At 49.1% G+C, this 204,533-nt stretch overlaps 77 protein-coding genes and 1 non-coding gene across 78 annotated transcripts in view; 39 read left to right on the plus strand and 39 right to left on the minus strand.

Annotated features, from left to right (window-relative positions):
* Positions 1–3,827: 3,827 nt before the first annotated feature.
* BDV38DRAFT_143909 (origin recognition complex subunit 4) lies at positions 3,828–6,768 on the minus strand. The gene is made up of 2 exons (XM_032051484.1): positions 4,834–6,768; positions 3,828–4,772 (listed from the first exon to the last, which is right to left on the minus strand). The coding sequence occupies exons 1-2, from the start codon at positions 6,373–6,375 to the stop codon at positions 4,140–4,142; spliced, it is 2,175 nt and encodes a 724-aa protein (XP_031911069.1). The 5' UTR covers positions 6,376–6,768; the 3' UTR covers positions 3,828–4,139.
* Positions 6,769–7,363: 595 nt separating this feature from the next.
* BDV38DRAFT_143979 (PaaI family thioesterase) lies at positions 7,364–8,307 on the plus strand. Its single transcript, XM_032051485.1, has 2 exons — positions 7,364–7,727; positions 7,781–8,307. The coding sequence occupies exons 1-2, from the start codon at positions 7,635–7,637 to the stop codon at positions 8,192–8,194; spliced, it is 507 nt and encodes a 168-aa protein (XP_031911070.1). The 5' UTR covers positions 7,364–7,634; the 3' UTR covers positions 8,195–8,307.
* Positions 8,307–10,412, minus strand: BDV38DRAFT_294847 (secretory pathway gdp dissociation inhibitor; the record flags this gene model as incomplete). Its single annotated transcript, XM_032062589.1, has 8 exons — positions 8,307–8,653; positions 8,728–8,985; positions 9,041–9,592; positions 9,647–9,992; positions 10,056–10,083; positions 10,163–10,222; positions 10,283–10,307; positions 10,367–10,412. 8 exons carry the CDS (start codon positions 10,410–10,412, stop codon positions 8,565–8,567), a joined length of 1,404 nt encoding a protein of 467 aa, XP_031911071.1. The 3' UTR covers positions 8,307–8,564.
* A 657-nt stretch (positions 10,413–11,069) lies between these two features.
* Positions 11,070–12,370, minus strand: mrpl4 (mitochondrial 54S ribosomal protein uL29m). The gene is made up of 3 exons (XM_032055220.1): positions 11,897–12,370; positions 11,640–11,806; positions 11,070–11,464 (listed from the first exon to the last, which is right to left on the minus strand). The coding sequence occupies exons 1-3, from the start codon at positions 12,249–12,251 to the stop codon at positions 11,330–11,332; spliced, it is 657 nt and encodes a 218-aa protein (XP_031911072.1). The 5' UTR covers positions 12,252–12,370; the 3' UTR covers positions 11,070–11,329.
* A 954-nt stretch (positions 12,371–13,324) lies between these two features.
* On the plus strand, positions 13,325–15,236 carry BDV38DRAFT_285213 (NOT2/NOT3/NOT5 family protein; the record flags this gene model as incomplete). The annotated part of the gene is made up of 7 exons (XM_032060439.1): positions 13,325–13,406; positions 13,478–13,619; positions 13,720–14,243; positions 14,298–14,362; positions 14,418–14,665; positions 14,724–15,078; positions 15,144–15,236. 7 exons carry the CDS (start codon positions 13,325–13,327, stop codon positions 15,234–15,236), a joined length of 1,509 nt encoding a protein of 502 aa, XP_031911073.1.
* A 584-nt stretch (positions 15,237–15,820) lies between these two features.
* Positions 15,821–17,875, plus strand: BDV38DRAFT_144045 (dihydroorotate dehydrogenase 2). Its single transcript, XM_032051488.1, has 3 exons — positions 15,821–15,875; positions 16,131–16,634; positions 16,691–17,875. Exons 2-3 carry the CDS (start codon positions 16,194–16,196, stop codon positions 17,825–17,827), a joined length of 1,578 nt encoding a protein of 525 aa, XP_031911074.1. The 5' UTR covers positions 15,821–15,875; positions 16,131–16,193; the 3' UTR covers positions 17,828–17,875.
* Position 17,876: 1 nt separating this feature from the next.
* BDV38DRAFT_144008 (triose-phosphate isomerase) lies at positions 17,877–19,364 on the minus strand. Its single transcript, XM_032051486.1, has one exon. It carries the CDS (start codon positions 19,068–19,070, stop codon positions 18,213–18,215), a length of 858 nt encoding a protein of 285 aa, XP_031911075.1. The 5' UTR covers positions 19,071–19,364; the 3' UTR covers positions 17,877–18,212.
* On the minus strand, positions 19,162–20,363 carry BDV38DRAFT_144014 (uncharacterized protein). Its single transcript, XM_032051487.1, has 3 exons — positions 19,757–20,363; positions 19,568–19,663; positions 19,162–19,502 (listed from the first exon to the last, which is right to left on the minus strand). The coding sequence occupies exons 1-3, from the start codon at positions 20,009–20,011 to the stop codon at positions 19,254–19,256; spliced, it is 600 nt and encodes a 199-aa protein (XP_031911076.1). The 5' UTR covers positions 20,012–20,363; the 3' UTR covers positions 19,162–19,253.
* Positions 20,364–20,488: 125 nt separating this feature from the next.
* On the minus strand, positions 20,489–20,969 carry BDV38DRAFT_253260 (uncharacterized protein; the record flags this gene model as incomplete). The annotated part of the gene is made up of 1 exon (XM_032055221.1): positions 20,489–20,969. A coding segment is annotated over exon 1 (256 nt), but the record flags the coding sequence as incomplete, so codon positions are not given.
* A 996-nt stretch (positions 20,970–21,965) lies between these two features.
* On the plus strand, positions 21,966–22,751 carry BDV38DRAFT_144066 (RpiB/LacA/LacB family sugar-phosphate isomerase). Its single transcript, XM_032051489.1, has one exon. The coding sequence runs from the start codon at positions 22,063–22,065 to the stop codon at positions 22,549–22,551; it is 489 nt and encodes a 162-aa protein (XP_031911078.1). The 5' UTR covers positions 21,966–22,062; the 3' UTR covers positions 22,552–22,751.
* A 995-nt stretch (positions 22,752–23,746) lies between these two features.
* Positions 23,747–24,781, plus strand: BDV38DRAFT_273061 (putative U-box domain protein; the record flags this gene model as incomplete). Its single annotated transcript, XM_032057605.1, has 3 exons — positions 23,747–23,778; positions 23,938–24,475; positions 24,548–24,781. 3 exons carry the CDS (start codon positions 23,747–23,749, stop codon positions 24,779–24,781), a joined length of 804 nt encoding a protein of 267 aa, XP_031911079.1.
* A 253-nt stretch (positions 24,782–25,034) lies between these two features.
* On the plus strand, positions 25,035–25,909 carry BDV38DRAFT_144069 (acyl CoA binding protein-domain-containing protein). Its single transcript, XM_032051490.1, has 3 exons — positions 25,035–25,504; positions 25,563–25,628; positions 25,696–25,909. The coding sequence occupies exons 1-3, from the start codon at positions 25,256–25,258 to the stop codon at positions 25,810–25,812; spliced, it is 432 nt and encodes a 143-aa protein (XP_031911080.1). The 5' UTR covers positions 25,035–25,255; the 3' UTR covers positions 25,813–25,909.
* A 97-nt stretch (positions 25,910–26,006) lies between these two features.
* BDV38DRAFT_285219 (tyrosyl-DNA phosphodiesterase 1) lies at positions 26,007–27,899 on the minus strand (the record flags this gene model as incomplete). The annotated part of the gene is made up of 4 exons (XM_032060440.1): positions 26,007–26,714; positions 26,767–27,160; positions 27,216–27,328; positions 27,402–27,899. The coding sequence occupies 4 exons, from the start codon at positions 27,897–27,899 to the stop codon at positions 26,007–26,009; spliced, it is 1,713 nt and encodes a 570-aa protein (XP_031911081.1).
* A 1,924-nt stretch (positions 27,900–29,823) lies between these two features.
* BDV38DRAFT_t171 lies at positions 29,824–29,953 on the plus strand. The gene has a single exon. It is a non-coding gene; the product is annotated as a tRNA-Ile (tRNA).
* Positions 29,954–30,498: 545 nt separating this feature from the next.
* alg10 (dolichyl-P-Glc:Glc(2)Man(9)GlcNAc(2)-PP-dolichol alpha-1,2- glucosyltransferase) lies at positions 30,499–32,426 on the minus strand (the record flags this gene model as incomplete). Its single annotated transcript, XM_032060441.1, has 3 exons — positions 30,499–31,430; positions 31,481–31,618; positions 31,670–32,426. 3 exons carry the CDS (start codon positions 32,424–32,426, stop codon positions 30,499–30,501), a joined length of 1,827 nt encoding a protein of 608 aa, XP_031911082.1.
* Positions 32,427–32,634: 208 nt separating this feature from the next.
* psf2 (DNA replication protein PSF2) lies at positions 32,635–34,074 on the plus strand. The gene is made up of 3 exons (XM_032055222.1): positions 32,635–32,854; positions 33,046–33,632; positions 33,705–34,074. Exons 1-3 carry the CDS (start codon positions 32,741–32,743, stop codon positions 33,811–33,813), a joined length of 810 nt encoding a protein of 269 aa, XP_031911083.1. The 5' UTR covers positions 32,635–32,740; the 3' UTR covers positions 33,814–34,074.
* Positions 34,075–34,256: 182 nt separating this feature from the next.
* BDV38DRAFT_253272 (ADP-ribosylation factor family protein) lies at positions 34,257–35,753 on the minus strand. The gene is made up of 5 exons (XM_032055223.1): positions 35,417–35,753; positions 35,312–35,350; positions 35,152–35,235; positions 34,745–35,068; positions 34,257–34,672 (listed from the first exon to the last, which is right to left on the minus strand). Exons 1-5 carry the CDS (start codon positions 35,489–35,491, stop codon positions 34,646–34,648), a joined length of 549 nt encoding a protein of 182 aa, XP_031911084.1. The 5' UTR covers positions 35,492–35,753; the 3' UTR covers positions 34,257–34,645.
* Positions 35,754–36,203: 450 nt separating this feature from the next.
* On the plus strand, positions 36,204–40,793 carry BDV38DRAFT_273066 (putative chromatin remodeling complex subunit (Arp8); the record flags this gene model as incomplete). The annotated part of the gene is made up of 8 exons (XM_032057606.1): positions 36,204–36,246; positions 36,350–36,428; positions 36,500–36,905; positions 36,966–38,556; positions 38,886–38,954; positions 39,029–39,118; positions 39,180–39,506; positions 39,568–40,793. The coding sequence occupies 8 exons, from the start codon at positions 36,204–36,206 to the stop codon at positions 40,791–40,793; spliced, it is 3,831 nt and encodes a 1,276-aa protein (XP_031911085.1).
* A 611-nt stretch (positions 40,794–41,404) lies between these two features.
* BDV38DRAFT_253277 (condensin subunit SMC2) lies at positions 41,405–45,801 on the plus strand. The gene is made up of 6 exons (XM_032055224.1): positions 41,405–41,513; positions 41,577–41,617; positions 41,729–43,886; positions 43,938–44,312; positions 44,365–45,038; positions 45,092–45,801. Exons 1-6 carry the CDS (start codon positions 41,487–41,489, stop codon positions 45,354–45,356), a joined length of 3,540 nt encoding a protein of 1,179 aa, XP_031911086.1. The 5' UTR covers positions 41,405–41,486; the 3' UTR covers positions 45,357–45,801.
* On the plus strand, positions 45,784–47,285 carry BDV38DRAFT_253281 (CUE domain-containing protein). Its single transcript, XM_032055225.1, has 2 exons — positions 45,784–46,467; positions 46,542–47,285. Exons 1-2 carry the CDS (start codon positions 46,189–46,191, stop codon positions 46,827–46,829), a joined length of 567 nt encoding a protein of 188 aa, XP_031911087.1. The 5' UTR covers positions 45,784–46,188; the 3' UTR covers positions 46,830–47,285.
* A 495-nt stretch (positions 47,286–47,780) lies between these two features.
* Positions 47,781–49,360, plus strand: BDV38DRAFT_285227 (zinc-dependent alcohol dehydrogenase; the record flags this gene model as incomplete). Its single annotated transcript, XM_032060442.1, has 8 exons — positions 47,781–48,015; positions 48,124–48,175; positions 48,247–48,328; positions 48,437–48,458; positions 48,521–48,601; positions 48,660–48,753; positions 48,811–48,861; positions 48,919–49,360. The coding sequence occupies 8 exons, from the start codon at positions 47,781–47,783 to the stop codon at positions 49,358–49,360; spliced, it is 1,059 nt and encodes a 352-aa protein (XP_031911088.1).
* A 1,349-nt stretch (positions 49,361–50,709) lies between these two features.
* Positions 50,710–54,072, plus strand: BDV38DRAFT_294854 (class I SAM-dependent methyltransferase). Its single transcript, XM_032062590.1, has 8 exons — positions 50,710–50,983; positions 51,042–51,173; positions 51,231–51,247; positions 51,297–51,628; positions 51,733–53,014; positions 53,063–53,201; positions 53,257–53,459; positions 53,522–54,072. Exons 1-8 carry the CDS (start codon positions 50,723–50,725, stop codon positions 53,661–53,663), a joined length of 2,508 nt encoding a protein of 835 aa, XP_031911089.1. The 5' UTR covers positions 50,710–50,722; the 3' UTR covers positions 53,664–54,072.
* A 1,037-nt stretch (positions 54,073–55,109) lies between these two features.
* On the plus strand, positions 55,110–55,457 carry BDV38DRAFT_285229 (uncharacterized protein; the record flags this gene model as incomplete). Its single annotated transcript, XM_032060443.1, has 1 exon — positions 55,110–55,457. The coding sequence occupies one exon, from the start codon at positions 55,110–55,112 to the stop codon at positions 55,455–55,457; it is 348 nt and encodes a 115-aa protein (XP_031911090.1).
* Positions 55,458–56,279: 822 nt separating this feature from the next.
* Positions 56,280–58,342, plus strand: BDV38DRAFT_144270 (leucine-rich repeat domain-containing protein). Its single transcript, XM_032051491.1, has 2 exons — positions 56,280–57,032; positions 57,084–58,342. Exons 1-2 carry the CDS (start codon positions 56,437–56,439, stop codon positions 58,012–58,014), a joined length of 1,527 nt encoding a protein of 508 aa, XP_031911091.1. The 5' UTR covers positions 56,280–56,436; the 3' UTR covers positions 58,015–58,342.
* Positions 58,343–58,619: 277 nt separating this feature from the next.
* On the plus strand, positions 58,620–59,964 carry BDV38DRAFT_273072 (uncharacterized protein; the record flags this gene model as incomplete). Its single annotated transcript, XM_032057607.1, has 2 exons — positions 58,620–59,705; positions 59,773–59,964. The coding sequence occupies 2 exons, from the start codon at positions 58,620–58,622 to the stop codon at positions 59,962–59,964; spliced, it is 1,278 nt and encodes a 425-aa protein (XP_031911092.1).
* Positions 59,965–60,773: 809 nt separating this feature from the next.
* Positions 60,774–63,518, plus strand: BDV38DRAFT_273073 (Diacylglycerol acyltransferase family; the record flags this gene model as incomplete). Its single annotated transcript, XM_032057608.1, has 4 exons — positions 60,774–61,327; positions 61,381–62,019; positions 62,072–62,467; positions 62,534–63,518. 4 exons carry the CDS (start codon positions 60,774–60,776, stop codon positions 63,516–63,518), a joined length of 2,574 nt encoding a protein of 857 aa, XP_031911093.1.
* Positions 63,519–64,205: 687 nt separating this feature from the next.
* Positions 64,206–66,110, plus strand: BDV38DRAFT_285233 (uncharacterized protein; the record flags this gene model as incomplete). The annotated part of the gene is made up of 2 exons (XM_032060444.1): positions 64,206–64,786; positions 64,841–66,110. The coding sequence occupies 2 exons, from the start codon at positions 64,206–64,208 to the stop codon at positions 66,108–66,110; spliced, it is 1,851 nt and encodes a 616-aa protein (XP_031911094.1).
* Positions 66,111–66,962: 852 nt separating this feature from the next.
* BDV38DRAFT_144292 (uncharacterized protein) lies at positions 66,963–68,032 on the plus strand. Its single transcript, XM_032051492.1, has one exon. The coding sequence runs from the start codon at positions 67,111–67,113 to the stop codon at positions 67,939–67,941; it is 831 nt and encodes a 276-aa protein (XP_031911095.1). The 5' UTR covers positions 66,963–67,110; the 3' UTR covers positions 67,942–68,032.
* Positions 68,033–70,247: 2,215 nt separating this feature from the next.
* BDV38DRAFT_294861 (cytochrome P450) lies at positions 70,248–72,046 on the minus strand (the record flags this gene model as incomplete). The annotated part of the gene is made up of 5 exons (XM_032062591.1): positions 71,698–72,046; positions 71,397–71,640; positions 71,222–71,340; positions 70,413–71,168; positions 70,248–70,361 (listed from the first exon to the last, which is right to left on the minus strand). Exons 1-5 carry the CDS (start codon positions 71,992–71,994, stop codon positions 70,248–70,250), a joined length of 1,530 nt encoding a protein of 509 aa, XP_031911096.1. The 5' UTR covers positions 71,995–72,046.
* A 1,493-nt stretch (positions 72,047–73,539) lies between these two features.
* On the plus strand, positions 73,540–74,884 carry BDV38DRAFT_285236 (uncharacterized protein; the record flags this gene model as incomplete). The annotated part of the gene is made up of 5 exons (XM_032060445.1): positions 73,540–73,698; positions 73,757–74,138; positions 74,192–74,309; positions 74,374–74,441; positions 74,496–74,884. 5 exons carry the CDS (start codon positions 73,540–73,542, stop codon positions 74,882–74,884), a joined length of 1,116 nt encoding a protein of 371 aa, XP_031911097.1.
* Positions 74,885–74,991: 107 nt separating this feature from the next.
* On the minus strand, positions 74,992–76,687 carry BDV38DRAFT_144319 (fatty acid desaturase). Its single transcript, XM_032051493.1, has 3 exons — positions 76,401–76,687; positions 75,484–76,340; positions 74,992–75,431 (listed from the first exon to the last, which is right to left on the minus strand). The coding sequence occupies exons 1-3, from the start codon at positions 76,489–76,491 to the stop codon at positions 75,099–75,101; spliced, it is 1,281 nt and encodes a 426-aa protein (XP_031911098.1). The 5' UTR covers positions 76,492–76,687; the 3' UTR covers positions 74,992–75,098.
* Positions 76,688–77,802: 1,115 nt separating this feature from the next.
* Positions 77,803–79,338, plus strand: BDV38DRAFT_144325 (NAD-dependent epimerase/dehydratase family protein). Its single transcript, XM_032051494.1, has 5 exons — positions 77,803–78,044; positions 78,096–78,280; positions 78,334–78,440; positions 78,496–79,088; positions 79,140–79,338. The coding sequence occupies exons 1-5, from the start codon at positions 78,001–78,003 to the stop codon at positions 79,255–79,257; spliced, it is 1,047 nt and encodes a 348-aa protein (XP_031911099.1). The 5' UTR covers positions 77,803–78,000; the 3' UTR covers positions 79,258–79,338.
* Positions 79,339–79,947: 609 nt separating this feature from the next.
* On the plus strand, positions 79,948–82,814 carry BDV38DRAFT_273081 (Zn(II)2Cys6 transcription factor; the record flags this gene model as incomplete). Its single annotated transcript, XM_032057609.1, has 4 exons — positions 79,948–81,549; positions 81,708–81,947; positions 82,362–82,640; positions 82,707–82,814. 4 exons carry the CDS (start codon positions 79,948–79,950, stop codon positions 82,812–82,814), a joined length of 2,229 nt encoding a protein of 742 aa, XP_031911100.1.
* On the plus strand, positions 82,548–84,243 carry BDV38DRAFT_144647 (amidohydrolase family protein). Its single transcript, XM_032051497.1, has one exon. It carries the CDS (start codon positions 83,123–83,125, stop codon positions 84,086–84,088), a length of 966 nt encoding a protein of 321 aa, XP_031911101.1. The 5' UTR covers positions 82,548–83,122; the 3' UTR covers positions 84,089–84,243.
* Positions 84,244–84,514: 271 nt separating this feature from the next.
* BDV38DRAFT_273083 (uncharacterized protein) lies at positions 84,515–85,724 on the minus strand (the record flags this gene model as incomplete). The annotated part of the gene is made up of 5 exons (XM_032057610.1): positions 84,515–84,786; positions 84,842–84,906; positions 84,970–85,342; positions 85,379–85,383; positions 85,504–85,724. The coding sequence occupies 5 exons, from the start codon at positions 85,722–85,724 to the stop codon at positions 84,515–84,517; spliced, it is 936 nt and encodes a 311-aa protein (XP_031911102.1).
* A 1,906-nt stretch (positions 85,725–87,630) lies between these two features.
* BDV38DRAFT_144525 (CP2 transcription factor-domain-containing protein) lies at positions 87,631–89,935 on the plus strand. Its single transcript, XM_032051496.1, has one exon. It carries the CDS (start codon positions 87,968–87,970, stop codon positions 89,705–89,707), a length of 1,740 nt encoding a protein of 579 aa, XP_031911103.1. The 5' UTR covers positions 87,631–87,967; the 3' UTR covers positions 89,708–89,935.
* A 1,073-nt stretch (positions 89,936–91,008) lies between these two features.
* Positions 91,009–93,858, minus strand: BDV38DRAFT_273085 (uncharacterized protein; the record flags this gene model as incomplete). Its single annotated transcript, XM_032057611.1, has 7 exons — positions 91,009–91,216; positions 91,811–92,516; positions 92,619–92,653; positions 92,854–93,219; positions 93,285–93,420; positions 93,525–93,797; positions 93,855–93,858. 7 exons carry the CDS (start codon positions 93,856–93,858, stop codon positions 91,009–91,011), a joined length of 1,728 nt encoding a protein of 575 aa, XP_031911104.1.
* A 1,026-nt stretch (positions 93,859–94,884) lies between these two features.
* On the minus strand, positions 94,885–96,371 carry BDV38DRAFT_273087 (transmembrane amino acid transporter protein-domain-containing protein; the record flags this gene model as incomplete). The annotated part of the gene is made up of 3 exons (XM_032057612.1): positions 94,885–94,938; positions 94,995–95,109; positions 95,227–96,371. 3 exons carry the CDS (start codon positions 96,369–96,371, stop codon positions 94,885–94,887), a joined length of 1,314 nt encoding a protein of 437 aa, XP_031911105.1.
* Positions 96,372–98,204: 1,833 nt separating this feature from the next.
* BDV38DRAFT_144708 (uncharacterized protein) lies at positions 98,205–99,300 on the minus strand. The gene is made up of 2 exons (XM_032051498.1): positions 99,012–99,300; positions 98,205–98,887 (listed from the first exon to the last, which is right to left on the minus strand). The coding sequence occupies exon 2, from the start codon at positions 98,849–98,851 to the stop codon at positions 98,432–98,434; it is 420 nt and encodes a 139-aa protein (XP_031911106.1). The 5' UTR covers positions 98,852–98,887; positions 99,012–99,300; the 3' UTR covers positions 98,205–98,431.
* Positions 99,301–100,342: 1,042 nt separating this feature from the next.
* BDV38DRAFT_144710 (general substrate transporter) lies at positions 100,343–102,585 on the minus strand. Its single transcript, XM_032051499.1, has one exon. The coding sequence runs from the start codon at positions 102,236–102,238 to the stop codon at positions 100,610–100,612; it is 1,629 nt and encodes a 542-aa protein (XP_031911107.1). The 5' UTR covers positions 102,239–102,585; the 3' UTR covers positions 100,343–100,609.
* A 5,792-nt stretch (positions 102,586–108,377) lies between these two features.
* BDV38DRAFT_294871 (glycoside hydrolase family 75 protein) lies at positions 108,378–109,448 on the plus strand (the record flags this gene model as incomplete). The annotated part of the gene is made up of 3 exons (XM_032062592.1): positions 108,378–108,682; positions 108,750–109,133; positions 109,191–109,448. The coding sequence occupies exons 1-3, from the start codon at positions 108,587–108,589 to the stop codon at positions 109,446–109,448; spliced, it is 738 nt and encodes a 245-aa protein (XP_031911108.1). The 5' UTR covers positions 108,378–108,586.
* A 604-nt stretch (positions 109,449–110,052) lies between these two features.
* BDV38DRAFT_285249 (polysaccharide lyase family 7 protein) lies at positions 110,053–110,817 on the plus strand (the record flags this gene model as incomplete). Its single annotated transcript, XM_032060446.1, has 1 exon — positions 110,053–110,817. The coding sequence occupies one exon, from the start codon at positions 110,053–110,055 to the stop codon at positions 110,815–110,817; it is 765 nt and encodes a 254-aa protein (XP_031911109.1).
* Positions 110,818–111,107: 290 nt separating this feature from the next.
* On the minus strand, positions 111,108–112,443 carry BDV38DRAFT_294875 (DSD1 family PLP-dependent enzyme). Its single transcript, XM_032062593.1, has one exon. The coding sequence runs from the start codon at positions 112,411–112,413 to the stop codon at positions 111,310–111,312; it is 1,104 nt and encodes a 367-aa protein (XP_031911110.1). The 5' UTR covers positions 112,414–112,443; the 3' UTR covers positions 111,108–111,309.
* A 1,110-nt stretch (positions 112,444–113,553) lies between these two features.
* BDV38DRAFT_294877 (saccharopine dehydrogenase family protein) lies at positions 113,554–115,029 on the plus strand (the record flags this gene model as incomplete). Its single annotated transcript, XM_032062594.1, has 1 exon — positions 113,554–115,029. The coding sequence occupies one exon, from the start codon at positions 113,554–113,556 to the stop codon at positions 114,919–114,921; it is 1,368 nt and encodes a 455-aa protein (XP_031911111.1). The 3' UTR covers positions 114,922–115,029.
* A 1,270-nt stretch (positions 115,030–116,299) lies between these two features.
* On the plus strand, positions 116,300–117,766 carry BDV38DRAFT_294879 (flavin monoamine oxidase family protein; the record flags this gene model as incomplete). The annotated part of the gene is made up of 1 exon (XM_032062595.1): positions 116,300–117,766. Exon 1 carries the CDS (start codon positions 116,471–116,473, stop codon positions 117,764–117,766), a length of 1,296 nt encoding a protein of 431 aa, XP_031911112.1. The 5' UTR covers positions 116,300–116,470.
* A 1,432-nt stretch (positions 117,767–119,198) lies between these two features.
* Positions 119,199–121,840, minus strand: BDV38DRAFT_253325 (putative dynamin family GTPase). Its single transcript, XM_032055226.1, has 5 exons — positions 121,698–121,840; positions 121,369–121,641; positions 121,048–121,319; positions 120,860–120,992; positions 119,199–120,814 (listed from the first exon to the last, which is right to left on the minus strand). Exons 1-5 carry the CDS (start codon positions 121,803–121,805, stop codon positions 119,471–119,473), a joined length of 2,130 nt encoding a protein of 709 aa, XP_031911113.1. The 5' UTR covers positions 121,806–121,840; the 3' UTR covers positions 119,199–119,470.
* A 491-nt stretch (positions 121,841–122,331) lies between these two features.
* BDV38DRAFT_294881 (PaaI family thioesterase) lies at positions 122,332–123,062 on the minus strand (the record flags this gene model as incomplete). Its single annotated transcript, XM_032062596.1, has 1 exon — positions 122,332–123,062. The coding sequence occupies exon 1, from the start codon at positions 123,013–123,015 to the stop codon at positions 122,332–122,334; it is 684 nt and encodes a 227-aa protein (XP_031911114.1). The 5' UTR covers positions 123,016–123,062.
* A 927-nt stretch (positions 123,063–123,989) lies between these two features.
* Positions 123,990–125,010, minus strand: BDV38DRAFT_294883 (peroxiredoxin-like family protein; the record flags this gene model as incomplete). The annotated part of the gene is made up of 2 exons (XM_032062597.1): positions 123,990–124,654; positions 124,741–125,010. 2 exons carry the CDS (start codon positions 125,008–125,010, stop codon positions 124,157–124,159), a joined length of 768 nt encoding a protein of 255 aa, XP_031911115.1. The 3' UTR covers positions 123,990–124,156.
* A 1,116-nt stretch (positions 125,011–126,126) lies between these two features.
* BDV38DRAFT_273098 (Alpha/Beta hydrolase protein) lies at positions 126,127–128,200 on the minus strand (the record flags this gene model as incomplete). The annotated part of the gene is made up of 3 exons (XM_032057613.1): positions 126,127–127,234; positions 127,292–128,058; positions 128,111–128,200. The coding sequence occupies 3 exons, from the start codon at positions 128,198–128,200 to the stop codon at positions 126,127–126,129; spliced, it is 1,965 nt and encodes a 654-aa protein (XP_031911116.1).
* Positions 128,201–128,665: 465 nt separating this feature from the next.
* Positions 128,666–131,004, plus strand: BDV38DRAFT_285257 (F-box protein; the record flags this gene model as incomplete). The annotated part of the gene is made up of 2 exons (XM_032060447.1): positions 128,666–128,849; positions 129,566–131,004. The coding sequence occupies 2 exons, from the start codon at positions 128,666–128,668 to the stop codon at positions 131,002–131,004; spliced, it is 1,623 nt and encodes a 540-aa protein (XP_031911117.1).
* Positions 131,005–131,063: 59 nt separating this feature from the next.
* On the minus strand, positions 131,064–131,378 carry BDV38DRAFT_285258 (uncharacterized protein; the record flags this gene model as incomplete). The annotated part of the gene is made up of 1 exon (XM_032060448.1): positions 131,064–131,378. The coding sequence occupies one exon, from the start codon at positions 131,376–131,378 to the stop codon at positions 131,064–131,066; it is 315 nt and encodes a 104-aa protein (XP_031911118.1).
* Positions 131,379–131,639: 261 nt separating this feature from the next.
* BDV38DRAFT_253333 (uncharacterized protein) lies at positions 131,640–133,128 on the minus strand. Its single transcript, XM_032055227.1, has 5 exons — positions 132,808–133,128; positions 132,443–132,755; positions 132,273–132,380; positions 131,985–132,203; positions 131,640–131,922 (listed from the first exon to the last, which is right to left on the minus strand). The coding sequence occupies exons 1-5, from the start codon at positions 132,847–132,849 to the stop codon at positions 131,738–131,740; spliced, it is 867 nt and encodes a 288-aa protein (XP_031911119.1). The 5' UTR covers positions 132,850–133,128; the 3' UTR covers positions 131,640–131,737.
* A 1,751-nt stretch (positions 133,129–134,879) lies between these two features.
* BDV38DRAFT_144802 (general substrate transporter) lies at positions 134,880–137,162 on the minus strand. Its single transcript, XM_032051501.1, has 4 exons — positions 136,639–137,162; positions 135,852–136,571; positions 135,062–135,792; positions 134,880–134,967 (listed from the first exon to the last, which is right to left on the minus strand). Exons 1-3 carry the CDS (start codon positions 136,832–136,834, stop codon positions 135,131–135,133), a joined length of 1,578 nt encoding a protein of 525 aa, XP_031911120.1. The 5' UTR covers positions 136,835–137,162; the 3' UTR covers positions 134,880–134,967; positions 135,062–135,130.
* Positions 137,163–137,491: 329 nt separating this feature from the next.
* BDV38DRAFT_273102 (glycoside hydrolase family 13 protein) lies at positions 137,492–139,438 on the plus strand (the record flags this gene model as incomplete). The annotated part of the gene is made up of 3 exons (XM_032057614.1): positions 137,492–137,845; positions 137,923–138,052; positions 138,114–139,438. The coding sequence occupies 3 exons, from the start codon at positions 137,492–137,494 to the stop codon at positions 139,436–139,438; spliced, it is 1,809 nt and encodes a 602-aa protein (XP_031911121.1).
* Positions 139,439–139,475: 37 nt separating this feature from the next.
* Positions 139,476–141,241, minus strand: BDV38DRAFT_144783 (Zn(II)2Cys6 transcription factor). Its single transcript, XM_032051500.1, has 2 exons — positions 139,845–141,241; positions 139,476–139,788 (listed from the first exon to the last, which is right to left on the minus strand). The coding sequence occupies exons 1-2, from the start codon at positions 141,129–141,131 to the stop codon at positions 139,513–139,515; spliced, it is 1,563 nt and encodes a 520-aa protein (XP_031911122.1). The 5' UTR covers positions 141,132–141,241; the 3' UTR covers positions 139,476–139,512.
* Positions 141,242–144,457: 3,216 nt separating this feature from the next.
* On the plus strand, positions 144,458–145,742 carry BDV38DRAFT_253341 (uncharacterized protein). Its single transcript, XM_032055228.1, has one exon. The coding sequence runs from the start codon at positions 144,556–144,558 to the stop codon at positions 145,171–145,173; it is 618 nt and encodes a 205-aa protein (XP_031911123.1). The 5' UTR covers positions 144,458–144,555; the 3' UTR covers positions 145,174–145,742.
* A 57-nt stretch (positions 145,743–145,799) lies between these two features.
* Positions 145,800–146,626, minus strand: BDV38DRAFT_144818 (uncharacterized protein). Its single transcript, XM_032051502.1, has one exon. The coding sequence runs from the start codon at positions 146,445–146,447 to the stop codon at positions 145,902–145,904; it is 546 nt and encodes a 181-aa protein (XP_031911124.1). The 5' UTR covers positions 146,448–146,626; the 3' UTR covers positions 145,800–145,901.
* A 1,010-nt stretch (positions 146,627–147,636) lies between these two features.
* BDV38DRAFT_285264 (fungal specific transcription factor domain-containing protein) lies at positions 147,637–150,115 on the plus strand (the record flags this gene model as incomplete). Its single annotated transcript, XM_032060449.1, has 5 exons — positions 147,637–148,057; positions 148,128–148,800; positions 148,869–149,246; positions 149,316–149,590; positions 149,682–150,115. 5 exons carry the CDS (start codon positions 147,637–147,639, stop codon positions 150,113–150,115), a joined length of 2,181 nt encoding a protein of 726 aa, XP_031911125.1.
* Positions 150,116–153,490: 3,375 nt separating this feature from the next.
* BDV38DRAFT_285265 (terpene synthase family protein) lies at positions 153,491–154,649 on the plus strand (the record flags this gene model as incomplete). Its single annotated transcript, XM_032060450.1, has 4 exons — positions 153,491–153,776; positions 153,825–153,856; positions 153,917–154,173; positions 154,226–154,649. 4 exons carry the CDS (start codon positions 153,491–153,493, stop codon positions 154,647–154,649), a joined length of 999 nt encoding a protein of 332 aa, XP_031911126.1.
* A 358-nt stretch (positions 154,650–155,007) lies between these two features.
* On the minus strand, positions 155,008–156,807 carry BDV38DRAFT_294887 (MDR family MFS transporter; the record flags this gene model as incomplete). The annotated part of the gene is made up of 4 exons (XM_032062598.1): positions 155,008–156,114; positions 156,176–156,486; positions 156,543–156,618; positions 156,670–156,807. 4 exons carry the CDS (start codon positions 156,805–156,807, stop codon positions 155,050–155,052), a joined length of 1,590 nt encoding a protein of 529 aa, XP_031911127.1. The 3' UTR covers positions 155,008–155,049.
* Positions 156,808–157,181: 374 nt separating this feature from the next.
* BDV38DRAFT_285267 (Decaprenyl diphosphate synthase-like protein) lies at positions 157,182–157,937 on the minus strand (the record flags this gene model as incomplete). Its single annotated transcript, XM_032060451.1, has 3 exons — positions 157,182–157,272; positions 157,328–157,682; positions 157,745–157,937. The coding sequence occupies 3 exons, from the start codon at positions 157,935–157,937 to the stop codon at positions 157,182–157,184; spliced, it is 639 nt and encodes a 212-aa protein (XP_031911128.1).
* A 708-nt stretch (positions 157,938–158,645) lies between these two features.
* Positions 158,646–159,650, minus strand: BDV38DRAFT_273106 (undecaprenyl diphosphate synthase family protein; the record flags this gene model as incomplete). Its single annotated transcript, XM_032057615.1, has 3 exons — positions 158,646–158,883; positions 158,989–159,401; positions 159,453–159,650. The coding sequence occupies 3 exons, from the start codon at positions 159,648–159,650 to the stop codon at positions 158,646–158,648; spliced, it is 849 nt and encodes a 282-aa protein (XP_031911129.1).
* A 2,040-nt stretch (positions 159,651–161,690) lies between these two features.
* On the minus strand, positions 161,691–162,617 carry BDV38DRAFT_285269 (uncharacterized protein; the record flags this gene model as incomplete). The annotated part of the gene is made up of 3 exons (XM_032060452.1): positions 161,691–161,902; positions 161,957–162,210; positions 162,271–162,617. 3 exons carry the CDS (start codon positions 162,615–162,617, stop codon positions 161,691–161,693), a joined length of 813 nt encoding a protein of 270 aa, XP_031911130.1.
* Positions 162,618–165,254: 2,637 nt separating this feature from the next.
* On the minus strand, positions 165,255–166,971 carry BDV38DRAFT_294889 (MFS transporter; the record flags this gene model as incomplete). Its single annotated transcript, XM_032062599.1, has 1 exon — positions 165,255–166,971. One exon carries the CDS (start codon positions 166,969–166,971, stop codon positions 165,313–165,315), a length of 1,659 nt encoding a protein of 552 aa, XP_031911131.1. The 3' UTR covers positions 165,255–165,312.
* Positions 166,972–171,195: 4,224 nt separating this feature from the next.
* Positions 171,196–172,634, minus strand: BDV38DRAFT_253350 (uncharacterized protein). The gene is made up of 4 exons (XM_032055229.1): positions 172,455–172,634; positions 172,144–172,365; positions 171,737–172,081; positions 171,196–171,684 (listed from the first exon to the last, which is right to left on the minus strand). Exons 2-4 carry the CDS (start codon positions 172,201–172,203, stop codon positions 171,418–171,420), a joined length of 672 nt encoding a protein of 223 aa, XP_031911132.1. The 5' UTR covers positions 172,204–172,365; positions 172,455–172,634; the 3' UTR covers positions 171,196–171,417.
* Positions 172,635–174,248: 1,614 nt separating this feature from the next.
* Positions 174,249–176,179, minus strand: BDV38DRAFT_285272 (general substrate transporter; the record flags this gene model as incomplete). Its single annotated transcript, XM_032060453.1, has 6 exons — positions 174,249–174,488; positions 174,559–174,628; positions 174,684–174,768; positions 174,847–175,123; positions 175,179–175,695; positions 175,761–176,179. 6 exons carry the CDS (start codon positions 176,177–176,179, stop codon positions 174,249–174,251), a joined length of 1,608 nt encoding a protein of 535 aa, XP_031911133.1.
* A 602-nt stretch (positions 176,180–176,781) lies between these two features.
* On the plus strand, positions 176,782–179,529 carry BDV38DRAFT_273110 (bacterial alpha-L-rhamnosidase-domain-containing protein; the record flags this gene model as incomplete). Its single annotated transcript, XM_032057616.1, has 1 exon — positions 176,782–179,529. The coding sequence occupies one exon, from the start codon at positions 176,782–176,784 to the stop codon at positions 179,527–179,529; it is 2,748 nt and encodes a 915-aa protein (XP_031911134.1).
* A 611-nt stretch (positions 179,530–180,140) lies between these two features.
* On the plus strand, positions 180,141–182,225 carry BDV38DRAFT_273111 (glycoside hydrolase superfamily; the record flags this gene model as incomplete). The annotated part of the gene is made up of 3 exons (XM_032057617.1): positions 180,141–180,254; positions 180,332–181,231; positions 181,320–182,225. The coding sequence occupies 3 exons, from the start codon at positions 180,141–180,143 to the stop codon at positions 182,223–182,225; spliced, it is 1,920 nt and encodes a 639-aa protein (XP_031911135.1).
* A 287-nt stretch (positions 182,226–182,512) lies between these two features.
* On the minus strand, positions 182,513–185,456 carry BDV38DRAFT_294892 (uncharacterized protein; the record flags this gene model as incomplete). The annotated part of the gene is made up of 5 exons (XM_032062600.1): positions 182,513–182,734; positions 182,818–183,638; positions 183,707–184,217; positions 184,533–185,056; positions 185,102–185,456. 5 exons carry the CDS (start codon positions 185,454–185,456, stop codon positions 182,513–182,515), a joined length of 2,433 nt encoding a protein of 810 aa, XP_031911136.1.
* Positions 185,457–186,199: 743 nt separating this feature from the next.
* Positions 186,200–187,231, plus strand: BDV38DRAFT_294893 (Ribonuclease/ribotoxin; the record flags this gene model as incomplete). The annotated part of the gene is made up of 2 exons (XM_032062601.1): positions 186,200–186,530; positions 186,584–187,231. 2 exons carry the CDS (start codon positions 186,200–186,202, stop codon positions 186,817–186,819), a joined length of 567 nt encoding a protein of 188 aa, XP_031911137.1. The 3' UTR covers positions 186,820–187,231.
* Positions 187,232–187,512: 281 nt separating this feature from the next.
* Positions 187,513–189,903, minus strand: BDV38DRAFT_285277 (uncharacterized protein; the record flags this gene model as incomplete). Its single annotated transcript, XM_032060454.1, has 3 exons — positions 187,513–187,591; positions 187,642–189,775; positions 189,840–189,903. 3 exons carry the CDS (start codon positions 189,901–189,903, stop codon positions 187,513–187,515), a joined length of 2,277 nt encoding a protein of 758 aa, XP_031911138.1.
* Positions 189,904–190,870: 967 nt separating this feature from the next.
* Positions 190,871–191,481, plus strand: BDV38DRAFT_285278 (uncharacterized protein; the record flags this gene model as incomplete). Its single annotated transcript, XM_032060455.1, has 3 exons — positions 190,871–190,936; positions 190,993–191,246; positions 191,307–191,481. 3 exons carry the CDS (start codon positions 190,871–190,873, stop codon positions 191,479–191,481), a joined length of 495 nt encoding a protein of 164 aa, XP_031911139.1.
* Positions 191,482–191,956: 475 nt separating this feature from the next.
* On the minus strand, positions 191,957–193,738 carry BDV38DRAFT_285279 (ankyrin repeat domain-containing protein; the record flags this gene model as incomplete). Its single annotated transcript, XM_032060456.1, has 3 exons — positions 191,957–192,475; positions 192,538–193,180; positions 193,257–193,738. The coding sequence occupies 3 exons, from the start codon at positions 193,736–193,738 to the stop codon at positions 191,957–191,959; spliced, it is 1,644 nt and encodes a 547-aa protein (XP_031911140.1).
* A 1,275-nt stretch (positions 193,739–195,013) lies between these two features.
* On the minus strand, positions 195,014–195,771 carry BDV38DRAFT_144908 (uncharacterized protein). The gene has a single exon (XM_032051504.1). It carries the CDS (start codon positions 195,552–195,554, stop codon positions 195,144–195,146), a length of 411 nt encoding a protein of 136 aa, XP_031911141.1. The 5' UTR covers positions 195,555–195,771; the 3' UTR covers positions 195,014–195,143.
* A 217-nt stretch (positions 195,772–195,988) lies between these two features.
* BDV38DRAFT_285280 (5'-methylthioadenosine/S-adenosylhomocysteine nucleosidase family protein) lies at positions 195,989–197,423 on the minus strand (the record flags this gene model as incomplete). The annotated part of the gene is made up of 2 exons (XM_032060457.1): positions 195,989–196,344; positions 196,391–197,423. The coding sequence occupies 2 exons, from the start codon at positions 197,421–197,423 to the stop codon at positions 195,989–195,991; spliced, it is 1,389 nt and encodes a 462-aa protein (XP_031911142.1).
* A 2,017-nt stretch (positions 197,424–199,440) lies between these two features.
* BDV38DRAFT_294901 (FAD-dependent oxidoreductase) lies at positions 199,441–200,697 on the plus strand (the record flags this gene model as incomplete). Its single annotated transcript, XM_032062602.1, has 1 exon — positions 199,441–200,697. The coding sequence occupies one exon, from the start codon at positions 199,441–199,443 to the stop codon at positions 200,695–200,697; it is 1,257 nt and encodes a 418-aa protein (XP_031911143.1).
* Positions 200,698–201,057: 360 nt separating this feature from the next.
* Positions 201,058–202,337, minus strand: BDV38DRAFT_294902 (uncharacterized protein; the record flags this gene model as incomplete). The annotated part of the gene is made up of 3 exons (XM_032062603.1): positions 201,058–201,427; positions 201,497–202,238; positions 202,319–202,337. The coding sequence occupies 3 exons, from the start codon at positions 202,335–202,337 to the stop codon at positions 201,058–201,060; spliced, it is 1,131 nt and encodes a 376-aa protein (XP_031911144.1).
* A 1,559-nt stretch (positions 202,338–203,896) lies between these two features.
* Positions 203,897–204,533, plus strand: part of BDV38DRAFT_273118 (uncharacterized protein) — a gene marked incomplete at both ends in the record, with an annotated part of 1,044 nt that continues 407 nt past the window's right edge. Inside the window, 2 exons of the mRNA XM_032057618.1 lie at positions 203,897–203,949; positions 204,006–204,480. Of these exons, the coding sequence (XP_031911145.1) occupies positions 203,897–203,949; positions 204,006–204,480 (528 nt within the window). The remainder of the gene's footprint in view (positions 203,950–204,005; positions 204,481–204,533) is intronic.

Raw genomic sequence — 204,533 nt, forward strand, 5'->3', positions numbered from 1 at the left:
AAAAAAAAAAAAAAAAAAAGAAAGAAAAAAGAAAGAAAACGGGGGTTGTTTAAACTCAATCAGGGAAATGAACTAGGAAAAGTTGAGCAGAAGATAGTGTTGGGTTTGTGGGCGCCACGTGGTTTTTGGTTACTAGGTTGGTTTTTCACCCTGCTTGTATCGGGGGGAAGAAGGTAATTTACCGGAATAGGTTGGGGCGGATGTTCTCTGCCACTATTCCAATATGGTTGTGTTGGAGGTTATTTGTTTTTATTTTAATTTTTCTTTCCCCTTATGTCTGGGGGCGACAGGGATTATTTTATGAAAAGGACGATTTACTACATCTAGTTACCTAAGTTAATGATTGTGTATCGACGCTAGGAATTCACTCTATTCTGATTTCATATCTATCTCCAGCGCATAGACCAGTTCGCTACGTAGCCATTGCTACTTACTACGTACCTTGCAAGAATATGTTTACGTGAAAAGGGAAAAAAAAAAAAAAAGGCCGGGGGGTTTATTGGATGGAATCTCTAGTTTTTTTCATCCTTTGTTCCTTTCTTGCCTCCATTGTCCCGGTTGGAAGATTTGCTATGTGTATTACCAGTTCCAGGCAACTTAACTTACAGTTGCAGAGGAAAAACGCGGAATGATAAGGATATAATTTCCGCAGCTGACTAAGTCATCGTCATCGGAACTGACTAACTATAGATAGTAGCACCGATCCTCAGAAATTAGGATCCCCTGAAACAACAAAGATTTGGTATCTTGACTTCCAGGACCTGGGCAATCCATCCCTTTTCCATCGAGACCGTCAGGGACTACGACGGCAAGTTCCGAAATTTCCTATCCCATCCATTGCGCAATTAAACTTCATGTGACAAATTGAGGTTAAAAGGGGCGGCAAAAAAAGCAAAAATTGAACAAAGAGAGTTTGGACTAGCGAGATCTACCGAGAAAATAGCGAACTCCATCTGCATCAGATCGGAACCCGTCTGATTATGATATCATCCCCGTTATGGGTTCAGAGATTTAAACAACAGAAATGAATAAACGACCGAAGTCCCGCCCCTCCGCCCCCCCAAATCCCATGGTATGATTAATGACCGTTTAATCTTACTGTCGTGATCCACGCCCGGAGACGCTGTTGTTCTCCGAAGGGAATCCGCAGCTCTCAGGGGGCGGCGCTAGAAGTTTTCTAGAAGAGTTCTAGAACGCCACTAGAAGGTGGATTCAACTAGTGCCATATCCGAGGAGATTACGGAGTAATTATTCCATGATTCATGATCCAAGACCGAGTAGTTGTGAGGTAGTATCAGAAACAGAAATACCACCCAAAAAAAAAACTGGGTACTTCGTTCCGGGGTCCACGGTGAGGTAAGGAGATCGGTGGGCTGATATTCTCATCATGATGTAATCGATTGCATTGAGTTTACGTGTCGCTATGGGGATTCTTTGATGAGGCTGGTGATGGAGGATGTATAGTTTAAGACGAGGGGATTGATCGCATGCTCATTCTTTTGTCTTTTGATTTTAGGGGGCATGCATTGGATCAAGATATAGCTAATCTCCCTCCAAACTTTGTTGATTTGAGATCTATAGAATGTCAATCGGAGAACTCCGTCCAGCCATCATTGAATTCAAAAATTTTCCTTTGGGCCACAAACTCAAATATCAAGACCAAAGAGGAAAGGGGGAAAAAAAAAAAGAAAGAAAAAGTTTCCGAACCACGCATCGGGTCAGTTTGCTGGAGACTGCACGTGGAGGATCTTCCGGGAAGGCGGTAAGTTGAACCTTGTCCGTTACACAACATTACACCAGCCTTCTGGTTCCGTTTCCGTTGTATAATTTCACGGTATCAATACTCGTATTGATACCGAACTAGGCTGGTATTTTAGTGACCCTCGTACTCTAAGCAGCAGTTGCCGAACAGGGATTTGGAAATGCTACGGTACACTGCAGATACCCATGTGGCCCCCGGGTGTCCATCAAAAACGTCAGGGCCAAGACACTTGTTGCCTTGCTTGTAGGGCACAAGTTCTGTACGGTATGTTTCCCCCAAGCATGTTTAATACCTTGCAGCCCGATGGCCATTCACCCGGAATTACCAAACTTAGTAACCTGGTACAGTATCTATGGGGAAGAGCAAGGGACGGCCCAAAAAACCAGTCCGATACCTCACTTCGGCGGTTGAAGCTTCTCATTTGGCAGGTGCAGATCCTTGCTTCCACGCGAAGGAGGTTAACAGTAAAGTGGTGGTTTGATGGAGTCTGGAGGGCCCACCGTTAGGAACTAAAGTACATAGTAGTCAGTACTAAGTTCGAACTTTCAGGGATGGATGCCTGAGGATGATAATTACTAACTACTGTTATGTATAATCATCCCTCGTTCCACTGCCGATATGAACAGGGTTGATTTGGAATCGGTCTGAGGGAGCTACGACTTAAAACGGTATATGCTCGCGCATATCATGCAACGTTTCTTAGCAGATCTCAATTGGCATAAGCTGATCGGAATGAAGCTGCCACTCCCTATTGGACGCGGCCCCAGGCTACCAGCCTGCCCTTAGCGACGTCGCTAAACGGCTAAACCTGGTCCGGAGGTAACAGGGATGTTGACAGTTGATTGCATTTGCATCCACTGTGTCAATGTTGGTTTCATCTTCGCCCTCCTCGCGTCGAATGTCACTCCCCGGTACCCTTGACCTCTTGGGAGGTTGGGGTTTCAGGATCAGACCATGCCAATGGATAGGATTATACCCATGAGTGAAATTGATAGTCATACCCGCTTATCATCCATCGAGTCGAGAGATCCGTCTAATGAACGCAACTGAAACCCTCTCTATGCAGTCAGATGCATAACGAAAGAGACTAAATGCAAAAGCCGGACAACGTTTGGCTGACCTACAATAACCCTCGCCGAGACCAGTGAGCAACTCCTCTGAGGTAGGCAGCAGAAGGACATTTTATGCATTAGTGTGGAGAAAGCGCCGCCTAATTCGCCAGCTATTCGATATACGATTGAGATGGACCAGGATGACAGGAGAATAGTCAGGAGGATTAAAACTTAGGGCTAACCGGAAAAGAGCGTCTCCATCAGCCTCTACTCAGTGCGAGATATTACTAGTTACTAACCTCCAGTCAGGATTAACTTCGGGCAGTGGTAACTCGATCCGTGTTAGTCTCATCGCTGGCTTGCACCAAAGGATGAAAGAGTCCTTCTACTATACTATTCTGATACTTCCAACATGGAGCTAGACCAGGCACCCATGCATCCAGAGGAGAGGGGGGTTGCACCGAACTCACTTCTCGACCCATCATTCGAACGGCTGAGTAACTTGACTAGAGAGAGTTAAAAGGGGGGGAACGAAAACGAGAAATTAAATCAATCAGACAAACCTAAAATCCTGAAAAGAGGCATGTCTATAATTATCATAACTTATTCGTATTATAGCCTCGTTGACATTTCAAGCTAAAATGACACACTATCCCCCAACATCTCCATCTTTCTCCACATGGGCTCTTTCTTCACACCCCTGGTAACTAGGCTTTTGTTAGGTTAGCTAATCTGACCACTCTGAAGTCTGCAGAGTCAGAACAAGGTCCTGTTCCATTCCTCTTCATGAACTCCTTCAATCCACCACCCACCACCAACCGTACTCAGTTTAGTCTTCCCCCCCCTGTTGATTGCCCCAATTTAGCTCCATCGTTACATTCAGTTCCATGCCATCATGCAAGTTTAGACCGAACGGAGACTCCGCGGGCTCTGATGATCGCCCAACCGTTATTAACATAGATCTTATAGGTCCAGGGAGTGACTCCATTTTCTTTCACCATCATGCAATATATGGGGATTACTTCCTCTATAGGGGGGGGGGCCTTCGGATACTGGCCGAACTAATTGCGTATTGATTAATACGATATCCTATCTATGTTCCCGAGTGATAAGAGGATCGGAAGAGAAACAGAAGACGTTTCATTTTACTCGGCTATTACCTGTATGGCATTGGCCGAGTTTGATCCTGCATTGACCGCTTGTCAGTGAGAGATCCTCCTTCAGCGCCATGTAAACCCTCAGAGAGAGGGAGAGAGAGTCACTAATGTACAAGTACATTTGCACACCTAGATTAACTCCCCCACCCAAAAGAAAATAAAATAAAATTAACCGTCGCGCCACCATTTCCCCAAGGAACCACCTGATCCAGCCATGTCAACTACTTCTTCAAAGCTAATTTCTACCCGGAACATCCGACCATCTGCTGTGCCACTGCCTCCGCCAACCGGACTTATCAGCCCCCAACTGATCAGCTTCTCCCACGCTTCACGTGCGACGTCCCGACCCCAGACTCTTCCAGGGGTTGCGGCGGCGCCGGACACGGAAGCCGATGTCTTAGCGAACGTCAAAAGCCGGACGTACTCGGCATATGCTGCGGGGAATGATAGCGCCAAAGGAGCCAGACTCTGAGGCTGTGTAGTTTCTAGACCCGGGTCATACAACGCAGCCAGCCGGGTGGCCGCCAACAACAAAGATAGGGGCAGCGATGAGGGACTGGCAGAAGTCGTTGTCGAGGTGGAGAATGGCAGAGGTCCGGGATCTGGGCAAGATAGGCTGTGGTTGCTAAAGGTGGTTGGCGTTGGGATCTGGAGCGTGGCAGCTCCGCCTGTGGGGTGGTAGGTGCTGTAATGCAGCTCCGTCATGCCAATCAAAGCGCTGGTAAAGAATTCCTTCGCCGATCTAGTTTGAAAGAATATCCTCCGTAGATGCGCTTGAAACGCCTCATCATTCCACAGGCCCTGTTCTAAGTAAGCTTCGCCGTTTCAACATTAGAAGGTGGCAAACAAGAGGTGAAGATACCTGTAAATACGCTCTCCACCCTTCCAATAGTCTTCCAAACTTTTCGGATGTGATAAGTGAGCGCGTCTCGGGATTGGCCTCTTCCAAGTAGTCCGAAACCTCCTTATCTTCCAGGTCCAGACCGGCTAGACAAATTTCGGAAAAGCCTTCCAATGATCTTGGAAGAGGAACATAGACGTAGCGATGGCTGAACCGACTCTTCACTCGCTTCTCCAACATCTCAGTCACATCCACTTTCGTGGTCAAGCCCAAGACCGCAATGGGGGCCTTCCGCGCCTGTGCAATATCGAACAGATTATACAAGAGGGTCTGACGCGGGTGAGTGACAAAGAGATCGAACTCATCCAATATAATAACAATGGACTTGGCTGCGGTTACGGTGTCTGTATTATTAGAAGCACCAAACAGTTCTTCTGGGTGCGACAAAAGAGCAAGGAGAGTGGCCATCGTGTCCGCGTAGCTGCTTACTTTCCCCGCCTCTTCTTCAGTATTGGTTTCACGACCAAGCTGGCGCCACATCTCACGAAGCGCCAAACGGTCATCTGTATGCAAGAACCCGTTGAGGCGAACGACGTGGAAGTCATTGTGGTGTTCTCTTTTGAGTGACGAGATGATAGTCTCGACTATAGCGGTTTTTCCGGAACCTCGTGATCCGAGAAGCAGCAGAGAATTGCCCTCTCCAACACTGACCGTCTGCTCCATAAGCTGATGAACCTTGTCATACTCACTCTCCAGGCCTTTCAAAGGAATACATCTCTTGCCAGTAAGTTTGTCAAGGATGATCCTAGTCAGCGCCCCCAGTTCAGCGGTCAAGCCGTTGTAAGACAGTGTCTGCAATGATTCAGCGTAAGCCGGGAGTGATTCGCCTCCAGCTATAGTCTCATCCTTCCCAGCGAAATCATTCTGGGCAAGATCTTGCTGTAATTGCATTGAGACAAGATCATCCAATCCATCCTGGTATTCATCCGGAGAAGGGGACTTCCGCGCCCCGAATTCCTCAACACCATTCGTATTTGTCTCAGTCCCAGTAAACCGCACAGGGGGTCTCCTGGACCTCGTCCTCGTCAGCGTCTCGGTCTGAGGCTCCGATTGCGGCGACTCTGCCTCATTGTCGTCGTCTTCGGATACATGTCTTGTCTTCCGCGTACTCCTCGGAGTGGCACCACTTCGTCCCGACGCGGGGGGAGCCCTCCTAGTCGACGCAGGTGTACCAGTTACCTGGTCTTCATATCTCTGAGGGGGTTTGCGCTGCCGCCCGCTCGATCGTAGACCAGGCCTTGAGGGCGTCTCCATCCCATTTTCGTTCTCCTTGTTCGGTTCGTCTTCCGCAGATTTCTGGTATCCCTTTGGCACCCGGCGTCGCGCCGATCGTGAGGCAGTCGGCGACCCTATGTGTTCGTTGTCTGGAGACTCCTTGTTCCGAGCAGGTTTCTGCGGTGTCGGAGATGCGGCGGCCTCGTCGCCCATTGCAACATCCCCATCCCCATCTACGCTAGGCGCACCAGACACCCTTCTTCGTTTGCTAGCCCGCGATTCCTTCATCTTCCCACTAGTCGTGAATATACCCAGGCCAATCGTCGCGACACAACGGTACCCCGATGCCTAGGGCGCAGTGATTCCTGCTCCAAGTGAATTTATCACCTTACACTCTGCATGCACTGTACAGGAACCAATCCGTTGGTTCAAATTGAGTAAACCGAAGCGTCAATGGCACGTCGACCGAATTTGACCATTGAACAAAGCGGGAAGAAAGGGTAGGACAGATGCGGAGTTGGAAATTATTTTCGGAGGTTTGCGACGGCGAGCGCAATCTTGGGAGATTGGTTTCTGTTAGCGGCTTATCGAGAGAAATATAATCCCAGCCCTGTATATGTCGGATAACTTACAATTAAAACGCGCTTATATAGTAGGTGGTGTCTTAATGTTATGGACATACATCTTGCGGGCGCTGGCTGAGATTAGACATGGCGATCTTGTCGCCTGAGGCAGAACGCGTGACGCGAAATCAGGTGAGATGGAAGTGGTTTTCGGTAGTACCCTTATAGTTTGTGGATTTCCCCTAATTATTTGGAGAAGCGGTACAGTATCATGAGCTGTACTTGTTTATATATGTTGAAGGGAAGTTTCTTTTGTCTGTTGGGATGAGACAAAGGCCTTATGAACTGATTGAGTAGGATTGGCCGGTTTCTCATGGTAAAAGACGGCCCTAGTATATACGAAGCTACAGATGATGGGGTAGTGCTGTGCTGCTGTAGTCATCTGGGTCAAGGTTTAGAGATCGAGTATACTCTTAAAGTTAGAGGATAGATTAAGATGTATAAGTCATTAATGACTTCCAACATCGAAGAACTTCTGGTTTACTAAACTATGGCTGATGCCTCGGTCCGCTTTAACAGTAGAAGAATATATACACCGGGCGACGTTGGCGTATTTAAGGAGGTAAACAAACCGATAAAAAGCAGAACATCGATTTGCCTGGAGTTATAGACTAGGAAATGCATCCCTCAAGTTTCTAACCCTAACCACTAATGTCCCATACCGTACAGTCTGTGGAGACCAGCAAACGTGTCCAAAGAGTGGTAGAAACTTTAGAACTCATAAGCCAACCGCAGCCGTCCAACCTCGGTTATATTTGAAAGTCTACTACTTTTGCTATCAGTCCTCCGCATATACCTGCCGGAGTGCTAAATCCTCCTGTACATACAAATAGTCACTCCCCGCTCAAAAAGCCCCATAATAATTATAGACCTCTAAACATAACCTCTCACTATTATTCTTCGACGTCTATTAATACGTTCATAATGCCGGTCCGCGCCCCAGCCAGGAAACTAGATGAATTCGAGGACCTTGTTTATCAGTACTCCAATGGCATGAATAGACAAGATGGCGAAGAGGTCTCATCCCACCCATAAGTTTACTTGATGCATAAGTCGCTGATTTAACCTAGCGCTGGGATATTGATTCGGCTGCTGCCGATCTTCGCTTTGAATCCGCAACTCAGGGCCCCCCAGCCCGAGTCTCATTCTTGTTGAATGTAACCCCCAAGATGTGTAATCCCGTGGGAACACTCCACGGGGGCTGCGCTGCTACATTGATTGATATTCTATCGACCACACTCCTCCTGGGTCTCTCAAAACCGGGGTACTTCTCCTTTGGTGGAGTGAGTCGGAACCTCAGAGTGACGTACCTGCGTCCGCTCCCTAAAGGCCTCGAGATCCGACTAGTATGCGAGTTGATCCATACGGGGAAGCGGTTGGCACTGATGCGCGCGGAGATCCAACGAGCTGATAATGGCGCTGTCTGCGTGGTGGGTGAACATGAGAAAGCCAATACGGATCCTGAGGCGGATGGGAGAATCTGATTTTACCGTCATACATGTTTGGTTTTCTATCTTTTGTCCTTTTACGCTATAGTTAGAATATACTGTGTAGATTGAGCGTGATGACTTGAATATGCAGCATTACATCTTGTTATTGATGGTCTGAGTAGGACAACCGAGAAAACATAACACCGGGCCCTCGGGATCTTCAGAGGCACCCGGTGTCTACTTATCTTATGGGTACAATATATACCAAAAGTGGAGGGAATGTACTGTCTCCAAGCTTGCCATGTCTGGGGGATGCAAAAGAGGATAAGCAAAGGAAAAGGAAGTCCAAAAGAAATTATGGCTCAAGTTAAAACATCCAAAGCAATGATATATTACCTAATTCTCAAATGCGATAACAGCGTATTTACTCTTGGGCAAGCCGCTGATCCTCCCGGAGGCCTTCAACGACGAGCTCTTCACCTGTCGCACGGCGATAGATGTCACGAACATCGGCTGAATTCATGTTAGCTTCACCGAACCTAGCGTTCTTCATCCGCTCCCCTTGGGGTTATGAGGACGTGACTTACCTGTTGTGGTTTCGAAATGAGATGTAGCATCGTAGCTCTTGGAGATGAAGATGTTGTCATTCTCACCGCTCTCCAGAGGCTCGTAAAGCGGAATGGGGGGACCGAAGAACTTCTCCTCGATTTCACCCAAACGCTCAAAGCCAGGCTCCAGCTCAATATGGTGGTTAACATCAGACTCAGCAATGGTCGAGACGATAGCGATATAGTAGCCCTTAGGGCAAACGTTGTGTGCCGATGAAACCATAGCGATGTAGATATCTAGACGCTATCAGCAAATTGTCGTTTTCATCCTTCTGATACTGTTAAAACCTACCGTGCTTTCTTCCAACCTGCGACTGGGGAATGATCAGCTGCAGGGAGTCGCTACCATCCGTCTTGTCGATGGGGTGTTTCAAGATGCAGATCGCCTTCAGCAAGTATCCGGTGACCTTGGCCTTGTCAGGGAAATAAGATGGGTCGGCCAAAATCTTCTTAGTCTTGGTGGTGAACTTCATGGTTTCGCCGTTGTCATCCCGGTCCTTCATGGTGGCCTTGATTCCAGAAACCTTGCCGTTCTCATAGAGGACCTCATCGATGTTGGTGTTAAGCATGTAGGTACCTCCATAGATAGCAGACAAACGAGCGAAGCCCTGGGGGAGCTCGCCCAGACCGTAGAGCGGGTAGATGTAGGGCGACTTGCCGTAGCGCGCCATAGAGTTCACGTACAAGCGGATGCGGTTGATGGCATCAGCGGCCATTCCGCTCTTTTCAATATACTCATCGGACTGGTATAAGGCCATTGAGTGGCCAATGAAGTCACGGGTGTTTTCTTCCAAGCTGAATTTGTCATAGACTTCCTTCATGGTGCACTGAGCAATGTTCAAGCCTAGACTATGTTAGCAGTCATGACAATGCAAGCATTCCGTCCCAGATCACGAACCCTGGTGAGTGCTAGGATCGTCTTCCTTGAATTCGCCAACCCATTCGAGGAACTTCTTGGCTCTCCGCTTCTCAAACAGGCCCATGAGAGACGAGCGAAGTGCTTCGTTGGCATCTGAAGGAACCTTCGCCACAGTGGCCTTGGGGCTCTTTCCTTGTTGGACGTAGCTGCCGGCAATCTGCTTGAACTCGAGGTAACGTGTGACATCGGTGGAAACCAGGATATTCGTCAACTCGCCGTTGGCCATCAGCAGCTTGGGGACCAGGTCAATGTTCCAGTCATTGACCCGTCCATACTTCTTCCATGGCTCTTCGCCGGGGCGGACGTTGCCGTATTTTTTGAAAAGCTGAGTAGTGCAAAAAAAAAGGAATTAGTACATCGAGCACATGGTATACGTATCAAAACTTACTGTTTCGATGTTCACGGAAGCAGCCTCTCTGTTTCGAAATGTTAGCGGGGGGTGGTGACGTGTGACGGGGCGGAATAGCTTCCCAACACAGCTGTCAGAATACTTACCCTCCGTAGTGGTCATTGCGATCGATGTGAAGAACCTTATTTCCCTTGACACTCAGAACACTATATATTGATCAATAAGTGACCTAAAAATGTTGTTAGGGAATATAAGAGTGTGCATACCCGGAAAGCACACACTCGGTCAGGCCTGAGAGGGGTGTTAGTCCAGCTTGTTGAGCGGCGGGGTAGCAGTTTAGTAGCACGTACCAGTGCCGAGAACAACAACATCATATTCGGGGGCGATCTCATCCATGGTGGAATATGATGTAGGATATCACGAGAAGCGGGAAACGAAAAGAGTTTTAATGTAAATGAGACTAAACAAACGTTCAGTAGAAAAAGTAGAGTGAGAGGTGAAGGTGGGAGGATGCGGAGACCGGAGAATGAATGAATGGGAGCGGTGAGCTTGTGTTTTGAAAGGAGGTCCTTCAACCTTCTGGGTCAGGCCGTCAGGTAGTCTAGTTAATTCTATTACTTACTCTTAACTATTTTGAACCATACCCCCGCGGATCACTCGTGAGCAAGAAATTATTAGTATTATTATTATGATTCGGCACCCTCTTCCCCCTCAACTAATTAAAGGATCCACCGATCCAAATAACCTCCCATGCCAGGGTGATAGTTAAGGAGTCGCCTTTTCCAGAATAGTGATCGAAGTTAATAATTCTCTGACTCTTAGTTGCTGGGAGAAGTTAGTAAACGAAAGGGTAAACGAAAAAGAAAAAATACACCAAAATAGGATAAAATAAAATAAAACAAAACAAAACCATGAATCTAGATACGTAAACCTCCTGAATCGTTCTTACCCCTTTTCCCATCGGATATACCAAATAATCTGTGGAGATCGTGGACTCAAAGGAGTATATAGATGCCAATTAATATATACACATAAGTACCGTTGCTTTAACCCCTAATCAGGCAACCCCAGCACGACTATTGAATTATTGGAGTGAGAAAGTATACGATCTGGACCCGGAAAGACTATAGACTGGTCCGCAAATCCACTCCCCTTTTTCCGTGCTCATCCTCCATGAAGCATCTCAACTAGATCACAAGTCTTATGAAATCAATTGGACTAATACAGAGTGATAATACTACATATACAGAACTAATAATCTGAGACAGGAGCCCTTTCAATCCATTTCTGGAAACTGTAACGCTCTATCCAGATTATGCCGTGCTCGATGCCTCTTCGGCACCCTCTTCCTGTGGCCGGTAACCACTGTTATACAATTTCTGGGCATCTTCCCAGGCATACCATCTTTCCCGGAGAACGTGCTTGATACTCTTTTGTGTAACACGGATCTGCTCAGGGTAAATGTTAGTGTCCCGATTTCAATGTACTAGCTCAAGCCTCATATTGGAATGGATCCTCGCAATTTCCAAAACATGAACATGCCATATCAATGTCCAGTACAGCGATGCCAATGCATGGAGACAGATTGTCTCGCCAAGCTTTCTAAGCAGAAAAAGAACTCACCGTCCGGTCCCGATTATCAAGCTCCCATTCTCCGTAACCGGCCTTCAGTCGCTGTCTTTCCAGCTGCGAAGTAGCTATGCGATTGCGTTCCTTGACACAGACCCACCAAAGAGCATGAAGATCCTCCCAGGATTTTTCGCGGAGTTCCTGGATTGACCAGGAGCGACCTATACAACTAATGGTGAGCATCACCCTGTGCCCAGTAGATACTTCTTTTTGACCCTCCTTCAACAAAGCCCAGAGGAGAGTGAACTAACCATGAGCGTGATCGTATTTTGGCGTGCTCAGGGCCTGATGATCCGGAGGGAAGAATCCCCAAAGACCATGATCCGGGGTAGGGTTACGCTTCTCGAGTGTTTCCGGCGAGACAGGCTTGGGCAGAGGGTATTTTGAAACGCCCAACTTAAACTTGGGGCCAGTACGGTGGATGGCGGACACACCGCGTGACTTGCTCAGATCACGTCCATGGCCAGCAGCGACAGCGGTTGACGAAAAGTTCGAGCACTGAATCCGGGAGAAATGAAGGGACGGTGCGAGGTAAGGAGGAGGCAATTCGGCCAGCGGAAGGCCCCCGCACTGGCGAGCAAGTCGCGCAACCGATTGGCGATGCATTGTGGATTGGAGGTAGCGGCCTTCAAGAAGACTCGTAGAACTCCTGCGGTCTCCTACACAAGAAGCTAACGGAACCAGTGGACTTTTCGGCGGGTAATCCACGTGACTCGACAGCCGCTAGCCGGGTCACGCTCCGTCGCGACAACCTACTGCGGCTCTGTTGCAGAAATCATGAGTTGTTAAGTAGTAATTGTCAAGTGAGCTCCATAGTATTGATACGCATACGGCTTTCCTTTGTCTCCGTATAAAACTATTGCCAGGTGCGGGACGGGATTCGATGGCTACTAGAACAATATAACAGGATTGTTCACCAATTGGATGATCATGAAGAGACAAAGAGATTGGATTAAGCCTTTGGTCTTATCGTCCATCTTGAATATATCTACGGATCAATTTTAAATCAAAGCAAATGATTGAGGGTTGGTCCTTGAAAAGGACCTTAACATTTGGGAACCTTACCAGTTACGGAACAAAGCAGCGCCAAATGGCGGCTAATATGGTCCGTGCACATCTGGAAGCGCGCGTGTGCAGCCACTCCACCTTCCAGTATCCGTCGCATGAGAGTGGGCAGAGATCCTTCGAAGCACTTGTGATTTCAATACCTCCCCAGACTCTTTGTGTTGACTTTCTCTTGGTTTTCCGAATTACAATATTTGCCTTAAATAGACAGTCTTTGGAAGCTTGTATCACATCATGAATCGGCCAGGTTCGTCAACTTCCTTTCTTCTCTTTGTGCTATTCATGGCCCGGTATTGGTACAGCCTGCCACAGAAGTGATTTCCTTTGATCACTCCCTATATGTGGATCTACTGTTTTCAGGGTATTTGTGGTTACTTCAAAAGTTCTCTTGTGAACAGGAAATGCCCTACCTTCAACTCAGCATTGCACCAATTGCATAGATTCACAACATGGCATCTTGCCCTGCGACAGGAAGCCTTGCAAGACCTTGTCAAGCCTCGGCAGCTTGAATGAGGAAGTCACAAACCTTTTTTGGTTGAAAAATGTGAATTCACATATCATATACTGACTCTTGTTACTCTTGACTAGGACCAGGCCCACAGCCTCTCCGGGGTATGTCTGGATTCCCCGCACAGCAACAAGCACAAGCCCGAAATGCGACTCTGGCATCGGCTCGTTTGCCAAACGGAAAACTAGGTGCGACTAATTCGGACGTTGTACTTCGGTATCACTACAGCCTTGGAAGCTAATGGAGGAAGGCCAAATAGGGAGCGGTGCTGCTTGGAATTTCAACTTGCCTGTCAGCGGAACCCCAGGAATCCAGAACAATCAGCAGCGCAATATGGGGAATATTGGGTCTTTTGCACAAAGCCTCAGTGGGTCGCAGCCTGCTACACCTCTTGATTTATCGTGAGTGTGATCTCGCTTGTTTTCTCGCCTTGAGCCTTCTCCGTACACAAGAGGCATGGAAACCTTTCTTGGCTGCTAATGCTGGGGATTTGTCTGCTAGTGATTTTCCTTCTCTATCTGGAGCACCCCCACAGTCCCAAGCTCAAAATCCGGGGCACTTAGTATGGGCGAATGCCAGCCAACGAGCCATGCAACAGACCCCTGTCCAAAGGCAGCAACACCCTACGTCTCAAGCACCTTCACGACCACTTCAAACGCAATCCCACCCTCAACAACAATCTCAACCCTCGCATGATGATGTATTTCCATCTGGTGCCCAGTTCGCCAATCGCCTCGATGACTATAGGAACGGCGGACAGGGCATCAGTGGTCAGTTAGGCGCAGGCGCACAGCCGCAAACGGGCAATATTGAGGAATTTCCTCCTCTAGGGCGCAACGTTGCCGCAGAGATTGGCCAAGATCGCAGGGGATCTTTAATGCAAAGTGCAGGATTTGGTAGTTACAACGCTGGCTTACCGCTTTCTGGCGCAAGTCAAGCCCAGTCGACGCAGAATCGCAACGCAATCTCAGCATCCATAAACGGGCAAGAAAGGATAATGTCACCTGCAAATGCGGGATCAGGAAGTATGTTTATTGAGGTCTTCCTTCATCGGTTGATGAAAGATTAATAATTCCCAGGTATCGGATCTTCACGATCACCCGTCAACCAAACCACCAATGGGGTGTCGGGTCAAGAGAAAGAGGTTCGGCCCTCGATATCAGGATTTCATGTATACCGGCTTACGATAACTTGCACAGGACTTGACTAATACAGTACTATCAAACCAGCGCAACTACACGGAACAACAGTCTGTCTCCGGAGAGACACAAGAGGCCTCTGGAGCCGCCCAAAGTGCCGAGCAACCGCCGCTAGGCGAGATGAGCGAGCTCGATAAATTCGGGCTAGCAGGTCTTCTGCGCATGATCCACAGCGATAGCCCGGATGTCGCCGCTCTTGCAGTAGGTCAGGATTTGATGACATTAGGCTTGGACCTGAACCAACCGGAGTATGTCCATGTCTACTAACCCGATGATGTTTTGTTTGCTCGAACTAAAGTATATTAGACCTTTACACACATCTTTCGCTTCCCCTTTTGTTGCATCCATGACCGGTGTGCCCTTGGAACAGGATTTTGCGCTGCCTTCTTGTTACAACGTTGCCAACATCCAACCACTCCAGTCACGTATTGCCAGCTTTAGTGACGAGACATTATTCTACATCTTCTACAGCATGCCGCGGGATATTATGCAGGAAGTCGTGGCAGAAGAGTTAATGGGTCGTAAATGGAGATATCACAAGATTGAGAGGTGTTGGCTTACCCGTGATGAAACATATCCTGGACCAGTCGATGTTGAGCGCGGCGTCAGTGAGCGAGGCATATACCTAATCTGGGACCCTGCCACCTGGAAAAAGATCAGAGTACGATAGGACCCATTCGCAACCAAGCTTCCCCTTCCCCGTGCTAACGAAAACCTTGCCGGCAGCGCGAGTTTATTCTCCGGTATGAAGATCTTGACAACAGAATGGATCCTAACAGGGGTCTCGCACGCGTTGGATTCCCGCACCATGGTTCATGAACGTCCTAGAGCAGCATGATGAGGGAGTCAGCCGTTGGGTTCACCCATTGTATGGTTGAACAAGTGCTGCCAGTGATTCCAAGCCACCAATTGTTCCTCAGGACATGAGTGGATATATGTTAAAGCAAATGACTATTATGAACTTGTCACTCTTCGCACCAACGCAGATAAGCTAATACTGGCACTGAATACTATGACTCGAACAGAATACAGTCATGCATAATCTAGCAAATATTGAGCTCCAAGAAAGATAACTACCAGGGTTTTGGCCCGTAGCTATAATAAACTCCTCCTTTAGCCGTGCCAATGGCTTCATGTGTTCCTTCACCCCGAGTCAAAGTGGCTAACGGCTTCGAAGGGATCATGTTGTCTCTACAAAACTATAGAACATCTTCTTGGACATTTATAGTGTTTTCTACACCGCCCATATTACATCAGTTCAACATTCTGCCAGGAATTATCTGACCGCCCTTCACTTCCGTTAACGCAAGAAACAAAAGTGAACTTGAAGAATTGCTCCAGCACCATCCTCGAGTGTAGTCTCGTGGAGGATTGGCTTGTCTGCGTGGCTTGGGAAAGCTTATATTGCTTTTCACTTATCTGCCTAACTTAGTAGTTTGCAATTGACCTGTTCAAGTGGTGAGTTGTGTCGATTATCCCCTTCAATTGATTGTTCTTCAAAGCTCGGTATCGTCATCGGTGGGGGTTCGTCGGTTCATGTGGTCCGATGCTCCAGGTTATGGAAGTTCTGCATATGGATACGATTTCAAGTCCTATGTTATGCTGAACTGGTGTTATTATTTTTTTTATTTTATTTTTGTTTCTTCTTCAATCAATGCTTCAAGATTATGTCGTTGAGCGCATTCCTAATATGGAGCCGCTAACCATTCGTAGGTCCATTAAGAACCAAATATCTTGACAATAGTTGAATTCTCCTAGGATCATCCAATAGTAAATATGGCATCTAAGTCAATTAACATTGCCTTCAGGTCTGCAGGACCTAGAGCCCGCGCAATTACTTCTCTCCGCTGTTCTCAGCGACCGTCAGTCCTCCACAGACAGCCTGTGTTTCGGCAAGCAAACTTGAGGTATGCCTCGGATACTGCCGCAGAGGCAACGGAGGCCGTGAAGGAGGTGCCCAAGAAGGCAGGCCGGGGACTCCGGAGGACCGTGATTGGTACTTCTTTGGCTCTTACCCTTTTAGTTGGCTTCGTGTATGGAACGGATACTAGGGCTAGTGTTCATCGGTATGGCGTGGTGCCTCTGATTCGGCTGTTGTGCCCTGATGCGGAGGATGCGCACCATATTGGTGTGGATGCGTTGAAGAATCTTTACAAGCTTGGACTTCATCCTAGAGAACGAGGTAACCAGGACGGTGATGGCGTCCTCGCGACCGAGGTATGTCTTTTTCTTGGAGTTTTAGAAGGGTTCAAATTGATCAATTGTATTTTTAGGTCTTCGGATACACCCTTGCCAACCCGATTGGTATTTCCGCTGGACTTGACAAGCACGCCGATATCCCGGACCCTCTCTTTGAGATCGGACCTGGAATCGTTGAAGTGGGTGGTACCACTCCGCTACCACAAGAAGGAAACCCCCGACCTCGTGTCTTCCGGATCACATCCCAAAAAGCTATGATCAACCGATACGGTCTCAACTCCAAGGGCGCCGACCATATGGCAGCTGTTCTGCAACAGAGAGTCCGCGACTACGCATACGCCCATGGATTCGGATTGCACGACCTGGCTGAGGAGCGTGTCCTGAACGGCGAAGCTGGTGTCCCCCCAGGCAGTCTCCGGCCAGGACGACTCCTCGCTGTTCAGGTCGCAAAGAACAAGGTTACCCCAGATGCCGACATCGAAGCCATCAAGCGTGACTATGTGTACTGCGTTGACCGGGTGGCCAAATACGCCGATATTCTTGTGGTGAACGTTTCGAGCCCGAACACCCCCGGCCTGCGTGATCTCCAGGCGACTGCCCCTCTTACCGCCATCCTGAAGGCTGTCGTCGGCGCAGCAAAGAGCGTCGACCGCAAAACCAAGCCATATGTTATGGTCAAGGTCAGCCCCGATGAGGATGCAGACGAACAAGTCTCTGGCATTTGCGCCGCAGTCCAGGGCTCTGGCGTCGATGGTGTAATTGTGGGAAACACAACTAACCGCCGTCCTGAACCTCTGCCGAAGGGCGTACCTCTCCCCTCGAAAGAACAGAGCACCCTGAAAGAGACCGGCGGTTACTCTGGCCCTCAACTCTTCGACCGCACAGTGGCCCTGGTAGCTCGGTACAGAGCTCTCCTTGACCAAGCGCCCGTTACCCCGGAACTCGCCGAAGCTGCCCAAGAGGCTACTACGAAACTGGTCCAGGCGGAACCTGACTCGGAAAACGTTCCTCCAGTGGAAACGCCTAACCCCACTAACCAGTTCCCCCGTAAAGTCATCTTCGCTTCGGGAGGTATCACCAACGGCAAGCAGGCTCAGGCCGTCCTTGATGCTGGTGCCTCCGTTGCTATGATGTATACGGGCGTTGTGTTTGGTGGTGTCGGCACTGTGACTCGTGTAAAGCAGGAGATGCGCGAGGAGAAGAAAGCTTAGAAAGTTTCTAAATGGGAGTGGCCGTTTTTGAGGAAAGCGCGTGTAAATAGTATTCGGCAGTCGTTCACATTCATTCTATAAAAGCTAGAAATATATGTTTTTCATTTGAACTTTCTACGCCCCCAACGTTTTGAGTCTAGACCTAATGAAGGAGCATCCGAATTCGTCAACCGAATATCCACATGTACCCTAAGCAAGGGACAAGGTAAAATTAATAGAAGAGAACAGAGGTAATAAAAGGGCCAAACAATCTAAGCTCGTATACATCGTCACCCGACCGCAGAACCATGACTTTCGTCCCTCTATGATATGCATATGCAATTCATACAATGAAAACGCATTACTATGAAGGGAGAAAGAAAAAAGAAGAAAAGAAAAAAAGATTTCAAGCAACGTTCAACGTCTCCTCAACTTCCCTGACCACCTTCCGCACACCGTCGATCTCATGGGCGAATCTCCCCAGAAACATGCCATCAACGGCTTTCCCCAGACCGCCCGCGCCCCACAGGCCCGGCCCGGCACTTCCCCCATACAAAATACGGACGTCACCAGGACGCTCCCCAATCACCGCCTTGATACCATCCACAACGGCAGAAATGTGGTCGACTCCAGCCGGTTTTGGTTTCCCTATCGCCCACACAGGCTCATAGGCGAAGATCACAGGCGCATGGGCGGGGATGGCCTTCAGGACTGCGCGGACTTGCACCTCGCACTCGCGTACGGCGAGCCCGACGGCCTGGGACGCTACAGGGCCTGGCGCTGTGACCTCGCCAATGCAGACGAGCGGCACCATACCATGCGCGGAGGCCGCGGCGGCCTTGCGGCCTGTCTGGTCGTCTGTTTCGCCGAAGATGGAGCGGCGCTCAGCGTGGCCTAGTTCGACGATGGAGACACCCATGGAGCGGAGGGCGAGTGGGGATACTTCCCCGGTGTAGGCGCCCAGCGGCTCCCAGAAGCAGTCCTGGGCGCCCAGGAGGAACGGGGGTGGTAGGGTCTTGGCTTCCTGAGGGGCTAGGCTGGATTCATAGTTTTTGATGATCTCGCTGCTGGGGTAGATGGTCAGGAAGTCGGGAATCAAGGCCAACAGGAGCTTGGAGCGGTTCTCTGGCCGGACAATGTCATTTTTGGGGTCGAGGAGGGCACGGAGATAATCTAGTGTTCGGGTGGGTGTAAAGTACATCTTTAGGGAGATGATGAGTAAGGTGCTGGGTAGCACCGGGTATGTTTGCTCCGTGGAGGCCATTTTGTTCTGAATATGGTTTTCTTTTTTTCTTTCGCTTTCCTAAGGTTCACCGGAAATCCTGGTCGGTTGTGAGCCGCTAGTTTTGCTTTCGCACGCAACGCTGGGATGGGCGACTCGTAATTCTTTGGAGGGTTGGATATAGAGGACCACTCTGGTGTGATTCCTGAGATAACCGCCGCGACGCTAGAGCTCCACTTTAGGCGACACGGAAAGAGAGTCGTTCCTGTAGACGGGGAACCAAAAGTACGAGTATATTTGTTGGGCGGAAGTAGAACAAATCTCCGAAACACGAAGATGGCAGGGAGATGATGTTGAACTGAGGGGACTTCTGCCAATCAACTCAGTCAGTGCGAGACGTGGGAGTCTTTTGGGTTGGTCGTCGTCCAGAGAGTTCAGTTGATTTGGACCTAATTGAAAGGCGCCTGAGGCCAACTGCGGCTGTGAGCGGACGAAAGTCTGGGACTAAAACATGAATTTCGGTAACCAAGTGGGCTTACCCAGCGACAGAAAGAGGAGACAGTCGATCGTCCCACGCGAATGCATCCCCCGGTGGGTGATATCACTGGCTGAAAGTGAGAGATTTTGTGGACCAACTATGGGGATGTGCCCTGTCAGATCATGGAAGCGCGAGATGTCATATGTAGGGTATATCTTTATATTATGGAGGCCTGGAGGGGGTGATATACACTTGGAAGCGTATACCCCAGTGCCATTTGGCACGAGGACTCTGAGGAGGGACGTTGGCGGCCATAATAACTGTTGGCGGGGTGAGGGTGAGTCCAGGAGGGGTCACTGGAACTGATTATGAAACTCTCGTAACGACCGGTCGTTCCGATATGAGGCCAAGCCGTGAGTTTTAGTTGAAGTGGAAATTGAGGCATCCAAGCCGCCTGTATGGAACGATACCGAAAGCCATGGATGGGATGTACCGTTGCGTGCATTCCGAGTACCGCATGGACCTCCCGGTTCGACGAGTGACGGTAATTTTACACGAGGGACCAATCCTCATGCGGTAAGTTTGCGAGAGAGCCTGTTTGCTGACTTTGCTGAAATTCCCTGTTCTGGCACCCTTGATGCCTCGCGGCCTAAGGACGTTATGGTCGATCGGATGGCTGTGGGCCACCAATAGATGAATTGGGTTTGGTTCGAAAGGTGGAGTCCCCCCAGTGCAGTGGAAACGATGCAAGTGCAACCTTCGAGAGAGCCGAGCCGGGCCTATTCTGCTCCAATCCTTTCGGGAGCTCCTCTTTAGGACATGCGAGATCTCCTGCGCCCTTGGGTATGCTCAATAGCTTGACTGAGGATTTTTTTTTATGGAGACGAGAGGTACACATGACCTCTATATATCTACACTTGGGAATCCCGCCAGGTAATCTGAGGGTCTGGAATTCAAATTTCGATTATCATGTGCTGGGTTCGATTTTTCGACGACCACTAGTGCCAAGCAGATACACGCAGGTATCCTGCACTAAGCCAAGCGAAGTCGTGAATCGTTACTGTGAAGGTGCCCACCGTCATTCGTACCTTTGGTACGGTGCTGAATTCAATTCTATCTCTGGCTACATTAGTCTATGCACGTTGTTACGAAAATGGTCTCCATTTTATTAACCAATCCGAAAGTACAGTCCCTTGCCGGACTCTCCTGGACTTTACTTCTTTGGGAGGGTCCGCAACAGTCCTTACAATCCGTGGATACCGAGTTGTCGCAGCCACCTGTCGGTATGGTCCAACAATTAGAGATACCCCAGAGTAGAGCCCCTGTGGGGAACCCACTACTATTCAATAGTACGAGCGAACATGTCTCCAAAGGATTCTTCAAGCGCATTGACGTTGCGCAGTGCCATATCGTCAGGGACTATGTTGAGAGAATTGGAGGCGCTTTTTTTTTTTTTTTTTTTTCGCAGAGGATATTGTTGAACACCCCTGGCAGAACTCTAACATGCAGACGGGAGGTTTCTCAACACCCTCGAAAAAGGCCAGATAATCCCGCTTAATACACACAGGGTTGGTGGTTTGATTTGGTTCCGTTCCATGGCAGTTTTTGATAGGAAACTACGACCTTAGGCTCTCGGCTAAACCGGATCGGGGGTAGTGGATGGAATGCTATTGGTCACACGGGCTGCAGCCATCTAAAACCCGCCCCACGAGACATCGGAAGGATTGCAATTCATTGTACGGAGTAGTAGTTCAATTGATAGAGGATCGCATAATGTAAGGACACCCACACTCTCTCTTTGACTTCGTACGAGAAAACGGAGGTGGCGGCGCCATGGCCGGATAGATATTAACTTCTGCGAGCTTATGCAGAGTAGTCAGTACATACATACCTACATAGTTGTTATTAAGGAAGCTTTGGCGACCAAATAGAAAGTGATTGTTCCCTAAAAGATCCGAATCACTGCCTGCTAAGTATAACTTCGATCGGGTAAATGATTGGATCATTCAACCTCTAGTATTCACCTCATAAGCCACGCAGGCTATTTTAGTTCCAGGAGTTCCGTTTCCGATCCCTCCATCATACCCATGTAAAGCTATGACGCCACCCGTGGGGCAGTTGGAACCAGACATCGTCCTGTATGCCCCGTCGTCCTTTGAACCCTGTTGTGGTGGGGAGGTCTCTTGGAGAGAGTGATGCGTAGCGAAAGAGAAAAGCACGGGCAATCAATTCCCTATGCTTTAGCCCAATCAATACACTGGGTCCAGTCGCCGAGGTTTGGTTCGATTGAGAGGCACCCGCTGCGCAACCTCCCCCAGATTTAGAAGGAAGAGCTAGAAACCTAGTTTGACCCGGGGACATAATGGAGGGGGGGCTGACTGACTGACTTTCCAAACTATATAAGGATCCATGATTCCTGTCGTCGGTCTCCCATCATTTCCAAATCACCAAAGACAAATTTCCTTAGATCTCCTTCTCTCATCCAATCTCTCTTTCTCCCAATTCTGAACTAGAAGTAGAGAAGTCAATTGACCCTTATCTCTCTCCATTATCAAAATGTCTGCCGATCTGAAGCCACTTCGCATTGTCATGGCCTGTGACGAGGCTGGCCAACCCTACAAGGAGACTCTCAAGGCTGCCCTCCAGAAGAACCCTCTGGTCGAGTCCGTCGATGATGTCGGTGTTAACTCAACCTCCGACAAGACTGCCTATCCTCACCCCGCCGTCGCCGGTGCTAAGCTTATCAAGGAGGGTAAGGCGGACCGTGGTCTCTTCATCTGCGGTACGGGTCTGGGTGTTGCCATCGCTGCCAACAAAGTTCCCGGCATCCGTGCCGTCACTGCCCACGACTCCTTCTCTGTCGAGCGTGCTATTCTGAGCAACGATGCCCACGTCCTCTGCTTCGGTCAGCGTGTCATTGGCATTGAACTCGCTAAGAAGCTCGCCAACGAGTGGGTTACCTACCGCTTCGACCCCAAGAGCGCCTCTGCTGCCAAGGTCCAGGCTATCTCCGACTACGAGGCCGAATTCGCCAAGGCTCAGTAGATCCTCTAATAATGACACTTCAAACCATGATGCACGAGCGAACGGATCGCCTGTCTCTGACGGCATCTTAACGACGGCGCTCATAGCGCGTCATTAGATCAGCGAAACCCGCTTGGTGGAGGCATCCGACGAGTTCTCCCGAGTTCTCCCTTACACTGTGTTCTTATACCTCTTCCGAGCGACTGGACGGGCATCCTGATCAGGGTGGATGGCTCCATAAGCCTTTGTTTATAATATTGCATTCACAAAATACGTCCACGATACCACGAAGCGATTGGAATGAATTTGGCTGGCCGAATTTCCCATGTTTGTTTTACTCCATCCTGGTTACTAGTTACTAGGCCGTAGGGTTAGGATAGAATGAATATCATCTTTTCGAACCGTACCGCTATCCTATCTCTAATGACCTTTTGAATCTAAATCTTGATACAAGTAGTTCCGAAACAATGAAATATCCACCCGACACCCATACATAGTTCCATAAAGAGTTAGTCCGTACGTGCTCCAGGAAAAAAAAAAAACGCTGCTGACTGATCCGATGTCTCCGCCATCCTTCTTCGAGCATCGATCACCTTCGATTTCAAGAAACAGCGACGAACAAATCCCACTCATTAATCATGGATACTTACATACCCTCCCCTTCTCGTTTCCATTCTTCACCCGGTCACACAGACCGAACACAGTCAGCCTTATCGCTCGGCCACGCATCCTCGTCAACCATTGGGCTGAGACCGTCCGGGACCTATAACAACTAATAACGTGTTTCAGAAACAGGTTAACTGGCATCCCGCTCGGTCTATACCTATAGCACACAAAGACCCCGACAATACCAGGTAGATTCCTAGTGTCAGCGACCACCTCCGCGTCCAACGTCTTGCCATCATCGTCACCGTCGGATCACTCCTTTCAAGCGGTTCTATATAATTCTGTTCTTTTCTATCTTTAGTTCCGTCCCAGGAATTCACTTAGTTGCGGACACCGTGTGGAGCGCCCCACTCTAATTTGGCCGATAGTCGCTTTGTAATTCAACTTCCCCAAAAAAAAAGTAACAGGAAAGGCGCATCGCAAATTGGATATCGAAGAAAAAACGGGCTTTCCCATTTTTGGTTATATCTTGAATCAAGTGATACGATTTAGACGATGGCGTTTGAATTGAAGGAGAAGGGTAACCAGCTCTTCAAGGAGGGCGATTACAATGGTGCCGAGGAGCTGTATTCGCAAGCGTGAGTTTTATTGATTTTACTCAGTTATGTGCATCATTTTTCAAGAACAAGGATAAAAAAAAAGAAAGAAAGAACGAAAGAAAGAAAGAAACAAAGAACCTCTTATATCTATATGTCTGAAAACAAGACCACAATCCCCAGGCTAATCGCCAGCGTGGCACAGAATTCACAAGAATCCGCGCGAACCGACGTTCTTTACGAACCGCGCTCTGACTCGGATACGGCTCGAGAAATGGGCAGGCGTGGAACAGGATGCGCGCGCTGCGATTAGTCTGTACGGGCCCAAGAGCGCCTCCAGCCTGAAGAGCTGCTGGTACCTGGCGCAGGCGCTGTTGGGACTGCAGCGTCCGCAGGAGGCGTATGAGGTGGCTATCGATGCGTACCGGGCGAGTCTGGCGGCGAAGAACGTCCAGACGGAGAATCTGTCCAAGGCGGTTCTGCGCGCGAAGCAGCAGATCTGGGCGCAGAAGGAGACGGCGCGGCTGCGGGAGATGAGTTCGACGTTGGCGAGTGTGGAGGTCTTGATTGAGTCGGATTTGAACCGGGCACTGGCGGAATTGCAGGGGAAGTTGGATCGGGAGGAGATTGGACAGATTGGGTTTGTCGAGGATCAGAAGGCGCTCCGTGAGGATGCGGAGAAGCATACGCAGAATGTGAGAGATGCTTTCCGGATCGCGTCCAAGGGGGATATTCAGGAGAGAGTAAGTCTATCTACCACACTCGGAATGACTATGGTAGTACTGCGGTGATACTGTGCTAACGTTGTGTGGCAGGTCGTACCCGATTATCTAGTCGATGGTATCACCTTCGAGATCATGCACGACCCCGTTATTACCCCGTCTGGGACCAGCTTTGACCGCATCGGTATCCAGAAGTACGTTGAGCAGGCCGGCGTCGACCCGATTACTCGGACGTCTATGACGGTCAACGACCTGCGGCCGAACTATGCGCTCAAAGCGGCGTGCGAGGAGTTCCTGAACAAGAACGGCTGGGCTGTAGATTGGTAGTGGAATTGTGCCTTCTATCCTATTACTTTCTCTCTCTCTCTTTTTTTTTTTTCGTTTTTGGTCTGTACTTGTTGTTTTAGCTATATATATATGTGTGTGTTGTAGCGACGAGTACCCTTTTTGCTTTGCATAGTGGCGTTTGGGAATGTTGACAATATGAATACCTGACATGAATATATCACCTCCAACCACATATGACCAGAAGGATTAATATTCACAAGTAATAAACTCTCCCTATACAACCAATCGGCTAACAAGAAAGAAAAAGAAAAACAGAACAAAACAAAATCAGGTGTACCAACCATGTGAGTCCCCAACAAACAAGTCACCAATAAATTACCCCACCAAAACGCAAACAAAATCCCCCCCCCACTTTTCACTCCCCTCACCCAAAAACAACAAAAGCCTCACCTTCTCTCCATTCAAAACACCTCCATCATCACCACAGAACCCACCCTCCCAAATCAATTCAACATGTCCATCGACGCCTTCCTCGAAAACCTGAGCTACGCCCAGTCTGGTGCTAAGTTCGCCGAGCTCCAGTCCGCTGCCTCCGGCATCAACGTCGATCTTCTCAAGGCCGCCGTTGAGGCCGTCCTCGCCGGCGGTGATGACGCCAAGGTCGAAGGCCCTCTGGCTGATGCTCTGAAGGCTGGTTTCGAGTTCGCGACTAAGCTTGTTAAGATGCTGGCCAAGGAGCCTGGTTCGACCGAGATGCTGAACGTATGTCCCTCTGTCTCTCTAGGGTTGGTTGAAGCCGGTGCTGATGGTGATTGATTAGTTCTACAAGTACTTCAAGCGGGCCAGGAACGAGACCCCTGCTGAACCTTCGTTCTACCAGCTCGAGGTGAGTTTTCTTTGTCTTTCTTTTTTCTATGAGGATGGTGACTGACGGGTGTTTCTTTTGTCTCTAGTCGAAGTACAAGTACAACGCCTGGAAGGAGATCAGCCACATCAGCGAACAGAAGGCCCAGGCTTCTTACATCCAGAAGGTTAGCGAAGCCATCGAGACGTACGGCACCCGCGAATAAGTGTTTGGCTTGATTGTGTTTAACTAGGGAGGAATATGAACTTGGATACTATGGGCTTGGTGACGAGTTACGAACGAATGTTAGATTACTGCCTTTTGCTGTTATCTACATGCTTCTAGTGCATATACAGATTTTGGTTCGTTTGATTGTAGTGTATGAGTGGCTTGTATTTGTGCTTTTGGTAGCATGCGGGGCTAGTCGAGGGTCCATGTTTGGCCGAGCCAGTCTGGCTCGAGGTGTTGCGCTGTTGCACACCAGGGCGTGTCGTGGGCTGTGTAGGGTGTTAGGGGGAGGCCGTAGGGCATACGCAGGCCGATTACTGTGTCTGTTGTTGTTTCGTTGTCTTTGTTTTCGAGGGATTCGGGAGTATCTCTTTTGAAACTGGGGACCATGGTGGCTGACTCGGTGTCCTTGACGTATAGTTGAGGCCATACGATGACTCCTATTTCCCAGCTACAGATCCTCACCTCCCCTGAAGCGTTGACGACTGCTCCCCATGCCTGTGTGGAGAGGTTTGCTGATGTGACCATTGCCCAGTCGATGGTGTCCATTTTCTCTGCATCCGAGAAACGGACATATGTTTTGATATGTGGTGCGGCTCGACGACGGCCTGCGTCTTGCTTGAATGTATGACTCGGCTCTGCCGTATCATGGTCGCCCGCCCAATGTCGAAGGTATGGCCGCATGTACTGCAGTTGCTTTTGCTGCGCTGGGCTTTGGAGTTTCATGTGGATTGATCCACCGGAGCCGTAGCCGTTCAGGGACCGGCGGATTTCATCGGCCGTAGGGAAAATGATAGAGTATTTGGGTTGCCGAGTAGATGTCGATTTTGGCGAAAGGGATGCAAATAGGACATCTTTCAGCCACTTATCAGTCTGGCCAAGCGTAGCAACGGAGGATATCTACGCGTATGAGCATGCAGTGTATGCGGTATGTTGATGCAGTTGGACATACCTGAGTAACAATATGTGGTGTAGTAGCCTTACTGCTCTCCTGAGCTGGAGGGATGTGGCGCATGATATCCTTCAACGCCGGCCAACCCCATAGTGTTTTCTTCTGCGAGTCGAGATCGTTGATCTTCTGCTTCGAAGGCACACTAGCCACCAGAGCGGCACGAATAGCTCCAAAATCGTACTTCCTAAGTTGTTCGACCAACGGACCTGTCTTTTTAGGCCCATACTCATTCAGGTATGCCAGTAGGTCTCTTTTAAACCGTGCACCACTGCCTAAGGTTAGGTCTTCTCCCCGATCATCTGTCCTTTGCAGGGGCAGAAGAGGAGATCTCCAGACCGCCTGGCACATATTGGCCCAGTCACCGGGGATCATATTAGCAGTATGAATAACAACCCTAACACAGTTAATCAGGATGACCTCACAACCAAGAGAAAAAGAGAAATACATACTGCGCAAGATCATCATGTCTAAGCAGAATCATCATCTTAGAATGGTGCGTCCCAAAAGCTTCCGGCATATAAGCAACAATAGCTTCCACATTCGGATACCGAGAACACGCTTCCTGAATTACTTATCAGTCCACCCGCCATAGTCCGCAATGTAGAAGCAGACTAGATGTAATCATTAGGGCATACATCAATCCGCACCCGATTAGGCGCATCCCTCTTCCAAGACCCATGCACAACCTTCACCTTCACCAAACGCCTTACATCTTCATCAAACTGACTCATGATAAAATCTACATCATGCAGATAATTAAACTGCCAGCACTCACGGATCATCGGATCCCCAAGAATATCGCGTAATCGAACCGTATCCACATTATTCCCTGAGGACGCGGCTAGATCGCGGATGTGGGTGAGTTGGAAAGGGGAGGGTATCACCCGCGGTGTCTGGGTGCTTTCACATTCTTCTTTTTCTTCTGCATCTTTGGCAGGTTGAGGTGGGGCAGATTGGGATTGGGATCTCCTTTGAGATCGGGATGATGGAGATGGGGGTGTAATGGATCGGCGGAGTGATTCCAACCCTTGGATGTGGGAACTTTCCTCTGTGGATTCAGGGTGGTTCTGGTTGGTTTCTGCTGGGGCACTGGAGGATAATTTTATGCGCTTTGCGGGATGTTCGCTAGCCATTGTTGTATATTTAGGGCATGAGTGAGGTTGGATGTGTGGCCAGGAGGTTGTTGATATTTGTTGATACGGCGGATGATGAAATGTAAGGAGCCTCAGGCCACACGTCATGCCAAGTCTTGGGATAGAGGAGGTGGATGCTCTATGTAGTGGCATGGGGGGGGGAGACGTTGGATAATATATTAGATTATAATTTCTAGAATAGTGTAGGATGGACATTCGGTTCTTTCTGGTCTTGCTCGTATGTGGTCTGTCGCCACTCACTGCACTAGTACCTGGTTTCTAGACTCGACTAGTACTTGAAGATACCTATATACTACCCGTTCAGGGGCCAGGACTCTCGTTGGATGTCACAGTCCATCTTAGTGGAATATCTATAGCTCACCACTATCAATATATATAATGATTGAGGTGAGATGAATAAGCTTGAGCTTTCAAGTAAACTACTTATTTTGATTTACTTCCCCAGTACTCTGGAGTGGATTGACAGACGCATCTTATAACCATACTGTTCGAGCATTATCTGTGATATCAAAATGTATTGTTTTTAGGACATCATTTCTAGCTTGAGTGCTCGCATCTGTACGCTGTAAACTGTAGTGTCTACCTAATAACCTATTTTTCCTCACTTCCATCCCAAGGTATACACCAAGCCCTACCAACCGTATACTCTTTTTGCCGCACGAATCTTTTCCTGCCCTCTCTATAAACTAAGGCTTCTGAACCTCCCAAAAGATGAATACCTTCCCTCACTAAAGCCAGCATACAAGCACCCTTCCTCCATAAAGACAAAGCAGAGACAAATAGACATAAAACTTGCCCATAGCCCATCTCCCCAACATCTCCCTCCCTCACTCCCCTCGATACCATCTCACAATAACCTACTCTTCCAAAAGCACCCTTGATCTCAAGAAATCCCTTATAATCATGTACCAGTGCATCACCACCAAGTACATTCAGTTCCGGGAGGCATAAACCGCAAACATCATCATTGATCAGAAAACCTCCCGACCCCTCAGATCACCCTTGCGAGACGCTCAGGAAGAAACTGACTGAAATGTCCCAAGAAGAAACAAATCAGGTGAGGGACCCGATAAAATTATCGTCTCTGAGCAGATTGCTGGGATGGTCACATTTTGCCAGTTATCTTTGATCCCGTACACTTAGTAATAGCGTGCGCGAAGCCGTGAAGCTAAGGGAGAAAAAAGGTCTACCGTAGGTTTTTATCTTCTTTGGCAGGTGAGTGCCACATGACCTGTTTATGTTGACATGAATTATGTGTTCTTTTTTTTTTTTTTTTGTGCTTGTTCGTCATGGGGACTTGTCGGGGTGTTGATGACTATTCTTGGTGGTAAATTGTAATCGGGTTATGTTAATATTCTTGAGTTGTTTTGTTCATGGCAAGAAGTAGAAACTGGGTAGATGGTATGATTCGAGACGAAACGAAGCTTTTCATATTGGAGAGCTTATGGGTAAGGGCGAGAGAAGTAGGCAAAGGATGGGGTAGAATAGGACAGTGAAGAGGACTGGAGTAGATTCAGGTCATAAATATTAACTTCACTACTGCTTGTAATCGGGAACAATATGCACATAGATATTGCATTCAGGGAACTACTATCTTCTTCTAGAAGATCTAGTGATTTACATGAAAACACTGTAATTGTGTCCAGACGTATACTGGCACCGCCTTGGTCAATACTTCGAGTTATTGTACGTACTTACCGATAAAGTATAATAACTAGTGTTTACCTGCAAAACTGTGTATTCGGATATACTTTTGTAGATGATGGTACTAGAAATCCCTAGAATATAGTTCAATATTTTCGACTTTTTAAAGTATAAAGCCCAATTACTCTCAGCAAGTAGAATAAGATGGTCTATGCAAGTACAGTAAGAATGTAGCTGACTGCTTACTAATTTCATATATGCCTCTATAGCTCAGTGGTAGAGCGCTTGACGTATGTGATCCCGTCGTATTAATATTGATAAATCAGTGTAAACTAACCGTTAAAACAGTTGTAATCAAGAGGTCCGTGGTTCAATCCCGCGTGGAGGCTCTATAACTTTTTTTTTGAGATGTCCTATTCTCAAACGGCGCCCCTTAAGCTGAGCTTAGGTATTGGTACCCCTAACTAGGTACTATGGCCCCTACTTAGTACTTACAACCCAGTCTGTACTCAATCTAGTAGGAATTTCAGAAAAATAGTGAAATTAGGGAGGTCACTATGGATAGTTCTTTATCTATAATCCTGGAGTAAATACTTAGTAGTTTATATCTTAAATAAAATCATTGCTTAGAATACGTGTCTTATACTCAAAACAAAACAAGACTTAAAAGCACACTTTGTAGTATAGTAAGATAGACAGATATTATGATGTTCTATTCCGGTGGTAAAAGAAATTCTTTATAGATTAGGTGGCAAGCAGGTGTCCTGGCTGAATAGCGCACACCTACTATTGACGCTATTCACAAAGGAATAAAATTTCTAATATACAGCACCATAAAATTACAAAGGCTTTCTCTATTCTATAATCCACAGCCCGAAGCTGCTTGCAATTAATAATAAAACAATCAAAGAAGGCAAAGAGATCAAAGTGATCATCACCACATGAACCGTTGGATCTTTCCAGGCTCCTGAGGCCACTCGAAACCATTATAGAGAAAGATGTATCCGGTCACAACGTTGATGACCAGGAACCAGAAGGTTTCCAGGAATAGTGGAAAGTTGGTTGCGATCTTTGCATGGAGTGCTTCTTTCGCATCCCGAGGACGCTGCTCCCGGTAAACAAGCGGCGGGGGTTGGCGTGGAAGATGCAGTCGCCACATTACCCAAGGGATTATGAAGTATCGTGGCTCAACCAGGGGCGCAGTGATAAGCGAGAGAGTCGTAGCGATAAGCCAGACAAGGACAAAGCTTACTCGTGGTGCATCCAGTTGTTGCAGTTGGCGTTGCTTGATCGCCTCTTGGATCTTTGCGAAGGCTTCTGGTGTGATCTGCTCTGTTTTGGGGGGCTGGGTGACTTTCTTGGAAGGCTGCCTTTTGTTGCCGGTCTGTTTTTGAGCCTTTTGACCTTTCCGAACAGATGGCTGGGAGGCCGGCGCTGGCTGTGGAGCTTGAATGAATCGAGGCGGCGGTGTGGTAGTCGAAAAGCCAAAGGCGGAGATAACCGCCCAACCGCAGAGGAAGTAAACAATAGTCGCGACATATTTGACAGCCGGATGAATCCGGAGGAGAAGGCGAAAGACGTAGAAGATATAATGACGGTTGTCGGCGAGTGTGAAGGGGTGAACGATAGTGTTGTAGTGGACGGTGACCAGCATAACAGGGACGATCGCGAGAATCGTCAAAATCTTTGGGATACCCTTCTGCTTTTCCGAAAAGCCATAGTGCATAAACCTAGGCAGAGAAGCCTTGGGAAGAATCGTATTGACAGCAGGCGGAATCAGGATAGGCCACGAGAAGAAGAAGATATAAGGCCAAATATACAACATCTGAGGCAGATGCAAGCCCGCAGTATGGTATTCTTTATGTCCTAGTAGATTTATGAGACACCAATTACAAGTAGATCATTGTTGAACTTACCCAAGACAACCCCATTATTCCACAATACAAAGCCTCCGAAGGCCGCAAGAATAAGAACATACGGGATTGAGGAGATAGCAACCTGACCCAAGTTACCAAGCAAAGCAGAACAGAGGGAAAGGGCGGTTTTGAAATAATCTAGAGCTCCATTAGCAACTTACATAACAGGAGACAAAGAAGGTAACCCACCCGCCAACGAGGCCTCTGACACCTGCGGGTCATACAATTCATTTTTGAAGCCTCCTTTGACAATATCTGCAGCATTCGACGACTGACATGTCTTGGAAGATTTCCGCAATGTCCGGATGACTTGCAATCCGCCGAAGAAAACCGCGACCCAGAAGATGTTGGTCTGTCTAAAGGCCAGCGCAGCCACTCCCAGAAGAATGAACACAACAGAGTGACCAGGAGAGACATTTGGAGTCGACCTTCTAAGGTCCCAGTTGTACGCCTCAATTACAACCAACAGGGCAAGGATATCGGTATAGTAGAGGCCCGAAAAGAAGAACAACGGCGGAAAGAGACAGATATTCAGCACAGTATGGCTTAGCCATGAGCCGGATGGCCGTGTATTGCGTTCTTTCCGTAACCTATCTAGCAAGGTCTGCAGTCTCAAGGGTAGGAAGATGGCGGCAGCTGCAACATTGGTTGAACGAAGTGCTTCCGCATTGAGCTCTATCGGAGAGCCTCGAAGCAAAAGCGCACCAGCGCAAAGAAGGTACGACCAGAGATAGAGGCCAGGGGGAGTGGTGATTTTCGGGTCCCAGTGCGTCCATTTGTGATGCCAATATGCTTGAGCTTGGGGAATATGGAAAGCTTCATCCAAATACGGCTCCGGAACCACGGCATTGACCCGATTCATCCATATAGGTATCGACAACAAAACAAAAGGAACCGCATAGCGGGCGGCAAGAGCCAGGCCCGACTGAGGTTGAGCGGCACTCATAGTATCGATTTGGACCAATTGACCATGGAACTGGAATTAAAGTAAAGGAGTGGGATCATGAAGTCACTACCTTCAATTTAAGTAACTAACAAATTAAATAAATTGACCGCGGAGAAACATTAAAATTTGCAAACAGAACAAACACCCACCGCATTGGTCAATTCTATATCCCCAGCTTTATCCATGGTCTAGACGCTGTGACGATCATCTTTGCCTCCATTACTGAGTGTTTTTAATGATATGAACAACGGTCGCTAAGTCTCGTGCATCCCGATAAGCTGTTCCCCCCATATTCTGTGAAATCTTGACGGCCAATGGCCTTTCCCCTCCCGCGGGGCATTACGCCCCCGGAGATATCCTTTCTGGCTGAGATGGAGATGGTCACCATCCTTCCTCGTCAACGCTTGGAGGGATTGGAGCTTCTCGGTGTAAGTGTATTGTTCTGTACCCATGTTGTATTGATGAATAAGTTTCCTACCCATCTGAATCATGTATATCAAGAAAAAAAAAGCCAAGTGATTGAGAAAAGGCGGCGGGGCAGTATTGATAGAAGAACGAATATACCAAGTCAATATTCAGTCTACTTGGAGGGCTACATAAATCTAACATAATGGATCAGGGCCCTGTTGAGCCTCTTCTGCCGCCCCGACGCGCTTCTCTACCCCTTTGGCTGGCTCTCCTTCTCAAACGCCAACGTCGCGCAAATATCCTTCCTCCACCATGGCTCCATCCAGAATCTCTTTCCCTCATCCTCGAAATTGAAACCCAACACCATGAGTATCAGCATGCATTCTCCCCGCCACCGCCACTACCAGGCCAGCCAAGCCTTCGGGATCGTGGACAACGACCTGTCGCCGTACCTCGCTATACCCCCGATGGCGGACGGTACTACCCAGCACCGCCATTCCTACCCCAGAATGTCGTGCAGGACCATGTCCCATCTGGCGAGCCTCCGTCGCTGCCATTTCACTGGCTAGAGGTTGGAACGATGCTTCTTGACGCCGCTAGTGATGACTTGGTGGACCCAGACCAGACCCGGAGGCTCTTGAAAGAGCTGCGCGAGGTGCGAACAGCTAAGATAAGATCGGGTGTGGACATGCTAGATGTTGCCTCCACTGGTGGGGGCGGGGTAGCATTAACCGGTGTCGGGGCGATGGAGGTTGGTGAGGGAAGGGGGTTCATTGCTGGTGTTGTCGATGGACTAAGGTACGCTATCCATTCACCTTACTGGAACAGAACATAGTTCTCATTGCTAACCTTAAATTTTCTACTTCACAGGAAGATTGGCGCATCAAAGGAGCAAGCGCGGAGAGAACAGATGGCAGAAGATATGGCCAATGGTGGATATGACGCTACGCAAGATGACGATGACGATATGGAGTTCTAAAGGACGTGTCTTTCGTGGTCTGCTTCATATAGCTTCACAACTGAGATCTTGCCATCTCAGTAATTTTGATTCTCCTACAGCTTGGCTAGCAATGGCCCAGGACACGGCCTCGTGATGAGGACTGCAACATCGCTGGAACACGGTGAAGTTCTCTCTTGAGTGCTTACAAGGAATAGGAAATGCCTCCCCGGTATATCCTCAGCGTCAAAACAGCAATTTCATGGGAAAGAGGTGTGGCGTGGCGGCTATCCATTGTAGATGACTTTATGTTGGATAACCGAATGATTAAATATGGTCGACTAATGTATTTTACTCTTGTTCATATATACCCACTTAGAAATACGACATATAAACCACCTGAGGGTGATTCATATAGCTTCTATACCTATCATTACCACTGTGCGTCTTACGAACAGGCATGCTGAACAGTCTATTAGCGGCTGTCTACATATTATAGATACATGTGGACATGTCGACTTGCTTTCAAGTTGTGCGCTATACAACTCTAACAGTCAAGTTCCATGCACATGACATATTGCCTATCCAGGCCATTGCGCTAAAACGACGGACTCGCACTTCCAGATATCACCGGACCATCAATTAGGATATTATGCTAAGTCTTCAAAAATTTAGGTTTAAAAGAGATAAGAGAGGTATACAGTATAAAGACATAAGCTCTGTCTCCCCAACAGAGTGATGAAAAATGGGAAAGAAAAAGAAGAAGGGAGAGCTTTTCAGACGCGGTGAACGCCCGTCTAAGAAGCCCGCTCATGTACGGTCGAGGAGATATACCAAAATCAAGATCTATTGCATGACACATTGACGCCAGCGCTTATGCGTTTTCTGATTGAAGAGTTTGCTGTACATGGGATATATTAGTTTGACTGGCGACAAACGGCTTTAAACCTGACAGGAAACAGGGTGTACTCACCACCAACCAATCCATGCCTTCGTTAAGACCCTTACCATCAATAGCTGAGCACGCCACGATACTCCAGTTTCTATCTCGGAGTTCGCCAAGCTTCAGAGCCTCCGAGATCTCTCCGGCTCCCTTGGCGCCCGGCTGGTCCTGCTTGTTTGCGAATACCAGCAGCGCGGCATCGCAAAGTTCCTCCTCGTTTAACATGGCTGCAAGCTCGTCTGCAGCTGTGCCCAGTCGTTCAATATCTGTAGAGTCGATGACGAAAATAACAGCAGCGGTGTTAGCGTAGTAGCATCGCCAGTATGGCCGGATAGACGTTTGGCCTCCAAGATCCTAAAATAGAAACAAACAGGTATCAGAAATTATCTTCCCCAGTGTTGTTTAGAAATCCGAGATCACCATCGCAGTATACTTACCCAGACATTGAAGTTCAAATTTCTATATGTGACGGATTCAACATTGAAACCGATAGTAGGTATCGTCGTGACGACCTCACCGATCTATGGGATCAATCGATCGTGAGCATAGTGTTCGTGTGATGTGTACTTCAAGCAGAGAAATCGTATTGAAACATACCTTCATTCTGTAAAGGAGTGTAGTCTTTCCAGCATTATCCTACACCACCATAGTGGATTAGTCCTGGATTTCCCTGATGCCTAGTGTGAGACTATAGCCACGTACGAGACCTAAGATGAGAATACGGATTTCCTTCTTCGTCCAGAGGAAGGACCATAGACGCGACAACGAACCACCCATTTTTGGCTTTTTTATTTAATAAGGCAACGCGACTCTTAATCGGAAGTGGGAGGACTCAAGGGAGATGTTGCGGGAGTGCGAAGAGGTTGGTGTTGATCGGGTTGACGGCGTAGATGTTGACCGATTCGGGATGAATGGACAATAGGATCAATTCGGGGGATTCACAAGTGGTTTTCGACAGTTTAGGGGTGAGTGACTGAAAGAAGGGAAAAAGAGAAATCGGTATAGCAATAATGACGAACAACACAGAAAGCAATAGCTGACTAAATGGTGTATGAATGGGAGGGATTTCTTGGGTTGTGGCAACGATTGGCCGGCGGATGTGCTGCGGCGCCGATCGGTGTTGGTCCAAGCTCAGTCTTTCTCTCTTGGGCCCTGGGGATGGAGAGACCCTGGGCCATTGCGAGTGGCAGAATTAATTAAATATGAATTGATTGCCGCGCAAGTTCCATTCCATCCTCTCCTGCCCTTATTGTTACAACCCTTTTTTATATTTATATCTCTCACGTCCTCCTCTTTCTCTTCTCCCCAACAACATCACCAACCACTACCACCCCCGATGGTGTCCGCTCCGATTGTCCACCACTAGATCCCCCTCCCAATTCAAGAACTTCTTGCGATCGGCTTGCGACCAGCGCCGCATTACGTCCCGAATCAACGTAACATCATTCATACTTAGCCCTCGATCTTTGATATTACCAAATAGCACACCATGGTTGGAAAGAAGTCTGGAAAGGCCCTTCTTCGGGATGAAGGTATGCTCGCCAAATATCGTCGTGCCTGAGTGGTTACAAGTGCCCGGTGGAAGTCAGATGCACCTCATTGAGAGCAATGTGCTAATGGTCTGATACCCCCTAGGCCTTGAAAGAACAGACAACAACATGGAACTATCGAGCTGGCCTCAAATTCCTCCCATCAACCAAAAGAACTATTACACGTACGTGGTTCGCCTTTACCATGGTGCTTTCGGTGGCCCCATATTCGGACAGCATACTAAATAAGTTCCAGAGACTATCTTAAGAGAGATGACCAGTATCTAGCGTTTCGACTACAAAATGAAGAAGCGCGAAATCGCATGGCCAAAACAGCCAAAGACCGAGATCGTGCTCTAGCTATGGCAAAAGCGAATGACCTCGGTATCCCAGAAGCCGATGCAGACGATGGTGATACCAATATGGAGGATGCAGAGGAGGCTACCGCAGAAGCTGCCGGGTCGAAGGTCATTGTTATACATGTTGGCAGCCAGAATCTGCGAATCGGACTTTCCAGTGATGCGTTACCGAAAACCGTTCCGATGGTCATTGCGCGAAAGTCTACAACTAGCGAGTCTGAGGACCGCGAGGAGCCTTGCCCTAAGCGATTGAAAACAGATGATGGCTCCGAGTTGGAACCAGAGAAAATGTTTGGTTCTGAGGTTGGTTCTCATGTGCTCTTCGTTGCAGCCTTAGCCTAACTTTGTGTTTTCTGGTCACAGTTCTCTTCACAGTACACTACCATGTCCGCGGAACTCAAAACACACATGCGGCAAAACAAACGCAGGACGCTGCCGAACTCCAAGGAAATGGTAATCAATTACAACCGAAGAACCGTTCCAGAGACGATCTCGGAACACAATGACCCAATGCGGGTTGAATGGACGGAGATCCCGGACGTCGCGCCGGAGTATATAGTAGGCCAGGCAGCTTTGAGGATCCCAGATGCATCGACACCTCGTTACAAGCTCTACTGGCCAATGAAGTATGGCTGGTGTAACGAGCGAGACTACAATAGCAAAAGACTCTTATTCCTGGATATCTCGTTGATTCTTGAAGATGCAATCAAGAATCAGCTGGGCCTTACAAGTAAAAAGGACTGGCTACAGTACTCCTGCGTGTTTGTCATCCCAGATCTTTATGAGAAATCCTACGTTACACAAGTACTTGAAATGCTCATGAGGGAGTTTTCATTTGCCCGCGTCTGCTTCATCCAGGAGAGTTTGGCTGCTACATTTGGGGCGGGATTTACATCGGCTTGTGTGGTCGACATCGGTGCGCAGAAGACTTCAATCTGCTGTGTGGAAGAAGGAATGTGCATAGAGAATTCGCGTGTGAATCTCAAATACGGCGGGTCGGATGTGACAGAGGCATTCGTCAAGATGATGCTGTACGATCATTTTCCTTATGCGGACATCAATCTATGGCGTCGGTACGACTTTCTACTCGCTGAGGAGCTGAAGAAGAACATCTGTACCATGAATGAAGCCAGTGTCTCTGTACAAGTGTTCGACTTCCACCTTCGTGTCGCTGGCCAGGATACAAGGAAGTACACCTTCAAAGCTTACGATGAGGTGCATTTGGCGCCCATGGGATACTTCCAGCCATCCATTTTTGACCATTCCCTAAAGCTCAATGGACGAAGGAACTTGATATCCCGTTCAGTCGACATATATGACAGCCAACCAAACGACCCAACATCTGCAGCGCAATCAGAACTCTTAACAGCCATTGCTCCTCCTATCAGTGGCCAGGCGAATGGCGATACTCAGTCCAATACTTTAGATGTGCAGTCGACACCGAGCCGCTCCCAGCAAGTAAATGCCCTTAGCCGCCTCCAGGAGACAGAGGCTACTCCTCGATCTTCTGTTGCCGGATCTCCTGCACCAGAGGTGACCGGTACTCCTCAAGCTGGTGGCGCTGGTACACCTGCAGTCGGCGGGCAAAGTCAAAGTACATCGCAACCTCGTGCACCAACCGTTGAAGAACGCGATGATATACTGCCGGCGTTCCCACTTGACAGTGCGATTCTTATGTCTATTGCCCATGCTACTCGGTCTGATGAACGCAAAATGCGGGACTTCCTTGGCGGTATCATGGTTGTTGGAGGTGGAAGCTTGATCAATGGGTTTCACTCATTCCTTGAGGAGCGACTGCAGGCACTTCGGCCTGGATTTGCCAAAGAGATTATGATTGGCACCCCTCCTCGAGATCTCGATCCTCAAGTGGTTGTATGGAAGGGCGCAAGCGTATTCGGGAAGTTGAGCGGAACCAATGACAGCTGGATTGGACAGTTGGAGTACGACCGGCTAGGTCATAGACTAATGGCCTACAAATGCATGTGGGCTTATTGATTCAATGTCTTTCTTTTCTTTGATATTCTTTGCTATAATTATCTCTTTATACTCTGAATGACGGTATTGACACTATGGGTTGCCTTTGTTAGAAGGATCTGTACTTTAGATGATTGGTTATGCATGGAACAATTCACTTTGGATGAGCTTCATGCACTCGTATATACAATGAGTGAATGCAATAGTAGCCCATGGTTTTATTAACACAATTCACTTCCTAGGGGCCATACTTACAGAGTGTATACTTGTGACTTAAACATCCTCGGACCAATATTGATCCGCCTACAGTTCACGCAACCACACTAAACCTTAACTACAAGGCGGTGAAACAATGCAGAATGGATCCTCCAACCCCCAGTAAGTTTGTCCATCCAGACTGGTTTCGATGAAGCTGGATTCTAAGTCATTCTAAACCTGTCCAATTCTCTTAGAGCTTACTCCGGTTGAATCTAAGGATTGCGACTCGGCTGATTGCTTAATTCCAGATAACGAGATCCCTAATATTACCCTTTCTCCTCCATGTGAGTGCAGAAGAATGTCGCAAATAGATTCGGAACTGCTACTGATCAGCCTACTATACAGTGGTTTCCCCACCTTTTATTGAGAGACAAGCTCAAGAGACAGCCGATACTGGTTACTCAGATATGTCGAAGTCCAAAGATGGCAGCTCCTCCGGGAGTTTTCATCAGGAGTATATCGCGTCTTTGCGTTATCGTAATGACCTTCCTCCTCCTGACATGCCCCCGAAGTTCCTTGATATTCCTCACGATGGATTAGAGCGCTTTCTTACGCCAGGCTTCGCCTCTAATCTGGCACGTCGTGAAGAACCAAACATTGATGTCGATGCTGAGGGCGGTATGCCCATTGACCTGGTTGGTATTCCAGGTTTACACTTAGGCGATGAGAGTGGTACGTAAACTTCGTAGCGCGCTTCACGATATAACACGGCTAACGGAGTGTACCTACACAGCGATCATGGCACCTGAAAATCCGGACCCAATCGACCCCGCCGACCTTCCCCTTTTGATGACTTTGGACCAGCTGAAGAACCCAGCACCCCGGAATACGAACGTTAGCTTTCTTCGTCGGACACAATACATTTCGGCTGGTCTTCGAGCACCAGAAGGTCCTAAAGTCACACCTATGCGATCGAAATCGCGTCCGGCTGAAAAAGTGAAATCCCAGGACGACCCGGCTTACATCAAGAAATACATACAAAAAGGATTTGATATTGCATACCCCGATAGCAAGCACGTTGGGGAAGACACACCCAGTCAAATTAAAGGACACACACCGACTAAACTTGAAGTTGATGCATGGGCCAATCCTGTGCATCCGGACAACCCTAAGTTGAAGCCTGTCGGCTTTTACCCTCTCCTGCCCGACCTCCAAGGATTCCCGGACCCTGGTGGTTTCGTCCAATTCAAATTTGACAAAGCACCTGTTCAAGATGCCTCTGGCAAGAGGGATAGGCGCATGGACACCGGTATCCTTCTTCCTTCCGCGCCAGAGGAGCGCGTGTGTGAGGAACATGCGACGAAAGTGGCTCTGCACAAAACGAATCCCAAGTTGTACCCTGATCCTGGCCCAATTCCCTGGGATTATGATCTTTTCCTTCCTGAGAAGAAGGACTCTATCAAGAAAGTCCTCGCAAGCATGCACATATATAACCCCAACCGCGACAATGAGGAGCTTTACACCCACGAAGGTTCCGATAACTCCAAGTTCCACCGGTTCGATCGCACGCGTACTTTTGCTACTAGCGCTCAGACGCTTGGCGGTGATAACAAGCAGAAAGATATTGCGGTGACACTTTTCAATCCGTCAGAAGCGAAGGAAGATTACTTGTCCTCGAAGCAGAAGGCTGCATACTATTACCCCATTCTTGGGAAGACCCGCCTGAAGCCCGAGAGAGCCCGTACCATTGCACAGGCAGGCCTTGCTCCAACCCGCCCTAAGACGAGGGAAGACCAGGTTGACCAAATACAAGTTGTTGTTCGCGATCCAGATGAAGCGGAAGTGTACAAACGCTCTTTGCACAGGGCAGCCATCGACCCGAAGTTCGCAAAGACCATGCCCCCTCCACCAGAGGGTGCAAACGATGAGCACGAGTCACCTGAAGAGGGTGTCAAGGAGGCTGTCTCCAGAGATCGTGAGCCAAGTGTTGAAGAGACGGATAGGATGAGTGACGAGTAATCGAGCCTTTTGTGCTCTCTCCGCCCTATCTTTATATCCTACTACACCAGAATCACGACTATGGCTGTATATGTTTCTTTTGTCCTCTGCATATTTTCATACCCTATTCGTATCATGACCCTGAGATACCTTTGGACCTCGTTGCCTTTGTATCTCTCCCTTAAGTAGAATGCTCTGGCTCATGCCAGGGCGTGGTTGGTGTGGTTGACTTATCATTGGTGTCAAGGCTGCAAAACACGGCGTTGACTGGCTTGAATAAACATGGCTTTCAATTAGCGAGAATCTTGCTCTGTTTGGTTATTGAATGTCTTCTTCTTGTTATTTTTTATTTTCTTGCCGTCCACAAATTCTTGGATAAGGGACAAGTTAGCACATAGCCTGTTTCATACAATTGCCTGAGAATTGTACCTGCTGCTGTGTATACTACCAGAGGTACTCCGATATACTAGTACTCCGTAGTCGATACCATCTATCCTAATTGGCCCCCGTTCCCGCCAGCTTGACCCCTCATGCTTACATCATCCTAGAGGCCACCAAGCCCAAAACAGCAAACAATAAACATGATGCCGCCCGCAAAAACACGGCGCCCGCCAAAACAATCCACCGCCTAATTCAACTGTGCGCAGTTAGTCCCCAGCGCCCTCCTATGCACTTGGTTATCCAGTTGATGGGGCTGATTCTGGAGTCGCAACCATGAGGATTACTGAGGTCGTTATCGACGTAAGCTTTCCTGATGCACAGCGACGCCGACGAGAGCTTGAGAATGCTAACCCAAGGTGGTAGGGTTTCAAATCGTACGCCGTGCGTACGGTGATATCAGGATGGTATGCTCTGATCTAGTCCGAACGCGCGACTTGGATAGAAGCGATTTTGCCATATATGCTTGTTACGAGCGTTCGGCGAGTGCAACGAGCGCGTTGACTAACTTTTATTAGGGATGAATCCTTCAACTCCATCACGGGCCTTAACGGCAGTGGTAAATCCAATATCCTTGATGCTATTTGTTTCGTCCTTGGTATCACGAACATGTCGACCGTCCGCGCACAAAACCTGCAAGATCTGATCTACAAGCGTGGCCAGGCCGGTGTAACGAAAGCCAGTGTGACCATCGTCTTCGACAACAGGGACACCGCCAAATCGCCGATCGGTTTCGAAGAATATGCGAATATCTCCGTGACTCGACAGATTGTTCTTGGCGGTACGAGTAAATATTTGATTAACGGCCACCGTGCGCAGCAGCAGACCGTGCAGAATCTCTTCCAGAGTGTGCAGCTAAATATCAACAATCCCAATTTCTTGATTATGCAGGGAAGGATTACGAAGGTGCTGAATATGAAGGCGGTCGAGATTCTGTCTATGATCGAGGAGGCGGCTGGTACGCGAATGTTCGAGGATCGGAGGGAAAAAGCTGCTAAGACCATGGGGAAGAAGGAGCTGAAGTTGCGCGAAATCGAAGGCCTTTTAAAGGAAGAAATCGAACCTAAACTCGAGAAGCTCCGGTCCGAAAAGCGAGCTTTCCTCGATTTCCAGCAGACTCAGAATGACCTGGAACGTCTTACTCGCTTGGTGGTTGCCCACGACTATCTTCGCAGTAATGAGCGGTTACGGGTCGCGGGCAATGAGTTTGAGAGCAAAAGGCGCAAGGTGCAGGCGATCGAAGATAATGCGGTAAAGCTTAAGAGTGAGATAGCTCACTTGGAAGAGGATGTGAAGCGGGTGAGAGCGGCTCGTGATAAGGAACTACGGAAGGGAGGCAAGTTCCAGGCCCTTGAGGATGAGGTTAAGACTCACTCCCATGAGCTTGTCCGGTTGACCACGGTGTTTGATTTGAAGAAAGCTAGCATTGTGGAAGAAAAGGAGAAACACAAGGAAGCGCAGCAAACTGTTAAAGATCTGGAGAAGCTCCTTAAGGAGAAGAAGAAGGTCTACGACAAGTTACAAGCACAATATGATGCTGCAAAAGCAGAACTGGACGCGCAGACAGCCGAAGTCGAACAGAAGGAGGAACTGCTCCAAACACTGCAGACGGGTGTGGCATCAAAAGATGGCCAAGAAAGTGGTTATCAAGGCCAACTACAGGACGCTCGTAATCGCGCCAGTGCGGCATCCACTGAACAAGAGCAAGCGAAGCTCAAGATTGCACACCTGGAAAAGCGAATCAAGGAAGAGGAACCCAGAGCGAAGAAAGCGAAGGAGCAGAACTCGGGTCTCCTGAAGGAACTTGAGGGTCTTAAGTCTCAAGCCAAGAAATTAGATGCGGAGCTGGCAAGACTTGGGTTTGAACCGGGCAGAGAAGAGCAGCTATATCAGGAGCAAACGGCGTTACAGAAAGAGATCCGTGAGTTGCGTCAGAGAGCCGATGGTCTTCAAAGGAAGGTTGCGAATATCGATTTCCAATATGCCGACCCCCATCCGAATTTTGATAGATCCAAGGTTAAGGGCTTGGTCGCCCAGCTCTTTACGCTCGACAAGGAGAAGCTCCAGGCTTCTACAGCCCTTGAAATCTGTGCTGGTGGTCGCTTGTACAACGTTGTTGTCGACAGTGCAGAGACCGGAACCCAGCTGCTTCAGAAGGGAAAACTGCGCAAACGTGTGACAATCATTCCTTTGAACAAGATATCATCATTCAGAGCTTCTGCCGAGAAGATCGGGGCGGCGCAAAACATTGCCCCCGGAAAGGTGGACCTTGCCTTGTCGCTTATTGGATACGATGAGGAAGTTACATCGGCTATGAACTACGTCTTTGGCAACACCTTGATCTGTAACGATGCAGAAACTGCAAAGAAGGTGACTTTCGACCCCTCGGTTCGTATCAAGAGTGTCACACTGGATGGCGATGTTTACGATCCTTCCGGTACCTTATCTGGTGGTAGTTCACCGAACTCGAGCGGTGTCCTCATTACCTTACAGAAATTAAACGAGGTCACAAGGGAAATCCGGAGCAAGGAGCGGCTACTTGCTACTCTGGAAGAAACGATGAGAAAGGAAAAGAAGAAGCTTGACGCAGTCCGTACGATCAAGCAGGAGCTGGACCTCAAGACTCACGAGATCAAACTTACAGAGGAACAAATCAGCAGCAATTCTTCCTCGTCGGTGAGTTTCACTTTTCCTTTTCTAGTTTGGACACAGGACTGACTATCTCAGATCATTCAAGCTGTCGAGGAGATGAAAGCAAATATTGAGCAACTCAAGAAAGATATTTCCGACGCAAAAGCTCGCCAGACGGAAGCATCCAAGGATATCAAGCGAATTGAAAAGGACATGAGCGAATTTAATGACAACAAAGACAGCAAACTCGCGGAACTACAGGAATCCTTAGATTCTCTAAAGAAGAGTCTCGCTAAAAATTCGAATTCGGTCAAGACGTTACAGAAAGAACTACAAGCGTCCCGACTGGAGTCGGAGCAAGTAGGAAGCGATCTCTCAGCTGCCGAAGAACAGAGCGCTGAGGCTGAGAATGCCCTCAATGCTCAACAAGAAGAAGTCAAATCGCTCAAAAGAGAACAGGCACGGATCAAGGTACGAAGAAAACTGACGCTATAGTTGAGAGTTGACTGCTGACCTGTCATAGGATGCCCACGATATTGCCCAGGCTCAACTCGACGACGAAAGAGCTAAGCTCACAGGTTTCGATGAGGAGCTACGAGAACTTGAACAGACAATGCAAGCAAAGAACTCACAGATCACTGAAGAAGGCCTCGAGCTGCAGAAGCTCGGGCATCAGCTCGAGAAATTACAGAAAGACCAACAGGCTGCAGCTCAAACAGTTACCCATATGGAGGAAGAACACGAGTGGATCGAGGATGAGAAAGATAACTTCGGCCGTCCAAACACTCCTTATGACTTCAAGAACCAGAACATTGCGGAATGCAAGGCTACTCTACGGAACCTCACCGAACGTTCTCAGGGTATGAAGAAGAAGATCAATCCTAAGGTCATGAACATGATCGATAGCGTGGAGAAGAAGGAGGCTGCCCTGAAGAATATGATGAAGACTGTGGTCCGTGATAAGCGTAAGATTGAAGAGACCATTCTCAATCTGGACGAGTACAAGAAGGAGGCTCTTCACAATACCTGGACTAAAGTCAACGGCGACTTCGGTCAGATCTTCGCAATGCTTCTTCCCGGCAGTTTCGCTAAGCTGGATCCGCCGGAGGGCAAGGAGATCACTGATGGCCTGGAAGTTAAGGTGCAACTTGGCAAGGTTTGGAAGCAGAGTTTAACAGAACTGAGTGGTGGACAACGGTGAGCAGAACATCTTACTTGTTCAGGCGGACTTTCAGCTAATCAGTGTACAGATCTCTCATTGCTCTTTCCCTCATTATGGCACTTCTGCAATTCAAACCGGCACCCATGTACATTCTGGACGAAGTCGATGCCGCCCTAGATCTGTCTCATACACAGAACATTGGCCGCTTAATCAAGACGCGTTTCAAGGGGTCTCAATTCATCGTTGTCTCTCTGAAGGACGGCATGTTCCAAAACGCCAACCGTATCTTCAAGACAAGATTCAGCGAAGGAACTAGCGTTGTTCAAGCTTTGACTCCTGCCGACTTGAAGTAATCTGTTCATGGTACTCCTCGATGTTAGACTTTGGTGTGGGATGCATATATCGCAGTCTTCTTTTTGGTTGGGCATTGTGGGATAGGAGCGCATTATGTGGAACGTTCTTGGCCGAGTTTTGGAGACGGTGTTCTTTCCGGGATGATGTATATGGATCTGGATGGTCTTCTTTTCCCTTTTTCTGTTTATTTTTTCTTGGTGGCATTTATATTCTTGTCTCTACATTTTTTTTTAATGATGCACATGACATGAGTATTCTCTGTGATGTTGATGGTATAAGGGGGTGAAGTGAAACGATAAGAGTCCGTCCACGGTTGAGATTTCGCAATTGGGCGAGAACGTGATAGCCGCGGAGGTGCAGACTTCCGACTGGTATTAATTGTCCCGAGAATTAAATCACTCGGAGGTCTAACTCGCCAGTTCCGTACTCTGTACCTGGCAACCTGCATTTTTCAGACCCTTTATTCTCCATTTCACGTGCTTTAAAGCCGTCAAAAGCGTGTCGTTCAAATTCTCCTTGGTAACTGCCTGTCTCCCTGTTCATCGTCTATCAGTACGAACCTCTGTTGGGTCATTTTCCGAGTCCCGAGTGTGGCGCCCGGCTGAACGACTTCCACCGCCACATTTTATCATCTAAGTTCTAAATTAAATAGTTACTCCGACCGCCTCCCTCCTGGACGTCATTCCCCCGGAAAGCGTTCTCGTCGATCCCCGATCCATAGTCCGTCACTTTCACACGGCCTTCTGCCGATTTATTGGCAGTGTTCTTGACTTCTTCGCTTAACTGCGATTATCGGGATCTCACGTACACTTTGACCCCTCTCCCGACACCATGCCCGAGGAGGAGCCGTCCCTGAACATCTCCTCACTACTGACACTTGCCGTCGTGTCGTTTTTCGTCATCCGATGGTTCCTCAAGCGTGACGGCGATGGAGGTGATGGAAGCGGTCGCAGCCGTGCGCGCGGAGTCATCGATCCAGCACAAGTGGAACAAATATCACAGATGTTCCCTCAGCTAAGCACACGCGACATTATGTGGGACTTGCAGCGCAATGGTGGTAACGTCGCAGCAACCACGGAACGCATCCTGACAGGTCGTGGACTGGAGACAGTAAGTATAGGTTTATTTTGACGTGTGAGTGTCGCGTAGGGTAAGCTGTGTACTGACTAGGAATGTCCTTGTAGCCACCACCTTCGTTCCAGCCTCAGGTCGCCATTCCCCAGGCCAGCGCACCCGCAGCACAAACTGCCGCCGCCTCCGCGGCATCGAAATCGGATGGTCAGGACCTGATTTCGCGATACAACCTCAGCGGCAAAGTCGCCACCGAGGGCGCCGAGACCACTCAGTCGTCTCCTTCGTCTGGCTGGTCACAGAACAAGGAGGAACGTCAGCGTATACTCCAGAAGCGGAGGGATGATATGATTCTGGCAGCGAGGAAGAGGATGGAGCAGAAGGTTCGCGAGAGTGCGTAATTGAGATACAGAATGACTTTGGATATTTCATCTCGGACTGTATCTGTTGCCTTTCCTTGTTTATTTCTTTCTGCTTGAAACCCTATCTCTACCGAGAATCCTATCTTTCTTGGGGAGGGGGCTGGGATGTGTAGATTGCAACACGGGTCTTCTCTCAACTGATTCTTCCTTTCATCTTGCTATACCCGGTTTTGGTTTTCCGACTCCTCTCCGACATTCTTCCCCCCCCCTCTTTTCTCTTCTTCTTCCAGCGTCTGTTTCCCGCAAAGCGTTGCATGCTTATGGTGTTAGGTTGAATCAGAATACCCGAGGCTTAGGTACTAGGGAATATAGGGTATATACACATATATAGATTGGGTTGTTTTTAGTAATGGTCTGCAGTGTAATTCTCGCTATCTATATTTACAATTATGAAGTTGGATGTGTCGTATCGTATCATGGCTATATGCTCGTTAGACGGTAGGCTATACTGTTATTCACAGTGCCATATACCCTCTCCCATACATCGGTTTCAGCGAAAAGGAAGGGCAATTGTGGTTGATTGCAATTCAACCAATATCTACTACTTTACATACCTAGTAGTTGTACCTTACCATTTTCTAAGAGCTAGATCCATATAAAATCGAATTACCCAATCCAGAAACTAGATCTTATCAACCTTCAACCACCACCGCCTATCATGTAGAAACCCCGCCTTAATGCCCTCGATCATTTCCCGATCATGCATTAACGCATGGACTTAGCACTATCTATCTACACCACTTTCAATCCAATGTAACCCTTTCCTTTCTTCACCAAAAAACTATATAAATAGACTCTAAGATCTCCTAAGTAACCCTACCACTAGTCACATAACCAGTCCAGCTCCCATTTATCCCCTCCCTTACATTCATCCACCACCACCCACGGGGTAACTACACCACATTAACCCCACATATCCAACCCCCAACCATGACGACCATCCCCGAAACCCAAACCGCAGCAGTCCTTCCCCCATCCGGCGCAGCTGCCGATGCCCTCCTCCAGATCAAAACAGATCACCCCGTGCCTTCTCCCGGCGAGGGAGAAATTCTCGTCAAGATCGAGTATTCGGGGGTGTGCCATTCGGATGTGCATAGTATTCGCGGGGAAACGCCGATGTTGACTGATGTGGCGGGTCATGAGGGGGTGGGGAGGGTGGTTATGGGTATGTACTTGTCATGTCAACAATACTTGAAATTCCCTGGGGAGACTGGTGGTTTTGGGGTCGCTGTTAGTTGTATAATGATCATGCTAATTTTGTGTTTATTTTTAGTGGGTAATGAGATTGATGAGCAGGAGTGGATTGGGAAGAGGGTTGGAATTAGGTTGGTCTTTCTTGTTTCTTTGGATATAATTGCTATTTGATGGTTTTGTTGGTGTTAACGTGATAGGGTAGATGGCTATACAGTTCCTGTTTGAACTGTGAGATTTGTGCAGTGAATAATACGGCTTGTCCTTATCAGAAAAATGCAGGCGCGGTATGTGATTCCTCTAGTGAAGGTTTTTCTTTCTTTTTTCTTTTTCTTTTAATTTTTTTTTTTCATCGCCTGTTGGGATACATCACGCTGATATGGATCGCGGTGTAGAATGTTCCTGGAACTTTTCAACGTGAGTGAACTTGCCACAGAGCATGCTGTTGGGGTGACATAGCTGATAAACTGCGTTTCAAGAGTATATTGTCAGTCCTGCGATTCATGTCACCAAGATTCCCTCGGAGATTGCACCAGACGTAGCTGCGCCGTTGCTGTGTGGTAAGTTCTATTCTTCGAGAGTACTAGGTTTATTCTATTCGTGCTGAGGCTTCTACAGCGGGAATTGCGATGTACTCGTCGATTATGAAGACGAGGACACGGCCGGGAGATTGGATCGTTCTCCCTGGAGCTGGCGGTGGGCTGGGACATATGTTTGTTGCGCCTGCTGAGATGGATGTGAAACTTTAATCATGCTGATAATCTTCCAGGGGGGTTCAGATTGCAGTCAAGAAAGGACTGAAAGTCATTGCGATTGATAGGTACTGCTTCATCTCTCCGTTGTAGCGATCATTATTCGGCGCTAATACTCTCGATAGTGGCGAAAAGAAAAAGGAGTTGTGCCTTGCTCTCGGAGCTACCGCTTTCTTCGATTACAATGTCGACGATATCGAAAAGGAAGTGAAGAAGCTGACAGGTGGGCTCGGGGCCCACGCGGTAATCTGCACCGCCAATAGTGAACCGGCGTATACGCAGAGTATGCGATTACTTCGCAGCCTTGGGGTTCTGGTTTGTGTGGGTATACCCAGTGTTCCGTTCAGGTTACCGGCGACTCCGTTTGATATGATTGTTAAAGGGTTGACCATTGTTGGAAACTCTGCGGGCACGGCAAAGGAGATGGACGAGTTGATGGAGATGGCTGTCGCGGGTGAGGTGGGAGCACATATTGAGTGCTTTGAACTTGATCAGATCAATGATGTGGTGATGCGACTTGGACGCTCCGAAATTGATGGGAGAGCTGTAGTGAAGATTCCAGAATAGAGAACTTCATAGTTCGCTGGGGCGAGTTGATTGTATCCCTGAATCTCAAAAGTTCCATTGGTAGCCTTCTCATTCCAGCTTGTAATCTGATTCTGGCTACCTATTCAACCTTTGACATAGTGGGGCATGAAGCCCACCAAGTTCGCCCACTAAGAGCGGTACCCAGTATGGGCTTTGCACTCTATTGAGGGCTCCACTTTACTAGTTAGAGGCAGGCTGTCGGACTCTGTCGAGAGCAGAGTGGTACGGAAAATGCGAGATTTCGCTAGCACATTTATTCGTGGCAAAAGATTGGACATTCATCCCGATCGATGGTTTCAATGCGCTTGCTTTGCCACTAGACTCAGCAGGTCTGTGCCCATTTAAGGTAGATTTCGACTCTGCTGAACAAAGTAAAAGAGTGGTCAATTGGATGGTAGAAGTATAAACCCTATATTCTGGTCAGTAGGTCGATAGTACTGGTGCTAGAGTACAGTTTCCCACCCAACTCCGTTCTAATTTTGAAACTTGAACCACGGGGTTCAATTTTCGTCGTCCGAGTTGACCGTCGTGCTCACTTTAAGTGGAAAGGCATATTGAGAGACTGTTCTCATACTGTGATTTTCCCTTGCATCAACGGCGATGGTCGAATGGATCCGCCAGGGGGGGAAGTGTGCCGGCAAGCCGCCCGCTGATTGGCGCAACCGAAGTATGCAACGCAGGAACTCGAACATCATCCGTAATTTGGCTCTCGTTTCTTCCCCACGACTTGCCTCTTCTTTGACTCCCTGATGGCCAGTGCATGTCCACACATGTAGACATACTGCCCTCTGACTTGTCGGTTTCTGCACATGGATCGGATCCCTTTGCGTCGGTGCTCCAGCTCCACGAGCAGATCCCCCGTCGCCCATAGTGGGAGCGTCGTTGCTAAACTTCGACCTAAGAAGATAATGACCCGTTCTTTTTTGGAGTTTAATGTCCTTAGTCGGACTCAATTGCTTCCACGATGATTCGCCTCAGGCCTCGTGGAGCCAATGGAGCTTCGTGAGAGGATCTGCTTTCATCCTCGTCTTCCCGCTGTTATCGATCAAATTCCCCTTTAAGCCGGTGCAGCTTATCACTTGCCACGCCCATGTGTGTCTCTGATAGGACCTCGCATTGCTATCCCTTCGTTTGCATCCGGTCTTTGTAATGGATAGAGGGGCATGGTGGGGCACTAAACCGATGCATTCAACGCCGTTCTCCTGCTGGTGGTCTGGTGGAGGCGTTTGATTCAAGAAGGCCCTCCTTCCTCGTCCTTGGGTCTCTTTCAGCGCCAGATTCATATCTGTCTCTCTCCTTTAACAGGAGATATCAACTTCTCTCCAACCACATCTCAACGCCATGAGCTCCCTAAGTAGTAGCTTAGGCGGTGTCGCGCACCGCATGGACTGGCTCTATGTCTACATCGCCGGCACTGCTTTCCTTGTCTGCGGCTTGGTGGCCGTTGTTCTCTTATTATCCTCTCAGGGACAGAAGGCCGACTTCAACAAAAATGGCGGCCCCTTGACCTATCTGAAGTTTATTTATGCTACATTCCTTAAGCCCCATGACAAAACTGGGACTGGCCAACAGGACGCCCTGGAGAGCTTCTACAAGACACAGGTGCGTGTTTGATAAATCCCACGAGACTTTGTGATCCAATTGCTAAAAAGATAATCAGGCTGGTGCGTACGATGCCACGCGCAAGCGCCTTCTACGTGGCCGAGAGGACATGCTTGGTCTCGTTGCGGCCCAGCTGAAGTTTAAGGCGGAGAACCAAGAATTCAAAGCTGGGAAGGCAGTTTGGGTTGATGTAAGATTATTTCTACCTCTTCAATTACAATTATCTGGGGCGTTGCTGACCATGTAGATTGGTGGTGGTACCGGGTGAGCACAGACGAAATGCCAGTGCTGGTTCGCTCTAACTGTGGTGCAGATACAACATCGAAGCTATGTCGGCTTTCTTACCCGTGAACGAGTTCTTTTCCCATGTCTACCTGGTCGACCTTTCCCCTTCCCTCTGTCAGGTAGCTCGTGAACGATTTGAGCGATTGGGGTGGAAGAACGTCAGTGTCGTCTGTCAAGATGCACGGACGTTCCGCTTGCCGGACGCAGACAGCGTTGACCCACGGGCAAAAACCACACCGGGCGCAGATCTCATTACTATGAGCTACAGTCTGTCGATGATACCCGATTATTATAGCGTCGTTGACTCCCTTCCGGCGCTGTTGAAGCCGTCTGGAGTACTGGGAGTTTGTGACTTCTACGGTAGGTGTCCCCCGATGTTGACTGTTCGCAATGCCAAACTAAAATTAATTTTTTTTTCGTATTGCTATGTTATGGGCAGCATGTAGATGACTAACTTCTTATAGTCCAAAGCATTGTGGATGTCTCGTCCCGCAATTACACCGGGGGTGCCTTCAACCGTCATGTCAACTGGCTGGGCCGGGTGTTCTGGCGTGCTTGGTTTGATGTTGATCGTGTCAGTCTCGAGGCTGCGCGCAGGGATTACTTGGAATATCGGTTTGGGACGGTTGTCTCAGCCAGCGAAAGAAACTACCTCCTCGGAGGAATCCCGTACTACATCTTCGTTGGCTGCCAGAAGGATATCACCTCAAGCCAATCGGGCAGGGAGGCCATTGAGAAACTCGATGCCTCCTTCACTGAATCGCCATACCTTTCTCCTGCGAACCATCGCCAGGAGATGGATAAAGCCATCGAATTCAGCGCACAGGAAGTACGCTCCAAAGCGTACGAATCTGCCGTCATCAACCTGGGCTCCAACCTCCCCCTTCCATCATCTTTCTACCAAAACCACCACTACCGGATATTCTATAATGACCTGCTTCCCAAGCACACGCAGTTTAAGAATGAATACATTTACGCTTTCAACTGGGAGGATCCTCGTGTAGATCACCGTCTGCTTAACATCCAACGAGACGACGTGATCCTGGCAATTACAAGTGCAGGAGACAACATCTTGGACTATCTCCAGAAGAGCCCACGCCGCGTGCATGCTGTTGACTTGAATCCTAACCAGAACCATCTCCTTGAACTCAAGGTTGCAAGCTTCATTGCCCTTGGTCACCGTGATGTCTGGAAGATATTCGGTGAAGGAAAGCACTCCGAATTCCGCCAACTTCTCATCTCGCGACTGAGCCCACACCTCTCAAGCCAAGCATTCCAATACTGGCTTGAGCATGCCCACATATTCACATCCTCTTACAGTCGAGGTCTCTATGAGACTGGAGGCTCACGCCACGCAATTAAGATGGTCCGTTACCTCTTCAAGGTCTTCGGACTTGAAGGCCAAGTCCAGAAACTGTGCGAGGCTCAGACTCTAGCTGAGCAGCGTGAAATCTGGCCACGTATCCGCTCAGTCTTAATGAGCAAGCCTCTTCACTGGGCTGTCGTCGGAACCGAATGGTTTGCTTGGAAGGCCGCGGGCGTGCCTCGTAATCAGCGAAACATGATCATTGACGATTTCTTCAAGCGAAATGGCCTCAACAAAGATATGAAGCAGGCTAAGGACATCAGCGGCCAATCGATTTGGGAATACGTGGTGGATACTCTAGACCCCGTTGTGAAGGACACGTTGATCAGCAACGATAATTACTTCTACTTCCTGTGTCTACAAGGGCAATTCTCCAGAAGGTGAGCTTTCTCGGCGGGCCCAAAAGGCGTTCTGACTAACCGTGACAGATGTCATCCCACCTACCTGTCTCCCAAAGCGCACGTGAAGCTGTCGTCTCCAGGAGCATTTGACGGTCTTCGTATCCACACAGATGAGATTAACGAAGTGATCAAACGGATAACACCGGGCAGCCTAACCATTGCTGTGGTAAGTGTAGCCCCATCAGCTACAGCATGCTCGACTGGACTGACATCCGTCTCAGGTCATGGACTCGATGGATTGGTTCGACCCTGAGGGTAGCGATGCCTCGGTACAAGCACAGAAGCTTAACCACGCTTTGAAAATGGGCGGCCGTATACTGCTCCGTTCGGCTAGTATCGACCCTTGGTACGTGCGACACTTTGAGGAGAACGGCTTTTCTGCGCGACGTGTCGGCGCCCGATTCCCGGGAACATGTATTGACCGGTAAGTTTGACTCTTTTGCGTTTCACGGAGGATTGTGAGAGAAGTAGTACTGACTGAAGTAGGGTGAACATGTATGCCTCGACGTGGATCTGCACCAAGACCAAGGAGCTGGAAACGGTGCGACCAACTGCCGAGCGTTCGATCTCTCTCCTGTCGCTGGATGGGACGGAGAAGAGATCGAGTGTAGAGCACCTTGACCTATAATTACCATTCGCCGATCTACGCTGGTTGTACGAGAATCTATTTTTATACTTATGATTATTACCTCAAATAAAGTTTAGCTCATTGGGCGAGATTCTGCCTGACTAAGAGATGAGGCAGCAGCAGAAGAAAAATTCATACCCTGTGGATTACCAGTTCTCTACCACCAACACAATGTTTGTATGTATCTTTGTAATGAATGAATGAATGACTGTCGATTACCCCGATGAGATGGAGAGTCTCTCAGACAGGAGGCGGTCAAACAGGGGGGGGTCTAGGGTTTGAAGAATGAGATGAAAATGAAACACTCCGGAAACAGTGAAGGTCACAGTAGACGCCAAACTTGTGTTAGGAGTTACCCAATATTTTACAAGAGGTATGTGCAGTTCAATTTATTTCAACAAAAAAAAAAAAAAAAAAAAAAAAGGTGTTACCTGTTGGATTTCCTCGTCCTGTTCGCCACGAAAAGAGCCGGGAGGACATGACCTGAAAGGCAGTGAATCCCCTCCTCCCGTAGCCCTAATTTCTTAATAGTCATCGGTTTAATTAAATGACGGGATTAGAATTTTCTGGTGCCTGACCAACATCTCAGGAACCGAAGCTAATTTGGCTGCAGAGTGAGCGCCCTACCGCCCGTCATCAGCGAATCATTCAAGTCTCAGCCTCGTTCTAGCCCCAACAATCGAACCGCAGCATCGCCAACGCAGTCCCGAATCGGATAACCCACGTCATTCGCCGCTGCGCTGGTCCCTTGAAGACTAAGTTTTGTAATCTATCTATTCTTGGGTGGCTCTTTGACTCCGGCGGTCATGAAAGGAAACACGATGATTTGTTTACCTCTCGTGGGTTCCGAAGGGTAATGCTGGCAGCTGTTCATCTTTCATGGCGACGTGAGACACCGGTCAAGAGCGCATACCTGACAGGGCCGAATGGCCAGTAGACTCATCTAGCCGAGTCCCTTGCACGGTCATCATTGGATGAGATTTGTTTCCCGAATTCTTTTCGCTGAAGGGAAGCGACTGCAGGGAATACGAGCCTATCACCTCGAAGCCACTGTAGAACTCGTGTTTGTGAAACTTAGTCGTCTGTTAATATTTAGGGCTTCTCCTCCCTCTTCTTCCTTGCTGCAAACCCTGCACATCGTTTTTACCTTTCGTACCCATTACGGTCTTTAGCCCTAGAGCAGCGCTCTCCCACACTCATTGCGATAGTATCAGCTATACTTTTCTTTGCAAACGTCACTCTTTAACCCCCGCTTGCCTACCCGATCCTTCAAGTTTGCGCCACATCCAATCTCGCCGCAAACTCTTCCAATTTTTTGCAGATATATCATTGACTGCATTGCGATATCTATCAGCTCAATCCTTCTTTCGAGTTTCTACAGGCCTTTCGCCATTCCCTTGTCGCATACCTGATTTTCTATAGCCACTCAGCCTGAGCGCCGAAAGAATGAAGGTCACCACTATCGCATCCGTTCTCTGCCTCGCTGCGACCCAGCTTGTCGCTGCCGACACCGTCGTCACCTCAACGGCGACAAATACGATCACCCAAACGGTTTACCGTGTTACTGCTGAAACCGCCGCTGAGAGCCTGTCTGCCACTCCTCTCAGCTCTTCCCCAAGCCCTACAGGCTCTGTGGCCTCCAGCTATGCGCACCACGCTAGTACTACGCCGACTAGCTCAACCAACACAGCTAGTCCATCAGCTACTTTGAACTCCGCTGCTGGAACCTTCGATGCCAGCATGCCCGTTGCGCTTGCTGCTGGCTCTATGGCTCTCCTGTTGAGCTACCTGTGATCAAGCTCAACATTTCCATAATCTGACAGCGGTACCCTCGTTGCGATTCTGTGAGACTGTCAGCGATCAGCCACGATCTTTCCGGATACCGGGACTGGCTATAGCGATTGCTGGAGGCTCATCACTGGCAGATAGATCCTTTCTTTTTCTTCTTCTATCCGTTCTCATTACTTCTGTGATACCTCTCTTCTTGAAAAATTTTCTTTCCTTTTCTTCTTCCAAAGGTTTGTCTAGAAGCTGACGACAATTTGGAAGAAGCTGGGTGTTAAGGATACATGGACGTGCTGATATACCCCTTATGACTGCGATGGTGTTTGATACCCTTGGTAATGGGCTATGGCGGGTGTGTTCTTGCAATCAGTTCGCTGCTTGCGAAATAATCGATCCAAATACTGCCGGCTACACACTATGGGACTGCATCGTTGTTGTTACCGATGTAGATAGGTCGATTGATATTGAAATGAACGTACTGGCGGACTCTACATATTTTATTTTTCTTTTTCAATGCTTACTTCGAGTAGAGTCTAGACTACAGGAATGTAACATAGTGATTAGGGCGCGGACGATCCCATCAGATAAAAGAAGCCGAGCCGAGTGGGCTGTTATCAGTAGCGCCTCTGATTGGCGGGTCGCGTGGAGGACGCGTGCCAGGCATTGCAAGTAAACAGTCAACCGTTCGTCCAACCCATTGAATCCACTGAAGTCACTTCCCGTCAGACGGATCTGCATTCTTTCGGACACAATGGATCCGGTGCGCAGCCGGTGATGTGATCCAATCTGCGAGCCAAAAAAAAAAAAAAAAAAACGGTGTCGTCTGCGCATATACTTCTCTTGTCCATTGAACCCCCTCATCTCGTTCCCACAAGACACGCGCCACCTGCATTTAAAATAGTGCCACGACCACACGTTCTTTCCCGTCCTCCGTCTGGTTTTTCCGGCACAGAAACGTGCCAACCAGTGACAGCTTTCGTCTGACATCATGGATAACGAAGTCCCTCTACCCCCGCCCCGGCGCATCCGGCATCGCTCCCCAACGAAAACCCCCGTCGCGTCTGGCTCGTCGCTTCGCAAGACGTATCAGCTCTCGCGCTTTGATGATCGTTCCAGCCAGCCGTCGAGTGACCCCGCGCTCTTTTCGAGTGATGATATCCCGGCGTCTGGTCTAGAGAACTATCATGCGCCTGGCCCCTCCGGGAGCAGGAAACGACGATATCGCGGCACTTGGTGGGGCGAGATGGTGAAGGATCCGAAGCGGAAGAGGGCGGATTTCAAGGAGAAGCGACATGTGGATAGCGGTGTATGGATGGGCAGCGATGAATCCGGGGCGGATTCCCTGTTGCCATCGGAAGATCCATCCATGTGGGGCGAGGAGTTGCTGAAGGATACAAATAATTCTACAGGAACAGGGAGCGGGGCTGATATCCCTATGCGTGATAGCGATCGGTGGACGGCACAAGGTCAGCCATGGACGCAGCGGAGTGGTCTGAAAAAGGTCGAGGAGCCCAAAGAGCATCAGGCGGCACGGAATATTGTCAACGAATGCTTGGAAAGTGGACAGGATAGCGTCGACTTAAGGTGAGTTGGTTTATCCATGGCTACTGTGCTCAACAGGCTAATACCTCGCAGCAATTGTTATCTAAGAATTCTCCCTCCTGGCTTGCTGCGGCCTTTGCAGCATCTCACTAAACTCCCTGCTATCATCGAACCTCCCATCACCGAAGATGTCTACAGCTCCTTACAACCCTTCCTGCGTTTATTCCTTACCGGCAATTCTCTGCAATCAGTGCCTGGAGAACTGTTCGAGCTTGGCTCCCTAAAAGTCCTTAGTCTTCGCTATAACAAACTGACGGAGATCCCGCCAGCGATAAGAAAGTTGACCTTGTTGCAAGAAGTTAATCTTGCCGTCAATCGCCTGCAATACCTTCCATGGGAGCTGCTGTGGCTGATCAAGAAGGGTGACCTGAAACATATGGTAGTCCGGCCCAACCCGCTCATGCAGATTCACGAGGCAGAGATTGCCCAGTGGCATTCGCCGGAGGGCACCGAACTGGACTCATCAGAGGGAACATTGAAGCTTTGTGACTACGAGGGCCCAGCGCCCGAGGAAGCGTGGGCTCCGATCCACGTTGCCACCGGCCCTGTCCGTCGATTTAACATGGAGGGCATGCCGGTCGATGCTCCAGCTAGCGGCTTGAGCGCTAGTCAACCGAATCAACAAGAATCCCGGGTTCCATCCCTACGTGAAATATCTCTTCTGGCGTGCACCCGGTCGACCTTCTTTGACCAGGTCTCAGATGAAGAGATGGCTGACTATCCTGGCTTGATACTCCGCCTGCTCCGACAGGCGAAGGAAGTTTGGAGCGGTGGTGGCCGGTCATGCTCGGTGTGCCACCGGAGCTTTGTGCTTGCTCGCACTGAGTGGATTGAATGGTGGGACTGCAGTACATATGAAAGTGGACTCAAAGGGCCACGCTGTCCGGGCGACAAACTCCGTCCCCTCCCTTTCCGCCGACTAGGTTGCAGCTGGGCCTGCGTGCCGAACGCCGAGGCGGATTGACAGTCTCAGGAAGACATGCAGCCGTGAGAGGAGTAGTGCTGATAATTCGGGGCTCGATGCTGTTGTACAGATATATGTCTTGGGCGGGCAATATTTCTAAATGCCCAGTATAGTGTTCGGGTCGTCTATTTACATCGGGTGTATAACTACCTCATTTTCTGACACACCTAATTGCTCGATGGGGTAAAAGTAACCAACAATGGACCGCAATATAAGCCATTAAGTAGACAGATTCACATTGACACCCGGTGTCATGGAGAATACCCAGCCATGCTCTACTGCATCCTACACCACGGATACATAAGATTCGCCTCTAGACCTCGACCGAGTTCCTCTGATTCGTGCAATCCACAGCCCAAGATGAGGGGAACCCTGCCTAGACATTCTAGGCAAAAAAAAAAAAAAGACAAGAATGACAACCGGAGAATCTCATTCCTGGACGTTATGTTTAGCTCCATTTCTCCGCAAAGATCCCCGCACTATTTCTCGGCCACAAAGACGGGGTAAGAGTCAAGACCACAGATATCATTCATATATGAATAAAGCCATCCCTAGAATAAATGAACTCAATTGACTCCTCCCTAATCAAACATACACACACCAAAATGACCATCAACCCAGACTCCCAATCCCTCCCCACAGCCGCCCAAATCCCCCTCCAAAACTTCCATCTCCCTCCATTCCCCACCGAAGCAGCCAACCTCAAACACCTAACCCTAACATCCGACATCAAACCAACCGACTACGCAGACCTCCTCTCCACCCCTCTATCCCAGGACGCAATACCACCTACTCTACCCCGGGGAATCGAATCCCTAACCCTAGAACTCTTCTCCCTAGGCTATCCAGCCCCCTTCCTCACAAAACTCGGAAAAGCCCTCCCCAACCTCAAAGACCTGACTCTATATTCCCATCTCATTGACGGCGTAAGCGATTCCTCCCGCCGCGACGCAGGGGATTTCATCCACGATGTCCTGACCGGGTCAAAAGATGGGGGGCTACGAGAACTCCATCTCCTGGACCTATTCTGCCGAAAAGGCTTCATCTCAGGAATCGGGGACATTCTACTCGACCTGAGTAGTATTGAAGACGATTCGAAATCCCAAAGCGCATTACGCTTCCTGGAAGTCTCGTATACGTATCGGGGCCATTCGGATGGGGAATTCTTGTCTCGGATTCCGGTGGATGAGTTACCGAACTTGCTTGTTGGGGGGTTGGTTGCTGTTTCGTTGAGGTTGGAGGCGACTACTCCTACTACTCCTGCTGGTGCCGGTGGTGGTTCTGATACTGGGTTGGAGAGGGTGCCTGATGATCCGGCTGATGTGGATGAGAATGGGGAGCGGGTTGGGAGGAAGCCGGAGGGGATTGTACCGGTTGGGTCTGGGGATGAGGGGACTAGGCTTTTGGTGGAGAGGCTGGTTGGGACTGGAACTGGAATTGGAACTGCAGAAGAGGTGGAGTCTGACTCTGAATCTGGGTTGAGGATGCTGGATTGTACGCTCTATACCTTGTCGCTTAAGCAGCTGGGAGGGGTACTGGGGCGGCAGAGACGGTTGGCTGTTCTCAGTGTTAGTGTTCTTGTCTCTGAGGGAGATGATGCGAAGCGGGAATTATTGGACACTTTGAAATTGGGGGGTGAGGAGCTTGAGGTTGTGGAGGTTGTGGGGGTTCCTGGATCGGAGTGGAAGGATGTAAGTTTCTTTCTTATTTGCGTGATGGTTTGTGTTATTATGGTTGATGTGGCTAATGTCGATCTAGGTTGGGGACTCTGTGAAGACTGGAGACCTCTTCCGGGATGCGTTTCCTTCGTCGTCTGATATGTTGGATCTTGCTACTGCTTTGCCGCGTTTGGAGAGCTTTTCGATGACTATTTTGAGGGCGCCGGCCTTTGGGTCTGTTTCTTGGGTAAAGAAGGATGGTAAATGGGTGGATGGCACTGGACAGCCGTAGGAGGGCCGGGTAGGATATCATCGTAGGGGAGTAGCCCTCGGGCATTTGCCCAGACGGTAGATACAGCGCAACAAATACCATGTTGAGGTCTCTATTCAGCGAGTGAAATTGTAGAATATTTGAGACGCAGAAGCTGCTACTGGCCTTTGCGCGAGCGAGAGACTTGGTCAGAAGACTCGAACATAGGACCTACGTGGAGGTGATATAGCGGTCCTTATCTATCCCAGGACGATATACAGATCCCCAGTATCTAGAGCCGGTTAATTGGAGATACGATCCATATTACCCGGTTCTACTTGATTTTGATTTTCTATTTTTCAATTCTTTGCTTTTCTTCCATGATCAACTTGCTACCCCTAGTCTGATAAAGTTTTGGCTAGATGAGCTCGAATCAACTCGAGGATCATCATACGATTTGGAATCATACTCTGTTCCAAGGGACGTAATATCACGCGAAGGATTAGTTCAAGATTGATTCTTGGCAGGAAATCCCGATGTTTGGGCGGATTTGGAGGCTGGGTGGACTCAGAAACCAGAAGGGAGTTAGGGCCCAAATTTGGTGTTCCGGACATAGCGATCGACGTCAATTCGCTGGACCTTAGTTTTGAGTCAATCCGGCCTTGGACTTGGCAATTAACCCTAATCTCAAACGATGTTTTGGATTTCCCCTGTATGTGTTAAAAGGATTTATTATATATGATCATCTGTCACAGGGTTGTATGTCTTCTCTCCTGTCACCCGGCGTTGATTCCTCATGTATTATTTGGAAACCCCGACTCTCCTTCTACACTCATTGTTTCCCCCTTATGATGGCTAGTAATCAGCGCATAAGTGTGCTGTTTCTCGCAAATAGCGAGCATGGCCAAACAAACATTATTCTGGCGATTACGCACGAGCTGCTGGTGCGAGGAGATATAGACGTGCATATTGGCTCCTTCCCTGCCCTTGAGCGACGCATTGACAAGCTCTTGACTGATAATGCCTCTGCGTATGATGGATCATTCCGGTCGCGGATTCACTTCCATCCTATTAGAGGACCTTCAAATACGGATGTCTTTATTCGCACGGGGAAGCGGGGCGCTTTCCATCCTCCTGGATACCATGGAGCGGTACTTGGGTTCCAGTCTCTGTGTGAAGACATCTGGGGTTGGACGGAAGAGGAATACGTAGATATCTACAACTGTTGCGTGGAGATCATTCAGACCATTCAGCCGTCAGTCGTCGCGGCCGACTTCTTCTTTCTCCAAGGAAGAGATGCTGCATATAATACGGGGTATACCGCGATTTTGATCAATACGACATCCCTCACTCACATCGTTCTTGGATTGCAGCCACAGTCCGCTGCGTTGTGGAAGTACCCCCTGTGAGTTAATGCGCTCAACATCTCAGAAACTGCAACAACTAACTACGAACCAGGCCGGGGACAGGATTTCCATACCCTCTCCCATGGCATCTAATCCCACTCAATGCCCTTGCTGTGATCAAAACGGCGAAGATGTACCATGGAAGTGGGCGGCGGCGTGAGATTCGCGAATGGAGAATTCGGCACAAGATCCATGGTCGGTTTCCGTTTGCTGATGCCTGGAGGCCCGACCGGTTCCATCTTTCCCCAGCGCTGAAAGAGCTTGACTGGCCCATGGATGTGCCCGATAATATTCTTCCCTGTGGGCCGATTTTACTTCCCACGGCTTCAGTCCACAAACAGGACCGCGAACTGGCAAGTTGGCTGCAGAAAGCGCCGACTATCTTGGTGAATCTTGGAACGCTATATGCGCCCGATCCCAAGGTTGCAGAGAATATTGCGACAGGCCTCAAGCTCTTCCTTGAGACTTGGAAGGGCGAGAGAGTTCAGATCCTATGGAAGCTCCCCAAACACCCGCATGATGAGGATGATGTATTCATCCGGTCTATCGAGCCGCTGAGACAGGAGACTGAGACTGATCGTGTTCGTATCCACCCCTGGTTCTCCGTTGAGCCCATGGCCATGCTTCAAACAGGGCAGATTGCTTGCTCCGTTCACCACGGTGGAGCGAACTCGTGGTATGAGGCCATCCAGTGAGTCCTCCTTCGCCTACGCTCCGGACCGGGTAACAGCTAACAGGTATAGAAATGGCGTTCCCCATGTGGTTCTACCGGCATGGCAGGATTGCTATGAGAATGCCGCCCGAGCGGAGTGGCTGGGAATTGGGGTGTATGGCAACAAAGCCCGTGCCCCGAATATCAGTGGCCGAGAGTTAAGCAATGCACTTTTAAAGGTCATGGGTAATCGCTCATATAAACAAAAAGCGCTTGATCTTGCCAAACTGTGTCAGAAAAAGGAAGGACGTGTGGCCGGTGCGGAAAAGATCGTCGAGTTGGCGCACAATCCGGAGTTGATGGCTATGCACATCCCGGATGTGAAGATTGACGATCCTCAGTGTCAGCTCAGCGAAGTTCGAAACCGTTCTGGAATGGTTCTCCAGTCGGTCCAGTTGCCTCAGCCGGAAGGCAAACCAACGGTCAAGTATATCTCCCCAACCGTATCACCATTCCTGTTCAACCCAGTTGGAACTAATTTCATGAGTGACAGGCCCTTCCTCAATGACCTTGCAGAGGCAGCACTGATGACTGCCCTTTGCAATACCTGGTTCATCCTACCCTTGCTTGGATATTCGCTTCTCCTGGTTGCCCGTTTGCGATTTCTGATTCTGTTTTACATCATCTATATCAAGTATTTTGCCAAAGCACATGAAGCGGGCACCCTTCCTCTGCGAAACGACACCTTCCGGACTTGTTGGATCTGGAAAATCTTTGTATCTTACTTCCCCCTGCGGCTCTATCGTTCGGTTCCTCTCTCTCCACGGAGGAAGTATATTTTTGGCTACCATCCCCATGGTGTCGCTATTCGAGGAGCTGTCGGCGCATTCGCCGCAGACGTGGCCGGCTTTTCTCAACTCTTCCCGGGGATTACCAATACCCTGTTGATGAAGGATAGCGTGTTCTATCAGCCACTGCTTCGAGAATATCTTCTCTCCGCCGGGCTCAGTGGTGTCTCCCGAAAATCATGCATTCGGCATCTAACACGGGGAGGTCATGACGGTCGGGGCATGGGCCGTGCCATTACCATCACTGTGGGAGGAAGTCGTGAATACAACGTCGCTCGACCCGGCACCATGGAGGTCGTGATCAAGATTCGCAAGGGTTTTATCCGGGTCGCCGTGGAAACTGGCGCCGACATCGTGCCGGTGGTCGCGTTTGGGGAGAATGAGATCTTCGACCGCGTGGACGTCCGATCAAAATCCGTGCTTAGATACGCCGCACGATTGTGGGAATGGTTTGTTGGCCACCAAGTGGCATTTTCCCTTGGCCGGTTTAACATCTTTTGCCCTTATCGTCAGCCGTTGAATGTTGTCGTCGGCCATCCCATTCCCGTTACTCAACAACGATGGGACCCGGACGAGAAATATATCGATCAGTTACACCAGCAATACATGAGAGAGTTGGAGAGGCTGTGGCATAATTGGAAGGACACCTTTGGAACTGACCAGTCCGTGAGGTTCGAGGTGGTGGAATAATTTTGGCGTTGATCTGTATCATAATCTCTTACTACGCTCGGACATTTTCTCCCCCTGTGAAATTGCCATTCTGCCTCCCAACCTATTTGAGCCTATTAAAGCTTCAACCCATGATACATTAGCGCCATGACCAAGACGTCGTTATTGGTTGAATCGTATGTCTTGAAGAGCCCGACTGGGGCCGTGGGGCGAGTCAGGATCGGATCCTTCCTGGTTTTGGTGAAGACAACCAACTTAGGGTTATTTTTTTCTTTCCCACTGCTCAGACTGCCTTGTCAGGGTACTTGACCAGGCTGTGTTTTTTTTTTTAAGGTTTCAGGCGTACCATGGTAAGCGAGGCTAGGAATGCATTCAATTCATTTTAGGTCGCGTGGTGGAGTCCAAAAAGAAGCTTTGGGGACAAGATTAATTAGTGTGCGGAATCTATCAATACGAAGAAATCAAAACACTCAACATAGCCTCAAAATCATAACCACTTTGGCCCCCACGTCAGCCTCAAAAATGACCAACAAAACAACCACAACAAGCGCTAGGATTCTTCTCTCTCCCCCTTTTTCCCTCTCAGGCCTCGAGACGTTGGGCTCGTTGGGCTTTTGCAATAAAACCTATACGGGTCCCCCGGCATTATACCTCCGTCCGCATATACACTTCCCTCATCTATATCTCCAGTGAGCTATTTGCCTTCTCATGGCAAAAGCAGACCGCAAGACGCCACTTGAGGGCGCTTCGATTCCACTAGGCAGTTCTCCAAGTGACAATGGTGCTTCGTCGTCGAGGAATACAAACCATGCGGTGGTAATTGCGTGGAGTTCTTTCGTGGTCACGATTCCCATCCTCGCATTAACGGTGGCATTCCTGGTGCTAGTATTCAAGTATCGTGTGAGCCATGGAGATGCTCCGTTTGAGAGCCTCCGCACGTCTGCGGTGAATGACGAAGCCAGCGCGCTTTATGTCAATATGAATTCCAGTATCCTCCTGTTCTTAGCTTCCTGGGCGAGCTCGGTGGCTACGATGCTGTCGGGGTTTATGTTAACCCTCGCCTCGTTTCCCATCGCCCGTCGATTCTTTCAAGATGTCCAGAGCTCTCGGTTAAATCGCCTGCCGACCCCATACCAATTGGCACTGACCTTGAAGTTTCTGGATGGAAGCACTCTCGCTGCAATCTGGGGTTGGGTCGTCTATCTCATTTCATGGAGAAAGAAACGGGCACCGCTGACACCTCCTTTGACCGCCGCTTCATCGGTTGCGTTACTTGCAACACTTCTTGGGTAAGTCTGTCCAATCTTCTGCAGGTGGCTGGAGATATTCTGACATCCGGAGAGGTTGCTTGTTACCGTAGGGGACACCTGGCTGCACCTGACCACCACCACCGTGGCATTCACTCAAGTCAAGCCGGTCACCAACCAGTCAAACTATGGTTTTGGACTCATACCCGAGTGTCTTACGAGCAACAACTCAGTGGCAGCGCAGAGCGGAGAGCAAATTTTATGTAGCGTTTCACTAGCGGTGACCGGCAGCTTCCTGAGAAACGGAACGACCTCACTCGGGGTGCTGAACGACATGTCCGACCTGGCGACCGTCTCCACATATACCGACCCACAGGCGAACAAGTACACCTTTCTGCAAGCACCGGAAGGGGCATCACTGTCCAACCGAGACTATACAGCGAAAACCTACGGAGCGAGGACACAATGTGAACTGATCTCGACCAAGTGTAAACTGAAAAACAACGCGGCGATCGTCACGTACAACTGCTCCAGTGACTTCGCCGGGAGCTTCACTCAAACGGGCATGAAATCGGCATTCTTCACCAACGCCAGCATGGCTGAAGACATGAGTCAAAGTATGTACAACACGGGTGTGGGCAACCCATACTACTTTGCGGCGGCCGACATCATGAGTCTGGCCGGTGGAGAAGCACCGAACTCGACCGAGTTTCTCAAGAGTCTCCATGGCCCATATGCCTACATCCTGGGCTGCAACACGACAATCTACGACATTGAGTACGATCGGGTGAACAACACCATCACCCGTTTTGTACCCACGATCAGCAACACCTCTGCCAGCAACGTCTGGCAAACGAGCATTTCTCACCTGAACAACTGGTATCCCACGATTGAGCAGACGGCGGGAGCAGCCATTTTGAGTGGCTCAGCCCAGGTATTTGTCGACAAGATCGCCGAGGCCTTTAGTAAAGTCACTATCGCTCTGGGGGCCGACGCGGTCGATGCACGACCAGCAATCGCGGCACAGGATCGAGTGTCATTCCTCGTGGCGCGGCTCCCGAAGGCTCCGCTCATCACGTTGGTCGTGGTTAGTTTCTTATACGTGCTCTGCGGTTTGATTTTCGCCGTCCTCGCCATGGTGGCGGTTCGACATAAGATCCCTGATATTCAAGCCCGCATGAGCATCGCTGGCCTGGTGGCAGATCGATTTGGGGACCCGTCTTCCTGGAGTAAGAACACCAGTGTGGATGAGATGTTCGACGAGTATTCTGGGAAGTCGGAGAAACGCGTTGCGATTGAATCGCCGGATCTTGATGGCGCGCATCGATTCACAACCCGGACATTGGAACCGACTGTGGTTCACTAATGGGCCCGGTAGATAGATATTCCCATAGGATCGAATCAAACTATGGGTACATAGCTAGCTAAGGCTTCAAGAATACATAATGTTTATCTTGTATGATTTCTTCCTTCTATTCTCCTTCGCGGATCTACTGGTCGCTGGCATGGGGGCTCAGTGTCTTATAAAGTATGTACTGGTATTGGGTATCAAAATCTTCATACAAGGATGTCGATCATTTGTGCGTTATTATGTCGTTCTGCTGTACGCACAAGTCAACGTGACGCTTCACTGTCTGGCAGCTAGCCTGGATGTAGAGCGAAGAGCCAGATCTAGAGTACCATTGCCAAGAGATAACATCCCCTGGACCTTTCTAGGTATGTCCTACCATCCTCTATCATATATAGAAGTGGACCATGGATATCAAGCATGTCTTGGCGAGATTCCCCTTGACACAAAGCGATGCATCTGCAAGAGCAGCAAAACATGTCTCTATGAATGAGTGACATATTCTACGTGCCAAGGGTGAAACTTTTGAGCACGGTGGCAACAGAATGGACTCTGCTCGCAGATCCTTTCCTGATAGAAATGACGTGAGAGGGAGTCGTTATTGGAAAGTCGTCCGAAGATAAGGTTAAACTGGATCCCCGGTTTCCTGGTCCAACAGCCCCAGGATTTCCCCGTTTTCTCCCCCATGGAGTGGCTGCCCGAACGTGCCTGCAAATGAGCATGCAAGTTTTGCCAAGCTGTCGGAAGTTAAAGGAAAGGAAATTCTCTGCCCTTTCGAATCCTTCCGATGACAGCCGCAGTCTAACCGGACTCTAGTCGAGCAGTAGTAGCTTTCAGGGGCTAAATTTAGTCTGACGCCAAGACTTAGACGCGTTGATTTTGGAGCTTCAATTCAATCCCGGGGAACAAATCTTTTGTCTTCTTTTCTTTCGTCGTGCTCGTCGATGGCTCTTGTTGTCGCTGTATGTCGGTAGTGGTCTAAGAAGGGGTCTCTTGGACAATAAACCATCATGCCCTGATGTCTGACGGTGCAAATAACAGTCACTATGATCCCTTTCGCGCCGCGTCCAGTGCGGAAATTGCCCTGGAATGTGTCGTGGCAACTTTTATCGGTATCGCATGGTATAATGCCATCGAACTCGTCGTCCTGTGTTTCACCACGTTTAAACGATATGGGGGCTGCTATTTTTGGAGCCTGGTGATAGCCTCCATCAGCATTGTCCCTTTTGCCCTGGGCTATGCGTTGCTCATCTTTAAAATCTTCCCTAGTTACTTCTCGGTCGCACTGGAGGTGGTAGGGTGGTGGGGCATGGTCACCGGCCAATCCATGGTCCTCTGGTCGCGACTGCATCTCGTCGTTCACAGTCGCAAGATCTTGCGCTGGACATTGATCATGATTATCACGGACGCCATTCTGTTTCATGTCCCCGCGTCGGTCCTGGAGTTCGGCGCACATTCCAATCACCAAGCCCAGTTCAACCCGGCCTTTGATATCTTTGAACGGATTCAACTCGTGGCCTTCTCGGTCCAAGAGATCGTATTATCGGTCATCTATGCATGGGCCGCAGTCGAAATGCTGAAACTCATGCCCCGGGGCCATTATAAAGGCATCCTGATCCATCTCTTGGTTATTAATTTCGTCATGATCAGTATGGACGCAGTTGTAGTGGGGATGCAATATGCTGGCTTCTTTCGCCTGCACGTATCCCTGAAAGCCATGTTCTACAGTGTCAAACTGAAGATGGAATATGCAATCCTGGGAAGACTGGTCCATGTCGCCGCCGTTCCGGTGCATCCACTATCCGGCTACCTTCCGACCCGTGGATCTAGTTCTGTATCACGCATATAGAGCTTTGCGGATCTGGATGTATCTTGAATAGCATTGGTTTTGCGATGTATATGGATCACAATCGCAACCAATGCCAGAGCTCTTCTCCAAACCCGCGGCAACGCCTCAGAGATGGAACCCATGTCGGCGGCAAAATGGAAAAGCTGCTACTCCTGAACAGCACGGAGCTTTCCCAGTGGAGGTTCATATAGAATGACAATGCTCGTCGTGCAGTTCACGGAGAAACTGTGAGTATCTCGGCCTGAATTGTCTACGCGAAAAGTGAAAGGCTTCCTGCGCAGTATGAGCAAAAGATTCAAGCCGAGTCTGGCGAAAGTATAGGTTTATCCCGGAGGAGGTCAATCTGATGTTTGCCATTTCCCTGTGTCCAACTAATACGTTTGGTAGCATGCGATAATGCTACATCGTGTCAATGTCAATACCTATGAGAAGTACACGGCAACGAAGTTAATCGGGTATGCCTGAGATTGACGGATACGGAAGGATACGTGTATACATACTTGCCCCCGTGATGCCCCGTGATGTGTAATTGTATATCAAATTAGACAGACCCTCATCCTCGTCTCCTTGAGACACCCCGATTAGGGCAAATATATTCAAATTCAGCAGAGCTAAATTAATCTTTGCCAGGTGGTTACATACCTGTGATTCGATCCGCAGATCGACTCTTCATTTCCTTAGACTATAAAGACTTATACGCAATAGAATTGCGAACGATGATAAAGCTTGTCGTACTTAAGCCTGTGCAGTTTGCAAGCCTTGTGAAGAGAGTCGCAGTGAAACGTGATTAAGGTTCCGATGCTGACAGGGAAGCCCCAGGGGGAGATAAATGACACTCAACAGCCGTCTGGTTATACCGTCCCATGGAAGGTTGCTAGTAGTCCCGGGCTGCCCTACTCCGTGCGTAGTGAGACAGGCAGACTAGTGCAAAAGCCGCTCTGTGGCCCCCAAGAGTGGGCAGCGTTAGACAGTGAGATTATTTTAGTCCTGTCTGAGATTCATTTGATCCGTTAGAGGCCATGCAATTCCTTGCCAGTAAAGAGCCAATCAGGTCCGTTATCAGTAGAACTTACAGCTGGGCGATATAACTGACCATTCAAGCGGAACAAACTATCAATGATGTATTAGCTCTGCAGGAGAGCTTGGATACTGTACATGGGCCAACACGTGAGAGGTGGCCAGAGCGTGCACCCTAATTACTTTGTATGCGTCGAACTAGTCATTGGCGGCATAACTTTGCAGGAAAGGAATGTCATTGATTAACATGGCATGAGGACGCAACGATAAGACAATATTTGACCGAGTGGTTGCTCTACCCAGTCTCATTCTACCGGATGTTGCTCTCCGTGTCAAGCCCGGTTAGGAAGGGGTATCACATTTGAATAAGAGTCTGGTCTTGTATTTCTTCCTTTTGGAAGCATTACTACTAGGCAAAATAGCGTTTAAAGTTCCTCGCTGATGCATAAATTTAATAGTCGCCATGACTCACATCGACCAGTCTGCATTATCTGAGCGCCGTGTGTTATCGCGAAAGTTACCACCAGGCTGCTGGATGAATCCGTGGAAGAGACAAATGACTGATCTCATCACAACATAACCGAAGACCTCTGTTATCTACCGGTTCAAAAGTACGATTTGCCTAGCTGCTTCACGGAATCGTTATTCTCCTTGTTCCGCGGAGCGCTCCACAATTAGTGCACGTCTTATACTAGTACTTTTGCCATGATGTCTGCCCCACACAAATGCAACATTTCCCCACCAGTCATGCATTCCTCCAAATGTAGGAAAAGATGGCAATCTTTCCAGGTCGGACCCCCTGTCCATCGGTAATATCTTGGAGTCCAGAGGAGCCGTCGTCGGCCGAAACCGTGGGAGCTATGAAAATCTTCTCCAACTTCGGGCATCACAGATAGATACTCCCATTGACATGTCATTTCATAATGCATTTGACAGGTGCGGGGCTTGATCCACAATCGCCTGATGCGAAATATCTATTTTTAATTAAGAAAAAGAAAAAAATCAAAGGTTGTGGCTAGCTGTTGACCCCTGTCTATCCCACAGAGAGGTTGTAATCTCTCTAGACTTCGGATTGCTCGATAGGGAGCTAATTGAAGATACGACTTTACAGAAACAGAATAGACATGTCATTTAGAGAGGAAGACAAGACAATAGAAGCTGGCTCCTACACAATGACAATGAAATGTGCTAAAATAGAGTAACGTGTGCTTACCTTCATGGACAATAGTCCCAGAAGCACATAATCCTAAATACAATAAAGCCGTGAAAATATATACATACATGCATCATTAAGCACTGACAGCCAGGTCCGTACGCTCCCTCATCTTGACGGGGATACCTTCGTGTCTCACAAACCAGGAATTGGTGACATGCCACGTGTGCTCGAGGCTAGGAAGCTCCATCTAAAAGACCCTGTTAGAAAACCCTTACGAAGGACAGAGGGGGAGGCGAACCTCAAAGGTGCTGAACAGAGTCGCAATGAGTTTGTAGCTCTCGAGTTGGGAAAGATATCGTCCCATACACATCCGGGGGCCAGCCCCGAATGTGAAGTCAGTACTCTTCATCTTAGTGAACCGTGCTTGGTAGGCTTCATCGCTTTCACCCGGGCTTGGCAGCCACCGCTCTGGGATAAAATCCTCCGTGTTGGCCCCGAATATGGCCTCATTCTTGTTGATCACCCAGGGGTTCATGCCCACAATAGTTCCCGCGGGGATAAAACGGCCGTCGGGAAGAGTGAAACCTCCTTCGGGGACGATCCGCTCGAGCATAAGCCCAACACCAGGGTTAACTCGCATGGACTCCCGCATGACAGCATCGAGATAGGTGAGACCCTGCAGGTCTTTCCACCTGGCTGGGAGGCTGATTTTGGCCGCATACAGTTCATCACGCAACTTTTGATGCACGCGGGGATGCTTCAGGATGTGATACACCGCGGAGCACATTGCGCTGCCGGTGGTATCACTACCGGCCAAAGTGTTGGACAGGAGATAGGTGACGATCGTGTTATCATTGACCAGCTCGGGATACTTCTTCTTGGTCTCCAGGAACTTATCGAGGAAGTCCGTATGGCCACTCGGTGGGGTTCCACCGCTCAGGCGTTTCTGGAGCTGCTCGAGACTGAAAATATTGGCCCACACAAAAGTGGGCGGACCGAGACGAACGATGGGGTTCTTGTCCAGAAGCAAATCCAAGATCGGCATTTGGGAGATCTGCAAGGGTTAGTCGCCTCGAGGTGCAAAGGAAGGTAATTGATTGATCTCACCGAGGCGAAGTAGTCGAGACTCTTGTTCGATCGGCCCAGGAAGCCTTGGTAGTCCGAACCGGCCTCTAGGATGCCCAAGTTCTGAGAGAAGGTAATTTGACTCATAACATCCCATGCAACTATGGGGACCCACGAATCAGTAGAGTCAACTGAAGGAGTATCAGCGATGACTTACAGAAATTAAGGTAGTCCGCCATGTCACAAAGCTGGCCCTTTTCGACAAATCGCTCCCGTAGCTTATTCATGAACAGGTTAATGGTTACATCCACGCCCGGCTCCACGTCCTGAACCTTGGTCATTGAATAGAGCCCCTTCACTGGCCGGATGTATGTCGAGTGCCATTTCTCATCTTGATGCGAGAAGAGGTTCTTTAAGCGCACCCCGGAGACAATCACGTCGTTCACATTGTACATATCACTCTGATTATAGGGCTAGTTAGAGATACATCGTTTACTATGTAAGTCAGAGACACCCACCTTCGTCCACGGATTCTTCGAATTGAAGACGTGAGGGATAACGCTTGGGTCTGAGAGACTGAGAACTTTGGGTCCCATGCGCACTGCAGTTCCGTACTTGCGGTGCAGCTGATTGTGTGTAATATCACAACGGCCCTTGAATACATCCTGGAGGCGCCACAGATTGGTAAAGCTGGCCCCAAATGGCCCTGGAAAGATCTTCAAGGGGGACGAAAGGTAGTTCCAAAGAAAGTGAGAGACGCCCAGGATGACGATTGCCAACCCCAGATCCATTATCAGCTCGTTAATAGATAACATTTTTATCTAATAGATTGTTTCAGCACACTGCACTAGGTATGCAGCGTTCCAGTTACTTCCCTGTCCGTTGTTGACCTGTCTACTCTGTACATTCCGGGTAGATATAGTTGATATCGGACAGGAGGATGTGGGGGGGGGGGGGGGGGGCGAGGATGATATGACCCCCGGACCATTGTAGCACGGTGCACCAGCTCCACATGAAGGAGAGACAGGGTTAAACTCTCGGCACAACGGTGTGAAAGCCGGAACTCTCGAGTCTATCAGGTTTCTGCCTCGCCACCAAAGGAGGTTGCCAGGCGGGAGCGTCGGCCCGGGGTGTTTTGAAGGTGGGGCATGATGAATAGTCTTTGTCTTACTGGTTATTCGTAGCATATATGACAAGTGACTCCTTCGGCGCACAGGGTGCTCGCCTAGGCCATAGATCTATCTACTTGGGAAGGTCTCTGTGTCCCTCGCCGGGAACCCTGTGTGAAAAGACGGACGCCCTGAATGCCGTATACAAGGATGCTACCTGGGACTGACCGATGGATAAAACGGCATATCTTTGCTTCATGGGAGAATTTCATGCCGTTAGTGACACGGGATGTCATATTCGAGGTGCCAGGGGTCTTGATGGACAATTACCATTGGCGGGCATAGGACCGACAAAAATTTAATTTGACAGAGAATCCTCTCGGCTCTAGTCCCCGTTATCGAGTAAGATATCCTGCGCTAACGCTGCCGACTGTGTCATGAGTGAGAATAGTGAAAACGGAGGAGTTAGCTAGCTGGCTTGGCGGTACTTCTGCACAAGCTCTACTCGACGACATACTCTAGTCGGCGTGCTAAAGAGGAGACTAAAGGTCCGACCCGCTGTCGGAACGCTCTGGGAGGATGCTGATCCATGCCATATCCACTTGGCTCACGTTCGCTAACCATACGGATTGGCTCATTTTTTCTTGGTAATGTCATACGTACATTTAGGGCTCGCTACATGACTCGGTTGTTCAGGAAGTGCTACCCCTTGTGGTTATCACCCCTGCAGTGTGCGCACATAGTGGACCATTGTATAGAGCAATATCGAATTGTCAAGATGAGACTTTTAGGCCCCCAATGCTACTCTATCCTTGCCACTAGTAAGCAGCGGTTGACATTAGTTCCGACCTGAGTAGGCAGTGGCCCTGGTCCCGTCGAGTCGTGGTCATGTTAATCTTCGCCGTTATTCATACTCCTAAATACGTAATCCTATAGGATCAACCATGTCACATAACAGGAAAAAAGCAAGGGAAAAGATCGGGGGAAAAGAAAGGGAAGGAAAAGGTACGAATGTGCCTTGTTCGGCGCTACAGAGTCTTAGCCTAAACATATCCCTTTCTCTATTTTGTGACCCCTCAGGAGGCAAAGCTCCGGGGGCGGCGATCCAACTTCTACTACGTACATCTACCCTGGTATTTGTAGCCCTGAACGTCCAGGCACACTTGACAGCTTCTACCCGACGCTCTGCCGGTTAGAAGCTTTCTTCACGTCCTCTGCATGCTTTCTTGTACTCCAAGTCGCTGACGGGCCATGTCGTCGAAACCAATTGACGACCAGGGTCCAACCATCCTGGCTGTGTGCTGGATCCTGGTCTTAATCCCGGCTCTTATTGTCGCCCTCCGGATGTACTGCAAGGTGATGTTGAATCGAGGATTCGGGTGGGATGACATGGTGATCTCCCTGGCCCTGGTCCGTGGCCCTAGCCCTCCGGCTTGACGCTGCTGAATAGCTGATCATCAACCGACAGGTGTTGCTCCTCGTCTACACAGCGCTCACCACCCGGGGAGTCCAGATGGGCGTAATCGGCAAACATGTTGGCGATATTGACGACCCCAGTAAAACGCCTGGAGCGCTCAAGTTGATATATATTGGGATGATTATATGCATCATCAGCTGTGTGCTCAGTAAGACGTCCTTCGCCATCACCCTGTTGCGCATCGTGACGCGCACCTGGCAGAAAGCGGTTCTGTGGTTTATCATCGTCTCTATGAATGTCATCATGTGGCTATGCGCCATTTGCTACCTGCTTCAGTGCAAGCCCGCCGCGGCACTCTGGGATTCCGAGCTCATGCCAACGGCGGAGTGTTGGCCTACGCATATCTTTCAAACGATCGCTCTCACTGCCGGAGGTAACATATAGGAACCGATTCACGCGAGAGGAAATTTGCTGACATATTCCTAGCCTATTCCGGATGTATGGATTTCATCTTGGCCTTGCTCCCATGGTTGGTGATTTGGAAGCTCCAGATGCGGCGACGCGAGAAGCTAGGCATTGCGATCGCTATGAGCTTGGGTATCTTGTTAGTGCGCTCCCATGCATCTCGAACTATGACCGAGTGATATACTGACATGGCAATGTTCCAGTGCGGCAGCGACGGCCTTCATCAAGACCACAAAACTAACCAACGTGTCCAATGTCGCCGATTACACCTGTACATCATCTCCTTCCTGCTTTCTCTTTCGTTTTTGTGCTAACACGACCGTAGATGCTTGCTCAGAGATTCTCATATGGGCATCGGCTGAAACGGGCCTGACCATCTTCGCGGCCTCAATTCCTTCCCTCCGCGTGCTGTTTGTCCGGATGAGTTCCTCTTACAATCGCAGTGACGAGCCGTCTTCCTATGCCTACAGTAGCTCCGCAAAGAAAAGTCGCAATCGCCGGGGTCTGTCCGGATCTCACCAACGTGATCCTTACTACTGTGGGGATACTATCATTCTTCCCGACCGACGAGACGATAATAGTGCCAAAAGTATTCTGGGTAGCTCAGGGATCAAGCAGACGCAAGAGATCATTGTGACATATGACCAGGGCCCAGAGGAGAACGAACAGGTGGCAGATAGGATGGATATTCTGCGGTCAGGGTCACCTCGTTAGGATAGGTATCTATGTATTATATTGCGACTGGCAAGCGAATAGACTACCAAATGTGTTATGGCTATGGTCGGATAACCCGTGAGATGATATTAATCGTCTGCAGTCGCTTGACGAGGGACAGGTCCTCCTAAGCGACTGGATTGGAAACTTGGCAACGCACTCGATACCTTTTTCCTCCCAAAGAATAACGCTATTACCAAAATGAGCCAGCCATTTAGTGATGACTCTGGGACCTTCGGGGGAATTTGCGTTCGATCTCATCCTCCGTGAACCGCCGAGTCTTAGTGCGCAGCATTTGCGCAATTTCATCTTGCTCCATCCCGATCTGGTCCCCTAACGGGACTAGACACTTGGCGAGATGATGATAGTCCTTCCGCAATAATCTCACGGTGATCATGATGTAGTCAATGTCGCGGAACACCAGTGCATTCTCGGTGGTATATCGGTCCTTCTGTTGCAGGAAGGCCACGGGATGGTCCCTCCAGTGGCGGCGAGGATTCAGATGATGGGACGTATGGTAGCCATCATTGTAGCAGAAACGGTTACTCTGCTCATCTTAGTTCACATCACGGCATCTCAGTCCTACGGCGCTTACTTACTGCAACATCGATCAATGTAATACTCGAGCGGAAGTCAGAGTTCGGATCCACCTCGTCCACAAAGGCGTGTTGTCCCCAGTTTCCTACCATCAGCCCCAAGCGCAGTTGTAAAAACGGAAGGACAAAGCAAAAGAGCGTTGGTTTCCAGCCGAGGTAGTTCCATGCCCAGTACATTGAGGCAAGACTGAGAATCTCCCATGTCCCTGCCTTGAAAGCGCAGGGAAAGTTACCCTTGCGGAAAAAGTAGCGTGGTAGCTCGAACCAAACACCAAGCAAGAACCGGCCAAAGTAGCACAGAAAGTCGAATAGGTCATCGCGTTGATACCGGATGGTAGAAGAGAGGTCGTCGGGCCCATTGCCCTCCACGTGGTGATGCTTGACATGGTGATAATAGTAGCTGTTCCAGGTATGGCCCATCAGGCGATCCGTGATATAAGGGAATGTCATGTCGAACCAGCGGTATCTTGGTTTCAGCACTCCCCCCATGTGAATATGCTGGTGCATCAACAGGGTGTACGTCCCCGTATAGTAGCTTTGCATGAGCCAATGCAGGATCCCATGTATCCAACTGAACCTATAATATAAGAGGATTGCGCTAGGGACGGAGGTAGTGAAGTAGAGTAAGATATGAGAGAGCATCACCACGTCGGTCTCATGCCGAACAATTTGCTTTGCAAGACCAATGTAGGGCTGCAGGATCCACTTGTCTAGCCAAGGATACAGGCGAAGATCCCTCATGTCCCATGTGAACACCACGCTGGGCTCAAAATCCGAATGATGAGGGTCATTCAACGCCTGCAGTTTCTTGACCGTCTCTTCATCCTGAGACGTCTTATTTCGTACCACAGCTTCACGATCTACCCGTGGTCTTTTAGAATCCGGATCCCACTGGAGAATAGGGAAGAAGGTGCACTTACCTTGCCCCTCGCTCCTCCGTGTTTTAATATCGTCCAACAGGTTCTCCAGGACTAGCACATCGCTAATCGTCAAATTAGGATCGAGAGCCATGGCAACGACGTGCCCAGGGCAAGAGAAACGTTCTTCTTTTTTACTTGGTCTGTTCAATTTGTTGGATCAGCGAGTCAGCTGACGTCATTATTTTTCTGTCCCTTTCGCAATGGCTTTTTTTTATTTTTTTTTTGCCCCTCCAGATACACTTTTTTCGATTTGTGTTTTTACTTTTCCACTTTGGTGTAAATGAGCCTTCTTTACCTCCGTCCGAGGCCCCGATATATGTGGGCAACCAGAAAAGAAAGAGAAAAAAAAAAAAAAAAAAAAAGGAGCCCCCTTTTTTGGTGGTCTGTGCTTACTTTCTATACGAACCAATCATGACGGAACCCTAACGGCTCCGTAATCTCCATAATCTCCATAATGCTCAGGGGCCTTGTCTATTCTTGTCTGACAGAGAGGGTCTTCTGTGAAAAAAGAAGCCAAGTGATAGCGTGGAGGGAAACATACGATGCTATAAAAAGAATGAGTCTGTTCCGCTGCCTGGAATGTCAAGGCCGGAAACGGCTGCACGGACGAGAGGATAGTTTACTATGTATAGCTCTTCCCTTGTAGTGCAACCATAGCCTGCTCTCTGATGGGGGTGATCTAGACTCTGGATATCTTGGCAAATACTCCTATTTGTTTAATTTCAGCCCTACATGCTAGTTTGTCGCAATGAGTGTTTTCGCATGCACACCTTCCCGCTCACAAGGGGAGGACATGCCCTGTACCGTACCCTAAACGATACATCGGGCTATGATCTCCTTCTTGGTAATAACTGAAAGCCTTTGTCCATCCTATCCTATACCGGTGAGATTGCAAATCTTCCTGAGCGGATTGATTTTCCCCCGAGCGACGGCATGCCGTGGCCAGGGCTTTGACTGGTTAAAATCTCTCCGATGTTCTGCAACCGTTTCGAGCGAGACCCACAAGGCACGTTGCTGAGGGCTTGGCGGATTTTCTCACTTTTTGACTCGATCCAGAATTATACTGGTAGAGAAAAGTCTCCATTGATCTGCACACTTAAAGCACAGATCTTGTATTTGCAAAAGTGCGGGCAGAATACATTGCAAGGTGGCAATATCGCATATAGCGGGTCCAGTCCGTCCTATCGAATCTCGTTGAGCTGACGGGAAGGTCGAGCCGGCCAGAAACTTTTTCCATTTTATTGCCAATTATTGGTGAAGCCACTCAATATCGCCGACATCAAGAGCAGTTTCTCCACTCTCTCGAAGAATGGTTGCTTACCAATGAGATACACTGCCTATTTTCCCTTGTACAAGACATGTTTCCATCGTAGAATCGATGTTCTATCCAGGGTAAACATGACACAATATACTACACCACAGGCTGACAAATGCTGGTCTCAGGCGTGGTTGAGCAAACAGGGGATTAGAATTACTCACCTCTGGAGTGTATGAGACAATGATATAAAATGCTGTCCTGGAACCCCTTCAGAATGGAATTCATTCACCAACAATCAATCAATCCTTGGCGTATCCGGGATCATCACATCTACAAAGCGCAATGGCTCAAACTCGCATCCTTCTAACTGGGGCTACGGGCTACATGTGAGTATGTCCTGCCATGGATCTCTGAAGAAAAGGGCTAATGAGACACAGTGGTGGCTCGGTACTGACTACACTTAAGGCCAGTAGTATCATTGAGGTACAGAATGCACAGATCGACGTCCTCATTCGCGGGCCGAAGAGGATTTCGGAGTTGGAAACCCTCGGTGTTGGAGTCATTGTCTTCAAAAGCTTAGATGAGACGGAATTTATTCGGAAGCTCGCGAGTGATTATGATAGTAAGCATTGGGAAAGGACCCCAGGCAAAGACAGTTCCCTAATGACATTCTAGTCATTATCAACACCGCTTCGGCTTTCCACACTGAATCCGCTATCGCCATGATCAATGGCCTCCATGATCGAGAGATCAAGACGGGCCGGAAAACCCATCTTATCCATGTGAGTGAGGAGATGCACAAAGTTGATGGACGCCAAACCGCTGACAGATTGTCAGACCTCCGGAACGTCCAGCATTGCCGACCGTCCGGTTAGCAAAGTCTACCTTGAATCACGGGAGCTGCACGATACCGACGATGTATATGCGTATCAACAGAGTCGCGAGGCCCACGAGGCCTATAAACAGCGCACTACCGACCTGGCCGTCTTCCGCACGGGGATTGACCTTTCCGTCAAGACGACGATCATCATGGCCCCGACCATCTTTGGCATTGGCACGGGCCCTATCAACCAGCTCTCGATCCAAATCCCCGCACTCATCCGCCGTGCCTTGCACTACGGACACGCTGTGGTCATCGGGGATGGACAGGCCGAGTGGGATCATGTCCACATCGCCGATCTAGTGACCCTGTTCGAGTTGGTCCTGACGAAGGTGTTGAAAGGAGAAGACGTGCCGTACGGAGCTCAAGGACTGCTGTTTGCAGAGACTGGTCGTCATACCTGGATGGATGTGTCTCGTGGCATTGCCGCGGCGGGCTCAGAATTGGGCTTGCTGGCGACGGACGAAGTTCGTAGTGTGTCACTCCCAGAGGCAGCAGCCTGGGCTGCAAATGGCAGTTCGCAAGTGCGCGAGCTGGGCTTTGCATCGAAGTAAGTCTTCTTCACCCGCTACCAGTATCATTGGTTCTAACCCTCTCTTAGTGCTCGGTCGAAAGCCACGCTGAGCAGAGCATTGGGATGGCAACCACGGAAGACAGAGGCGGACTGGCACGGTGCATTCAAGGAGGACTTTGAAGCAATTGCCAAGACTGTGGTTTAAGGAATAATCTGTATACTCTTTTCAAAATCAGAACCCAGGGAATTGATAACCCAGAATGCGTGTCTATCCGGCTATCTTCACTCTTTGCTCATATAATGATTTTTTCGACTCGTCACACCCTGTATACTGGATCTGGCAGTTTTTTGTCCTTTCCTAGTAGAGGCACAGTAGCCCCTCTGGGGAATCATTAGAAAGTCTACAGTGGCACAATCAGTTTATAAATAGCAAGATGATGTATATTCTACCAGGGATGTATATAATAAAACCACATTGAAGAGTGGATTTTGGATTGCTTCACTGGTTTCCGTTATGATAAGTATGTTTCTGTATCTATGAGCAGATGAACCTTGCCAATATTGATGTGTATTTCAACTATGATCGGAATATTTATATTAGGGTATACTCGTCACTCTATACAATGAGTATGTTACATGGTATTTTTTGCTGGTTGAATATGGGGAAACGAAGAACCGTAACATACCAAGGCGGGGCCACTTCAGCCAATGATATAAATTATAAAGTCTCCGTGGTGGAATTTGCAAAACGTGCAATTACCTCCCGTAACTATGGAGGTTGGATTATTAATCAACTCCCAACATCTCCACACAACGAAGCAGATTGAGCGACAAAGACGAAAGTACACACGGCTTCCATGGTCTAACTCACTCGATACAATTTTTGCATTGCGACATGTCTCAACCAGGTCATGCGCCAAAGACCCGAACCCGCAATGGGTGCGCTAACTGTCGACAGAGTAGGGTCAAGTGCGACGGAAAGGAACCCTCTTGCACGCGATGCTGGCAGAAAGGCTGGCAATGCACCAGGGAAAAGTTGACTCTCAAATGGAGGTCGGACTACCATAGTCGTGGGTTAGCATTCGGACGGGAAGGAGTCTGGGGGAAAGGAACGCAGTCGAAGAAGAAACCCGATGTGGTATCAAGTGGGGAACAGAACTGGCATCCCAATAGCACGGTGTATCCGTGGAGCTTTGTCAATCAAGACATCCCGACCCTAAGATGGCTTTACGACGAGAAAAGAGCCCCCGGACACCCGTCATCCATGGAAATTAGTGTGATCGGTCCGAAACGCGATAGGATCGGAGGGTTAGAGCAGGCCCCTTTGTGGTACTCGCCCCCTGTATTTCCCTATCCACAAGCACAGAAGCACGCACTCATGGTTGAGTATTTCATCGATCAAGTCTGTCCTCGGACAACGTCAAGTCTAAAGATTGCTTCCCCTTTCACCTCCGTGATCCTACCATTTTGCTTGAACGGCTCGGTGAACGGGCTCCTAGCGCTTCAAGCACTGACCGCGTGCTACTGGTCCCAGTCTAATCCAGCGCATACAAGCACCGCAGTGCGATTGAAGTCCAAAGTTCTGGGAGAATTGCGCCGCAAGATTGCGGCTGACCCCTCCTATACCATCTCCCCGGATCCCGAAGTCCTGGTCCTGATGATGATGCTGAGTCTATACGACATAGTCGACCAGTGCGACAAAGGATGGGTCGTCCATCTCCAAGGCGCAAAGGATATTATTCGGCTTCGGAGAAGGAACCTGTCCAACCAAACGCAATGTCCGGTGACGGCCTTTGCAGAACTATTCTTCGCTTTCCAGGATGTCATGGGCCGAACTGCGTGTGCCAAGGCCGATTTGTTTGGCCCTTCTTTCTGGGATCAAACTGACCGTTCCATCAACTCGTGGATGGGATGTAGTCCTGAGCTGGTTTCCATCCTCTTTTCTATCCTGGATCTCAGTCGGATCCGCCCCAAAATGGACACTGACTTGGCTCAAGAGGTGGACTTCAGCATGAGGGCTGCTGCCTTGAACAGAAGATTGGGAAGCCTCGTACAAGTCTTAGCTGATCCAGAAGACCGCGCCCTCCAGGCGGTTGCCGATCTCAAGCGGCTAGCATGCACCGTCTATCTACACTGCGCGTTGTACAACGCGGAGCCATCTACCCCAATCGTTCGCAGTCTCGTCCGCAGGATCATTCAACAGTTATCCACCTTACTCAAAGAAAACCTCATAATCAATGCAACATGGCCCATTTTTGTAGCTGCCGTCGCGCTCGATCCTGCAGATGGGGAGAATTGGCAAGATCCGGTCACTGGGGAGCTGGTCTGTGGACGAGCTTTGGTCCTGAGGGCATTGGCCACGATGGCCCAATCCACGGTCACCAGTGTGGCGCGTGTCCGCTCCATCATTGAAACCGTTTGGCAGTCGCGAGACTACGATTTAGCCACCGGATCGTCCCGACGACAATCTTCTCAACACAATGACTGGGAATGGTATGTGGTCCCGCTGAGCGATGCATTGAGCCTGGTATAGCCATGCATTCAAGAGATATGTCTCTGTATCACTCGCGAGGACATCAGTTCTGTTGCAATTTCTGGAATCTGATCGGTGTTATCTTTATTTCCGACCCTTTCCACGGACTGGAATGACGTCAGTCTTCGATCTATCCGGTTGGCCGGTTTATATCAGTCTGGATGGGAGTATCCAATTTACAACAAGCTTGCCATATCATTAACATTATTATCGCCATGTCCAACCTACTTCACCGTCCTGGACTACAATCCCTCTATAGGGTAAGCGTTCCTCAAGACCTACGGCGAAACCTCTGGCCTATGTTCGCCGGTAGTTTCACGCTAGGGATACTTTCGTGGGCCATTCATGACTATCGGGATTGGGTGAACTTTGGTGAGAAAACCGTCTATGATCCGTTTATGGCTTGTGCTTGACCTAACGCCCACTCTAGGAACCGGTGGCACACCACCCACTATTCGCGGATGGCTCAAAGTCAACCGACTCCGTGTGGTAAGAGCCTTCAGCTATTGGTGCGGCGATGACCTGCAAGATCCGTCGGCCATGCCACAAACTGGACCCCGGTGTCTTCCATCTACACTGCCCCCAAGAACAAAGGGGCCTCCATCACTAAAGCCGAGGTGAGAAAAGCAATGCCGGGCTGCATTATGCATCATGCTCTAACATCCAGTCCGCGCGGTCAAGAACCCTTCCCCAACGGCAATTTCCGAAACCCATCGAGCCACAAGCGAGAGAAGTTCAAAGATCCACCCTCACCACATCTCTAACGCAGCGCCTAGGCATTATTCAATCTGATGAAGAATTTCCACTCCCAATATCCTCACGTACTCTGTCTAGACCTATCTAAAACGGAAGGTGGTACGGCTGATGCCATTTATGCACGGTCGGAACTACCGACATGCAATCCTGAAGCAGCCGCTGTCGGCTATGAAATCGCGCATGCTCACTCGGCTGACAACTCCCTGCATGTGTTTCTTTCTCCAGCGGATGCCCGCACTGTGATTGAAGCTGCCTGGGGCCAGCGGTTTGCGGTCCCTTCAATGGTCCCTCTTGGATGGGTAAGCCTGGCGATAGCCAACATCGGTCTGTTACGGCAAGGAAGTGCTAAGATAGCTCCCTCACAGATCATGCTATACGCGCCACAAAACAGCGAGGAGGTAGAAATTGTTTGTCAAATCGTCCGAGCTGCGATTCAGTGGACCACGGGTATGAAGCTGAATCAATTTGCGTAGGAGCGCCAATCTGAGTTAGCAGTCAGATGTTCAACGACGACGAATAGTGGGGAGAGCCTCAACCGATCCACCAGGCGCATTACTCGAGTTAGCACCGTGTTATTTAGCGCAGGAAGTAAACTCAGATTACAACTTAAATAAATATAGTATAAATAGACGCGTCATATAACTTTCCTTTCTCACGTACGCCGGATTTATGGCTCGGCCTCGGAGTTAAAAGATAATGGATATAAGAACTCAACCATCCACTACTGTTTCCGAGACTAGACAGCGATACAAAGCTTGCGGCCATCGATATTCCTCCAGTCATGCCTCCTTTTATCACCCTCGAAGAGCACTACGCCTCGCCCAAAGTGCGCGAAGCAAGCGCAGAAGCCCGCGCTCATTATGCCAACTTCCCGCCTGCGATACTGTCCAGGCTGGAGTCCCTCGGGGAGGAACGTATCCAGGACCTCGATAAAGGAAACGTATCCCTCCAAGTCATTTCCCACGGTCCAGGGAATTTACCACCCCCTCTCTGCTCAGAAGTAAACAATGACTTGGCCTCTGCCATTACCAGGAATCCCACTCGACTCGCGGGATTCGCCATGCTCCCGATGAGCGCGCCAGCGGCTGCCGTGGCCGAACTTGAGCGCTGTGTGACGCAACTGGGCTTCGTTGGAGCCCTGGTGGATAATCACCTGGACGGACAATTCTACGACGATGAACGCTTTTGGCCCATATTCGAGAAAGCGCAGGAACTGGACGTTCCGATCTATATCCACCCTACGTTTGCATCCGACTCCATGATGGAGCATTATCAAGGGAACTACCATGACTCTGTGGCGCTGGCGCTGAGCGCATTCGGCTGGGCCTGGCACGCCGAGACGGGACATCATATCCTCCGGTTATTTGCTAGCGGTCTCTTTGATCGCTTTCCCCAGCTGAAAATCGTGATCGGGCACATGGGTGAGCTGCTGCCTTTTCAATTGGACCGCGTGTTTGCTATTTCGGACCGATGGGGCAGAGAAAGAAGCTTTAGGGAGGTTTGGAGAACCAATATCTGGATCACGACTAGTGGCATGTTTTCGGTGACGCCGCTGGCTTGTCTCCTGCAAACGACTTCCATTGATCATGTGTTGTATAGCGTTGACTATCCGTTTTCGCCGAACGAGAAAGGATTGCAGTTTTTCGAGGAGATTGAGAAGAGTGGCTTGATCATGGGGGGAGATCTGGAGCTATTTGCATATCAGAATGCAGAAGCATTACTAAAGGTCAAGGCGATCAATCTATGAATTGCTCTTCTTGTCGCATATGTTTCGATTTAAAAAAAGGTTGTTAATGCGTGGCACTGTCGCTCTATATCACTCATTGCCTTTGTGGCGTACGTTGGACACCTAGAAGCAGGCCGAGAAGTTGTCATCAGGACACTGGCACATCTGCCATGGAAAGTGCCACCAAGAAGCTGTTCCACTGGGAGAATTAGGGCTTTGTCTATTCCCAAATATAATCCAATAGAAAGCTGATATTATATTACAATGGTATCTTCGCATATTCAACGGAGGGGGGGGACAGAAGATAAGAAACGAAAAGATCTTTAGGGCATGAAATGGTATATGTCAAGAAAGGAAAGGATGGTAAAGCATAAGGAACAGCGAGAAGAGAAGCGAAATATTGCTGAAGGCACAATTTCGACCCTGAAGATAGCCAGCGAAAACGTCCTATGGAATAGCATCTGCCATCTGTGGAGGCCACTGAGAGTGTGCGGTATAACTGGCATAGGTGGAATGACTATTGGCATCATCTCGACTATCGGCAGTACCGCGACGTTTGCTAGTGATCGGATATGTAGCGAACAGACTATGCTGGCTGGGAGTGGCCGCAGTCGTCCTGGACCACATGCGGATGATCGGTCGGACGGTCGCAAGGCTGCCAGCGGTGATGCCCAAGCTCGCTTCAATGTTGGACCAAATGGATATTTGTGTGGTTGCGTCTGCCAACGGTTAGGGTTGGGAGGCAATACAGGTTAGGTAAGAGACGCTACTGACGGAGAAAGTCTGGACTCTTTGCCGAACTGAGAAAAGGGATGCGCACGATAACCGCAGCGCTGGCTCTGTAGGAGGATGTTTAGTATCAAGAACAACATAAACGGCCAGGGCGTGGTGCCAGAACGAACATGCAAGCAATCCCTAAAATCCCCGCGACGGCGACTTTCGTGCGAGGATCCATTTGAAGCCGCCAGATGATGAACACGGGGAGAATGCCCATGGTGAAATCACAGGCCGCCACCACTCCGCTGTACATGTATACGATCCCGAGACGTGCGTCCATGTCCAGGCAGTGGCCTTCCATCCATAGCAGATTCCAGTAGTAGGAGACTGGCTGGCATTGGAAGATTGAGACAAAAAGAAAGACGATCCCCACCGCCGTGGACAGCACCATCACGGCGTAGAGAATCCATGTATGGATGCGCTCGACGGTCAGGCGAAGTAAGGTGATGGCAATGGATAGTCGGCCGATCGTCACGGTGATGATATAGAGGAGCTGGCCTAGCCACCAGAACTATGCACGAGAACCGTCAGTACAGACGCTGGCAACGCAGGACAACCACAACACTGACAAAAAATCCGCGACGGACGTCGTCCGGTCGGTCAGCAAGGTATTCCATCGTTTTCCCCATTCCCGAGGAGGCTCCGAGGAAAGTGCACACGGCGAATGCCACATTGAGTACCTTGAAGAGCTGTCAGTGCGAATCCAGGAGAAGCGGACTGCGAGACTGCTTACCATCGCCGTCACAATCAGGGCATCATCGCACCCGAAGGCGCGCACGATTCTCAGCCGAACAAAGCATCGCAGACAGACCGTCACCAGTGATAACCCGAGGAACACCGCGGTGACTATAATAATGGCATCACTATTCCCGTCTCCCATTGTCCAGTGACGGTGGATCGACCTGGACGTACGGACGGGCTATGGAACAGCCTTCGAATGCAGGGGTTTGAGGGGTTCATCAGGATCTGCAACCTTGCTGATATAATGATTGCAGGCTGCGGAGAGGAGGCAAACTTTATTGAATGAGAAGACCCGACGCGTTGGTTCTCTGGGGTTGCTGTCTACCTCTCCCAGAACCATATCCATCTCAACCATGGCTGCTTCCGCGCTGGGCCGTGGAACCGCGACGAGTCTAGACTGCAACCTCCAGCGTTGATGGGAGAGTCCAAAGGACTGGGGAGATGCTACGCCATGGAAATGTTATGTAACGGCCAAGAGAACTTAATGACACCAGCAGATTCGTCCTTTGGGTGTCTCAAAAATGGATCACTTAAACTCTGCGAATAGGAAACGGAGATCTACGGGACAAACGCTGGGCAGCGATACATAGTGCAAGGTGCATAAAAGTTACCTCGCGATTTGATTCCATCCTATTTGTTAATTTGCCGGTCATCAACCCAGTTCGTACTGGGGTTTCACCGACGGTTTGGCCAGTTGCGACGTCACTCGCATACTAGCACGGATATCTTCATAGGATGTTCTCTCTCCCACCCAAAGGGTTTACAATGGTACGCCACAAGGGATGCGGATCCTCGCCCACAGATATATCATCCAACCTTCTTTGGTTCAGCATGGCGCCAGAGATACTCATGCCATGATCCGACCCCATTCGGGTTCCACCTCCACCAATGCGGCCCGATGAAGCAACGTGGCATGCGGGTCGAGTGCTTCTTAACTCCCATTTCGGACCTTCTCCATGTAGACAATGATATCACTCGAGTGCCTCCTTCCGATGGCGGCCGAAAAGTCTGCTATCTGGGATTTGAGGGCAATGCAGCATGATCAACTTGAAACGTAGAACGGAAAGGTACATACATGGAAGGGGATGAAACGCTGTGTGAAAAACAAACCCATATGCAGAGCATTCTCTAGGCGATCCAACAATCATAACTACGCGTCCATACGATTTCTGATATTTACGTATTAGAAAGTTCGATTGAACCAATTGCCAGTCACATCACGTGCGATGGGCGGACCCTTACCGAGTTGGGATATTTTATTGGTCATCCACTTTCAGGCATGGGGGAGGTTGACAGGAACTCCTCCGGACTGCAGCACACAAAGCTCCACAACAAAACAGATGCGAAAGTCAAACTAAAAAGAGGGACAAGACGATCAATGGTACGGGCAGCGTCATTGATACGTCATTCTCGATTGTTTGGACGTTGGCTTCTTGGCAAGGTCTAAAGGTTCTTAACAGACATGACATGGAATGGACTCGGAGGATACCAAATACACCTGGAGATTTTTCACCCACAAGGAATTGGGAGAAGGTACACCCGAGACCGACCTGCCAATTGTTTTGGGTGTTCGTTGAGGAGGAAGGAGGGCAATTCTGGTCCCCTTCAAAGCGCTTCTTCTTTGTTGATCAGGGATAGCAAGAGACCCCGTGACCAGGACCCCGTGCCCTCGCGCTGATTGGCGGGAAGGTGCATCCAGACCATTCATCGGCTTTCACTTCCGTCCCAATCGTGAGCAACAGCGAACACCCGACTCCTTCATTGTGATGCCGCGTGGATGGAGCAAACGTGCCATCAGCTGGGCACCATTGTTCCAACTGCAGATTCTTATGGTGTTATAAAACAGGAAATCCCCGGTGCCCTAGTACCACCATGGACCTTTCCCCTTCCCACTGACACACGCGACATCTCGAGAGACGGCATCCGAGGGGGCGGGAAAAATGTTTGGCAAGAGGTAATTTGATACGCGCATACCGCGAACGAGATTCACCCTGGCGTCAGCTCAACAGCACTTCTTCAGGAAAACTTCGCAGAAGCCGAACGAGCAGCTCATTCGAGAATTTCGCAATGATTTCCCCCATGTCTTTTCCGAGCTTTCGATCGCTCCGACGCTCCCGCCGGAGGGCTTCGTCACTCACGCCCAACCAGGCGCCCTGGAGCCTGCGCCCTGGGTCGAACAACCGTCCACGCGCTCGAATCCCCTCCGTTTTGTGAATCCGACGAGTCAGCCGCATGACGTATACACACCACTGCCCGATCAAATGTGCGCCGTTCTGCATAGCCCGGCGGGGGACTTACACACCCCGACCATGGAGTGGAACCTGACCAGCTCGCCCTTCCGCTGGACACAAATGGTCAGCGCCCAGACGGCCCGTTCCCAGGATGACCCGTCACCCGCCAATATCGCCGCGTTTCCCTCGCTCGACCCGAGTCAGGTCTTCTCGAATGCGGACCCATTCGCCCCGACATTCGATGCGCCACCTGGCGTCGCGCGCTATTATGACCATGATCCTGGGGAATACGTGGCGCCGGAGGAGTGCGATCGGAAAGAGTCATTTGTGTCATCCATCCGGGAACTCTCGACGGACCATTCAGTATCGCTGGCGTCGAATGTCCCGGAGAGAGTCTCCCCACATCCAGAAATCCCGTACTTGTTTCCCAGTTCTGTCCCGGCCACCGGTGGATGCTAACGTGGGCGAACCATGCAGATTCCGCTACCATGTCATTCTCCATGCGCCCACCGCGATGTTCGACCATGCCCGCGACATTCCTGTGACCTATCTGAACAAAGCCCAGGCCTACACCATCACGGTTGTCGACTCCCGCCCGCCGGTCGCGCCCGCCGAACCAGTCCAATACCGGACCCGAATCGGAATCGCGTTCGAAGAGCCCACCCACCGATCCAATCCGGCCACTTGCTGGCAGCTGTGGCACGACGCGCGAGGTGGGAGTGACGCTGAGCGACGCGGCAGCAGCCCGTGTGCGATAGAAGTGGTGGCGCTGAAGGGAGGTGGCCAAGAGATGCCTGATCCGACGTGGCATCTCGAAAGTGCATCCTTTAACCAGTTTTGTGTTTCGTGGATGAGCTCGGGTGAGGCGCGGCCGTCGGAATGCCGGATGCTCGTGCGATTCCACTTTCTCTCCACGGATTTCACTCAATCCAAGGGGGTCAAGGGAGTTCCAGTGCGATTATGCGCGAAGACGGAGAGGATCTCTTCCCCGGAAGGCCCGCTGGCAGGTGAGACGGAGGCGGAGATCTGTTATTGCCGAGTGAAAGTTTTCCGGGATCATGGTGCCGAAAGAAAGCTAGCCAACGATGTCACTCACATCCAGAAGTCGATTGAGCGTGTCGAGAAACAGATCGCCCGGGCGGACTACCACGGGGGTGCCCTAGGTAAGAAGCAGAAGCGCCGGAACGTCGCGCGCGGGACGACCCCGAATGACCCGACCCGATCGATGAGTCGCTCCCCCAGCGTGTCGACCCCAGGCGACCTGTACAAGGTGTTGTACGATCTGCAGCAGTTGTTCTCGTCCCCCCGCTCGGTGAGCGTGTTCTCTCTACCCGGGGATGAGCAGGACGACCCTGATCAGTTGGCTAGCATCACGTTGGGGAACCATACGCCCGATGGGACGGACGTGCCTGGCGATGCCGACCGCGACGGTCCATCTGAAGACGGTTTGCAGGGTCGACCGTCTCGTTCTCCCACTCAACGGTCATCGAGTATCACGACGGGCCAGGCCATGTCGACAGACCCGGCGCCCGGTGAGATTTGCCGATTTCGACTTGCAGTCGATGGGAAAGCTAACCGATCCTTAGTGGCTTGTTTCTACATCCAAATCCAGAAGAGTCACCGTTCGAGTCCCTATTACCATGCGGTGTACCTGGCCAAGCGGACCGTCCGCGATCTGACGTTGCAGCTGGCCAAGCATGCCCATGTTGACCCGAGAGGCATCGTTCGCCTGGTTCATGTCAAGCGAATGGGATTATCGATCATGGTCGATGACGATGTGATCCAATATATGCTAGAGGGTCAAGATATGATTGCGAGCTTCGTAGAGATCCCCGCAGTGAACCGTGATATGCGTTGCCGGCCTCGGTTCGAGGTTCAATTGACCTATTAGCCATGACGAGGGCGCCCTTGAGCCAGTCAACTTTATAGTGTACTGGGCAATATCCTTCTAAGAGAACCATAAGACACTCCGTACACTTCTTGGGGCCATGCTGTCGCTGGCACCAGTTCTTTCAACCGCTCGGCAGATCTTGCTCCGAGGACTTCGCATGGGCGAATGGATTATCGTCGATCGGCGACTCCTCGATGAACCTCCAGGGAAGCGTAGATAATCTGCCTTGAAAGTCATGTCGTACGTCCGATTGCATCGCTTTAGATAAGTCAACAATTCACGAATTCCCAACGTTTTCGATGATTTTCTTGTGTATTGTGGCTAGCGTCACGGTAGAACTGTGCTCTGCGATATATATAGAGTGTCCATGACGCTAGAGAGGATCGCCCTGGGGTCGCCCGGTAAGGCATGGACTGTGGAGAGACACCTGCATGAACAGTGGGTCATGATGATGGAATGGATTGTCGCGATGTTGAGGTGATTTCATCGATGCGAGTACTAATAGTACCAAGGATGAACCCTCACTGCTCTGCGATTGCATGCTCATCGTCACTGGGTCACATGACCCTGTCCGTAGAAGAATCCCTGATTTCCTGCCCTAAGAAACTTATTATGAGTTCAACATCCAAGGATCAACCTCATAAAGAACTCCGCCCTGTCAGCCACCCGCGGCGTTCCAGAATCCAGACTTCTTCCACGGTAGTCTTTCTTCGGCACAGCCCAACCTCATCATTCCGCTGCGCCTCAGCCGGTGACTTGGGGCCAAGAGCCAATTGACCGTCTGATTGGAACGTGACCGTCGCGTGACGTCAGCCAACCCTAGGCAGTCACTTCAGGCAGTCACTAATCCGGATCCGGTCTGGTTGCCAACGGTGGCTCATTTCGGCATATCTCGTTATATCAGGCGCGCATGCCCTAGCCCAAAGAACGAAAAGAAAACTTTCTGTCCTCTCTGGCGCATTCTCTCCCTCTTCAATCGCTCTATCTGTTCGTTTTGCGCTCTTCGTTTCATTCATCATGGTCACATAGTAAGTCACTCTCCCAGTCGCTTCCCAACTTTCGACGTCATAGCATTGATCGGCGACCACCTGCACATTTGAGCTCATTTCACAGAATCTCGGACTAACCATTGCCAGTTGCCGCGATAGGTGGGGGAACATCTATCGATGTCGGTCGTCTTGGCATAACTGGGGCCGTTGGGTGTTACTGGCCATCATCATTGCAGTAGCACTCCTAGCCTTCTTCTTTTACGCGTATGTTGAATCTCATCGTCGTCATTCTCGGCATGCTTTACTGACAGTTTATCTCTGGTAGATGTCTCTCGGCTCGTAAACGCCGTCGTCACGGCCAACGACCCATCTATGGCACCGGCTGGATCCCCGGCACGCAACCTCCGCCAGGCCAATGGCAGCAACAGCAATATCCACCTCAACCACCACCGGCGCCACCAGGATATCAACCGTCCGCCGAGCATGGATATGGGCAGAACTACGGTCCAAACCAGGGGTACTTCGGCCAGCAGCAGTACGGATCCGAGCTACAGCAACCACCGAACGCATATGCGCGAGACGGCGTATATTCACCCCCGATGGGACCACCGCCAGGTCATCCGAAGTAGAGGATACCGGTGGAGATGCTGCCGGACGACGAATATAGACATAATACGTGCTTACGAACGGGATTGACGAAGTGTCCTTGGGTTTAGTTTGATAATCGGATTACGGTGGCTTCCATTTGAGGAAGTCGGAGTTTCTTTGATGATTTTCTTTTTCTTAAAGGGACGTTTACAACAATTCTGGCGTCTGGTTGGGCTTATGGGATATCATATACCTCTTTGTTGGCAAGTTAATGAAATACTGCTCATTCGTAAAACGAGAACAAAGATGGTTGCGTGGTGATATAGTAGTGCAGAATCTACGAATAAAGAAACCATAATAATCAATTACCCTCATAATACGGAGTAGAAGCTGTTGTACCATATTTAACCGATCTAATGATGGACTAAGATAACCATGGAGATCTCGTACGCTCTACTGTAAAGAAGACTCACTCCGAGCAGAAGTCATTACATGATCTCCCCCTACCAGCCGCTCATCCCCTTACAACTCCTTGGCCTCCCGTTTACTCTCCGTCGTGAGCGTGATATTTGTATAATCCTTCTCCTCGATCATGAATTCGTCATAATTCAGTGATCGGAAGCGGAACCAAAATAATATGGTCTGGATAGCCAACGCCACTGCGGGCGCGCCCCAAATCCAAATTAAATAAGGGTCTTGCGTGACGGGGATTAACACCTCACCCAGTGCGCTGGACAGCGCAGTGGTGAACAGGAAGATGGCCATGACTAGTCCGCGCATGGAAGGGGGAGCGCGCGCATACGCCAGCTCATAGGCCGTGACGTTGCAGAAGAGCTCTGACAGGGCACCCAGAATGACATTTGGAAGTTGCCACCAGATCAGGATTGGACTGACGCCCGCGTCGCAGGATGAGGCGTAGTATCCGCAGGGCGAGGTCTTGTACACGCGCCACTGGACGATGGCACCGATCACTCCGGAGATCATAGCTAGGACAAAACCGAAGGTGATGCGGTTGATCCGCCCGAACTTGATGTTGTAGCGCAACAGTAGGGGGTAGAAGATGTGGCTCAACACGGGTGTCATGACAATGATGGTCAAGGCGTTAAAGTTGTTCAACAGGTCATTTGGAGCTCCGTTCGTCGTCATCGAGGCACCTTGGTTACTTGCGACCGAGCCAATACCGCCGTCGTTGATATTGTAGATCGGGAAGTAAAAGAACACTTCCGTTGCGACTGTGGAGGGTCAGTATTGGATAGTATGTATAGTGTAGGGGAGAAGGATGGCATACCCAAGGTCCGACGAACATCATCTACCAGCTTATCGGTCCATTCCACCTGGATGCCCTCCGTGGCCAAGACACTTGGTCGCGCTGCGCCAAAGAAGTTCTTGCGCCAGACTTGAAACTTGTTGCGTCGCAGGGCCATGGAGATAATCTTCACCGCGTGGTTCAGATCGGAAGTCCCACTCGGTGGCTGTTTGTAGGTCTTCTTGTAAACCAACGCCAGCACCACAGGCAAGAGGAAGTAGATAATCCCCGCCAGCAGAAACGCAAGCCAGTAGCCCACGTACTTCTCTGCGTATGTGGTAGCCAGCATGTAAAAAGCACCGATGTTGACTACCCCGTAGAAGATCAGCATGGTGCGGTTACTGGTCAGTTCGGGGTCCACGATGACTTTCTCCCCGGATTTGAGCACTTTAGTGTAGGCTTTCTTGCTCCGGTGCTGGTCCAGGATGGTCGGTGCAATGTTTGGCTTGAAGATACCAGCACCAAGTGCCAGGATGAGCAAACTTATGATAAATGGAGGTGCTGAATGTGCCGTGCCCTTTTGCAGAACAGATGGAATGGCACCAAAGATCTGGATCAAATGTGCGATACCGCAGATCAGGACACCTACACAAATGGCCTTATATCGACCGACATGAACATCGGCCCACCTGCAAGGATTAGCACCAGGGAACGTGGACAACCATTGCAACCGAGGGGAAGAGTGCAACCCTACCATCCTCCCAGAATTGGAAGTATATAAGCCAAAAAGGCGAACAGCAACACCAATCCGGAACTGGCCTGCAAGCCCATTCCCAACCCTCCAGCAGTCTCCTGCGTGCCACGTGGTGGTGCACCGGCGCCATTCCCGCCTAACAACTACTGTCAGCCAGGTCTTTCACTCACATCTTAATGATGGCAAACATACCTTTCGGGAGAGGAAATTCAATGAAGTTGGAGAAGACGGTCTGCGAACCGAAGTAGGAAGCTCGTTCAGCGAACTCAACCAGACACAGCGAGTAGGATACGATCGGCAAGTTACCCGCGACTTTACGAAGGGTGCTTTGCTCTTCTGGTGTCGGCTCAGGAAAATCATCACTGTCCATGGAACTGGCTGCCGTGGCCGTTACTTCGTAAGTCTGTTTCTCGGGGTCGTAGCCGGCAGGCTCATTGACCACCGAGTCCAAGGCCTGGCTCGGTCCCCGAGCGGCAATGGCATTGTCGACGACGTTTTGTCCGTTTAAGAGAGCTGTATTTAATGGCTGTGATCAGTTAATAGAAGACTTGAGAGTAGGTCGCCACATACACATGGTGGAATAGCCTAGGTTGCTCGGATAATTCTCTGTGGGGACAGAGATTGACAATTCGGATACCACAAGGGGCGAACAGCTGGAATGCGACCATCCTTATAATAGGTCCTACAGGCTTAGCTCGTGCGTGAACCGTGAGACAGTGAGAGGCAGGTGGACGGACTTCCGGCGGCGATAGTGCTAGGTAAAAGGAGATAGACTAGGGTGCAGGAGTCCCAGGGGAGATGGAGAGGACTGGTTGGATATCCATGATGGCGTATGCTTAGCTTCGATGTCGTACAATGTACCATTGGCTCCTTGGGGGTCTTATCTCCTGGCCCTAGTAATGTAGTACCAGGTGCTTCAACGGAAAAACTTGGCTCTATGAACAAGCAGCACGCTAGATGCTTATCAGTAGTAGTCTCTGACCCACCCTAATGACTTTCATCCTGGCAGCTATTCTCATCTTAGTCGTTCGTCACGTCATTCACTACCAACACCCGGGCATTTTATGTTACCTAAACACAATTCTCATTGGGTTGCTCTCAAATCGGCTTGGTAAAATCGGTGGTGGCTCTTATTGCGGACATATACTAGTAGTACGATGCTACCACTCCATGTGTTCTTTGACCCCGACTAGATCCAATCTTAACCGGTCAGGGAAGAGAACAGACCCTCGACTTTGTCCCACCGCAGCCATTGAGAAATATTCTTGCATATTACTTCTCCATCATGATGATCTTACTCGGCCAATGAAGTCAGGTTCATGAGGCCGCCAATCGAATTCGTATGATTTCAAATGATGCTGTTTGATTTGGCTAACATTTGAGCATTTACCCGGCCAGCACTACCCTTCCCCCAGTCATGGTACGGCAAGTGCTCATTAAATAACAATATCTTGTTGGGGCTGATTTAGGCTGAATGTTAGACAAGGCGTTCTTGTCTGTTCCCCCGGACGATATCATGCAAACACAGTAACATTCCTATTAATTCTTTACATATCCATAGCGAATCCATTCAGCGCTTTTAGTATTCTCTGCTCAGGTTTCAGGCAGAACACGTGAAAGGCTTGCTAATGGACTTTGACTCAAACTTATGAATCTACCAAGTCCGCATTAGCATCCCATAATTAACTGATGTAAAAGGGAGGGACTCACCAGCTCAGCAATACTAGCGTACGTGCCGCATCCAAAGACGATCATCCCAACAATGAACACCACGCCATTGTACATAGCAGTTTTCAAGTTGCGCTTCTCATACCATGCACCCTCTCTCAGAAGTACATACCATATGACCGGAGGGAGATAGAAGGATAGACCCGAAACGAACAGCGATGAAATGATGGAGAGTAGCTCAGAGAAGACAGGGATAGCCTCAGCAATAACCCACGCAAGAAGTGTAACGAAAAGCACAAGCCCAAGCCATGTAATCCAGCCTCTTGGGGTGTTGATGTACCGGACAACGGAGTTGCGATATACCTTTCCGTGGATATACCGGCAGACCACGGTGGTGTTGATCGAGCCCGAGATGAAGATCACTGGAAGCGCGATACCAAATACAACTCTTGAGATAACAGGACCCGCTGACAGTAGGGCAGGAGACTGCACCTCTGGCCCCACAAATGCATAGATAAGAGAGCCTGTCAGAGTGTAAATGACGATTTGAATGCCTCCAAGCCACCAGAGAGTTTTGACATAGTCCTCCGGGGTGTGCATTTCTTCCATGAACGATGGTAAACAACCACCGAAGGAATAGGCAAACACAATGCTGTTGGTGGATACGATAGCCTCGGCGAAAGTAATGCCTTCCTTCGGCCACGGAGACCATGCGGCAAGGTCGATTGCAAACCCTCCAGAACCGTTTGCATTTTGAATCCCAGTGGCAATCATAGTAACCCCTATCGCTAGAATAATCGAGGCAAAGTCAATGTAGCCTAGTATGGCGATATCTGCAAATGCCGGTGGAATCGCAAGTATTAGCAAAATTGCAGCAGATGTAATGCTAAAGACGACCGAGCATACGTCACTTTGCGTGATGGTCTTAAAGGCAATGGCACCGGTCAAGCAGTGTGATCCCACGACGAATATAAGCAGGCAAACGAAACTAGCTATAAATAGCTTTGATCCGAGGTTTCCCAGAAGTAGCCTCCCGACATCCGCATAATGAGCGATCTCTGGGTACTTGAGCTTCACCTGGCCAATGTTGTAGCTTGCATACATTGCAACAAAGCCAATACCGATTGTCATGATGACCCCTGCAACCATACCAAGAGTGGCGAATGCATACGGTAAGCCCAGGCTCCCAAGAGCAATGCCCTCAACTATGGAAACGACGGTAAGCCGTTTCCAACCGAGGCGATGGAAGTGAGCATCTCCTTTAATGGCACACTGTCTCTCCTCATCCGAGTGGCCCTCTTCCTCGAGGAAGACCTTGTTGGCCATAACACCCTTGGTAACCTGAGTGATAATGGCGTCGTCCTTCCGAGAATTCTGGCCAGCGCCAGCCCCAGACGATTCCGTTGTTCTATGGTCCATTCGGCGTAATATGACAGACGTGACTGCGACTAGCAGGGAGAAGTAGGTTCCTATTGACAGATGGCAAGGCCCTGGCCATATAATTATAGGGAAGTGAGGAGAATTTGCCGAAAACCCACGCTTAAACGTAAAAGTTTAGGAAAGAGTGGAGCCATGCCCCTCTTCACAGGCAGACTTAATTTATAGACACCCTGTTTTGCTGTTTTTTTCTCGGCCGTTACCTTTGCTTGTTTTCCTCACGGAAGCACCCGTAAAACATGAACCTAATAGGGTTACCAGAATAACTCGACCTTGAAGATCATGCCATGTCGACGACAGTAAATTGGAACCATGGTACAATTCATGTCTTCCAATGCTATTGCTATTATACGCGACATTGAGTTCTAAATTGGTGCGGGGTCGGGACTAAGTTAGTGTGATTAGATTCTTCATCATGCAGTAACTGTTCCACTAATTGATATTGCTTCGGTAAGAAAACTCCACCCTATATAAATGAGCCACGAGTTCTTCGATCCTCGCACAATGACGGCTAAGGACAATGCGTCTGTTTTTCACTGTATCGTAGCACTGTGAGGCAAGAAGCGCAGTAGTGTTAGTGGTGGTACAATAGGCGGATTCAATGCTCTTCTCCAGGTATGTTTTTTTTTTTTTCCATGGCATGATACTGACAGTAATACGTTACGACCGGGGGCCTCGGTTACGGTAGCATACATGGTGGAGATGCATTGGCCGAATTAGCGAAGAATATCGTAGGGCCAAAAGGCACGGTCCTGACATGCCCTGGTGGCGTTTTGTGGGTTACTAAGGATAGGCTCTACTTCATATGAAGAAGCCGATGCAGAATCATAGATTGGCCTCCCGTCTTTTCGCACGGCAACAGCGGCATACTATGGCCTTAGTTACAGCTTGGGATTAGGTAAAAGCATCCCAGCCCTCGTATTTTGGCTGTTCCACAATCAAGGTTGGACGATGCACTACTATCCAAACGGAATGGGATAGCTTGGCAAGGCAGAGATAATCTAATCAAATGATCAGATAAGAAACAGCCCCACAGACTAGTCCCTCACCTGTTTTCGGAGTAAATTTGTGCGAGATGTTATCTGTCAGGTCTAGTTCATGTAACGATACTCCGTAGTGGGAGAAAGGATTGTTGGAGGACTCGTTGGGTCCCTTGTGGCGAACGCATCCATACTGTCACATCCGACGTAGTTCTGCCAGCAGCCAGAAACTACTCTCCACACTGAGTAGACTGAGAGGAAAGTGCCGAAAGCAACAGCTTGTGCAAACGAATAATTTGGAACCAAGTTAGTTCTCGTAAAGGAGGTTGATAGTCAGCTTGACGGCGCCTTGGTAAAAGGGGAAAGTAGATAGGATGTACTATTTTCCTTTCTTGTGCAGAGACCGAGTTAAATGATATAGTGAAGCTTGATCAGAGCTTCTTATACATACTAGTAATGAGTAGCATAATCTCTCGCCGAATCTCGAGGTTTGCCAGGCAAATCACCGTCCATAATTCCCTTTGTCCAAAGCAACCGTCTAATATAGGTTGAATCACGGAAATGTATTGTAAAACAAGGCCTGTGGGGTACTATTTGTATAAAGATAGATAGAGAACCAAAAGAGTATCTATGGTTATGATAAGACCCATGCCGTGGCACTTGAGTTTTAGCACCCTTAAATTTGCCATCGGCTCTTTAACAACAATTGCTCACTAATGCCTGAGGCAAAAATGAGCATAGCGCGTGGCATCAGGCTGCAAGCGTTTGCAGCGTTTGCAAGTTCCGGTTATCGACGGATCGACGGACACTATATTTCTGCGCGTAGTTCGTAGTGATTCTCATCTTATTCTACGGTTCGACTGGTTTCCTCTTTCTCTATATTGAGTATATAAGATTCCTGAGCGGGAATGACTTGGAATTCTATGGATAATGCTTGAATCTATTCAACATGATTGGGGAAGAAGCCGCTTAGGAATGACAGCCCTCGGCCTATTTAAGGTTAGTCAACACTGGCATGATATTGTATATACCAATTGAAGTCGACCACTCATACCCCTTGAATCACCCACTGGGGCACCCAATGTTAGACCGATAGAAGGCGTGTGTGACAACACTGCCGAGGCCGGCAGTAAATTTGTCTACCTTCTTCTCCCCATCAGGCACAATGTTAACCTTAACGCCGCCATCAACACGTTGAACAGTAGCGGCTCCGTGGATGTCCATATCAGCGGCGCTGTCAAAACAGAATTGGTATGTCTTTCCCTTGAAGTCAAGGTTGGTGCAACCACCCCCACATGGGATTCTGGAAGTAGCGTCCTTGTTTTCATTCATGACGTCCGCGTTGTCATGGTCGTACGCAAACCCTATACACTGGAGTTCCGAAGCGCCACCTCCACGAATATAGCGAAATTGGATTCCGAAAGTGCACGCCAAAGCTGTCGGAGCTGTCGCAGCTAGAAGGGCGAGGCTGGGAAGATGCATCTTGTAGGTTTTAGGAGGGCTTCGTATATGTTTAACCTAAACTCTCTCGCATGTTAGCTGAAGAGGCCCCTTACAATCACCGTGAGCTCCAGAAAGTGCTTGCCGGGTAAGGATAAACATAGAAAAGGGAAGAGATGTGGAAAGAAAGAGATAGACTTGCCTGGTATTGACCTTTCTTTTTTTTTTTCACCCTATTTCTCCGGTGTTCGAAGAAGGAATTGTTTTACTTTTGGAAGAACAGGAGTGAAGTAGGATACTTCCCAGTTAAATTCGTGGACATCTCCAGGGTTTATATACCTTTGGCCATCGGACACAATGCAATACACCCCTCGGTCTACCTACCTACTGAAGAATCTAGGTAAGAAGCTGATGCCCTCGCCGAGTGAAGGCTACCTGAATAACTCACTTGGCACAGGTGGCAATTGAGTAAATTTCTCGTTGCTATCTAGCCAAGAATTGGTGTAGCAACTAGTTTCGGTGTAGTGGGATAGAGTGGTATTTGGATGCCTCCGCGTATATGCACCCCACGAATCTGGATTAGTATGAGGGTATAGCCGTAGCCTATTTAGGATATTGTAACGGCGAATGATGAGGATGGTTCAATATATGGCCGTGACCCACGAACTCCAGTAGCGTTGCATTCAACATGGGCTTCGGAGTTCCCCCAGCAGCTGCAGGTCTCACTCGCTAGTACGTCAAACATTTTCTATCCGGTAGCTTTCAAAACATCTTCCTATTCTTTTACCTCGCCGGAAGAAACGATCTTGTTAAGGGGGGCCGTTCGACTGGTGAACAAGGTATCTGATTGGCTCAACCGCTGGCCGCCTTTAGCTATACTATATTGGTACTAGTTATATTGTAAATATACGATAAAAAGTGGATTAGATATCACGTGCAGTATTAGTAATCTGGATATTAATTCCAGATACCGCGTGAGATGAAACTTGGTATGGGCCAAAAGATTCAGTGATGAAATGGTCAGCTATTCGGGGTATAATGAAATTTTATATGGGGGAACTAAGAATTACACCGCAGCCACTTTCGACTCCTGGGATTTCTTCCGGCCGGGGAAAGCAGTACTAAGTCAGTAGCTAGTATGCGTCGACTCCTCGCTATAACTTAATATATAATCGAAAGTGGATGTTTCGCGAACCAAACTACATTCCTCAAGGAGAGACCATATGGTTGTAGAGAGCTATGGCGCACAAGCTCGTTATTAATTCCTCTAGGAGAACGATATTGAGGAGTCAAGCTTATAGGAAAGCATACAAGCCAGTAAAGCATGGTCGACAATGTACAACTGATTCATTTTAGGCTGCCAGTAGCGCTACGTAGAAATTAGACGCGAGAATATATCTATGGCATGATGACCCCTTGTATGCATTCAAGGGGCCTTTAATAGCCATGAGTGCAACAATTGGCACCCCTCCGTTGCTATGCTACAGACAGACGACTCTAACGGAGATGTAGAGATTTTTCACATCAATGAAATGAAAATTGACCATTTGAGTATCGGTATCACACTAGTGAAAATCTATGGACATTATGAAAACAAACATATATAAATATATATGAATGGATAATATAAAAATAATAAAAACAATGGGGGTATGAGTAAGACAATGAAAACCACTCGCGGATTATCCAGCTGAGTGGTCATGATGCCACGACCTCAGGCGTTCCGTCTCCAGGTTGGAACTCCTAAAAGCAAACGGTCCGCCGGGACACGGCTCTCGTCGGTTGCATAAAACAGCGAATCTAATTAGCAGTCTGCTTTTCCTGGCTCTCGCCACTGCTGAGGGCAAGCTCGGCCTTCTCAGCTCCATATGCGACAGGCTGTTCCGACACATCCAAGCCCAGCTCGGTCGCCATCTGAGACATCTCCTGAGGACTGAGCTTGGGCAGGGTGTTGGCGATCTGGTATGGCCATTTGCCTTCCACATGAGCCTTGGCAAAGATAATGTCAATTTCCTCCAGAGCACGGCCAGCGGTCTCACAGTAGAAGAACCAGGCGAAAGGAATGGCAGTAAAGTTGACCAGGGCGAAAAAGAGGTAGATACCCCAGGGACTGGCAGAGGAGAAGACAGGAGTAAACATAACGACGGCAAAGTTGCAAATCCAGTTGGTGCAAGTCGAGGCAGAGGCAGCCATAGTACGGGTACGGAGCGGGTTGATCTCGGGAGGGTAGATCCAGGGCAAGGGGAGAGTCGTGAAGGCGAAAAAGATGATAAAGAGGAAGATACCAACAGCAGCACCCTTTGCATTCTCCTCAGTGTCCTTAATCAAGCAGCCCATGGTGATAATAAAACTGAGACCCTGGCCGGCGAAACCAATCAAGAAAAGTTTCCGGCGACCAACCTTCTCAATCATAAAGAAGGAGGGAATCGTAGCGATAGCATAGACAGTAGCGAAGACACCACCTAGAATGAGAGAAAGACGCTTCTCCAAGTGCAGGTTGTTCTCAAACAGAAGGGTAGAATAGTAGATAGCAGCGTTGCATCCAGTAAATTGCTGGAAGAACTGACCAGAGCAACCAATCATCATACGCTGGAACTCTTGGGTCTTGCCAAAGGTAAAGAGAGTTTTCCAACTGGCCTTGCTATCCTGGGTAGCAGCAAGATCAGCCTTCATGAGGTTGAAATCGGCGAGCACCTCCTCCGAATCGGCAGGAAGGTCGTTAATAGCACCAAGCACCTCGCAAGCCTCCTTGTCATATCCCCGCATAACAAACCACCGAGGAGACTCGGGCAGCATAAGAGCGCCGACGGTCACGAAGACAGCAAAGAGGATCTGGAAGGCCACGGGGAACCGCCACTGAACCGAAGAATCCACATAGGAGAGACCGAAATCAATCCAGTAGGCGACGAACGTGCCGACAGCGATAATAGCACCTTCGAAACAGACGAGGAAGCCACGGTTATGCGCCTTAGAACATTCCGACTGCCAGACGGGAATCGTAGCAGTATCCATACCGTTTCCAAGACCTGAAACCACACGTCCGATAACGAATTGGCCAAGACCCCAGTGAGGACCGAAAGAAACGGTGGAGATAATGGCACCGACGGCCATGATGATACCGCCAGCCACCAGCAAGGGTGTGCGACCAATCCGTTCACCAAACATCATGGTGAAAATGGCACCAAAGAAACAACCGATTTCATAGCAAGACGTGACCGCACCTTGGAGGACCGAGACATGGGCCTTGTAAGAGGGTTCGGCATTTTCGGGGATGTATAGCGGTTGGAATTCTTTCGTAAACTCAGTACCGGCGATAAGACCGGACATCAGACCCTGATCGTAACCGAAGAGTGAAAAACCGAGGACGGCGGTGACGGTGATGGCTAAACGGAGCTTTCGGCCCCGAAAGCCACAGGTGGTTGTCCACATGTTTGATTGTGTGTCTCGACTGTACCTATCCTATATCTCTGGATATCAGGCGAGAAGGGGGGAAGGGGCAGGAAATCAAGACAAGCACCAGGACGAGGAGAAGGTCATTCCTGGGAATTATATCTGGAGCCCTATTTTTTTGGGATCGCCGGGATTTATCTACTTCTTAGGCGTCCGACAGTTGAATTAGCCAAGAGGAAAAAGTCTGCAGATGACGCTAAAGGGTTGGCATTATGGGCATGTTTCGCGAGCCGTCCAGAGAGCCAAGGACCCAATAAGGCTTCGCCAAAGGCTTAGCGTCTCACGCAAGGCTCAGGGGCCATGCGGAGAGGTACAGTAGGATTGCCGAATCAGGACAATGCGGAGGGCCTTGAAAGATGGGGTCCCCATGTTGAAATTTTCGCCCGCACCCGGAAATGGCGCCAGCAAAAGAGAAAGTCGGCCGAATCTGACTCCACCACATGTGCTTTCGCTTTTCCACATGGAGAGTCGGATCGGACCGGTCGCAGTGATGCTTACTGGCTGGAAAGACACCACTCACTGGTTCTTATCCGGAGCCCGTCTGCTTCATGCCGCCCCGGTTGGCTCAACCTTATGGACACGGGTGGATCAGTGCCGTAAGCGGCGGAGGATCATCTATGCTGTTGCTCCAAAAGGAATCATACCCGACCATCCTTCCACGGGCAAATTCGGGGGGTTTCGTGGGTCAGGGTATGGATTTTGCTCTTTCTTTCTCCAGTAGCAGTGCGCCTTTTCCCGCCTGAAATCCTTGGCTCCTGCAATGAACGGCGACTGATTCTTACAGAGTGCTTGCGGCCGATACTAGTATTTTTCCTTTCCAGCATCCGCCTGTACCTTGCCTTTCTTTTTATGTTCACTCTATTTTGCCCCCCAGTCTACACGCGAAGATCGATAGCCCAGGTTGCTACGCCAAAGGGGTGCCGTGCATTATAGCGAAACGGTTGTGGCATGTGCCAAACGTCTGGGGGAGATCAACCACCACACCCTCTTTTCTCCGCTTCGGAGTTGCTTGTAAAAGTTGGGGGCGGCATCAGCCACCTACATCATCACATGCTATAATCTTCATCTGTTATATGGGCAAACCCCAGACCCCATGAATCTATACGGGCTCCGGGGGGGTGTTGGCTGAGTACTGAGACTTAGGCAATTACGACACCTTCCCTGTTTGTCGTCTTACGCCTCGGGAGTCGGAAGACTTGCGTTTCCTGCTAAGCCTTCTTGGCCGAGGGACAAGCCTATTTGCCAATATTTGCCAATATTATGCTCCACCCACGGCCTTTTGGGTGGATCGTTGTAGCAAATTAATGTAACCCTAATGCAAGACGGGTGTAAAATTCTGCCTGCGCGGTGTGCCCACCGACCAATGACAGCGCCGTCATCACGAGCTTTTCTCCATGGTCGGCAGAGTTTTACTTCGCTTTGGGTTTTTGTTGCTTGGTTTTTGCTTCGCTTTGCTTTTTTTTGCTTGGTTTTTTCTTCGCTTTTCTTGTTTGGTCTTGTCTTTTGCTTTTTTTCTCTTGGCTCTCATTTCGCCTACTCTCACGTGTGACAGCCGACGCTCTTGACTAATCATCATCCCATCGTTAGTCAAATTAGTTTCATCCTTCCGGTTGCAGCCTCCTGCCCTTCATGGTATACGAGTCCGGAGAAACCATGGAAAATTTCCACCTGCAAACGGTCGTTCGATAAAGGTCTAAGGTGCTTATAGGTCTGTGCTTGATCTGGAGGCCCTATATTCCCGAGAGATCGTTTAAATCGATTTTGAGGAAGGTAGGCCAGAGAGTAATCATACTGCAGGACGTGATTGATCATCTCCCGACCTACGTAACTCTCTCTATATATATATAAATACTAGCGGTAGGCAAGTCTGTGCTCAACAGTAGGGGCATTGATCGGAGGAAAATACTTCCAATTATACGGTTACATGGAGATCTATCCAGCTGAGCGATCATTACTAGTAGCTGAGCCTGGTTGAAAAAAAAAACCCCCAAGCCGATTATCTTTGACGTACGATCAGAGGGTCGACCTATCTCCGTACTATCTAGACCTCTGTAAACCGCCGATCTGCCCCATATAGAAATCCATGAAACATCCAACGGCTTTTACTCACGTGGCGACTACGTCAACTGTCAAAATCCAAGAGGGGGGGAGGTTCGGGCATTTTGGTCCTGTCCTTACTACTCATACTAGGTTCGGATCAGCACCCTTACGCAGGAGGCTGTCGGACTTACTGCCCAGTGCAAGACCTGTTCTCTTCGCCCTGCAGGTTAGAAGGACCGTCGGGACGATCACAGAGATTGCAGACTACGGAAAACTATCCCCATTCGGCGGCGTAGGACAATGGGGGCCGGTTATTATGCCCATCACGTTAATTCGGATCGGCACCATGCTCGAGTTATCCCATATCGCCTGTGTTGCCCCTCTCGGGTGACAAACGCTTGGGACTGGTTCATACAATGTGGACCAGCCCCGTTTCCCAGGAAATGCCTGACACACAGCTTCCCGATCACATTGAGCTGGCCCACGTGAGTGGGGTTCGAATCTTGAACGACATGATGTTGGCTCCCTTTGACTCCTTGACACCCTGCAGGTCATGTTTGAGTTCCAGTAGTTCGACAACCGTCGGATATCCTGACGTGGTTCGCTGGCGAAACCGGAGATTTGTCCCCAGTTTTAATCTCTACGGAGTATAGTCGGCATTAGCTTTAGGTCGAAGGGGACATGCAAAGTCGAGAAATACGTCCATCCGCGTCATGTCGCAGTAGTCACTGATTCATTCCGACATAATCGCGTTTGAATGGCCATGCTAAAGAGGAAAGTACTCCTGGGACTAATTTATGAATCTCCATAAACGCTTTCCATGAGTACCATTGGAACCGACTTCTATTCGACGTACCCAGTTGGGCGAGGTCCATTCATATCGGTTGGTCCCTCATGGCTCCACGGGTGCGACGAACCATACGGAGTACGGTGCTTTGCTGTAGTGGAAAATGCCTTAGCCCGGTTGTTTAGAAAGTGGAAATAAGCTGGAGACAATATCGACCCGCATGGTCTGAGAGTGGGTCACCTTGCTTGACTTGTTCGGAGGTCTCCAAAAATGACTGGTCTTCATGTTCGGTGTGAAGCTGTAAGGCACCAGCCATAGGGCAATCTCGGAAAATGAGACCGGATAACAATCCTCCTGGACGGTAGAATGCACCGACCACGGCTACGATCACGGTTCGGAATCAAATTGTTACTATGATCATGGCAGGGTATGGAAAGACATTTCTTGTCAAGGGTTTCCCGGCCCCTCTGGAGTGCAAGAGGATTCTGCCACTCAGGTGTGCAAGGGGAATTGGTTGTCGACTATCCACGCCAAAGTTCGCATCGCTCGCGCCTTGTAGCCGTTAGCTGAGCTTGCAGGTTTGCCCATTATATCCGCAGGTATCCTGCCTTGCGTTTGGAATGCTTGTTAAAACGTTATGCCTTATGAGCCGGCAAACGGGAGGCATGAATCTCTGGACATAGAGACCGAGTCAGTGAGATGCCAAGAAGAAAAAATTGATGACAATGTTAGGCTAAGCCGACCGGTATCGATGGCTGCTGGTTCGGCATATAACACGCAATAAGGAACCCGGTCGGTGTCACTTGGTTGCATAATTCTTGTGAGGTTAAATGTTCCGTTCTCCATTCATACTTCCTTTGACCTTCCCTTCTTGGTTATGTTGACGGCACATGATGCGATCGAAATAGTATAGTCGACACCTAAGGCATAAAAGGGCGGACCTTATTTATTCCGAACCGAACCGTCCATAAATCATAGGAGGACGCGGAAAGACGATGATGCGTTCCTTTGCCACGTATTCTACACTCTGTGGGATTTCGGCATAAGTGCTGCAAGTTTCATAATATTGTATATTCTTCGTACCATTCTTCGAGTTGGCAGTCTAGTGGACTGAATGGCCGACGAGACCCCTCCTTCATGTTCCTAATCACCCGCTAGTTGAGAAAGGAACGCGTTGGTACAGAGAGCGTTTGGACCAGTAGCTTTCAATAGTCGCGCTACTAACGGGGGCACATGAAGATGTTTTCCGGCTCTGAACATTAAGGGATTACACATCATTGCACAAGCACGGAGGTCTCTTGGAGGTAGGCAGTTGAAACCGATCATTCGCAGATTATCTATAGCCTACCACTCGACTAATTGTAGAATAACAACCAAAGTCGCTCTCGAATAGTAGAAAAATACATTCCACTGGGAATGAGTTGATCAACTGATGCTACCTCTCCTCTACTGTAACTTCAACTCCTGGTCAAAGGTTATCGTGTAGCACTTACTGTTCCATCTGTGTCTTTACACCTCGTATAGGATACGAATCTAAATCAAAAGCCACAAGGATCTTACCAAAGGCAAGCTGTGCCTGGCGCATACCCATCCTCGCCCAGGACATATTTCAACCCCATAGCCGAAGGACAAGAAGTTCGGATCGCCCGTCAACGCACGGGGATGGCAACTCTGGGTTCTATGGTCACCAAAACGACACCCGTCAAAGCTACCGGGGTTCGGGTAGATGTTGGGTTTTGGTGAAACCATTGCGCGGGCGTCGCAACGACCTTGTCACGACCCGATGTCTAACCATTGCTGTCAAGGTGGACTGGCTGCTGGAGACAGCGAGTCACCGTAACGAAAGCTGGAGTTGTAGTTGGGAAAATTGGACGACAGCCCGAGGAATATACTGGAATATGGATACTTTTGGGGGTATGGTAGTCAAGGCGCGACTTGGATGTTCGTGGCATTTTGGCCGAGCGGGATCAATATATATTTACGTACCGAATCTGTTTACACCGAACGGTTTCTGGCGCAAGGTTTCCAGCAGGGGTATGCAATCGAGGATGTCCATAGGCTATTCGCCACCTGTGGAGTGCAGCGCGGATTGGATTTCACTCCGTAGTACGTCAGTATATTCAGACTGATTGGATATTGCTGTAACACGAGGCCTCCAAGCTAAGCTCAGAGCTACTCGTGTCTTATTCCAGTATATCACATAGTTAGCAGGCACCCTCTCCGAGACAGAGCGTATTCCACGCCAAATCTTCGCGGAAGCCCTCGTTATTCAAAAGGGAAGCACCTGTAGTTGGTCAAAGTTTCCGGCCTTGATATTATGATGAGGAATATTTGCATCTGGACTTCAATGATGCTTGATTCAATGAAAGCTAGGCCAGTCTTGCCGCCTCAAGGCCAGATACTGGGGTCAAACTATCAACGGCTAACTACTAGCCCCGTAGTCAGTCTTTAACCATTGAAATTATCCCACTGCTGTTCTACTCGACCCTGGGACATAATTAGTATAGACTTCTTCGGCGAAACCGATGTCATCGGTAAGCTGCCGAGGACCGTGGAGCAAATTCTTATCAAATCGGAAGCTAACCGAACCGTCGGCAGGCACCGAAAACCTCAACGACTCCAGTTTCTGTTGGTCAGACACAATCTATTTTCACAAAGAAGGATGCACCATCTTAGGGGAAGACCTTATATTTGGGAAGCCGTATTACATACAAGGCGACAGATTGCTATTACGGAGCCTGGGAGAATTCCCTCAGTCGTGTGGAATCTGGCTGTAATTCAAAATCTACCAATTAATCATATACCACTTGCGCGAACTGCAACACAAGCTGCATAGTTGTGGGTTAGGATAGAATAGAATACTAGGAGTTAAGGATTGAAAGTGATCGTATGATGCATACTAGTGATCATCTGTCAGGTCATCTATCCGTATCTTAGTCTTCCTTCCTCCTCTGAGCCATAGCTTCGCAAGGGCCAGAGCCATCGTACCCTCGATCCTACACCAAGTCTGTGAGGTTCCTCGTGCACTAATCCCAAAGCAATTAGCTGCCGGACAGAAACTCTGATTTTCCAGTGGTTAAAGTCTCCTCAGAACCAATTTGGACGAATACTGTCGATCTTGTAGCCACCTATTCCCTCATTGGTGTAAACGGCCCGGACAACAGGGGATGTGTGTTAAGGCCCGGATACGACATTGGAGAAACGTGTGATTCCTCTTCAGGGGGAATCTCACTATGAGCCAGGAAAGTGGATATATTCTCAGAAAAAGGCCAATGATATGCTTTCAGTGATGCTTACTGCAGAGTAGCAAGGGGGCGTCCATGGTATTTGGGGCCGTTATTTGTATTGATTGTGGATACAGTTATTCTTGCTGAGCTCAAAGTGACAATGCCCAGGTATAAAAATGGTCATCAGCTTCGAACATAAATCAAAGAATCAGAAGTTCTCCGTCTTCAATTACAAACAGTCAACATCTGATATCTTATCAACTTTTACCGAAGATGCGTTTCTCGGAAATCGTCGCCATTGCACTGGTAACTGGTGCCACTGCGTATGATCTGCCAGAGAACCTGAAGCAGATCTACGAGAAGCACAAGGTATGCTGTCTAATTCTATTCATATATACTTACAAGCTTCTTTCAATAACACAATTTCCCCCCTCAGAGCGGAAAATGTGCCAAAGAACTGAAAGGTGGCTACGACAATGGCCATTCTCATGATGGAAAGTCCTTCTCTTACTGCGGCGACATCCCCAACGCGATCTACCTTCATTCGTCGAAGAATGGAGGCCAATATGCCGATATGGACATTGACTGCGACGGAGCGAATAGACACGCTGGCAAGTGTTCCAATGATCACTCTGGCCAGGGTGAAACCCGCTGGAAGGACGAGGTTCAGAAGCTCGGGATTGATGACCTGGATGCAAATATCCATCCATATGTGGTCTTTGGAAATGAGAATGATGACGGCGACGACCCTGAATTTGATCCACGGAAGCACGGAATGGAGCCATTGAGTGTGATGGCTGTTGTATGCAATAAAAAACTGGTACGTGTGACTCCATGCATACTAACTACACGTATGAGTCTAATTCTTCATCTACAGTTCTATGGTATATGGGGCGATACCAATGGCCATACTGCAACCGGAGAAGCGTCTCTTTCAATGGCAGAGCTTTGTTTCCCTGAGGAGGACCCCTCTGGGGACAGTGGCCATGAGGATAATGACGTTCTCTACATTGGTTTCACCGGAAAAGAGGCAGTGCCTGGAAAGAGCGCTGACTGGAAGGCAGACAGTACTGAGGCCTTCGAGGAAAGTATCAAGGAGCTGGGAGACAAATTGGTCGCTGGTCTCAAGGCCTAAAATATCAATGTATGTGTATAGTTGTTGGCCTTAGAAGGTCACCTAGAACTGTGTATCTGTATTTACTAGCAGGGGAGATGGTATTTGAGAATCACTACAAGTGCATCTGCTATATCTATGGATTGGTCTCTTTGTATAAAAGGAGAGACGAGTAATTAGATTGAAACCTATAATACCTTTTCCTGCTCCCATCAAGTATAACCCAACGTCGAATGACCCTAGACATGGAAAATCAGTATACTCAGTAAAGAATAAGATCCAATTTAGACAGAGACCCGTTACAAGATCAGCACTCGGATGTTGAAAACGCCCCGAGTCAAATATGGAACATATTGCAGAGGCCTAGCAGGATCCTGACGATCTTACACCCTAGTCCTCGTAGCTTCCGGATGTGACCTCGCAATACTACGACGGGATGGAAAATGGCCCCCAAAATTGAGTAGCAGGGGATAGAACGTGGTCTCAGCTTTCCTGCCCGAACTGTGATGGATTGTGTGGCAGCCTGCATGCATTCATATATAGCCCAAATATTGGCATCGCTACGTGTCCACATTATTTTTCTTCGTCGTCAATAGCTAGATACCGCCAATCACCACGTATCAAAATGATACTCAAGTCAGCTCTTATAGCCGTCGCCCTTTGTGTCGCCATTGAAGGAGCCGTTGCCCTCGATCCAAAATGTGCACCCGGAGGCAATTTTGACCTGTCGTACTGGAATCTTCAGCTTCCCACTGGTAAAACTGGCCATCCCACGACCAAAACTCCATCTCAACTGAAAGGCTGCAGTGGGTACCAGGAATCCGGTGTTTTCTACACCGATAGCAAGGATGGAGCCCTAGTGATGAAAGTCCCCGGCTCTCCTTCGTCTGCTGCTTGCGTGACAACTCCTAATAGCAAACACTGTCGCACTGAGCTCCGTGAGCTTAGTTCCGATAGTAGTGACAAGGCTAGCTGGAGTCCATCTGCGTCGAAGAACCGACTAAAGGCCACGGTTACCGTACCAACACCGGATGATGGGTCCCACGGCACCGTCATCGGTCAGATCCATATCGATGACACCATCTCGAGTAAACCCGTCTGCGAACTCTATTACAGCAAATCAGGCGACCTAGTTATGGGAGTTGAAAAGACGCGCGATGGGGGCAACAGTATCTTCACTAAGGTGGGAAATGTCCCTGTTGGGACAAAGTTTACGTACGAGATTCGATATGAGTCGGACGAGTTGAGCGTCAGCATCAATGGCGCGGCACCGCAGAAATTGGATACGTACTCGTTGGACTCACCGAAGTCCTATTTCAAGGCTGGGAACTATAATCAGGGGAACTCAGCTTCGGAAGTGCACTTTTACGAACTGAATGTTCAGCATTAAGGGAGTGCGCGCGTTGGGGGGGGGGGGGGGGCACCTAATGAGAGGAACCCATGCAACATTTCATGCTTTTTCTATCAGTACGCCGTGTCCTGCAAACCAAGCCGTTGTCACTGGGAAAACAAGCTAATGCCGATAAAAGCCATATATTATGCTGTAGGGGGCATCAGCTTGTCTTGTACTGATACTCATTCCCTTGAGAGAAGACTTATAAATGAGGATTCATTGGTATTAGGGGTACACACCAACCATGGGGCTCTCAGAGTCATGGACAGTAATGTCAATGGTTTTAACTTGTATATTATGCATTGTAGTAACGGCCTACTCTATCGTCGTGCCAGAAATGCCCTGTGTGGAAATTCAGAACCAGACAGCCGTTTCGCTCAATAATGTAGTTTTCATTGTTCGTAACAAGCATCCGAAGCGAATGTGTACTTGCATCATGAACAGCCAACTGTCATTCATCCTAATACTATACCTGGACGGTCGGTATTTTCATTGAACCTTTCCTCTCGAGTCCACACGCCAGATTTCCTCAATCACTCCATTCCGATAACCATAGTAGAAGTCATGCAGGTTGATAGTGGGATCAATATGGCTCGGAATCATCTCGACCCTGTCACCCACGGCCAAATCTGGAGTTCCTTCCTCCCAGCTCAGTGAGCCGTGTTCATCGCCTAGGTTCTCGTGCGTGTACCTCGGGTCTTTGCACTCTGCCAGCCCGCTGTCCGTCGTCAAGGACTTCAGGCCAGTATCGATTGTTACCTTCCTATCTCCTTGCTTGCTAATAACAGTCGATAGTAAAGTCAGACTATTTGAATAGAATGTCCCCACCGCGTTGCGGTAGTCGGTGTCCATGAAAATAAAGGATCCGGGCTGCAGTTCAGTTACACCAGGCACTGTAGCGCAAAACTCAGCGGTTCCCGTTCCACCTGTAGTGACCACTTCAATGTTGAAGCCCTCGTTGCGTAGCAGGGTAGCTGTATCTGTGAGGATCTTCATTGACTCGAGACATTGTTTCTTACGGTCGTCCCAGCTGTGGAGATGCTGCAAATGACCCTCATATCCCTGGACACCAATCAAGCGCAGTTGGCGAAGACCGCTGATATGCCTTGCCAGAGTCATCGCTGCCTGTGCATTGGCAACACCCGTGCGATGCAGACCGACATCCAGATCTACTAAAACGGAAATGGGTTCTGCAATACCCGCCTGCACCAGTGCATTGTTAATTGCCGTTGCGCCAACCTCGCTGTCTACCACAATCCTGATGTTTTTGTGCTTTTTGAATAGTTCCACCAATCTTTTCACTTTCGGCTGGCCAATGATCTCGCAAGTGATAAGGATGTCGTCGAACCCTGCGGCTGTGATAGCTTCGGCTTCAGACACTTTAGCCACGCAGCAGCCTTTGGCTCCTGCAGCGGCAAGCTTTTTGGCGAGAATAGCACTCTTGGTTGTCTTTAAGTGAGGACGTATATTGAGTCCGGTGGGTAGGAGACTGTCGAAGAGCTTCTTAATATTGGCTTCCATCAGATCCAGATCCACAATCATGGAGGGGGTGTCAAGGCTGTCGAGCCTGTCGCCGATTCCTGGGGAGTACATGATACAATTTCAGATGTATGCGGAAGCTCTATGAATGTAGATCAGAGGCTGAGAAAAAGATTGAATAGCTAAGTCGGGTCCTGAACATCCAATGCAAGATATCATGGCATATTAAAAGGTCAAGGGACCCTGACAAGCTACCCCGCTTTCAGTCCCGCACTTCTGCCAAGGTGAACTAAAGCTGTGGGTCATCGGGCAGACGTGCATTTTGCCATTTATGACTGGCTTCATCGTGGTTGCGGGGACTTGCTGAAGACTCTGGAGTATGGAGTTACAAATAGTTTGCCGAAAACGGCCATAGTTTGATGCTGCTTTCGGCGGTCAATTCGCCAACTCTTCCACCACGGCAATGCTTAGATCCACGCACCACCAAAGTGACAAAACCCTAAGTCTTTGTCTCTATTGAGTAGTAAGTACTAGCTCGATATGGGAAGAATTGCCGGTCAATATCATTTCAGGGGTTTTTTCTTGGCGTCCCCCCAACCACCAAGTACATACACCCAGGACACAATAGGCTAAACAGACGGTAAGATACGATGATGGACCTGAGAATAACACATCATTGGCTGATTGCAATGAGAAAAGAGTGAGCTTCAATGCGCACCGCCCCGGATATAACTAACAGGAATGAATTAGCCTTATGTTGGCGTTGTTTCGGGGCAAACATGGCACATTGTAAGACCAACATGCATGCATATCTACAGGAACTGGAGGTGCTTCAGGGGGCTCTGCCTTCAGTTCTACACACGTCTGATCCATCGCAAAGTCCGCCCCTAACCAAACGTGTGAGGCTCGGTGCCGTCGGACCCGCGGAACAGAAATACCACATAGTGGAGAACCTCCGAGCGGGGTGATTGCGGACTCGCGGGTCTGATACGGTTCACATCCGCCGAGGAATTCGAAATGGTCAGTGTGGAATGCAGTACCTGACTTCAGGCTTCTATCCCTGAACAGACAAACTGTCAACTGCATCACGGCTATGAGCCGCGGATTAAGGAAACCATGCTATACTTGAAGAATATAAAAGCCGGTGTTGAGCGCACAATGGTTCCTTTGACCTCTATAGTACTTTTAAAAGCAGTAATAATTCTCAGTCTACTATACATTTTCGTCTTTTGGCAACAATAGAGACCCTTCAACATGACTAGCTCCACCAGCAACACTGATCGGGTTGTTTTTATTGGGGCCGCTGGGGAGATGTGCCGCGTGGCCATCGAACGGTTTGCCACCGCAAGCAATGCGTTGCTTGTTCTAGCGGATATCAACACGGATGCCCTGGAATCGCTTCTCACGAAGCTGCCAACTGGCCGTGCGACAACAAAAAAGCTGGATCTTTTTGATGAATCTAGTTTGCACGACACGGTTGCCGGTGCTGCTCTCGTGGTCCTTGGCGCCGGACCCTACGCGCGAACCTCAGTGCCCGTCCTGGCCGCCTGTCTGAAGGCGAAGGTGCCTTACCTTGACTTTGACGACGACGTGGAGAGTACCACAGCAGCTCTCGCCTTACATGAAAAAGCTCAGGATGCTGGCGTGCCATGTTATATTGGTTGCGGAGCCTCACCGGGAATGAGTAATATGCTAGCCGTTGACGCTGTCAGCGATCTTGACACAGTTGATACCATCGATCTCTGTTGGCTTGTCGGTGACGAGCGTCCCGGTATTGGCAAGGCAGTCCTGGAGCATCTGATGCATATTGCTGCTGGGCCTTGCTTGACGTGGGCGAATGGGAAGCCATCGCTCAATGAATCATGGGTCGAGACAGGGTTTGCACCCATGGTAGGGCAATCTGGGGAGACACTTCTGCACGAGACAGCGCATCCGGAGCCAGTCACTCTGCCACGGCTATTTCCAACCACCTCTCGTATTCGATGCCTGGGTGGGCTGGACCCCCCGCCCTTCAACGGGATCGCCCGTGGGCTTGGGACTGCCGTCCGTCGTCAAGCATTGTCTCTGGACGAGGCCGTCAGCTTCTTGCTCAACCTGGTTAATAATGCACCATCGTACAATGGCTGGACCGATGTGTTGGGGGGCTTGACCAGACACTTCCGCGGTGGCGATCTTACTCTCAAGGAACTGTGGCAGCTGGTTGTGCAAGGGGCCCATGTTTCCGGCCCTTGGCGCTATGCACTGATGGGCATGATTGACCAGATCCGGAGCGGTGAATGCACAGCTGGAGAGGTACTCACTTTTATCGCCTCTTCTGCACGCGGCCAACCAGCGCCATATCGTGGCAGTCTACTAGTGCGAGCGATTGGTTCCCGCCATGGCCACCCTGCTGTCGTTATCAAACGAACTACAAAATGTGGTGAAGGCTCCTATCTCATGAAGAACATGTCATCAATCACGGGCACAGCTTGTGCCGCGTTCATCATGATGGCGCTGGAACCAGGGCAGAAGCGGAAGGGTGTCTTCGCTCCTGAGGATTGGGCGAAGCCTCAGGCTTTCTATCAGGCTTTGGAACAAGTGGGCACTCCACGTGAAGAAATCGTGGAATGCCTTACTTCATGATCGGGATGTTTAAGGGAGAGCAATCGAACGACTTTGATACCAGCGACACCAGCCAGCTCGGCGGAATGTGCCCTATTTCCTATCCCTTCTTGCCTTGCGCGGTGCTAGAGGTTCTTGTCACCAATACTCCAATGTATCGCATTTCCACTTGTCGTTTGAAACCCCAATGACACTATGTTTTATCTTTTTGTTTTACTGTTGTGGTAGAAATGATCATGCTGTTTTGTGCCCTGACTTTGTGTCTTCCTCAAGTAGTAAATGTTTTGCCTTGTAGCTTCGTCAGAACTAGCACGAGATTCCATATGTTCTGTATGCTCTACTGTGATCAGGGTTCAATTTGTTTCAAGCGACCTCATCATGGTAGAGCCACAAGAATACGTGCAACCGTCGCTTACACTAATCGAGTCCCGCGGAGCCCGAGATTGAACTCATGGATGACTGGAGCGCTCCGCTCGCTCAGGCTCTTTAATGATATTAATAGACAAAATGCTTAAGGCTCTTGGCCACGGGAAGTCGATGATCGTGATGTCGAGATCAACTTGAGGATTCCCCAAGTTACTTTTTGGACGTGCGGATTGTTCATGAAGCCTTCGTCATCTAGATTATCTACGTAGGGAACCGGCCAGGGCATAACTGCTATTCCATGAAGACGGCCAGCCACTATCAGAAAATTATATTATATCTAGTACATAGTTTGAACGTTCGTCGTAGTTACAAAACATTATCCTCAATCACCCATCCACTTCGCCGTTTGTCGCGGTCTGTATGTTGCGTTTGAACGCCTACCTCATCTGACTCTGAATGCCTACCGTGGGTTATTCAAGAATGCGACAGAGGAGTAACTCCACATTGTTCATCTACCCACAATATACTTTGGATATTGGTTAAGCTCTTGCGGTCAATCATGGCTGTAAGGAATTCCGGTCCGGCCTCCGCGGATTCCGAGCGGAGAGTTATTGGCCTCCTCTACTAAAGCTGCCGTTCACTAGAGGCCAATCTTTACCAGACTTCCGGGCCATACGGAAGGGAGAAAAGCAGAGTCGAAGTCCTATATTAAGATATCCTAAAGCTCAGTATGGCTGTATGTATCACTAAAAGCAATGGGTAAGGCGAACAACCACCCTTTGCTGTTCTCCTATATTCTAGTTGCAGGAAGATTGATATTTGGGCGTCTGGGTATGCACGGTGGAGCCCTAGATCACCTCAGGTCATGATTTCCTCACAACTCTCCAGGATAATAGTGCTCAAGGACAAGGAAGCTTCAAAGCCGCGGATCCGCGGATCCGTGCTACCTTGCTGTTCCACGCTATAGAGCGTAGATCTAATGGTGGAGCCGTCTCTTCATAGTTCTAGTTCCAGAAAATCAGGTAATCCCTGGCGGTGATCATATCACTTCTCGTAGCGTTGATCGGCTGAAGCTACAACCGTTAACATCCGCCATTGCTATATAACTCTAGATGTCGCCTCAGAACCCAGCCTACCATCCTCCCAAAGTCGACGCTCATCACATTACCAAAGCATACCCGAGACTTCCCATAACAGCAGCAACATGAAGGAGGTTTTTGACGTTGCAGTGGTAGGTGCTGGGATGGCGGGAATACTCGCCGCCCGAGATCTTAGTCAAAAAGGTCACTCTGTTGTCCTTCTCGAGGGTCGGGATAGAGTCGGTGGACGAACTTTTACGGCCGAAGCCTTTGGAACTGAGCTCGATCTGGGAGGCACCTATGTGCACTGGACCCATCCCACCATTTGGCATGAGCTACAACGGCATGGTATCCCAATTTTCCCACCGTTGGATTCAGAAAAGGTCTACTGGTTAGCCGATGGCGATGTCCACTCGGGCACAATGAACGACTACTACGACGCCGTCAATCCCCTCATGTCACAGCTTGTGCACGATGCCCGTTCTCAATTTCCGATGCCGTTCAATGTCAGTGCTTCAGCGAGTGATGTCGACCAGGAGTCCCTCGAGGACCGCATTACCTCTTTGAACCTCTCTGCCTATGAACGTGACGTGTTAGAGGGAGCCATGGCAGGCTTGGTTCACTCGTATCGAGAGCAGGGTGTTGCCCAGCTGCTGCAAGGCGTTTCTGGTACCTTCGGGGACTACAATGGCTTCTTCGAGACTGCGAGCTTCTGGCACTTAGAAGGTGGTACCAAGCGTCTGGCAGACGCTGTGATGTCCGAATCGACTGCCACGCTACGGCTCCGAACACCCATCCAATCAATTTCAGACAACGGCTCTTTCGTGACAGTAACCACACGTGCTGATGAGGATATCCATGCACGGTTTGTCATTAGTGCGTTGCCAATAAACACCCTGGGCGATATAACCATCGAACCCGAGCTTCCTGCCCCGGTGCAAAGCTTGATCGATAGCAAGAACCCTGTCATGGCCAGCAAGATATACGTACGGGCTAAGGGGACTGTTGAGCCGTTCAACGCTTTGGCTCCGGCTGGTAAACACCCGATCAATGCAGCTAGGGTCGAAGCGCGGTATAAAGGTGACACCCTCATCATGTGCATTTGCTCTGATGCCACAGCAATACAAGCGAATGACCTCGAGGCAGTACAAGAGGCTTTGCGAAAGTTTGTTCCCGATCTTGAGGTTGTCGATACCGCTAGCCATGACTGGGGTACCGACGAGTTTTCTCAGGGTGGCTGGGGGTGGTATCGGCCTGGGAAGCTCACAGGAGCCGCCCCATTGCTGCGACAACGCCATGGTCGCATTTTCTTCGCAGGAAGTGACATTGCGTCACTTGGAGCTGGCTTTATTGAAGGTGCTATGCAGACAGGTGTAGTTGCGGCTCGCGAGGTTGCCACGGCATTGGCCGATGGAGTATAGGGACGAGTTCGTCAGGGTCGTGAGATACGTGCATTGTCCCCCCCCCAGTTAATACCGTTCGAGCAATTTAGGTTTTCGTTGTTTTGAATTCCCAAGGATACAACCTAGGCATATTCCAGCATTACCCTTGTTTGGTTTGGACGGGGCTACTGGTTGAGCATTGGGTTGATATCCTTGTTAATCCTGCTGCATTATTGTATTTCCGTTTATGTTACTTAATAATACTAATCTAAACCCAGTCTTCCTTCTGACCGCGTGTGATTCTTTACAATCCCTTCATGGCATTCTCAAAGCCATTCAATTTATAGGTCATGTGCCTATCTATTGCTTCTAGATTTCATCATTTATAAGTGTCAAAGTGCTTCTCGAATCTCGGCACGTTCAATGCCCTTGCACACGCATGAAAAAGCTTGAATAGCTCATTCCATATGTTTCGCCTTCAGAACTCATGCATCGCCCATTGTCGCTGTGTAATGTGAACTGCCATACGCGGTTTGGTAGGTGGACGATTCGGGGTCCGATGATGGATGTTAGATACCAAGGATGATATGGGAACTCCAAATTCAAATTTGAAGCATAAAGAAGCCAACCATCACACGTTGCCTGACCATTCCGTCTCCATCTTTCATCAATTGCAAACGCAGACCCTAGAATCCATTAGATATGTCAAACTTTTGTCTCATATACGACATACCCGTCAGCATTACAGTGTCCGCTATTAATGTTGCCCTCTTGAACAAGACACTGCGGTATCAAGTTAGCATTGGATCATTAAACGAAATTAACCAAAAAAAAAAGGTTGGGGGGGAAAATATACTTCATTTCTGACAAGCTCTGTCCCAGTGGAAAAAGGAGACCCAGTTCTGGGCTAATACATCGATCTTCAATGTCCTGTGATACTATTGAATCTACTGTTATCATTCCAACTCAATCTCCGCCATTATAGCCAATTGTAAAGGGGTTTGAGCCTGACAAGTCATATTCTCCATAAGCGAAACAAAAGACAGCTGAACTGTGGAGAACGTGAAAGCGAGGTTGGGAAACAGCTTCGAGGTTTTGACCTAGGGATCGACAGGTTATCTTCCTCTTGCGCAATTATTGATTTTTAGCCGCTGGGTATGTTCATAGACTTGGCCTTTATTCTGGGTATATCGAAGTATGATTGGAGAAGCCGCGTGGATCGACAACACACACCACTTGCCTAAGAACTTATAGTCGTGTGGTTGCCTGGATCAGATATATAATAAAGGATTTAAGGTAACTATTAATGCACGCCCTCTTGCATTTCGTTGCGCAAAGGTCAAGATTAAGGGTGTGATATCACATTATGGGAGATAGGCTGCCTGTCTTTGCTGGTTGTGACTGGGCTTCCTAGAGTATATACGAAAATTAGCTCTACTGGGATGCGGCAATACGTGATTACTCGTTCACTGGCATATGTCTGTATTGTCGAAAGAGGCGCCCAAATATCAGCAGGCCCCGAATACACTTACAAGCGAAAAGATATCCAAAACGAGACTTTCCAGGTGAGAAGCCTGGGATTACCTTTCCAGTTCCCAAATGAAATCGTTCGTCAAGCAATTAGAATACCAGAGACACTATTGTCTAATCAAAATATCCAGACGCATACATGCGCACTCATACATCATACCTCAGAGGATAGGTGACGGTTTTATAGGGTAGCACGTATTGACTCGCCGTGGATCAGAGAACCCTCAGTCTTTCCCATCGCTCAAGTGCTTTCTGATAGCGAGATCGCGTCCTCTCCAGTCTAGCACGCATACGGGTATCTGCTTCGTCTTCGCCGGCAACCGTGTTCAGCTCTGTATCATCAAGCTGCGCAAACCTGTCGGCGGAGACAATGCGCATTGGACATTTCGGTCCCAGCACATGTCTCTCCATAACCTGCATTGCGACATTGTCGATAAAGCGCCATAGAGCAATGTCATAGTATCCGTCCAGCCTGGCTCGGGCGGAAAGAATCTGGTTCAAGGAGGTGGGTATAAAGTACGGGCCTGTATCTTCACCATCCAAAGTGCCATTGGTCTTACCGTTCGTTGTTTCGTGGTTGGAGGAATGGCCAAGCAAGATTTGATCTGTCAAGCTCGTAAAGGACAGTAGGGATGGATTGCGAGTAATCAATGGACGAGCCTGGTTATCCTCAACCAATTCCCGGAGGGCGTTGTCTGCATCTTTGTTCCATTCTTCAAGAGTTTTCCCAACAATACGGCCCACTTCCAAACGCACTTTACCGTTCGGTATTGCAATCTTCAACAGAATGTTGTAGCAATCCGTAACCATAACCTTGACGTCCTCGACAAACTCACGGGCAATACCTTCCCAGTGTGCTGATAGCTTTCGGAAAAGCTTCTCTTCTACGTCTGGATGAACGCTCCCCGGAAGGCTTCTTCCTTCGCATATCTTGGCCTCCTGAGCGATTGCTGCGTAGAGCCCCTGGCCGTTGGTCACATGCTGCTCCCATACCCTGGGGTCGGAGCTTTGAGATCTGAGCCACTCCAGGTCTTCTCTGTAGTTGGTAAACCTGATGGCGATATTTTCGCTCTTGCACATATCGTCACGGAATTGATCCAGTCGAAGTCGGATTTTGTAACGCAGCATGGCTTTGGCATCTGCTGAAGGTATGTCTTGATGCTGACCTCTTAAGGTTCCCTCGGCCATCTTCTGCATCTCATTACAGAACTGGAGGACGTAATATCGCTGAGCTCGCGCAGTAGTCCTAGACTCCCCCATCCTTTTCAGGGTGGCTTCGCATTCACGGAGATTTTGGGTGATCTCTGTAATAATATGAGGGATCTCCTTCTGGATTTGAGCCCGTCGCTCCTTGTCGATGTAGCTCATCAACGATCGGATTCCAGTCCTATCTTTCGATACACCTTCCCAAGCTGGCTTGGCAAATTCTTTAAGCTCCATATCGTCGCGCTCTACATCAGAGGAACTAGGTTCAGTAGGCAATCTGTTGCGTAGTCCAAACCAACCATGGTCCAAGTGCGGAACAGTGGCCAGGTCGTTTTGAAGCAGTTTGATCATCTAATTTGTCAGGATACGATCGTGTAAGAGGCTTGGCGGCCATACCCAATGGTCCGATCCTTCTTGCTTCCGATCACATTTTGTGAGAACCCCAATGCATCGGGTCTGCAGGCTCGGTATCTCTTCTATCAACTCAAAGGTCTTATGTCGCTCCACGTCCACATTGTCGACGACAACCCTAAGTACCGTTAGTCTTGGTTGCCATGGTTTAGAGGAACATTATAGCAACTCACAGAATGATATTTCGTTCGTTACTTAAGTAAGTACGAGCCAGCTCCTCCGCAACTGCCACATTATTCCAGACATGCGATTCGTCGTTTAATGCCTTACCGGCATCATCCAATGCATCTCCGCCCTTCCCTGATTTCTTTCCGCGTATTAGACCGGGAAGGTCAACAATAGTCCAGTGCATTTCGTCGGGGCCGGAGCGCTCGATTCGAAGGGTCGCATCGCTAAGTGTCAATCTTTCGGTAGGCTTGTTGTCACCGAAGATACATTCCGTTGCCTACCTGCATTAGCAACGATAAGAGCCGACCAAGGCCAGATGCACTGACTTTATCTATAATATCCTTCATGACCTCCGATGTCAATTCCTCCTTCTCAATGGCGAAATTCTGTATCCGCGCGAGAAACTCCTCGTCTTGCTCGGACAGTGGGCCCGGGACCACGGTAGCCTTCACAGGAAGTTCCTTAGCTGCGGATGTCTGTCGAAACGAGATCTGAATAGGGAAGCGAGTGCACATATTGTCCTTAACTGGGAAGGAAACCTCGGTGATCGCCTGAAGGACAGAGCTCTTGCCGGTATTCTGGTCACCGACGACAACAAGCTGATGGTGACCGTGAACATCAGTAGACGCTTCAAGCAGGCATCTAATAAACTTACCTCCGGGAGCTTGATGGTGTTACTGAGTCCAAGCGCCTGAAGCTCATCGATGAAAGCGAGCTGCTCGGAGCTCTCCACCCCGACGAAATGGCGTACTCTCTTTCCCATCTTGGCTACTACGGGGCTATAAAGACTGTTGTGAGAATGATAGTACAGCACTCAGATACTATTCAAGATGTAAGAACGGGGTCAAAGGGGGGTTCTCATATTTGAGGACTCCTAAGCGCCGGCCACCCGATACATACCGCTTACAGGCACCTCGGAACCTGCGGCGCAGCTGCCATGCATTAGGGCATCCGCTAACGGGCACTTAAGTGAGACCAACTCCTAACCCCAGTCTATGGAAACTACTGCTATTTGTTGAATTCAGTGTGATACACTGGGAGTGAGATGACCAGGAACAGGGCGGGCAAGGTATCTGGAAGGGATTTTCGCTCAGGTGATTGAGTTGATACAGGGGTTCAGATCTGCTCCCTACTAGCGTGAAATTTCATTCGTCAATTACTGCACTTGTGTCGCAGGTCAGCGTCCTACATGCAGCGGGCTCATTGGGGAAATTAGATTGCCGTTGGCGCCGTATGACTGTAATCCAGAATCGGGAGAGCTAGAGAGAAACACGTAGATTTTGACAACCTTACATGACGGCAGCTCTTTCACTGACCCACAAGGCCGACGCCTCCGCTCGAGTGCGACCATCTTCACCAAGTATCCTGGCGCCTAGAAACCACTTCCTGCCCTCCCTGCTCTTAAGCCAGGCGTGAACAATGATGATGCCCGGTGATTCTACCGGCGCACGATATGAGATATTCAGGTTAGCGGTATACGAGCGTGGTCGCGGCGCTGAGGATGATGCCTGTTCACTGGCATGAAGCTGGATCGCCCAAGATTCGATACAGCATCCTAACGTCTCGTCGAGAAGTGCAGCGAGGACTCCACCGTGAGCAGTGTCGCGGAATCCATTTCCTCCTGAGCCTAAGTGTACAAGTAGGACGATATCCGGCCCAATCTGCTCTCGATCCAGGTTCTCCCATCTTGGACGGCTACTTCTCAAGATCTCCTTCCTGATGAATGCAAGGATATGTGGGAAGGTATTGGGGGTGTTCATGGTTTTGCGGAAGAATATGTCCGATGAGTCGTCTTTCTTGTATCTAGATGGCAATGTGATGGGCTTGTAGGGGCTGGAATCGTTCAAATATGGGCCACTACATGGTAGACCAGTGAAGAAAGTTAACGATGCATTCTCTGGTGGTACGTTGTTGAGAATGTCAATGAAATTCATCTTTGCAGTCTCAATCCCTTGAGTTATCCTTTTTGTCATTTTTGCAAATATGTCAGGGTTAGACTTGATAACATGGCGCTATCCGGTATGCAACTTATATACGGCGCTGCAAATATCCGATTCAGGGGCCATTTCCGGACCTCGGTCCGCCAGATCACCACATAACTAATTATACATGAGGACATGTGAGTAAGCTAGGTGCCCTTACCAGGTTAGTGTAATGGTATGGATATCATTGTTTACGCTAATGTATGTACCCGAGACCACCAACAGGTTCATGGAATTGTAGGATACTCCCACTTGGCAACAGTGGGCCTGGAGGTGCGAACTCAGTCGATCGATGTCTAGATAATTTGACGCGATTCGGCTGATACAAGAGTTCAGTTCTGTGGCCTCATTCACCCGCGAAAAGGAGAGTACGTAGGAAACACACGATATCTGACGCAATTCCCCCTCCTTCAGGTCCACAGCAATAGACGCTTAATCATGTGTCCGATTATGCTCTTCGAGGGCAGCTCTCCACATACTCGTCCATTCCCTGGGTAACGAGAGTCTTGGTGTCCGATGATTCATGAAACTGGACAACGTCGCTGCAGGAGGTCGTTTGGGCCAGTCTCAAGAAGAAAGGGGCTTTCTCTATCAATCGTCTAGGAATCTCTAATATAACCTTTTCAAACAGTCCTTGGATAAGTGAGTTGACGGTGCATCGTGGTGTAGGTTCGGACATGCTGGATGGGTGGTATAGCTGTAACTGGAAGGTTGTTGTTGTCGCAATTTCAGCATCGATCAGGGAATTTTCTCAACCAACATGCGGCCGCGGAGTATTTAGGTGCATTAATAGAAGATGTACTGCCTGATGTCTGAATGCGACTTGTGCTACTGCTTCGGCGCTTTCCATGGGTGTGCTTCTTACGGAGGTCCTCAGTCAAATAAAGAGTAACTCATTAGATTGACTATGATCGCATCTTGCTTCGACAACGTTCCTTGAACGCTTTTATATTCATCATCACCATCATCATCAGCAGCAGCAGCAGCAGCAGCAGCAGGAGCCTGCTTGAAGGGACCGCATATAGTGGCCAGTAAGAGTCAGAGTTTTCGTTCCTTATCACTGACATTTGGACGTTAACCAACGGAACCAAGAACACGCCTTTGCCTGAGAGATTATTCACAATATATAACTTTAATTTGGAACATTTTTCTGATCAATACCCAGAACCCGCATAAGGTCAGGGATCTCAGTATGATCCCGCGTCGTTTCCATCCGATAGCACCACGTTACTTGCTTTTCTTCCTCACCAGTCCTCTCTGCGTTACCATCAAGCGGTTCAAACAGGAACTCTCCCCCATTTTGCTTGTACCATCCGCCCTTGTGTGCTAAGCCTGATGGTATATACTTCATAGCCTGAAACATTGATTCACCAACAATGCGAGCCATGCCCTTGCGAATATAGGCTGGCTGGCTGCCAAAGGCGGAGGAGCACATCATGTCGAGGTCCTGATACAGCTGCCTGGTGGGGTCCGCGTAGATGGGGAATTGGCAGTTGGTTTCTTTCCCATACATCTCGATCAGGCCCGGATCTCCGCAGCCAATGATGACCACTGATGTCCTTTTTGCCAGATGTTCCAGGGTTCCCGGGGTGATGGATGCGGACAACGCCCGAAGGAACTCTTGGCAGCTCTGTGAATATCTGTAAGTGAGGTCTTCTTTCAAGGAATCTCATTCATTGGCGAGTAGCTGGGACGATAAAGAATGTTTAAACATACGCCGCAGAAAAAGTGTCGGACGAAGATCACTAGCACCCGTTCGGCTACACCAGGCCCAGAATACAGGCTCTTGAACGGATGAGACTTGCCATGTCGATCCAGTACAGGGTAGTCTTGGATCTTGCGCAGTTTTTCTACTGACGGAGGCTGGTCATTGGCCTGGACTTCGCCTTGGACGTTTTGCAGGTCTCCTGTGGGTAGTTGATCACTGCCACTGGTAGCGTCAACAGCCAGCTTAGGATCGGCTGTCGAGGGTGGGTTGGTGGACATGGCTTAGGGTGACTTGCAATAACCAAGGTAGGATAGGTAATGTAGAGGGATATCGTACCAGTATCGCCAGAGCTTCTAGTCTTACACTTAGGATGCAGGGAAGGGGAGAGAGAAAATGGCATTTGCGCGTAAGCTGACTTGATATGCAAAACCCCACATGACCCCACCATAAACACTAATAAATGTAAGAGATACTAGTACGGGGTAGGGCGCCTTAAGATCGTATAGATTACTAGACTACGTGGCTGAATGAAACACGCAAGATTTCTAATTCTGACCGTCCTGAAGATTTAATTCTAGAGAACCCTACATAACTTTTCTTGTCATCACAACTCGAGTCAGACGATGTTGTATACACCCCGTGAAGATAGTACATAACTAGAGAGGGTCTGCGAATTTCAATACAGCGGGGACCTCGGCTGGGAATGACCTCTTCATACGGATTTCTTATTAGCTAAACGCCTCCCCACCCGGTACGATACGATAACTTACTGTTCGACAATTAATCACGCCTGGGAGCAGGACCTTGGCAGCAATAACTATTAACCCTATGTCAGTCCTTCTTCAAGAATCACCGATCCCAATCCTTTTACAAGCAATCCAGGGCTTGTCATTCTGTCGTGGGGCCTGGAACAATGATACTGTTGACTTTTACCCTGCATAACCCAGAGGGAGTCCATTCGAGAAGGGCTAAAAAGTGGAAGAACTACAGAAAGTGGTTTAGTTGGACACATAGGTTGATTATGTAGGGGAAAAGTAGTTCGAGTAAAGTCAAGATACAAAGTACCTGCCCGTGAAATATCTGACTTTTGGGTAGTTTTATGGTTGAATGAGGACTCATAAGCAGGAATATTCTCATTGGCATATCTTCCTTTGTTCGAAAAAATTCTACTGTGAACAAGGACCACTGCGTTCAATATGAGATGCATCTCTTTGACGAATACTTCATTCAGGCTCACCACAAGGATATGAAGGTCTCTTCACGGTGAGAGGCTAATCTTCAATGTGACCGCTGGAGAAGAAACGCCAGGCAAAACAGCGGCTCCGCAGGTGATATCGCGTATTAGATGGGACTACGTAAGGGCACGGTTGACTTCTTATCACATCAAGTGTAGATCAAGTCAAATAAAGCTGCCACCACTCCTCCTTCCGCTTAAATGACTCGTAAATGGTTTCATGGCCAACCCAGCCGTGGCCCTCGCCTTCGAACTCAACCACCTCTGCTACTCTCCCACACTTGTGCATCGCATCGGCCATCATCCTGGCTTGTGCGACAGGGACCACCATATCGGATGTGCCCTGCAGCAAAAGCAGTGGTGCTTTCATCTGCGCCGCAAAGTGGCACGGACTGCGCTTGGTGAGTTCGGCATCCCGGTCCTCGCCCTTTGTTGTACTCAGTAAAATGCGGTCCACATCGTGGCTCTCGAACTTGTATGAATCGGCCTGCAAGGCCCGGACATCGCTAATGCCATAGGAACTAATCCCCGCCGCCCAAACGTCAGGATACATGTGCAAAGCCCGTAGCGTCAGATACCCGCCTGCACTACCACCGTAGATGCCCACGCGCGCCTGATCAATCAAGCCATTTTCCACCAGGAAGTCGACTGCGCTCACGGCATCTCCGACATCAACGAGGCCCCAGTATCCCGAGAGGCGTTCACGGTATTCGCGACCGTACCCGGTGGAGCCCGTGTAGTTGAGAGCGCAAACGGCATAGCCGCGGGTGGTCCAGTATTGAATTTCGAGATTGAGCGCCGGGGTGACGCAGCCATTGGGTCCACCATGGACGTAGACTAGTGCCGGAGGAGGACCCTGATCAGCCGACTGGTAGTTCGGGTTTTGTGGAGGGAAGTAGAACATATATACGTCGCCGTCACACCGCGGTCCGTACTTTTGGGGTGCACGGAACTCTGTCGCGTGAGAGACGTACTCCGGATCCAGCTTGAACGATGCAGTGGAAGTTAGCACGGTTCGTTGCACCTCGTTGGTGGGCGTGATGGATACCAGAGCCAATTCCTGCGGGGACGTTGCCGTCGAACCAACGATGGCGAAGCTGGTCGGTGAAACTCGGTAAATCCCATTAGCACGAGACCCCAGATCCAGGTAGGGAAGATCTAGCTGCCGAGCGCAGGAAGTCGTAGTGTCAATCAGGTATACTCGACTCGTGGCGTGAGTAATGACGGTAGCGACAACAGTCGTTGCGTCAAGGGAGGTATACGTGGAGCTGGTCGGAGTGTTAGTTTCACTACGTATGAAGGATGGAAGTACACGTAGTACATACCTTCCAAGTTCCCATTCAGCTGTGGCAAAGTCCGCCTCTTCGAGACCCTTCAGCGCCGACGGGCGAGGTGCACCGTCATTCACGTTGAATGCATATAGCTGCCAGAACCCGGTCTTGTCGCTCGCAAAGTAGAGCGAACCGTCCAGGCCCCATTTTGGCTGCGCAATACTTTCTTCCTGTGCTTTCCCTGCGACACGTCGCGAGTTGTTAAGACAGCCATCTTCCCAAGTGGCAACGTAGAGGACGGTTCCGGTCCAGGGCATGTCCGGATGGGACCATTGAATCCAGGAGACATACTTCCCCGAGGGGTCGAACTTGGGATGGGAGAAAAAGTCATCACCTTGGGCAATCGTAGTTTCATCACCGGTATTGGTGTTTATGGCCACCAGGGAGTTGTGAACCATGAATGCTTGGGTCTCCGGAGTGGCTTCGCGATGATCCTCCTTGATGGCAAGCATCCACTGCGCATCGATCGGATGATGGCAGAAATCCGCATAGCGGACACCCTTGACCCCTTCGCGGACTAAAGTGACTTTGCCAGAAGCTGGATCCAGCACGTAAATGCTGCTAGAGCTTTCGTCGGAAAACGTGATCAGCCCGTCCGGTCTTATGGCAAGGGAACCGCCACCGAGCTCTTGCACCGTGGCGTGTGCACTGAGATCTTTCGGTAACACATCTCGACTTTCACCGTGCCAATGCTGGATGATCGCATGGCGGCCACCCTCTGTTGGATGGCATTCCACACAGTAGATAGCTCCGGTGGACTCCTAATTCTTGTTAGTCCAATGGCGAGCTTGGCGAGCTGGGACTGGGGCTCACATTGACGACCACTTCGTGGAGAGATATGCTACTGCTTGACAGTAATTCTGGAGTGAGTGGGCTCTTCCAGCGTCCGTAGGGTACCGTCATTTCGAATCGTTGTCATACATCCAGTTGCAATGATTTTTATCAACTGGTCCACACTTGCGAGACGGGAGTTTCAGTTGTCCTTGGTCGGTCAAAGTATTTTTCCGTCCCAATTGCTTGTATAATCTTTAGGTAAGATATTACGAGAGGAAATGATAGGAATATAAAACCTCATATTCAGCTACGATCTGTTCAGTTGCGAGACTGGAAAATAAATTGTATTTGTGGGGACTTACTACGGTACTGTGAAGATGGAAAGGTCTGGAGATTTATACTGACTGGACCGCAGAGTTGGCCTAGTCACCAACGTATGGACTAATGTTTTTCGAGTAATGCTGAATATTACCTTGATATCTGGTTCATCAGAGCTCCATTCATGTAGAGCAGTTGCGAAGGCCTGGGGCATCTTGTGGCGGCCAACATTCTGAAAAACATAATGTTTCTTGGAGTCGCCAAGTACGAGAAGCTATGAAACCGTCTATGCAAGCTAGAGATGTGGCTTCCGAGAACGCTATGGCACTAACGATGCTGAACTGCGACGATGAAGCCAAGGAGAAACTGATGGATGCTCTTCGACGTAGAAGCGATGGAGAATTGACTGGTGAGAACGCTGTCGTACTCGTGATTCTCAGCCACTATCATGATGGCAAGGGTACCAAACTCCAAGCAGCATTATTTCTTCATGAAGCAGAAACTGCAGAGCTTTGGGCTGTAATATATCCACCTCCGTATGACAGCGTAAATTTATGACTAGGGAATTCAGTAGCGTATGTAGGTGAGACATGGGCTGAGATGTCCCTTATCAGTCGACGATCTCATTGTCCCCGTTTCTTGAAGAAATGAGAAGAACACTCAAGCTCCTGACAAAAACATTGTATGTTGTATATTGCTTCGCTATGACACCCCAGGACGTCTTGTTGCCAATCCCACGAGCCTTGACTGAAGGTATACTTAGGAGGAGTGATGAGCATAGATTACCAAGTTCATAGTATCTTATGTATAGTTCGGGCTTCTTCACCTGTGAACCCTATAGATAGTATCTCGGAGACCATGCAAAGTCCTACCGCCAGTGAATACTTTTGTTAAACGTCCATGGGTGTGCAACACAGCCTCTTGCAGCCTTGGACCTACATCGAAAGGTCATCTATGTTGTTAGCATGAAAGAAATACATACTGAATAGTGTCGTGCTTTAATATTTTCTCTCGTATCGGTAATGCACGGTCAACCCTTCGTTAACGGTGGACATCGTGACTGACTAGGTACCTACTAATGTACATCAATTAACAAATATAGCCTAGCGGTAAATTTAGCGCCAATATAGGGAAACGCCTTGGTAATCTGTCTGATATTTGCTGACATATTGTCAGAATACCTTGCGAAGATGGATCGCCTACCAACAGAGATCATCCTGGCCATCCTCCACAAAATTCCCAACGCCCGAGACCGACTGAACCTAGTCCAGATATGTCGGCGCTGGCGTGCCTCATTGCTGGGAACCGCTTTCTGCTCGACTCACCTCGAATGGCCTGAGCTTCGGTGTCTAGTCGTGGCGGCCCTTGCCAATCCGGGTATCAGGTTCTCCATCCGCGAGATCTCGATAAACAATGGTGCAAAGAAAGGTGCACTGGCCCCATTAGGCCCAGCAGTTCAGGATCTTATAGACCTCATCAGCGAGTCGCCCGTAGAGTATGATGCATGGCGCAAAAACCTATCCAGTGACCAGGGTGAAGTGTGGATTGCTCTTGCCATGGCTATTCTCCCCAATCTTGCCACAATCTCAGCCCAGCATAGCTACCCTGGAGGCTGGATCACCCGGATCATTTCGAAGGCCGCGTGGAAGCAATTTCCTTTTGATTGCAACACTCTCCCAGCCTTGCAGCGGTTAGAAAAACTCGAGCTTTCCTGGCGTTACCTTTCCACTGTGTTGAGTCACCGCGACTACCTTCCCTTATTTCACTTGCCTTCCCTGCGCACCTTACGACTCGGGCCAGTACAGGAGCTTCATTCGACCCACAGTGCCGCAGACCATCCGGCCTTCTTTCCAGTTCCAGCTACCTCGCCGGTTGAAGAGCTAACCTTGGACTTCTTTTGTAACGGAAGATATGGGATGGACGATTTTGTCACCTCCTGTGCCAACCTTAAGCGCTTTGTATACCAGCATACGAACGACATTATCTGGGTTTCGCGCCAGGACGAGGAGGATTGCATGGGGGTTGACGCTAGCTTTCGGCCTTGGTGCTTCCACGAGGCGCTCCAAACCCAGAAGCACAGCCTAGAGGTGCTCCACCTGAATGATCTCGGAGATGCATCCACCCCTCGACCAACTCATCTCTACAAGGAAAATGTTGACCCAATCTCCCATGATCGGTGGTTCGGGTCGCTGGCGGATTTTTCCAAGCTGCGGGAGCTACGGATTCGCGCCAGCAACCTTCTCAATCTCCACCCTAAGGAGACAGAGGATATGGTCTGGCTTGGAGATATGCTGCCTAAGAGCTTGAGAGTTTTACATCTAGCAGACTGTAATATTAACAATTGTGCTGTATTGGTCACCCACCTCGAGGATCTTCTTACTCGGCGTGAGGAACAGTTTCCAAACCTACAGTCCCTGCTCGTCTCTCCTGAGCGGGAGGAACCACACGGAACCAGTGTTCGTATCAGGGAGGCCTTCAGGAAGCAATGGACGACCCTTCAGGTGATGTGTGACCGGGTTGGCGTCCGGCTCTCTCTTGGGGCCGGGGAAAAGATGAACACAGATCAGAAGCACTGGTCTCCCGGAAGAATTGTGGATGAGGCTTTGTTAAATTAATCTATTATTTTCAGCCTCCATGGAACAGTGAGAGTCTTACGGACACCAGTCTATAGAACCTATATTTCTCCCCCGTCGTCTTGCACGCCCGTCCACCATTCCCGGATTTCCCGATACCAAGTCCAGCTTTCCACCGCACCAGCGCCGGCAAGAACAGCAAACAGTACTGCTTTGCTCATCTGAGTCTTGAAGCTAAGATCATACTTCCAGTAGCCCGCGTTGCTCTTGTCGTTCGGTAAATTATTCTCTGGGGTGTTGTCCTTGTCGTGTAGAACGTTCCGCGTTGAAAACGATGCTACGGCACGAGGTGCCAAAGGAGCGCGTGGATGGCTATGAACGAGACCATTCAAAAGGCTGGCACGTAAAGAAGCCATGCCGTTCGAACTCGATGAATCTGTGAATTAAACGTAGTCAATATTCAGAAGGTAATACAAGCGAGGACCGGATTCTTCAGTAGTACCTCTGGTGTTATGGGGAGAGTTCTGGAACTGAAGAATCCACCCTTACGCTTGTCGGTGAGTGAGTCAAACTAAATTCAAGGGCGCGGGGTGAAAGCCTTTGGCCCTTAATTAGCCGGTATTTCTTGCGAAACAGGTATAGCCTGCCGAGATACGAAGAAACGCGGGTAAGTTGTTGTTTCCATCGATACGATGTGAATCTGATATCATTGCCAGCTTTCGTTCTATAATACTCCCATCGCGTTCAAGGAATCATAATCCGCCTCAGATTCCACTCACGCCAATCCCTCAGCCTGTTCAATCTCTTCTTTAGTCAAACACCATTTTCTCTGCAACTCTGGGTCAAGTGCCAAAGAATACACATCCTTCGGCCACCACTCCCCCCAGCTCGTCAAAAAGAGCTGTTCTGGATCCGATGGGAGATCGGTCGCAGTAAATGCCCGAAGCAGGTTTTGGGCCCCTGTGGAAACAGTCCATGTTCAGTCGGTTTTCTCGCAATCATTACCATGCGGGTGAGCTTACCCTCGGGAATGCTTTTCGCATCCGGCATATCCATGGACAAGCCCAAATCAGTGGCCAATTTCGTGCTTGGGATAAGGCCCGGTGAGACGGCAATGATCGTGCACGAGGGAAGTTCGCGGCGCCAGTAAAATGCACCGAGTAATTGAACGAACTTTGAGGCACTGTACACGGCTCTGACTCCGGCCTTGGAATTTGCCTTGAGGTCTACGTCGAGTGTTGCTGATATAGCCCGAGTCAGTATATCTGATGTGGACGGTACGGTGTAATGGGTAGAGAATGTGAGCGTACCTGGATCCTGGCCTCTCACATTGCGAATGGCGCCCGAGGAAACAACGACAACTCGCGATTGTGACACAGAAAGAGTGTCACGGAGCAAATGAATCAAGTAATGCTGAGCTATTTTGTTTCATCGTTAGCCACTTCGGTCCAATGCCCTTCGAGTTCATCTCTCTTCATACCCAGATGATTCACTACATACCCCGAACACCATGGCGATCCATTGGGTCCAGGGCCATCGGCGCTATCCAGCATGCCCGCGCAGAGGAACAGATAATCGAGCTTCTGCGCACCCAACTGGGAGAGGACGTTTTGCGCAAACGACTGCACACTGGGCAGGGATAGGAGATCTAGCGGGAAAATGGTAATCGTGTGCTGCTTCGTGTCAAAGTCGAGGCGATCATATTCGTCCTGAGCTTTGGCTGTATCCCGTACTCCTAGGATGAAATTGTACGGCTCTGACTGCTGAAGCAGCTGTTTGATTGCTTCAAAGCCCTGTGATATGTTAGACGAACGACTCGGGAGGGGTAGAAAGGTGAGGGGTTACCAAGCCCGATGAAGTGCCTGTTGCGACGACTGTTTTTGCCATGATTGCGAGGAGAGTTCGTTAGATCTGTTGGTCCGTAGGCGGTCTTCAGGTGTGAGATAGAGGGTGGATGTGTCTTGATATCAACCTGCATCTTTGGCTTTTCAATGTTGTTGTTGCCCCTCGCTGACAAAGAGATAATCATGTGACGTCATCGTATCAACTTCTGTCCCGAAAGAGAGCAAAACAAGACGAGGAGTCGGAAAATCAGGAAGACTGATGTTTCGGCTTTGGGGAATCGACGGTGTCCTCTAAAGAGGAAATTGAGAGGGCGGGGAAAAAGAAAAAAAAAATTGTCGGTCATGATGCGTTAGATTTTGTCTCCTGACACGGAGTTTAGCAGTAATGGACATAAGGTCTAGATAAAAATAGAAAGAAAAAAAAGCATGAATGATAGAACGATATGGATACTCAGGGATGTCTCTTTATCCCGCTATGCCTACATATTGGATGTAGCAATTTCAACCGGCTATTCAAGGGACCAGTCTGGAAGATAGCAAACGGTAGGCAAGACCCACGAAAGACCCCAGAGAAAGAACTGCCGAGAGTTAACTGTCGGGCTGGAGGTTTGAATCTGACGAGGAAACCTACTCGGAACAATTCGAAAGCTTTGTAAGAAGCATGATCGTACAGCCAGTTGTAATGATCCTGGCAAAGATGAAGCAAATCTTCCGTCTTTCAACACACTTCCTATACTCTAATATCATATAATCACAGGTAAGCGGCAAATATAGCAGCTGTATATCATTTCCTTCTTCCGAATCATATCGGCAACCCTAGAACAGAGGATCAGAGAGATCCACTGCCGACTTGTACACGGAGGCGAACCGCTCCACAGGGATCAACACGATCATTTCGCACCTTATCTCAGTAACGATGCAAGACATCAATGCAAATATATATAGTGGTCGCTAGTGGCTGTGCTAGGAAGTCATGCCGGAATATCCTGCCTTTGGTAAACTAACAAGGCAATTCAGTATACCCATTTATACTAGGCTACTAGATCCATAGAGAGAACTGGCAGTACACACTGGACTTTATCAACTTAACTATAGCATTCGTGTTGCCATATTGCTATGCAATATATCGCAATCTGCATAATCGCTCTATATAATCGACGATTTACGGCAAGCCAGTACATACGACCACAGGGTGTGGAGAACAGGGCTTCCCGTCCGCTCAGCCGTACTTAAGCCACACGCCGGGAGGTTAGTAGTTGGGTGGGTGACCACCAGCGAATCCCTCCTGTTGTATGTTTTTATTTTTGTCAATCCTTTGTTTTTGGGCTCTTTTTTTGTTTTGCTATATTTACATACTATGACTCTTCCCTGAACCGCCGCCGTGGTGGAATCTCGGGATATATAAAATTTATTTACCTGGTGACTGAATCACTAGCCAGAGCGTCATGGAGCTTCTTCCTCGTCTTTCCCGGCTTCCCTCGGGATATACTGAAATTGCTGCCATGGAAACCACTTTTCCTACTGCACCCGCCAAATACCGCATCTCTGCCTCCCATTCCAGCACGATCTTTGTCCCGACCACCTTTCCGTACGCTGAACTGTATAGTTCTGTCCAGGGCGAGGGGAGGTAGGAATAATAGTGTTGAGCCAGCCTGTTGCGGTGTTTTTGAATCTTCTCTATATCGTTGTTAACTCTTTGGATGATCTTTGTGATCCCCTTTACAAGTTGACCAAACCTTGTGACTCGAAGTAGCAACGTATATCTTCACAAGATAGATAGTATAGTCTCGATCGGTGTCTGCCTATGTAAGAGTCAGAGAGACGATAGACTCATATAACCAGAGGTGCCGGGGAGGAGATATGAGAAGTACGGCAGAAAGAAGCCCTCTCCTCCTCCCATCACCACCTTGGCCGTAGCGAACTGTACTCTCCGCAGTGGACGAACGATTCAGCGAATTTCGGAGATATTTTCCGGTCTCCAGTCGATCCCCCGTAGGCCCCACTGGTCCATAGCAACCAAGGTGCCCTTCACGACCACTAGATGTATTCTCCAATCGGTTCTGTGGGTAGCTGCACTATTCGGGGGCGATTTTCACCAACAATATACTATACTATATATACACAGCTCCCAAGACTACGTTCCGTTATATCGATATCATTGCTAAATGCGGGAATGCCTTCGTTAATCAATAATGATTGATGTATGTGAAATCGCTCCAGCGCGAAACGGTTCTACTGAGACGCAACACACATACATCACTGCTTGCAGGAGAATCACGCCCAGGAGAGATACTCCTCAATCACACGCGCCCCACGCGTCACATTTATGGAGCGTGCTCCAACTCCTCCTTCAGAGGCGCTTTTACCTCCCGCTCCAACGCAATGACAGCAGCCAAATCCCGCTGGACTTCCGTCTCTGCTCCAGGACCGTCGAAGATCACGGCAATCTCTTCGAGCGTGTGGCCTTTGGTCTCCGGAAACACAAAGTACACGATACCCACGAAACTGACCAGCAGACCAAGGTACACGAAATAGAACTTCCACTGGATCGCACCGAGAGCAATGGGATTCACGAACTGGTTGAAGAAGCCCGCGGCAAACTGCGCCGTGAGGCTTAGCGACAAGCCCTTGGTGCGCAGGTAGAACGGCATGATCTCGACCGGGTAGGCAATGGAGAGTGGGGTATAGGCGATATCATAGGCACCGTAGAACAGATAGAGGAATGCGACGACCGCACTGCCAGCAGCCTGGATGGCCGATTGATCGAACACGGCGGACAGGGCAGTGGCCAGGGAAAAGAAGAGCAGCATCAGCACCGTCGAGAGCATCCAGAGCGGGCGTCGGCCGTATTTCTCCGCGGCGACGGCACCGCCGGCGGCACAGACTGCGTTCCATGCCTGAAGGCCCAGGTTAATGGCAGACTGCTGCGTGGGATTGGTGATGCCAACGGATCGCAGAATGGGTGCGAGATAGTAAGAGATGACACCTGGGCACGAGGCGAATCAGCAAGATGGACACAACCCAGGTGGAGAGCGCTGTACGTACCATTCCCTGCCCACTGGATCATTACCCCGACCAGGAGACAAATGGCCAGGCGATGCCGAGCGCCCTTGGTCGCAATGAATGCCGACCAGCCACTTTTCTGGGCGGCGGAGTTCTCTAGGTCGATTGCGCCACAGATTTCAGAGAACTCGAACTGAACCAAGGGATCGGACGTGTCCCCATTCCCATGGTAGCGGGCGAGGATTTGCAAGGCCTCGTCGCGCCGGTCCTTCGACACGAGCCACCGCGGGCTTTCCGGGACGATGACCAGTCCGAGCAACTGCACCGCCGGGAAGAAACATTGGACCAGGCAAGGAATCCGCCAGGACCACGTGCTACCCTCAAGATAAAGAGTCCCCAAGCACACCGCAGCAGCCAGAATCGCGCCCCAGTACCAAGTCGCCTGAAAGATGGCCGTGACCACGCCCCGATGCCGGGGGTGAGCTATCTCCGTAGTCAGCGGTGGAGCAGCTGTCTGTGCAAAACCCAGGCCCACCCCCATCGCGATTCTCGTTCCAAAGAACGCCCAGCGGCCGACGGTGGCCGCCTGGATCACGCTCGCGACAATCATGATGGCCGATCCAAGTGCGACGGACGTTTTGCGGCCGAAGTAATCCGCGAAGTACGAAGCCGGGATAAACGTAATCGTGCCTCCTAGGGAAATCCCGGAAATGATCAGACCCTCTATGTTCGAGCTTATATTCTCGCTGACATTCTTCGCGACTACGGGCCGTTCAGATCAGCGCTATATACGCGAGCGGTGGAGGACAATGTGACGACGAGAACTCACACATCGGGAGGGTCAGGAGCCCATTCATCAAAGCAGCGTCATACCCATTGGCTGCAGCGGAGGCAAACATAAGTATGAGGCCCAAATTCAGGCGCCGGAGGCCCTTGTCCTTGAACCAGTTGGCGTTTGTGTTGTTGGGCAGCGTCCGGTACACATCCATGCCGGACGCAGAAACAACTCCACCGCCAGCGACCATGATGTCAGTAACCAAGGGTGCTGTTCAGGATATTACCGAACTTCCGGTGGACGGGATAGGCGGTCCAAGTGATATCCTTCAATCAGTATGGAGAGAACGATTGCATTCTGCAACAGAGCAAAGATTCAGGCCACGGTAGGGGGGGGATCGTTCGATCTTATAGACATCATGGGATACGAAGAGTCGGAGATAGTTTCTGCACTTGCGATCCCCACCCTCCTGTTCCCCAGATCACGTTTTTCTCCCTTGCGTGGAGAATGACGAATGACTGGTAGTTGGTGGGGAGGAGGAGAGTAGCATGTATGGAGTCTGGAGTCTGGACTCCGAACACAACAGACGCACGATCAGTGGTGTGAAGACGCTAACCCTCATTGGGTCAAGCGCGCTCCCCCAGATAAAGTTTGGCGGCATGGGCACCAATGAGGAGCCGTACGGCGGCGAGATTCCCGGCGGATTTCTTTGGCCAGATTTTCGGGGAGATTCCCGGGGAGATTTCGGGACGGCGACCAACTCATGGACTGAGGAGGCTGCACAACTCGCTCCAGGGGTCAACATGAGTTAGAGCAACTGGGTTACGTTTACCTCACCGGGTGAACATAAATATGGACCCTCCCTGCCCCCAGTCTTTCCCATCATCCAACTTATCATTCCTCGCAAATGGCGACCCCGCGGAAGACTCAGTCATCGCCGGTGAACAGGGCCTGGTGGAAAGAGGCCTCTGTCTATCAGATCTATCCGGCGTCGTTCAAAGACTCTAACGGGGATGGAATCGGTGATATCCCAGGGATCATCTCGGAGCTCGACTACCTGAAGGCCCTTGGGGTCGATCTCGTTTGGCTCTCCCCGATCCTTCAGTCCCCGCAGGTAGACATGGGCTACGATGTTTCTGATTATTATCAAATCCACGCCCCGTACGGTACGGTCCAAGATGTGGATGCGCTCATTCAAGGGTTACACCAACGAGGGATGAGATATGTCATGGACCTTGTGGTCAATCATACTTCCGACCAGGTGAGTGAGAAGCGATCGACGGGGCAATCGTACCCACCGCAACTACGATCATCAAACGTGATTAATGATGGAAACAGCACGAGTGGTTTAAACGCTCGAGATCGTCCCGAGACAACGAATACCGAGACTGGTACATATGGAAAAAGCCCAAGTACGGTGCCGATGGTGTCCGCCAGCCGCCGAATAACTGGAAAGCCTATTTTGGAGGTACAGTCCTGGTTTTCCCCTCCACAAAGGTGCCCTAGCCGGTCACTAACCCTCCGAACAGGCTCGGCATGGCAGTATGACGAAACAACGGATGAATATTATCTGCACCTGTTCGCGCCGGAGCAGCCAGACCTGAACTGGGAAAACCCCCAAGTGCGGTCCGCGGTGCACCAGATCATGAGGTATTGGCTGGACAAAGGCGTCAGTGGATTCCGCATGGACGTCATCAACATGGTCAGCAAGGACCAAGGCTTCCCGGATGCGCCCATCACCGATGCAAACAGCCAATGGCAACATGGGGCGATGTACTATTGCTGCGGACCACGTCTCCACGAATACCTACAAGAACTGGGACGGATCTTGAAGGAATATGATGCCTTTTCCGTCGGGGAGATGCCGAATGTGTATGATCCGGCGGAAATTGGGAAGGCCGTGGGGTTTGACCGCGGCGAATTAGCCATGGCGTTCCAATTCGAGATCATGGACATCGACCATGGCCCGGCAGGCAAATTCTCTCCGCACCAATATCGCATGTCGGACCTGAAGCATATCGTTTCCAAATGGCAGGACTTCATGTACCAGAATAGGGGCTGGAACGCCCTGTATCTCGAAAACCACGACCAAGGAAGGACCATCTCACGGTTTACCTCGGCGGGCCCAGAATACCGCGCGACGGCAGGGAAGATGCTGGCCACCTTCCTGGGCCTTCAAGGCGGGACTCCGTTTGTGTACCAGGGCCAGGAATTAGGCCTGGTGAATGTGCCAGCAACATGGGGCATTGAGAAGTTTCGGGACATCGAGACTTTGAACCATTGGGACGATATGATGGCGGCATATCCCGACGACATGGAGCTCCACCAGGTGACATTAGAACAGTTCCGCATCAAGTCTCGCGATAATGGACGCACCCCGATGCAATGGACCAGTGGTAAATTTGCCGGGTTTACCACTGCACCCAACGGCCCCTGGATTGATGTGCATGACGACTACGAAGACTGGAATGCCGCGTCCCAGGTGGGCAAGCCACACAGTGTTTTCCAACACTGGGCCCAGGTCCTCGGCCTGCGCAAAGCTTATCAAGACCTCTTCGTATATGGCTCGTACAAATTGGTGGATGAAGCGAACGAGGATCTATTCGCCTATCTGCGAATGTACGGAGGCCAGTCAGCTTTGGTGCTGGCCAACTTCACCGACAAAGACGTGACATGGGTTGTTCCGGCCGAAACCACTGCAATTCTTGAAGATGGCGCTGTGCTGCTGGGAAATTATCAGCGCCACCGCCCCGTGCTGCCCGATGGCACCATCGCTGTAAAGCCATTTGAATCGTTTGTGATTTTTCTAGATAGTTCAAGGGCCAGGGTCGGACCTGGTGGGGGGAAGCTCTGAACCAGTTGGACATCCACAAAATCTGATCACATACAGCAACGTGACCACGAAGAACTTCGGCCGGCCACAGTTCACTATGCATCTAATCTTTCTTCATCAAGTGGTTCGATGACGGGGGAACCCCCACGGTCCGCCGGAGACAGCGCACGAATACGGCGATATGGAATGCCTAATTCATGCAATTTTCTCTGCAGTACCTCGAGGCCATATGGTCTGTGGCTCAGCGAGGACAGTAAATAACATAAATGGTGGAGAATATCGTGCGTTCCCACTGAATTATGGTGCAAGAGGGAGGGAACACAGTGAATCACATCCAGGAGGGTACTTGTGATCTCGAAGAGTTTGATGGCCTGGATCCAGTCAGCTTACGGTATGCCATGGGGATATATATATATAGTTCACCCACCATCCCGGGACCATGTGCTATAAAAGTCTCCTGGGGCACGTTGGAGATGAGCACGATCGCGTCTCTGGCCACATGCACCGGGTAGGTCAATCTCATACTGTCATCAGCCGCAGCGCTCGAGAGGAAAATATTCTTTAAAGACAGCTGCCACAGTAGGACGCGGAGCCACTGTTGGGTAATAGCAATATCCGTTCTCTGTAATGCATGGTATGCCGTAGGCCACTGGAGGTGCTGCCGGAGTTGGCTTTGTAGCCGACACAGCGTCTCCTTACTACACACGATGGCCCTGGAGCTACCGCGATCGAGAAGGACGCCTTCCACGGCAATAAAGAGACCCACCAGACGGTCAAAGGCTTCGACAAGGTGGAGTTCGTCCGAACCATCGCGCGTTGGCGGCCGTATGGAGTCTTGTAGACAGGTATTAATTCCATGCTGTATGGCGTGACCCCGTTCGGTCACATAGAGGAGCCAGAACGCCCTTCGCCTATACCGCTCATCTTCCGGGGCTACATCTTGATAGGTCTCTTCTTTATCCAACCCCTGAAGCTGACACGATGTCACCGACTCTCGGAGCAAGAGCGAAGCGGTCGGTATCTTTTTCTTCGCACCGTAGTAAAAGTGAAGGAACAGCGGCACGAGTACTGCCTCAAAAGTCCCACTTTCCCGGTAATCATACATCGTGCGGCAATGATCTGATTCTTTCGCAAAGTCATCCGCCATAGCGCACTTTGCCTCCGCACTTCCTTGCGTCGCATGGTTGTCCGAGTGACACTGCAACTGCGCGCAAGTCGCGGCGCATACCGCAAAGGCTAAGGCGCGTAGTTCAAAATTATTCACGTTCAGGATGAGGGAGTTGCGAAGGCGAGTAGTGTCCACCACCGGCCAGACGGGATACATCCTCTGCTCGTAAGTTTGCAAGTGAGCTACGACATCTGCCAGGGACAGGTGCGATGGCCATCCATCAGTCAGTAGCGGCATCTGTTCGGTACCGGCCACATCACAAGTTAGTGCCACCCTGGATGAGTCGGTCACTTCCGCGCATCCTGCTCTTGCATTGGCGGGTGATGCGGTTTCGGTTGCACAACGGCCAGCTCGCTCTCGTAGGCTCTGCAGGCGCTTGTTGAGCTGTGTGTAGGTCCCAGCACGTGGACCTTTCGGTCCGGGCTTTGCCATTGGTTTCAGGTAGGAGCATTCAAATCCAGAGTGGACACAGGGTTGACAAGGCTGTCCGCCGCTGCACCGGGTTTTACGGAGAGAGCAGCCATCGCAAGCCCGTCGTCTCACCATGGCGGGATTACTGGCCGAAGATGGTTTCGATCCTCCAGTGGACAGACCAGATCTTGCCTAAGACATTGTAGTGGGCGCATGGAGTGTCCGGTTACTTGGGCATGTTCACCGTCGAAACGTTGTCGACAGCCGGAGAGGATCTGCCCCAGATGAGATGAGACGAGACGAATCCGCAGTCATGTGACCTACGTTCTGGCAAATCAACCTTTTAGATACAATAATCTCAAAAAGGAGTCATGTGATTGCCTATCTCAGTCTTGAATCTAGTAGTCCAATATGCCGAACTATATAGTATTAAGAAGGGGGGATGCCAGTATCAGTGACCGTAAAATAGCAAGAGATATATAAGTTCGAATTTCAATGTACTATTATATATTGTGGAGATACTATGTGGGCCCAAGGTACGACTCAAGTGCCGTTTGATGTGTTAGTGTAATGCAACTATATACTAATTTATGCATTCAAGGTGGCGCTATCTTTTTGTCTGGCATTGCAACCGATACTAATAAAATCGAATCTTTTTCTCTACAAACCATGCCAACAGACCTCATCTGATACCTTTTGTAATACTTCACCTTGTATTTGTATCATATATTCTCAGTAGAGAGAATAAATAAGTACATACGACCACAGGGTGTGGAAAACAGGGCTTCCCGTCCGCTCAGCCGTACTTAAGCCACACGCCGGGAGGTTAGTAGTTGGGTGGGTGACCACCAGCGAATCCCTCCTGTTGTATGTTAGTCATTCTGTTTTTTGATTTATGGGGAAACGTGCCCTTGCCGCTACTACTCTGTACTCTTCAGGCCTTTGAGGCCCCTCAACTTAAGACCCTGAAGCCCCTCTATTCTTCACCCGAACACCTGCATTCCCCTGGAGCGCTCACGTGGGCCCTCGGCTACATCTTCCCTATCTCTGTCGCTCACGTTCCGCTCCCGACCCAGAGACTGGAGTGGCTTGGCTTTTGTTAGGGGCCGAACTTAACCCTCATCCAGCTGACCAGTGATCCCGGACAACTACTAGTAGATACATCGTCGGGACGACCACTGTTTGCTGCAGCCTTGGCTATCTCTCCCCCACAGCGACCTTGAGACTACAGGTTTTTTCGTCTAATGCGGTCGGCTCTCTTCCAATAAAAAGAAAGGAATGTCCTTGCTGCAAAAGTCTTTGACCACCCAGTGACGCAGTAAAGGTAGTCGAGTAGTCACGAAGTCGCGTTCCATATCATTATTATCATTTTTTAAACCAATCTAACCAACCTAACAGCGGCTGCAGGCAATAATTGACTGAAACGGCTAGTATATTAAACATCAGTTACTGAATTAGTATGGGGTTTGTTTGAGGCTTTTGTATGGCAGAATGAACGGTAGAAAAAGCGCGGTCAACTAGCGGTGGTCGCAGACTTTCGCGGCGCCACTATACCTATGTATAGGGTATTTTAACCTGCCCTATGTATGACATCCGTTCTTCCGCTTGGCCTCATCCTCACCCTCACTCGCCCGACCGGATTACTAGCTCATACTATCCTTGTCCTGACTTGCTCAGTCACTCTGATAATCGTCCTTTCGGAAAAGTATTCAGGTTCCAATATCATTTCGTAACTTGGGGGACCTAGCAATTCCAAAAGTCAGGTAGCCGACCCCAGTCAGACCTTTTTTTAATAGGCTTTGCCCCTTCAATTTTCTCCATTGTTCGTGGCTCCTGCGCTTAGACATCTTCTCATCGGTCATGATCGGCCATGATCGGTTGGAGAAGCGAGAAGATCGCTGGGTACTCAGCACGATTAGCGTAACTGGCCGGCGTACGACCATGCAGGTCTTGTCCGTGTTTGTTCCCCCCATGCACCAGTAGCCACTCTACGACATCTTGGTTTCCTGCTTGTGCTGCAAGATGCAAAGGGGTCCAGCGTGACTGCCTCCACTGGCTATTTACGTTGGGTTCTGAAAGTATGATCTTATCCAAGTGCTTTGTGCGGTCCGCGTGCGACAAGGGGAGTAGTACCAGAATATGTAGTGAGAATTCGTTCGGATACCTGAGGAAGGGGCTCTCAGCTCCATCTTTCCACAAAGTATCCAGTCTCTCGAGCGTAACTCTGCGATGCTCCTTGGAGTCTTTGTCTTCAAAAGGTACGATCTCGTCCAGTAACTCTGCCAAAAGATTGAATGCTCCCAGGATGTAACCTCCTTCGCCTCCCAAAATAGCATGCGTTGCCTGTATCTGCAGTCTTGCTGATGGAGCCAGAGTGGCTAAAACATTATTCTCCTCAAGAATGTCGTTGGCCTCCTGAATGATATCAAGACTGCTCGGTCTTGACTTTGTTAGTTTGGCGGTGCACCTGTCGATCAACAACTTAGTGGCACTCTCAAATGTAGTGTCTTTGAGCTTGTTCGTATCTCGGATTGTTTCTGGAGATGTATTTAGTCAGACAAGTCGCAACATCTTGCCTGAGGATGTACCTGCCTCCAAGTGCCCATATGTCTCCTTTGGTTGTCCAAGGACGATTCCTAAGTATTTCCTACCGTCGTCAGCGCAGGTGGTCAATAGCTATGATAGAACCATCTATAAATACCGGAGGTCTGTATCCCGGGGTTCCGATTAACCGAGTAGTGTTGTAACCGGCACCTTTCCCGGCTTCGGAGGCGATGCCGAGATCGCAGAGCTTGAAAGTACAGACGCTCGACTCGGAACTCTGCTTAACAACTAGGATGGCATTGTATGTAAGTCAGCGTTCCAGAGAGCCAGAGATGAGTGAGGGGAACCACCATTTGCCGGCTTGATGTCTCGATGGATGATGTTTGTCCATGAACGTTCAAAGGAGGCACTCCAGTTTCCCGCTTTATACTTCACAGCCAAGCCATAATGAAGATAAGCTAGTGCTGATGCCAGCTGCGCAACTAGAATCCAAACACTTTGCCCGTCTAGTGGCGTCGTGCTCTTCCCTATCGGTGATGGATCTCCAGAATAAAAACCATAGAAGCCGTCTTCGTCCTCTTCGTTGTCAGTATCCGGTGGCCGCCCGTGACGAGTATTCAGGTTGCCAAGATCGCAATACTCTGTGTAGAGGAAAAAGGCGTTCTGTTCAGGATCTTCATCAAAATCCAGATATGTGACCACATTAGGATGTCGAAGTCGATCTAGGATGATGCGCTCAGATTCAAAGTATTTTCGCACATAACCATCGGCGTCATCTGAGAGAGAATATGTCTTCCGAAATACTTTCTGTTCATGCGTTAGCGCAATGCTCGCTATATATAACCATAGTATGTTGGCAGAACTTACTAGTGACGGCTGTGAGGAATCGATATTCACAGCTTTTTCCAGAACGTGGCAGACACATTGGCTGCCTTTCTGGATCCAACGGGTCGCTTCGTCATTGACCGTGTAAGTCTCCCAATCAAGGTCGTCGATTACGTTGTCACTCAACTGCATGTTGTTGTTTCTCTTGGATTCTGCCCCTTTCTCGATCAGTAGCTTTATAACGGTATCATTCTTCCTTTTATTAGCTTCGTCCAAGGGCGTTAGCCCCATGGTATCAACTGCGTTGACATCTGCACCCCGATCTAGTAGGTGGCGGATGATGAGATCATGCCCCTTTTTTGCTGCACAGTGTAGTGCAGTAGCACCATATGCATTTCGAAGTTTGGGATCCGCGGAATTCTCCAGAAGGCAGCGAACAACCTCCGCATGCCCGGCCCAAGTGGCGAGATACAAAGCTGTTCTCTGTAGAACGTCTGTGGCATTGATGTCAACATTTAAGCCAATCAACGACCTCACGATGTCTAGATGGCCCTCCTTTGTCGCTAAGTGCAATGCGTTCCACCCATCGAGCTTCGTTGTTGCACTAGTTGAAGCTCCACGCCGAAGAAGGGATGATACGGTGGATGTCCACCCGCGTCTAGCGGCCCAGTGTAAGGCGGTCCAACCTCCAACAGTTGCCACATTTGGGTCGACCTTCTTGTCCTCCGCCATATGTTCCACAATTTCCGTAAGGCCGAAGTATGCGGAGATATGTAGTCCTATCATTCCTCGATATGCTCTTTCGTAATGGCCGGGGTGCTGCTCGTATATTGACATGATTAGGCCAGCAGACATGGTATTGGCGCTTGAATCAAATAGAGCCATGACATCGTCAATAATATGCTCTAAGGAAACGTTATGGGCATGTTCCCCCCAGTATCTTGCGGCATATCCCAGCATGGCGTATCTTTTCAACCTATCTCCTAAGTCTGCTTGTTCGGAGGGGACTATGAGGGAGAAAGACTTGAAACGGAGACATGTGAGGCATTTCTTGGCAATGACCGTTTGGGGTTCCTCTGAATTGGGCAAAAGATGTTGGAATTTCGGTAGGTATAGCTGAAGGTATTCATTGAGCGTATAGTGTTCCAGAAACACCTGGTGTCGAGCTCGGTCAATGAAGATGAGACCAGCACAAATTTGATCCAGGGTGTCGATAAATGGCAAGTCCTCTGGGTTAAGGTCTTCGCTTCCTATCTGAATCCCGATTGCTTCTAGAAGCTCTCCGATGGTAAAGGGTCTTAGTGCATAAGCTAACCACATTAATGCTTCCAGTGCGAAATGAGACTGGTCTGCTTGGCCATACATGAGACTCTCCAACCGCATATCATACAACGTGTTGAGGGTCTGATTTGTAGACAATGAATGCCTCACTCCCTGGATAGTGCGCTGGGACAGCACGGATTCTAAAAGCAGCCGTGCATTGAGGAACCTGACAGAGAGTTAGCCTTGGTGGTCACTATAATCCGTTCACGTAACTCACACGCCGTTGGACTGATGCAATATTGTTTGCACAACTTCATTACAAAGCTCCGGCCGGTTGTTGAACCGTGATTCGGATAGCCTGGTCTGGATATATTCGCGTAATTCCGAATCACGCGCGAGTATTTCCAGCTGTGCAAAATTTCCTAATATTGCCTTATTCAAAGACGTTGGCCTGGAGGTGACAAAGAGACTCGTCATGGGCAATTTGAACAGGTTTTGGAAATCATTGACGAAGCCTTCTGAGCCATAAACGTACTCATCCAGCGCATCGAAAATGATGAAGACTCGATCGAAGCTAGCAATATCCGAGTGTAAAGTCGACCACAGATCTTCCAAGGGTAGATGGGGTGAGTGGGCGTATCTCTCGTATAAAGCCATGAGCATATCTGACACGCGGCCCGATTGTCGTAGGAGTTGCGCAAGTAAGGACCTGACAACATTCGCTGGTGTCTGCGTTGATCCTTCGCAGAAGTTGAAAAAGGCGAGTAAGACTGGAACTTTTGCCGAAGGATATTTATCGCGCAGATATTTAATGACCATCGAGCTGATTGGTTCTTGTCAGATCCAGAAAGTGTTGTGTTGACGTTAAGGTATTGGTTGCGACGCAGGCTTACCAGAGGACAGATTTTCCGGCACCCGCTGAGGGGTATCCACGATTAGCAAATCTAAGGGCTAGAACTTTTTAAAGACGGCTGTTTGGAGAGCTTACTTACGCAAGCCGCTGCACCAAAGAGCTTTTCCCGGATTCGCCTCCCACTCCAGAAACGTGGAGCTATGAAGAAGCCAGGCTCCAGTTCCCGACTCATATCGAGCTGCCAATTTCTCCAGCACGTCAGGAAAAGGCAGTTCATCGAGCCATTTTCCAATGTCGCTGGCCAGTTTAGGATCAGGAGTTTTGGACTTTGTTAGATCCAGATAATCCGTTGCTATCGCAGGCGCCGATTCGCTTGATTGAAGCAAAGCTCCCAGATTAGAGCGAGCTTCCCGGGTTCTACTGATAGCCCTATTGCACGCCCCGACAATCGAACGCCGGGAGCTCAACCATCGGCGTAAATAAGGTCGATTCAAGTTCCTGTACAGAGACTCCAAGTCTTCGAGCGACTCTTGAAGTCCCCGGCTATTGCGAGCCAAATGGGAGAGCGTTTCGACGTCGGCATCATCAGTAGCCTGTCGTTCAAGGAATTCAGGCACAATCCGGATAATATCTCTGAGAGCCTTTAACTCGTGGACGAGTTGGACTACTTCAAATGGGGGATCTTTCACTAGCGAGAAAGCATTGATGAGACTCTCTGTCCGATGATTCAAGAGGAGGAGTAAAGACAAGGCGTTAATGGCTATCCCAGTTGGCTCCATGGGGACCGTTCGCCTCAAGCTGCTAAGACTGGCTGCTGGCCCTTAAGCCGAAGAATACCCAAGACGAAAGGCCAAACTATAAATAATATGTCCGAGTAGACTTGCTTGTGAAGGTCGGTCGAAAGGATGGTGTGAGGTGCGTGGATGGCGGCACAAAAGGAGGGCGGCCTTTGGGAACTTGGCACGTTGCCTCACTAATGCATTGCGGTGGCTCCCAGTCCATTCCCTGATATGTACACGTGGAACGTCTGAGGTCGGTCGCATGGTGTCGTCAAGAGCTAGATAGCAACTTTTTCTCGATCCATCATCGCATTGAACTTTTCTCCACGTGTATTTTCCCGTTCGGCAACTCGATATCTATAGCCTAGGCGCTGCAATGGAGATAGGTGGTCTAGCCCTGGCGTCTGCCTCCGCCGCTCATGAGCTCTTAATTTGTGGCCTCCGAATATACCGTCGCATTAGGGAGGAGAAGAATTTGACTCGTGCTTTGAGAGAGTTTCAGATGTTTGAACTCGAAGATAGGCAAGCCCAGGTCAAAATCGATATTGCGCTGGCTCAAGGCGTCTTGAGGAGCCCGACGATTGATCAGGAACACAAGGATCGCCTAGAGCGGAACTGGAAACGCATTACGGACCTCCTAGTCCAAGTCGACAACCTCATAGACCACATGATCCGCAACTCATCATGGACAGCGACTCGGACTCGTCATGAAGCTCGAGATAGGCTGCTCTACTTGGGTGACACCAGAGCCATCTCCAACGCGGTGCAGGAATTTCAGTCTATTGTGCTTGCCGTCCGTGAACTTGACAAGGAAGATTCGCCATTATTCCTCTCAGCTAATGGGGGACCCAACGCGCACTCTGGAAGTTTTCGGGAGTAGCAGTGCGGGCTCCTTTATGCGCGAAATCCAGTCGGCAATCAGTGCTCGATTAGGAGCCTCACATCGACATATGGCCACGAGAAAAGTAGAAGCGCCACAACTGCACCACAGACACCGGGACTTTCAACCTTCTTCATCAGGCTATGAAGAGCCAGCATTATTCCTACTTCCTCCACGTAATCTTGCTGACGGCCTGATGCAGGCCTATTGGGATAACAACTGGTCCCTCTACCCTGTGATCGATCGCTGTAAAATTGAGGCAACATATGAGTCGCTCTGGACGTCTCACAACGCGCGCAATTATCCGTTAATTCCAATCAGTGTCATCAATCTCTGTTTTGCAATTGGCTGCTACTACTGCGAGCTCCTCCCACCTCGGGAGCGGAAAGCTACGAGCGACGACTTTTTCACACGTGCAGAATCGCTATATAAGAAGACGGGAGAAACCATATCGTACGAGCGAGTCCAATGTCTGCTGCTATTCGGCATATACTTACAGAGCACGACTTCCGTCTCTAAATGCTGGATGACCGTAGGCCAGGCTATTCGTATGGCCCAAAGTCTCGGAATTCATGTGGCCCAGCATGATCGTTATCGAGAGGCAGTAAGCCATAGGGAGTACCAACGTCGCACCTGGCATGGGTGTATCTGGCTAGATCGGTAAGAGCGTGTTGTTTCCAAATCCTGGCCTGACTTCTTCGCTCACTTGCTAAGTCCACCACTCTAAGTGTTCTCTCATCTACTCTCGGCCGTCCTGGTATGATCCCGAAGTGGCTGTTCAACTCTATCCCACTACCGTCAATGATTGATGATGAATTTTTCGAAACCCAAACGACAGGCTCTCCATTCCGACCTGATGGGCGACCGTGTAGGATGGCATTTGTCGTGAAAGCCATGGAGCTGTATCAGATTCTTGACGAAATCCTCGTTGACCTCTACCTCAAGACCTCCAAGGATGAAGATATTGAGAGCAAACTTATGCGTATTCTCCAAATCGATAGCAATCTCCAAGCGTGGAAAAAGTCCCTTCCAGAGTTCCTCCATCCGCGCGCTAATGCCGAAGCCGATGCGATCCTGAAAAGACAAGCCATAGTCTTGAGAGTTCGGTAGGTTTTCCAGCATTACGTTTCTTTTCCCTGACAGCTATTTCCAGACCTCCATTCTCAATACTCCAGCAGTTTTTTGCACGCGCGCATTCTCCTCTTCCGTCCGACCGTAATCTGTTACTGCATGCGCGATTCCACTGCGGCCGCGGCTACGATGGCGGGTTGTTGCACGGAAAACGAACCATATGGTTCCTACGACGATTGCAGTCTATCTGAAGTAATGCTAGCACAATGTGTCCGCATCAGCTTCCGCATTGCCCGTGAGCTCATTGAAACCTTTGACCACCATCTTAACCGACAGACCTTACTTGGACCGCTGCCCAACTGGTGGTATTCCATTCTCTGTAGGTTCCACATGGCCCCCCGACCTTTCTTCTCCAGGGGCTTCCAGCTGATAAACTGGCCTCCTTTCCTGGCCTTCCTGCAAACAACCAGATGTATACAACGCGACCATGATGATTCTCGTCGAGCGATTTCTAGAAACCAAGGATGGTGCCTCTCCCGCTATTGAATCCAAGGCCGAACGGACGTGGAATGCGGCACTCAGGGTCCTGAAGTCCTACGGGGTCTTAGCCGACTCAGCGACCCGATGCGTCGCGGTTCTGGAGATCTTTCTGGAGAAGCTTTTCCTCCGCAGCAACAACAATAACAACGGTAATGGTGACAGCAGGGATACAGACACTGTAACTACCACACCGCATCATCTCGACGGCTACGACTGGGATGCACTGTGGGCCATGTCAAACTCCTTCGGTCAGGAGTCTAGTTTTTCGGATTCAAATTTATTCCCGCTTACGTTCGATGGTTATATTTTGTCGGATTTGCTGTCGTCGTCGTTAGAGCAGGGGTTTAGCCCGGCTGATAGGTAAGGCAGGACTATGTCCGAAGCTATTGATTTATAAGTTTTCTTGGAAGCAAGTGTCTGGGAGAAAGTACACTATACGCCAATTACATTTTACTAGGGAATAGAAAGAATTAGCATACCATACCGTAATGCTAGAGAAATATAGCCATCAGGTTAGCCGGGCACTGTTAAGAGTCCATTTCGCTGTTTGGTCAGGTTTGTTTAAATACTGTATCTAAATTTCTCGCTGTGGCACATTTGTTTATGCTATGTAGGAAGTAACAAGTAATCCTAATGTACAACCACTTGCTGAATAAAGAAACTGAGTCTGATTCTTTGAGAAATAGTTCAAATCTAGGTGATCCTCCGCTTAATTTTCCATAAGTGAAGGAATGTTGACTGAAGAATTCGGGCTTCAGATACTGATGTGCCTCCTTCAAAAGTAATCTATTTAGTAGAGCACTTTCGCTTTTTAATCTGCCTTTCCTGTTCAGCCTGATGTTGCTCAAGTTCATACTTTAATATTGTCCTAGTATGCAAAGCTTGTTCAGTGCCTTTCATTATTTGATTTAGAAGTGCTTTGATAGGCGAATCAGGACTACTATATCGATTTTTAAGCAATGGTTTGAAGCTAGATTCTGACTTTTTTTTAGCTGTTTGACTGTATGAGGTGTTTTAGGCGCTGAACTGCCTTGACATTAGGTCTACTACCCGGAGATGTAGGGGTCTTGAGCTGAACTGTCAGCTAAGATAGAACGCTCTCAGGAAATAGCGAAACTAGACCAGTAGCTCTAAAAGCACTATAAATATTGCTGCTGATAAAGGCCTCTGTATAGGCCTTGGGAGATATATCCGAAAAAATCAAATTTATTGACATAATCAAGCCTCGAGATACCAAATAACATTTTCAAGTGGCAGGAAAAGTAACAACCCTTTGAGCAATAATGATCCAAGAGGACCACCAGAGCTTAGGAAGGTAAACAGATCCTATCCGAACCTCTATTCCAATGTATCTATTGGTTTATAGCTCAGCTGAAATCCACTGCGCAGCAATAGTAACCTATCCAACAAAATTAATGTTAACAACAATAGTCAGGCAGACCCAACTGCAGACCCTCGAAGCCCTGCTGCCAGTGCTGAAAATACGGATTATTACTGTAAATTTCTTAATAAACTGGTGGACCCAATACAAAATAAAGATCAAGTGAGGTTAGCTTGTATTGTTGGTCTTATACCATCTGATATATCTCAGAATAACGTTCTTGGAGCGATCCGGAGCGCAAATAGTTAGCGCGATATAAAAGGAGCAAGTTGCCTATTTGGAACGATGTTCACCATCTCAGCCAAATAATCAGAGCCAGTATAAAGTACGCTCCTTTGATCACCATAAAGCTTCCTTGAAATAAAGGGCAAACGTGTATTATGGTAGCTAGCAGGATAGCAAGTTTAGTGCTATAGGTAGACTGAAAGGTAAATATCTGTCAGTTAGTAGAGAATACTGCAATAGGAGAAAAAATAGAAGATGTGTCAAATATGATGACTTGTTTAGGACGGAATTCCACAGTGCTGATCACTGCATGTAAGCGGCAAAGTATTTAGCATATAATTGCTTTAGACTAAAATCTACAGATTCTAGTCAGGATAATTATCCGTACTATTAGGGGGATAAATGTGGTGGGATAACGTATATATATGCTCTGGAATTTTAGACACTTGCTAACGCATGGTATATTGGGAAACCAGCCCAGGTTATTCTCACAGGAACTTGGTCGGAAACGAATCATTATAATACCCTTAGCCCAACCTCGGTCTCTCTACACCTCTACCGGCTTCAGTATCACCGGCTATGCCGTACAGCCTTATAGCCATGTTTTACCATCGTTGATGCTTTACGCCTCACCTTTATATGGCTCAGTGATATAGTCGACCTGAACTAGTCCACTATTTCGCTCGTGTTTTATCTTCACCAAGTTTAGTAGCCTATTTGTTATTGCCTTGTTCTTGCGTCGAGCCAGTTGCCACAGGACCCACCATCTGGAACTGATAATACGCCTTTTTTGAGCATAAACTCTGCTACCGGCTTCGACTCCTGAAGGAGCTGGTTGAATGATAGGGTCCCCGGGACCTTTATCCGCCAGAGATCCCGCCACATGTCCTTGCGGAGTTGCCCTAAAAGAGGACATTCGATCATGATATGTTGGGGGTTCTGGTTATCTAGCCCGCACCCACATCTAGCATCGTGGCAGACATTGATGCGGGTAAGGTATTGTTCAGCCCTACACGCCCCGTGCGCAGCTGTATGAGGACTGAAGTGGCTGTTTTCTATAGTTTTCTAGTACCGCAGGACCTGCGGACTAGATACTTGGATAAGATATTTTATTGGTTAATTGGTCTTCTCCTTCTTTTAATAAGATTGTAATAATTAATCTAAGTTTGCTGTAATTTAATCTGGTTTTGGAATACCTAGTAGCTGTAAAGTTCTAGGAGGATATTCTCTCTCTACCTGAGTATCTTGACTACCATGCTGCTAGAACTGTGTTAGGAGACTAGAAAGTGTCCGGTTTTTGTTTTTTTATTTTTATATATTTGATTTTGCTATTCTTGTTATTTTTAATATCATTGATTGGAGCTTCGCCCTATTCACTCCTTCTTCTTCTTCTTCTTTTTTTTTTTAGAATGCGAAAATTTGTTTAAATACTCTTGACACTACAAATCATCTATTATCTATTGAGTAAGTCTTTCCCTCACCCGCCGCCATTGTGGGAGTCTAAAGATATGAAACCCTTATTGATCCAGTGCCTGTGTCACTGGCCATGGAGATAAGGACGCGCGAGAGAAAACACAAATCCATTGGTCCCATATGATACATACAGTTATACCTAATTTCTATAATTCTGTCAATACTCCAAAGTTTGTCTCTTTGTGTATCATAAAATCTTAAAACTCGACTTATACAAGGGCTGCAAATGCCGTGAGATACTCTATTAGATTGACAAGGACTAATGAAGAAGAATGAAATATAATAAAAGGAACCAATACTAGAACTAAATCGAGAGAGAAAATACGGGAACGGCCGATAATCATAGCCAGAAGAAGAAAACGGCTTGTACATCCGCCAAGCCAATTATTGTTGATCGTATGAACTGTCACAAAGCGGTGAGTGAACACAGACTGTCCCTTGAACTTCTTTGAGCGTGAGTGCCGCAAGACATGGAGAAAGGGTGGGGAAGACGAATGCCAATAAGGAGAAGCCAACCGGGTGGGATTTTAGAAAAATACCAGCTTGCCTCCACGCAGCTTCGACCGAAGGATACGCCAAGTATATAACCATCAAGATCCCCAGTTCACACGAAGGGAGCCAAAACCCCAAACCCAAAACCAAAACCCCTTTGACGAACCAATGCTCCGCTACGTATACTCCGTCGAAGTTGATAAGTCGGCCCTAGACGGTACGGGCTTTCGCACTACACTCCCTATCCGCATCCACCAGGAAGATGACCTGGCACGGGCTGCCAGCGCCCAGCTCCTCAAAGACTATAGCGCCGCCACGGAGCAGAAGTCTCTCGACCTGAGCTTGAGAGCAAGTTGCCCTCTTGGGCATTTCGCATCCCTCGTGATACCCGAGTGTTGTCCCAAAAAGCTTTCTTACGCAGCTAAGATGTTTGAATATATGAACTTCGAAGACGGTCAGCAGTTCCGCTCCCCGATGGGACCATTGCTAAGATGTTTCATAGATCAACTCGACTCCCCGAAATCAGCCGCTGAGGTGAGTTGACTGGCGGGTGCCGGGTGGTCCCTTTCAGCATGCGCAACTGACGCCGACCAGAGACATAATGTATCCGAGTATATCGCCAATGGGGAGCGAAGCGGCTTCGGTCAGATATGCGGGACGATTTGGGGATTGCGCTCCAAATATCGGCGGCTGCAGATATCTCTGCTGGTAGAAGGGATCTGGCTGTGCGGAGTTGGCATCCTGTCGATGGTAGCCGATTTCAAATCTTTCTGTCGGATGAACGCGCAGGAGGCTAAGGCCACATCGCTAGACGAGTATCTGGTACAACGACTGACTGGCGGTGGTTTCAGGTGCGTAGGTCTCACCGGGTCTTGTGGTTCTCACCCTAACTGATCGGACAAGATACCTCCCGGACTTTATTGGCCATATGATGGGGATGACACTGGTCACAAGTGAGAAAGTGGCAGTGCATGATGTCATCCACCCCTTGCAGATTGCCATGGTGCTCTCAAACGACTATTTCAGCTATAAGAAAGACAAATTGCTGCATGAACGCCAAGAGCGGCAGGGTATTGTCTATAATGCGGTTGCCATTGTCGCCGAACAAGACTCACTCACCGAAGAGAAGGCGCTCAAATCGATTCAAGACAAGATTCTTCAGGCTGAGCTAACCCACCACAAGGAGCTAGAAAACTTGAAACAGAACGGGTCATGGTCGCAGAATATGGAGGGGTATATAGAAGCCTTCCGCTTGGCGACCGGTGGCACACATCTGTGGGCTGCTACAACGCCTCGAATGGCCGTGGACGCCCACGATACCCGGTAATGATCGGGCTCAGCAGCTGAAAATGCTATCGGCCTGAATATACAGAAAAGTGTTCAGGGTTGCAAGGTTGGCTATGAAGTAGCAGAGCCTACACAGCGGCCACGGTTACCGTCTGGATAACATCATGATCCGAAATACGTATGCTTTCTGTAACAATCTACTTCTGTATATATTTTATTACACCGCTTAAACATTCAACAGCTGTAAGATTAGATTTTGTGCGAGGTCTGCGAACGGGCGACTGGAAAGATGCCGTGCTTGTCCTTGGTTCCATTACTCAATATTAATAGCCCGCCTATATCTTCAAAGCTGGGCAATGAATTGCCTGGCTGCTTACAGGCTTACAGGATCTCAAGTACAGGATGGTGTATAGGACAAGGAAAAATGTGTTCAAGTCTCATCAGGTGCTGGAGCTGGACTGCAATTCCTCACAGTTCGGCTCCCCCTCGTCCATGGTGTACTCTTTGACGAAAAGGGTCAGAAGTGCTGACCCTGCAGTGAGTGCTGTGCACATGATCCAGACCACGCGCAGACTATCGGTGTAGGAAATCCTGAGTGACTGCTTCTCGTCCCCATCCGGCATCATCTGCAGAATCTGAACAAGCACCGCAGCGTCCTTGCTGTACTCGTCAGCATGAGGCGCGAGCTTTGGGAAGAGCAGCAGATTCTCTCGCATTCGATTTTGGAAAACGACCCCACCAATGGCCACACCAAGAGTTTGCCCGAATGATCGGAAAAAGCTGGACATTGCCACCGCGATGGGAATATGTCTTGGGTGAGCGGAAGCTTGAATGCCGAACAGTAGTGCAGGGAAAAGCGCACCCCCCCCGAGCCCAGCAGGGAGCATAAGCAGGACCCAGCCGGCGACACTGGTCTGAGCCTTGAGAATGCATAGTAGAGCTATCCCCAGTGTGGCCAAGGCCCCACCCACCCACATAGACCAGCGATATCGACCGGTGATAGTGATCAAAATACCCACGATGACGGCACTGGGTGCGGCCATGAACGAGAACGGCAGCAGAGCAACACCCGAGAGGAGTGGGCTGTATCCCTTGACGCCTTCAAAGTAAAGGGGAAAATAATATAGAACACACCAAATCGTTAGCCCATGGATGATTGTGCCGACATAGCTCACTACCGTGGTGGGCGATTGAAATATGACTGGAGGGATCGTGGGGTTCGAAGCAAATCGCAATGCATACACTGCGCAGGCAATCAAGCCAACGGTTCCGATGAGCAGGGGAACTACAGTGTGGAAGGAGGCCCAACTATACATGATTCCCCCCCATGTCACTGGGATTAAGAACGATGTCATACTTCCAACGAAGAGTGTAGTTCCAACGTAGTCGATCCGCTTGAGCTGTGCTTTTATTGGCTTCTTCGCAGTCTGTGGGGCATCGAGGAAGAGAGCCACCAGGACAATCGCACCGACAATAAAAGGTAAGGTGATATAGAATATCCACCGCTGAATATAATGTGAGATCAGGCTCCAACATGATTGTGAACGAAGACTAGCGGAGACTCACCCAGCTCAGTGATTGAATAAAACCGCCACCCATGATAGGGCCTGTCACAGAGCCAATGCACAGCATCGACGAAAGAATCCCAAAGTAATGGCCGCGAAAGCGCAACGGCACAAGATCGGTGATTACTATTTCCGTTAGAGCCACGACTCCACCACCGCCAAAACCTTGAATGGAGCGTGCGCAGAGGAGCCAGGTCATGTTCAATGCGCTTCCTCCAAGGGCGGAGCCCAAAAGGAAAAAGGCCAATGAGGTATACAGCAATGGCTTTCGCCCAAAGATGTCCGATAGCGAGCCGATTATGGGTTGGAAAACTATCTCCGCTTTTAGTAATTATAGGAGGCCAGGCGTATCTTGGAGATTGCCCTACCTGTTGAGCATAGCAGGAAGGACGTTCCAGACCAAAATGCCTCGATTGCGGAGCCATTAAGGCTCCTTGCGATAGCCTACGTTGGTCATTTTGGAGCTGCCTGAGGCCTGTTCTGCAGCTTGCTTACCGGTAGTGCCACTGATATTGAGGTTCCCTCCAAAGAAGACAACAGAGTAATGATAGCAAGAGGTGCAAAGGAGAGGACAAGTCTATGATCAGGACGGAATTGGACACGGTTGTCCGACCTCCTTTTGTCCACATCCATCACTTCTGCTTCACCGTCAGATCGTCGCTCTGACACAACATCGGACTCCGCCAGAGGCACAACCATCATGTCTAAAAGACAACCCTGGAGATTAATGTCCTGTCGATTTGGAGCTCTGAATTAAATTTAGGACGGATAATAATGCATCAATCGACAATATGGTTATCCTGAAAATTGCGACTGCCCACGCAGCTATTATATTGTTCAGGGTCTACGGCACGTTACCCCTGGATGGTTGTACCGGGACCACCACTGCGATCATTAGCAATTAATCCCCACTGCTCCGTTAGAAACTCTTAATAAACTATCAATTGGTACAAGCGATAACTAGTAAGTTCAATAGGCCCACTGCAGAACCTTCCATCAACCCTCGATCACCGACCACCGCGCATCTCTGCGTCCGAGTAGGCTTGGAGGCCACGGACAAAGTCTGTGTATTGCATGCCCGTCTTGGAATTAATGTGGCTGGACAGTCGTCATTGGTATCATATCCATCACAGGGGTGTTGGTTTATGCTTACAATATCTCCGTTGAGGAAAGTTGCCAGGGAGGATATCCGCAGAGCGTTAATTCCTGGCTACAGACAAACAGAAGATCTGTGCCATTCCCGGCAGCAACATGCAAGGAACGGTCGATCAGGTCTTCAGTAATTTCGTGTGGCGCCAGCCTTCCTGCATGGCATGCAGTAGCCAGTTCTCGCGTTAGATTCACCATGGCCTCACGGCTGTTATTAGAATCTAGCAACGTGATCTGAAACGTGCTCTCTGGTCCAACTGAGCCCGGCTTTGAAACATCAAGAGGAACATCCACTTGATGCTCAGCAAATATGTTCGTGACCTTGGTGTGCACGGCCGCCATCTGACTGCTAAAGAAACCTTTGGGCGTTTGCGTTAGCAGGCAATAGTTGTATTGAGGGCAGGTCCACTGGCAAAGCTACCTAGCCGATCGTAGATGGTGAGTTTTTGTATGCCAAAACGCACACACCAGAGAGCAATATCAGCGATATTGTCTAACATGTATTCATTTTCCGAAAATCCAACATTTCCCTTTGGAGTCAAGATACAACCCAGATGCGGGGGAAGTTTCTCAAAGGAGCTAGGATTGTTGTGCTTTGGATAGGAGAACAACATTATCACGGACCCCGGTAGTAGACTGGTATGACAACCACACGGAAAGGACAGAGTTGTATCCAATAATTATACTGTAAAAGTCGGTTGGAGTACACAGAGGATAGACAGTTCAATGACACATAGTCTTTAGGCACTAATGCAAGGGGCTTTCACTAGCCATCTGACTTATCAGTGTGGATTCCATCCAACCATTCTCCAGATGGGTCAAAACCTGGTACCCTCAATACTGATAACATGGCTATGAGTTAGAAAACGTGGAAACAAGCGGTGATAGATCATTGGTATTTTGTGGTAGGTCACCAAACTTCTGCGTGAGACCTGTCAGATAGCACAGTAAACAAACTTTACTTGGGGGACGCCCACTCCAAGGAGACGAAGATCCTTGCCTGATATGATCAGGGGTATACTTCATAGCGGGGACCTTTATGTGGAGCAAGGACCAGGAAAGAATTTTACATGTATACTTCGTATTTCAGACCAATCCTGACTGCTACAGCTTCTGTATGCGAATAAAACCAGGTCTTGCATTAACCGATACTTAACGCGAGAGGTCAATTCTTGTAGCATCCTCCTGCACAAGACTTAATTCTCACCGCTATACTCCAGATCAACAGCTCTATTGATTAAGATCTCCAATATGAAATGTTAATTCTAACTGAGGCTAGAGTACGCGCAATGGCGCACCGCTGGCCAAGTTTGAAGGTATTCTCATACACCCCACAAGCCGGACAGCCATGTTCTCAATTTCCACCGTAAAAGCATCGACACAACGGCAAAGCCTCTTAAACGAGGCCAGAATGTGTCCAGGATGAGAATTTTGGTTTCCTGATGGCACTGCCACAGGAGAAAATTGCTGAGACGGCTGACTCCAGAGGTTCGAATCAACAGGTCTAGTGGAGGATGGTCTGGGATGTGCATATTATTGGATAGGCTCTGGGCCGTTATGCTTTGCACACATTGGCATGTACCGTTCATTCGTTGGCTTGAGATGAAAGGGGTACTTTAAACGTTAGCCTTGACAATGGCCCATGAGGTGGACAGGGGAAATTACCTCTTTTCTCGCCAGCCATCCAGTGTACCGTCTTCTGCATCGACAACAATGACATGATCCTTAGGTCTCTCTAGAAATTGCACAACGGTGTTCCTGATTGCAGTTGTCATCTCATCCCTCGATGTGTATGCTAGGCAGAGATTGAAAACGTAGCCGTCCCCCTTCGAAGTGGCCGAAACTGCATTTCGAATGGCCTCTTTCACATCTGATGGAAGCATTTCGTGATTCCCAGGAACGTTGAACTTTGCATTCCACTTTGTGAGCAGACCATGCGGCCCCGTCAGCCGAGCTAAATGTATCTTAGCCAAGTCCATTAGTGCGTCCACCTCGGGCTTTGGGCGGTGAAAATTATCCAAGCTGAAAGCATACACTGTAACGGCACGAATTCCGATTTGGAAACATGTTTCCAGGTTCTAGTTGGTGAGAGATGTAGGTGGCAAAAGTGAATGAGAGCCTCGACTGACCTCTTCCAGTGCCATGAGCCCCAGCTCATGTCCCTTGGCTATCTCCATATTCGACGACTTCGCAAATCTTCTGTTGCCGTCCATTATAAACCCTATATGTCTAGGCGTCGGCCCGAAGCGCAGCAAATGAACACAAATGCATTTCGCCAGCCGGTGTAGGAACGAGAGAAGGAATGAGAAGATGACAAGGAGATTCATCTTGGTGGAAGATAGCTGGGCGATATCGCAACGTTTGGCTGTTAATTAGGTGTAGGATCATTTGGAGTTAATTCCACGTCGAGGAGGGCTCATTGCCAGCATTATATCAGCATTACGGAAGGGCAATGCGTACAGTGTCTCTTGATCTGCGAGGGCTATTGGTTAAGAGAAGAATAGTCTCAACCTACAGAGCGAATGGAGGAAGACTCTCCCCGGGTGGGGCAGTATCTGCAAGCACCCTTGACAGCTCTCATGAATCTTAAAGAAAAACAGTAACACCAACAATAATATTATGTGTCCTTTTATGGACACTAAAAGGAGAAAGAAAAAGGAGAGAAAATGAAAATCGAATTCGTTGCCATAGACCCTGTCCGTCTCCCGAAGTACGTTTATCCGACGATCAGTCATTTTCTACAGATGTCGTTTATTCGATCCCTGTGGTTATGGCATGTGGCAGAAGCGCCACGAATAGAGCTCCATGGCCACTGATACTATGCTTCAGATAGTTGAAGGATAGCCTACTCATATCCCACCCGGTCCATAACATTGTCTACTTAGGCAGGGCTAACCTGAACTAACTTTCCTACCCGTATTTATGATTCGCCAAACCTTTTCAGAGATTTTAGAAAATAAGGGAATCACAAGTGTGGTCATCCGTTTGTAAAGCTACAGTTCATTAGCGGCGAACACAATTCTCTTCCCTTCCTGTGCTGATAAACCCACTGACTTTCCGTATATCGGACGTACCAGGCAAGGTATCCATCCAGGTAGCAGGACGAGGAAAAGTTGATGAGCAGTCAGGAGGTTCCGGATACAGCTGATTGATTGCATCCATGGCGCCCTGGAGAGTCGTTGTTCGAGAAACATCATCTTTATCTCCCAGCTCATTGTAAACTTGATTTATCCTTGCGATTCCGCTCGATTCATGCAGGAGCTGGATTCGCAATAAAGGCTTTTCGTCATCCGATTGGAAGGGACTTATGCTTGATGAGAATAATATATCTGCCCGAGGAGCTGTTGGATACAATATTGGCTCTTCGCGGGCGAAAGTAAGGGGCCAGGTCTGCCCAGTAGATCCACGGATGACTCTGCCCGATGATGTAAATCTTTAAGAGCGCTTCTGTTGCTTTTGAAGTATATGGGGTACTTGTCTGGTGATAAATCGATTGACCTGGTATTCGTACGCAAATACACCAGTGTAATATCTAGATAATCCCCCGAACACCCTCCGAAGACTTTGGCAATATCACCCCCAACACCATCGGTCTCTTGTTAAGATTCAACATGCTGGATCGCAAGCTTTCTGGAATGGAGCGAGGAGAAAAGATAAATTATACCGGGCACGAAAGCAATACCCAAGCGTCACATCGAGTGAATATTAAAGCAAGGTACGTAGAGCTGTAGCTGTAGATGCTACTTCCATCATTCAAAAATAGCTAATTTTTAAAGATAGTCTGATAGTAAGTAGTCACTGGTACCGCGGTGCGCAAAAGAAAAAAAGTGCCAGGAACCGAAGATCATTTCGCATACGCTATATGATTGAGCGTCATTCTCTGAGCGCAAGCGTCCGATCAGAGAGATACCCGTATGTATTCGGCTAATCAACTTCTACGCGTGCTCTACAATTCACATCTCTTTCGTTAGAGTTATCTTTAGTAGCAAAACTAGTCTCAACTTCTTTATACTTCTTAACTATTGAGTATATATACTTAATAGATCTGGCCCTTTAGACTCGAGTCTAGTACTGTTAGCAGTTTTGTATCGACTGTATCCCTGAGACAACAGCAGTCTAGTAATAGCTTCTGTTCTGCCAAGACTGCAAGCCATTGACGATGGAAGTCAAAGATTAACTTCAGGTTAGCAACCCTGGACGCGTGATCTGCTAGCTGGTCTCAGACTTGACAACGAAGCCCCGGGTGTAACATATATTTACCACCAAAATATTGTTAACAGCCGGAGAGGATCTACCCCAGAGAAGATAAGATAAGGACGGCAACACAGAATAACACCTGATGACTAAATCTATGATCCAACTTAAGTCTATGAGGCATAAACAGTGTTTTCCTGGACATAGTCGCGGAACTCCCTCTTGCCTGAGTCCAATTGCCGACTGACCTGCTCCCAGCCTCGCTTATTGAAAAGTGACTCATGCTCGTTGTATGAAATATCGAACTCAATATGTTCTTGTGATCTCTTTTCGATATTGGTAATAACCGTGTCATCTGTGATATCAAAGAGAATAGTGCGGGTGTCTGCTGTCATGTCAGTTCAAAGCTAGCTTGTAAGTAGATTTGGATTATACTTACAAGATTTCACGTCTCTAATTTCCGGTATCCATTCGTACCGCTGGAGTATAATAAGCTGCGACAGACTATCCGGAATGTGGGCTTTCACTTCAATTGCTTTCACGACTTGTTCCACCACCCTCTCCAGAGTTTCAAGGACCTCGTCGTGCGGGGCAGCAAATCCTTCCAGCACTGCTCCGATCAAAGTAGGATGGAGATCGCTGACCGGGGATGAAATATGCTTCTGTACGGTTGAGTTGCCAAACTGTTGAAGCCTAAATTTTGATCAGTCACGAGGTCTAGTTTATCATTGATATAGATACCAGTCAACTTACCAAGGCGTACGTGAAATGTCGGCGTTGGCCACCCGAGCCACACACCCGGCACGCTTAGCAGTGGCTACCAGCGAGTCATCTTGAGGAAGGTTCTGGCTCTTGTCAACAGTAGCCCACCATCTCAGACTTGCCCAGCTGCGGTAGCTCAGAACCTCGCTTCGGTACTGATTCAATACCGACTGGGCTTCCCCGGGAATACTATTCGCTAGGTCGATGTAATGGATAGAGGGAACCACAGCTGTATCCTTTCTCGCTTTCTGTAAGGCCGCTTCGGGATCAGAGCTGTAAGGTAAAACGCTCAAACCCTCTTCTTGGGGCGGTGGGCAGACAACTGGAGCGCCAGACATTGTTAGGCTTGTCGTGACTGGGTTGTGTAGAAGAAATAAAAAAAAGAAAAAAGAAAAAGAAAAAGAAAAGAAGGGAAACTTGGAAGTGAAAGTCAGCTCCGGGCTGTAGACGACTTTAAAATCTGAATAGCTACATGTTTCACCCGGAATGGACGGACTTTTTATATCCTAGCCGAGTTATCAGAGCTGAAAACAAGTTGAGCACGCTGTAAAATTCTCTACCTCGGTATGATGTGCATTACGACTCAGCTGAAAAGTTTGTGGGGCTAGCTGAGATCAGCGCCGCAATGGTTATGCTAAAGATTTTGTTGATCTCTGTGAAGCACTTCGCTTAAAGATGGTGGGTGGAATCCTGAGCTCAGCTCACCGTTTCAGCTCACCAATCCAAAGCCGTGCTAGGATCTCCCAATCATCCACGGCACTTCTGGAAACCTCAGTGGGACCCTTATCTGGCAATTGCGATCTGCACTCCTACTTGTGGAACCTCGTCTCCGTAAAATAGTAGGTTTCTCACCAGTGCTCGCGCTGATCTAGACGATTAGTAGCTACACAGAAGTACACGGCATTCGATCACAGGCATGCAGGATCAAAGGAGGACAGAGTAATTCAGCGGCTGGCGTGCAGTTCTTTTCAGTATAAATTAAACTGGTAATAACTAAACCAGAGACTGGATTATTCCCGTGCTCAAACTATATTTACTCTCTCTTCTCTTGGCATGCGTAAATTCGCAACCAAGAGACTGTCAAGGTCTCAGCCGGATTTCGAGTCCACAGGTCATGTGCACCTTAGACAACGTCGGGTGCCCTGTGACAGCGTAGCGTAACTGGGTTGCCTCAGGCAACAATTACCCCGCCGCCAGTGAGTGCACTGAACTCCGGATAATCCTAACTGGTATAGACAATCACCAACAGCACTGACGAATTTAGAAATATCTAGCGCCTCACGATTGACAAGGATATCGGCACCAATCGAGCCTTGCATCATACCAGAAATCGACAGAGACGGAGAGGTTGAATCCTTCCACTGACTTGGCCTCATGGCCTACGAGTTGTGGCTAACAGACCACTCCAGTACGATTGGTAGTATACTCAGTGGTCTCTCAACTTGTATTTTAATACTATCTCATTACTAGAGAAGTGGAGAAGATTTGTTACAGTAGTATTTAATAATATTATAATAGATCTAAATCGTAGTATAACAGAATTTGTTAGGTATTATCCACTAGATACGGCTTTAGATATTTGATAGCTATATCTAGGGATGCGCAGCCACTGCTACCTGACGTCGGTTAAACCTCAAATGGGAGAAATAGTATTAGGTTCTTTCTGGCTTTTTACTTGAATAACCGTATACCACTTGGGGTTTTTTTTTTTTTTTTTTTTTTACATGGTTATTTAGATGATTCGCTAGTATTACGGTGACTCTTCACGATGTAATGTTATACGGCTCGCTCGGTAAGGTATATCGACCGTCTTTCTTATATCTAGAGATTTTACGGTATAGATAAACTGCATTATCTTAAATCCTAATTCAAAACACAGTCCATTTTGTGCTCAGTACGCGACATTTGTCGATTCATTATGCCGAGTAATCTATTTTCGTACCGGTTTAGCCAAGGATTCATTTTTGTATCACGATAGTGACCCCTGTCAAGAGCCGAAACAAACCTTTCATGCACCAGCTGCATACTGGTTGCATGCTTATTGGTCTGTTTCATCGACTGTACATGTAACGCTACCCTGAATAACGGTCATTATCGAATGGTGTCAACACCGGTACATGTCAAAACCGTATAGCAACGTTGGTTAGGCTAGTCCAACCAAGATTCGGAACCACGAAACACTCAAAAAGAATATAGATATCGAAGAGCTTCGTTCGCTTTATGCTCTTTTATTGGAGCATAGTACCAGCTTCTCCCTGAACCGTAATTTTGTATCCTTGTTGAAACAACCCCCTTTCTGATGGCAGAGTTGAATTTGAGGTATGTATGCACTATGCCCTCAGGCACCTTGGCACATATTATTGAACCACTTTCAAGAAATTATGAGCTTCCACACTGTTGGGATCCTCAGGCGTCTCCAACACCCGCAAGGACTAGCTATCCGCATGCCGGGAATCTCAATATGGCGCATATCATGTCGCACAACATGGTGCTTCATGGGAAGACATTTCTATAAGGCTGAAGTTATCGAAGAGTATGTGCTGATCGTAATTGCTCTGCGTACTTCTACTATTATCATGGAGTCTAGGGTTAGGCCTTGTCTATCTTCAGCCACTCACTCCTTTAGCTGTGCGGTGACGACTTCTGGCCAATCTGGCTGAGAAAGGCGGGACCGGTGAGCGCTAAGCTTTCTTTCATGTTACTATACAAACAACTGTTATCGTACATTGATATATAAAATCGTAGTCTCCAATGCACCTGGTGAATATTACAAGCCCCCTTTTATTTGAGCTCGTCTGAATGTAGTGGAGTTGTACTCATGGAGACAGAGCTGGACTTGAGGTACACCAATGCTAGGGGCCCGAATATACAAACTGCAACGGAAATTCTCTTATTAAATTCTATATACATGACATTCCCTCCGATTTCTGGGAATTAGAAAAAGGATACTCCATATTTGATTGTAATCAGTGGTCCTGCAATCCAATGCTACGGAGGCGTCCATACCAAGGGTTGCAGCTCAGTTGCAACTGTTCATGTGTGAGTCAGCTTGGCTCTAATTCTATCCCCAAACCAATAAAACCCATATGGAACAAGCACCATCGCCACTCCAATAAAGGCCAATAGCCACGACGCCCATTGCAACCCCAGCCGGTTATACATCTGGGTTGTGAACAGCGGAAACGCAGCTCCGCCACCTGACCGCAAAAAGACCTTCGCGGCCAGCGCCGACGCCGCGTACTTCTGATACGAGTCGATGATATAATTATTCACGGCGTAGTAACACAGCACCATTCCGAATCCAAAAGCGATGCCAGAGGACGCTGGGCCAACCCAGATGATATGCTTGAACGACGTCGCGCCGAGAATAAACATCGCAATGGGGATGAACGGTGCACCGAGTAAGGCCCCAACAAGACGATCTTCGGGCGTGGGCACCCGCGTCCGACACACGTGCTTGAAACGCTTCTCGATCATGGGCGTGATGAGGAGGGAGAAGCCCGCGCCAATTAAGATAGGAATGAACATGAGGCCGATCTGGCCATCATTGTACCCGTACAGTTTGCCAAAAACGACCGGGTAGGCGAAAAAGTAAGCATAAAGATAGGCGTAGATGAGCACGATGTACATGCACATCAAATCGAGCACAGGTTCCGTTAAAATCATCGTAATGGGTCGGATGAGACTGATGCGGACGATGTCGCGGAAAGTTGGCTTGGCTTGCTCCTGCTCGGTGATGATATTCACGTTGCCGGTTTCCTGGCGAAGTTTCTTTGCCCGGCGCTGGAGGATAACCGGCGCATATGTCTCTGGAATGAGCCCGACGATAATCATCATCGCTCCTGCGAAAGCCATGTTGGTCCAGAAGAAGAGATCGAGCCGATGGGAGCCGACATTGATCCAGCCGCAGACTATGGGGCCAATGACGGGGCCACAATATGGTGCGGCAGCAAAGTAGGCAATGGCCATACCGCGTTCTTCAAGGTTCCAGATATCGGCAATGGTCCCGCCAGCCAGGGAAAGACCAGAACTGGAGAAGACGCCGCACAGAAACCTGCAGGCCAGGAGGCCACCGATATTGGGCGATAGGGCGCACGGGATCTGGAATATGGTATATAGCGCCAGCGAGATAATGTATACTGGCTGTCGACCTATGATTTCGGATAAAGGAGACCAGAGTAATGGGCCCACAGCAAACCCGCAAACCATGATGGAACATGTCAGGGTAGCCACTTCCAGAGAGACGTGATACTTTTCTTCGATCAAGCCCAGGCCCCCAGTGACAATCGAAGAGCCATAGGCAATGCAGACCACCAGGGCCGACACGACCATCGTGATATACCAACGATACAAACGAGACCAATTAAATGGGTTGGCCGGGTCGTTAATCTGGAAAGTCACAAATTCGTACGGCTTACTTGCCTTTTCGACATTGAGAGTTGAAGGCCGTGGCGCTCCGATGGCAGTAGACCGGATGCTCTCAAGAGTCCTCACTGGAACCAAGCCTGTTTGTGTCTCAACAGTGTATTCTTCCGGGAAGAGAGGCTCTGCTGGACGCCCAAGTTCAGGATAGTTGACACCCAGTGGTGGACAATCTTCCGTCACTCTCGACGCTTGAAGAGTCTCCCGTGTTTCTGTCCTCAGCGTATTGAGACCGACTGTTTGGGTTTCATCAGACGACTCTTGCGACATGATGAGCGCGTGGAATGTGAAATATAAGCTTTATGAGTGAGAATGCAGAAATGAGGTGCAGAGTCTTGAATGTAATTGAAACGGGTAGATATGTGCTATATAGTCCGACAACAGATGGCCATTTCAACATTCCCAGCATGGCTCAGCATATATATTTCTTCGGTTGACGATGGTTATATAGTATTTAAATCGCCAGCACAATGCTTAACCGCATCCCGCCGATCCGAGATTAATTGATTGCCGAGTAATGACCTTTAACCCTGTATTTTGATTTGTTAGCTGGGTAAGCTCGTTGAAGTGGAGTACGCTATGTGGATGCACTATTACAGTAGCGTGGGAGAAACCTCGGCACCGAGAAAGCTACGAAGTAACAGCCAGCATCTTTCTGTGCTTTATCGCAGTCCATGGGAATTAGCGTTTCCTTTACAAGTCAAGGATGGCCTTGGCCTGGATCTCCAATGCCCACGCCGGACACCGAATTTTTAGAGAATCTGCCACAGATCTTTGTCTGACGTTTGCAGAGAACGTGAAATGCGTTCACCCGTCTGAGTAACGCAGTGATATGGATGTTACCAGTAGATGAGGGATTTAACCGGGTAGCAATCCCGTTGGATATAGTGGGGACATCCAGTGGGCCGTCACTATTGATAGGTAAACGCGTCTCCAACACCGAATCTTCGCCAGTCTAGAACAGAAAGCTTCTATAGTCCGAGATCCATCATCGCCCGGTCCAGCGGATACTCATATCGTTCCAAACCGTGTGATCCCGTCATTACAGTCTCAGCATTTCCAAATTTGCGGGAATTTGGTTGTAAAGTTGAGTCATGTAAACGTCGTCCTTTTGGAAATTCGTCCCCTTGTAGCTACAACACGCAAAGGATTAGAAACCCATTTCGACCTGTATTAAGCCATGTCACTGGAAAGAGTGACGCAACATGATATGATTTTTCCTTTGTGTCAGCTTGCCAGACTTGTGGGGCCTAGCATATCCTAGTTAGCTGTTGGTTGCTGAGTAAGAGCGATGATCTTCAATAGATCCCAGGAGAGTAAATTAAACAGCAGTAGGGTCAACAATACCTTAGCCACACTTGGATGTTGCAGAGGGAGGTAAGTCGATACCTAAATCCAACCGCCGCAGAGCGCTAATGATACGATTTAACCGACATTTCAATGAAGGCTATCGCATGTGGATATCGGTTCGCGGCCCAACATGATGTCTTTTGACCAGAGAAAGACACCCCCCGCACAGTGTTCAGGTGGGATCTCTAGCCAGGATCTACTATGAAATGTGATTATAGCAGCACTGATACGGATGCAGCAATAGTGACAGCAAATAGAATATCCAGAATGGAGCGACTGTTGAGCCAAGCGAGCTACGAAGCAGATACGCTCCAGCAGCACGCACGGGAAATGGCCGCATGCAACGAACATAAAGAGCGTGTTATTCTTGGACTGCTACGGGAAAAAGAAGCCCTATTGCGAAAGATTGAGCGGCTTGAAGCAGACAGCCAAGCCTGGCAATTGCAGAAAGCCATGGTCGAAGGGCAGCTTGAGCTGCAAAAATACAAGATTCAATGTACTTCCTCGGAGAAAGTTGGGACATACTAGAGCTCTAGGCAGGAGGTGCTCAAAATTGAACATGTAACAAGATCGGCTGCCACAGAGACCAAATGAGCAGTTCACAATTTCGGAGGTTTTGTGTAGACTTTTGGTAAAGCTTCTTCCTTTGCGTCTATAACATTTAGCAGCGGCGGAAAGTTGGCAATATGCTTCAGTCTAGCTATTTTATAAAGATGATTATTACAGTTCAAGGGAAGCTCAGTGAACAGTTACTTTTCAATAGACTTGGATCGTACACATAAATGCTGGGATTCATTGGAAAACGGCTTTTGTAGAGACAAAAATCTGCTCTGTACTGGAAGATCATTGCGTTACTTTCAGTGAGGCCACAAAGAATGAAGTAGGGCCCACCCATCACCTGTAGGCAAGAGTCGCAAATAGTATGATACTCCGTTTGGCTATTATAATATATCAAACCAATTCTATAAGACCGTAAAAAGCATACCAAAGGATATACCATAAGCCAGTGGGGCTGGCTGATTTGAGGGTTCAGAGTCAAAAGAGTACTAATGATGTGATTGCTTCTGTCGGCCGAAAAATCCCTCGGCTCGTCGCGGCTGCTGAGGTGAGACTGGTTCACCTATCACGATCGCCTCTCTGTCAGGAGTAGTATAGATTTACTCTCGGTCTGTGTTGATAACGAAGCTGCTAGGAAATGTATGGAAAAAATACCTCAATCCTTTATCGGTAGAGGATCCACATGTCTCTATAATTCTATTCTAATTTTCATATGCAAAAACCAAGTTCAGGAAGAGAGAGGGAAGAACCAATGAAGCTGAGCCACAGGACCTTCAACTCAGCATCATCTACTGCCGCACACTTCCTCGGTGGTTGGGCTAGGGGAATCTATTCTGAAAGGCTGTGTGACAGAAAGCTCAGGATATCACTTGATCCTTATGTATGGGAGCGACTGGCTAAAGAGCGTCTCTCAGCAGATAGTTTCGGATATGTCTGGGGTACTGCTAGGGCGAGAGAAACGAACTATAACAATTGAAAGGCTTTCAAAAAATGGGGGATGGTACCGTCCCATCTGATGAAGTCTGACTTTCCTGTTTACAAACCACGTTGTTTGGTAAGGGCTATGAGTATCCAATTGCGGTCGCACCAGCCTGGGTTATGCGGATATTCCACCGTAATGGCGAGCTTGCTGATGTGTGACAATCAGCCTTCTCATCTTTCAATGCTGGGCCTCCCACATTCTACTAGTAGCAGCAAGTTATCCGTAAAGCCAAGGTTGCGAAACAAACTCGATTCTGGACCCCAAAATGGCATCATCCACCCTTTGTGCATGTGATATACCCACTTTATCAAAGCCAGGCTTCATAGACTTGAATAGCTAGGCCGTAGCTACCGGTGTTTGTGTGGGTTCTAATAGCTTAGTGGCTTGGAAGGCATTCGAAATTCAGTAGTGGTATCCAAAGATTAACCCCCAAAAGATAACAACCGCACAGAAGCCATATACCGGGAGATTAGTACTTGGGTGGGTGATCACCAGTGAATTGCTTCTGCTGTGTGTATCGTTTTCTTTTTTTTTTTTTGTTTGCTGTATATCTATACGTCTTTTTTTATTAATCAATAGGCTCTGGTCTATTTATAGTATAATTCTTCCCTATATAACCCACTGCTGCTGTAGAGTATGGAGCTAGGAATATGAACAAGTTGAAAAAATAGACATATATTTAATCGGCAACTAAATTACACGTTATATATATACGGACACGTGAGAGAAACCGCAATGTAATGGATTATTACCTCTATCCTTCCTAATGTGCGGTAACATTAACTTCTGTACCTTCTGCAATCGTGTCTTGTACGTAGATATCCTGCATTTGACTGTTAAACTACGGTGAAGTTGGACTTTTCTATCCGTAGAGTAAAAGAAGGGTCTTGTGCTTTTATTTTATTTTGTATTTTTTCTTTATTAGACTATTTTTGCTTGCGATGACTCCTGCAACAACATCTTCAATCGTATGTCACGCATATTGAAGAAACTCAGTTGCAAAAACTCACATGGCGAAGCCAAGTGTTGGCTGAGGTGACAACTTGTTGGGAAACGGAAGCTATTGCTCTCGTGGTAAAAGGATAAGATGCTGTAAGAGACACCTTAAGCAGGGAGTGGGAAGTTATAGTAACTAGTCGTTTCTTTCAGATGCTAAAGTTACAAGTCCCAGATAGTTTCTATTCATGCCATTACCTCACTCGCACAATATTCTGCCACGTTAATACTCTGCAGTATGGTGAGGAAGATCGGCAGCTTACACAAGGGGGACACATTGCAAAAGGGAGCGCATCTTGGTAGGTGAGCTGGCCAACGGCCTGGCCGTTAAGTATAAAGGATGACTGTATAGTGAATGAAGAACGTGTGGCCAGCCAACCTCGCTGCAGCTATGTACAATTGCTTAATTCGGAGAGCAGGGGATATTGATCCCGATGAACTCCTTTTAAAGGTTCTCTCATCTGGAGTCAACTAAATCTGCGTTCTACTTATATGGCAGAATAACCACTAAAACGTCAACTCCTCCCCTTACTCGATTGATATATTGGATGATCAATCCCGTTAATATAAGTTGAGGTGATGTACGGTACTATCTCCGTGGGCCTGTGTTTCACTGGACGTTTTCAAATTCCGGAATAAAACTAAAGCCAAGGCTATAAACTGGCCTAGATGTTGAATCTACCGCCAGATTACTAATAAATGTAATAAAGACAAATGCACACGTTTCAAATCCTGTCCAGCTTCACTCCTTGGGCCGCATGCTCTTAATGTTCCCATGGGTTAACAAGTCATAGTATCCACCTAGTTGGGGAAGACTTCGATTTCGGATCCTAGTTGTCGGGGAATACAATGCGATCAGGGTCGGCAGATTGAGGTTCAGGTTCCCGGGCGCCGAGACACTCAGCGGCACTATTGTAGACGCTGCCATCCTCGTCGGTGTAGGGGAACTTCATGATGTCATTGGTACAGTAATACTTCGTTCCAACACAGCGCTCACTGCCGCGGTCGAAGGTCATGCACGAAGTGTCGCTGTCGGGTGCGGGCTGAAGGAATGGCTTCTTGGCCTTCGGCTCTTGGGCTGGCAGATCCTGCTTCTTCTGGGTTTGATCATCAGTGAAGATTATGCAAACGTAGGTGGTGATGATCTACCTTGGCATCTACAGGAGCATCCTCTCTGTCAGACAAACATTCCTTCTCGTCGGTATATTGACCCTGCGGGTAAAGTTCCTCACGGCAGAAAAGTGCAGTGCCATAACATCTTTCCTCCGGAGTGAGAGCATATGCGCAGTCAAAACCGGTACCTTTCATCCAGGGGAGTTTAGGTGCATCAGCGGGACGACGCTCTCTTTGAGCAAGGCACTTTTCACGAGAGCCAAACTCTTTCTTGCGTTGCGCCTCGAGGTTACACCACCCAATCGTTCCCATACAGTCTTCCGTCAATGCCAGACATACACTACCCTTCTTCCAGGGCAGCTTTCCCTCTGTTTGCTGTGTCTGTTGGATCCACTGTCAACAGACTGTACGGAGTATGAGTCTCAAGCATAGGAAAGACGAACCTGAGGGCCTGGAAGGGCTAGGACGAGTGGTAACAGAGTCGAGAAGATAACGGCCTTCATTTTGTTTAATCAACGAAAGGGGTGAAGGGTTGCAGATCAGAGAATGAACACTTCTGGTTTATGTGTGTGTGTGTGTGTGTGTGTGTGTAGATTGAGATGCTCCTGGGCGACTTCCATGCCATTATATATCTTCTACCGTCATAGATATAGACCTCATTTTAGCTGAATCGATCAGTAAGATCCACAACATGCGGTAATTATGTGTCAGCTGGAGTCCCAATGTCGTAGCACTTTGTATCGTCATGGCATACCTTTGCCTTTCGTTGAAGATAACAGATCCGGTAAGTTGTCGTGCGGTTGACATGATAGCCTTGGCAATGCGCCATCGGCTAAGCCACATGTTTTACGTACTGGGTCGAATCCCATATATGTATAGACTTTAAAGTTTCCGATACTATGCCTAGGAGTTATGCTTTTAAGATCGATTAGCTAAAATGTCTTAGAGTCGTGTGACAACACCCTTCCTTAGTGTCATCGATCGCCGAGCCAAGTCCAACCAAGGCCTCGCTTGGGTGGAGAATGAATATCCTTGCCGCAGTGTTCTAGAACGAACAAGGTATATCCAGGCATCCAAATTCTTCCCAACATATTAGACTATGTGCACTAGCGTCAGAATGTTGCAAAGGGACAATGGGGCTATGCTCTGTTCCCATCATCCTTTTCTAACCCCAAGCGTTGGCCGATAGACTTCATGCAAGCCGGATTTTCGACGCCCCAATCAGGGCTCTGTAGGCCTCAAAAAGGTACGACATCTATACAGGCCATGTTTTTACATGCGATAAATATATAATATTATATCAGCTGTAGACAGCGACCTTCCCTTCCTATGGTGGGCAACAGGGAGAATTGCAACCTAGGCTATTCACCAACAGGCGGAGCATGTAATCTCAGGTACCAGACACTGCTTTGCCAAGCTCTTCTTCTAAGACCCACTTGGTTACAAATGCGCGGAAGATAATTCCGCTCGAATGCGTTTGAGCTCTTGGGTTGCATTAGCCATAGTGAAACCCCACAGAGAGATAGTGTTCTTTGCATTCTATTTTTGACCGCCTTCTAGGACTTGATCGGGAGTCATGCAGTACAAGGTTGGGAATCAAGTCTAGAACCATCCTTGAACAACATTCTAGGCATTTGTAGCGTCTGAAGATAAGCCACCCATGGGCTGTTTTGAGCCTCTTGTTTTTGGGGGGAATAGTGTCAAACCGTACCGGGCTTTACCCCTAGCGCGGTTGGTAGGTGTTAGGGAGGCTTGGTCCCGTCACACTAGCGGCGTTATCAAAGAGTAAGCTTTAGGATTCCGGGTCAGTATACATTCTAATGAATGCAGCGTTGTACATAGAAGAGGAATGACATATTGCTTCTACATGTAGACTGAACTGACATGATGCTCTGTCCTGTATGTGTGGTAGCCGTGATCTTCCTGAATGTTTACATTGCCATGGATATTTATCCCTCAGTTCGAAAAATGGATAAGGTTTGCCTTGGCATGTTGCAAAACGTGGTTTTTATACCCTCAAACCCTACCCTCCCGTCTAGGCATTTTCAACGACATTACAAATACAAGATCGTGTAACTAGGGCTCATTGATTTGTTTCAGAAGAAGTCAAGGGAAGTCATTGGATCTCTGAAATCGGCTGATCCTCCCCACCAGTGTCTTGGGTTACTGGATAGGCCAGACCACGTTGCTCAAGTATTTCCGGTTCCAAAATTTGGGCTCTGGCCGTTAATGAAGTGGGTCTACGCAGACCGCTACTACGAGAGGGTAAAAAATCTCTAATACCAGACTAGTTTGTCAAAACCCTGTCCCTTATAGTGGGGAAAATGCCAATTTAATTGATCACGCCTATATTCTATGATTTCCGGCTTAGATGCGGCCGGTAGTTGGGTGGGCAAAGCAAAGTGTATACTAGTTTGGATTTAATATATACGGAATTTGTTAAATTAAACGAGCACCTTGTGCGAATTCAACTTAATGTTGCCGATGGGTTTGACGTTCCATCCACCCCTTTTGCTCAATCCCAGTTGTCTTCGAGGTGTTTTCCGAATCACACCACGCTCGCTGTCACGGTCTCATCATGCATGGCCGTGCTCTCCTTCTCTTCTAGACCTTTATGTTCGATCTGCTGCGCTAATACGCTGGCCTCGGTGACGCGGTACTCGGATCTGCTTGTGTTACCGACGAACCACGGAGTTTCAGTGAACAGTTTCTTCATCTCCTCGAGGGGCAACTGTTTGGTCTCAGGAAGCATGGCCCAAAAGAAGACGGCATTTGTGAAGTTGCAGACCTGAATGTGACATGTCAATTACCAGTGAAGCATCCTCCCAGGGTATATTGATATAAGAATGGATACTAACCGCAAAGAGGATGTAGAACTTCCACCCAGAATTGGCCATTCCAATAGGTGTCACTTGGCCAATCATTGTGCTTTTAAAAAGCGGGAGAATTAGCTTTCAGCCAAACGCAGGGCTCAAAGACATACTTGAACGCGAATGATACCATACAGCCTAAAGCTACACCCTTGGCTCGGGTTGCGGTATCGAAAATTTCCGCAGGGATCATCCAGGCTACGGAAAGGTCATGAGCGACTTCTGCGATTGAATAAAAGAGAAAATGGAAGGACTGGGAAGGTAGAAGGGACATACACAGCGAACCCATACTGGCGTAACAGAAATTATATAGCCATGTCATTATAATAAAACCCCAATGGGCACCGGTGTTGTTCACTGTGGGAGGGAACCGGGCGAGGAGAATCGTGCTGATCACATATGTGAGGCACATGGCCAGGTTCCCACCCACGACCAGTTTACGACGACCCATCTTATCGACGACGAGCATTAAAAGGAATTCACCGACAAGGCCGATGATCGAGTTGATAGCTTGGTATTTCAGGGTGTCTGTTCCATCAATGCCGATTTGTTTCTGATGAAGAATGACGATCAGTAACGTGCCTAGATAGTGAAAAAGGCGGTCTCACAAAAATGGTGACGGAGTAATACTGAATCGCAGACACGCCTGTCATTTGGGCACCAGCTTGCATGGCGCACGCCAGTAACAGGCGACGGAAAATGGACTTTTCGGTGATCCAGTCTAGGAACTTGACCTGGCTATGCTCCTTCTGTGCAGCAACCTGAGTTTTGATCTGTTCGAACTCGGCGAGAATCCATGGATCGGATGTATCACCGCAGGAATGTAGTCGCGCCAGGGTCTGTAGACCCCTCTCGACCTGGCCCTGGCTAATGAGCCATCGAGGGGATTCGGGGAAAAGAAAAATCAGAGCAGATAGGAGACCAGCTGGCACGACTTGAATCCCCAACGGTATGCGCCATTGCCGGTTGTCCGAGAAACTGACGTACGTGCCATAGCTGATCCAACTTCCGCAGACGCCGCCAATACCGAGCATGAACTGCTGTAGGCCGGTTACTAAACCTCGGATCTCGGGGTGTACTAATTCCGCCTGGTAGATGGGAATGATCATGGTAAGAACACCGATACTCATGGCTGTCAGTTATTAAACCGAAGTTCACACACAAAGGAAAGATTTGCGAGGGGAACTCACGACATGCCCGCTATGAAGCGGCCTCCTAAGATGTAGGCATAGTTTTGTGCACCAGACTGTAATGCACCTCCTAGGCAAAAGATCAGGCCGCCAGCTAAGATGGTTGCTCGGCGGCCAAAGTAGTCCGAGCATGGATATGCTATCCCAGCGCCGACCACGGCACCTGCCGTGAGCAGCGATGCCACCAGGCCAACTTGGGTAGTACTCGGGCTGAAGGAACTCAGAAAGGAGCCACTAGATACCACTAACACAGAGAAAGAGAAAGACTCGTCAGTTCCACCAAGCAAATGGGGACAGAGGTGCTCGGAATTGCTTAGCTTACCCTCAGCCACGATGGTCAGGTCATATCCATAGAGAAACGATCCAAGGGCAGCAAATGTGCCCACCAAAAACTGGTATACCTTAGGAGGAAAAGGCATCTTGTGATTTCCCAGATCTGAAATGATCTTGAGCATAGGTAAATGATGAGAAGCTTTGCCTGCCACCAAAAATCGAGGGATAACCCCAGAATTTAAGGCATGTAGATCTCCATGCGGGGGATCTCAGCCGATCCCTGGTGTGGGATGAAGACTTTGGATGACAACAGTCAATGCAGAACTCAAGATGCGATCATCATTTGGTCCCACTAGTCCGGAGTAATGTGGGGTTGGCCTTCTTTACGCGGAGAGGCCATTGAACTGCATAGCGATTTAATATAAGACCAGTTCCTTACTCGGAAACGTTCCGGCGGTCCCTACACGAACGGCGGAAAATCGACCAATCACGAGGCCCAAACTCCGCAACCATTTGACCCTAATGGTCCATTCGTATGATCCAGACAATAACTCAAGAGCTGATCAACTTGAACGAGACGCTCTTCGACAGTTTCGGGATAATAGACAGCGAGATTTGGGGAAGTCAACGTCAGCTCATGGAGTAGTACCTGTTGACCTCTCCCCATGTCGCAGTTTTGCGTTTTTCTTTTTTTAAATCCGTCTTCTGGAGAGAAAAACCAAAGTGTATGTCAGGATCACCACCCAAAATGGCTGAGATTACTGCACTGCGTTTTGAACAGCACTCGACGGGTCTGGGCATACAATGCTCTTCGCCTCGTATCTCATGGACCTTTTGCCCTATTGACGACTCTATCTGCGACTGGACACAATCTCAATATGAGATATCGGTGTACCGTGAAGCCGGACCACCGGCCGAGTTCATTGTCGATAGCCATACGTCAGCCCTAGTTCCATGGCCTGCCGCCCCATTACAATCTCGAGAACGAGCCCATGTTCGAGTTCGAGTGTGTGGTATTTGGATGGATAGAGCAACCAAGCGCAAACACTCAGGTTGGTCTGCCTGGTCTTCGTGGGGAGCAGTTGAATGCGGCCTCCTAAGTCGGCAGGATTGGAATGCAGTACCCATCTCTTCGTCTTTCATTCAAGCGAGTCATGGAGATGAGCCACTGAGGCCGTTGCTCTTCCGAAAATCATTTATATTGCCGGCCACATTTAAGTCTTTGCATCGGGCGCGACTGTATATCACGGCATTAGGGGTCTATCGGGCCTATATCAACGGATCAAGGGTCGGGGATCATGAAATGGCGCCCGGGTGGACAAGCTACCGTCATCGCCTTGCATATCAAGTGTTTGATATTGACTCATTGATCAATCCAAATTGCAATAATGTGCTGAGCATCGAAGTCGCCGAAGGCTGGTTCGCTGGCCGACTTGGATTTAGTGGTGGCAAGCGAAATATCTATGGAAATTGCATGGCCGTTATGGCCCAGTTGGAGGTCGACGGGATCAGAGGCGAGAAATTCCAGGTCACGTCAGACAGCAGCTGGAAGTGCCACCGGAGTCCTATCATGAGCAGTGAAATCTACAATGGCGAATTGTATGATGCGAGAGCCGAAGTGGGCGACTGGAACCGACATGGTCCGCAGTACCTCGATGAGAACTGGGAGAAAGTTTCCGTTCTAGAATTTCCTAGCGCTCGACTATACGCCCCAAACGCCCCTCCAGCACGAATCACGGAGTGTTTGACTCCTCGGGAGATCTTTACCACCCCGAGCGGTCGGTTGGTTGTTGACTTTGGTCAGAACCTAGTCGGCAAACTTCTCATACATTCCATGACTCTGCCCCTGGATACAATTGTAAGATTCACACACGCCGAAGTGATGGACACCGACGGGGAAGTGGGAACACGACCACTTCGCGGTGCAAAATGCGTCGACACGATCATATCATCTGGGCAGAAATTAGTCGATTGGTCACCAAAATACACATTTCATGGCTTTCGATACGTGCAGGTGGATGGGTGGGATCCTCGAACCGCGCCGGACTGGCGGACGAACATCAGGGCGCTAGTGATTCATACCGATTTCAGACGGACAGGGCGGTTTGAATGTTCTAACCCGCTCATCAATCAATTGCATAAGAATGCCTGCTGGAGTATGCGCGGGAACTTCTTGTCCCTCCCAACAGATTGCCCTCAACGGGACGAACGACTTGGATGGACGGGAGATATCCAGATTTTCGGTCCATCCGCGACGTTTCTCTATGACTCCACCGCTATGCTCTCCGAGTGGATGGAAGATGTAGCTTGCGAGCAGTCAGATTACCATGGCGTTCCGCCTCTCGTGGTCCCCAATATTCTGGACCATGTCTGGCCTTCAATTCCCCAAGCCGTCTGGGGTGATGTGGTGATCATTCTTCCCTGGATATTATACCTTTCGTCTGGCGATCGAGACATTTTACAGCGACAATACTCCAGTATGGCCATGTGGCTTGACCAAGGAGTTCGGCGAGGGAAGGATGGATTGTGGGATCCTCAGCTATGGCAATTGGGCGACTGGCTCGACCCTCAGGCGCCACCGGACGAGCCAGGGGACTGCCGAACCAACGGCACTCTGGTGGCAGATGCATATCTTGTTCATGTCACATCGCTTATGGTCAAGATTAGCACCGCCATCGGTCGGGATACGGAGAGTGCACACTACAGGCAAGAGGCTCAACTTCTCCGTAGCCTTTTCCGAGAGAGGTACATCACGTCATCTGGCCTGGTAGTTGGAGATTCTCAGACCGCATACTCCTTAACTATAGTCTTTGGTCTTTTATCCGGCAAGGATCAGCTTTCTATGGCTAGCTCTCAGCTTGCCGACCGGGTGCGTATAGCAAAGTTCCGTGTAGCCACCGGCTTTGCCGGTACGCCCATCATTTTACGGGCTTTGACGGAGTCTGATAACCTGTCACTGGCTTATCGAATGCTCCTGGAAGAGCGCTGTCCGTCGTGGCTATATCCTATTACTATGGGTGCTACCACGGTCTGGGAACGATGGGACAGCATGCTTCCAGATGGCTCTATTAACCCCGGTGAAATGACTTCTTTCAACCATTATGCCCTGGGCTCTGTGGTCGCCTGGCTCCATGACACTGTGGGTGGCTTGCGGCCACTTGAAGCTGGCTGGAAGTCTGCACTGGTATCTCCAAAGCCCGGGGGTTCCTTGACTCATGCCACTGTATCCTACGAAAGCGTCTACGGCCACTGGAGCTGCACGTGGAAACTGGTTCCTAATGCAGATCGAGATGAAGGAATGGCTCTCTGCCTAGACCTGGTTGTCCCGCCAAACTGCCAGGCATTAGTACAGATTCAAGCCGCTGAAGATGGATCTGGTGATATGGAGAAGAGGGTGGGCTCGGGGAGGCATCAGTGGAAAATTCCCTTCAGCCCTAGGCCATGGCCACCTCACGCGACTGCCCCATTCATAACAAATCCGGGGCAAGGCTTATAGATTAGTATATAACTTACACTAGTGATCAAAGCACCCCAGTATTTCCAGTAGTTCAAGATTCTGTACAACATATATCTCAGTCTACATCTCTTTTACTAGCCTTGAGCCTATCACACTAGTTCCACTGGTGATATTCAAACTAGATAATATTGTAAAAATCGTTGGAAGAAAGCATTCCCGGTCTTCTGAAGGAGCCCCATCCCACTCGGTGATTTGCAGTTTTGGGACAGGGCAAGTCTCCCCGTATTTACACTTTTTATTCATGATTCGCATTTCTCAACACCCCTGATAGTGGACCCAGGGCACTGCGGGGGAGTGGATCTGGTGACTGCAACCTTGGAAGCCTCCTCGGAACAGCTCTGACCGAACATTTCACAGTATTGGGCAATGCTGGGGTAGTGTCTCATTGGGCCTTTATTCCATGTGACTATACTGTCACAGGAGCCCCCCCCCGTCAGGCATTTCGGACCATGCGGGGAGAGCATTTCAGGGGTCGCTCTGCACCTAGCTGTATATATAAAGCAGTTCCCGCGACTTCTGTGGCTCATTAGATCAGACCCAGTTCTCTGTCTTATCGAACTCACCTGGCTCTTTTGATTATCTCCTTGGATATGATTTTGTGTACCATTTTATCCTTCGCCGCTGGCGTGGCGGCGTTAACACTTGATATCGCCTCGTCTGGTGGAAATCAGTCCAGCCCTCTTCTCTACGGGCTGTTGTATGAAGTTAGCCGTCAATTCTTCCTCCTGGCCATATCCACCATTATCTTCACAATGTTGAAATAGACGCTGATATACCTTAGGATATCTATCACTCCGGTGACGGTGGTCTCTATGGGGAGATGATTCGCAATCGAGCCTTTCAAGGATCCTCATCCAATGGAGCCGCAAGCCTGGACCGTAACACGGACTATTGGCATCCAATTGGAGGGGTCTCGCTGGCTATCGACACATCCTCACCCGTGCTTTCTTCCAGTCTCCCCTACCAGCTGCGGATGGACGTGCCTGCGGGGACAACGGGTGCCGTAGGATTCTACAATGAAGGCTTCTGGGGCTTCGATGTGGATGCGAGCAAGGATTATATTGCCAGTCTCTATATGCGAGGCAATTACTCTGGCACTATTGACTGCTTCTTCCATAGCAATACGAGCGACCAAGTCCTCGGTTCGACGAGCATAAGTATCGAGCAAACGTCATCTAACGGCTGGGTACAGAGCTATTCCTCGAGCTTCAAGCCGAGCCGCACTGCGTCCGATGCTAACAATACGTTTCACTTCACATTTGATGGATCGACGCTAGCTGGGCAGAGTGTGTACCTTAACATTCCCAGCTTATTCCAGCAGACGTTTGAGAACCGCAACAATGGCGTGCGTGAAGACTTGGCCGATGCGCTGCGCAACATGAACATGAAATATGTCCGGTTACCCGGTGGAAATAACATGGAAGGCAATGGCTCGCCCTATTATTGGAAATGGAACGAAACTATCGGTTCACTCATAGACCGCCCAGGCCGTCCAGGCACTTGGGGCGATATAAATACCGATGGATTTGGTCTTCTGGAGATGATGCAGATGGCGGGTGATCTTGGTCTCGAAGTCATTCTAGGCATCTGGGCTGGATTCTACCTAGACGGTGAGACCGTCTCTGAAGCTGATCTGCAGCCATACGTGGATTCTGTCATGAATGAGTTGGAGTTTCTTCTGGTAAGGTGACCGCTGCCTATCACATTCGTCTACGTCTACGCATACGGATCAGGGCCTGAACATGTCAAGGCCTCGCTAACTGGATCAGGGAGACAAATCGACCACTTACGGAGCCAAGCGAGCGGCCTTGGGCTTCTCCTCGCCTTTCATCATCAATTGGATTGAAATTGGCAATGAAGACTATCTGAATGGGGGTACTGACTCCTACAATTCATACCGGTTCCAGGCGTTTTACAACGCCATCCATGCTGCATACCCAGCTATCAAGCTCATCTCGACCATCAACCCAAGTCCAGTGACAACCAATGGCAGCTCAGTAGATCTCCATATCTACGGTAATGAGGACTACTTTACGTCTCTTTTCGGCACTTTCGACCAAGCCAGCCGCGAGTACCCTGTCTTCATCAACGAGTACGCAGCAACCGGCGCTGGCTCTAACGCGAACCAGGATGGCGCTCAGACTCTAGGCATGTCCTGCGCAGAGGCCATATTCCTCTTAGGCTGCGAAAGAAACTCGGATATCGTTGTTGGCTCAGCCTACGGTGCACTGATCAAGAACTACAACGAAGCCCCCGACACGGTGGCTGCTATCAAGCATACCGCCAACGAAATTCTCTACACAATCAGTTACTATGTCCAAAAGCTATTCGCGGAGAATATGGGCACGAGAACTCTCCCAGTCACCGCAACCAATGGAGGATTTGGCCCTGTTTACTGGTCTGCAACGGCGAACAGTTCTTCCACTATTCTTAAGCTCGTCAATTATAATGGACAGACCGGATCGTCTAATGCTGTAGTGGTCAATGTGGAGGGCTCGTCCAAGTCTAGTGCTACTTTGATCTCCCTTACTGCGCCCAATTCCACAAGCGTGAACAATTTGCCATCTTTGGGAGGTGAAAGCAGTACCATCACCACCACAACATTGGCGGGATCTGGTGGCAATTTCTCTGTCAGCTTCAGCAATCCTTATGAAATTGCTATTTTGGTCATCTAAGCGATGCTACATGAATGATGGCACGTGTACGAGCCTTTGCTTTCTAGCATGATTGAGGTAAACCATGGTAGAAGCGGAACTGGGAGAGGAGTCTTTGTTGACTTGATATAATTAATATTGTTGATTCTTCTACGATTAGGCTTGGATTGATTCTCATCATTATTGTACTTCTCGTATTGATGGCTTATTAGGGGTTATATTTAATATGAATGTGCTAGTATTCTACTTATATGGCGGTTCAACTCAGCCACGAACACATCGCAAGACGTGCCGGTCAATAGAACGTTCTAGCTGACTCCAAACTCTGGCAGGCGACCTTTTTGAGAGAAGAATTGTGCCTGTGTGGAGATAATTTCCATTTCCGAGGCCGTAGGTGGAGTGATTGCCTTGTCATCAAGTGGTAGGGCGTACTCCAGAAGAAATCGCACCATCCAACGATCCAGCCGATGGGTTTGTTGGTGATGAGAGAGGAGAAGGCAATTATTTTGAAATTCCATCAATCGGTCAATCTTAGACAAACCGTTAGTGAGACGCAAAAAATATGGTACACAAAAGGGACGGCTCCGTTAAATGGAGCAAAGGGATCATTCACCATGGTGTTAACATTGGGCCAGTACTCTTTCAGCTCGAGTAGTGCCTCAAAATTTGCTTTGAGGCAATGGTGAGACTGTGAAATTTCATTTTCCTCCCCAAAGAGGAGGGTGTGAAGCAGAACGGAAGAGGAGACAATTGCCATATGGCCGACCGTTGGATATATGGCCTCACATCCTGCTTGTCGCCTCCCACGGGCAAGCCATGTACTATAACTAAGCGCATGGTGTTTGCATCGAGCTGCAAACTGGCGACCACGCATAGTCAGTGCGGACTTGGGATCGAGATACTGGTAGAGAAGTAACGTGGCATAGTGATGAAAGCCAAGATGGAGGCCCATGAAGATGCCCCCTGTGCCTCGCTCGCTGTGCCCTACGAGGTTCGCTTCCGTCAGTTGATCCTCTTCTGCGAGTATCCTTTGCCAGTCATCTAGTCGTTGGGCAAGATTCTCTATGTCCCGTTCCATTCGATTTGGTTGTAGCTCTTTATTGGTGGCCACGAGCCAATTCAGTTCTTGAATTGGACCAAAGATCTCATGAAGCGTGGCCATGTGTGCCCACAAACCAGGGCTCTTGCATGGTTCGTTCGGATCGTGCAAGACTGCATCTGGATCCATGCCAGCAAAAAGACTTTCATCCATGGGCATTCGGTCTGGCCGAGGCCAGTCCTTCATCTGGCGGGGGAAGCCCAGGCTCGACGAGCACCAATTGTCCGCTGCAAAAAGAGCCCACCAGATTCGGATCCAGAGCTCGTGTGAGACTGCGTTGCTATTCCCTTGGTCCGCAAATGGTCGTATTAATTGCATCATCGTAATTGCGGTTCCTAGTGCCTCGTTAGATGAAGGACCAACACGATCTACCACGGATATACGCGGATTTGGACTAACATACGAAAGAACAGAAACTCTGACGAGGGATTGGCATGGGCTACGCATAGGTTGGCGACTAGAATGCACGTTTGAACATTCTCTAGACAGACCCGCTCCAGATCCATCTGGAGTAACCGTTTAGCCTCGGTGGTGAGCAAGGACTGGAGGGACCGCAGATTCGGCCGACTGGAGACATGAGCCCCCATGGCGCAGATCGCCAGAAGCAAAGCCTTGCCGATTCGGCGGTCGCGAACGTCGATCCACAACGTCACCGGATGGAAAATGCAATGGGGCCGACCGTGAATCTTGGACAGATACTCCTGGACGAGCAGCTCAACGGACTTCTCGTCAGATAGAAACTCCTCTAACCTGCTGGACCCATTCTGCGACTCCGCCGGTAAGTTGGGGCGGGCTTGGAGTTTCCTTGTATCGGCCAGCTTGGCCTGAGAGCGGGAACATGGAACATGACGGCGCAGACAGCGGGTACATGAGGATCTTGATTGCTTGGAATCACTCTCCTTCGCGGGGACACACTTGCGCTTAGCATCTCGACATTGTAAACACGATCTCATCATGAGTGGGCGAGTCAATTGCAAGATCACATGGGAGCAGTTGGTTGGCGGAGGGTCGCATAAAGGGTAGGGTTAGTAAGAGTCACCAGTCACCCCGCATTTATATCTCAATATCACATAAATTAAAACTTTCAACTTTTCCTCATTTGGATAAGTGATCTTACGGGAATGAAAAAATAAAAATAAAATACTAATAATATTTCTAAGCGGTAGCCTTTCCAACCTATAATTCCATAGTTATGCCTCTCCCTCCTCAATTCGTCTCATTTCATCTACCATCTCCCGGGCAAGCTGTCGTGTCTTTCGGTCGAGTGCAGTAACCGTGCTGGCCCATTCAAATCGTTGTCTCCAGAAGGCCCATCGCTCTTTCGACCATCCCTCGCTCCCTGTCCACTTTGTCGGCCATTCCCTGCCCAGGGAGCCCTCCATTCCATAGATCTCTTTCCCACAGAGCAGGATCCATTGGGCTGCACCCGGGATCCATCCGTTGAGGGTTCGGATGTCAATTTCCTCGAGGAAGTGATCCCGTTTGTCGTTATACTCCTCGTCAAGTTCGCCCTCATAATCCTCAACGTACCCATCCTGCAACGATTCCAGACATTCCTCGATATCTGCATGATGGAATACTTCCCATGGGGCTTTCTCGAGTGTCTTCCTCATGACCCAACTCGCGTGATGGAGTTGACCGCGGCCCTCCGGACGAATGCCGGTATTATGGAGCTTGGCCGTGAAGGCATTGATGTTAACCCAGCCTTGACGCTTTTGGTCTCGTTGCGGATCGTAGAATGGGTGATCCACATCTACTCCATTAGCTTTCATCACTCATGGCATTATGGAAGACCTACAATCGAACACAAATTCCACCAAATATTCAGTGAGCCCATTCAGCTGGTGGAAAGCTCCGTTATGATCGGGAAGCCGCTGGAACTCAACCACAAAGTCAAGCAGTCGGTCATTCTGCTCGGTGAACTTCTCAATCGCGTCAAAGAGGAGCGGCCAGAGTGACGTGTAATCTGGATTTGGATCGGACTGTTGGATGTAAAGCGATGCAGCCTGTTGTGCTACTTCGGATGCGGGAAGGGAAGGGTTGGTCAAGAGAGATCGGAACGCATCAATCATATGGGCCGGAGGAGGCCAGCCATCCTCGCTCTGGGCCTTGAAAAAGGCTTCGTATTCGGGATTCTTGATCGGATTGTGCATGGCGTTGTCAGGTCAATCTCCGGGAATTGTGAGCAGAAGGAAAGAGAGGAGAATGAGAACGAAAGAAGGCCAAGACCGAACCTGAGAGTGGAGGATGAATGAATTTATACCCATCCCTGCTCTTAAGAGCCGCGTGGGGCCAAAACTCCCTCCAAGGCTGACTTGACAGCGCAGCCTGCGCAACAAATGCAACCAAAATGAACAATCATATCACTCCTTTCGCGATTCGGACCCCAAGATGACTATCACATAATATTTCTGTCTTGTGAAACTCCAACGAAAGGCGGGTACAGAGACACCTAACGTGTGTCCTAATGTCTGCCCAGTTCGACCATCCAAACCACTAAAGTTTTCCACATGAGTCCAGTACAGCCTTAGGCAGCATGGGGTGAGAGTGTTGATACTTCTTGACTTTCTATAGAGGATGTTCTGTTTTTCGTGAGACCGGCGAACTCGATCTATAACCCCGTTCGCACGTTTCTACCTTAATCCCAACCATAATCTCACCATGTCTCTGGACCCTGGTCGACATGTAGGATGGCGTGATATATTGAACCGCTATGTATGATTACGTTGCATGTAAGCGTATCTCTTCACCTCACACCGGGTGTTGAAATTAAGATATAAAGACACGATCATGTTCTGCTGTGTATTTTCCGACAGGGCACAACTACCCCATCTCAACAAGCCAGCCTCGGTTGCAAAGACATTCTCGCAATTGATAACTTGTTCTTGGATCCACAATGCCTTCCTTCTTTCACTCCGTTGCTATCAATGCCCTTCTGGCTGTTGCCATACTGGGTGAGGTTGCCAGTGCCTATCCTCAGCTTGCAGTCGCCGATGTGAGCGTCCCCTCGGAGAGATCCACCACACCGATCATGTTTTACGAGGAACGCGATGGCAACATCGTGAAGCGTTCCAAAACATTGAAAATCGGTGCAAAGCCCGAAAAGGCCCATACCTGTCCCAAGACCAATCGCTACGGAAACCCGGTTGAATACTCGTCGGGGCAGCTTCAGAAGGCCTTCATCCAGGCAGCACAGTATGCCAACGATGGTAAACAAATCGGAGCCAGTGAGTGACTCTTATATATTGCACGGTGGACGACCCTGCTCACTGCCACATAGGAAAATACCCGCATTATTTTGGCAATAATGAGAAATTGCCCTTTGACTGTGGAAAGAAGAAGATGGAATTTCCTCTTGATAAGGACAGTCCTGGTAATGTTTATGGCGGGCAAGCTGTGACGGATCTCCCAGACCGTATTGTATTCGAGGTCAAGGAAGAAAAGAAGGAAACGCGTGTCAGGTTCTGCGGAGTGATGCGCCATGGGAATGATGGAGACTTTCTCAATTGCCCGTAGAGCTGATCGAGGAATCTAAAGAACATTCCCGAATTGGCCATGAAACTTAGCGGGGTACGAAGAGATACTTGTCTATAGATTAAGCCAAGCAAAGAGATTCTAATATACTATTGTTAGTTAGATTGCTCTTCTCGTTGAATTAGATAGGGTTTGGACTACACAAACAGAATGCGCTGGTCACAGTGACTGCTGACTCTGCTTCACACGCACTCATCCTCAAACGCCCCTTTTCTCATCTGGCTGACAACGACTGACTGTTAACCGCACTTAGGCGATACACCGTGAGGGTAGTAGTATTCGGATGGCAGACCACCAACGAATGCATTCTGGTGTATGTTTGAATTTTATCCGGATGTTGCCCGATTCTAGGTCTGATCCTAGCACTTGTCTTTTGTCCGATATTTGAATAACCTTACGAACGTTCATTGGGACAAAGGAATCCCTCTGTATGATGCCACCATACTAACGCCGAACGGTGTGGATAATATCACTGTGGTGGAGAAGTTCCTTCAGGATCAAGACCTTGTGAGACTTAACGTGGGACTAGAGTACCATAGCTGGTTGCTGGCTCTATTGACTAATGTTATGTAGTGGCTGCCAGAGACCTATATATCGTATACTTCGTGCCATGAGATATCTCGGTAGTGTACGATCTGTCCTAGCTCCATCACTCTGCAGGGATCACAAAATCGATTACAGAATGAGAATAACGCCTGTCAGCGAGTAAGCAACCCAGACAGCTGTGAGAACCCCAAGCTTAGGGGGGCAGAACCTAAGTCCGATTAGCAAATATGACCTAAGCATGTGTGCAGGAATACGTACTCTTCCGAACTAAGACCAATAAATCCACCCCAAAAGAGCCACTGCGCAATCCAGAGAAGCAGCAGGCTTGGGACCGTGGCCACATACCATTGCATAGATGCTTCTGGGAACGCCAAGTGATTTCGGCCTTCAAAGGAGAAAGTTCCATACTGGTGCACCGTGTCATATCTTCCCTCGCTACTTCTTAATGGTGTGCCTTCGGGGCCGCTACTCCTGTCCATCCCATGACGTGCCCTCTTGTCCCTTCGCTTCGCGCGACGTTCATCCGAGAAGGCCATCGGCTCATCCGCGATGTTCGATGAGCTTTGTTTGTGTCTCTGCCCATGTCGTTGGTGGCAATTACTAGATGCAATCAACCAAAACATGGCCCACATGAAAGAAACGAGCGTCAGGCCAACGATAATAAGCCACATGAGTGCTCCCGCATACATGGTTTTCGCCGAGCCCCCTCTCTCCGCTCCTCCGATACCTCCAAGGTAGAAGTTATGTTCTCCACCATACCCGACAGTCATTATCATGTAATATGAGGAGAGGATCTGGAGGATCAGTTCCGCAAACAACACAGATGTGGCTGCGGAGAGTTTCATCGCTCCGGGTTGTAGAGCAATCAGCAAGATCGTAAGCCACGCAAGCCGAGGCATTGAACACCAGAAGAGCATCACTTGAAAAATGGGAACGTTCTCATAGCCAGAGGTGCTCTGAACAAACCAGGTATTGAGCAGATTTGCAAGGAGTTGCAGAGCAGCGATTAAGGTCCCTTTGAAAAGCCAGCACCACGGGTGTGAGTGCCATAGAGAGCCCGGGGGGATTCGATATACGCCTAGTCTATGCCTGAAGGCCACAGCAACGAAAGTGGCTATATTGACTAGAGCGACACTTCTGAGCTTCCACTCATTCGATAGACATGTCCCCGTTGCCGTGATGCTTTCCAAGCGGGTGATATTAGCACTATCCGAATTGATGGACGGCTTGATTGCCCATCCCCATGGAATCATCTCGACAGGGGAAGGGGTGGCTAATTGACGCCAATCATCTGGCAAACCATGCCAGTTTCCCACATTGCCACACAGATCGTGGAGCCACTTGATATAGGCGATTCGGGTCTCGAATTCCTGGCACAAACCTCCGCAGGAATTGTAGGTGATGCTGCGGCAAACGCAAGCCCTGTCAACGGCACGCCTGACTTTGCAGTACCCATTTGAGTCAAGGTCACAAGCATCTGCTGAGCACTCATCTTTAAGCTCGAGCACCTGCTTCGGCATATCGGTGACAGACATGGGCCAATGCCACTCTTCGACGGGAATGTACGCGAATGTTGTGGTTTTAAGTGCGTCTGTCCAGTTCTCGGGTAAGAATGTCGACCCGCATGTGGCATTAATCCAGAGGCGCTCCTTCGTCAAGTCCAATTGTTCTAGCTTTGAACAAGGCTCTTTTTCGAAATCGATTGTGAAGGAACTGCAGAAGCACGCTTTATCAAAATATTCACCATCCCTGATGGGATGCCCGACGAGATCGTATCCAACAGTTTCAGAATCCAGAGCGATCATGGACCGTAGGGATTCACTGTATTCCCAAGGACGAGCAGCATTTCCGGTGTGTTGGGTAGTACTTGTGAAACTACAGGAGGCCATTACATGCTGAAATGGCTCCATTGATGGAGCCGAAAGGGAGCCTTTCAGGCATGCTGGCGCCTTGTAAATCACGTCCACGGGTGCGTATCCTTCAACTAGTGAGGCAGGGGAGAGAATTTGCAGCTCGATCGCGTCGCCGACGTCGACCAGCCACGTTCGACCGGTGATGTTACGAACCCATCGATACAGCTGCGCTTTGGCGAGAATGGATCTATCACAGTAGGCGTAATAACTTTCGATGGCATCGGGGGAAAATACATTGCTGAGACAGGTGAGCTGAGTGAGCCATTGGTGCTGCGTGCAGATCAGTCCAAAGTGGCGGGTGCATCGGTGGTCGGTGCATTTCGTCATGGTCTCCAGCCAGGTGGATTGATCTTGCTGGGCGATGCACTGAGGCATAGAAGCCAAATCTTCCGGATTGACCCAGCCATCGCGGTTCTCTTGGGGGGAAACGGTACGGTCCTCCTCGGTGTAATTACTATTGGAGCTCTGGGGCGCTTCTTCTGTAGTACTGATGTCAGTGCCAAGGATAGACGGAGACCTTGGGAGGGAAACTACTAGTAGTACCTCTCACATCAAGCCCATAAACCACAGCCGCCCACAGCACAAGATACGCAGTCAAGATGTTCATCTTGTAGATATGGCATCAAGGCACCTTCTTGTGTTTCGAAAGCTACGAAGGGATAAGTACGAACTCTGTCTGGTGTGCGGGGTTGTTATGGCATGCAAGAAGCATCGGAGGAATATTGGACCGAAGGGATTTGATGAGTGTGAGTTGCTATTTTTATACTGAAAGCATCTAAGATGGTTGATCTAATATATGACTTCTTCTCCCTAGCACACCACACGAATGAGACATACTTACACTCTGATTAATTTACATGTTTCTCATCGCCCTAGTGCCTCAACCATGAAGGGTCTGAAATATCTATCTCCATGTACATCTTCGTGTGTAAATCAACAGATCACGAAGGAGCCCCATCACAATGGGGCACGAGGAAAGCGAGAGCATCGGTGCGACGAAACACTGCACATCACGAACCTGTGCCGTGAGTCAAGTCACGGAACCAGTTTCAGGTCCTCTTTGAAGAAATGTTGAAGGTGGCTGAGGCAGTCGTCCAAAATGCCCCCAGGAATGGATTGATCGCCAATTAGTCCGGGGCGTCGCGTCTGTTCCGGGTAGGTCACGTTTCATTCCCCGGGGACCGGACACACCTGACTTCCATACCATGCGTCTCCTAGTAATCCTCATGCGATGAAGTGATTTCAATCCCAGTAGATCTTGATCTCAATATAACACTTTAGGGGGTCTTTGCATAAGGAACTTACTATTCTGTAAAATGGCGGCGAATTTCCGTGACGATATTCCCCCACCTGGTATGCCACAGGATCCACCGTCCGAACTCTATATTTTTATATGCACGGGAGGCAGTACGCGGCATTGAATGCAAGCCGACTGGTTTCTAGACCCTCCAAAAATAAAAAATCTCCACAAATTGGATGCTCAGACTTACTCGGAAAATACGCTGAATGGGTCAGGGCCTCAAAGAATAGTCACGAAATGGGTCTCGAAGTGGGATGGGCCCTTCGGCATCACCATGGACGGGACTCGGAAGGAATGCCTCGTTCGTCTCAAGGATGACGGGGCCCCGATCGAACAGATGGTTAGCCAACCAATCATCTCTCAACCGAGCCAGGAGTTCATTTCGCTCCCAACTAGGTTGACCATGCCAATCGTATTCTGCGGTTGTTCGGTCCAATTGAGGTGCGGAAGTCGAACCCAGCATTTATCATATCCCGCACGGGAGTTCGTCTGGAAGACTGGAACGAGGAGCAACGGCAGGCAAGTCTCGATCGGCTCCAAGCAAGTCTCAGCCCAGTCGGCTACTCTCGAGTCCTGGGTGCTTTGCAGACAAGTGACTTTCTCGGCGAGTTATGCAATGCTAAATCCATTCTGAACAGATACAGTTATCAGTAAGGTCCACGGTTCTTACTTGAAAACCTGCCGGCTCATCCTTGCAACCCGGTTTCTAGATTTACTCTCTACGGAAAGCTATCTACCACCGAACCATGGGGATTCTCTGTGTTTGGTCATCTGAGCGTCAACATCGTGGCAGTTGGCAAGCAGACGACCATGAGCCCGATATTCCTTGGCCGTTCAGTGAATTCTGGGACCTGGACGTTGTCGAGGAATTTATCACCATGGTAATGACTGTGAATCAATGACGTGTATATCTACTAAAATGGTCACCATTACTGACTACTTCGGCAATTGGTGTGCTGCACCTCGATGGTCAAGTGAAATGATTTTGAGTCCCTGGGCTGGGGATTGTGCAGCAGGTTCTCCCTACAAACAAGGGCAAGGAGAAGTGGTCAGCGGCTTCCTTAGAACTCTTCCTTGCCAGACCACTTGCTACCTTCCATTGCGAACATAGTCAGTGCTATCTATTCTTTACCTTAACTCCCATTTCACGAAGACATCATGAATATTTTCCAGTACTAGTCAATGTATTCTGAGAAGACATTATCTCTGGGTTTGGCGGTCTCCGAGAAACGGAGTCCAGATATGTGTGTCGGACTATACGCAACCATATATCTCCTGCTTATGCAGTATGACCCAGACTGCCACCCGTCAATCCTGGGATCAACAAGGCCACACTGGCAATCTAACTCTACACTACTACTTAGTGAGTTATTAGCCATAGATCTTTGCAGATGTACACGCCTAGATGCGGATATACTCCCCACTCATCTGGATCATCCGATGCACATTGGAGAATCTCCTGATACGTCTGACCATCCACGTTCTTTGCTTGCTGATTTGCACCCAATTCACACAACTTTTGTATTGCCGTGTGGTGACGGTTTCGCGCTGCTTTGTGTAGAGGGGACTCGTGAAGAAGGCTATCTCTGGCATCGATGAACACATTATGTTCCATCAGAAGTTCAATTCCGGGGATCCAATTTGCAGCGGCAGCTAGATGTAAAGGCGTCACCCTTTCGATCATGAGTGCATTGGGATCAGCACCCCTCTCTAGGAGGATTTTCAAGGAATTGAGTCTCCGACATGTGACGGAAAAGTGGAGGGCGTTCTTTCCTTCGGGCTGTGTTGTGGGAGTTTCCAGGAAAGCTCCGTGGTCGAGCAACAGTTCCAGTATTTCTATAAAATCCCCACTGACTGCTCCATGTATAGGCGCGTAACCCTTGTTCCAGGAATCATTTAGCATTCGGAGCCTTCGGGGATCGCGTGAGGGCAAAGACTCACGTCGTGGTAATTCCGAGTATTCACATCCACCCCTTTCGATAGCAGTACTTTAACAATGTCGGTATACCCTTGCTGACACGCCGCCGACAGTGGAGTATTACCGCATGTCGTTCTCACTTGGGCGTTGGCTCCGCGCTCTAAAAGCAACTTGAGGATCTCTAGCTGGTTATACCTGGCTGCATACCACACCGGTGTCGCACCACTTTCTTTATAGGGGTTTCTACCGCCTTCCCAGCCACTGACACTCCACTGGCGAGCGGACACTGATGCACCACATTCCAGGAGAACTTTCACGATCTCCACTTGTCCCTTTTCAGCCGCATGGGACAGGGCCGTGCGGCCTTTCTTATCGCGTGCGTCCACGTGAGCATGTTGCAAGATGGCTCTTAAAAGCAACACTCCGCCATGGGAGACCGCGACCTTGATTTGCTCCGCTGCCTCGGGGCCAGAAGGCAGGTTCGCCGCGCGTGTTTCCGCGGAAGTTATGGAGTGCCGAGTAGACACAGTCAATCCATCGCTCGCGGTTCCAGCCACTATCGATGCAGCATAGTTGGTCAACGATGATCCAACGTCCGTATTAAACCCTTGGCTGTTTGGGTGAGGTGTCGCCGCGGAGCCTTTAATCAACTTGAGCGACAGAAGTCTGGATTCATTCATTAGTACCTGCAAAGTGATGGGTGGGAAAGGGCGAACGGAGATGTGCTCAGCTGCCCACATACAAATTCACGTTTCCCATGGCGTTGTCAAAAGTGGCCTTGGTACGTTCCAGCTCCATCGTCAATCCAAAGACTTCTTTTCGTCTCCACAACCACAACACTCTCCTTCGCCTGCCACCAGCAGGTGGGGAATCCACACCCTGCGTCTTGGGACCTGGGGATGATGCCTCGACTTTGAGATATGGTTCCATCTTCTGCATGATCCGATTCAACGCTTCATTGCAGTTCGCTATGGGGCTTTCCAGAGTCAGAATGGCGTCGCTTATCTCTGGATCCGCGTTGACAATATCAGAGACCGCGGTGCTGCTCAATGATGTCGCGAGTCTGTCCACTTGTGTTTGAAACGCTGCGATATCACGGTTGATCGCATTAATCTCGTTGGGAGCGTTTTGAATGATGGAAAAACAATCGTGGGCTTTGATAGCAGTTTGACCGGCCATCTGTGCCACTTGCAGTATGGCAGCTGCAGCGCTGAGCGGGTCCATCTTTTTTTTTTTTCGGTGCGCCCTTCTGCCTTCTCACAAAGCTGAAGTTTTGGTCCCGGGAAGATATAGAAATCCAAAGGTGGGAATTCTGAATTTAACCATCATTGTCGCGCTCCCGGAGGTGGGGAAGATTGCGAGTCAGTTGCCATCCGGCGAGGCGGTGCAGCAGGCAGTGATGATCGGAATCGACATATTGTTTACGTCTTACTGGTTCGCTCTCTATAGTATAAGCCCAACCCTCTGTAGCATCAGTGGTGAGGCGTACGAGGGCTGCAACCACGCACCGGGGAATGAATGTGAGAGGGTGATATGGAACATGTCGAACGAGGAGTGTATAATTCTCTGTGAGCACGACAATGATTCATCCTTCGGGCACGTCCATGACCATGACCTAAAATAGTTGGGCGAATCTTGGGGTCCTTCTCCCCAAATTAAAGTCACAACATCATGGTACTAAAATGGTCCTCAAACGTAACTGTCATTGCCAGGGGAAAACTGTATTTCAGACTACGCGGGGAACTGTGACACGTAAGACAATCATGGACTATCGAAGAATAGTTGGAACGAATAGTGATTATCGGTCTTCCTTCCCTTCTTCAGCCTTATTGTAATATCAATATCTTGGCACTGGGGGGCCCTCACGAGCAACTGGCCAATGCGAAACAATATAAAAACGGGCCGGATCACCCGGGAAGGGGTTCGAGCACCCGCTTGCCCGATGATCTTCAAATTAGGCCCTGGTGCTTTCCCCTTGACACGCAGCACCCGAGCGTTCATCAAAATATGCGATTAGAACAGGCTAGCAAAACACAGACAAGGAGATTGAACCACCACATCAGTAGGTATTTGAAGAATCACCATGGTAGTGCACAAGCGATCCATGAGAACAGTGACTACAGTCTAAGGACTAGTGTCCCGTTAAGCCACTAGTCCGACGGAGTATGTCCAATGTTGACGAGCTGTGGCTGTGGTGCAGGGATGAGGACCCTATGACGGGCTGAGCACAAAGCTCACAGTATGCAGCGCCAGTCCCTGATCCAAAGATACCCCTAAGCCTCACTCAACCGCATGGGATATGCCTGTCCTACGATGGATCATGGTCTCCCTACCTTCAACCTATCCTGCAACACTCTCATTCCTAGAATACTGCCCCCCTTCAGTGACAGACTACGATTCAGTTTCTTGTTAACCAGTAGATCATTACATTGATGTTAAGTACCATCCGCGTTTCCGAGTCTGATTTCACCCAATCGAAAGACAGTGCCCTGAGCTACTCCCCAAGCGACCCTCGGACGGGGAAAAAATACTTGATTCACCACTGAGTGATTTGATCTCAATGAGCGATGAGTAAAGACGGGTACAAGTGTACATCCTCGTGACCTTCGAGTGTTTGCAGCCACCCGGACTAGTCCTCTCGAATTCCTGTAACTGCTTTGACGAATGGCAATCTATCGTCCCAGAATTGTCTCTTAATTTCACTCTCCTGGGGATAAAAGGTGATGGCCGAACTGTATACCTGCAGAGGAGCTTGCTCGATTGTCGGTCTGTATGTGAGAGTCAGTCTCATGGCATTTTGCATCAACTTGAATAGCTGGCGGCCGAGTAATGACTGCAGTCTGTCAGAAACCTTGCTTATGCACACTGGGCTAACTTGCCTGACAATCCTGCAGCAGCATCTTGATAATCGAGATCCCGACTGCGATTTCTCGCATGAGGCCTCAACACTCCAACCAGTGCAGCAGGTGCTGACGTCTTTGCGAAGCTCGTCGATCACCAGTGCTACCCATAGAAATGTCCCATCAGACTTCCGACGCATTTTATCCTTGACCTGTTCCTGTATATCCAGATGACGTTGTAACGAGCCAAGCTGGGAGACTTTTGTATGAAGTTGTTCATGGCGCTAGAAATATTCTCTGGATTCAGTTCAAGACGAAGCTCATTTGTTATTTGACAGGCCCCCAATCGCTGTTCGATGTCAAGTCGATTGCGACTCGACATCACCCATTTAACCTTGGAGTGCGTCGTCGCTGTCTGTGAAATCACATCCAACAATTGGGGTAGTTCTGACTCACATTCATCGATGGCATCGAGAACCAGGTATATTTCTGGGAGACTTGGGTCTTGAAGTATCTCAAGGAAAATGTTCAGTAGGCTGTAAAACGCATTTGTGCCCTCGAACATCTGTCGACCGGCATGTTCATATTTAGGTCGTAAGAACCTTAGAAGGCTAGGTTGTTGGATGACAAGCAGCTATAGCAAGCCTCTCAGGATAGAAGCAGCGTTGTTGAGTCGCGAGTCTGTACCTTGGCATATAAAGTAAGACACTACGAGCGCAAATTCTGGTTCTTTTAACAGGGCTCCCTGCTTCGTCAGCTCATCGATAATGCCGATCATCAGCATCGTTTCCCCCTTGCCAGCATCACCTCGTATCCAAAGTACTCGGTGTTGAACATCATATCGCCACCGGTGAAAGACAGGGTGCTCAAGAACCCAGGAGAATGACTCTCTTAACAGACCACCTCTGGTCTTCTCGATGCGCAGCTTGTCATCTCGTGGATCGGTCAACAGAAGGTCACTGAGGCATCGTTTGTCGATATCAGGCATTCCTGTCCCATTCATTAGCGCCGCATTACATTAAACTGTATTACTTACCACTTGCAAGGCTTGGTCTCCAATGCTCCAAGAATGCCTTGACACCAGATGCCCCAGTAGCCGCAGCATAAGCCTGCCACCTCTTATCCTTATGGCTATCTGCGTAGTCACAAACGCCCTTGATGATCACACACGGGAGAATATCCCAGACTCCGGCGCCTTCCATCTCGAACCCAATCACTCCTTCTGCTTCTGCCAACTTATCACGGTGTTCCCCTGACTTCATCACAGTATCGCCACACGCCACCGGTCCAATATGCACACATGGAGCAGTGGACTCGGATTTCGTGTGTCGTTCGCGAATGACCGGATTTCCTGCACACATAAGACTCTTACAATCTTTCAGAAGGGCCTCTTCACACACGGGATCACTACCTGACCAACAGTCGGCACATACGCACGTAGTATCATTTTGATAGTGCCTATGGCGATAGGAAGCCTCAAACAGCACGTCATGTGCTGCTCCGGGATGCTGCCATATGGGATTCTGCGCCTGAAGACTCCGCAGATGGTGAGATAGGCGGTTCTCCAATTCCCTCCGTGTCTCGCGCAACTTCAGACTAGAGAGCACGGCTCGTATCTGGCGACTCGGTCGCCCCGGCACATCTTGTATGTTTCCCCTGAGCCGGAACCCATCTGGATACTGCCGTCCAAAGTCATACTCGACGATACAATCACTGACAACGACATCTCCCAGGATAACCTCTGCTCGGTTTGACGCCGTGCTAGTCGGAAACGGCACACCACCGCAGATTCCGACCACCAGAGCGAGCTTTATACCGGGAAAGCTGATGCACAAGTGAGATGCGACACCAGCCGCATTGACCTTGCCCATGCCGGGCATGTGGCTCAATACTACATTGTGCAGGCCAATTCTGCCATTGGCATATACGTTGACATCTCCAGGATGCTTCCCGTAGATTTGGCCCGATTTGTCGAAGGTCTCGTCGAATGACGCGAGGACCGCGTCGCACTCAACGGGGAGAGCGCAGACGATGGCGATCTCGAACTCATCGCGCGTGCTCGGCCGCATGTTAGTTTACGTCGTGCGCCTACTTTAGTCCAACATCAACCGCCCTTACCGTTCCTAAAGTCTAGTGGATGCCATTGCAAGGAGGGATATATCAAGGGTTCATCCGATCATTTCCAGAAGTCTACACGCAAGGCTGTCGATATATGTAACGCGTCATCAGTTAAGATTGTCAGCCTTGCAACCGCTTCGCTTACTAAGTAGAATTAGAGTTGTAATCGGGTCGGGTTCAAATCTGCGACCCGACCCAGCTCGGGTTTTCGGCCGGTACCCGATTCTAGGCTTAAATAGGCTTGGTACAGCTGACTAACCATGTTCCTTACCTATCTGGGTCTAGTAGGCGGGTTTACTTGGTTGAACTCCGTGCATCTTTACTTTACTATGGAATCACCAGTGGTATTAAATCATCCTTTTTATATAGAGATATAGATTGCATTAACTTTATAGACTGGTATATGTACTAAATCTGTACATTGAATATTCAACTTATCTAGAAACTAGGGACCCCGAGATCAGCAGAACTCTTTACCTCGATTTTTCACCGTGTACCCTAGATATATATTTTGTAGAGTGGCTGACCTAGACCTTCCTGAAGGCATCACCTACAGCAATTAGCAAAATGCTGGAAGCTAAAACATCAAATTGGGCAAGACAGAGAGTTCTCCGCGGTGAAGGACTGATTAGAGACACAGAGGAAAAGAGAGTCTGTATTTATCGTGCGTAGCGTTTGGAAAAAGTAGAGAGAAAGAAAGAGATGGCGCGAGAGAAACAAAACTATTTTGATATATGTACTAACGAGCAGGAGGTGTTCCCTTCAGTATGCATAGTGCGAGAAATCTACTTACCTATCCACTTCCAAGCACAAGGCCATTCTCGAGTGCCTTACCAGCATAGACTTCGGGGTCTCCCATTAACCTCTACAGAACTTATAAAACGGTAATACCCCGCGGGGTTTCCTGGTATATAAGAAGGTCGATCTTGCGGCATGCCATGGTTGGTGGAGGCAGTGATTTTATTTGCAACCCTGATGGTCTCCCATAGAGGTTGTTCACAGGTTGGATTCGGGTGGGGTTTAGCAGGCAATCCGATCAACTCTAGGTAGAATAGTGGTCCAAGATCGCACTGTGACACCGAGTTATGTCACGAATCCTGCTCCCTATTTACGGTGGGATGGGTACTATCACAAGATCAGCGCGTCAGCTGAGTGGCAGCCGCTGTGCTGGAGATACGATGGGTCTGCTGCTCTGGGATTGGCCCATCACATCGAGCTGAAGGTTGCATGCATATATTGCATCATATGCGCGATGTGACTAGGATTGCTGTGGCTCCAATGATACGTAGCTGAAGATGAGTGGGACTCTGGTTGTCAACCCGTGTTGACGTGGTCTATACCGCTTCACCCAATATTAAGCCAAACCACACATTGCTTCACATAGCAGACTTGTATACCGCCACCAAGTGATATGAATATTGGTCACAAAAGGACTGCTTCTTCTATTTATGACTGTTTTCACTTCTTCAGCCACCATATCAGGATGATCGTGGGATCGTGACCTTCGTGTTGGCGGGGTAGACGTAATAGCGTAATTTGCTCAGGACACCAAATGATAGAGTTGGCTCGTTGTGCATAAAGAACGGGTAGATCGCCAGCGCAGTAATCAGAGGAGATACGAAAAGCGTCCACGGCCAAAGAAGTCCTTACCACTTGGCATAATGGAGATACGTTGCCATGTAGATAGGTTTATTCACAATACATTGACTTGGTAGGAGTTCTGGTTATTTATTTTAGACCATACGATTAACGTCAGTGTAAAATCTCTATACACTATTGATCAGGATATGACATACATCAACACCGTGTCATGCATCTCAACCACACCGCTACATTCTTTTTTTCATTTCCCCACCCATAAGAAAGACTTAAGAACTGTCCATCATCCGCTGCAAAGTATTCTCGATGAAGATTCAACATATCGACCCACCCAATCCTACAACACGCCTGCTCAAAGCAACAGTCACCATGACTCAATCAACATCATTTCATCTTAACAGCTACCTGTCTGCTGGCCCAGATCCGCTCCGCAAACCGGCTCCCAACGCCCCGCACATCCTCGTCATCGGTGCCGGAGTCACTGGTCTAACGAATGCCTGGCATCTTCTCGACGCTGGCTATCAAGTAACCATTATATCGAAGGAATGGGCTAGCTATGGACGCACCCAGCGTCTCACTTCCCAGGTTGCTGGCGCATTATGGGAGCTTCCACCCACGCAATGCGGCGGAGTAAGACTTACCGACCAAGAGCTTAGCGAAGCGGATCTGAAGACGGCGCAGCGATGGGCACTGGAGAGCTATGCCATCTACGAGAAGCTGGCGGCGAATGCGGAGCTCGCGAGAGCGTTTGGGGTGCGGATGCCATTGTGTGCTTCGTTCCACACGTATCACGTCGAGGATGATGAGCCCACGCATGCCAAGATGGAGGTTGCACGAAAGCTGGCCCCAGGACAGTTTCATTGGGGGATGGAGCTGGCGGGTAAGTACGGAGTTGATGTTAGTTCGAATGGGGGAATGAAGGATGCGTATGAGCATCCTGCACCGGTGATCGATACAGATGTCGCGATGGCTTTCTTGATGCGGCTGGTTAGGAGTAAAGGGGCGAGGATGCAGACTGATAGCATCGTGGGGGATCTTCGTGGCCAAGAATCGCACCTGTTGAGAATGTATCGTGCCGATGCGATTGTGAATGCGAGTGGACTTGGAGCTCAAGAGATTGCCTCGGACCCAGGGGCCCATTCATTACGAGGAGGCATCTTGCGAGTCATCAACGATGGATCGGACTTTCCGAAGATTGAGAGCTCCATTATCGTTGCGGCGGATGAGGACGCGGATGGAAAATATATAGACATTGCATTCATCGTGCCACGAAGTGATAATATATTGGTGCTTGGTTCGATCGAGCAAGCCCATGAGATGAATCTCGATCTCACGCCCGACTCGCCTGTGATCAAGGCGATGCGCAGGCGATGCGAAGACCTGGTGCCTGTTCTGAAGAATGCGCGACTGGACCCTCAATATCCATTCGCACAGGGACTGCGGCCTTATCGAAACTCAAAGATTCAGGTCGAACGCGAAGGAAGAAAGACTCTGGGTGGACAGGACAGTCGGATCATTCATTGCTATGGACACGGTGGAGCAGGATGGTCGCTCGCATTTGGGACCAGCAAGGCGTGTATGGAGGTGGTCGAGGGTGTAGTGAGGAAGTATTCTTCTCGTCTTTAGTCTAGTATCCTCAGATGGAAATACCCAGGATACCAGTATATTTGATACTTGAGCGATGATTATTATAACAAAGTGCAGTGGCACACCAGCTGCAGCCAATGGTTGCCAACTACTGGTCTTAAATATCGTGTTATTCTCTCTAGAAAGAGCACTTTTAAATATTGTCCGTGATGTGTGTTGCTTTAATTGACCTAGCATCTTGCTTTGTATTGAAAGTAGCTTTTAATAGGCTTAGGTTTCAACGGTATTATGACTTCAGCATATGTCTATATATATAATAAGTTTAATCAGGCTAAAGCGCCTGAACAATACATGTGATATAGCCTTGCACTCCCCCTGCCTAAAACCCTCTTCCTCTCGTTAAAGAGAAGATTCGACATATACTGGCCGCGTGTTCTCTGACCATGTCGCTAAAGCGTGGTCTTCGGCATCCCACCCCCACAAAAGTTTCTGAGTTTCTGCATCAGCCCATTTGTCCGGGTTGGCTGCACTGCTCATGCTCGCAAGAAACTGTTCATCGCGAGCCTCTTGCTCGGGACCATCGGGAAGATGTAAAATGGTACGGTTGGCCATTCCCGATTGCTGGATCGCCTCGGCACGGGGTTTACGGGACATCTCATAGACACGAAGAGCCTCAGGAATGGCATGCCGAGAGGGTATAACCGATAGGAGAATAGCCAAGGCGGCCGCATCCTCAACAGCTTGAGCGGCACCTTGCGCAACATATGGTCTGGCTCTAGGTTAGCTTTCACGTTCTGGCTGAACAACTTCACAAAAGCGACGGTGCTCCAAGACTTACAGCATCGGATGACAGGCATCCCCAAGCAGCGCGACTCGGCCTCTCGTCCACGAATCGAGGCTGGGATAACTGCACAGCTTCCACTCTAGGATCTCATCTTCTTTGACGAGATCGAGAAGCTTCAGCACCGTTTTGTCCCAGCCATGATATTGACGCAACATACTCTGCTTGGACGCCGTAGTAGTCCAAGACTCTTCCGCGTCATGGTCGTCCGGATGAAGCAAGACAATATTGAACAGCTCATGGTTGCGCACGGGGTACGCGATAATATGACGATATGGCCCAACCCAGCGAGTAGCGATGGGACTATCGAGCAAGGCTTTCAACTCCGGTTCCTTCTCCATCACCTCTCGTGATAATAAGATGCGATACGCTGCATCCCCCGTCGGAATGGGCTCCATTGCCGACGACCCCAGGATCTCCCCGCGGAGCACCGATTTGATCCCGTCGGCTGCCACCACCACATCACCCGTGACCACCGTGTCATCAAGGAGTGTGACGGCAGCTGGGTGGTAGGATTGGATGCCGGCGACACGGGAGTTTACCTTTAGCTGAACATTCTCTAGCGCTAGAGCCTTGGTGATGAGCGCGGTATGCAGATCGGCACGATGCACCACAGTCTGGTGCCCGTAAGCCTTATTAACAGGCATTGTGCTTAGGACGCTACCATCCTTCCAGCGGCGAATAGTGATGCTTTCGAGTGCGATGTCCTTTGCATGTACCATGGAAGATACTCCCCATCCTAGCGGGAACCACCCCAGTCAAGAGGCGGAAAGTTTAGCCTCCTGATGTACTCAGGATACCTGCACGAAATGGACTTACGATCGAAAAGGCGTAGCATGTTAGGCGATGCTTGAATTCCGGCACCAACCTCCATCAACTAGAAGACTCCCATGATGTTGGCGATCAGTTCTACTACCAACATTTTCTGATCACATCATCTGCTGCAATGAGGGATACACACTTCTGGGGCCGATTCCAGGATCGTAACATGGTGGCCGCGCAAGCCTAAGGCCAGTGCTGCCGCCATACCACCGATCCCTAAATTTTATATCAGAAGATATTCGGCTGTGGGACTTAAAGAGACGCACCCGCTCTGGGTTCCGTGTCACATAGGAGTCAATGCAAGAACCAGAATCAAGGAAGCAGATGGTATCTTACCCAACAATAACAACTTCAAGAGTTGTTTTAGTTTGCGGTACAATCATGGCGGCAATCGAAGGGGGGAATAATTAATAATAGAAACTGTTAAGCCAGGCCTGGGAGATTGGAGGAAGAATTGATGCGTAGCAAGAGACCATCTACATTCTTCCAATTCAAGCATGCGGATAGGAATCTTATATACTGGAATTACCTTCCCATCAGCTTAGACTCCCTCCCTTTTTCTTTTTTGTTTTTTTTTTTTTTTTTTTTTTTTTTTTTTTTTTTTTTTTTTTTTTTTTTTTTTTTTTTTTTTTTTTTTATACCTTATTATTTTATTTTATATTTTTTTTTTTTTTTTTTTTTTTTTTCCTGGTCTCCTTTCCCCGTCAATTTTGGTCTTGTCGGCAATTTCTCCCTCCCGGAGCTGTAGTTGGTAGGAGTCACAAAGGATATCTAGCGTCGACTAGGCCGGGATAGCCCAAGCTATCGAGATGGTCTACTCTCCAGCATGATTTTAATCAATATCGACAATGGAATATCGGTATGGTTTGCAGTCTCTGCCGACGAGGGTTTATGGTAGGCTCGGAACCAGTCAACTGCCGAGAGATCCATTTTGTCCGACGTTATTGGACGGTTAAGCGACATTTCTTAGGGACGGCTCGCCGACGGGCCAGGAAGGGAGACCCACCAGCTAAAAGCCTAATTCGTATGGCTGGCAGCTGAAACAATGAGCCAATCGAAATACCTACTATAGTATAGCTGTATATGCAGCGATATGCTAGCGAGTTAACTTTCCTGGATCTCTGATTGGCTCTGCTTCCATTCCTCAACATCACCAATCTGAGGCTAATAGAAGTATGCAAATGTAGAGTGTGGTGCTGAACAGCCGCCAAGTCTCTCTGCTTCGTAGGACCTCTACTCTCGGCAAATGCTCAAGGCCAAGGGATCATATTTGCCGCAATATCAACCGTGAGTCTCGAGGTCTCCCGCTCAACTGCTAGCTAACGAGATGGACTATGCCTAGTCCAACAACAAAATGCATATTATCCAGAACCACTAGGATGATGGTTGCATCCTAGTCTAGTCATCCTAATCTTTCCAAGCGATCGGAACTAAACGACGGACCTACCTCGACGTCGGCGAAACCGTAAAGTATTTAAGCTGTTTCGTTGGAACGATGTGGTCAATGGCAGAGAGAAGACACACAGATTCCTGCGAGCGGTCTCAGAAATCCGAGTTTCACCTTCTGTTCTCGCAATGCCTCCTCTGATCCCATACCATGTCTCTGCCGGGAGCAATCCTGTTGTCAAGTGGGTTATTGCTTTGCCTCCTCCCACCACCCCATTCATTAGGGTTCCCGAACGAGGATTAACTTCTCACCTGCTAGGTTCGGAGGTGCCCTTGTTACCGAATTCCTGGAACCTCCGCCGGGTCGGTGCTTCTGCTTCCGTCAAAAGTACGCCCTGAAGCCTCCCATGGACGAAGGGGACCCGGACTATGAGCGTATCAATGCGGCGCTTAATCACCCTTCCGGTCCTCCCGTCCATTTCCACCCCTTCCAAAACGAGTATTTCCGAGTCGAACAAGGACGCATGTGCCTCGAAGTCAATGGTCAGACTCGCATCCTGACGCCCGAAGATGGGGAGGTCCAGGGCCGAGCCGGGTCCATCCACCGGTTCTACGTCGCCCCCGACAGCACCGAGGACATGGTGATTATTCTCAGTGCCTCCGATCCCGGTCTTGACTACCAACTCGATCGAGTGTTCTTCGAGAATTGGTATGGCTTGTGGCATGATTACCTGGTGCACGAGGGCAAGATGGATTTCATCCAATTACTTTGCGTATGCTTTCTTTTTCTTTTTCTTTCTGGACTGTATTGAGACCCAACCACCCC

This window comes from Aspergillus pseudotamarii (assembly GCF_009193445.1).
Source record: "Aspergillus pseudotamarii strain CBS 117625 unplaced genomic scaffold BDV38scaffold_47, whole genome shotgun sequence".
NCBI lineage: Eukaryota > Fungi > Ascomycota > Eurotiomycetes > Eurotiales > Aspergillaceae > Aspergillus > Aspergillus pseudotamarii.

Coding starts and splice junctions, on each gene's coding strand:
- BDV38DRAFT_143909 (XM_032051484.1), bottom strand. CDS start 6,375: ATGAAGGAATCGCGGGCTAGCAAACGAAGAAGGGTGTCTGGTGCGCCT. Junction 4,773..4,833: donor GGTGGAGAGCGTATTTACAG/GTATCTTCACCT, acceptor TACTTAGAACAG/GGCCTGTGGAATGATGAGGC.
- BDV38DRAFT_143979 (XM_032051485.1), top strand. CDS start 7,635: ATGCCGGTCCGCGCCCCAGCCAGGAAACTAGATGAATTCGAGGACCTT. Junction 7,728..7,780: donor ATAGACAAGATGGCGAAGAG/GTCTCATCCCAC, acceptor GATTTAACCTAG/CGCTGGGATATTGATTCGGC.
- mrpl4 (XM_032055220.1), bottom strand. CDS start 12,251: ATGCATCGCCAATCGGTTGCGCGACTTGCTCGCCAGTGCGGGGGCCTT. Junction 11,807..11,896: donor AAAATACGATCACGCTCATG/GTTAGTTCACTC, acceptor TTAGTTGTATAG/GTCGCTCCTGGTCAATCCAG. Junction 11,465..11,639: donor TTGATAATCGGGACCGGACG/GTGAGTTCTTTT, acceptor TACCCTGAGCAG/ATCCGTGTTACACAAAAGAG.
- BDV38DRAFT_144045 (XM_032051488.1), top strand. CDS start 16,194: ATGGCATCTAAGTCAATTAACATTGCCTTCAGGTCTGCAGGACCTAGA. Junction 16,635..16,690: donor ATGGCGTCCTCGCGACCGAG/GTATGTCTTTTT, acceptor TTGTATTTTTAG/GTCTTCGGATACACCCTTGC.
- BDV38DRAFT_144008 (XM_032051486.1), bottom strand. CDS start 19,070: ATGGCCTCCACGGAGCAAACATACCCGGTGCTACCCAGCACCTTACTC.
- BDV38DRAFT_144014 (XM_032051487.1), bottom strand. CDS start 20,011: ATGCACGCAACGGTACATCCCATCCATGGCTTTCGGTATCGTTCCATA. Junction 19,664..19,756: donor TGGGGTATACGCTTCCAAGT/GTATATCACCCC, acceptor ACATCCCCATAG/TTGGTCCACAAAATCTCTCA. Junction 19,503..19,567: donor TCTCCTCTTTCTGTCGCTGG/GTAAGCCCACTT, acceptor TCACAGCCGCAG/TTGGCCTCAGGCGCCTTTCA.
- BDV38DRAFT_144066 (XM_032051489.1), top strand. CDS start 22,063: ATGTCTGCCGATCTGAAGCCACTTCGCATTGTCATGGCCTGTGACGAG.
- BDV38DRAFT_144069 (XM_032051490.1), top strand. CDS start 25,256: ATGTCCATCGACGCCTTCCTCGAAAACCTGAGCTACGCCCAGTCTGGT. Junction 25,505..25,562: donor GTTCGACCGAGATGCTGAAC/GTATGTCCCTCT, acceptor GTGATTGATTAG/TTCTACAAGTACTTCAAGCG. Junction 25,629..25,695: donor CTTCGTTCTACCAGCTCGAG/GTGAGTTTTCTT, acceptor TTTTGTCTCTAG/TCGAAGTACAAGTACAACGC.
- psf2 (XM_032055222.1), top strand. CDS start 32,741: ATGGCCTTTCCCCTCCCGCGGGGCATTACGCCCCCGGAGATATCCTTT. Junction 32,855..33,045: donor AGGGATTGGAGCTTCTCGGT/GTAAGTGTATTG, acceptor ATAATGGATCAG/GGCCCTGTTGAGCCTCTTCT. Junction 33,633..33,704: donor GGTGTTGTCGATGGACTAAG/GTACGCTATCCA, acceptor TCTACTTCACAG/GAAGATTGGCGCATCAAAGG.
- BDV38DRAFT_253272 (XM_032055223.1), bottom strand. CDS start 35,491: ATGGGTGGTTCGTTGTCGCGTCTATGGTCCTTCCTCTGGACGAAGAAG. Junction 35,236..35,311: donor CACTCCTTTACAGAATGAAG/GTATGTTTCAAT, acceptor TTGATCCCATAG/ATCGGTGAGGTCGTCACGAC. Junction 35,069..35,151: donor ATTTGAACTTCAATGTCTGG/GTAAGTATACTG, acceptor TTTCTATTTTAG/GATCTTGGAGGCCAAACGTC.
- BDV38DRAFT_253277 (XM_032055224.1), top strand. CDS start 41,487: ATGAGGATTACTGAGGTCGTTATCGAC. Junction 41,514..41,576: donor TTACTGAGGTCGTTATCGAC/GTAAGCTTTCCT, acceptor CCAAGGTGGTAG/GGTTTCAAATCGTACGCCGT. Junction 41,618..41,728: donor CGTACGGTGATATCAGGATG/GTATGCTCTGAT, acceptor AACTTTTATTAG/GGATGAATCCTTCAACTCCA.
- BDV38DRAFT_253281 (XM_032055225.1), top strand. CDS start 46,189: ATGCCCGAGGAGGAGCCGTCCCTGAACATCTCCTCACTACTGACACTT. Junction 46,468..46,541: donor CAGGTCGTGGACTGGAGACA/GTAAGTATAGGT, acceptor ATGTCCTTGTAG/CCACCACCTTCGTTCCAGCC.
- BDV38DRAFT_294854 (XM_032062590.1), top strand. CDS start 50,723: ATGAGCTCCCTAAGTAGTAGCTTAGGCGGTGTCGCGCACCGCATGGAC. Junction 53,015..53,062: donor CAAGGGCAATTCTCCAGAAG/GTGAGCTTTCTC, acceptor TAACCGTGACAG/ATGTCATCCCACCTACCTGT. Junction 53,202..53,256: donor GCAGCCTAACCATTGCTGTG/GTAAGTGTAGCC, acceptor CATCCGTCTCAG/GTCATGGACTCGATGGATTG.
- BDV38DRAFT_144270 (XM_032051491.1), top strand. CDS start 56,437: ATGGATAACGAAGTCCCTCTACCCCCGCCCCGGCGCATCCGGCATCGC. Junction 57,033..57,083: donor CAGGATAGCGTCGACTTAAG/GTGAGTTGGTTT, acceptor AATACCTCGCAG/CAATTGTTATCTAAGAATTC.
- BDV38DRAFT_144292 (XM_032051492.1), top strand. CDS start 67,111: ATGTCTGACGGTGCAAATAACAGTCACTATGATCCCTTTCGCGCCGCG.
- BDV38DRAFT_144319 (XM_032051493.1), bottom strand. CDS start 76,491: ATGGCTCTCGATCCTAATTTGACGATTAGCGATGTGCTAGTCCTGGAG. Junction 76,341..76,400: donor ACGGAGGAGCGAGGGGCAAG/GTAAGTGCACCT, acceptor GACCACGGGTAG/ATCGTGAAGCTGTGGTACGA. Junction 75,432..75,483: donor TTACATTGATCGATGTTGCA/GTAAGTAAGCGC, acceptor TAAGATGAGCAG/AGTAACCGTTTCTGCTACAA.
- BDV38DRAFT_144325 (XM_032051494.1), top strand. CDS start 78,001: ATGGCTCAAACTCGCATCCTTCTAACTGGGGCTACGGGCTACAT. Junction 78,045..78,095: donor ACTGGGGCTACGGGCTACAT/GTGAGTATGTCC, acceptor AATGAGACACAG/TGGTGGCTCGGTACTGACTA. Junction 78,441..78,495: donor GGAAAACCCATCTTATCCAT/GTGAGTGAGGAG, acceptor ACAGATTGTCAG/ACCTCCGGAACGTCCAGCAT.
- BDV38DRAFT_144647 (XM_032051497.1), top strand. CDS start 83,123: ATGCCTCCTTTTATCACCCTCGAAGAGCACTACGCCTCGCCCAAAGTG.
- BDV38DRAFT_144525 (XM_032051496.1), top strand. CDS start 87,968: ATGACCCGTCACCCGCCAATATCGCCGCGTTTCCCTCGCTCGACCCGA.
- BDV38DRAFT_144708 (XM_032051498.1), bottom strand. CDS start 98,851: ATGCATCTTCCCAGCCTCGCCCTTCTAGCTGCGACAGCTCCGACAGCT.
- BDV38DRAFT_144710 (XM_032051499.1), bottom strand. CDS start 102,238: ATGTGGACAACCACCTGTGGCTTTCGGGGCCGAAAGCTCCGTTTAGCC.
- BDV38DRAFT_294875 (XM_032062593.1), bottom strand. CDS start 112,413: ATGTACTCCCCAGGAATCGGCGACAGGCTCGACAGCCTTGACACCCCC.
- BDV38DRAFT_253325 (XM_032055226.1), bottom strand. CDS start 121,805: ATGGGAAAGAGAGTACGCCATTTCGTCGGGGTGGAGAGCTCCGAGCAG. Junction 121,642..121,697: donor ACACCATCAAGCTCCCGGAG/GTAAGTTTATTA, acceptor GGTCACCATCAG/CTTGTTGTCGTCGGTGACCA. Junction 120,993..121,047: donor AACGAACGAAATATCATTCT/GTGAGTTGCTAT, acceptor AACGGTACTTAG/GGTTGTCGTCGACAATGTGG.
- BDV38DRAFT_253333 (XM_032055227.1), bottom strand. CDS start 132,849: ATGGCAAAAACAGTCGTCGCAACAGGCACTTCATCGGGCTTG. Junction 132,756..132,807: donor CAGGCACTTCATCGGGCTTG/GTAACCCCTCAC, acceptor AACATATCACAG/GGCTTTGAAGCAATCAAACA. Junction 132,204..132,272: donor TGTGAGAGGCCAGGATCCAG/GTACGCTCACAT, acceptor GGGCTATATCAG/CAACACTCGACGTAGACCTC.
- BDV38DRAFT_144802 (XM_032051501.1), bottom strand. CDS start 136,834: ATGGTCGCTGGCGGTGGAGTTGTTTCTGCGTCCGGCATGGATGTGTAC. Junction 136,572..136,638: donor GCTCCTGACCCTCCCGATGT/GTGAGTTCTCGT, acceptor AACGGCCCGTAG/TCGCGAAGAATGTCAGCGAG. Junction 135,793..135,851: donor GATCCAGTGGGCAGGGAATG/GTACGTACAGCG, acceptor CCTCGTGCCCAG/GTGTCATCTCTTACTATCTC.
- BDV38DRAFT_144783 (XM_032051500.1), bottom strand. CDS start 141,131: ATGGTGAGACGACGGGCTTGCGATGGCTGCTCTCTCCGTAAAACCCGG. Junction 139,789..139,844: donor TAGCACATGGTCCCGGGATG/GTGGGTGAACTA, acceptor GACTGGATCCAG/GCCATCAAACTCTTCGAGAT.
- BDV38DRAFT_253341 (XM_032055228.1), top strand. CDS start 144,556: ATGTTGTTGTTTCTCTTGGATTCTGCCCCTTTCTCGATCAGTAGCTTT.
- BDV38DRAFT_144818 (XM_032051502.1), bottom strand. CDS start 146,447: ATGGTCATTAAATATCTGCGCGATAAATATCCTTCGGCAAAAGTTCCA.
- BDV38DRAFT_253350 (XM_032055229.1), bottom strand. CDS start 172,203: ATGAAGGCCGTTATCTTCTCGACTCTGTTACCACTCGTCCTAGCCCTT. Junction 172,082..172,143: donor TAGCCCTTCCAGGCCCTCAG/GTTCGTCTTTCC, acceptor TGGATCCAACAG/ACACAGCAAACAGAGGGAAA. Junction 171,685..171,736: donor ATGCTCCTGTAGATGCCAAG/GTAGATCATCAC, acceptor GATCAAACCCAG/AAGAAGCAGGATCTGCCAGC.
- BDV38DRAFT_144908 (XM_032051504.1), bottom strand. CDS start 195,554: ATGCGTCGGAAGTCTGATGGGACATTTCTATGGGTAGCACTGGTGATC.